This window comes from Astyanax mexicanus, unplaced genomic scaffold (assembly GCF_023375975.1).
Source record: "Astyanax mexicanus isolate ESR-SI-001 unplaced genomic scaffold, AstMex3_surface scaffold_38, whole genome shotgun sequence".
NCBI classification, from domain to species: Eukaryota; Metazoa; Chordata; class Actinopteri; order Characiformes; family Acestrorhamphidae; genus Astyanax; species Astyanax mexicanus.
This window is the reverse complement of record NW_026040048.1, coordinates 1,864,780-2,153,137: the sequence shown is the minus strand read 5'-3', so window position 1 is coordinate 2,153,137 and position 288,358 is coordinate 1,864,780. Positions and strand designations below refer to the sequence as shown.

The following is a 288,358-nucleotide window of genomic DNA, read 5'->3' as shown; positions in this document are numbered from 1 at the left end:
AAATGCAGTGGGTGACCATCATCATCCATGATGGAGAGTAGTTTTTGCAGTGTCCTCCTCTCTGCCACCGTTACCACAGAGTCTAGCTCCACACCAACCACGGACCCCGCCCGCCTGACCAGCTTGTCCAGACGCATCTCGTCCCTCTTCTTCATGCTTCCTCCCCAGCACACCACAGCATAGAAAAGAAGAAGCAAAAGCAGAAAGCAAAAGCAGCAAAAGGAAGGCAGTCAGTGTGCCTGGCAGGTTTTGGGGCGGCCACTGAGCTCAAAGTAGTGGTGGTGGGATCAGAGAACTGAAAGCTCCGCGTAGGTTCTAGCGGGAAACTCGAAATCACGCCACTTTTCTCAGCCAATCACCAACTCCCACCTGTCCTTAAAAGACTTCCCTCATACCTGTTCTCCCCTGCTTGCAGACGCTGACATACGTTTTCGGGCGCCGGTCGTTGCCGCGTGGCTTCATGGTGTTTCTGCCATTTGTCATTGCCTGCTCTCAGTTTGCCGTTTTCGCCCGTCTGCGTGGCTGCTCGTTCGTAGTTGGCTCGATTTCCTGCTCGTAGGATCCATGTTGGTTTGTATTGCTCTCTGTTCTGTCGCTGGCGTTTTGGTTGGATCCTCGCTGTGTTTGCTGTTGGCGGTCTGGGTTCCTGTTTTGCTGGATCACGTGACCGTGTCGCGCTTGCCTTCGAGGCTTGCTGCTCCGATGCTTTGTCTCGGCTCGCAGCCGTGTGCTGAATCGTGCTGGTTGTTTCGGCTCAGTGTCGATTCTGTGGCGTTCTGGTCTAGTGCTGAGGCTTTTCTCGGCGGTGTTCGGATAGTTGCTTGGTGTTTCTGCGTTTTCCACGGCTCTGTCCGGTGCCTGTGGCTGAGTTTGTACGCTTCGCTCGAGCAGTCTGGGCTGGATGGCTGTTTTTAAACCCGCTCCTGCTGGCACCCGATAGTTTTAGCCCCGCGCCCGCCCTCCGTTTTTTACGTTTCTGCCGCTCCGCACGCCTGCTTGTGTTGCTTACGTTTAGTGCTCGAAATTAACTTGGGTTTTTTATTGAACCAGCAATGTGGCGCTGATAGCCTGCTCCCTTCCTACTGTCCACACACACACGCCCACGCCTCAGTGGAGCTGACCCTTCAGGCACTGCTTGCAAAGTGTTTCGTTCATGCAGCACCAAAACCTAATTTGATCGATGATAAATAAACTTAGTGTACTTGGTTAATCCTCGTTCGTTGTGATCTCATTCTCGCGACGCTCCTATGGTTCGTTTATCGGTCTTGGGCTTTACTGTTGCTGAATGTTATTGATGTGTCGTTCGCGATCGATCCGGCTCTGGAGCCGACTCTTCGAAGTCACCTATTGGAACCGGCTCTATTATGGGTGCCGTTTTCTCCATTTTATATACCTTCGTATTTTGCACGTAAATTTAGAAGCACTGTATTTGATATTTGTATTGTGGCACTTTTTTGTTGTGGAGCTGCTTTAATATTTTTTTCGTATTGGGTGATTTGTATTGACTGTTTCATTTGTTTTAAGTTATTTTGTCGAAGTGGCGCTATTTTGTAAATTTCATAATTGGTTGTAATATACGTTTTTTGTTATAAAGCATTGTTATGCAGCTGTTTTGCTCGTCGCAAGTGCCTATTGCGCTGCTTCTTATCTCGGACCGTACCCGTTCAATTGCTTTTCTGTACTCGCTTCCGTGCTGCTTATTGTCTCGGGCCGTGCCTGCTCTACTTACTGCTTTAAGGTCTCGCTTTCTGCGCTGCCTATTATCTCGGGCCGTGCCCGCTCTAATGCTTTAATGACTCGCTGTCCGAGTTGTTTACCTCGGGCCGTGCCCGCTCTAATGCTTTAATGACTCGCTGTCCGCGTTGTTTACCTCGGGCCGTGCCCGCTCTAATGCTTTGCTGTACTCGCAGCCTGCGTTGTTTCTTATCTCGGGCCGTGCCCGCTCTAATGGTTTACTGTACTCGCAGTCCGCGTTGTTTATTATCTCGGGGCGTGCCCGCTCTAATGGTTTACCGTACTCGCAGTCCGCGTTGTTTATTATCTCGGGCCGCGCCCGCTCTAATGGTTTTACTGTACTCGCAGTCCGCGTTGTTTATTATCTCGGCCGTGCCCGCTCTGCTGGTTACTGTACGCGCAGTCCGCGTTGTTTATTATCTCGGGCCGCGCCCGCTCTAATGGTTTACTGTACGCGCAGTCCGCGTTGTTTATTATCTCGGGCCGCGCCCGCTCTAATGGTTTACTGTACTCGCAGTCCGCGTTGTTTATTATCTCGGCCGTGCCCGCTCTGCTGGTTACTGTACGCGCAGTCCGCGTTGTTTATTATCTCGGGCCGTGCCCGCTCTGCTGGTTACTGTACGCGCAGTCCGCGTTGTTTATTATCTCGGGCTGCGCCCGCTCTAATGGTTTACTGTACTCGCAGTCCGCGTTGTTTATTATCTCGGGCCGTGCCCGCTCTGCTGGTTACTGTACGCGCAGTCCGCATCGTTTATTATCTCGGGCTGTGCCCGCTCTAATGCTTTACTGTACTCTCAGTTCGCGTTGTTCGTAATCTCGGGCCGTGCCCGCTCTGTAATGCTTTAATGGCTCGCAGTCTGCGCGGTTTCTTATCTCGGGCCGTGCCCGCTTTAATGGTTTGCTATACTCGCAGTCCGCATCGTTTATAATCTCGGGCCGTGCCCGCTCTAATGCTTTACCGTACTCGCAGTCCGCGTTGTTTGTTATCTCGGGCCGTGCCCGCTCTGATGGTTTACTGTACTCGCAGTCCGCGTTGTTTATTATCTCGGGCCGTGCCCGCTCTACTGGTTTACTGTACTCGCAGTCCGCGTTGTTTATTTTCTCGGGCCGTGCCCGCTCTAATGGTTTACTGTACTCGCAGTCCGCGTTGTTCATAATCTCGGGCCGTGCCCGCTCTGTAATGCTTTAATGGCTCGCAGTCTGCGCGGTTTTTTATCTCGGGCCGTGCCCGCTTTAATGGTTGCTATACTCGCAGTCCGCATCGTTTATAATCTCGGGCCGTGCCCGCTCTAATGCTTTACTGTACTCGCAGTCCGCGTTGTTTGTTATCTCGGGCCGTGCCCGCTCTAATGCTTTACTGGCTCGCAGTCCGCGTGGTTTATTATCTCGGGTCGTGCCAGCTCTCATGCTTTACTGTACTCGCAGTCCGCGTTGTTTGTTATCTCGGGCCGTGCCCGCTCTAATGCTTTACTGGCTCGCAGTCCGTGTGGTTTATTATCTCGGGCCGTGCCAGCTCTAATGCTTTCCCGTACTCGCAGTCCGCGTTGTTTGTTATCTCGGGCCGTGCTCGCTCTAATGCTTTCCTGGCTCGCAGTCCGCGTGGTTTATTATCTCGGGCCGTGCCAGCTCTAATGCTTTACCGTACTCGCAGTTCGCGTTGTTTATTGTCTCGGGCGCGCCCGCTCTAATGCTTTACCGTACTCGCAGTTCGCGTTGTTTATTGTCTCGGGCCGTGCCCGCTCTAATGCTTTACTGTACTCGCTGTCCGCGTTGTTTCTTGTCTCAGGCCGTGCCCGCTCCGCTGCTTGATTGGACTCGTGTCCGCTGCTGCTTGTATGTACAGTACTGCACAGGTTCTCGATTACGTGATTCGTGGACTGCACTGACTCCGTACCTGGTCTAATTCTGGTGATTTGCTGCCTTTTATTGGGTTAATTTTGTGTTGCCTGTGCTATGTTTTGTTTCATGATTGGCATGTACCTTTCTTGCAGAAATTCTACTTTTACGATTCCGTGTTTTAACATATTCATCAACGCCGTGGGCAGCGGTTGCTATTGCCTTAGAACTTTTTTAGTGGCCGAAGTTTTGCGCATTTACCGATCACGGGTTGCTTTGACGTACTGCTGTGCAAATTCCGTGCCTCAATGTTAAGTATCCGATCCGGTTTGTCGTTGCTTTATGTCTTATGGTTTGTGCTGATGTTAATTTCACTGGTCCTTTGGTTTTGGGGGTGTTCTCCAAGGACAGTCTGTCCTTGGTTCTGCATTTGGTGCTTCCTGACATTTGTTTTGACATTAATTTCGCTTCCTCTGTTATATTTGCTTTGTTCGCATCATGACTTACAAGGTGTCTAATAACAATCATCAGTAAAATGTTATAGCAGTCAATGATAATGGAAAGTTTAATTCTCGGGCCGTGCCCCCCCTAATACCCACTGGACTCGTAGTCAGCGCTGCTGCGATCACGGGCGGTGCCCGCTCTATTAACCTGGACTCGTAGTCCGCGCTGCTGCGATCGCGGGCCGTGCCCGCTCTATTAACCCTGGACTCGTAGTCCGCGCTGCTGCGATCGCGGGCCGTGCCCGCTCTAATAACCACTGGACTCGTAGTCCGCGCTGCTGCGATCGCGGGCCGTGCCCGCTCTATTAACCCTGGACTCGTAGTCCGCGCTGCTGCGATCGCGGGCCGTGCCCGCTCTAATAACCACTGGACTCGTAGTCCGCGCTGCTGCGATCGCGGGCCGTGCCCGCTTTAATAACCACTGGACTCGTAGTCCGCGCTGCTGCGATCGCGGGCAGTGCCCGCTCTAAATACCCACTGGACTCGTAGTCCGCGCTGCTGCAGTCGCGAGCCGTGCTCGCTCTTATACCCTCACCCATCTTGTTCGGGATACCTGATGTTTGAGTAAGTAATTTATGTACATATATATATATCTATTTATTTATATATCTATTTAATATATCTATTTAATTGCAAACAACTGGAGGCGGTTGTAAGATTTTTATACAGACGTCAAATGAATATACTGTTATAACGTACTGCCACGACAGCTCGCGCTCGCTCAAATATCCTACTCCTTATGCTCCTAGATATCAACACGGGCCGTGCCCGTTCCTATGCTCATAGACTCATAGTCTGAGTTTTTTCTGCACAGCGGGCCGTGCCCGCTCTTATTCCCTTTGGACTCGTAGTCCGCGTTTTGCTACGACGGCGTCCAAAAGTTGTGCCCCTCAAAGGCTTAATGTATTGTTAGTCCGCAGTGTTTTCTCATGCTGATCACGTCAACGTTACGCTTATCATACGCTTCTAAAATAGCCTCAAGCAGTGTATACAAGTACTTTGTATACAACGAACCTAATAAATGTATGCTATCAAAACATGAGCGCAACTACTGTAATACACACGTACTCAGCAAATAACACTTTAATCTTGAACGCCTTATTCAAGCTTGTTTATAACTGTTTTCCTTCCAGAATACGTGAACCAGGTAAAGGATCCTCCTGTGGGTAATTATATCTTTTTATATTTTTGGGGATAGGCTCCACCCCCGCCGTACAAGTACGGCAGGATCTGCGAGGTTCCAGACGCTGCGGACCTGGGCTTCGACGGGGCTTTCGCCAAAGACTCTATATACACTATATTCACTATTACTAATTGTCATACGTGTTTATTGGGATTAAATCTTTCTTGCTGCACTTTGTTTCTAGAGTTTTCCTGCTAGAACTGAAAGCTCCGCGTAGGTTCTAGCGGGAAACTCGAAATCACGCCACTTTTCTCAGCCAATCACCAACTCCCACCTGTCCTTAAAAGACCTCCCTCATACCTGTTCTCCCCTGCTTGCAGACGCTGACATACGTTTTCACCCTCCTCCTTCCCCACCGCCTCCAGTTCGGTCCCGCCGGTTGCCCAGGGGATAGGCTCCGCCCCCGCCGTACAAGTACGGCAGGATCTGCGAGGTTCCAGACGCTGCGGACCTGGGCTTCGACGGGGCTTTCGCCAAAGACTCTATATACACTATATTCACTATTACTAATTGTCATACGTGTTTATTGGGATTAAATCTTTCTTGCTGCACTTTGTTTCTAGAGTTTTCCTGCTAGAACCTTGTTTGTCAGCTGCCATGAAAAAACTGCCATCAGGATTTGAAACAAGCTTGATAGGACTGTACCAGGGGCTTGTGGAGGGCTTGATGACCCTAAGATTAAGCATTTTCTGGACCTTCTGTTCTACAATGTGCTGACTGGCTTTAGGAAGGTAGTGAGGCTGTTGTTTTACAATGCAACGGGGTGCTAGATGACCTGGGTGTGCCCAGGAGTGTCAGGAAACATATATTTAAACTGGTTAACACACTCTTCCAGGTTTTGCCGCTAGACCCAGCCTAGGTACACGCCATAGCTGATCTGTCTGGCAGGGTGCTCCAGTACCTGGACTTAGTCAGAGAACTGTGGGACAGGATCATACCATTTCTGTAATCGTTTTCATCTTTTCTTTGACCGTGAATGGTCCCTGCCAGGAATTGAGGAACTTACAGGAGGCTCTGGATATGAGGACCAGCACCCTGTCTCCCCTCAGGGGTATTGGCAGACTTAAACTTAAAAAGGCATAAAAACTGCATAACACAGGGCCTAATCAGCATGCAAAAAGCTATGATGTGCCATGCATGATGAAAGTCTTCATCCATTTCCAAGATTACTTACAATATTTAGTTTTTAGGCTAAGCTTAATCTTTACAGCTACACAGATAACTTAGATAGCTGTTACTTACTTACACACTGCAGCAGAGTTACAGCTCAGACTGCATTACCTCCACCCACCATCTGAACAATCTAGAGAGGGGGTGGCTAAAATGGATGGAATAGATAACTAGACAAGACTGTAATTCACCCTTTACAACAACATACTGACAAAAGTTTTTCACTATGAAACATGGTTTCTTCTACTGCTGTAACAATACATCGATCTGTATCGATGCATCGATACAAACTATGAACGATACGATGCATCGATTTGACGTAAAAACATCGATGCATGTGTTTTTCACGTGCGTTTAACCGGTTACTGCAAAAGCGCCGTCTTGCGGGTCGCCCCGTTCTGACTATGTAAAGTAGAATGCTTCAAAGTGTCAAATATTCTAAACAGAGCGACCAACTAACCAACTCATATTCATTAGTACTACTTTAACTACCTGCATGCAAATTTACAACCATCTACATGAAACCAGTCGCCAGAAATCTCCAACTGAAAACAGCCTGTTTTTTACATTATTTACATGGGGAACACGCCTCCCCAACAAAATAGCCTTATAAAATATTATTAGTATGTAAAATAACATCAGATTATATAATAGAAAATTCACTTACTATCACAGCATCCACAATACAGCCCTGAACCGCAGATAAAATATCCTTTAAAAGTCCTTTATTCTCCTGCTCACTTCTCCTTACAAACATGCTTTAGTTTTAGCGCAGCCGCAACCTCATATTCTCAAGGTCCTAGCGACCACACAATGTAATGTTTTTACGTAAAGTTGTATGTGAATACAAAGCTAAGGATGTCGTCTTCTAGATTCTGTGGTTTTCATTGGTCCACAAACAATTACTTTTTTTGAGTGCTCGTCTTTTGAACCAATGGCGTGAGCGCTGGATCACGTGGGTGTCCAATCAAATCAGGTCACAGCCTTTCTCCAGAAGACTTCTCCTGGAGAGATTTTGAACACTTTGGAGACGCCTGGTGGACACCTAATATAATGCAGTGCAACTTTGCTTTGTGATATAAATTACAACTACTGAATCAGGAAATGTAGAGAATGATTGACTATTCCTCACCAACATCCATACACACATTATAAACTCCAAATATAACAGGTGTTTTTTTTTATTTTTCTTCTGCAGTTGATGTTCTGAAATGGAACCTAAATAATAGGGCTGGACCCGAATATTCGGGTATTCGGATATTCGTTTGTTGAGTAGGTATTCGGTTTTTAATTTTGGTATTCGGATATTCGTTTTTTTTCTCCTTTCCAGAGTTCCACCTCACTCTAACCACTTCTGTTCTCGCGGGTCCCGTCAGAATATCTTGCGCGCGGGACAGAACTGGGGTGGGTTTCCCGAAAGCTTCGTAACGCTAAGAACTTCGTTAACTCGTACTTAAGATTGATCGTTAATTAAAGAGTGTTTCCCAAACCCGTGCGTAACTAAAGTACTGCGTAAACTCGCTCGCAGATTAACGAGTGCTCTGACCCAGTCGTTATTCTTAAAGAGCTTCTTTAGGGGATCTCGACTTGCAGTTCAGCACCTTAAACACCAGGGACCGCCAATTTTGAGGAAGAAAAAATATTATTTCCGTGGTTGAACAATTATATTATATTACTATTAATTATAATCAATTATATTATTATATAATTATCAATATTATTATATTATATTATATTATATTATATTATGTTTTGTTATGTTATGTTATATTATTTTATATTATATTATATTATATTATATTATATTATAATATAATATATTATAATGCCAACTTTGTCTGTGGCTTGTAGTCTAACTGGGCATATTGGAATTGACCAATCAAACCCACGAATAAATCATTAAAATCCAGATTAGCGATGCTAGAGTTCTTGACATTAATGCTGCAAGAAATGCAATCAGTGAATTCCTGCAGATGATGCTCACGGTTTAAGCAAAGCTGCAAAGTAGGTCTGGTGCAGGGGACTTTAATCCCACCTACACGTATTGTAAAGGGTATCGGTGAATGTGCAGGTAATATTTAATAATATTCCTTATTCAGGTGCTTCTAACCAACATTGTGGCCGTTCATCTGGGCAAACTCTGGGGTGTGTCAACTCGCAAATATATAAGTACCAGTCAAAAGTTGGACACGTCTCATTTAATTATTTTATTTTATTTTTTATTTTTTTACATTGGCGATTAATATTAAAACCATGAAAACGATTAATTGACGCATATGGAATTGTCTAGTAAACAAAAAGGTGCATGGCCTTCACAATCCCCTAACCTAAACTCAACTGAGTGATTTAGGATGAGCGGGAGCCTCATAGAGTGTATATAAAACATATTTTGGTTGGTTTAAAAAAAAAAGGTACATACGTATAAGTATTATTATTATAATTTATTTTTTATATATTTTATATTATTTTTGTATAATTATTCATAATAATAATAATAATAATAATAATATATTAATATTACTATCAATATTACTATTAATAATATTAGTATAATATCTATTAATATAATATATATTAACTATAATAGTTTTAAAAAAAGTAAGAAAAGTTTAATGTTTTAAAATAGATTAGATTTTTTATTATTTATTTAGTCATATGTATCTTTAGGAGTATTTTATTAATGCCAAAGTACATCCTTTTGTAATTTAAATTTCAGAATATGTATAATGTTGATGATTACAACACAGTTCTACGTTTTTTATGGCCTAATAGTGAATAAATACTGCATATATGCAGTGTTGAATCGATATTTGTGGATCGATTGAGTGCGCTGTTTCGGGGGAGGAGTCAACAAAGACGTTCTTTAACCTCGTTCGTTAATTTTCACTTTGCGAAGCTCTTTGGGAAACACTCGCAGAACTGGCTCGTTCTTTACTCACGTCATTCGTTAGTTCATTCGTTATTCCCTAAGATTGATCGTTTTCGGGAAACCCACCCCTGAACTGTTATTGGCTGGAGCGGGAGTTTAATCCAGACGATGCGGGAGCAAATTAATAAATAGTTAAGAAAACTGTAATAATTGTAAAAAAAAAAAGCTAAAGAAAACTCTCAACGCGCAGGATGGACCGACACACACGCACACACCGATGGTGTTTGGACTGGGGTAAGGAACGGGACCACACTATTCAGCGCTGCTGTTTTAATAAATATATAAGTAAATTTGAAGCATTAAATGTAGTTTATTTAATTTATATTAGGAACGTGGGGCGGGAGCGGCAGAAATGTGTATGTGGCGGGCGGGCGCGGGATTAAAAGAAGCAATTTTTTTGCGGAGCGGTAACGAGACAGAAACGCGGGAGCGTGGAAGAGTGGGTTTAAAAATCAGTCTCGCGCAGACCTCTATTATACATGATTAAAAAAAATGCAGGCTCTTCGAAACTGATTTATATAATAAAACGTAAGGGGTAATGTGGCAACAGTAGGGGGTAAATCTGTTACAAAAGCCTGGCCTACAAAAATGATGTCTGAACGAATTTCCTCTTATCTAATATAATTTAAAATGGTTTAAAAATATAAAATAATTTCTAAGCAAACGAAATATTTAATATTGAGCTTTTAGCCCAAGTGCAAAAATACAACATCAGTAATACGACTATGCCCTGCACAATCCTTAAACCGAAATAGACCAAGTACAATAACGTCATTAACAATGACTTTCCTCTACTCTAATATAATTTAACATGGTTTAAAAATATAAAATAATTTCTAAACAAACGAAATATTTAATATTGAGCTTATAGCCCAAGTGCAAAAATACAAAATCATTAATATGCCCTGCACAATCCTTTAACCGAAATAGACCAAGTACAGTTTACAATGACTGTCCTCTAATATAATTAACAATGTTTAAGAATATAAAATACTTCCTGAACAAACGTTTCTTTTGTTTGTTTTTTTAAGCAAATAGCCTAAGTGTGAAAACACAAACAGCAATTTACTGGGCTGGCTTGTGCAGCGGAGAAACCGTGCAGCAGCAGCCTCCTAGCCTGCTTACGCAGCGGATAAGCCGCGGTGTGGGGCAGCAGAAATTCCGGGATGAAAACACAAAGAAATCTGGGCTAAAAACACAGAAAAAATATGGGGTGAAAACACAAAAATCCGGGATAAAAACACCAAAAATCCGGGGTGAATATGTCTCGTCGGTCAGAGCAAATTGAACATTTTTCAGTGGATTAAAGGGGCCGTGATTTGCTTTTTTTTATTTATTTTTTTTTTACCTCTTTTTTTAAAAACGAATATTCGAATATTCGCTTCGAATCAGTGCCGAATATCCGGAGCTCAAAAAACGCTATTCGGGCCAGCCCTACTAAATAATGGAAATTAAAGTCTTGAAGTGAATTATTGTTTTGCCCCAACTGTCTACTTCAATTTAAGCCCTGAATGGTGATTGTGCTATATGTAAAACTTGAGCATAAATGAGCATAAAATTGGATCTGCAGTAAGATGTTTAAACATTGCATTGTTCCGCTCTGTGTTATTCTCCGCCTATTATCTGTTACTCTCCCCTGCTGTTTGCCGAGCACATGTTTGAGTTAAGAGTTACACAATGCAGGAGCCCTCAGCAAGTCGAATCGTATTGTATCATATCGTATCGTATCGTATCGTGACATAATTTGAGGTATCGTACATTATCTTATCGTTGACTAAAATAATCGTATCGTAATGAATCTTGTCATTTACACCCCTAGTTTCTTCATATAGAGGCTTTTTTATTGCTCTCACTGCAAACAGGACATGGGAATGAGGAGTCCCCAGTGTTGGTGGTTTGGAGTGGAAGAATAATGCTGAATGCTGAGTCAGGATCGAAGTAACTTTTATTGAAGTCAGACAGCATAGCATACACAGAAAGGCAAAAAAGGAAAAAAAAAAGGATCATGGTGCAGAGAAGCTCAAGAATTAAAGATCCTCATAGTTACTTGGATAATATAACATGAATAACACTATAACACTTGGACTAACATGAATAAAATACATTGGATGTCTCTCTCTCTGTAGTTGCACTGAATCAATCATAAAATAGTAATTCAGTATGGAATCACATTCTGTCGTATGTGTTTTGCAGGATTGTGTCCCTGGATTTCACCCAAGAGTTGGCCGGTCTGTGGACATGCATGACTTGGCCTCCATATCTGTGGGACCATTCATTTGGACAACTTGAAGCACAGGTGAACTGAACTTCAAAAAATCATGTTTTTTAAATGCTTAAAGGCAAATATAAACATGCCAGGACTGATTCTGATTGTGATTTAGATGTTCTCATTCGCACTTCTCTATTTTGTAATTGCTCTCCCAAATGAATTTAAATGGCACAACAATTACAATGCAACCAGAGTCTGAGAGAGCATAGGTGCACATGGGTGCCCATCTCCTCACATCACTCTCAATGTGATGTCAGTCAGCTCGGGCATCTGTTAGCTAATATATCAGAGCTGAGACGCTCCCTTTCCTCCAAGCGCCTTGGATAACCAGTAATGCTACATAAGTGTCGGAGGAGGCATGTGCTGGTCGTCTCCTTCATAGCGTTGGGGGCATTACAAGTAATTAGGGGGCAGTCCTAAGAAGTGGGATTTAAAAAATGATTAATAATTACAATGATATAAGCAACACATTGCATTCAGTCATTTGATACAGATGATAGATAATGTAAAACCTACAAATTAAGACTTCTTAACGGGCTTGTGTTACTTGATGGAGTCCAAAGTTATGTTTTGGAATGCTGGACTAAAATCCACAACTACTTCTGATGTATATATAGTATGTAATCCTCACATTTTGTGTTTACAGGTTTATGGACTCCAAAGATGATGACGGTTCGAATCTTCTGACTCTACACACCCTTAGAAAGAACGATTATACACAACCCTGATTTAACCTCTTTTCAGTAATTGTGCCACCAGTGCCATTCTGAATTTTTATTTTATTTTAATAATCTGCTTGGGAATGAGTTTCTGCAACTGAAGAAATATATATAATTAAGATATGCTGACTGTTAAATTACAAATATGAGCATTATTCGCCAATGATTTGGGTGTTGATTTTTTCTTTAGATTTTCTTCAAATATGGACATAATTATCCATGACTACTTTATGGTGATTACTTTATATTAGCATTATATAATAAATATATCTGTCAAGCATTACACATTTTGTTCATTGTATTATTTCTTTGATTCTTCATTCAAATGGTTGTATGCTAAGAAAAATCAGACTATTTTACTCCTCTATTTCATTTACTCTTTCAGATGGTACGTGTATTATTATCTAGAGCTGTAGCTAAAATCTTACATGTACGAGTAAATGAGTTTGGTGAGCAGTGCACTGGGTGGCTGATGGAAGACACACGATACCTGAAGCTCAATGTTAACATGATTTAACAGGCAGGCTTATGCAATAAAGCACTGGAAAAGTAAAAAGTAAAGGGAAGAATTTGATTATTATGGTATGTGATGTATCACCAGATATGCCACCACATTGAGAGTGAATAACACATTTCCTTATACTTTTCCATAGATCAGGAGTTTGTTTCCTTTTTTGTGTTTAATCTGGCTCTTCTGCCCATTTTTCCTCATTTGAAAGAGCTTTTGAAATAATTACAGACTCTCCATAAAAATATCACCACATTGAGCTGTGTAATGGTAAATTCTCAAGCATGTTTGGTCACACAGACTAGGTATTTGTTCCCATTTATTGCATATGCTATATACGGTATACTGTAGGTAAGTAGGACATGACTTAAGAAGGTCATAAATGAACACATATTTTACTGTGGAGTTATGTATCATAACTAAGTTTTGGGAGTTGATCCACGCCCTCACTCCTCCCACTTCCTTCCCTATGTAAACCGTCACTTTCTCTCTACATGCTCGTTGAACAACCTCGCAGTTGAACAACACCGCGATTGAACAGCCTCGCTGTTGATCAGCCTCGCCTGCGGCGTTGACTCCCGCTCCTTACCTGGTCCACGATGGTACTCCACCTCTATGTCTCCTGCGGCTGGATCCCGACCTCGCACAACAAGCTGTTTTCGTCCACACCTACTCCTCCACCGCCACTGCTGCCGGCTGCCTTCCTTGATTATGGTGCGTCGTTTCCCTTCTAACATGCGGTCCTCCGCCCGGCCCGCTGGGCTTTTAAACTACATGTACACCATGTGCGTCATTCCACAAAGTCTTTCAACACCATCTTTCCACTTCAACTGCTTTCTGATTGGTTTCAATTTCCAACTGCTGTCAGCAATTGGTTTAAATTTAATAAGAATGGCTATATGCATTTTTTAAAAAGGCCATTTAGAACCAATTGGACATACACAGCGCCTTCCATAACTATTGGCACCCTTTGTTAAGAAGTGTTCTTTGGCTTCTAATCAATTCTATTTTTGTAATATTGGACAACAATGCAAAAAAGAGAAAAATCTAAGCTTTAATTCAAGTGCCTTTATTTGGTGGAAAAAATAACACATTAAGAAATAGATCTTTTGTACAACTTCCGTTTGCCAACAAGACAGCACTTAATCTCCTTCTGTAACTCTTCACAAGATGTGACAATACAGAAAGAGGGATCTTCAACCATTCCTCTTTACAAAACCTATTTAAATCATCCAGAGTCCTGGGGTTTCTCCTATGTACTCTCCTCTTCAGCTCACCCCACAGCTTTTCTATTGGGTTGAGAACTGGAGACTGAGATGGCCATGAGAGGAGCATGATTTTGTGCCTTATGAATAATTTTTTAATGTTTTAAACTTTTTGATGATTTCTCTGAGTGTAGATAAGGTCTACCCAAAATAACTGCTCTGTTATCTTACTTATAATATTTCACACAAATAAATAATAAACAACCCTTCTCTCTAAATATGAAAATGGCAACAGAGAGACAGCAAAATTGGAGAAAAAAAATCAAGACACTATGCCAAATTGAGTAAATTATTCATGGCTTTAACATCAGCTTTTTATATTGATATTGGTTCTTCCCCTTAGCCATGCAGTGAGGAATGTTATCCAAAACAGCAATGCCGACCAGCAGGGTTGAGGTTTCAGCCATATGCTGCAACTGAAATGAGAATTTCAGGAAAGATAAGAACCTTCAGGTTGAATAGGCTTTTGAGTCATTCACCCTGTCCAATGTAATGTAAATGTAAAGTGATTAGTAAGTTTAGAGGGCCAGCCAATCAGAGAGAATGAAGAAAAAGAACAGAATTTCAGTACAAATCAGTGGTAATATTTAGGAATGCTGCAACTTTTAAGTCTTTGGTGGTTCAGGCTCTGGATGTGAGAGATCTTGCGCAGATCTGCCATTAGTTTGAATATAAAGGGGTTCTTGTCTGTGATGATTTCTTTGGAGAGATACTAACTCAGCTAATTAAAAACACTGTAGCTGAGTAGCCACTGGAAGTAGCGCTTAGACAAAAATACTGGCCAAAACAGCAGTGTTAAACAGGGGGGTTAAGCTTTGAGGACCTTGGACAGCGCTGGAGAGCGGAGCAGGCCAGTGCTGCATACAGCTTGGTGGTGCTCTTAATATTCTGTAAAACTGAGGATATGTTTATTTTATATTTGATTCTGACCCGTTTTTGAGGAGCTAGAGGGCTGGCACTTTATAGTACTAACGTGTGGATCCATGATTTGTTTCCAAATAAAGTTTATTTCCATGAGACATGAAAGCTTGATTAATCAGATGCAGAGCAGTTTGTGTGAAATTACTGCCAAATCTGCATGTGATGAATAGAGATTACAAAATACAAGCTTTACACTACAGATTTTAGAAAATCTCTACAGATATCACAGTCAGTCCTGTGTATTATAACACTCAGAATCGTATCAGCATTAAGACAATAAAGAAAGAATAGGCCCTATGCACACTATTCATATACTAGCAGCTCAACTTTAATTTTTTTATATGTAAGTATTTGGCCCCTACAGATTACTTTTGTTTTTGCTTTTTTTGTCATACAAACAAACTTTGATATCAGACAAAGATAATTATGAGTAAATATAAAAAGCACTTTTTAAAAGATCATTTTGTTTATTAAAGAAAAAAAACTATCCAAACCAATCTAGCCCTGTGTGAAAAAGTGTTTGCTCCCTAAATCTAATAACTTGCTTGTGCACCCTTGGCCTCCTCAACTGCAATCAAGTTTTGATGGCCAGATACTCTCCTTCAGGATTGTCTGGTAAAGAGCAGAATTGCTCATTCCTTCTATTACAGCAAGTTGTCCAGATCCTGAAGCAGCAAAGCAGCCCCAGACCATCACACTACCACCACCATGTTCTATGTTCAGTATGATATCCTTTTCTGAAATTATGTGTTTTACTCCAGATGTAACGGGACACACACCTTTCAAAAAGTTCCACTTTTGTTACGTCAGTCCAAAGAATATTTACCCAAAAGCCTTGGGGATCATCAAGATGTTTTTGTCAAAAAAAAAACCCTTTCTTCTAAATGGATGCACCTGTGTGTAGGTAAAATATCAATGAGCTTTTGCTTGTATGTCATACAGGGTATAAGATATGGAGCTTAAAAGTTGGATGATTCGCTATAGCGCCACCATCAGGCCGATCAGGCTGAGCTTGAGCACTTGAGTAGCAGGAAGAACTACTACCTGATGACCAAGTAACATGTCTGTACGATTTGGTTTGGTCTGTTTTATCTGAGAAAAAACAATATTAAGGAAGCAGAAGAAGAACAAAAATCCAAACAAAAACAATAGGGTTCCCGCACCTTCTGTGCTTGGAACACTAATAAATAATTGAATAAAGTGCAGTAGTTTCCTGGTACAGAGCTGTGCACAGGTGTAGTCTCAGCACTGGAATGCAGTTTGACTCCTTTTCTGTTCTCGTATTTCAAGAGCACAATAATAATATTGAAAGTAAAAAAAAAAATATATATATATATATTAACAAAACACAAAAAATAACCCCTGTACAGAATCAAATGATAATACAAAATTGTGTACTTACTTTTTCTTCTGTTAACTTGCTATATTAGAAATATGAGGAATGTATGTCATAGTGATAACATAATGACATATAAATAAATAAATAAATGATTGAATAAAGTGCAGCAGTTTCCTGTTACAGAGCTGTGAACCCGATTAGCCTCAGCACTGGAATGCAGTTTGACATGTTTTACATGATATGCTTCTATACACATATCTTAGTGTTGCAGGATAATCCATCAGCACTCCTGGAGCTGAGAGGGTTAAGGGACCTCCACAAGTGTGTGTGTGTGTGTGTGTGTGTGTGTGTGAGATGACATAAGAGTAAGAATTTGGTGATTTGGTGTTCTTAATAAAGAAAGAAAGAAAACAGTACTTGGAAAATAGGTCATCACAGCTGTCTATTAATGAAATAGAATAATGAATGATACTAGCTTCAAGAATGTGTATGCTATTCTCACACTTTTGCTGTGTTTTAGTTTGTTATGTTATTATATGAATAATATGAATGATGATAAGATGGACATTGGAAAATATGTTAACAGAATGTATAAACCATAGACTGTGTAAGTAAGGACAGGACGTCCCCATCGATCTCATTAAGGCATTTTGAAGCCAAAATAAGGCCGAAAGGGAAGCTGTCATCTTGCATGCCATTGCGTAGTAGAAGCAAAGTGGAGCCAGAACAGAAGCAGCAGAGGTTCACCAAACTGCAGAGAACATTTCCCTGAGGATCTGTTCCTTGTGAACTCCCCTCTAACTGAACCAAATACAGGCTGTGGACACAGTGGTGAGTGTTTGTGCTTTTAGGCGACCTGTCAATCAACTTGCCCACAGCTGTTAATCACCACATTGCCACACCCCTTTTAAATATTACAAAATAATCCCTATAAAATGCATTAACTGTAAAGAAAAACACTGGGGGTTAACATTTTAGGGGGCTTGCAGAATGTACAGAACCCAACTTAGAAAAAAAATAATGGATCTATCTTCCATTAGCTTGAATAGAAATAGGCGGGGTTAAAAGTTGTACTGGAGCCCAACCACCAGAGAGCGGAAGAGACGTAGTGGCTTTACTTTCCATCCTCCTGTCCATAATTATATACAGTCTATAGTATAAAAATCTCGGGGCTCCGGCATCTGATGGCAAACTACATGCCCGGGATTCAAACCAGCGATTTCCCAATTATAGTGGTAAGGGATCTTGCTTTGTGCACTTTTTCGCAGTCATGTTGGATGGGAACATATCTAAACTGTTCCAAAATTACACTTGGCACAATGCATTCAGATAAGTACCATTCTCCTGGCAACTGTCAAACTCAGACTCAATCTATCAGACTGCCGGATGGAAAAGCACAATTTGACACACCTGAGAACACATCTCCACTTCTCTAGTCGGGTCAAGCTGCACTGCATCCTACGCTTTCCATTGCATTACGTTATGCAATGGAATGAAGCTGTTTGATGAAGCTGTTTGACTATGGAAACCCATTCCTTTAAGCTCTCTAGTCTCTACTGTTCTTGAGCTGAAGCTACATGAAGCTTGGAGATCTGTAGTTTCAGACTCTGCAGAAAGTTGGCAACCTATGTTCACTCAGTGCCTGCCTCTGTTATTTTACGTATTTCACTTCGTAGCTAAATTACTGACATTCCTATGTGCTTTGTTATAATACCACTAACACTTGACTGTGGAATATTTAGTAGCGAGACAATTTACCGACTGGTCAGGGGGCATCCTATCACTGTCCCATGCTGGAACTTACTGTCACAAATGTTTGTAGAAGCAATCTGCATGGCAATCTACTTTGTTTTGTAAACATGTGGCCACTGAAGCGATTGGAACACCTCATTTTAATGATTTGGATGGGTGAGTGAATACTTTTAGTAATGTGGTGTAGTTGGTAAAAATTACTTTGTACAAAAGTAAGCTAAAGTGCACAGTATATTATGCTGTTTTCTTCATTCTTGTTTCAACAATGCATGCCTCCCTTTTTCCACCTGCAATTATCTTGGTCTAAGAGAAAAAATGGCGTGGTCTGGTCATTTTGTTAGTTTAGTTACAAGGCATCTTTTTATTTACTCCTTTTATTCACCCTTCTGTGACACTGAACTTGTATAGTATAGTACTGGTATAGTACACACATTACCTTTGGTCTTTAGGGTACAATTTATCAGCTTCCTCAACATACAGAGACTGAACTAAAAATAAAATCTTACACACAAACACACACACACACACACACACACACACACATACACACCCATCTAGAACGCACAGTCATTGGGACACTGTTTCAATGTCTTTGTACTTTGTATTATAAGTATACAGTACTTTAACTTGCTTAATCACAGGCAACATTCTGCCGATCCCCATCCAGGTTGTCATAGCCACGACACTGAATGAGTCTAGCAAACAAATAAAGTGCTTAGTGTCAAGTTGCAAAGGAAACAGGACGACAAAACCTCTTTAAGGCCACCTCAGGTTTCGTTCTGGATCTAATCTCAATCGATTACTAGCTATACTGCATTTGTTGTAAATAAGTATGAATTATAATGAGTCATGGTGGAATGCTGTAACTGATCTTTACTGAGCTGTTTATTTACCAGCATTTGCACTGTAATACAAGTACAGTAATGACTGTATATAAAATATTTAGGACAGCATGTTAGCTTGGGCAGCGTACAGCACTTTTAGTTTAGACTACACTGATGTTTTTTTTTTTTTAATACGTTTCTGGCACAGTGTCAGCTTCTGGTTCATGAAACACTTTGTACACTTCTGGGAAGGACATAGTCTCGTGCAATGGTTGACATGCATAAAGTGATCTCAATAGAACTGGTTTAAGGTAATCTCTGGTGATCTTTTATAACCCTCCCACATTCCTAAACACATCTACAAATACAAAGCGGAGTAAAGAAGTCCAGCAGGTCCAGAATCTTTAAACTCAGATACACCTGCTGGCTTCTCCCTGCTGCTGAACTGCCATATAAGGTAAATCATCTTTAGTATTTAATAATAGGATTGATGTCTTTGTAGGATAATTTTCTGTTATTTATTGATTTACTGGCATCTTGAGAAAATGCTGCAGAATGGTGATATGTGTTACTGCAAAGGAAAAATGAATACAGAATGGGCTTAATTATTAAACAACTCAAATATTACATCCTCAAATATTACACTTAAAAAAAAAACAAAGCAAAAGATCACAAAGAGTAAATTGAAGAATGTTGTAGCTACAGAAGCAGTTAAAAGGAGAAAGTAAAGGAGAAGTAAATCATATTATAAATATGAAATATATACAGATATAATATTGGTTTGTAATGTTAATGTAATGTTTCTCTACAGGGCTGAATCTGGGGTCTGGAAGACACAATGGGGTTTTCAATCCCACTGTGTATTCCTCTACTGCTGCTGATCAGTGGTAAGCTTTTGTAAATGTTATATAATGTTAAAGTGCAAAATTACCAAAAAAACAAACTACTTTTAACAACTTTTAATTGAAACACTATTGTTATTAATCAATGATCTTTATTTCACGGGAGGAGTAAATATAGGACAGTCAGAAGGTAATTAGTGCTTTATTTCTGATATGATAGTGATTTCACCTGAGATCATATATATTTGCATTTATTTTAATGAAACATTTACTGCAGTGTATCAAGTTTTAATACTACAGATACCAACAGCAGCAGAAAACGGGTTATATTTGGGCTGCTGATATGACAGATTTACAGCTCCTGATCACCCACTTTCTGATATCTTACATCTTGATTAAATACTAAGCACTGGTTCTTATTAATCATGTGATTTTCAGTCATCAGTCATTATCTCACAATTGTTATGCAGTGCAGAGATTATGAAAGTGCTTTTGTCAATCATCTACACAGCTCATTGTTTTTAAAGCTAGGAATTTAATTGTCTACAAAAATCCCACAGAACCAGTCCAGTCAGTCCAGTGCCACCCAGAATACAACAGCGACACCATCAGTTCTCAATCTGTAATACACAATCAGTCAAAACAAGGCTGAAACATTACTTTAATTAGTCCATACTGCAATATCAAACTGAAAACATATTTTTACGAAAAACTAGAAAGTGGATAGAGAACCTAAGACATGTTATATTCAATTTAAATAAATTGAATTCAATATTTATTAGAGTATATCGGGTCTTCTGAATGTTTAGAAGAATATAATTTTTTTTCATTCCTCGCTGTTTTAAATTTGAAACCAATTTCAAACCAAGAAAAGACTAAAGTGCACAACCCTGACAACAGTCAATGGTCAGCCACCCAATCCTATCTTAGCCATGCAGGAGCACTGAGCGTGTTGTGTCCCCTTACATGGGAAACGTAATAAACAGGCATGAATGTCAAACAATAACCACAGAGAAGTAGGAACTCAAAATACTTAAGAAAACGTTTTTCCTTTTTTCATTTCTTTTTTTTCCTTATTCATTTAGTGTTTAAAGACAGAAAAGACAGAGGTACCAGTTACATCTTAGGAATTTAAATCTGGAAAACAGAAAAAAAAAAAAAAAACAGGTCAAACTAGCATTTGGCACTCTCAAGAATAAAAAGATGGTGGCTTCCCTTAAATAGGAGAAGACCAGGGGCCTCATTTATAAAACTCTGTGTGAAGGTGTGCGCAAGCACAAAAAACAAGAAATGGTGTGCGCCCCCCCAAAAAAATCAGATATAAAAATGCGTGCCTAAGCACACATGAATGCTGTTACTCTTTCTAAATCACAACCTGCTTAAAAATTGTGCAAAGATGAACCAACCTTGTGTTTCGCCTCCGTACCGCCGACATTTACCCATAAAAGGTCCATGCAAATCACTTAATGAATATTGAAATGTGGGATTCCCCATTTATCCAAAGCAGAATAACGGAGTAATGCACAGCAAAGATGTGACATTTTGGAGAGTGTGAAGTAGAAGTCCTTGTTTCTCAGGATGAGGTGAGAAAGAATGTGTTGTTTGGTGGTTTTAGCCAACATGCAGCAGTTAATAATAAAGCTCCACAAGCTGAACTGTTACAGAGTTAAAAGGTGTTCAGATTTAAACAGCTGATTAACCTGCACACATTTTACAATGTATATTTACACCTGTAAAGTGGACATTTTTTACCTGATTCAGTTACGATGGTCTCTATAAATCTGCCCCCAACCTAAATTGCTTCATTAACCAGTCAGCATTATTCACAAAAAAATCTTCATGATCTCTAAAAACATGTTGTCGGGTTGTTTTTTGGCTAGGTCTTTAGCATAACAATAATACTACAATACATTACATTTAGAGCAGAAGATAAGATATCGAAATCATTTTATACACTTTATACATACAAACAAAAAAATATTTAAACAAGTAATAGGTAATCTTCCGTTCTTAATCTTGATTTATGCGGTATGAATATGCGCGAGGATGGTTTGGCATTTCCATTTCCGCAATGTTTTACCAAATAATGTCACTAATTCCCACTCTCTCTGTAATCTTTCAAATGGATACGCATGCCTCCAATCTTGCTTAAATGTACGCTCATTTCCACATTAAGTATCTCTTTATAAATCACAGTTCTTGCATTAGATGTTGCGCATGCATATTTTAGGCCTGTTTTTATGGTATGCACCCTTTGAAAATTATGCCCCAGGTATTGATAATTACTCCTAGTTAGACTGTTGTCACTCTACATCTCCATCTGGTGGCCTGGGGAGGAATAGCACGTTGGCCAGTCACAGCCTGGTCTCTTACACCACCTGTCACACTAATTCAGAAAGTTCAAGTTTTATCATCAGCTATCCCTGACACAGGGCTTAAAAATATAAGCCAACATTTCTGCAAGCTTATTTTTTAATGTAATCCAGCTTTTTTGATCATTTTTACTAAAGATCATAAACTGATGTTGCACTATATTTTATATAAAGCTAGCACATAATCTGTGGTCAGTTTTACAAAAAAATGTAAAGGCATTACTTACAGTCAGTTGCAAAAGTATTCATACCACTTGAACTTTTTCACATTTTCACATTTTTTCACAAACTTAAATGTATTTTATTGAGAAATTAAGTAATAGATAATCACAAAGTAGCACATAATGGTCAAGAGGAACAAAAATGATACATGATTTTCAAAATTTGAATCAAATAAAAATCTGAAAAGTGTGATGTGCAAAAGTACTTAGATTTCACTTTCATTGCAATTACAGCTGCAGTCTTTTAGGATACGTGTTTACCATCTTTGTGCATCTACAGACTGAGATGTTTGCCCCATTCTTCTTCTACAAAATAGCAAGGCCAGGTTGGATGAAGAGAGTCTGTGAACAACACATTTTGTGTCTTGCCCCAAATGCTCAATAGGATTTAAGTCAGGACTTTGACTGGGCCATTCTAACACATAGATATTCTCTTATCTAAACCATTCCACTGCAGCTCACGGTCACTGCCATTGTCACTGTCTTGCTGGAAGGTGAATCCCTTTATTTTTAGGATTGACCTGTATTTAACTCCATCCATCTTCCCTCCAACTCTGACCAGCTTCCATGTCTCTACCGCAGAAAAGCATCCCCACATCGTGATGCTGCCACCACCAAACTGTAAACGACACTCCTTGTGTCTTTCTTTCAACAATGGTTCTCTTCTTGGCACTTCCATAAAAGCCAGATTTGTGGAGTGCACAACTTATAGTTATCATGTGGACACATTCTCCCACCTGAGCTGTGGATTTCTGCAGCTCCTCCAGAGTGACCTTGGGCCTCTTGGCTGCTTCTCTGACCAGTGCCCTCCCTGCTCGATGTTGTCAGTTTGTATGGATCGCAATGACTTGGCAGGTTTGCAGGTGTAGAATACATTTTCCATTTTTTAATAATGTATTGAACAGTGCTCCTTGGGATGCTCAAAACTTGGGATATGTTTTTATATCCTAACCCTGCTTTAAACTTCTCCACAACTTTATCTCTGACCTGTCTGGTGAGTTCATTGGTCTTTATGATGCTGTTTGTTCACTAATGTTCTCTAACAAACCACTGAGCGCTTCACAGAACAGTTGTATTTATACTAAGACTAATTTATGCACAGCTCTCCTAACTAATTAAGTGTCTTCTGAAGGCAATTGATTGAACAGAATTTTATTTAGGGGTTTCATAGTAAAGTGGTATATTTTGTGCTTCACACTTTTCAGATCTTTATTTAAAACCATGAATATTTTCGTTCCACTTCACAAATATGTGCTACTTTGTGTAGGTCTATGAATTAAAGTCCATTTCCAAATACATTTAAATTTGTGGTTTTAAGATAATTCAAGGGATATAAACATTTTGCAAGCAACTGTAATTAAAAGGATAAAAAAAAAATCATAAAACAAACATTACTTGATAATAAGGTTACAAAAATATTGCACTATATTTTTATGTAAAACTAGCATGTCATTTTTGGTAATTTTTATCTAAAAATCTGAAAGCACACATTACTTAATAATAAAGTTGCAAAAACGTTCCATTACATTTTTAAGTATTCCCTTCAAAACATTTTTAATTAAGCTGTTTCTGTTGTAAGGATTAAAATTAAAAATTTATATTAATATGTTGCCGGCGCCAGGTCTAGGGGTTTCTGGGCCAGCAGCAAGGGATACACAGACCCATCAGCACTGTGTATCCTGAGAAATAACTGGATCTGCAAGTCTGCAAGTCAGTGGAGGACACAAAGCAATTAAGCACCTTGTTCGAAGGCAGCATGAGTTTATTTCTAAAAATCAACATTTCTTTCATTCATTTCATCACTTCAATAATTATTATTTAGTTCTTTTCATATATAATAGCAAGGTATAAAATATAATTTGTTCATATAGAAATACACATACACATTCTTGTTGTAATTTACCCTGTATATACTTCCCATTGTAAATATGTTGTAAATATGTAAAATACAGAATACTTATTATATTTGGTTTCTTTGTCAACATATACAAGTTTAGCTAGTTTCATAGTATCTCCAATAACATGACAGTAAAATGCTAATATGCATTTCAGAGTATATGTAAAATATATGTATATGTAAATCTAAATATATATATATATATATATATATATATATATATATATATATAAGATATTCAAATATTAGCTTATACTATCACACATTTACTCAACATTACATTTTCCCCATTACACAGCTACACATACAACATTTACACCAACATCTCAACAAACACATATACTCGAGGCAGCCAAGGTAGCTTAATACTGCCAGTATTACTGCTTACACTCACAGAAAAAATAGAAGTTGCACTGTAGTACATTTTAACTTTATGAACTGCACTAATAAGGCTTCGATTGATCAGAAACAACCATTTTTTAACTCCAAAACACAGACGAAATGCATTTGCATGGATACTCATAACTCACTTATGCATAGTACTCAGAAACTCACAAAATGGTGGATACCATACCTCAGAATACTAGAAAACTGCACCGATATGGTGTCACTAGCTCTAGTTTCAGAACAAAAGTGCTGTTTAACAAAGCATGACTCTGTAATATGTACAAAGTTGGCTATTTTACATGAACAAAACATTCAGAAATACTCATGAAAAGCATATGTATGGACTCTCTCATTGTTAGGTAAGATGGCACCCTCAGCTTAGTGATTAGTCACCCCAGAACCAAAGATTAGATTACAGGCAAAACTAAACGTTTTTTAAACAACAAAACACCTCAAAACACTTAACAAAACGCTCTCCTAGCCATTTTTATTACTATTTCTGTAAACTAGAGTGTTTAAAGTAGTGTTTTTAGTTACCTGCAAGTCAGTGGAGGACACAAAGCAATTAAGCACCTTGTTCGAAGGCAGCACGAGTTTATTTCTAAACTGAGCATGCTCAGTCCTCGAATTTTAGTGTGTTCTCCATGCAGCTCACTGGGATGAAGCGCCATCCAGCGGTTGGGTGGTGTAACACCATGTAAAAGTGTAAGACTAGCTTGAATAGCTTTTAGAATGGTTCTGATAATTCCAATAAAATACAAAAATAATAAAATAACAATAAAATAATAAAAATAAAAAAATAAGTGGGGGGTGTCTGTGTTACTACAACTGTAGATGGAGGCAATTTTCTAACCCTCTACACTCTCCCCGGCTTCAAGAGATGTCTCCGGACATTCAGAACTAAACTAATTAATGCTGTTTCAAGTCATTGTGTTTAGTTTATTGTCTGTGAATGTGTGTCTATGTACATAATGTATAGTTTTAGTGTTCGTCAAACGTCTAAGTCATAAGTACTGGTCTCACATAGTAGCATGCTTCAGGAAATGATGGATAGATTGTCATAGGGTAAGGCCCACAGGTAAACATTGCATTTGCTCCAGGTCTCCAATGTTGGTATGAAGGTTGACCTAACTGCTCATATGTGAATATTTCTTTGGACCTTGCAGCACGACTGGACTTCCTCACAGGCAGCTCTGCATCATCTGACAAATCTACATCAGGCTCAGCTTCTTCTATGGATTCCTCTGTATCTACATGGTGAAGCACGTTGTCTTCAGGCAGTTCTTGGACATTTTCACTAGCAAGTTCCACATCATTTGTTGATGCTTGGGTTGAGTCGGGTGCTTCCACTTGCACAGATTCTTGCTGCACACTCTCTGACTCACTTGCTTGTCTCGCTGGTCTGAATTCTGGTGCTACAGCTCGGAGGTGGCAATGTGGTTTGGATGGGGATGGCTGGGATCTGGTCATTCTCCTTTCATACACAGGTAAAGGTCGATTGTTGTAAAAGAATTCTTCATCAGTGGAGTCATCAGAACAATACTGGTCTGGCTCTTTACGGTTTGTGTTACGATTTCGTCCTTGATGCTTGTTTTGTCTCTGACTGGTCTGCTCATTTGGTTCAATTGGCAAGTCATTCACAAGCAAAAGGAGGTTGCGATGCAGCACGCGGATGTTTCGGTCTCCTTTCTCAGCTTGAATCCTATACACAGGTCCATCTCCCACTCGTTCCATGACCTTGTGCACCTTGCTCTCCCAGTATGAACGAAGCTTGCCTGGACCACCTCTCTCTGACAAGTTGCGGACGAGTACACGATCCCCTGGCTGAAGAACAATGCCTTTAACACCTCGGTCATAGTGCTTTTTACCTTTGGCAGAACTTTTCTGGCTGTTACTTGCGGCGATCTTGTATGCCTCCTGCATTCGAGAAGCCCACTTCTGTGCATATTCCTGCTTGGTCAGAGTCTCTTCTTGGGGTTTGAGGTCGAACAGCAAATCAATAGGCAGGCGTGGAGCTCTTCCATAAAGGAGAAAGAATGGTGAATAGCCGGTTGCTTCATGCCTTGTACAGTTGTATGCGTGGATGAGATGAGGCAAGTGGTCCTTCCACTCCGTCTTTTTCTCCTCCTGCAGAGTACGAAGCATCTGGAGAAGAGTTCTGTTCAGTCTTTCGACTGGATTACCCTGTGGGTGATAGCAGGTGGTACGAGAATGGGAGACTGCCGCTAGCTGCTCAAGTCGCTGGAAGAGACTGTTCTCGAACTCCCGCCCCTGATCATGATGTAGCTTCTCAGGGTAGCCGAAGCGAGGAATAAAGTCAGAGAAAATCTTTTCGGCTGCTGTTTTGCCAGATTTGTTCTTAGTTGGATACGCCTGAGCGAAACGTGTAAAGTGGTCACATAAGACTAAAATGTACTCGTAGCCACCTTTACTTGGTTCAAGGTGAAGATAATCTACAGACACAAGCTCAAAAGGGAAAGTAGATGTTATGGACCCCATAGGTGCTTTGTCTGGAATGTTAGGCCGCTTCTGCTTGATACATGAGCACTGTCTGATGACGTAGTCTTCGATTTCTTTTTGCATGAAAGGCCAGTAAAACCTTTCTCTGGCCAAATGGATGACCTTATCAGCCCCCACATGCCCCATATCATTGTGGAGTTGCTTAAGTACCAATGGCTTAAGTTTACCTGGGAGTACTAGTTGTTTACGTGGTCCTATTTGCCTGTACAGAATTCCTTTGTCAATTTTCAGTCTATTCCATTCGTGTACTAGTCGTCGTGTCTCTTGTCCCATCTGTCTCTTGTCTTTGTCGTTAGGATTCCAGCACACTTTCTTTAATCTGATCACTTCACAGATGGCGATATCCTCCTTCTGTGCAGCTCTAATATTCTCTGAAGTTATGAGGGGAACACTGACCGAAAGGTCATCTTGGTCACCACTCTGCAGTTGTAGGGCAGCCGCCCAGGGCACATCTTGATTTTTCACAGCTTCTCCTCCCTGCCAGACAGCAGACACTACTTCTGGAGGCATGATTTCAGTATACTCCTTAAGATGATCTTGGAGTTGCAGTGGATACCGTGAAAGGGTGTCAGCGTCGGTGTTTGCTTTACCTGGCCTGTACTTAATGGTGAAATGGAAGTCAGCTAACTCTCCCACCCATCTATGTCCAACTGCGTTCAACCGGGCTGTGCTTAACACGTAAGTAAGGGGGTTATTATCAGTATATACTGTAAAAGTGGGCGCATAATACAGATAATCTCGAAATTTATCGCAGATTGCCCATTTCAACGCGAGAAACTCAAGTTTGCCAGAGTGGAGATGGTAGTTTCTTTCGGCAGGTGTTAGTGTTCTAGAGCCAAAGGCAATAACTCTGAGTTTTCCCCCCTGCTGCTGGTAAAGCACAGCCCCCAAACCTTCATTGGAAGCATCTGTGTGTAACACAAATGGTAGTTCGAAGTTTGGATATGCTAGGATGGGTGGGTGGGTCAACATGTCCACCAGGTTACTCAGGATGGTACTGTGTTCCGGCGTCCACTGCACAGGTGTCTTGGATGACATCTGACCCGGAGTGGTGCGTCTTATTTTGGATTTGCTGTTTGTCTTGTTGTGGCTATCTTCACTGGGACCCTCCAGGAGCTTGAACAGGGGTCGTGCAATCCTTGAAAAGTCCTGTATGAAGGACCTATAGTAACCCAAGAACCCTAATAAAGCTCTGACCTCTCCTACAGTCTTTGGCTCTCTCTCTTTTAACTGAAGCACTGCTTCCAGGTCCTTAGGGTCTACCTGAACTCCTTCACTAGATACTAGCCTCCCTATGTACCTCACCTGGCGCTTGAACAGCTCACATTTTTTAGGACGCAACTTCACTCCATGCTCTCTTAGACGACAGAGCACTCGCCTGAGGTCCCTGACATGATCAGAGAATGTCTTGGAAAAGCAAAGGACGTCATCAAGGTATGGAGAGCAGCATTCATCCCTCAGACCATCAAGGATGCCCTCCATTGTCCTTTGAAATGCAGCCGGCGCGTTAGTCAGACCAAACGGGAGCCGATTCCATTCATAAAGGGACCAGGGGGTACTAAAAGCAGTCATATGTCTGGAAGCCTCATCAACAAAACCCTGGTGGTAAGCACTGCCCTGATCAAGTATAGAGAACCAGGAATAACCACCAAGATTATCAAGCAAATCTTGGATACGTGGAAGTGGGTGGCGGTCTGGAACTGTTTTGCGGTTTAACTCACGAAAATCCACACAGAGACGCAAGCTCTTGTCCTTTTTCCGGACACAGACCACAGGGGACGAGTACGGAGAGGTGGATTTTCTTATCCAACCATGGTCTAGTAAATTCCGGACATACTCTTTCACTTCTTGGTACAGAGGCTTGGGTATTGAATTATAACACTTCTGCACAGGTGTTTCATCTCTCAGGTGTATTTTCAGTTGTAGGTTCGGTATGCACCCAATGTCAGCATCATCTTTCGCGAATACATCTGACTCACAGTATAACATTTCTCTGACCACCTGTTGCTCATCCTCACTAAGGTGCGACAGATCAACAGGGGGGTGCCACTTGTCCTTTGTGGTTGCCATAAATGAATTTCCATCATTTTCTTGACTTGAGCTAGACCCTTCACTTTGTTTGAGCTGTGCTGTGCACATTTGAGTACTGGTGAAATTCTGAGATTCTGGTGCCCCACAGGAATGCTCTACTGGCTGTACTGCTATAACATCTTCAAGGGTGCCCAACACAGTTCTCCGTGGAAGATAGATGTCATGTTTGGTTGAGTTCTGGAGGGGAATCTTTGCAAGTTTAGAGAAACCACTGGGAACATCTATTAGTGTGGGAAATGGCTCTAACCCCTCAGGACAATAACACTCAGGACTAGGTTGGAAGAGCATCGTTCCCCCTTTTGGCTTGATTCTGACCCTACACTTGACTTCATAAATTTCACCAGCAGGAACTAGTACACCCTGCTTTCCCACTCTCACACTAAAGGATTGGGATGTCTCTCTATGTATTGACATCTGAAGAACAGAGACCAGAGACTCCACTGTACTCTCACTGACACTCAGAGCTTCCTTTAGTAAGGCAATAACATTAATTGCACTCTGCTCTTCCTTGTTTTCTTTGATTATCTCTGCTATGACATTACTACCTAAAAGAGCACACTGAACAGAGCTCTGACCAATTAGTATTGGTACCTGGATGGCTACATGACCCTGACTCTCACTACATACTTGAAGATCAACTTCTGCCCAACCCTCAAAGGGAACCCCGGTTCCATTAGCAGCAGATACTTCAAGGGGGTGATCGGTCAAAAGAGTGTTAAGGGGCATTATCTTAAGCTCAGGCAACATTTTTGCTACCCATTCCCTCCCTACTATAGTCACCTGAGCCCCTGAATCAAGCAGCATTTGGATTGGGACCCTATTGATTGTGCACGACACCATACACTTTTTGCCTATGAGCTGAGCTACATGTTTTCTAGGAGGGGGACAAGGATGCTGTGGGTTTTTTTCTTTGGTGGTTCCTTTACATTGCTTCTGCACAGAGGGCTTTTCAGTAGCGACGGTCACTGGCAGCCCCCGCCCCAGTGACCCCACCCCGTTTCCCGGCGGCTTCCTCTGCAGACAGCCAATGGCCCTATGCCCTTCTTGACCACATATAAAGCAGTGAGGACAGCTCAAGTTGTTTCGCTGTACACAGTTTTGACACCTGCCTTTCGTCTCAAGCATTGGTGCTGGGTGGTAAACAGGAGCTGAGGAGTTATTAGAGGTCATGCTCTCAGTGGGTTTTACCATCTGGGCCAAGCTTTTAGTTAAGGAAGACACTTGGGCTGTCAATTCCATGATTGCAGCTCGGTTGGCCTGTAACTCTGAGTCAACATGGGCAGATTTAGACTGATCGTTCTGTCCGCTACTGGTATGCTGAGCTGTACTTACAGTCAATGTTCGGGCTTTGGCAACTGACCCAAGGCGTTTTAACCTATCGGTCTCCTCACTGGTGGACTTAGTGATCTGTTCTAAAAGGCAGTCATCACTAACCTGCAAGTCTGTCAAGTAAGGTTTGAGGTCACGTCTAACATGGCTACTTTTTTCATGAAGACCCTGGTAAAGCGTGTGTAGGAATGTGCCCTGAACAAGCTTTCGGTCATAGCAAAAGTCAGCACCAGATTGTTGGGACTCAAAAAGAACTCGCTGTTTTAGACCCATAATGCGATACAAAAACTGCTGTGGACTCTCCTTATCTTGTTGCCTAGCATTACTTAACTCTAAAAAGAGTTCAGAACTGTTTTTATCTCTAATGTGGGAGCGGAGAAACCGCTTGAGCTCTCCTACAGACAAGTCATCCTTATTGGTAAGCATCTCTCTAAAGGTACCTGGTTTGGTTATCCTGAGCACTGTACGGATAATCTCAGACTCACTAAACCCTTCTTGTAACCCTTCATCAAGTTGTTTACAAAGGCTACTGTATGACATGTCAGACCCTGTATCAGAAATTTGACCACCATGAAGTTTGAATTCCCGGCGTGGAAACAGAGCAGCTACATCAGTAAACCTCACTACCTGGTCAGCGATGCTGGACTGTGGACTGGATCTACCTGGCGGGACACTATCAGCAACCCTTGTGGAAGACCTGGCTGGTGTCAAGGTTGGGTTGTTCTGATGTGAGGTGTTAGTGTCATTGACAGCAGTCCCAGCAGTCTGATGTGGAACAGAAGGAGCAGGATCGGGAGGAGCTGGCGTGACAGGATCTGGCTGATGAGAAGGTGCATGGTCGGTCTGAAGTGATGCAGCACAGTCACTTTTATCAGCTCCTACTTCTTTGGCCAACAGCTCAATGAGCATGTCATTAAGAATGAGGAGTTGAGTCATGCCCTCATCTTCCATGTCTCTCAATCGCTCACTCCGTAGATAATCAACAATGAAGTCATAAAGGTCTGGCTCACCTAAGTCAGCTAAGGTGACTGCTGACTCTTCCTCTTCTATGGCGTGTGCAATTGTCCGCAGCTGACTCTCATTCAAAGCTGAAAGTCTCTTCTGAATCGTGTAGACTAGCATCCGTCGTGGGGTAGAAGTAGCCATTGGGACTGGACAACAGCGGCCTCCGCTCTCTGGATGACGCACGATAATGCAGCCTTCCCTGAAGCTGGACTCCCCGTCTCAGTTGCAGTACTCTCCTTCCCCGCGAGGTGGCGCTAGATCCCGGACGAGCCCCCAATTGTTGCCGGCGCCAGGTCTAGGGGTTTCTGGGCCAGCAGCAAGGGATACACAGACCCATCAGCACTGTGTATCCTGAGAAATAACTGGATCTGCAAGTCTGCAAGTCAGTGGAGGACACAAAGCAATTAAGCACCTTGTTCGAAGGCAGCATGAGTTTATTTCTAAAAATCAACATTTCTTTCATTCATTTCATCACTTCAATAATTATTATTTAGTTCTTTTCATATATAATAGCAAGGTATAAAATATAATTTGTTCATATAGAAATACACATACACATTCTTGTTGTAATTTACCCTGTATATACTTCCCATTGTAAATATGTTGTAAATATGTAAAATACAGAATACTTATTATATTTGGTTTCTTTGTCAACATATACAAGTTTAGCTAGTTTCATAGTATCTCCAATAACATGACAGTAAAATGCTAATATGCATTTCAGAGTATATGTAAAATATATGTATATGTAAATCTAAATATATATATATATATATATATATATATATATATATATATAAGATATTCAAATATTAGCTTATACTATCACACATTTACTCAACATTACATTTTCCCCATTACACAGCTACACATACAACATTTACACCAACATCTCAACAAACACATATACTCGAGGCAGCCAAGGTAGCTTAATACTGCCAGTATTACTGCTTACACTCACAGAAAAAATAGAAGTTGCACTGTAGTACATTTTAACTTTATGAACTGCACTAATAAGGCTTCGATTGATCAGAAACAACCATTTTTTAACTCCAAAACACAGACGAAATGCATTTGCATGGATACTCATAACTCACTTATGCATAGTACTCAGAAACTCACAAAATGGTGGATACCATACCTCAGAATACTAGAAAACTGCACCGATATGGTGTCACTAGCTCTAGTTTCAGAACAAAAGTGCTGTTTAACAAAGCATGACTCTGTAATATGTACAAAGTTGGCTATTTTACATGAACAAAACATTCAGAAATACTCATGAAAAGCATATGTATGGACTCTCTCATTGTTAGGTAAGATGGCACCCTCAGCTTAGTGATTAGTCACCCCAGAACCAAAGATTAGATTACAGGCAAAACTAAACGTTTTTTAAACAACAAAACACCTCAAAACACTTAACAAAACGCTCTCCTAGCCATTTTTATTACTATTTCTGTAAACTAGAGTGTTTAAAGTAGTGTTTTTAGTTACCTGCAAGTCAGTGGAGGACACAAAGCAATTAAGCACCTTGTTCGAAGGCAGCACGAGTTTATTTCTAAACTGAGCATGCTCAGTCCTCGAATTTTAGTGTGTTCTCCATGCAGCTCACTGGGATGAAGCGCCATCCAGCGGTTGGGTGGTGTAACACCATGTAAAAGTGTAAGACTAGCTTGAATAGCTTTTAGAATGGTTCTGATAATTCCAATAAAATACAAAAATAATAAAATAACAATAAAATAATAAAAATAAAAAAATAAGTGGGGGGTGTCTGTGTTACTACAACTGTAGATGGAGGCAATTTTCTAACCCTCTACAAATACAACTGACATAAAACATAAGTTCAATAGCAGTTTGTGGTTCATCATATATATTTATTAATATTTATAAACACACAAATAAGTCTTTCAAATCAACTTTTTTTTCTTAAGTATGCAAAACCATGCCAGTGTCACTGCTGAGATCCACCCCTCAAATAATACCTGCTGGGTGACGGTAGTGTTGCTATTGGCTGAACTAAAAATCCCTTAATGACGTCATAGTCTAATTTGCAAAATACATGTTTTAAACCTGTAAAGGAATAACGTTGTAGGAGATAAAAAAAGTCAGTAAAAACACCCTAAATTTGTTAAAACTACAAATTCTGAAGAATAGAGCAACAACGTAATGGTACTTTGCATGCTGGGTAGGGCCCGCCATGTTTTAGGACACAATCAAAACAAATGGACCATGTGATAAGATAAATAAAAAGCAGAGGAGCCTTACCTTAAAAAAAAAATTGCAGGAATTAATGGGCTTGAGCTTGGCCTTTTGCTTAGTGTGGTGTATTATAAGTTATAGCTAACTAATCAAGCTTTAATTTATAAATTATAACTAGCTAACCTAGCTTTAATTTATAAATTATAACTAGCTAACCTAGCTTTAATTTATAAGTTATAACTAGCTTATAAGTTATTACTAAGTTAGCTAACCTAGCTTTAATTTATAAGTTATGAATAACTAGCCAACATAGCTTTAATTTATAAGTTAAAACTAGCTAACCTAGCTTCATAATTTTTACGTAAATTCCATAAATCAGTTTTTTGCTGTGTTGTTAAATGTTAGCATAAGAGTAGTAGTTAGCAGGAACTAATTCTTTGTTCAACCCTGCTACTTTATCTGGAACATTTGGAAAAAAAAAATTGTTGTTGTTTTATTTTTAGTTTTTTTAGTTTCAAACCCATTATACACAAAATGTTCAATGATGAGCTATTTAGATAGATGATTAGCTTTTCATAAAGAGGTAGTCATTGCCTTCAAAGGCAGCTCTCTCATACGGCATCATTTTAACCGATAAGGAACCTTATGAGGCAGCGAGTGCGAAACATGTTTAAAGTCAGCATATATCTAGCACGCTGTGCTCGCGAGCTCTGTTTACAAATTCATGTTAGCCCACTCACCTCTGGATGAATCTCAAAGCAGCAGCAGCTATTTCTCTTTTCTTTACACTTCCGCAGCAATGTATGCATCCAAATATTACAGATAAACTTAAATATATGCACTTTGTCAGTTCATACTCAGAATATGGTCAGTTTTATTTATTTATTTTATTTATTTCCGATTAGATGCTTCATTTAAATGCATGAGTAATGTAACCATAATAGAATAAATTAGTTCATATAAGCCATCAAAGCTAAGTTTTACACAATAGTAGATTCATACACAATCAGCCAGCCGCATTTGGTACTGGGAAATCTGGCTAATGCGTTTTGCTTAACCTGTGAATCGGCTAATGCATTAAGCTAATGGGAGCTTCAGTTGGTCAGGCCTACTTTAAATAAAGTACAGGCGAAAACAACACTGGAAAACAACTTAATACAGTGTAAAATGTACTAGTTCGATAAACACATGCATCAGTGAGTGGAAATACAAAATAAAATTATTTACATTTGTACGAAACTCCATCTGCCAAAATCTGAGCACTGAAACTCTGAGCTGGTGAAATGAATCATGGGATTGTCTTCTAATGATGGGAATTCTAGGGAGCAGGATCTTTTGGCTCAGCTCACTAAGAAGAGCTCTTTCGGCTCCCAAGTGGCTCTTTAGATTTTTTGGTTGCTTAAATCAATTTATTACCTAATTATGTGTAAAATGAATTACTGGTTTAAAAACCTACATTATATGAAATATGTATTATTTATATGGCTTTATTTATACTACAATATATTATGAAATACAAAAACAATGGCTGGACTTTACTTCACTTTTGAAATCCTTTAGAATTGCTAAGAATAAGAAATTCATAAAAACTGTATGAATTTATGATGAGCTTTCACTGGCCTGGCCTGTTAATATTTCTCTTTTTCTATAATTTTCTTTTATTCCATAATGAATATTTTTACGCTGTCTTCTATTGTAGTTTAAATGTATCATCTTGAAACTTTGACTAAAAGTCTAAATATATAAAAACAAGTTTGACAGCATGGTAACCGGTAATTACACTTTATATATAATTACACTTTATAACAGAACGAGATTCACACTGTATAACTGTAACTAATAAATGGTGTTTATCCAGCGCTAAAAAAAGCACTCCCCTTGCTCAGCGGAGACACACAAATCACGTGCTGTAAAAAAAAAATAATAATAATAATCGCCTCACTCTCAGGAGCCGGCTCCCGTCATTCTTTTCAAAGAGCCACCTCTTAGACTGACCCATTACCTGTATAATAGCGATGCAACAGCATTATCACTCTGATGAATGCCCAGCACTGCTGTGTTTTGGTGTTTGTTTATTGTCTGTTAGTTATGTTTGTGTTTTTGTTTTTTTACTAACCTTTTCTAATTTCATCATGTTAGAATGTTGTATGTAGTGCATTCTTCGGTAAAATCTGAATAAATATATTTATAAAATATAAATATATAAAAAAAACATCTTACATTTTAAGACAGGTTTACAAGAGTTTAGTTACTAAAAAAATTAAATCTGTGAACCACTTACAGACAACAAATAGATGATCTGTGGACTTTCCTTCAAATAAAACTAAAAAAATAAAAATCTTTCCTCTTTTACAGGAATACCCTCTCTTATATAGTATATATTTTTTATTGAGTGGATTTAAAATGGGTACACAAATTCTGCAAAATGACCTAATGTTACAATTCACTTGTTTCTAAATTGTTCTTTTACGGCACAATGAAAGTAATTATTAAAAGAAATATAAGTAAATATTAGGGGCCTACACAATTAATATTCTTTAATCAATACTTCAGTCAATTCTGCTCTTTCTAAATAATAAATTACACCACAATACTTGAGATTTGAACAAAGTCTAATAAATGCAAACCAGTCTGTCCTCTAATACTAAAAATAATCTCCTTCGTCTTCCCGTTATTGATCTCGAAATTACTACACTGACACCAGTCCTGAAGAACATCAACATGCTTCAGGTATTGCTCCACTGTACACCCATCCTTTCCATTAATTAGTCCAAGGAGTGCCATATCATCTGCATATTTAAATAAACAGAGAAAAGTCTCGCAAATCCTAAAACTATTAGTATAAATCGAAAACAATACAGGAGAAAGAACACTTCACCACTGCCCATTCTGAAATCATTCAACTAATATTCACTCTTTGAGGATGATCTGACAGAAAATCTTTAATCTTTTTATTGTATTAAATGCAGCTGTAAAATTGACAAAAAGCACTCTGGCATAAGCTTTTGGCTGTTGTAGATGACAACTAATCTTATCCCATAATCTGAGAATGGGATCCTCACTACCCCTGTGACTCTATGAAAACTGGAATGGGTAAAGCTTACTTGCAATGTAAAACATTACAACAATGCCCTTACCTAACAAACGCTGAAAAAACTGTGTAAGGACTCAATTCAACTGATGGATACATTCCCTCATTACCCTCCCACTCAGGCCATCAGGACCAGGTCCTTCTCTGTCTTCTCTCTCTAATTGGTGAATAAGATGGGATGCTACCAGTGACCCTCTCGCATTGCAGTTTAAAATCAGCTGTATTAAAAAAAGTACTACTATAAAAAAGTATTACGATCCTCTAAAACTAATGGACTCTGCAAAATGATGTGCTCCACAATTAACATTTCTGCCATTCGTACCCATCAGCTGGTCCAAACCTGACCATGCCTGTCTAGCATTGCCTGAACAAAACTGTCTCTCAATTTTATCTTTATATTGCAGTTTTGCTTTTTTAATCTTTATTATTATTTTTATTGTGAAATTGTGGTAAATGAGTGACATTTATTATATAATGCATTTTTCTAATGTATTTTGTTCAACAGCAACTTCGAATACTCTCTCTTCTGATCCGTGCAAGACCTACACCTCTCTGGACCAACCCTGGAGAGCCAATAATGAGACTGGACTGGACATCTGTGACAGTGACTTTTACTTTCACGGCTGGTACAGGTTGTTCTATTATGGAATGAACATCCGTTTGGCAGAGAGCTGTGTTGATGTGAACAAATGTGGGTCTTATTACACTCTGTGGCTCAATGGTGCTCACCCTCAGGTTGAGGATGGGGTGGTCAGACGACAGGTTTGTGCAAATGCAGGAAATAACTGCTGTTTCTTTAGTTCAATCTCAATACAAGTAAAAGCATGTCCAGGAGACTACTACGTGTACAAGCTCATCAGACCACCCTACTGCAACATGGCTTACTGCACAGGTACAATATTTAAAATAGATTTTATTTCTTCTTCTTCTTCTTCTTCTTCTTCTTCTTATTATTATTATTATTATTATTATTACTATTAGTAGTAGTAGTAGTAGTAGTAGTAGGAGTAGTTATAATAATAATAATTTTATTCATGATTCTGTCTATCTATATCGAGTGTATTGTAATTGGAAATATTTTTTTCCAGATGTCAGCACTATAGCTCCAAACCCAACCCCAACTCCAGCCACAAACCTCAACACAAACATGAGTAAGTTTCCACATGCATTTTCATCCATTCACTGTGTAGGCTGAGCTTGGTCATAAAACTTACCAGGTATTTTTTTCCCCTCGCTGATGTTTTAGAACAGGGGTCGGCAAATAGTTTTGGCTGCGGGCCAGACATTTTCCAAGCCATTACGTGGCGGACCACAAAAAAATCAGTTTTTGGAAAATGAAGCAGGTGAACCGGGGATCGAACCAGAGTCGCCAGAGTTGAGGTTCATTATGATACCCGTTGCCCCGAAGCTGGGGAACAATAGAAGGGAAGAAGGGGGAAGAAGGGAAAAGGAAAAAAGCGAGAAAAAGAAAAGTTAACTATTGGGGCAAAAACTGAAAAATTAAATGTTTCTGGATCTTTTAAAGAACTGCATTGTTTATTTTGTTGAATATGTTTCTTTTTTTATTGGCATTTTTTGAGCTAAAGGGAAGATCGGGGAAGATACAAAGGTTGCAAGTTCAAATCCCAGTGTGCTATGAAAAGTACAACATCTAAGATTTTAAATGTAACTAAAATCTACTGAAACTTAGAGGCATTTAAATAAATGCTTTTCTATACACTAATCTTAATTTCCTGTAAATTTTCTTAGTTATGTGAAAAAAATACACTTTATATACTATAAAAGGCTTATCACAAAATGTTATATAGTATAACACGTATACCACAGTGTTTTATATAGTATAACAGGTATACAACAATAGTGTATATAGTATACCAAGTATACCACAGTGTTTTATATAGTATAACAGGTATACCACAGTATTCTATATAGTATAACATGTATACCACAATATTTTACATAGTATAACATGTATACCACAGTATTCTATATAGTATACCAACTATACCACAGTGTTTTATATAGTATACCAAGTATACTACAGTGTTTTATATAGTATAACAGGTATAACACAATATTTTATGTAGTATAACAAGTATACCACAATATTTTACATAGTATAACAAGTGAACCACTTTTTTATTTTATATTTTAGTATAACATGTATGCCAAAATAGTTTATATAGTAAAACAGATACCACAATATTTTATATACTTGAAGGTGTTTTTTTATAACATGTATTTTTTTTTACTAACGAGACTTAAATTATTATTTGAATTTCAAAGGAATTCATTTGAATTCACACTCAAAATGTGTGTAATTATTTTTACCAACAAAAGCATTATAAAACACTTAACAATTGTTAATCGTTAGGAGCTGTCGGACTGAAGCTCTTTATCACAAAGTCAGTCCTTGCGTGTTCGTTGATTGTGAAGAATGAAGACTCTTGAGATCAGAAGTGAAGTTCAAACACTCACAGGTTTATTGACAAGCACAGGAGAATTTACAGTCAGACAGCGTTCAGCATACCCCAGTGAAATTCTGACCCCTCCTTGATCTGACTCCTATTTTTATATGAAGCTATAAATTCTGCATAGTCATGTATACGTGCTTCCAGAACATATGCACAGAGTCTGCCTTTTACATTGTCATTGTGTTTGTTGAGCCGAACCTCACCTGCTACCTGTAGATAAACAGCTACCATCTTCTCAGGGAGCAAGAACTTCTGTTTTTTAACCGCTGTGGAGCAACTGGTCTTAGCTGGTTTGCGAAAGCAACTCTGGCTGAACACTCTTGCCTTAGAGTGGCCTTAAAAACAGGATTAAATATCTTTAGCTTTGAAGTGGATATAAATATTTTAGCTAATTAAGCGGAATGGATATATATTTTGATTAACTTGATTATAGAAAATAGCCTGCAGAAGAATGAATATATGATTAACTTAATTATAAAAGTAAGATAGAATATATGATTAACTTGATTATTTAAAGTAAAATAGAAAAGTAAAATAAAATATATGATTAACTTGATTATTAAAGTAAGATAGCATGTAGCATTAGCATATAGAATATAAGATCCTCAACAGAGCCCAGCTTATTTTACTCTACAGTTAACATCCAATACTTATACTCTGTTATGAATTGTGTTTCTTTTCAATCCTTCAATAAATGTAATAAGGCAGTACTGATGGCATCAAACAAACAGTGATAACTGGACTGCAGTGAGAGGTCAGCAACATATATTGTTTAGAAGAATTATGGGAATTATCAATTTACTGTGACGCCAGGTAGAGAGGAGTGACGCGAGCCGAGTTAAAAATACAGACAGGTTTATTAGCAGGAAGGCTAACAGGTTCTGCTAACAGAATAACCAAGTAAACAATGATCTCACCGATAACCAGAGACGTAGTCAAAAATACAGTCCGAGTTCGAAACCGAGAAACAGTCCAACCATACAACAAATCCAATAAGGGCAAAACAAAAGACATAAACCGATAATCCGAAAACAGGGTCGTAACGAGAAGGCAAAAACAGTAATCAGGAGAACGCTTAGTACGCAACATAAGTCGGCAATACCTCGCGGTGTTTGTTTACAAATGGATGCCTTAAATACAGGATCTAGATAAGAATGAACCGGAAGTAATTTAGAACACAGGTGAATCAGAGCGTCGGAGCATAACGTGATTGGGTGAAGGTGAAGGGTTATTATTGATGTCATAATCAGGGGAATTCTGGGAAATAGAGTCCGGTAGTGTGGAAGGAGAACCAGGCTGCGTAACATTTACTGACTTTCTAAATGCATAAAATTTATTTAAGTAACATGAGATGAGACTATGAGATAAATCTTCAGCAACAACAAAAAATACTAATAAAAACACACATTTCACAAACTATATACAGTACAACTATATACATGGTGCTTAGGTGCTATGGCATTTCTATTCCCTTTTCTGTCTTTTTAAGCCACGCTTTAAGATAGTGTGGATTTTGATTGGCCCAAAATGGAAGGCTCGCAGTGGAGAAACATGTAATTGGTTGAAAATGGATAGAGCGTCGGGCAAGCACTGCGATTTGATTGGCGAGAAATGGAGACACACCAGGGCTTTTGATTAGTACGAAATACACGGTATAAACGAGGAGTAGATTTCATGGGTAAGAAATGGACACTGTGCCGTAAGCTGAATGGAGAGAAATGAAAGCGGCATTGGAAGAAGAGTGACACGATTGGCGTTCTGAAAGCCGGCGCTTGTGTTCCAGGTAGCCCCGGCTAGTGAATTGAGATTCAACTTGGAAAAAAAGCCTTATAAAGAGATAGGTAGCCTGAGAATGGGCGGAAAAACAGGAGCAGGTGGAAACTAAAATCATGCCGAGCGCGACGGAGAGACAGGGGACGCGTGTAAACTAAATTTCGCCAGAGAAGCATTTTATTTTTTCATTAATGTTCATTATAATTCAAACAAACTCACAGGCCAGATGTTTCATGCTTGCGGGCCTTTATTGCCGAAGTTCACATAAGGTCTTCCACAGGCAAATGAGGCAGACATCCAGAGGAATAAGAAACAAAAGGACAAAACAAGAGATGAGTGTTTTACCATGTCAAGCTTTCATGGTTCAAGTTCACCTACCCAGTTGCAATATAGCAGATGCAGTAGTATTACATGATGTAGTACTAATGTATTACTTTTACATGGAAGTTAATTTATTTTGATTTAATAGCCTAAATAAAGGGAAAAGCAAGCCCTAAAGCTATGATTTCAGAGTTGTATATAAATAAATATATATATTTATTTATATACAGTTACTTTATGTACAGTCATTGACATTGATTCACATTTATGACACTGACATGGGCAATGTATATTGAAATTTATAGTTCTAGTTTTATCTGGGGCCTTTTCAGCACAGATGAATTGTCAACAAAGTTCTACTTAAAACCTGTTTAAGCAGGCTTAAAACCTGTTTTGGAGACAAAACAAATTGTGTTCCTAAAATTAGGAAATGCACCCAGACTCTGCCACCCTTAGGGTTCAGTGAAAAATTTAATTTGTAAAGTTGAGGCTTGAAAAATATCCATATTACTGTATTATACTAGTTTAAAAACACCCCTGCTTGTATAGTTTCTGTGGAATGTAGCTGTAAAATCTTACTCACAGAAATCTTGTTTTTCACAGTTTCCAGTCCTGCCGATCAGAGTTTTGACCCCTGTAGTACCTACAGCATTGTTGACGACTACTGGAGAAATGCACGCATTCATAACTATTACTACGTGGGTCATGATGACACTATTGCTGAATGGAAGGGTTGGTACAGACTGTACATTGAGGGCAAAAGTGCACAAATTGCTGACACTAACTGGTGTCAAGAATACTATACAAGATGTGGAGGTAACACTCCACTGTGGCTCAACGGTTCTCATCCACGGCTAGAAGATGGCATTGTCACCCGCGAAATTTACAGATCCCACAACTCCTGGAACTATGGTTCACTGTGCACTTTTAGCAGATCCCACTCAGTCCAAGTGAAGGCCTGTCCAGGAGGTTACTACGTCTATAAACTCACCAAACCAGATGTATCACTCCCAATGCCAACATACTGTGCAGGTAAATCTTCTGCATCACTTACAGGCTAGACTTAAAAATGTATATATTTACACAATAAATATCACTGTACATCATAACATTATCAGTCATTCAGTTTCATTTTGCTATAAAAACTACCAGACAGAAAAATGCAATCTTATGAATTTACATGTTTTTTTTTTTTTCTTTGTCAGTTGCTTTTAACAGCCTCAGTTATGATCCGTGCCACAACTATATCTCACTGGATCAACCCTGGAGAGCCAGTAATGAGACTGGATTGAGCATCTGTGACAGAAACTTTGACTGGAACGGCTGGTACCGGCTGTTCTATTATGGGATGAACATCCATATGCCGGAGAGCTGTGTTGATGTGAACAAATGTGGCACTTATCACAGTCTATGGCTCAATGGTCCTCACCCTCAAATGGAGGATGGAGTCGTCACTCGCCAGGTCTGTGGAAATGCAGGATATGACTGCTGTTACTTTAGATCCACTCCAATTCGAGTAAAAGCATGTCCAGGAAATTACTTCGTCTATGAGCTTGTTAGCACTGAATACTGCAATATGGCCTACTGTACAGGTACTATTCAGTTTTATAGGTTTTTGAGTAGGATTCTGTTCAATATTTGAGATCCTTAATTTAGCTTTTTTTAAATGTGTGTGTGTTTTTTTTTTAGACATTGGCAGCATAACTCCGACTTCAGGAACAGAATTGAGTCTAACCCCAAGTACGTGTCCTGCATACACACACTGAGAATACCCTGTTAATGTAATTCAATGCAAATGTATTTATTTGCCACTTTTTACATCAAATGTCGACACAAAGCACCTTTCCATCTCTAGGATACACTAAAGAAAAAAGAAAAAATATATTGCTTAGTATTACTTGCTAGATGCTTCATAACATAAACTAATACAGCCCCGATGTTCAGATGTTGTGCCCAATGTTCACATTAGTAAAAAAAAGTAAGGGAATACTTAAATCACATATTGATTCTTGATTAAAGAACTTTGAGGAACTTTTTACGAATACATTTTCTACTTAGTCAAAACCAAAACAACATGACAGTCAATGAAAACCAAAATAATTAACTCATGGAACAACCCAGGAAAACACTAAAATCAAAGCTTTATCAAATTTCTTCACAGTAACTCATAATTTTACTCAGTAATGTGTATGAACTTCAAGTGCATGGATAAACTCCATGGGCATCTGGGCATGCCTCTGATGAGACAGTGGCAGGTGGTGTTAAAAGTAAAAATGGCAGAGTGGGGCACATAGTGTGCAAATGCAATTACTACAGACTAGGGCTGTGCCATATTGTTACACAAGACCACGTAAGTAGGATCCAAATGCAGGTTTAATAGCAGAGAGTAAATCCGAATACAACAAAACAGGCAAGGGAGATCCAAAAACAGAGTCCAAAAAACGATAGCAAAAAGTCAGAATACCAGAATAGCTGAGACAGAGAAAACGCTTCGAATTGCAAGTAGAACTTAGACAAGACGTCGCATAGAGCGTTAGGAGTGGTGAGTATATATACAGGTAGTGATTACAAACAGGCAACAGGTGAGTAAAGCGCTAATACTGAGGCGAGTGCGACCTCATGAGGCGAGGAGGAGCAACACCAGGGTCATAGGTGACATTACCCCCCCCTTGACGGTTGGCCCCAGCCAACCTCCCTACTGTACGTCGTGGACGACCACGAGGACGGGGAGCCGGACGGTCAGGATGTTCCCGGTGAAATTCATCGATAAGGGAGTGGTCGAGGATATCGTGCACCGGGACCCAAGATCGTTCCTCTGGTCCGTAGCCCTCCCAGTCCACAAGGTAGAGCAAACGTCCTCCTTGACGCTTAGAGTCCAACAAAGCGCGAACAGAGTACGCTGGGGCCCCGTCAATGTCCAGTGGAGAGGGAGGTTCTGCCATGGACCCTGGAGTCTGGGGATCAGAAGAACAAAAGGGTTTGAGGAGAGAGACATGGAATGTGGGAGCAATACGGTAATGAGCAGGTAAGTCTAAGCGGTAGGAGACTGGAGTGATTTGTCGAATGATTCTGAAAGGACCTATAAATCTCGGACTTAACTTCTTGGAGGGTAGTTTGAGTCTCAGGTCCCGAGTGGACAGCCAGACCATCTGACCAACTGTGAAGTCAGGTGCCGCCCTTCTTCTCCGATCAGCTTGAATTTTCATGCGGTGGATGGCTCTTCGAAGACGAACGTGTGCCTCCTCCCACGTCTGCATACTTCTGTTCCTCCATTCATCCACAGCAGGCACTTGGCTGGGTTCTGTGTCTAAAGGGAAAAAAGGAGGCTGGTACCCTAGAACACATTGGAAAGGGGTTAGTCCTGTGGAAGAGCTAGTTAGAGAGTTCTGTGCATACTCGGCCCATGTGATGTAAGAACTCCAATCATGTTGATTACGGAGGCAATAAGAGCGCAAAAATCGCCCAAGTTCTTGGTTGAGTCTCTCCACTTGGCCGTTAGATTGGGGGTGGTATCCAGAACTGAGACTAATGTTGATGTTCAGGATTTTGCAGAAAGCACGCCACACATGAGATGTGAATTGGGGACCTCGGTCCGATACGATATCATCTGGCAGTCCATAAAATCTGAAGACATTCTCGAAAAGTGTTTCTGCCATTTCCCAGGCTGTGGGCAGCTTCTTTAAAGGGATGACACGACATGCTTTGGAGAACCTGTCAATAATAACTAAAATGGTAGTGTACCCATTAGTTGGAGGCAGATCAGTGATAAAGTCCACACCTAGGTGAGACCATGGGCGTTTGGGTATCTCTAGGGGGACTAGCAATCCAGTGGGGGGTGAACGAGTAGATTTGGTTTGTGCACATACCTCACAATTCTGCACAAAACGATGAGCATCCTCCACAGACGTAGGCCACCAATATTTGCGATGTAATAGCTCCACAGTGCGCTGCATGCCCGGATGTCCTGAACTCGGAGAGGAATGTACAATACTCAGTACACGATTACACATAGTAGCAGGTACGTAGGTCTTACCTACAGGACAATCAGCAGGGCTGGGATCTGCAGCACATTCCAGCAGGATCTCACTGTCCAGATCCCAAGTGACAGGGGCTATAACACAGGAGGGAGGAAGGATTGGTTCAGGTTTATCATGGTGGGTGCTCTTGATATCAGGAAACATGCGTGACAGAGCATCGGCCTTCCCATTCTTGGATCCAGGCCTAAAGGTGACAGAGAAGTTAAAACGGTTAAAAAACAAGGACCAACGAGCTTGTCCGGAATTTAACCGTTTGGCAGACCTGATATATTCCAGGTTGCGATGATCAGTGAAAACAAGAAAGGGGTGTCTGGCTCCCTCCAACCAGTGTCTCCACTCTTCTAAGGCATACTTCATTGCCAGGAGTTCCCGATTACCAATGTCATAGTTCTTTTCTGCTGGGTTTAACTTACGGGAAAAATAGGCACATGGGCGTAACTTGGGTGGTGTTCCAGTTCTTTGGGATAGGACGGCCCCTACCCCCGTGTCAGAAGCATCAACCTCCACCTCAAATGGCAGTTCAGGGTCAGGGTGTGTGAGGATGGGAGCTGTGGTAAACCTTTCTTTCAATGTTTGAAATGCTAGTTCAGCAGCAGTGGTCCATTCAATGGTTCTCTTCTTACCCTTGAGTAGTGAGGTGAGAGGTGCAGCAATGGAACTGAATCCTCTAATGAAGCGACGGTAGAAATTAGCAAATCCAAGAAAACATTGCAGCTCCCGGATAGTTTTGGGCTTAGGCCATTTAACTACAGCTTCGACTTTGTCTGAGTTCATGCTAACACCCCCGGGTCGAATGTTATAACCCAGAAAAGAAAGTTCTTGGACATGGAAGTCGCACTTCTCTGATTTGACATAGAGCTGGTTGTCTAGGAGTCTCTTTAACACAGCCCTGACCTGGCGAATATGTTCTGAAAGGGAGGATGAATAGATCAAAATATCATCCATAAAAACTATGACCCATCTGTCTAGCATGTCTCTGAGGACTTCGTTGACGAATGCTTGAAACACAGAGGGGGAGCAGGACAACCCATATGGCATGACTAAGTACTCATAGTGGCCCCTAGTGGTCACAAAAGCAGTTTTCCATTCATCTCCTTCTTTGATGCGAATGAGGTTGTATGCGCTTCTAAGGTCTAATTTGGTGAACCATTGGGCATTCCGCAATTTTTCAAGAGCTGATGGTACAAGAGGTAGGGGGTAAGGGTTCTTTACAGAAATAGCATTAAGACCTCGGTAATCAATGCAAGGGCGTAAGCCGGCATCTTTCTTTTCAACAAAAAAGAATCCAGCTGCACAGGGGGATGTAGAGGGGCGAATATGACCGTTAGCTAGAGCCTCGTCTATATATTTTTCTAAGGCTAGATTTTCAGGTTCAGACAATGGATAGACCCGGCTACGAGGGGGGATAGTATTGGGTAGCAAGTCAATGGAACAGTCTCCTGGTCTATGGGGTGGTAGTTGTGTGGCCCTTTTCTTGCTAAATACTTCCATAAGGTCATGATAACATTTGGGGATGGAAACAATATTGGTCACATCAGGGCTTTCGATGGAAGTGGTCCGACACGGTATGGTTAAACAATGGTCTTGGCAGTAATTACTCCACTTCAGTATTTCTCTTTGCTTCCAGGAGATCAGGGGGTCGTGCTGGGCAAGCCAGGTATAGCCCAAAATGATAGGGTGATCAGGGGATTCTAAGATTAGAAATGACAATTGTTCATGGTGAAAAAGCCCAACCTGGAGAGAGAGTTCAGGAGTTCTTTGAGTTATGGCTCCGGTGCCCAAAGGACGACCATCCAGAGCCTTGACCTTGAGTTGGGAGTCCATAGGAAGCAAGGGTATCTGGAGTTGGTGAGCCAGGTTGGCATCCATGAAGTTGTCAGCAGCCCCAGAATCTAGAAGGGCTGACAGAGAATATTTCTCAGAGGCAATGGTAATTTGTACAGAGATAGACATGTGCATTAAAGAAACTGAGAATTGAGACACGCTTACCTCTGCCGTCCTGGAAACCCCAGGACGAACAGGACAGGAAGAGCAGATATGACCAATCTGGCCACAGTGTAAACATAACCCCTCTCTGCGGCGGCGCTGTTTCTCCTCTGGAGTCAAACGGGCTCTTCCCAGCTGCATAGGTTCAGTTTCCCCAAAGGGGGTGGGGCCAGGAACACTGGGGAGTGGTCGGGGCTCTCTGAGTTTCCTTTTCCCGCGGAGAAGGTTGTCCAGTGAAATAGCAGCGTCGATAAGCTGATTTAGTGACAGGTCTTGAGCCCTGAATACTAACTCTGCTTGTAGATCTTCCCGTAATCCCTGCTGAAACATGGTTTTCAGCGCTGGCTCACTCCATCCGCTGCCTGCAGCAAGTGTGCGGAAGTCGAGGGAGTAACTTGCCGCAGAACAGGTGCCCTGTTTTAGTTCGCAAATTTGTAAACCCACCTCTTTTCCGGCTGCAGGGTGGTCAAATACAGCTTTAAACTGAGCTAAAAAGTGCGTCTCTGAAAGTAAGATCTCGCTATTGGCAGACCATAGAGCCGTAGCCCACTCCTTGGCTTTACCGGTGAGCAGTGAAATTACAAAATGAATCTTATCAGTCTCTTGACGGAACTGAGCCGCATTGTGATTAATATATGAAGTACATTGCATTAAAAAGCTCTTACATGTACCCGGAGAGCCGTCATAACGTTCAGGAACAGCAATAAAGACTGAGGAGGAAGGATTGGCAGGGGCACCGGCGTCAGCGACCTGTTCAGGTGCAGCAGCAGCTTCAGCAGCGGAGGGGCTCACACGCTGCACCAAACCCTGAACAAGCTGGACCAATTCTTCCATTTTCTGTTCCTGGCTGGCAATCCGCAGCTCCAAACCTGCTGGGTCCATCCTGGCGACGTCTTATGTTACACAAGACCACGTAAGTAGGATCCAAATGCAGGTTTAATAGCAGAGAGTAAATCCGAATACAACAAAACAGGCAAGGGAGATCCAAAAACAGAGTCCAAAAAACGATAGCAAAAAGTCAGAATACCAGAATAGCTGAGACAGAGAAAACGCTTCGAATTGCAAGTAGAACTTAGACAAGACGTCGCATAGAGCGTTAGGAGTGGTGAGTATATATACAGGTAGTGATTACAAACAGGCAACAGGTGAGTAAAGCGCTAATACTGAGGCGAGTGCGACCTCATGAGGCGAGGAGGAGCAACACCAGGGTCATAGGTGACACATATGATATCGTACACAATAATATCGCCAACCGGTTTGATTATCATGAACAATTTTATATTCTGAAATATCGTGCCATATCACCCACCCCTAATTATCTACATTATCTACACTACATCGAATATTTTCCTTATTCTATCTGAAGCGCTTCTGTAGCTTATGTTGTTAAGTTATGTATAGTTGATAAGGCCTATAGGTTTGTTAATTTGATGGGGATATCATGTTCCTTTTATGTTTATGAAGGCTTCTTGTATTCTTTTTTCTGGCTTAAGCACTTTTGTTTTGATCTTTTAAATTTGTTTACAGAAGAATAAGAAGCTCTGCCTCTGTTGTAATTAAAATTATTTTATATTGGTAATATGTATTTAGGTTATAGGTTTATGTTTTTTAGGTTATGGGATGTTTTTATTTTGCGATATGCAAATAAAAGTGGTAGCATAAGAACAGGTGGAGGGTCTTGTTGGTACATGCTGGAGTAAGGTAGGGGTGGGTGAAATGGCCCTAAATTAGTATCATGATATTTCTGTATATTTTTGCGATACCGATATTCAAAATGTATGACAACACATTTAATCACAAATAATAATAATAATAATAATAATACAAAAATATATTACTGCAACAAAATCAATATTAAATTTGTTTCTTTATATTATTGCACTTTTTATTACAATTTCCATTGTAACAGAATTTGAATGATCTAACATGTCATGATACTAATAATACACTAAGTAAAATCAATGATGCTGGACAGATGTTATCTGTCTCTAGTAAAAAAAAAAAATATGGGGAAATGAGTGTGAATTGTCCTTTAGCTACAAACAGCAAAAGGGTGTACATTGTTGATGGCCCATATGGCCCTAAGACAATATCACCATATTTCTGAGTATTTTTGACTTAACAATACAATTTACAATATTATTGCGCACAATACAACATGGCAGACTCCTAGTCCTGATCAAACACATACAAAATGTGACCTATAACTAATACCTATAACTACTCAAACCAATCAATTATAAGCAGTAAGCAAATGCAGCAGCATCAGTGCACAGTAACATTCTCGATCACTACACTTGCCAGCCCATGCCAGTTACAGCTTAGATTCTCTGCCCGACCCAAACTCGTGCCAGGATTTCCCACCACTTTCCTTAAACCGGGTCAGGTCGGGCTCAAGAAAATGGTCTGCGATGTAGGTGTCTGTTTTAATGCTATTTTTATTTTATATAAAAATATGGTGTGATAATCACAATATAGCTAATTAACAAATCAAACTGTGTTTTAAAAAAATGTTATAATATTATACAAATTAGAATGTTATAATTACGCAGCTCTGGCACTGTGCACACGTGAGCTCCTTATGCATTGCAGCGCTGTGTGTAGCTGCTAATAGTAATACTATATTTTTGTGCTTTTGCACTTAAGGGTTAAAGGCTATAAGCTTGTTTAGAAAGAATTTTACATTCTTAAACCATGTTAAATTATATTAGAGGAAAGTCATTCAGAAATATTTTTGTAGCCTAATTTACTGATGTTTAGGCCTGTGGATCATGGTTTGTGTTTTAATCTTTTAGAGATCTGTTCCTAATAAACATTTTTATTAAATAATATATCTTATTCAGTGTTGCAATGTTAATTAATTCTGAACAGATTTCACTCATTTAAACAGCCCGAACATGTTTTTAAAAAGCTCAGTTTTAACATTCAAACTTTAAATTGGGCACGGGCTCAGTAATGACAGTTACAATATTATGTCACCTACTTCTAGCAAAAGGACAGAGGGAGGCATGTGCTGGTATGACATAAGGACAGGAGGAGGCTCTTGCTGTTACAATCTGGCATAAGGGCAGTGGGAGGCATGCTCTGGTGCAGGCTGGCATAAAGACTGTGGGAGGCATGCTCTGGTGCAGGCTGGCATAAGGACAGTGGGAAGCATGTGCTGGTGCAGGCTGGCATAAGGACAGTGGGAGGCATGCTCTGGTGCAGGCTGGCATAAGGACAGTGGGAGGCATGTGCTGGTGCAGGCTGGCATAGGGACAGTGGGAGGCATGTTCTGGTGCAGGCAGGCATAAGGACAGGAGGTGGCTTGTGCTGGTACAGGCTGGCATAAGTACAGGAGGTGGCTTGTGCTGGTACAGGCTGGCATAAGTACAGGAGGTGGCTTGTGCTGGTACAGGCTGGCATAAGGACTCGTGAAGACGTTTGCTGATGCAGTTTGGCATAAGGACAGGTTAAGATGCTTGTTGGTGCAATAGTAAAGATTTATCATATCTTCTGTATGTATACTTTCTGGTCTATTTTCATACAAAAGACACTTTATTTTACACTAGTAAGAAACAGGTGTGTCGTCAGGTTTTTTTTTTAATTCAGCAGGTCTCGCTGTTAGGTGGTGGTGGGGGTAACTAAAAGCTAAGCTCAGTAAACTAATCTGTCAAATTAGTGCTGATGTTAATCTAAATATATATACAGGTCAGGCTCAAGAAAATGGTATGCAACGTAGGTGTCTGTTTTTAATGCTATATTTATTTTATGTAAAGCTATGGGATGATAATCACAATATAGCTAATTAACAAATAAAACTGTGTTTTAAAAAATGTTTGCAAAAAAAAAGTTAAATTAGCGCTGGATATTAATCTACATATATTTCTCTCCTGAGATTTGCTTATTTAGGCGAGTAAAGTGCTTCCATTTATTTACAGTAAGCTTAGATTTCCAGATTTCCACTAAAGCTGGGTGCAACAGCATTAGCATTAGTGGCTAACCACTAGTGCTAGTAAATGCTGCCTGACAGTGCTACACTGAGGAACCCTGAGAGTTCCAGTAACTCAGGGTGATATCAGCTAGCGTTTCGTCCCACGTAGCTTATATTAACGCGCTAAATGCACAGGCTACAGTCCAATATAATCCCCTCTGAACAGCCAAAGAGCTAGTGCTTAGCACGCTTAGAAGCTAATGCTAATAATGCTCCAGCAGTGCTAGCCGGTGTTAGCAGCAGCTTTAGTCCAATATACTCACCTTTGAAGGCGAAAGAGCTAACGATTAGGAGGTAATGCTATTGCTGCTCCAGCTGTGCTAGCCGGGGTTAACAGCAGGCTACAGTCTAAATACTCTCCTCTGAGCGGCAACTGGTTTCTAGCTGGTAACTGGTGTATAGCTGGTCAGAACATCTAAAACCAGCTTGTAGCTGGTTTGCACCTGGTAACTGGTTTCTTGCTGGTAACTGGTGTATAGCTGGTCAGAACATCTAAAACCAGCTTGTAGCTGGTCTGTACCCAGTAACTGGTGTACAGCTGGTCAGAACATATAAAACCAGCTTGTAGCTGGTCTGTACCTGGTAACTGGTTTCTAGCTGGTAACTGGTGTATAGCTGGTCAGAACATCTAAAACCAGCTTGTAGCTGGTCTGTACCTGGTAACTGGTGTATAGCTGGTAACTGGTGTATAGCTGGTCAAAACATCTAAAACCAGCTTGTAGCTGGTCTGTATCTGGCAACTGGTTTGTAGCTGGTCAGAACATCTAATTTAATATAATGTTAAGAATAAAGAAATGATAAAATTGCTGCTTTTTCCTGTAGCCAGTACCTCTTCTGTTTCTTCAGAGGTGTCTATGAACACAATTAAAACACTTAGTGAAAGAGTTTAAAAGTGGGTACAGTTTTAACTCTTGTAACATTTACAACACCAATCTACAACTAAATAATTAATAATCAACTACAATTCATAGTAGTTACTGAATTAAAAGTGTGACTGGACCAGGGTTAAGAATTAATATACTATATATATATATATATATATATATATATATATATATATATATATATAATATAATTTAATGTAATTTGTTTTACAAATCTACAGTAGACTGTTATGTACTACATAAATAGTGGAAAATCCACCTGCACGAAAGCTACTTTTTCCATCAGAAAGTAAAAAGCACATTAAAATAATTACAACCATCATCAATTTGTCTCTTTTAGCATGAAATGTTTACTTTATTGTAAGCACGAATGGAACAAGACATTTCTTCTGTGTCTACAGCTGATAAAACAGAGTGTTTACAGAGTAGCACTGTTAGCCCTCACCACCAAACAAGCACAGCATGAAATAATAGTAAAACAAAAACACAGTATCAGTAAAGCTTTTACAAGCCCCAGACTAAAATGTATATTTAAGTTTGGGGCAATTTACTGTTAGCTAAGCCTACAAACAGCCATATTTTACACTTGAACATGAAATATTTACACATTTAACCTGATCGCTATTGCTAATCGCAGATGCTAATCGCTGCTAGCTTCCGCCTGCTAGCCTACAGCTTTAGCAGTTAAAACAAACGCTTTAACTCAACTCATACATTTTCAGATTTTACTATTTATAGCTAAATGTATACATGTTTGAATAAAATGAACAATTTTATTTTATTCTATAAACTACTGACAACATTTATCCCTAGTTCCAAATAAAAATATTGTCATTTACATAATTTATAATTTACATTTATTTATATTATAACACGAAAATAAAAACTACCTGAGGGATTTTAGAGGGTTAGGAAGGTTAAAAAGACGGTTAAAAGTATAAAAAGAAAAAAAATAGCTAAAACAGAGACTAGCAGCAGAGACGAGCTAAACAAACAACAAGCAGGTACGTAAGCCGGAAGCTGCGTCACTCACCACGTCACACCGCGTCTGAGTTAAAACCGAGTTAAAACTTTAGTGTTGTTGTTTCTAAATAAATATGAACTTTCTGATTCTTCTGATCTGAAAGCTCTACATGTTTTTTTGGTACTTTGGTAATTTCTCATTTTTTTAAATAAATGCTGTTCATGGCAATATTTTGTTTGGAATTTGGGAGAAATGTTATCAGTAGTTTATAGAATAAAATAGCAATGTTCACTTTACTCAAACATATTCAAACGTATAGTTATAAATAGTAAAATCAGAAAAACTGATCATTTTGACGTAGCCTTTTTTTTCAGAGCTGTATATATATTAGGGTTAGTAATAATAACTGCTTCTTAAAAAACCCTAATATATATGTATATAAGGGTTTTAAGAAACAGTTATTATTACTTATAGTATTAAAATAAAGAATTATTTTAATGAGTAAGTATATGCAGTTTTTTATGTGTCGCTTACAGAAAAACATTAGAGACATTAAACATCTTCCAGCCACTGACCAGCTGCTCTAACTGGCCTACCATCTAACCTAGCTGGTCTTCCAGCCTCGACCAGCTGCTCTAACTGGTCTACCCACTGATCTAGCTGGTCTTCCAGCCTCGACCAGCTGCTCTAACTGGCCTACCATCTAACCTAGCTGGTCTTCCAGCCTCGACCAGCTGCTCTAACTGGTCTACCCACTGATCTAGCTGGTCTTCCAGCCTCGACCAGCTGCTCTAACTGGTCTACCCACTGATCTAGCTGGTCTTCCAGCCTCGACCAGCTGCTCTAACTGGCCTACCATCTAACCTAGCTGGTCTTCCAGCCTCGACTAGCTGACCTAACTGGTCTACCCACTGATCTAGCTGGTCTTCCAGTTGACCTAGCTGGTCTTCCACCCACTGACCAGCTGCTCTAACTGGTCTACCCACTGATCTAGCTGGTCTTCCAGGCTCGACCAGCTGCTCTAACTGGCCTACCATCTAACCTAGCTGGTCTTCCAGCCTCAACCAGCTGCTTTAACTGGTCTAACATCTAACCTAGCTGGTCTTCCAGCCCCGACCAGCTGCTCTAACTGGTCTACCATCTAACCTAGTTGGTCTTCCGGCCACTGACCAGCTGACCTAACTCTACCAGCTCTAACCAGCTTGTCCAAGATGGTCAACCAGCTAAACCAGCTACATACCAGCTTGACCATCTTAGAATCCAAGCTGTTATGAGCTGGTTTTTCCAGCAGGGGAAAGAGCTAATAATAAAGGCTAGTAACACAGTTAGCAGCTAATGAGAACTAAACTAAACTGAAACTCCTGTATAACGCTGTACTCTGTGTCACCAGAGTGTTATTACTGCTCCTTACAACCTGAGTGGTAAAATTCATACATAAGGCACACTGATGATTTTTGGGAAAGGACTGTAAGTGCAGCTTATAGTGAGAAAAATACGGAAAAAAGAACAATTTCAGGGACACAGTGACCCCTGGACCTGACTGCTGAAGAGCAGGGTGAAAGCAGAATAATAATAAAGTATGCAGAAAAACAGATACAGGACTACAGTAATAATAGAACTACAAGGTGTCCTATACGATCAGTGGAGCTTATAAATGGACAATGAATGTAAAAACAAGGATGTGGTCATATTATTATCTACATCTTTGATCTCTGTGAACCCTAACAATGAGATTACTTTTTTGAAATTTGATTACTGATTATTATTGTTTTGTTTTCACAGCAACCTCTGCATCTAACTACAACACTGACCCCTGCTATGACTATCACGTTCTTAATGACGACTGGAGAAATACACACACCTACTTCACTAGTGGTAACATGCAATTTGATGACACCATTGTTGACTGGAACGGCTGGTATCGGCTTTATCTGCAGGGAAAAAGTGCTCAGATCTCTGAGTGGTGTGTGAGCTTTACAACATGTGGTGGGTACATCCCACTCTGGCTCAATGGACCTCACCCCCAACTGGAAGATGGCATCGTCACCCGGGAAGTCTATGGCACCAACAACATGTATGGCTACAACTACTATAATGGCTATTACTACTACTACTACTACTACTACAGTTACAGTAATAACCAGTGCAGCTCCAGCTACAGATCCAACCCTGTCCAGGTAAAGGCCTGTCCAGGAAATTACTACGTCTACAAACTGGTTAAACCAGAGCTCTCCATTCCAATGCCTTCATACTGTGCAGGTGAAGCTTTAATTTTCACATTTCACTTTTACACCAAAGTTCACAGCTGAACATTTCATAATGTATATAATTGTAAAACATAAAATCTTAAGTTAGTCTTAAGTTGATAACATAAACAAATAGATATATTTAAAAAGAATATTAATTAATTTTTTTTTCACACACATTATTTTTTGGTCAATTAATAATTTGTGAAAAATTAATGTGTTAGTTTGATAGGCCTAATCTTTATTAAAAACAATAATTAGTTGGATAATCCAGCTATTAAAAATTTATTTTTGTTGAACTGTGTTGAACTAGTCCTGAGATCTTAATCACAGCACTATTAAGAAAAATACACCGGGTTCATAGATAGATGGATGGATGGATGGATGGATGGATGGATGGATGGATGGATGGATAGATAGATAGATAGATAGATAGATAGATAGATAGATAGATAGATAGATAGATAGATAGATAGATAGATAGACAGGCAGACAGACACTTTATTGATCCCAGAGGGAAATTCTGGAGTCCGATTAACAGTCAGATCAACTAAAATGTAGGGCTGGCCCGAATAGCGTTTTTTGAGCTCCGGATATTCGGCACTGATTCGAAGCGAATATTCGAATATTCGTTTTTAAAAAAAGAGGTAAAAAAAAAAAAAAAAGCAAATCACGGCCCCTTTAATCCACTGAAAAATGTTCAATTTGCTCTGACCGACGAGACATATTCACCCCGGATTTTTGGTGTTTTTATCCCGGATTTTTGTGTTTTCACCCCATATTTTTTCTGTGTTTTTAGCCCAGATTTCTTTGTGTCTTCATCCCGGAATTTCTGCTGCCCCACACCGCGGCTTATCCGCTGCGTAAGCAGGCTAGGAGGCTGCTGCTGCACGGTTTCTCCGCTGCGCAAGCCAGCCCAGTAAATTGCTGTTTGTGTTTTCACACTTAGGCTATTTGCTTAAAAAAACAAACAAAAAAAACGTTTGTTCAGGAAGTATTTTATATTCTTAAACATTGTTAATTATATTAGAGGACAGTCATTGTAAACTGTACTTGGTCTATTTCGGTTAAAGGATTGTGCAGGGCATATTACTGATTTTGTATTTTTGCACTTGGGCTATAAGCTCAATATTAAATATTTCGTTTGTTTAGAAATTATTTTATATTTTTAAACCATGTTAAATTATATTAGAGTAGAGGAAAGTCATTGTTAATGACGTTATTGTACTTGGTCTATTTCGGATTAAGGATTGTGCAGGGCATAGCCCTATTACTGATTTTGTATTTTTGCACTTGGGCTATAAGCTCAATATTAAATATTTCGTTTGCTTAGAAATTATTTTATATTTTTAAACCATTTTAAATTATATTAGATAAGAGGAAATTCGTTCAGACATCATTTTTGTAGGCCAGGCTTTTGTAACCAATTTAGCCCCTACTGTTGCCACATTACCCCTTACGTTTTATTATATAAATCAGTTTCGAAGAGCCTGCATTTTTTTTTATCATGTATAATAGAGGTCTGCGCGAGACTGATTTTTAAACCCACTCTTCCACGCTCCCGCGTTTCTGTCTCGTTACCGCTCCGCAAAAAAATTGCTTCTTTTAATCCCGCGCCCGCCCGCCACATACACATTTCTGCCGCTCCCGCCCCACGTTCCTAATATAAATTAAATAAACTACATTTAATGCTTCAAATTTACTTATATATTTATTAAAACAGCAGCGCTGAATAGTGCGGTCCCCTTCCTTACCCCAGTCCAAACACCATCGGTGTGTGCGTGTGTGTATCGGTCCATCCTGCGCGTTGAGAGTTTTCTTTAGGTTTTTTTTTTTAGAATTATTACAGTTACAGTTAACTATTTATTAATTTGCTCCCGCATCGTCTGGATTAAACTCCCGTTCCAGCCAATAACAGTTCAGTTCTGTCCCGCGCGCAAGATATTCTGACGGGACCCTCGAGAACAGAAGTGGTTAGAGTGAGGTGGAACTCTGGAAAGGAGAAAAAAAACGAATATCCGAATACCAAAATTAAAAACCGAATACCTACTCAACGAACGAATATCCGAATACCCGAATATTCGGGTCCAGCCCTACTAAAATGTAAAACTATTATATATTACAAATTGACAAACTCTTTTTTTCATTGATACAGTTGCTTTTGACAATGTCACTGACCCCTGCTACAATTACATCTCACTGGACCAACCCTGGAGGGCCAATAATGAGACTGGTTCATGGTGGCTATCTGACAGTAACTTTTACTGGAACGGCTGGTACCGGCTGTTCTATTATGGAATTAACATTCGGTTGGCAGAGAGCTGTGTTCCTACATACAGATGTGGGGCTTACTACACTTTGTGGATGAACGGTTCTCACCCTCAGATAGATGATGGAGTGGTCACTCGTCAGGTCTGTGGGAATAATTACTATGGCTGCTGTGGCCTCCATTCCAACCCCATACGTGTAAAAGCCTGTCCAGGAAACTACTATGTCTATGAGCTCATCGGCTCATTATTTAACTCAGCATACTGTACAGGTAAGGTCTGTTTAATGGAAAATCTTAACTTGCCTTATTTTATTTATGTGCATAATAATAAATATATATATTTTTCCAGATGTAAGCACCATTACTCCCACTGCGTCACCAACTGCACCCACTGGTTCTGAACTCAACACTATGAGTAGGTTCTCTCATGCACTTTCTTATAAATTGTCCTGTTAAATAGATCCACCTAGCATGCATGTAGTACTTTTTTGTCATATTTTGTTAATTTAACAATGTTTCAGCAGTTAGCAAATGGAAACATAAAATCAGAAAATATTAGAGTTTAGAGGTTCCCAAAAGCTTCATAAAGCTGAGCAGGGTTGTGCAAGTACACGTTCAAAGAACAACGCTCACATTTATTTCATGCTGCATGACATCTTCAAAACACAGCCATGCCAGGGCCAGTTTCTGGAGATTTCTGGATCAGTTTCTACACCAAACGGAAAAAGTAGTGGAGAAATTGAACTAAAGCAGCTAAAAACACAAATACAACAAAAATAGTTACTATTCACTTGGTCAGGACATAAAGGAGAATGATGTATTTTGCTAAGAAAGCAAAGGAAACTTACCTGTTATCTGTTTTTTCTACAGTAAGCAGATTTTAGGCAGTAAAGACGCTGCATCTCTGCTACTATGAGCTGAGTGGTTGGTGAGCTAATGCTGGCATAACAGCCACATTTAAAAGCTTTATAACTGGAGTTTAAAATCTTCAAAAATATGTTGGCAGTGCTGAAACATTTGATATTATTCTATGGTAGGAAAAGTTTCAGTATACAATTTATCAAACATTCTAAACTCCTAATTGTCAAATAAAACATACTTTGTCATTGTCATAATAATATATTGCATTGGGTAAGTGTTAAAAAATTCTCAACATTGGTATACACCCTTATATCAGTGTTGTATATGATACATTTTTTTGGTAGTACAGTAGTTATTTGGACTGGTGATGAACTAGTAGAAAGAATTAGCTGCCTATTGAGCAGGAAAACCCAAATGAACGTAAACTATTTATTCATTTAAATTTGTGTCTTTGACCTTTGTTATTTTATTAACTATGAACATAAACTATTTAAATAAAATGAGTATGACCTAAACTGGTTCATTTTTAATGTGAACTGGCCCACACTAAAGCTGCATACTTTACTATTTAGTTCTGTTTGTCACAAAGAGCATTTCCCAAATGCAAACGCAATATGTTAGGAACACCTGTCAATATCTGCATGGCAAGGCCTTATGAATTATGGGAGTTGGAGTGAGATAGTAATACTGATAGTGGGTGCCAGGTAGATGGAACATTTAATTTCTGAAGTTGTTTGGGTATTTAACATTCCTCAACTCACAGTGTCGCATGTACAAAAACACTTTACAAAAGGCATTAACACTCACAGTAATTATTGTGACTGGCAGCACCTGTGACTAGAATTGTCTGTAAATTATTAAAAAGCATTTTCATATAGAGACAAATTATGCATTTGACCAAGTAAAATCAATGTTTATTGATTGTTGTATAATGACTTATTCACTATTTTATGGTAAGAGTGTAAGGGCTGGTGCCCGATCGAGGCGTCCTCCAGGGCATCGGAGGGCGCGCCAGGCCAGTGCCAAGGGTTAATTGGCTAATTATCAACACCTGCTTTCAACAGCTTATAAGCAACTAGCCACTCGGCGCTGGATCTTTGAAGCTCGTGAGAGCGAATCTATGCCGGTTTTCCGAGTGAGCCCCGGCTCTTTATCTCTATCCCTTTTTCCTTTCGAGTTTGGTGTAGCTGTGTAGAGCAGTGAGCTCCACAGCCACCATCTCCCCCTCTCTAGTCTGGTGGAGCAGAGCGGTGTGCTCTTTTCTGCCGCCCCTTTCGAGTCTCTGTGTGTGTGTGTGTGTCTGTGTGTGTTTCTCACCGCGAGGCACGCGATTTGTTTACCTTCCCTCTCCCACGCTGTTCCTCCCCTCTCTGGTGGAGCAGCGTTTAAATCTATAAGCACCTCAGTTCAGTTTTGTTTTCTTTGGAAGCTCTTTTGTTCAGTTACTCCTTCACCTCGTTTTATAAGAGGAAGCCGCACTTCCTCGGCGATCCTTGTTTACGTTTTCTCCCCCTCATTCTCACTCACGCTCGGTGTGAGGTTTGTTTTCCACTTGTTTTCCTCCTCCGCCCATTTTCGTTGCTCCGCCCCTTTCGGCGATGCCTTATAAAGGCGAATACAGCAGCCGCGTCCCAATCCACTCGCTGGTTCAGCGGTTAGAGCATTGGGCTGCGGCCACGACAGCCTGGGTTCGATCCCCGCGTGGAGCGGGGTTTAATAATAATATATATATATATATATATATATATATATATATATATAAACATATAATATTATTATATAATATTATATATCCTAATAATATATATATTAACAATTCTATATATTATTATTATTATTATTTCCCTTTTTTTCTTGGGTTTACCTGCTTTGAGATCTACTGTTCTGCAACTGGGTTCAATAACTCTCTGGGCTGGAGGGCAACCTATCTGTAGCACTCCAACCCATTACAGAAAGATCCAGCCCCAACATGGATCCAGCAGAGCAGTTAGGTCTCGAGCAGGTAAAGGCCACCCTGGGGAACCAGGGGGCAGCTATTGGGAGGCATGAACAGACCCTGCAGCAGATTCTAGACCAGCTGCAGGGGCTGGCTAATATTTTGGCACACAATCTGCCACACCCCACACAGCCAGCCCCCCGAAGTCTCCAGGGGGAGCATGTTGTGGCTGAGCCACCCACAGCGCACCGGGTCGAACCCCCACTACCTTCCCCTATGCGCTACAGGGGTGAACCAGGAGGCTGTAGGGGATTTCTCCTACAATGCTCACTCGCTTTCGAGCTTCTCCCTTCCCGCTTTCAATCAGAGCGTGCCAAAGTGGCATACATTGTCTCCCTCCTCTCTGGAAGGGCGTTAGCATGGGCTACCCCAGCCTGGGAACACCAGCCAGGAGTTTGCTCCACTGCTGCGCTGTTTGCCACCGCCCTTTCGCGGACATTCGATCTTCCAGTCCGAGGAGAGGAGGCAGGGACCCGCCTCCTTAACCTACATCAGGGTCGGTGTCTGAGTATGCCATCGAATTTCGTACGCTCTAGGCTGAAAGCAGGTGGAACTCCAGTGCTCTGATTAGCGCATTCCCCCCCGCGTCAACTGGCTGACTCGCTCGGTTCTGGCGTGGGGCCCAGCCTGCCGGGCCTCCTGCCTTCAGGCCACTAAAGGCATGAACCTCGATCCCGCAGGTCCTGATCTCTCTTGGGTACCCTCTGAATACCAGGACCTCCGGGAGGTGTTCAGTAAGGAGAAGGCCCAAATACTTCCTCCCCACCGTTCCTGCGATATGGCCATCGACCTCCTCCCTGGGGCTAGTCCCCCCAGGGGAAGGTTGTTCTCCCTATCGGGCCCCGAACGCCGGGCAATGGAGGAATATTCAGGAGGCCCTTGCCTTGGGATTTATTCGGCCATCCACCTCCCCGGCCGGTGCCAGCTTTTTCTTCGTGGCCAAAAAAGACAGTGGGCTGAGGCCCTGTATCGACTACAGGGGCCTCAACAAAATAACAATCAAGAACCGCTACCCCTTGCCCCTAATGTCATCCGCCTTTGAAGCACTGCAGTAGGCCACCATTTTCACCAAACTGGACCTGCGCAGTGCTTATAACCTTGTCAGGATAAGAGCGGGTGACGAGTGGAAGACGGCGTTCATCACCCCGTCCGGGCACTATGAGTACCTGGTAATGCCGTTTGGGTTGATGAACGCACCCACCGTCTTCCAGGGGTACATAAACGAGGTTCTTCGGGAGGCTATGGACCGGTACGTGTTCGTCTACCTGGAGGACATTCTTATCTACAGTCGCCCCGTAGACGAGCACGTTACCCATGTGCGACGGGTTCTCCAGCTGCTTCTGGAGAACCACCTCTACGTCAAGCTTGAGAAGTCCGAGTTCCATGCGCAGACCATCTCATTTTTGGGTTTTGTCGTGTCACACAACATGCTGCGCATGGATCCCACTAGCCCCAACCTACATATATATATATTATATAAACATATAATATTAATATATAATATTATATATCCTAATAATATATAAATTAACAATTCTATATATTATTATTATTATTATTATTTCCCTTTTTTTCTTGGGTTTACTTGCTTTGAGATCTACTGTTCTGCAACTGGGTTCAACAACTCTCTGGGCTGGAGGGCAACCTATCTGTAGCACTCCAACCCATTACAAAGAGTCAACAAAGACATACTTTAAAGTAATTTGTTAGGTTTCAGTTTTCAAAGCTTTTCTAAAATCTTCTCATGTTCTTCATCAGGGAGTTTGATATTTGTTAAAATTGTTTTCTGGAACTTCACCCTAGATGTTTTTTGTGTGTTTAACTCTTTATTGTTATTATTATTTTTGTCCAACTGTTTCTCAGCAACAAGACCAACAGACTACAGCTTTGACCCCTGCAACACCTACACTGCTCTTGAAGATGATTGGAGAAATGTCTCCAGCTGGGATTACTGGAACGGGTATTTAAACAATGTTTATGATGACACACTTTTTGAATGGAACGGCTGGTATCGGTTGTTTTTTCAAGGAGAAAATGCTCAGATTCTTGAGGGATGTGTGAGCTACACGAGATGTGGAGGGTACAGTGCACTCTGGCTTGGAGGATCTCATCCACGGCCAGAAGACGGCATCGTCACCCGAGAAATTTATGGATCGATAAGGGATGGAAATGTTGAGTGTAATAATTACAGATCATCCCACCCAATCCAAGTGAAAGCCTGTCCAGGAGATTACTACGTCTACAAACTTGTCAAACCAGATGTGTCATTGCCAAGGCCAACATACTGCACAGGTAATAAAGCTATTATACTTATGCCATGTAATGTCATCAGATTTTGATTACCCTATTGGCGTTTCATTTAAATAACGTTTAATTATTCAAGCGTTCAATGAAGGAGACACTTCAGCTTCAAAAACATGACACGTGTCAACAAGGCAAACAATGGACCAGCCTCTTTGTTCCTGATGTTCAAATAAATGTTCAAAACCTAATGCAAATCAAAGCGTCTTTAAAGCATTAATTATGGCTCACCAATCATTAGGATTAAAGTACAACATAAACATTTCAGTAAGACTTAGTAACTTTTTACCATAACTTTTTACCACTTTTTTTTATAAAGAGAGATATTGATTAATTATTTCTTTGCTATTATCATCATTATCTACAGTGGTGTGTGAAAATTTATTTTCCCCCTACATATTTCTTTTGTTCAGTTTATCAAACAAACTTTAATATCAGACAAGACAGGAGTTCATATAAAAAGTACTTTTTAAGTAATAATTTTATTTATTGAAGGAAAAAAAAATATCCAAACCAGTCTAACCCTGTGTTTTTGCCCCCTAAACGTAATAACTTGATTGTGTCACCTTTGGCTGCCACAACTGCAATCAAGCTTAACGGATAACTGGCAAAAAGTTTTTTACATCTCTGTGGAGGAATTTTGGCCCACTCATCTTTACAGAATTGTTTTAATTCAGACACATTGGAGGATTTTCGAGCATGAACTGCCTTTTTAAGATCGGGACACAGCATCTCAATCGGACTCTTGACTAGGCCACTCCAAAACGGTTAAAGGTTTTTAAAGCCAAAGGTTTTTAGATGTTTACTTATTTGTGTGCTTTGGATCATTGTCCTGCTACAGAACCAAAGTACGCTTGAGGTCACAAACAGGTGGCTGGACATTCTCATTCAGGATTTTCTGGTAAACAGCAGAATTAATTGTGAAGCAGCCCCAAACCATCCAACTAGCACCACCATATTTTTACGTTTAGTATGGTGTTCTTTTTATAAAATGATGTATTAGCTTTACAGCAGATGTAGCAGGACACACATCTTCCACTATTGTCACGTCAGTCCAATGAATATTTATCCAAAGTCCTGGGGATCATCAAGATGTTTTTGGCAAAGGTAAGATGGGTCGTTGTGTAGTTTTAGGTCAGCAGTGTTTTTTGTTTTAGAACTCTCCCATAGATTAAATTTTCAACCAGTATCTTTCTTATTATTAAATCATTAACGCTGACCTTAACTGATGCAAGTGAGACCTGCAGTTCTTTAAATGTTGTTCTGGGTTCTTTTGTGACCTCCTGGATGAGTTGTCCATGCCCTTTTACGAATAATATCTCTCGCTGTGGTTCTCTGGCGTCCCAAAGCCTTAGAAATGACTTTGTAACCTTTTCCAGACTGTTAGATGAACAGTGACTTTGTTTTCTCATCTGTTTTTGAATTTCCTCTGATTGTGGCATAATGTGTTGCTTTTTGAGATCTTTTAACTGATTAATTTTATCAGGCTCCTTTTAAGTTATTTCTTGATTCTACAGGTCTGGTAGTAATCAGGCCTGGTTGTGGTTATTAAAACTTTAACTCAGCTTTCCCAAAAGTTTGATAAATCACAGTTAATCTATGGGGGGGACAAACACTTTTTCACAAAGAGCTAGATTGGTTTGGATAGTTGATTCCTATAATAAATTAAAGTGTCATTTTAAAAGTGCTTTTTATATTTACTCATGTTATATTTGTCTAATATTAAAGATTATTTGATCATTTGAAAAAATTAAGTACGACACAATGCAAGAACAAAAAAAAATCTGTAAATCTGCAAATACTTTTTCATGCAGGTGTATATTCCAGTATGCTAGGGTTTAGAGGGTTAAACAATGTTATGATACATCATCAGATAATACTTCACTTAATATTTATATGATTATACAGTGGTATTAAAAAGTTCAGGCACTTATGGTTATGTTCCTGATAATAAGAAGCTACAGGAAGCATTTACAAGCTGTTATTTTAAAATGTTGATGTAACTTTCCTGCACCTGCGTAATTTTGTTTAAAGAATTATTGCACACTTTCTGTATCTGGAAATCTGAACTTGTATTTAACAATGTTTTGTATTTGCTGTTTAGAGGTGTCTCTGAATTCTGGTCTGTTCAGGAAAGTTAGGGTTAGTTTTAGTTAAGGATACAGCTGCAAGAAAAAAGTATGTGAACCCTTTGGAATTCCTGCATAAATTGGTCATTAAATGTGTTCTGACCTTTATCTAAGTCACAACAATGGACAAACACAGTCAGCTTAAACTAATACCATGCAAAAATATGGTATTAGTTGGGGTAGGTTGAAGTGTGTGTGAACCCCTAGGCTAATGACTTTTCTAACAGATAATTGTACCTTATACCTAGCGTTTTTCAAGCGATTTCTCGGTACAATACAATACAATATAATTTAATATAATATAATATAATATAACATAATACAATACAATACAATACAATACAATATAATATAATATAATTGATTCAACCACGGAAATAATATTTTTGTTTCCCTCAAAATTGGCGTTCCCTGGTGTTTAAGTTGGTGAACTGCAAGCAAAATGCTCTTTAAGTAGAACGTTAAGAATAACGACAGGGTCAGGTTACTCGTTAATCTGTGAACGAGTTTACATAGTACTTTAGTTAAGCACGGGTTTGGGAAACACTCTTTAATTAACGATCAATCTTAAGTTAACAAAGTTCTTAGCGTTATGAACCTTTCAGGAAACCCACCCCAGATCTACAGGAAATGTTTGGTTGAGGTTATTGCTTTAAGGAGGGTTATTAAATCCAAAGGTTCACATACTCTACCACCCCCCCCCCCTCGCTGTGAATGCTAACAAGTTGTGTTCAATAAAACCATGCAAACATTGGTATTAATTTAAGCAGACTGTGTTTGTCTATTGTTGTGATTTAGATAAAGATAAGAACACATTTAATGACCAATTTATGAAGAAATCCAAGAAATACCAAAGGGTTCACATTTTTCTTGCAACTGTAATTAAGAAGAATTACGTACTCTGGATAAGGGAACCTCATAAATGCAGCAAATTTTATTGCAATATTAAAATAATTGGAAATCACTGTTTTGAGCTCAGAACATACCAAACTAGCATGTTTTTAAATTAAATTTACTATGATCTCCATAACAGTTGTTTTTACCAAACCGAGTATTGACCCCTGCTACAACTACAATGAACTGGATGAACTCTGGAGAGCTACAAACCAAACAAACAACTGGTGGTTGTGTGACAGTTCCTTTGGCTGGGATGGCTGGTATCGTCTTCTCTATGATGGCAATAACATCCGGATGCCAGAGTCATGTGTTACTCAGGGCATGTGTGGCACTGATATCGCTCTCTGGCTAAATGGTTCTCATCCTCGACTGGAAGATGGAGTGGTCAGTCGGCAGGTCTGTGGGAGCTGGTACGGTGACTGCTGCTATTTTAAATCCTTCCCCATTCAAGTGAAAGCCTGTCCTGGAAATTACTATGTGTATGAGTTTGTCAGTCCAGCCATCTGTGCATCAGCTTACTGTGCAGGTGTGTATGATCGCATGATATTCCATGTTTCTTTTTTGATTATGAATGTATTTGTAATAATATTGAATAATATTAATCACCTCATTTCAGATATAGACCTCCTTTCCCCAGTAACTGCTCCAAACATACCAGATCATATAGAGCCCACCACTGTGGCCACCACCACCACTATCGGTAAGTGCATAACATTGCTCACTTCTATTTACCTTTATAAAAGAAAGAAAACCGTTACTTTTTACTACAGCAGCTAAATAATATATGCTGTGTTATAATTTATGCTCAACTATTTCCAAATTGTAATATGTGTACCACATTATAAAGCTATTTTAAAGTAGTTATTTTAACCATATATCATAAAATAATAAGATATTTATGTATTATGAATACATTTAACAATAAAAAAATAGACAATGATGATATTCTTCATATAAATATCAGATGTGTGTACCATGATTATAATTTACATGTGACATTATAAAGTTTGGGCACACCTGATAATTTTCATGATTTTCCTTTGTAAATCATTGGCCTTGCCCACCTCGTCTTGATGCCGCGGGTAGGGGGTTATTCACGCTGCCGCGGGGATAGTGGAGTTGCACCCGCAGATAGAGGGTTATTCGTGCTAGCTGTGAAATAAGGACAGAAAACACAAAGGAAGCTGCAGAATTCTGTATGGGATAAGAACAAGGGTGTCAAAAGTATTTACCAGATTTGGAAAAAGTACAGAAAAGTTGTAATTAAGTAAAAGTATCTTTACTTTACTAAAAATATACTTGAGTAAAAGTAAATAAAAAACCTTAATTAAAAATGTACTTTTAATAAAAGTTACATAGTTACTTTTAATTATTTGAATTTAAAAAAGTACAACAAATCATAAATTAAATTGTTTTTAATTAACTATTATTCCACATAATAATTTGGACCTTTAAGGCAGTATTTGTTCAGACCAAACCATAAAACATTTTCAAGAACAAGTGGCATAGCATTTCTATGATAATTTTGTTTTCTTTACTGTTAAAAAGTTATGGTCATATAGGTGACAATGAACCGTATTTTTCTAGTTTTACAGTTATTTTTTTTAATTTTTTACTTTTTCTTTGCTTTAACTGCTATTTCTCATTTTTATTTTAACACTTAAGCAGATTGTTTAATGTTTCCAATAGGGCTGTCCTGGTAAAAAAAAATCCCCGGCGGTTTTATATGGTGGCTCAACACCGCGATATGCCTTCATTTTAGAACTATATAAATGTTTTTTATAAATACTTTTTCACATGCTTTTTTGCGGCTAATATAATATATGTTTTGTTTACGGGCTAACGAGCTTCACACCTGCTTTACTCACCCAAACAAATTTAAAACTTAATCCAGGGCTCCTCAGGACGACAAAGTATTTGGAGCAACTGGATATCAGCATTAATCACGCATTTTAAAGTGGCGCTCTGAGCTGAGTGGACAACTTCGATGAAAAGCGTTATATATCATTTAATTAAATGTATTTAAATCATAATTTAAATAACAGGTGTGCCAAATTATGACTCCCCAGTAGAATCAGACTCTCCTTCGCGTGCACGCGTGTCTGGTAAACATGTGGGCGCTAGAGGTTACTCTCGCTGTCCGTTATTTTTGTGTGTAAATAATGCTTTATATTATATTTCACTTAAAACACAGCTATATAGAAAGCCAAACAAAGACTCTTGTTAGACAGTGCTACTTCAGTTATATAAAGAAAGCAAGACGGGTATTGAAGAACTAAATAACTCGTAGGACTGAACGCGTTTTATCCACAGTGATCATTATTAGGAGAACATGTTAAACATGCAAAGATAACCAAGTTCAAATCTACTTTAATCAATTTCTTTAATTCGTGCTCACGATTTCTTTAATTTGAGTGAACGATTTCTTTAATTCGAGTGAACAATTTCTTTAATTCGAGTGAACAATTTCTTTAATTCGAGTGAACAATTTCTTTAATTTGTGCGCACGATTTCTTTAATTTGAGTGAACAATTTCTTTAATTCGTGCTCACGATTTCTTTCATTCGAGGCAACGATTTCTTTAATTTGTGCTCACAATTTCTTTAATTCAAGCGAACGATTTCTTTCATTCGAGGGAACGATTTCTTTAATTCAAGGCAACGATTTCTTTAATTCGAGTGAACGATTTCTTTAATTCAAGTGAACGATTTATTTAATTCGAGTGAACGATTTCTTTAATTCAAGTGAACGATTTCTTTAATTTGTGCTCACGATTTCTTTAATTCGAGTGAACGATTTCTTTAACTTGAGTGAACGATTTCTTAAATTTGAGTGAACGATTTCTTTAATTTGTGCTCACGATTTCTTTAATTCGAGGGAACGATTTCTTTAATTCAAGGGAACGATTTCTTTAATTTGAGTGAACGATTTCTTTAATTCCAGGGAACGATTTCTTTAATTTGAGTGAACGATTTCTTTAATTTGTGCTCACGATTTCTTTAATTCGAGGGAACGATTTCTTTAATTCGAGGGAATGATTTCTTTAATTCAAGCGAACGATTTCTTTAATTCGTGCTGTGATGATAATCAGTTATCTATATTTATAACCTGCTGATTATTAATGCTCTAGTGTTACTGTTAGATAATAACTGTAATAACTTGGTGCAGCTTATTGACCAACAATATACACAAATACAAATCAATTCCAGACGTGAATAAAGGACACAAACATTTTACTGATGCAGGATGACTGTATGTGTGCTGTATAAACCATATCAAGTCAAAGTTATGATGCAATGTGGAATTGTATTTATTAATTTCTTATTAATAAATACATAACAAAAATATTAAAGTAAAGAAGTGTAATTTTATAAATATACACCTATAAGAATTAGGTCCAACTACACTGTAAAAATTAGGAAATAAAGATAATATAAAAATAATTTATGCGTGACAGTATAAGAGCTGCTTAAAATCTATAACACTATATAAAATCAAAATAGCTGGTCTAAAATACTATTAATAAATTTTTTTAAGATGTTTCGTGAATGGGCAGTTCGAATAATAATTTGGATCAATTTGATGTACATTAATGTCATAATATTACACTAAAAACAGTTATCCTGTTCATACAACTATAATTTGTACGTCAAAAATTGTGGTGGAAACAGAAAATTGCATTTCATGTATAACATATTCTGTTTCTACACATGATAAAAAGTATCATGAATGTAATAATGATGTAACCAGATTTATGAAGGGGTGTATTTACTTGGAGGCTGACTGACTGTTATTAATGTTAAATTAATAAATTAATAAACACAATAATCTTTGTTAAAACACATCATAACTTTGACTTGATATGGTTTATATAGCACACGTACAAAAACACATCATAACTCTGACTTGATATGGTTTATATAGCACACATACAAAAACACATGATAACTCTGACTTGATATGGTTTATATAGCACACATACAAAAACACATCATAACTCTGACTTGATATGGTTTACATAGCACACAGTCATCATGCATTAGTAAAATGTTTGTGTCCTTTATTTATGAATGGAATTGATTGTATTTGTGTATATTGTTTGTCAATAAGCTGCACGAAGGACCGTGTACGCTCGGGAGGCGCCGTGGAGAAACCACAACTATGGCAAAATCTGCACACTGTGTTATCTAACTGTAACACTAGAGCATTAACAATCAACAGGTTATAACAATAGGTAACTGATTATCATCACAGCAACCCTGTAACGGTTCAAGAGAGAAAAATGCTCCTTTCCCTCCGAGCTTCTTGTTTTAATGCGCATAAAAGTCGTTATAATATTACCGTATTTTTCGGGCTATAAGGCGCACTTAAAATACTTATTTTTTCCCAAAAATCGTCATTGCGCCTTATAATGCAGTGCGCCTTGTGTATGGATTTTGCTTGTGTTTACTGACCTCGATTTTATGTGGTACACGGCGCTCTGTTGTGCAGAATTCCTCACCCACGCCAGAAAAAGATCCCCCTCTTGGGCTAGCGCGCGGTTACCTTTGACTGCTGTACTGCCTCTCTGCTGTGGCTCAGGGTAGCTAGTTTCCACTGTAGCTCCGTGGCCAGAACAAGGTGCCGGTAAACTTTCCTTTCCACCCGTTCTGGGGTAATAGCACAAACTGTTTCTTTTTAGCGCCCACTTCTAAGTAAAGTTAACCTCTTAACATGCGCTGGCCCACCGGCGGGCCAGAAATATTTAATATTTCATAACTGGCTGTGTTTCTGAATAGTTATGAACAGTTACAGGTTCAATATAGACATCCAATAAACCATTTTAAAGCTTAGAATCTCTGCTTTTGAGCTATTTAGCGGAATATCCTTTCAGAAAAGAAAAATTTAGGGCGAAATATGCCTTGGTTATGATTTTAATAATTCATAACTCTCATATTTGCGTTTATCGTTCGTCCATATTTCATCGAATGCGGTCATGTCATACACCATTCGAACCGTCTGGCTCTCCGGATTCCAGAACTGTGCTTTTACTGTAGGATGTATGTTTCATGAATTAGAGCTGCGTCAGAGCGCATGTTTCCAGTAATAAAAGGCTCTCCTTTTGTCCTGGGGTAACCTCCGGTCACTGCCGCCACCCCCCGAACACACACCCGCGCTCAGCCACAGGTCCTACCTTCAAAACGCGTCCAGACTAAAGAGAATCCATCAATCCAGTCTCCTGTAATCCACAGTTATATCCAAACAGCGCTGGAAATCACTCCATCCAGAAATTAAACTTATCCAATCTTTATCTCTGTTTTAAAACCGTTTTATTCACCGAATGCGGCACAACACGCTATTATAGTCAGAAGCCTCGCGGAGTAATGCGGTACTTGCTGTGCTTCAACATAATATTATGGTCTGTCGGAGCGTTGCGGCTACCGTTGTCAGGAGCGTCGCGGAGTAATACGTACTTGCTGTGCTTCAACATAATATTATGGTCTGTCGGAGCGTTGCGGCTACCGTTGTCAGGAGCGTCGCGGAGTAATACATACTTGCTGTGCTTCAACATAATATTATGGTCTGTCGGAGCGTTGCGGCTACCGTTGTCAGGAGCGTCGCGGAGTAATACGTACTTGCTGTGCTTCAACATAATATTATGGTCTGTCGGAGCGTTGCGGCTAAGTTTCATTTAGTGCGCCTTATAATCCAGTGCGCCTTGTGTATGGACTAACACTAAAAATAGACCGTTCACTCATCGTGCGCCTTATAATACGGTGCGCCTTATAGTCCGAAAAATACGGTACATAGGAAAAGAAGGCTAACTGGGTGGCCAGTTTAAGAAGCTCTGTTAAGATGATCTGTTACAGGGCTGCTGGGATTATTATCAGTTATTTACATTTATAACTTGCTCTGGTGCTCTAGTGTTACAGTTATTATACAGTGTGCAGATTTTGCCGTGGAGGCGTAGCTACTCACAGCCTAGCCTTCAGCACCACCGCAGCGAGACGTGTCCAGCCGGGAGAGCGCATGGTGCTGAGCAGTAATATTTTCTTTATAACTGATTTAAAGAAATTACTTTCAACAACACCTGTTTTACCCTCCCATTAATTTATATTAGGCTTACAAATTAGTTCTATAAAAAAGGATCATAGTTTTTTTGTGTAATATAAAGATATAATTGGTCCTACATCTTACAATTACATTTGGTCACATCTAAAACACATTTAAAATATTGGAATTTATCAAAATTGCAATATAAATTCCACACTCAAATAAACATCTTAAAAACATTGTATTATTTTTTATTTAGGCCAGCAATTATAATTTAATCTAGTGTTGCAGGTCTCATGTGAGCCATTTATAGAACTGTCCCTAATTCCATTAAAAACATTTTTTATATTGTTAACCTGCATATAATACTGTACAGTATATTTGATAACACAGAGACAGTCCTCCTGCATCAGTAAAAGGTTAATTTCCTTTCTTCATGACTGGAACTGATTGTATTTACGTTCCTTTGATCGCAATAACTAAAGTAAAGAAACTGAAGACCTCCGACGAGAGATTTTTCTTGAGGGTTTTTGTTGCTTGCATGGGAATCATAGCGTGATTATTATAATTTTCTTAACTATTTATCAAATTGCGGGAGCGGGACCACTTGTTCATTTTTTTGGTTTGAATGATGTATAACATGTCCAAATATGGATGTATGAAAAACACAACTAATGGGGTCTTCATTGCTACTAACTTTCTCACTGGGTCCGGTTCGGAGCGCACTCGCTCCACTTCCCTTAAGTCTCTTCCATAAACATCTGTTTTGTTCTTCCTGGAGTTTGACGTGGCGTGCAGGTTGGATGGATCAAGTACAAACCAATAGAGGATCTGAATGGTTTATGTTTATTCTTGTTATCCAACCACAAGCTTTCTGGATGGCACGATTTATCTGTTTGTTTTTTATGTTGCTGGAATGAAATATGAGTTACGAGGCATTTTTAAAAATGTATGGAGTAAAAAGTACCGATAACTGCGTAACTGGGCAAAGGAGCCAGCTTCTCGTGAGCAAACTCCTCTTGGATTCCAAGAAAGAACCAGAATTTGTTGTCACACATACGTGGAGGCAAAATGACCTCCAGCAGGTCACTAATATCCATGTTTTTGCTCAAACTGTCAGAAACAGACTCCATAAGGGTGGTATGAGGGCCCAACGTCCACAAGTGGGGCTTGTGCTCACAGCCCAACACTGTGCAGGGTGATTGGAATTTGCCAGAAAACACCAAGATTGGCAAATTCGCCATTGGCGCCCAGTGTTCTTAATGGATGAAAGCAGGTTCACATTGAGCACAACAGACATTCTGCTGCTGCAACATCCTCCAGCATGACCGGTTTGGCAGTGGGTCAGTAATGGTGTGGGGAAGCATTTATTTGGAGGGCCACATAGACCTCCATGTGCTCGCCAGAGGTGGAGGCCACACACACACTACTGAGCCTCATTTTGAAGAAATTGAGAAATTTCCACTGAAGTTGGATCAGCCTGTCATTTGATTTTCCACTTTGATTTTGAGTATGATTCCAAATCCAGACATTCATGGGATAATACTTTTGATTTACATTGATCATTTTTTATGTTATGTCAACGCATTCCACTATGTAATAAATAAAGATTTTAACTGGAATATTTTATTCATTAAGAACTAGGATGTGTTATTTTAGTTTTCCCTTTATTTATTTAAGCAGTGTGTATGCTTTATCCCATCGGGTGTTTGAGTCAGAAGTGCTGGAACAGATTTGTTGTGGCAACCGACTTTTGTCACAGTCTACATATTTAATTGTTTTGTTGTGACTTCTCAAAAGTGTACCAGTTCCATACCACTGAAGTGACATTTTCACATTTTTTCAGTACAAGCTCAGTCCTCTACGGAATGTCGGCTGCATCCAATTTGGCTTGTTGCTTTGTTTAGAAAATATTTAGAACTGTTTAGAACTGTAATTCGAATTAATCAAAGTAACCATGAAAACGCTTTTTCTTGTTCTTTGTGAAATACTATAGGTCTTTTACTATAGGAGTTGTTTATGATGCTGCACATGAAACTGTTCCTCAACCTCCACTGTCTGCAGTAGATAGCAAAAGAAAAATATTCAGAAAAACAAGTTGATCAGGAAAAGCATTGTGTCTACGTCAACCCGTGAATTAGTATAGCCTCGCCCACCTTGGCTTGCGACCGTCCACAGACAAAGCTGAAACCACACAGCCAGGCATGTCTCGTCAAACAGAAGCTAACAGCACTAGGAGCAACATGGCAAGTTTGTTGCTGTGTTATTTGTTTTTTGTTAAAGTACAAAAAACAGCTCACATGGCATTCATTCATACTAGAGACCACAACCAGACATTTTAAAATGAATTAAAAAATGATGGAATGAGAGCTTTAAAATATATACAACCCCACATTGAAAAAAGAAAAATGCACTTAATAATGAACAGTTATATAAGAATATTATGACCACCTTCTGAATAGTAGGAATACTATTGTGGCATGAATTTGTCTATGTAACAGAAGGTATACAAAGGCACTGGTCTCGCTTTCAGTATTTTTTTCTCAGTAACTCTTATCTCTGTCTCGCTTTCAGTATTTTTTTCTCAGTAACTCTTATCTCTGTCTTGCTTTCAGTATTTTATTTATCAGCTATGCTTCTCTTGGTCTCGCTTTCAGTGTTTTTTTCTCAGTTACTCTTCTCTCTGTCTTGCTTTCAGTATTTTTTTTATCAGTTATGCTTCTCTTGGTCTCGCTTTAGTAGTTTTTTCTCAGTTACTCTTCTCTCTGTCTCGCTTTCAGTATTTTTTTCCTTAGTTACGCTTCTCTCTGTCTTGCTTTTGTAACCTAGATGAAGGGGATTCTAGTCTTAGAAAAGGAGTTAGGTCTAAAGTTCTGGCTCGCCACCCTTTCTAAACAAGGGAATTATATTCTTTCAACTCAATTATTTTTGTGAATCTGTTAAATTTCTCCAAGTACTACTTATATTTACCTAAGCTAGGCTCGCAAAATAGACATGTTACTTTAATAAATTGCACCCCATCAACAAGAAAATTACAGAATTGAATAACTGGTACAAAAATGGTTTGTATTTAAAGTATACTGAGTCTTGGTTTTCGTTTTTTTCTTAAAATAGATTCACATTGAAATGCTTTATCGTCTACATTAAACAAAACTAATTTATAACCACCAAGTTCCAAAATGTATACATTTACAGTAATTTACCTTATACAATGAAAAGCTGGTACCAGGAAAAAAAAAATAATAATATAAAATAATGGGGAGATCTCCAATAAAAAAATAAAAGAATGGATCGAAAACGAAAATTGTCCTGTTCCGCTTCTTGTTTGTTTGTCCCTTGTCCTTGTACCTACTGAGTGCACTCAAGTCCTACCACCTATTAAGGATAAGTGTCCATGGACATGATGAGCCAATTTGGAAGAAGCAGGTCTCCCTCCAGAAAGTGTGCACAGGGCTGGTTCTCCAGTTGAAAAGAGTCTTCAAAAAACCAGTCAGGATTTGCTAGCTCAGATACAGGGTATTTTTCCTCTCTTGTACTCCATTGCTTGTCTCAGAAGATGGAAATAATTTGCTTGCTCATATTTAAAGGAAAAAATAGCTCACTAGCCTATATTTAGAAGACAAAAGTGCATTACTTCCAAAAATTAGTATAAAAACTCCAAGTTGTCCTCACTGCAGTGTGTCACCCACTGAGTGTCAAAAAAATACAGGAAAGTAGTCTACAGCTTCATCTAAGGTGGAAAGACCACAACAAAATCACAATAAGCTTCTAAATAGTTAGTGAGTCTCATTTGATAAGTGAGATGCAGGCAAACTGCAGCATCTCAGCAGAATCTGATTAACAGTCGTTTTTTCTCTGCCTTAAAGGGGCAGGCACCCAGTTAAACAGCATCTAACAACTGCGATGTTTTCAGATTAAAGGGTTGCTCTCTAGGCATTCCCTTTGTATTTGATTTTACATATTGCTGATTTCAACTGCTATTCTCCTCTGTAATTATTATTTTATCTCAAATAATTACATAGGTTACACTTTCAGTATTGTTTTTCTCATTAACTCTTCTCTCTGTCTTGCTTTCAGTATTTTTTTCCCAATAACTCTTCTCTCTGTCTTGCTTTCAGTATTTTTTTCCCAATAACTCTTCTCTCTGTCTCGCTTTCAGTATTTTTTTCTCAGTTACGCTTCTCTCTGTCTTGCTTTCAGTATTTTTTTCTCAATAACTCTTCAGGGTCAAAACTAAATGTGAGAATAACAAACACAAACACAAAGAGTGAGTCATGTCTGTTTATTCCTCCCACGTGCAGTTTAAAACCGTGTCTTACATGTTCTGAGACCTTAATTGAATTAATTGAAAACAGTGACCTGAATCACCACTAAACATATCACAAATCACTCTGAACTGAGGGCACAGCAGTGAGTACTGTATTTTTCACAGTATAAAGCACACCTAAAATCCTTTCATTTTCCCCAAAATAATCAGTGCGCATTTTAATCTGGTGTGCCTTATGTATGAATTTTATCAGTCGGATTGTAAGGCACAGTAAAGCCGCTTCGCTAAAGTGCAGTGTTATACAGGAGTTTTAGTTTAGTTCTCCAGTACTGAGGTTGGAGCAATATTAGCGTTAGCTGCCAACCATGCTAAGCGCTAGCTCATTCACCTTGTAACCAGGTCACCAGGTGAGTATTATCGATTTGTAGCCGGCTGCTAACCCCAGCTAGCACTGTTAACGCAGCATTAGCATAAGCTGCTAGCTGCACTTAGCATGAGCTCTTTCACCATTTAGAGGCAACTATATCAGACTGTGGCCTGTGTGTTTACCATGTTAAAACAATCTACATAGTACAAACTGCAAGGTAATTTCTCCCTAGCTTACCAGAACAGGGTTCCTCAGTGCAGCGCTGTCCTGTGGCATTTACTATGTCTAACAGTAGCTAGCGGTTAGCTGCTAATGCTAATGCTGCTGCACCCAGCCTTGGTGGAAATCTGGAAATCTAAGCTTACTCTAAGTAAACAAAAGCGCTTTACTAACCCAAATAAATGGTATTATATAGGTAGTATAAAAGATGACAGTCCAGACCTAGGCTTAAGCAAATTTCATCTAGCTAAGCCTTAATAAATTCTATTTAAATACCCCAAGTATATATAATGAGCAGAATTTCCAAAACAGCCGCTGTGGCTTGGGTTCTGCTCTTATGACTTTTAACATGTGATTGAGGTAGCTTATTTAGTAGAGTGTTGGCCTGTGATCATGTTGGGGAGCTTACCCATTACATTTTCTATTACTTGAAAGGTAGAGTTCACCCTACACAAAAATCCTGTAAAAGTGCCCTTCAATGTGTTTTGTGTGCATTCACACATGATGATCGAAGATAATAAAGTGTTTTTGGAACCAACATAGCAACATATTGGTTTTAGCAACATGCAGATAATATGTACATCCTGTTAGAGCCATTACTCTACTGAGAGCAAATTTAAATAAAACAATGAACACTAGAGGACCTGCAAAAATATGTGATGTTGATTTAACATTTTATGTTGACATCTTTTCAGAAATACCACAAACTACTACGACTGAGCCGCCCACTATCACTACAGGTAAACTACTCTTTACTCTTTGAGACTGAAATTCTAAAAAACACAATTTAAATTGGACTGAATAAGAGTGATCTGGGGCGTTTTCTAGACTAGCGAGAATCTGCCAAAAAAGGCGTTACTGACAACACAAATTGCCGCTGATTGGTCTAAGATATTCAGTGTCAGGACGGGCTGTCTAAAACAGTCAGAGCTAGTTTAAAACTGGTTGAATGTGTTTTCAGTTAAATGTGCATCATTCTTTTCGTCCTGTAATGAGGCTTTGCTCGATCGTCCTAATGAAGAAAATGTCATTGATTGCAACCAACTGGAACATCTTACCAACCCCATGAAATGCTATAGCAACAACCCTAGAAACCATCATTAATCTAAGTATTTAGAAAACTAAAAACAGGTACCTCACATGCAAACCCTTTAGATCAGTTTTTTATGGTGGCCGAGAAAGCCCAACGCAGTGCAAATTGAAAAGCGCTGCAAAAGCACAAAACACATCCATCAAAATTACAACACAGGCGCAGCAAATAGAAAAACGCGCTGCAAATAGAAAAACGTGCTACAAATACAACCACAACACAACGGAAGTGAGTCACAACACAACGGAATTTTCCCGGTGGACCTTAAAAGATGCTGTACCAGCTAAGCTGCGTCTTCAGTAATGTCTCGGACTTCACTATGTGTACAAAGGACAATAAGTGGCAAACAAGGCGTAATAACTTACTTTTCAGAAGCTTGTTTGCCACTTATTGTCCTTTGTACACAGCTGGTACAGCATCTTTTAAGGTCCCCCGGGAAAATTCCGTTGTGTTGTGACTCACTTCTGTTGTGTTGTGGTTGTATTTGCAGCGCGTTTTTCTATTTGCAGCGTGTTTTTCTATTTGCTGCGCCTGTGTTGTAATTTTGATGGATCAATGCTGCGCTTTTAATTCCAACCCCATTCAAGTGAAAGCCTGTCCTGGAGATTACTACGTTTATGAGTTCGTCAGTCCAAATGGCTGTTCTTTAGCTTACTGTGCAGGTGTGTATTCTTACTGTTTAATATGATATTCAAACACTGTCATTATTTTATAACTTTCTCTTTTATATGTTTATTCAGTGTCAGAATCTTATTATGAAACCCCAAACACACAAATTGATATAATGAGTCATAAATCACTCCTGTTTTTTTTATTATTATGTCTTTGACTGAGTAAAAACAGTAATAAGCTATTACAGATCTAAAAGGCTCTCTGAATAAGCCCCAATTTACAGTAACTGAAAAAACACAGTGCTTCCAGTTTACTGCACTGACAACTAATTTAAATACAAAATAAAATAACCGCTAGAGGGCCTGCAGAAAGATTATGTTAGGTACTGTTGATTTAACTTTTAAAATGTTCCGTTACAGATGTTGGAAGTGAAACCACTACAGAAACACCTCAAACAACAACAACTGAGCCACTGCCTACCACTACAGGTAAACTACTGTTCTCTTTCTTCCAGTTCTAAATATAAATGTGTTGACTCCCTTAAATGAAATTTCTGTTACTGTGAATATTACAGTGAGTAAAACATGAACTGGTCTAAAGACCAACATCAGTGTTCAGAGCCCAGGCGCTTCTCATTCGAGATTGAACAAATCTTCCCAAGTCTTCTCTGAATCATTTGGGTGTTTACTGTACATGAGCTTTCTTAAGGCACTGTAGTGTCTCAGTCCATTACAGTGAAGTGTGTTACCAATCGTTGCTTGATGACTGGTTATCCAGCTCCTGTGAGATCATTAACAAGCTCCTCCATGCAAAACCTCTTTCTCAGACAGTGAGATATTGCATGGAGCTCCAGAGTGAGGGTGACTGTCTGTCATTATCTCACCAACAGTGGTCTCTTTCTCGTTTTGTAGCCTTCAAGAATCAACCAAAAAAAGGCGTTATAGCAGGGAACACAAGTTGCCGCTGATTTGTCTAAGATATTCAGAGGCAGAACTGTCTGTCCAAAACAGAAACAACTAGTTTAACACTCACACTCACACTTCTTTTTTCGCCTTTGCGTTGCTCGATCACCCTAATGAAAAAACTGCCAATGATAGCAACCAACTGGAACATCTTACCAACCCTTGAAATGCCATAGCAACAAACCTAGCAACCACCACAAATCGAATTATTTAAAAAAAATAAAAACAGGTACCTCACATGCAAAACACAGTTTTTCCATCAGTAACCCAAGCACTGACCCCTGTGATAACTACAGCATACTGGATGAGCCCTGGAGAGCCACAGACAGCCCCAATTACTGGTGGGGTTTACACTGTGAACAATACATCAGCTGGGATGGCTGGTATCGTCTGCTGCATCAGGGCAATAACGTCCGAATGCCAGAGTCATGTGTTAATGAGAACATGTGTGGAACTCATGCCCCTCTCTGGCTGAATGGTCCTCATCCTCGACTGGAAGATGGAGTGGTCAGTCGGCAGGTCTGTGGGAGCTGGTACGGTGACTGCTGCGGTTTTAATTCCTACCCCATTCAAGTGAAAGCTTGTCCTGGAAATTACTACGTTTATGAGTTCGTCCGTCCAATTACCTGTCATTTAGCTTACTGTGCAGGTGTGTATACTTTATTGTTTTACATGATGTTCAGTCATTGTCTTTATTTTCTCCCTTTTTGTTTTAACCTCTGACTGCAGGGCCGTGGGTGACCATATCTGCTGTTTGTTACTGTCCTTTCCTATTAATAATATGTTTTATGATCTAACAATGTCCAACATTTATTGATGTTTTTATGGTGTGTCAGAAACTTCTACAGACCAATATTCATGTTTGAGAAAACACAGCGCATCCAACAAGGAAAACCATATCCTTCATTTACAGCAGTGAAAACATGATAACTGAAAATATATGGTGTTATAGCCATTACTTCTCTGACAGAAAATTACTAAATGAAAAACAAAAAGTCAGCATATAGACATTATGTTGATAGTAAAAATGTTTCATTGCAGATGTTGGCAGCATTACCCCGTCAGAAATAACTACTACAACTGAGCCACCCACTACCACTACAGGTAAAGAACTCCTTACATTCAACATTTTAGGCAAAATTATTATTGATTCATGAGCAGGCAGTACTCAGACAAATGCACATATGAGTAAAAAATGTATAATAAAAAGAGCAGTCAGGATAGGCAGGGTTAATACCGGTAAACAGGAGCTAACAGGGAGTAACATATCAAACACGAGAAACAGTCTAGGGTTCAAACACAGGCAATCAGCAATGAAGAGCAAGAAAGAAGAGTCGAGGTACACAGAAGAAATGGTAAAAAAAATTATAATCAATTAGAGCACTGAAGAAACTTTTAATGCAGGACGAACCAAAACAATACTCATCACTGAGTGAGCGTTCTAAACAGCCTTTTATACAGAGTACTCCAGGTTATTAGAATTCCGGTGATTTCCTAGAAGTGCCTTGTGCAGAGTCATGTGATAATGTGAGTGTTGTCATGGTGAGGTGCATTCCGGAAAACATAGATCCGAGACTCAAGATGCAATATGCCTCTGTTTGGATGCAGCCCTAACACTTCTCAGTCTCGCATCTTCTCAGTCTCAGCTTATAATGTAATATACTGTATAATTTTATAAACTGATTTCAACTGCTATTCTCCTCTGTAATTATTATTTTATCTCAAATAATTACATAGGTTACACTTTCAGTATTGTTTTTCTCATTAACTCTTCTCTCTGTCTTGCTTTCAGTATTTTTTTCCCAATAACTCTTCTCTCTGTCTTGCTTTCAGTATTTTTTTCCCAATAACTCTTCTCTCTGTCTTGCTTTCAGTATTTTTTTCTCAATAACTCTTCAGGGTCAAAACTAAATGTGAGAATAACAAACACAAACACAAAGAGTGAGTCATGTCTGTTTATTCCTCCCACGTGCAGTTTAAAACCGTGTCTTACATGTTCTGAGACCTTAATTGAATTAATTGAAAACAGTGACCTGAATCACCACTAAACATATCACAAATCACTCTGAACTGAGGGCACAGCAGTGAGTACTGTATTTTTCACAGTATAAAGCACACCTAAAATCCTTTCATTTTCCCCAAAATAATCAGTGCGCATTTTAATCTGGTGTGCCTTATGTATGAATTTTATCAGTCGGATTGTAAGGCACAGTAAAGCCGCTTCGCTAAAGTGCAGTGTTATACAGGAGTTTTAGTTTAGTTCTCCAGTACTGAGGTTGGAGCAATATTAGCGTTAGCTGCCAACCATGCTAAGCGCTAGCTCATTCACCTTGTAACCAGGTCACCAGGTGAGTATTATCGATTTGTAGCCGGCTGCTAACCCCAGCTAGCACTGTTAACGCAGCATTAGCATAAGCTGCTAGCTGCACTTAGCATGAGCTCTTTCACCATTTAGAGGCAACTATATCAGACTGTGGCCTGTGTGTTTACCATGTTAAAACAATCTACATAGTACAAACTGCAAGGTAATTTCTCCCTAGCTTACCAGAACAGGGTTCCTCAGTGCAGCGCTGTCCTGTGGCATTTACTATGTCTAACAGTAGCTAGCGGTTAGCTGCTAATGCTAATGCTGCTGCACCCAGCCTTGGTGGAAATCTGGAAATCTAAGCTTACTCTAAGTAAACAAAAGCGCTTTACTAACCCAAATAAATGGTATTATATAGGTAGTATAAAAGATGACAGTCCAGACCTAGGCTTAAGCAAATTTCATCTAGCTAAGCCTTAATAAATTCTATTTAAATACCCCAAGTATATATAATGAGCAGAATTTCCAAAACAGCCGCTGTGGCTTGGGTTCTGCTCTTATGACTTTTAACATGTGATTGAGGTAGCTTATTTAGTAGAGTGTTGGCCTGTGATCATGTTGGGGAGCTTACCCATTACATTTTCTATTACTTGAAAGGTAGAGTTCACCCTACACAAAAATCCTGTAAAAGTGCCCTTCAATGTGTTTTGTGTGCATTCACACATGATGATCGAAGATAAGAAAGTGTTTTTGGAACCAACATAGCAACATATTGGTTTTAGCAACATGCAGATAATATGTACATCCTGTTAGAGCCATTACTCTACTGAGAGCAAATTTAAATAAAACAATGAACACTAGAGGACCTGCAAAAATATGTGATGTTGATTTAACATTTTATGTTGACATCTTTTCAGAAATACCACAAACTACTACGACTGAGCCGCCCACTATCACTACAGGTAAACTACTCTTTACTCTTTGAGACTGAAATTCTAAAAAACACAATTTAAATTGGACTGAATAAGAGTGATCTGGGGCGTTTTCTAGACTAGCGAGAATCTGCCAAAAAAGGCGTTACTGACAACACAAATTGCCGCTGATTGGTCTAAGATATTCAGTGTCAGGACGGGCTGTCTAAAACAGTCAGAGCTAGTTTAAAACTGGTTGAATGTGTTTTCAGTTAAATGTGCATCATTCTTTTCGTCCTGTAATGAGGCTTTGCTCGATCGTCCTAATGAAGAAAATGTCATTGATTGCAACCAACTGGAACATCTTACCAACCCCATGAAATGCTATAGCAACAACCCTAGAAACCATCATTAATCTAAGTATTTAGAAAACTAAAAACAGGTACCTAAAAACTAAAAACAGGTACCTCACATGCAAACCCTTTAGATCAGTTTTTTATGGTGGCCGAGAAAGCCCAGCGCAGTGCAAATTGAAAAGCGCTGCAAAAGCACAAAACACATCCATCAAAATTACAACACAGGCGCAGCAAATAGAAAAACGCGCTGCAACTAGAAAAACGTGCTACAAATACAACCACAACACAACGGAAGTGAGTCACAACACAACGGAATTTTCCCGGTGGACCTTAAAAGATGCTGTACCAGCTAAGCTGCGTCTTCAGTAATGTCTCGGACTTCACTATGTGTACAAAGGACAATAAGTGGCAAACAAGGCGTAATAACTTACTTTTCAGAAGCTTGTTTGCCACTTATTGTCCTTTGTACACAGCTGGTACAGCATCTTCCGTTGTGTTGTGACTCACTTCTGTTGTGTTGTGGTTGTATTTGCAGCGCGTTTTTCTATTTGCAGCGTGTTTTTCTATTTGCTGCGCCTGTGTTGTAATTTTGATGGATCAATGCTGCGCTTTTAATTCCAACCCCATTCAAGTGAAAGCCTGTCCTGGAGATTACTACGTTTATGAGTTCGTCAGTCCAAATGGCTGTTCTTTAGCTTACTGTGCAGGTGTGTATTCTTACTGTTTAATATGATATTCAAACACTGTCATTATTTTATAACTTTCTCTTTTATACGTTTATTCAGTGTCAGAATCTTATTATGAAACCCCAAACACACAAATTGATATAATGAGTCATAAATCACTCCTGTTTTTTTTATTATTATGTCTTTGACTGAGTAAAAACAGTAATAAGCTATTACAGATCTAAAAGGCTCTCTGAATAAGCCCCAATTTACAGTAACTGAAAAAACACAGTGCTTCCAGTTTACTGCACTGACAACTAATTTAAATACAAAATAAAATAACCGCTAGAGGGCCTGCAGAAAGATTATGTTAGGTACTGTTGATTTAACTTTTAAAATGTTCCGTTACAGATGTTGGAAGTGAAACCACTACAGAAACACCTCAAACAACAACAACTGAGCCACTGCCTACCACTACAGGTAAACTACTGTTCTCTTTCTTCCAGTTCTAAATATAAATGTGTTGACTCCCTTAAATGAAATTTCTGTTACTGTGAATATTACAGTGAGTAAAACATGAACTGGTCTAAAGACCAACATCAGTGTTCAGAGCCCAGGCGCTTCTCATTCGAGATTGAACAAATCTTCCCAAGTCTTCTCTGAATCATTTGGGTGTTTACTGTACATGAGCTTTCTTAAGGCACTGTAGTGTCTCAGTCCATTACAGTGAAGTGTGTTACCAATCGTTGCTTGATGACTGGTTATCCAGCTCCTGTGAGATCATTAACAAGCTCCTCCATGCAAAACCTCTTTCTCAGACAGTGAGATATTGCATGGAGCTCCAGAGTGAGGGTGACTGTCTGTCATTATCTCACCAACAGTGGTCTCTTTCTCGTTTTGTAGCCTTCAAGAATCAACCAAAAAAAGGCGTTATAGCAGGGAACACAAGTTGCCGCTGATTTGTCTAAGATATTCAGAGGCAGAACTGTCTGTCCAAAACAGAAACAACTAGTTTAACACTCACACTCACACTTCTTTTTTCGCCTTTGCGTTGCTCGATCACCCTAATGAAAAAACTGCCAATGATAGCAACCAACTGGAACATCTTACCAACCCTTGAAATGCCATAGCAACAAACCTAGCAACCACCACAAATCGAATTATTTAAAAAAAAATAAAAACAGGTACCTCACATGCAAAACACAGTTTTTCCATCAGTAACCCAAGCACTGACCCCTGTGATAACTACAGCATACTGGATGAGCCCTGGAGAGCCACAGACAGCCCCAATTACTGGTGGGGTGTACACTGTGACCAATACATCAGCTGGAACGGCTGGTATCGTCTGCTGCATCAGGGCAATAACGTCCGAATGCCAGAGTCATGTGTTAATGAGAACATGTGTGGAACTCATGCCCCTCTCTGGCTGAATGGTCCTCATCCTCGACTGGAAGATGGAGTGGTCAGTCGGCAGGTCTGTGGGCGCTGGTACGGTGACTGCTGCGGTTTTAATTCCTACCCCATTCAAGTGAAAGCTTGTCCTGGAAATTACTACGTTTATGAGTTCGTCCGTCCAATTACCTGTCATTTAGCTTACTGTGCAGGTGTGTATACTTTATTGTTTTACATGATGTTCAGTCATTGTCTTTATTTTCTCCCTTTTTGTTTTAACCTCTGACTGCAGGGCCGTGGGTGACCATATCTGCTGTTTGTTACTGTCCTTTCCTATTAATAATATGTTTTATGATCTAACAATGTCCAACATTTATTGATGTTTTTATGGTGTGTCAGAAACTTCTACAATATATGGTGTTATAGCCATTACTTATCTGACAGAAAATTCCATCTACTAAATGAAAAACAAAAAGTCAGCATATAGACATTATGTTGATAGTAAAAATGTTTCATTGCAGATGTTGGCAGCATTACCCCGTCAGAAATAACTACTACAACTGAGCCACCCACTACCACTACAGGTAAAGAACTCCTCACATTCAACATTTTAGGCAAAATTATTATTGATTCATGAGCAGGCAGTACTCAGACAAATGCACATATGAGTAAAAAATGTATAATAAAAAGAGCATTCAGGATAGGCAGGGTTAATACCGGTAAACAGGAGCTAACGGGGAATAACATATCAAACATGAGAAACAGTCCAGGGTTCAAACACAGGCAATCAGCAATGAAGAGCAAGAAAGAAGAGTTGAGGTACACAGAAAAATGGTAAAAAAAATTATAATCAATTAGAGCACTGAAGAAACTTTTAATGCAGGACGAACCAAAACAATACTCATCACTGAGTGAGGGTTCTAAACAGCCTTTTATACAGAGTACTCCAGGTTATTAGAATTCCGGTGATTTCCTAGAAGTGCCTTGTGCAGAGTCATGTGATCATGTGAGTGTTGTCATGGTGAGGTGCATTCCGGAAAACATAGATCCGAGACTCAAGATGAAATATGCCTCTGTTTGGAGGGCCATGCAGCCCTAACACTTGAGAAGCCAGGCATCTTCTCAGTCGCAGCTTATAATGTAATATACTGTATAATTTTATAAACTGTCAGATTTAAAAAGGTTGATTTCCAAACACTGCACATTCCAACAAACAAATCATCTCCTCAAAGGCATCTTCTCAGCAGCAGGCTCTGAAAGGTGTGTTTAGATAGAGGGTAACATGAAAGCAGCAGTATTCACGTATCTGCTTCAGTCTACAAGAGAACAATGAGTTGTGATAAACACTTTTAAGAGGACAAGGTGAATATGCTGAAGAGGTCCAATCAAAGCACAGAATGCGGGCGAGAATTTTTTATTTTTTTACTAGACTTGAAAAGGCCTGTTTAGGCCTGAATGCTGTTATTTCTGCAAAAGAAGGATCCACAAAATATTGATGTAATTTTTTGTATCCCAAATTCATCCTGATTTTGTTTAAAGAATTATCGGACACTTTCTGTAAATCCTAAAGACTTCATTTCACTTCTCTTCTCATCTGTGTTCATCTGCTATATGAACTGAAATTGCTGATGTGAATAACCAATGATTTATAAAGGAAAATCAGCCTCAAATGGCAAGAAATGTGAACACCTTAACCTTGAACTGAGCAGTGGGCCCACACACACACATACACACACACACTCAAACACACACACACTCAAACACACACACACTCAAACACACACACACACACACACACACTTAAACACACACACACACACACACACACACTTAAAAACACACACACACACACACACACACACACACACTATAAGCCGGCATGTAACTTGTTAAAGCTCTGCAGGTCTGGGTAGATGCTAGTATGTGGTATGGTCCAGAAAATGTAAAACACTGACATCTTCACTCAAATACTGAAAATGTGAAATTCTGACCTCTAGCTAACCTGATGTTTTGGAGAAGCATGCAACATCTCAAGCATGTCCTGTGCCCTTCTCCCTCCACAGCCACTTAACTGAGAGTTTAGGTTAGGAAATGAATAAACATTGAAATATAAACGAGAGAATAAACAGAGTTTAAGATTTACAGTTTTTCCCAATGTTTAAATGCATTTCTAGAAACTTGGCTCAGTTTCTCAAAACTAAAAATGATTACAGTTTTTTCCCAAATGTTTACACAAAAAATGTGGAACTATGCACACAAATCCAAAAACATGAAGCTCATGTGTCACATTGTGACTCCAAACTGCTAAACTATAAACACAATTTTATATGTTCTCACTCAAATGTCATTCTAAATCACAGCTTTGCAAATCACTAAACACAAATTTCATCATTTAGAACACCTTGCTCACCTAAGAATCACTGATCTTCAAATATAAAACCCTTATTACCAAGTCTCACACAAGTTGCAGCTGTGTAAACTTAATTAGCAGAACGTTTCAATCATTTGTCAGAGTATAAAAGAGGCGTCAAGTGACTGATACTATGTTGTCATCTGGGATAATGTAAGTTTCCACTGGGCAGTTCTGGACAATGATTGGTTCTCTAAATTCACAGTTTGTTGTGCTGCACCTTCCACCATATTCCCCATTTCTCAATCCAATAGAGGACTTCTTTTCTGCATGGAGGTGGAAAGTGTACAAACGCAGACCCCACAAGCGTGTGGCTCTACTTCTGTAATGGAAGAGGCATGTGATGAAATCCACGCAGATGATTGCCAAAGATGGATTTGCCATGCAAGGCATTTTTCCCCCCGCTGTTTGGTGAGAGAGAATATGGCAGCTGATGTAGATGAGGTCTTCTTGCCTGACCGAGATCAGAGGTCTGATGAACAGTGATCTGTTTCTTTGCATTTTTGTGTCCTCTTTGTATGTGAATTTTCCTTATCATGTTTCTCATTGTGAAAATAGGTGAAAATTACAGTTTTGCAACATATTGCATACAGTAAATATAGCTTACATTTGAGTAGTACTGTAAATGGGGGGGTCCTACACCACACCAAATAAATAAAAACAACAGAAAGACAACATATTTCCATGGACTTGTATGCATTTGAATTTGTACAGTGGCCTCATGAAGTCAAAAACATAACCAAATACTTCTGATAATGGTGCTTTGAATTTATCTTGTCAGTGTTTATTTGATGCTCTGTGAGAGATAAGCATAAAATAGCTGTGTGTGTTGTTTTGGTGGAAGGAATCAGTTTTGCTGGAGATTTGTAGAGTTTTAACAAAGCAGTTAATAATTTGCAGTTTGTGTTTAGAGTTTTGAGAAATTGAGCCAAGTTTTATAGAAATGCGTTTAAACATTTGGGAAAAACTGTAACTGCTTTGTTGAAACTCCACAGATCTCTAGCAAAACTGATTCCTTCCAACAAAACAACACACACAGCTATTTATATGCTTATCTCTTGCAGAGCATCAAATAAACACTGACAAGATCAATTCAGATCACTATTATCAGAAGTATTTGTTTGTTATTCAAATATATTGGCTTTCTGTTTCTATTTATTTGCATATAGCATTTACAGTACGACATGTATATGCAACACAAATGTAAGCCATTTTTACTGTATGTTGTTTGCTGCAAAACTGTATTTTTTATGTAAGTACAATGAGAAACATGATGAGGAAAATCAGTTCACATACAAAGAGGTAACAAAAAAGTATTTATTGCAAAATGCAAGGAAAAAGATCACTGTTCATCAGACCTCTGATCTCGGTCAGGCCAGAGGACCTCATTTCACCTGTTGCTCCATCATCTCGCATAACCTGTATCACTTGATCACACTGTGTCACTTGAGGCCTCTTTTATACTCTGACAAATGATTGAACCGTTTTTCTGTTTGCATGGGTGCAACTTGTATGAGACTACTTGGTAATTAGGGTTTTGTATTTAAAGGTCAGTGATTCTTAGGTGACCAAGGTGTACTAAATGATGCAATTTGTGTTTAGCTATTTGCAAAGCTGTGATTTAGAATGATATTTGAGTTAAAACATACAGAATTGTTTTTAGAGTTTAGCAGTTTGAAGTCACAGTGTTCACACGTGAGCTTCATGTTTTTGGATTTGTGTGCATAGTTCCACATTTTTTGTGTAAACATTTGGGAAAAACTGTAACAATAACCAGAATAAAGAACAATCAGCTGCTGACGCACTTTCACAGCGTAAACTCACAGGTCAGAATCCTCTGTGCCGTGCGATTAAGATATCAACGTGCCCAAGTCACACCTGGCTTTTAGGGGGAATGACAACTGGCACACTGATTGGTTTATTTTATGTTAATTAAGAGTATTAGTACATGCCTTTTTTCCCATTTTAAGCTAGGGTTAGACACCAAAGACACACCTATATGCCCTAAATCAAGCTGTGTGATGCGCAATTAACCAGCGCACTATAGATGGCTGTAATAGGGCCTATAAAGTTCATATGTAAAGCCAAGATGCTGCAAAATTTTAAGCTATATACTGTATATATATATTTGTCTCCTCAAACCAACAATCAGCAGGCATGGCTGAAGAGGAAATGGTGTGGGGGAATAGATTTAATTAAATGTTTGATGTTATCTTTTATTCAGAGATGCCGACCACGACTGCTCCATTGAACACTAGCACAGGTATGCCTGGTTACACATCACCCCCACCAAACACACACACAAACACATATTTTTTTATTTTCTCATTGTAGTTATTGTAGTATGGTTTGAAATTGCAAGTTTTTTTTTTTTAACATATATTCATATTCAATTTAAAATATTAGATATTTTATTTAACATTTGTACATACATATATTCTATTTACTTTACATGCATTATTAGTCTACTATTTGACAATGGAACTCTATAATTTATTATTAGGTTTATTATTCACCTAACGTAACATCACCAGTGTTCTCTGTGTTAAATTAGTTTTTGACTGGAATCCCACCATTAGAAAAACAGGACACTTGTGTATCTAAAAGGAATTTCTAGCGTAGAAGAACGGGGCAAAGAGCCTAAAAGCGGAGAGGGTGCTTATTTCTAGCGCAGAAAAACAGGGCAAAAGAGTCTAAAAGCGGAGAGGGTGCGCATTTCTAGCGCAGAAGAACGGGGCAAAGAGCCTAAAAGCAGAGAGAGTGCACATTTCTAGCGCAGAAGAACGGGGAAAAGAGTCTAAAAGCGGAGAGGGTGTGCATTTCTAGCGCAGAAGAACGAGGCAAAGAGTCTAAAAGCGGAGAGAGTGCACATTTCTAGCGCAGAAAAACGGGGTAAAAGAGTCTAAAAGTTGCCGTAATTAAGGAGTTTTATATTAAGAGACATCATGAGATTAAACATCAATTTAAAAAATCTTAGTTTACACAACACTGTCAAAGATAAACATGTGTATGTGACACCCCTGATCTAGATGGAGGATTAAAGACTCTGAAGCTTCTGTTTCTCTTTTAATTACAGTATCTATTGTGTCCGTTAGGTCCTTTCTATCCATTTGGAGTTGGGGATATAGAGAACGCTCGAATTGATGATGGAAGTTCACCAGCTATATCTCTTCTACAGCCCTTTACATTCTTTGGCACAACATACGATCAAGTTTATGTAAGTCAGCCTAAATCCCAACGTCTTGAAAACATTTTGCAGTTTTATATTTTATCATAATTATCTTAATTTATAATAATATATACATATAAATACAGGTTTTACAATGCATTGCAGTTACTTCTCCAGATGCCAGATACTGTATTAAACTCAGAGAACATTTACTTGTTGGTTTGTTTTAGAGCTAACATGTCTATATGAGGATGAGGTTGATGGAACTTAAAAAAAAAAATAAGCGAAATGCAGATTTGGGGGCTGAGCTGAGAAAGTGTGGAAGCAGGAATGTCAGACCAGTGTAGATTAGTAACCTAGCTCTTAGGTGTTGAAATTTGCCATTTTTGTGTAAATAAACGTGAGTAGGTGAGAGAGTAGAGTATAGGAGAAGGCAACAAGCTGAGACCTATGTATAACCCCAATTGTTATGTGCAGGAATGCAACTATGGGAGTTGGGAGTTACAATCATGCAAACAAAGTTTAAATACAGAAAGTATGAGTCACTGGTGCAGAGAGTCAGTTTTTGGACATAGCTGAGAGGGAGTTTTCCAAGTGTGGCGCACATGACATGAGTCTTCTGGGAGAAGCAGATCATGAGAATCGTAGTCCAGATTGATCTGTCTATCTGCACCAACAAACTAACATCCATCTATACTAACATCTGTCTATTTTGCATTGCACAAGCATTCAATCTTCTCAAAATCTGTTTAATTTAAATTAGAAATGGCAGTTTTGATCTGTCATTACTATCCTTTAATTAACTTAAGTGATATTATTTGCATGTAACCAAAACAATAAAAATACTATTTTTGTGGGTAATTTTACTAATTTACTATTTTGTGGGTAAGTAATTTAGTTGATGTGTTTTAAGTTTAATCAGGTGTAAAATATCATCTTAAAAAGGTCAATTCTATCAGGAATCTGTACTGCTTGAAAAAATGCAGACCATAAGCATAGTCAAACCAACCTGAAGAAGAACAACTGGGAATAGTTCTACATAAAGAATAACTGAAAATCCTTCCAATCTGTGAACAAAGCTTTTAGAATCTCACACATTTGCAGTAAATAGTTGCTCTACCATAAAAATAGCTAATATTAGTCTTAAAAAGTAGAGTAGTAAAGTAGAATTGCTTGTGATAAAAAATACTAGGAGGAGCTGTCTGTGAGAGTATGATTTGCATTGTATTGTACGTTATACATTGTATTTCTTTGTATTTATATTAATTTCAATCCTGAAATCTTTTTTTATTTCAAGCAATTTATGTGTCAGTGATTTTTTTTTCTTTTTCTGTAGGTCAACAATAATGGAGACTTAACTTTTGATCAGGCATTGTACAGCTTCATCCCCTATCAGTTTCCTGCTAACGCTGGACGAGACATCATTGCTCCATTCTGGACAGACATTTACAATTATTACAATGGAATCATCTCATACCAGCAATACACATCTGGCAGTGTTCTCACTCAGGCTACCCAGGACATTAACCAGTATTTCCCTCAGATTCATTTTATTGCCACTTGGGTCTTTGTTGCAACGTGGGACAGAGTAGGATACTGTTGCTCTAACTTAGGCGAAGTAAGAAAATCGCTTTTTTTCAAGTTTCCTTTACTTAATCTCTTCTTTTCATTTTTTACATATCCAGCATTACCTTAAACAGCTTTAAGTTCACTTCTTATCTTATCTTAAACATTTTTTCAGGAAACATCATTCCAAGTAGTCTTGATTTCAGATGGACAGCTGTCTTTCGTTCTAATGAACTATGGTCAAATTGCTCCAACAGGCCGGGCTGTACAGGTAGGAATTACTTATTTGTTACACGATGTTCAATATTTTATTAAGGAATTATTAAATTATTAAATTTGGGGGCACCGAGTGGTCCAGCGGTCTAAAGCGCTGATAACATCAAGCTGCTGGCGCTCAGAGGGAGCAAAATTGGCCCTGCTCCCTCTTGGTGGGCAAATGGTACTCTCTCCCCACATCACTCCTGGGGTGATGTCGACAGCACAGGGCGTCTGTGAGCTGATGTACCAGAGCCGAGTCGCTGCGCTTTCCTCCAAGCACGCTGGCTGCTCGGCAATGCTGCATCAGCAGCAGCTCGAAAAGAAGTGGTGGCTGACTTCACACAAATCGGAGGAAGCATGTGTTAGTCTTCACCCTCCTTGTGTGTTGGGGCATTACTAGTGATAGGGGGAGTCCTAGTGAGTGGGTTGAGTAATTGGCCGTGTAAATGAGGAGAAAATGGGAAAAATTAGAAATAAAATTATTAAAAATATATATATATATTAAATTTGTATTGTCTAATTTTGATTGCTAGGCTGGTTATGACACAAGTGACTCCAGCTACTATTTCTCAATCCCCGGATCATTTCAACACAACTACAACAACGACTTCACATACACAAGCAATGTGAATGTCACGGGCAGATGGGCTTTTCGTGTAGATCACGGTTCACGAAGATGTCAGTTTAATGGTAATGTCACTTCAAGCCAAAGAAAACAATACCTGCTTTTGAGAATCGGTATCAGTACCATAGTAACACCATTAAATGTATCTCATGTAACTTTCTCTCAGGCAACACTGTACCTCAGGGAACCAGTTTCTGGACAGATTCCTCATGCTGGGAGAGATGCACCTGCACTCGCAGGGGTCTCCAGTGCAGCTCACAGCCTTGCACATACTCTCAAGCCTGTCGGCCTGCTGCCTTGGAGTACAGCTGCCAAAATGTTCAACGCCAAACCTGCACCATCTCTGGAGACCCTCACTACTATACCTTTGACAATCAGATCTTCCACTTTCAGGGGACCTGCACCTATGTCCTGTCGGAGGTACACAAACATTTATTTTATTGGTGTGGAATTTGTGGTCGGCATATGAAAGAGAATCTGTAGTCTTGAACCTGTCTGATTTTGAAATTTCTGTACAGGCTTGTGGGGATGGGTTGCCATACTATCGAATTGAAGGGAAAAATGAGCACAGGGGCAGCACACGTGTATCATGGACACGCTTAGTCCGAGTGTTTGTCTATGATGAAGAACTGGAACTGGTGAAAGATCATCAATATGAGGCCAAGGTAAGTGTCACTGAGGTAGTTCATTAAAGTTTATTTTAATGAAGTCCTTTCTGTGATTGTTTTTTTTTTTTTGTCTGTTTAGGTCAATGGCAGTTTTGCATCAACACCTTTCAGCCTCCGGAATGGCTCCATTCAAGTCTACCAGTCAGGTTTTTCAGTGGCCATCAGTACAGATTTTGGCTTGGTTGTCACATATGATGCATATTCCTACGTGACCATCAGTGTGCCTTTTGACTACCAGAATGCAACCTGTGGCCTATGTGGCAATTTCAACCACCACCCAGAGGATGACTTCCGAACACCTTCAGGAGAAGTCTTGAGTTCTGATACAGACTTTGCAAATTCTTGGACAGCAACAGGGGACACAGATCCTGGCTGCCAGAATACCTGCTCAGGCTTGACTTGTGCTGCTTGTACCGAAGCTCAGAGGAGCCTCTACAGTAATCCAGACTACTGTGGAATCCTGGGAGATCCTGCTGGTCCTTTTAGCTCTTGCCACTCAAGACTGTCGCCCCAGACCTTTATGGAGAACTGCATCTATGATCTTTGTGTGGGAGGAGGATACCAGCCAATCCTATGCCAGGCACTCAATGTGTATTCTGCTCAATGCCAGCAGCAAGGTGTTCAGCTTGGCCTTTGGAGGAGACAAGGATTCTGTGGTAGGAGTCAAAAGAGATCTTTACTGATTTTACTAATAATAAAAGGTGGAAGAGCAAACTAAACTAAACTAAACTATTTTCTTTCGGTTTACTTTCAGAAATCTCATGTCCCAGGAACAGCCACTTTGAGTCTAGTGGAACAAGCTGCCCTGCAACCTGCAGTAACCCCACTGCTCCCATAAACTGCCCTTTGCCGAACCAGGAGAGCTGCATCTGTGACGCAGGATATGTCCTAAGTGCTGGAGAATGTGTATCTCAAGCCAACTGTGGCTGCACTTTTGAAGGGCTCTACTATGCCAGTGGTCAGTCAGTGATATTGGATGAGGACTGTGGGAGGCAGTGTTCCTGCAACAGTGGAGTAATGAGCTGCCAAAACTACCAGTGTGGTCCACAAGAGATGTGTGCACTCCATAATGGTGTGAGAGGCTGCAGACCAATAGGTTATTCCACCTGCTGGGTTGAAGGACCAGGCTTCTATCACACATACGATGGACTGATGTTCAGCTACCCAGGAGCCTGTGAACTGACCCTCAGCAGGGTGATGGGACTTTCTCCACTCCCTAACTTTGCAGTAACAATTCAGAAACAGCCCTCAGGCCATCAGGGCTTTTCCAGAGTGCTGACATTTGAGGCAGAGGGAACTCAGGTTTCTATGAAGATGGAAGAAGGAGGAACAGCAACTGTAAGCTCATCTATTAAGTTATTTTTGAAATTGCCTTCGGGAAGTGCTATCTTATCTTACCTTATCTTATTTCCAATCACATTACAGTGCATATCTACATTGTAAACAAGGTTGAGTTTTAGATTAAATAAAGGTTGAAATTCTTTTTCAGGTGGATGGTCAGGAAGTTGCTCTGCCATTTAGCGTTGGCAGTGGTCGAATCCATATCTACCACAGCAGCGTGAAGGGCATAATCATGGAAACCACTTTTGGTGTAACTGTACGAGCTGACTGGCCACACCTCATCCGAATCACTGCCCCCAGTACCTACAATGGCACACTTGGAGGACTGTGTGGGAATTTCAATGAATACCTTGAAGATGAATTCCTCAGTCCCGATGGAGTCTTGCTGAATGACTCGCGAACATTTGGGGATAGCTGGCGAGATGGGTCCCTCTCAGCCCACTGTGAAGAATCCACTGATATCTGGCAAAAAGGGTATTATCAGGACAGCAACCAGTTCAGGATGCATTGCAGCATACTTTCCTCACCATCTGGACCATTCGCTCAATGCCACAGCAGTCTGGATCCCTCGGCGAAGGTAGAGGATTGTATCAGTTCCCTGCAACAGACAGAGGGTGCAAAGGAAGCCCTGTGTGAGGCCCTGCGAGGGTATGCTGTGCTTTGCCAGCAAAATGGCATTGTTTTGCAAGAATGGAGAAACATCACTGACTGTGGTGAGTGCTGAAGAAAACATTTTAGTAGCTTTATCATTTTATAAAGTATTTTTAAATACAGTAATTTTCTTATATATATAACAATTTTCAAACACCAACCAGCACCTTGCTTCTTGTTCCTTATTCTCCTAAAGAGTTCCCCTGCCCAACCAACAGTCATTATGAGCTGTGTGGAACTTCCTGCCCAGCAGCCTGCCCTAGTCTCTCATTCCCCTATCTGTGCACCCAACACTGCCAGGAAGGGTGCCAGTGTGATGATGGGCTTCTTCTGAGTGGAGACCACTGTGTGCCACCCATTGGCTGTGGCTGTCTGCATGAAGGGCGCTATAGGCAGGGTGGGGAGCGTTTCTGGCACGGTGAGCAGTGCCAGTCCCTATGCATCTGTGATGGGACCACAGGTTTTGTCCGCTGCAACCCATCATCTTGCAGTGAGCAGGAAACCTGTCGTATTGTCGGAGGAGAATATGGCTGCCACCCTCAACCCCGTGCCACATGTTCTGCATCAGGGGATCCCCATTACACCTCTTTTGATGGACGTAATTTTGACTTCCAGGGCACCTGCAGATATATCTTGTCAACTGTCTGCAGTGACAATCAAGATCTACCATTTTTCCAGGTTGTTGCAAAAAATGAAGCATGGAATGGGCTCCCAGTCTCAATCACTGTTGAAGTTTCTGTTAATGTCTCAGGACACCTGGTTCTGGTCTCACGTAACAAGCGTGGCATTGCTCTGGTAAGCATCAAAGTTAAACCCTTTAATATTAACAACTTTTAAGAGGAATGTATATAATAATTCTTGTTCTTTTCTCTTAGATTGACAGTGAGACTAAGAATCTTCCAGTCCTCCTGGATTCTGGTAGTGTCTCTGTTTACTCCAGTGGGCAGAACACATTCATTACAACTGACTTTGGCCTAAGTGTGAGTTACGATGGCTCTTGGGTAGTGCGCGTCACTGTTCCAGCTAATTACAGTGGAGCAACCTGTGGCCTGTGTGGTAACTTTAATGGCCAGACAAATGATGATTTCCGAATTCGCTCAGGTGAACTGGTTTCTTCAGCTTCTCAGTTTGGAGCTGACTGGAAGGTCGGGAATGATACTTCATGCGATGATGAATGTGGAGACTCCTGTGCACGATGCCAAAACCCAGTGTCAGCACGGTCTCAGTGTGAGATTCTCAGGGACAGACAGGGTCCTGTAAGTTTCTGTCATTCCTACGTGGACCCCGAGGCCTACTTTAACGATTGTGCTTTCGACTTATGCCTCTCGGAGTACCAACATGATGTACTGTGTCGATCTATTCAAACCTATGTGAGTGCCTGCCAGTCTGCCAATGCTCCAGTCTTGCCCTGGAGGCAGAACACAACCTGCCGTAAGTGACTTACTTAAATATGACCTAAATGATGGAAGAACATAGATTTGAGGTATTAGATGGAGATAGTGGAGTTTTAATTAGGAGGGAATCAGGAGGGACACTCATGAAAATAATCCTTACTTTTGGACTTCAAATATGATATTGCAATGCACACTAAATTACCCCCACAAAAAAAAAGATAATAATTGTGTAGCTAATGTAACGTGCCTGTGTGTTCCTTACAGGCATGGACTGTCCCATGAACAGCCACTATGAACTTTGTGGCACAGACTGTGAGCATACCTGTGCTAGTAGCATTGATTCTGTATGCGAGCATGCCTGTTCAGAGGGCTGCTTCTGTAATGAAGGCTTTGTGAGAAGTGGGGGCTTCTGTATCCCAGTGGAACAATGTGGCTGCCTCTACAATGGATTTTATTTCAATGTGAGTTCCCAATGGCTATATATCCATCTATCAAAATACACAACCTCAATAATTCAGTTTAAAAAGTTAGACATTGTTGGTGTTATCATAAAACTAATTACTGTCATTTGCACTTGCCTTTTAAAGATAGGTGAGAAGTTCTGGAACCAAGAATGTTCACAACACTGTGAGTGTTTTGCTCCCAATGACCTGCGCTGCTCCTCCATCTCCTGCTCTCCCACCCAGGAGTGTATGGTCAAGAATGGCCAACGCGGCTGCTACAGCACAATGTCCTCATGCATGGTGTGGGGTGATCCCCATTACCTTACCTTTGATGGAGCTGTAACCACCTTCCAGGCAAGAATAGAGATTTTAATATTTTTCAAATATTTTTTTCTTTTGAAATAATGTAACATATGTTCATATATTATTGATCCTTTCCAGGGCACTTGCTCATATGAGATATCTAAGACCTGTGGCAATCTCTTAGACAACGGCCTGGAGTTTCTTGTAGTGGCGACCAACATGCACCGTGAGAACAAGGATGTGTCCTTTGCCTCTGTAGTGGACATATGGCTTTCTAAAGGGGGACAGCGTTCACAGATTACTATCGGACAGAACAAGAGAGTGAAGGTACAGGCATTTCCTGTTTTGATCAGGAGTGGGGAAAAGTTCCTGTTTTTTCTTCTTTTTCTTCTTTCTTTCTTAAATTTCTTTTTTTTTCTCTGCAGGTTGATGGGACAGACATTGACTCATCTGCTTTTGAAATCGGCCAACTTGCAGAATTTCATCAGGAGAATGATTTTGTGGTTGTAAATGCATCCAGTGAGTTGATGGTCTACTTTGATGGTCGTTTTACACTTTTGGTGAGACTGGACGAAAGCTTTCACGGATCTGTATGTGGAATGTGTGGAAACAATAACGGAGACGCTGCAGATGACAAAGCTATGCCCAGTGGAGCTCTTGCACCCAGTGACGATGAATTTGGCAACAGTTGGAGATCAGAAATCAGCACCCAAGGGTATTTATCTCTGTTGTATATAGTAATTAAAAAAGAAATTTAAAATACATTATAATGGACACACAAGCAGGTAAAAGAGCTGAAGATGACAAATCAGAATTCCATCAGTTTGTTTTGTAAATATGAGATTAATTAAATAGAGTTGACATTAGAAGTAAGTTAAATGGCCAATATACCCCCTGATGTTTGGTGACTCCACCCTCAGGTCAAATTTAAAAAATGCTAAAAAAGGAAGAAGTCGTTGATGTATGGGTTTAGAGGACAGGAGGGAGAACTTCACTGATTGACTGATATGCATATAGTGTCATCGCACCAAAGTACATGGAAACTTAACCCACTCCTATAGCACAGTTAAACCTGGTGGAAATGACCACAGTAAAAGGAAAGGTTAATGATAAAATTTAAGCAGGACTGGTAGGTTTCATTACTTCAAAGGAAAACATTTTAGCTATTCATGGAAAAAATATGGTTTAGGGTTTAGTGGCTCTTTAATAGTTTTTTTTTAGCTCAACTTTACTTTTTTACACCATCACTGATTGTACTGTGTTCTTTCCAGGTGTGGAGCTATTGATCAGAGATATGATGTGAACGACTGCCCCTTCACACAGGAGTACTCTGAAGTCTGCAGCATCATCACCAACACCAGCGGACCTTTCCAGCACTGTCATTTCCATGTCAACCCCATGGTTTACTTCAGGTCCTGTGTGTATGATCTATGTGTCTACACATCAGCCAATGGCATGCTGTGTTCAGCTCTGGAGGCCTATGAGGTTGCTTGCACTACAATGGGTCTGGAGATCTCAGAGTGGCGCTCTGATCTAGGCTGCTGTAAGTCAGCTATTTTTATGGATCTCTCTCATTTAGATTATCTGGGTTAAATGTGAAGTGTTTTACTGATTGATTATATGATTGTTTGGTGATTTTTGTATATTATTTCCATTTTTCTTCCTTCAGCGTACACGGACCCTTGTGCAGAGCTGGAATGCACAGCAGACGAGTGGTGTGGAGAGAAAGATAACATCTATGGCTGCTTCTGTAACGAGAACCATCCTAGACCAAAGAAGGAGTCTTATGGTATGAAGGTATTTTAGGGCATTGGCATCAACAGACTCTCAGTGCCCCTTTACTGCCTGTTTCATCTTTCCATTCTCTCTCTTTTGTTCCAGACTCCAAAGAAGAGTGTGAGAGCAGCTCTGGCACCATGTCTCTGTCCCGCTGTCAGCTCTTTGAAGCTGGTTTCTCTGCTGACGTCCTGCACCTGAGTGACCCCAACTGCACAGGGACAATCCAGAACGGCAGACTGATCTTCTCCTTTGATAACGATGCAAACATCTGTGGGACAAATCTTGTGGTACAGTAAACAATAATGACACTGATTGAGTTTTTTACAGTTTATTAAGCAGCTGTAAACACGCCCTTTGTAGTTATTTAAATGTAAAGACAACAGTTTTAGCATAAGGTTGTGCACTGCATTCAAAAATATTAAATAATCAGTGCAAAAAAAGTAAATTTTTGCATCTTGTTTCAGTTTCTGTAACATTTACGTGCAGTAAGTGATATGGGGACCAGAAACCTGTCACAAAGGTAAAATTCACAAAGCTAAGTCTGTTCTTGAACAAGTTAGAGGACTGTTTCAAGGCAGGCTTGCATGTCTTTAGACCCAGATGCCCCTGGGTCAGTCGGCGCATATATTATACATTTTGGGATTTAATTAACACAGGTCTGCAATTAATTAAGAAACAAGCAGTCATGCCATGTTTGGTTAGGATTTTCTTAGGGATGCCCACTCCTAATTAGGATAGTCAGGAGAGCCTTAAGTAAGACTCCACCAGCTACATGGTGGGTGATTAATGGGCAACAGCAAAAATTAGTTAGTTGGCCTGAGCTGTGGTATGAAGAATCTGTCTGACTTAACGTAACGCACAGTTGGTGTAACAGGAACAACATAATGTAAAACAAATGAAAAAAAAGACTAATTTCTGTGGTTTAGTTTCGGTCCAAATACCTGAGACATATGTATGGAAATACATTGACTCAGTAAATTCCAGTAAGGACTTTATTAGCAAAAGGGGACTAACCAAAGCTGAACAAAAAAAAGAGACAGGTCTGCAACCTAAACTGCAGCCTCAACTGGAATTCCCAATTTTAAAATAATGGTCCACGCTTTATATACCAACAGTCCCTTCCCTGTGTCTTAGAACTTCCTGAAACTTCCTGTGATTTATGTGTGAAGCTACATGACCAATTTTTAAATGTACTGAATTTACAATATCTATAGGCCAATGGTACACACTTCATCTATGAGAACACTATCCAGGGAGGAGCAGACTCAGCAAGAGGATCCATCCACAGAAAGAAATATCTAGAACTGCAGTTCTCCTGCATTTATCAGATCAGCCAGACACTCTCCATGGACACAGAATTAACCCCTCTGCAGAGGTAGGGGAGCTGTGGCCCGCGTTCTTAAAAACCTTCATTAATATTCTACTAATTTAAACTGATTAATAGCTTAGATTGATGTATTAAAATAAAGCTTAGGAGACTTGATAATATTGCTGCTGTGTTTTTTAAATGTATATAGCGTCGTGCGCAAGAGGCTTCCAGGTCAGGGGATGTATCAGGTCCGGATCGTTCCCTATCAGGATGCTGCCCTCTCCCAACCTTACAACGGCAGTGTGAAGATAGTGGTGGACGAGAGGATCTATGTGGGAGTGTTTGTTCAGGGGGTGGACAGTCGTCAGATTGCCACAGTGATAGACTCATGTTGGGCCACTCCTGAGAATGACCAGAACCATGCTGTCCGCTGGGATCTCATCACTAACAGGTCAGAGATTTTTATTTTCTTTAACTGTCCTGTTGATGTGCACTCTTTACAGACATCATTCTACATTTAATTATTTAATTTAATACTTTAATTGTTTAATTAAAATCTTGAACTTTTAAAAGATGCTACTGGTTTCAGTGTGGCCAGTGGACCTAGGTACAGCCTTAGTCACCACTAATAATACAAATAAAGATATTGTGGACTAAAACATAAAGTAGCACCAAGATTAACACCAAGATTATAAAGAAAGTAAATGAAATAAAATAAAAACAGAATATATAATAAATTAAAGAATGAAATTAAAAGGTAAATTAAACAAAAGAATAAAATATATAAAAAGGTAAAGGGAAAAGTCAGGTAAAACAGTTATAGGCTTTCTGAAAGTGGTTAGAAATTAAAAGTTCATTGTTTTAGAATTTTAGAGTTTCCTTTAGTGAATTCCAGCAAGCTGCTTCTCTGTAGCCAAAAGCAGATTTTATTTAAGCAATAGAACACGAGAGGGAGTGTGTTATCACGAATAACATCACGGCTGTGATCCGGTCGCAGGCACGAGCCGAATGTGTTGCTCACTGCACTGTTAACAACAATGACTTCTGTATTACCCGTGCTGGGACAAATTAATGGAAACCCATTCCATTTATTCTATGGGTCTGTGTCTGGGGAGGTTGTAGGAGAATGTCAGGGTTTAGGCCATAATTCTACACCCCTGAAATGAGTTTGATGTATATGATCCTGTAAAGGGATCTTGAAGGTTGAGCCTCACTGTTGAGCTTTTTGAATTAGTTTAAAGATGTTGTGAGCTAGCGGGGGACAGGAATAAGGGTGAAGGGAAAGGGCAGAGCCCTGTGTGTTTCCCACCCATGAGTACAATTTGATTTCAGTATAAAATTGAATTCATTCTCAGGTGTCCTAATCCAGAGGATACGACAGTAGAAGTTCTTCAGAACGGTGTCTCCACTACTGGCCGTTTCTCCTTCAGGATGTTTGCCTTTAATGGAGACTATCAGAAAGTTTTCCTTCACTGCTCCATTCACCTGTGCATTCTGGAGGGCAACAACTGTGCAGCGGTGAGTTTCATTCCTTTTTTCATCCTGAAACATCGTGCCACATTGATTTACAGTATAAATGTTCTCCAACAGTAGTCTTAGCTTTCTAAAGAAATATTTTTGTTTTTGCATTCCAACAATTTAATCTTGTTTAAGTAAAAGGAATATTTTTATTTTCCTCTACCTCCAGTTCCTGTGCCTACTTCACAACCGACCCATCACTAATGCTTTATAAAAAATGACTCAGCATTAGGGTGCTTGTTTTAACAGCGGTTACATCAGTATATAATGTCCTTCAGAATTCATTAATGAATCATTTGTGTTTTGCAGCGCTGTTTCCCTGGGTTTCACCACAGAGTTGGCCGGTCTGTGGACATCCATGACATGGCCTCCATATCTGTGGGGCCTTTCATCTGGACAGTCTGAAGCACAGGTAATTAACACTCACTTTCTAAATTTAACTTTAAAAAAATCTGTATTTAGTATGATAAAATGTATAGGATTCTGAAAATATTTTATTTACCACAGGTTTTTAAAAAGCCCATTCAATTTGCCATAGAAAAATGAAGCTTAGGCACAGAAACCCATAAACTACAACATGACAACACAACTGCAGTGGTCTATTGTAGAGCTTGTTGGTGATAAAGGTCATGGTGAACATAAGGCTTGTGTTGTGTACAGTAAAGGTGTGAGTGGTATTAGTGAATATAGTAACTGTATTGTAGAGCTTGTTGGTGATAAAGGTCATGGTGAATATAAGGCTTGTGTTGTGTACAGTAAAGGTGTGAGTGCTATTAGTGAATATAGTAACTGTAATATACAGAAGCAGTTAAAGTAACTTATTGTGATTCTAATGTAAATTTACATCTGATCTGTATCATCCAATCATCCATTTTGTGTTTACAGGATTCCTCAGATGAGGACTTTCTGGATAACCTGACTCTACAGACCTTTGTAAACAACGATTTTACCCAACCCCGATTTAATCTTCTTTTAATATGATTAGCCACCGACTCTGCATGGATTTCTCTGTTTTATTCATTGATCAGTCTTTATTTCATTCTGATAAGTTTCTGTAACTGAAGAAATATAATTAAGATATGCTACCTGCACAATTACAAACATGACTGCAGGATAAAGTTAATTTTGAGTGTTGACTTTTCTTTATATGGAGACAATTATCCATCATCTTTATGATTACTTTTTAAAGCATTTCTCAATAAATTACTCTGTCAAGCATGACTTGTGATATCATGTCTTTTGATTCCTTCACATGCTAAGAAATCTCTCTCTGAGACCTTTGTACTCATCTTCATTCATTAATACCTTCATTTACTGGATGCATTTCCCGTGGATGCAATTATCTCAATTATCTCTAGCACACACCCAATGTGCTGTACAGATGAACTATAGATATGATTCCACTATCAAGATCTCACTGACCATCAGTGTTAGAAACACTGAAAAGTCAAAAGGAAGAAAATGCCTCTGAAATATTTGTGATGTATAAGATAAACCATGATCTTTAAACAGTACTGTTTAAATTTACCACTGTTTACTTTAACACTATTTCTTTAGTTTGTGATAATTAATGAAGAGACTAAAGAGAGGTTAGGGAAACAAAAACAGTGCAGACTGATCACTATTCAGGCTAGAAATCATTATAATAACAGTAATCATAAGGACATACTTCAAATAAAAACCTGTAAGGCATGTTAATAGATACAAGTGTAACACCCCTCTGTACCTCGTAATATTAATGAAAGGTGGGTGTTTGCTTCATATCTGTAAAATAAATTAACCTTTCACTGTTTTTTAATTCAACTGACTAATTAAATACTGAAAACAATATAGCTCTAATTACCTTACTAAGCATTCGAAGAAACCCAGTATGAACTGTGGGCCACACGGGCCAGAATGGACCAGGAGCAGACACGGGATGAAGAAAAACTTCCCTGAAGGGGTCTTTAATGTCTTTCCTCAGAACAGCGTCTCCGCTCCTGCCAGGCTGGGAGTTCAGTAGCAGATTCAGAGCACTGCCAGTCTTTCAGAGAATCCCCACTCGGCGTCCTCTTGCTTCGGTCAGAACCCTGTGACCCAGGAACCTGCGAGTGAGTGAGAGAGGCGGGATAAAACGGAAGAGCGAAACACATGTTAACCTCTGGAGTGTATCCACCCGCATACTTTCTTCTTCTCTGGCGTTTTATGGCAGCTGGCATCCAATTTGTTGCATTGCTGCCACCTACAGTTAATGAGCTCTTAATGAGACAAGTGTCTGTCAAATATTTAAAAAAACAATACTTATATAGATTTAAATGGCACTTCTGCCATGCCCACGTTTATCTATATTTATCACAGGCAATTAAAACATGGTCCACTGTCTTAGACTGACGGTAGTGATGTCAAATTCGAAACTCGGAATCGAACTGAATCGATTCATTTGAATCACGGTGTTCTGAAGCACTGTTTCAAAGTCCATATCAAAAGGGGAAAGCCACGTGACTGTTCCAAAAACAGGTTTCGTTAGGTCACGCAGTTTCGATACGTTTCAATTTTTTTCCCGCGTTGTAGTCCGCACTTTAGTTCAAGCAGCTGGTCTGAGATCAGAATGTTTGGTCTCCCAAATGCTTCTTAATTAATCTGCTCTCTGATCTCAGAACTGTGCTGGCTTTCACATGACACATGACAACATTTCCACACCCTCATACACTTTAAAAGAGATGCAAAAAATCGTGACTGTTTTTGTAAAGAAGAAAAGAACACGTTGAAATGCTTTATTTAAACAACATACTTTGTACATTTGTGAAATGGAAGCATCTCGAAAAAGACCAAGGTCTGCTGTTTGGGATCATTATAAAATTGAAGGCAAACAAGTAAAGTGCTTGATCTGCCAACAGCATCTGTCTTACTATAATAATAGCACAACTATGTGGCGACACCTTCGTTCAGAGCATCCTGTATTGTCCAGTGCCAGCACATCTTCTGGTGTTGGAAAAGATTCCACATATGGTATGATATGACATTTAATTAAAAGTAATAGATTTCTAATTTATTATATAATATTAATTTTCACATTATTTGTATATATAGTCAGCAAAACATGATCATCTTAATAAATGTATATAAACATATATTTGAGTGTGACGTATACTCAATTTAATGTATATTAATATACATATTGTATTGATAGTATACTTAAAAAAGAGCTGGATGAAGCTCTTGTCAATTTCATAATAAAGGATTCACAACCCTTTTCTGTTGTGGAAGATGAGGGTTTCAGAGATCTTGTTCAAAAACTCGATCCTAACTATGTACTGCCATCTAGAAATTCCCTGAAGACAATGGTGAGATCCAGATATGAGCAGGAGAAGAAAACTGCAATGACAGAAGTGATGAAAGCAACATCTGTGAGCCTGACATCGGATATGTGGACCTCAATAAACATGGATGCCTACCTGGCAGTAACATGCCATTACATCAATGATGAAAGCAAGCTTTGCACCACTTTATTGGGGGTGTCCGAATTTTCTGAAAAACACACACAGCAGAGCACATAAGAGAGGCCAAGACTGCACTACTGGATTCATGGGGGTTAAAGGACAAGATCACATGCTGCTAATATGATTGCCTGTGCACATCTTTTACATGCACGCCATGTCCCTTGTTATGCCCACACATTAAATCTGGTGGTGAAAAAGGCAATAGAACAAACTCATGATCTGCATGAATTAAGGCTTCAATCTCTGAACACTGTAGGCTGTTTCAAATCTAGCACCAAAACAAAAGAGAAGCTCTTTAACATCCAGGAACAGATGGGAAAACCTCAAATGAAACTTTTCCAACAGGTGGAGACAAGATGGAATAGCACCTTTTCAATGTTTCAGCGTTTATTTGAGCAACGTGAAGCAGTGGCAGCTGCTAGGGTTATTTGACCTCCGAGTGCTGTGCTATAATTCGTTCTGCATCTCAGACTCAAATCAGTTAGAGTCAGCCATCAACATCAGCAGGTCCCTCATCAGCAGGTCAAGCATCTCTAGTCAGTCAGGAGGATCAAGAAAGCCTGTGGGATTTGTTTGACAGCAGAGTGGGAGAAACATCTCAGAGTCAGAGTGTTACTGCTGATGCTACTGTTGAGGTTCAACGATACCTCTCATCTCCATATCTGCCCAGAGGAGAAGACCCCATGGATTACTGGCTCAGACAGTCTGCCGTCTTTCCTCATTTGTTTCAATTAACCAAAAAAAACGGTCTATAGTTGCTTTTTGAGCTGTCAGAACCGAGAGACAGCTTGATGAAGACAGAGCTTAATCCCCATTGGCCAGACCCCCTCCCCCATCCCACTCACACACACACACACACACACACACACAAACAAGTGACCCTGTTTCTGTTCATTTTAAAATAAAAACATAAATTTTTAATCTCTTTAACCAAAATAGACATTTTAATGATCTTGTGATAATATTTTTGTCACATGTCATTTTGTAACTGTAAAACACTAAAATTATTTTTGTATTTTAGGTCCTTAATTTTTTTTCTCTCTTCATTTTTTGTTGTTTTAAAAACTGCAAACAATAAAGCTTGTTTTATCGCCATTGTTGTTATTATTATTATTATTATTATTATTATTTTTTTTTTTTATTGTTATTGTTGTTGCTGTGTTATAAAAGGGAAAAAATGCAGACCTAAATTTATATATATTTATATCAATAAATATTACCATTTAAATATTAGGTAGGATTGACAAAAGAATGTTAAATCATTGTGACATAATATTATTTTCTCTCATAAAAACAATACACTGTATTCAGTGCTTATCATTTAAAATTTCTCCTAATAGTAAGCTAGCTGTTATTCTAGCTGATATGCATGCAGTTTAATGCTATAAAATCAGAGGAAGATCTACTTTTATTCTTTTATAAGAGCCACACTGGGAGATCTGCTGTAGTTTGCTGGTGGTGGAGACTGTCCAACTTGACTTCTCTTTACCCTCACCCTCACCCCTACCCCTTCACAACTCCACCCCGCCCAACTGCGCACTACAACTCTGTTTGACCAGCAAGGTGAGGCGCAGCTGCATCTACAACATGCCTCTTCTGTTTTAAAAATGATCAGGGTGATGACCTAGAATGAACTGGAATGTTGTTTGACAGCTTCAGTATATTAGTTGAGTACATTGCGTTCATGTCTAATTTGAAATAGAAACTAAAATTGTATATTTCTTAAAGTAAGTTCTTAAAATAAAGTACTATTATGCATTGTGTCACAGAGTCAAACATCAAATTCAACGTTTTGTCTGATATTTTATTATATAAATACATACAAGGGTGAAACCTTTTAGACCAGGTTTTAGACCACTATAATTTATTGTCCTAACAGACAGTCCTGGTGGAAACAGGAAACACTGAATTCTGTGATTTGATCAGCTGTGGTTTTATGTTTGTTGGATACAATCTGGGTTAGCACCTGAACATCCCTTTCAGACAGCTTCCTCTTACAGCATCCACAGTTAATCCTGTTGGATGTGGTTGGTTCTTCTTGGTGGTATGCTGACATTACCCTGGATACCGTGGCTCTTGATGCATCACAAAGACTTGCTGTGTTGGTCACAGATGCACCAGCAAGACGTGCACCAACAATTTGTCCTCTTTTGAACTCTAGTATGTCACCCATAATGTTGTGTGCATTGCAATATTTTGAGTAAAACTGTGCTTTTACTCTGCTAATTGAACCTTCACACTCTAACTGGTGCAATGTGTATGTAAGCCCCCAAACCACTAGGCCCATACAATACCACCCTCTAATAATTCCCAAAGCAATTAAACAAACAACACTACTGCCTAGGGGTAGTAGGTAGTACCAACTGACTCGGTCCCCACTCAGGTTTGGATAAATAGTGGTGGATTACCCAAGGTGAAATAAGAGAAAGATGATGACGTTTCACAATGTGTCTTTATTAGAAAATCTTAAAAAAAAAAAACAACTCGTTTGCTCACATGAATTGACCCAAATCCACAATTGGCAGTGTTAATAAAGGAATTAATTGCCTGGTAGCTTGAACGTGGGAAAACTAGTAGTATAATACCCCAAAAGAAAATAAGCAAGAATTTACAAGAGTTTTAAGGGCTCAATTATAACCAAATACTTCAAAAAAATAATATAAATAAAATAGATAACACAACAAACTCAAAATCAAACAAATTCAAAATTAACTTAAAGAAAACACACTCCACCCCAAAAGAGAACCCTCACGACTTGTACCTCAGCTTAGTTAACACGAGATTATAATAATACCACCTCCCACCAGGCCCCACACTGTCCAACTGGTTCAATTGAATGTGATGCAATTTTAATTTAAAACAGAATTGGCACTCAAGTCAATTAACGTTTACTACCTTTAAACCCCAATCTTTAATATATTTTACTATTAAAAGTTTCAAGGGGAAGGAAAGAACAATAATTAATTTTCACTGGCCAGGGATACTCCTATATTCTAAACATTCTATATATCTGCCTTGGAAGGGCTCCACTTCCCTTGTTACTGCTGTCCACTACTGGATGTTACTGCTGTATCTGGACTTCCACAATGCACACTGGCTCACCGGCATACACAGGGCTGCAGTTCACTACAAAATAGGCTCTTATTCCACACTGTATCTGGACTCCCACAATGTGTACCGGATTCCCTGGTGCACAACGGCTGACTTCTCCAGCCCTACCACACTCCAAACTATGGAAGCCCATTCCCGCCACCTAAAAAAAATAAATAATCCAGCAAAATGTTTTTTTATTATTATTAAGTAAACTGCTATCTCAATATTTTGAGATACTAAGTCAATATTTTGAGATACTAAGTCAATATTTTGAGATACTATCTCAATATTTTGAGATACTATCTCAATATTTTGAGATACTAAGTCAATATTTTGAGATACTAAGTCAATATTTTGAGATACTAAGTCAATATTTTGAGATACTATCTCAATATTTTGAGATAGTATCTCAATATTTTGAGATACTAAGTCAATATTTTGAGATACTAAGTCAATATTTTGAGATACTATCTCAATATTTTGAGATACTATCTCAATATTTTGAGATAGTATCTCAATATTTTGAGATACTAAGTCAATATTTTGAGATACTATCTCAATATTTTGAGATACTAGTAGGCTGTACAGAGACAGTGAGACAAAGATGCAAAATGGATACCATCATTGAGGACTACTTCAGACGTGGATTCACAAATCATGAAATATTGGAACTTTTAGAGGAATCACACAATATCAAAATAAGCCTCCGGATCTTGGACGAGGCTGAAGTTAGCTTCTTATTCGCCAGTGTCTTATTCAGATTTCCGTTCCACCTTAAATGCTGGCTGAACATTCATGCGGCCGCCTGTAGATGTCGCATTTTAACAGTAAAAAACAGCATGTAAGCAAAGTGCTGTGAAAACGCTCTGAATAAAGGGGAGAACACAATGCGAGGGACAGAGTTTAACTCTGAGTGAAATATAATGTAAATAAAATTAAATATGAATTAAAACGTTATTGCTCTCACTTTTGGCCTAATTCCCAGGTCATTATCTACAGGTGGCCGCATGTATATTCAGCCAGCATTTAAGGTATCTCAAAATATTGACTTAGTATCTCAAAATATTGACTTAGTATCTCAAAATATTGAGATAGTATCTCAAAATATTGACTTAGTATCTCAAAATATTGACTTAGTATCTCAAAATATTGAGATAGTATCTCAAAATATTGACTTAGTATCTCAAAATATTGACTTAGTATCTCAAAATATTGACTTAGTATCTCAAAATATTGAGATAGTATCTCAAAATATTGACTTAGTATCTCAAAATATTGAGATAGCAATTTACTTAATAATAATAAAAAAAAATTGCTGGAGTATTTTTATTTTTTAGGTGGCGGGAATGGGCTTCCATACCAAACCAACCGAATGAAGTAAGTTACCAAAAACGCTGCTCTGAAGTTTCAGCCCTCCGAGCTACCTGCACATATCCTTGGCAGTGAGCCAAAAAGATCGCTGGGCAAGATCCCACGAGCCTTTTAAAAATGGCGGCTGCACGCTTCTAACCAAACGAGAGTTAAACAAAGTCTCACGAGACTTAAACCAAAGCCTGCAAGCCTTAAGACATTTGTAGTGCACTACCTCCCTCTACTGGAGAGCCTCAAGAGTACACTGCCAGCTTCACTCACCATAACCCCATTACAGGTTACATGTAATTAATGAAGACTGGCCACCAGGCTGCTCCAATTTAGCCATGAAACCTCCCACACTAAAATGACAGGTGTTTCAGTTTCATTGTCCAACCCCTATATATATATATATATATAGTGTGTGTGTGTATGTGTGTGTTTTACCTGCTTCCAATAGACAGACAGACAATCCCAAATCAGAATAAAAAAAACTGTTTTACATTTAATTTGACTGAACCCAAGACATTTTGTCTTGTCAAGTTCTGCAGTCTTGCTTTTTTAATGTGAGCAGCATGTTGTTTTACACTATGTTGTTAAAAAAGGTGGATGGCCCTTTTTAATTTTATGCCAAAAAAGAGATCTGGTGCACTGATATGTGTGGAAGGAATGACAGATTCGCGTGTTAAGAAATGGTTTGTGTTCTTACCCTTAAAACACTGAAATTAATCCTGATCTCATGATATTCTGCACTATAGTTGGAGAAATATTCAAATCCTTATTCAATATTTCTTTGAGGAACCTTGTTTTAAAACAATCCAATAATAATTAATTTGTTACAAACTAAAGATCCTCTAAAGCCCATCTCAATGATGTTTCCTGGGTACTACTTTCAAAATAAATAATGTACAATAATTATGATCATCTGTTGAAGTCACCTGTTAAACATGTAATTATGTAGTTTTTTCACCTTCTTTCTAGCTATAAATTGTCCCTGTGGCAGGTAATATTCTTACTTGGTGTTGTAGATGGATATACAGACAAAAAGACAGACAGACATATAAAATAAGACAGACAGGGGGTGTAGTAATATGCTGTAATTTCCTCGTGCTTTAAGCTAGAATGCAGTTTGACCTTTACTGTTCCTCTCGTGTTTCAGAGGCATGCTTCTTAATATAATATTAATTCAAAACGTAACCATAAACTTCCCCCAGAGCTTTACACAAACTCATCACCTGCAGCACTTTCTCTAACTTTCTGAATAGGTTTTGTTCTGCTTAGTGCATCTGAATGTCTGTTCAGATCTGCAGTACTGTAGGGCTTGTACTCTATAATAGAAAAACCCAACACCATCCAAACATCTTCCTTGGGTGGTTAGCAGGGTGACCACATAGCTAAAATTCTTCATGAAATGACAAAAGAACATAGCAAAGCCCAGGAAGCTTTGGACCAGCACAGGTGGACTAGGGCCAGTCCTCCACTGCTTGATCTCGGTGGGATCCATGCACAGCGTGTTGTGAGACACAACAAAACCAAAAAAGGGAAATGGTCTGTGCGGGGAACTGGGACTTCTCAAGATCGATGTAACTGTGGAGAACTGGAGAACCCGTTGGACATGAGTGACGTGTTCGTCTATGGCAGTGCTGTAGACAAGTACTGCTCCAGGGCCTCCCAAAGAACCTCATTAATGAACCCCTGCAAGACGGCGGGGGGGTGCATCAACCCGAACGGCACGTCCAGGTACTCATAGTGCCGGGACGGCGTAATGAACACCTCCAGGTCTCCACCCGCTCTGACACAATATAACTCCAAGTAAATCAAACTTCTGTGAAATCAAACTGTCCAGTTAGGAAGCAACACTAATGAATAAATAAATATATAAATATATAAATCAATAAATAAGAAATGTATTTATTAATGTACTAATTTACCTATACAATTATTTATGCGTGTATTTATTTATTTATTTATATATTTATTTATTCATTAATTTATATGTGCATTTATTTATATATTTATTTATTTCAACATTTATTTATTTCAGCATTTATTTATTTATTCATTTATATACTTAAAAAAATATATAAATTTAAAAAAATCAATCTGGCTTTAGGTCAGATCACAGTACCATAACAGCAGCTATGTTGGTAACAAATGATATTATGAATGCCTTGGATAAAAAGCAGCATTGTGCTGGTCTATTTGTCGATCTATCCAAGGCATTTGACTCTGTTGACCACGAGCTTCTGCTAGGTAGGCTTAGTGACATTGGCATAGGTGCTAAAACCTTGCCCTGGTTCAGGAGTTATCTCACTGACAGATCTCAGTGTGTATTTACAGAAGGTTATAAATCAAAGGTTCTGGAGATCCCCAAGGGAGTACCTCAAGGTTCAGTTTTAGCTCCTGTATTATTCTCTATTTTTATAAATAACATTGGAAAGAACATGCTTACAGCTAAAGTTCATCTCTATGCAGATGATACAATAGTCTACTCAGTTGCCTCCTCTCTGAGTCAGGCTATTGCTGAGCTACAGGTTGCCTTTCAACAGTTACAGGTCTCACTTAATGATCTAAACTTGGTTCTTAATTCTAAGAAAACCAAATGTATGATTTTTTCTAGAGGTCACTCTCAGATCCTAGATTCGGCTGAGATTCACACTATGGGAGGGGACACAATAGAAAGAGTCCCATCCTATAAGTACTTGGGAATTTGGTTAGATGATAGGATGTCCTTCAGAGTGCACATTGAGAACCTAGTAAAGAAATTGAAGGCAAGATTGGGTTTTTATTATCGAAATAGGACCTGCCTGCATTTTGCTGCACAAAAAATACTTGTTCAAGCTACATTTTTATGTGTTTTAGATTATGGGGACATTATCTATATGCATGCTGACTCCTTCTTACTTCGCCGGTTAGATCCATTGTACCACAGTTCTTTACGTTTTATATCTAATTCATTGTTCCGCACACATCATTGTGTACTTTATGATTTAGTGTCATGGCTTTCTCTGAGCTTGAGGAGACAACACCACTGGTACATTTTTATTTATAAAGCTCTGTTGGTTAAACTTCCTTCCTATTTGTGTAATTTGCTGTCACGTTTTAACAGTTTTTATGATTCTCGCTCTTCCAGAAGGCTGCTTTTGAAGGTCCCCAGAATTAGTTTAGAACTGGGCAAAAAAGCTTTCTCCTATTTTGCACCGTGGTCTTGGAATAACCTTCAAAGCAAACAGTGTTGGGAAGGTTACTTTTAAAATGTAATCCCTTACAGATTACTGATTACATCACTCAAAATGTAATTTGTAATGTAATCAGTTACATTACTTCAAGTGAGTAACGTAATCTGATTACTTTGGATTACTTTAAATATTGTCATTTTTTTAAGCCTGAATGAATAAAACAAATAGATAAACGAATAAAACAGCCTTTTCAATCACTCTATAAAAATACTTATGAAACCATTTCATCAAACAATTTTATAAAACACTTCTATAAATTGATGATAAAACCATTTAAAACCAAACAATGTAACAACAACCGTAAGCTATCTACTTGCAGGTTTGCCTCCAGTGTTAATTTTGACAACAAATTGTGATTTAGTCTTAGTCATAGTCTTGTGACGAAAATAGCATTTAGTTTTAGTCACAATTTAGTCATCTGAAATGTTTTTAGTTTTAGTCGACTTAATGTCATAAGAATATAGTCGACTAAAATTACAGTAAATTTAGTCGACTAAAATGTAAAGGGTGTAAATGTAAATGCTTTTTCATCAGTTCCCTTGAATTATTAACTATACACTTATACGAAATGAAACGTTTAATAACCACTTGAGTAATATTGTTAATGTTTGAATGTGAAATATATTTATATATGATTTAATGTATATTATTATTATTATTATTATTATTATTATTATTATAGGTGTGTGACTATATATATTTTACATTTAAAATTTTGCTCTAGAAATCAGGTCATAAAACAACTGAATAGTTTAATTAAAGTTTAAACAGAGCTGTAGATGCAAAAACTTTTAAAGGATCTAGTTTTATCTCCAGCACTAACAGCACACCTACTGGAGCTACAGTCTATAAATGAACACACATTCACACACTGTCCTGTAGAGATGCTCTCAGGATGTACAGAGAGACTTCATGAGTTAAAGTGAGAAACTTATGAGAAAGTGCTGTAAGGAACTTTACACAGACTTTTGGGTTCATAGATTCACTTATTTTATTGTTTTATTTTGGTTATATTATTGAGTTCCTTTCTGACCTGCTGCTGATTTAACACTAGCTATATCTTTCCCACTGTGGGACTAAACAGATGATCTGATCTTAATGAGTTAGGGTTCTGTATCAGTTCTGTGTTTTAGTGCACTGCTGAGTTAAACACATCAGCTCATGAAATAACATCAGTATTAAAACGCTGATCTCTGCATGGAGATCTGTGTGACTCTGGTCTGCAGAAGCTGAAAGATTAGTGGTGTTTTTACCGGTAATGGAGTCGCTCCACGCGGTTTACACGTTATCTTGTTTTTCGCGACGTCAAAAGAGAAATATATCGGCCCTCTCTCTCTCTCTCCCTGCTGAACACTGTCGAGTTAACTTCCAGTCGAGCTCCGTATCGACAGTTTAATTCCGCGCGGCGCTGCTGCAGGAGAGGCGGGTACTCCACCTTCGCTAAAGTAGCAGTGATTGGATCTCTTCCTAACTGGTCCCTACCTTTCACAGACCTAAATCAGTTCTGATTGGATTTCGTCCCTGCCAAACATTTTCGTCTCGTTTTTATTCGTTGACCAAAATGTCAGTTAATTTCGTCTCGTTGTGTGAGCGTGGAGCCGCTGTGAGCCGCTGCCCCTCCTCCCTGTGTGTGTGCAGCGAGACGGGAGGAGGGGCAGAGAGTTCCCTGTCATATCAGAGCGATTTCACCGCAAAATGTTATTTGCGTTTTGTCAGTGTTGGATTGGAAGAGCAAAAATAGGAAAGTACCGCAATGTAACCCTTTTATTTTAGCAGAGTAACTGTAATCTGATTACCACTTACTGAAGCAGTAACTGTAACAGATTACAGTTACTCATAAATTGTAATCTGATTACGTAACGCCGTTACATGTAATCCGTTACTTCCCAACACTGAAAGCAAATTACATCTTAATGATTTGGTCTCCTTCAGTAATTTTAAAACTTTGTTAACAAATTCTGTGACAGAAACATGTAACTGTTAATCCTAAGCTGCATTTGTGTCTGATTTAGAAATTCTATGTAACTGGTTGTTTTTTGTCTATGTTGAATGCCCTTATGTGAACTGTCTGATTGTACTTTGTCTGTAACTGGAAATGGTGTGCCACCTTGGCCAGGTCTCCCTCGAAAAAGAGATATTTATCTCAAGGGATTTCCTGGTTAAATAAAGGTTAAATAAATAAAAAAAAAAAAAATATATATATATATATATATATATATATATATATATATATATATTTATTTATTTATTTATACATTTATATGTGCATTTATTTATTTATACTTATGTCATTTTTGGTCCTCCATAGTCTTACACACTGCTTTTGTAAAAAAAAAAAGCACTCCTTGTACAAAAAAAATCCAGAGTGTTTCAATTTAGTAAAATAAAAAAAACTTATAATTTTTATGTGGTCTCATTTTTTTCCAGAGCTATATATATTTGTAGCCTAACTACCAATAATGCTTTCTTTTATGATAATATTTAACTAAAGGTATTCAGGACCTTTTGGGTATCTTTCAGTGCCGTGTACGACAGATAAATTGATGAAGATATTTGCTGTAAATAATAAATACATTAATAATATATTATTTATAGTATTTAATAGTGCAGCATTTTCCTGGTACAGAGCTGTGCAATGGTGTTGGAATGCAGTTTGACTCATTTTCGGTTCTCTTATTTCAGGAGGTTAAAGCTGAACTTTAAATAGGAATTAAAATTCCAAAACTGCCAAAAAACACAAACCACTCCTCTCATACCACAGACACACCTGTGCCTGAAGCAATTAAACAAAGGTGGATCAGATTCCGTTTCTATTGTCAGGTTCTCCTAACATTTTAAATATCTTATATCACATTTTCAACTGCACCTGACAGAAGATGATAGCCCTGATTTGAGGAGACTTGATGAAGAATTAATAGGAGAGTGAACTCCAGCTAAAGGATGGGCCTTTTACATTCTAGAGGGGATGTGGCTAAAAATAAATCATTAAATAAAATGGAATACATGCAAGCTTTCTTTAAGATTTGCATTGCACATCCCATTGTGAGTGCACTTAATAAGAACCACATCATTTAATCCACTGGAACTGCACTTTTCCATACGAAGAATGTTGTGTAAGGGAACAAGACAACAACCAGAGCTTGCTCAAAATTGTACAGACACACATTACTCTAACCCAAATTTTTAACCCCCCTGGCCAGAACCTTACTTTTATTGTGGCCCATAACTGTTCAAACCCCTGTACTGTGTGTGACCAAGCACTTTACAAACCTCATATTATGGCCAATAACTTTACAGATCTCAGTTGCTGTGGCCCAAAGCTTTAAAAAAACCTTTAATCGTAATATAGAAAAATATAACCCTTCTCACTGTGGCCGAGAACTTTAAACCCTCTCCTTATTGTGTCCCAGAACTATTTGAATGCCCAAACTTTACAACCCCACATTCTGTTGGCCAGAACTTTACAAAACCCCTTTTTGTGGCACCATAAGAACATCATCCTTAAGTTTGCAGATGACACCGCAGTGATAGGACGTAAGATTGGCAGGGATGAAGCGTCTTACAGGGGGGAGGTGACCAGGCTGGTGTCATGGTGTGAGGACAACAACCTCGCCCTCAACACAGACAACACAAAGGAGCTGATAGTGGACATGAGCTTGAGAGCTTGAAGTGGAGAGGGTCAACAGTTTTAAATACCTGGGCATCCACATCAGTGAGGACTTCTCATGAACATTGAACACCACACAGCTGGTCAAAAAGGCTCAACAGCGGCTGTACTTCCTGAGGAGGCTGAGGAAGTTTGGGATGTCTCCCAAGATACTCTGCTGATACTCAAACTTCTACAGCTGTGTTATTAAGAGCCTCTTGACCAACTGTATCACCATGGTGTGGCATCGTGCACACCTGCAGAGAGTGGTAAAGACTGCGGAGAAGATCATCAGGACTCCACTGCCCTCTCTGCAGAACATCTACCACCAGAGAGTCCTCAGGAGAGCTGCCTCCATCCTCAAAGACTCTACCCACCCCCAGCAAGGACTGTTCACTCTACTGCCTTCAGGCCGGAGGTACAGAAGTGTGAAATGCAAAACCACCAGGCTAAAGAACTGCTTCTTCCCCACTGCTACCAGACTCTTAAACCTACCTCAGAAATAACCTGCTCATTACTCCCTACACGTTTACATGTCACTGTCATTTCTCTAAGGCACCTGTTCACTTTACTGTAATAATGTTTATAATTACACTACTGAGCCTTTTGCACTTTTGTCATATCTAATTGCTGTATAATATAATCATGTTCTTATTATCTATATCACATTTTACTGTAATCATGTACATATTTCATTTCTTGATGTAAATTTAACACCAATTTAATAGTTATATTTAATTAATTTATTATTTCTTCCTTTATTGTATTTTTCTACCTTTCTCTGTAGCACTTTTGACGAGAAACAAAGAAAGAATTTCTTCTTTACAGTGCAGATGACAATAAACTCTGTGAATCTTGAAGGTATTAAGAAGTGTCATAAGCTGACTTACATTTCGAGTTTTCAGTATGACGTATTTATCAGGTAAGTACTTAGAGATTGTGTCCCGCCCATCCTGTTAAATAATGCAGAATAAAAAGGACCTGCAGGTGTAGCATCTCTGCGCACCTGTATAACTGCAGCAAAAGAGAGTCAGCTGACAAGAGAGAAACGCTTAATCTGCATGGGAGTTTTTTCTGCAGTGGCTTCTTAGGTAAGACTTTATTCCATTATGCAGCTACTTTTCTTTACACGGTTTCAAATATTTTTTTACTTTTTGTGAATTTGGCAATTATTTTTTACATTGTGTCAGTTTTTGTGACCAATGGACCAACAGAAATGCTCCGGAATACATAGTAAATGTTAAAAAGGTTTCTGGATAGATTTCTTTCTAAATAGATAATGCACACATCATGCACACATCATATTGTGTCGTATTTAAAACTTAAACAAAACATGAGACATAAACAATATTTTATTTTACAGTGTAAAACTCCTTGGCAGTAAATCACAATGGGGTTTCTAATCCCACTGTGTGTGCCCCTGCTGCTGCTGCTGATCAACGGTATGATCTAAAACTCACTGATTGTATATTGAGGGGACCAGATTTGAAGGTCTGGTTTAGATACAAATGATTTGGGTGAATATTTGATTTTAAATCACTATAAATATTATTTCTTTTACAGGAGCACTGATCAAAGGGCAGACAACAGGTAACTTAACCAAATATAACCTTTTGTATGACTATATTTATATACTTTTTTATGTTCAATTTGTTATATACAATATGGACAAATATTTGTGGTCCCTTTTCAAATAAGTAAATGTAATTACTTTAATCAGAAACAGAGATAATACTCTGATGTGTTTGCACCTGCGTGTATTTTAAAGTTACTTTAACATACTGTATTTTAGCTAATTGATATTTAGCAGTTTAGCAGAACATTTTCATTTAAGTAATATTTAAATAACTACATATTGTCACGGAGTGACCCAGGCAGGTAGACGAGGAGACGGACACAAGTGCAGGTAGGGCGAAATAAATAAATAATTTATTAAATAAATAACAAAGAAACAAGTAAACACGTAACAAGGATAATAAACCAAAATAAACGAGGGAGACTAGAGAACATAAACAAACAAGAGATAATAAGAATAAACAAACAGGGAATAACAACAAGGAACTAAACTCGATAAAAATAATAACTAACAAACAAACCGTGAGTAAATAAACAAAGAAGCAAGCGAGAGACTTAATAAATACAAAAAACAGGGCAGGGATAAATACACAAAATAACCAATAACCAGAACAAATCAGAGAACCTAAACTAAACCAACTAGAGAATAAAATAATAAACAGGGAATATATACAAGAGAAGGACTAGAAATAAACAAGGAAATAAACAAGAAGCTAAACTAGACAAGGTAAAACTAAACTAAGCAGGGCAAGGGAAACAAACAAGGAATAAACACGGAACTAGGGCTTTAGCAACACAGAAACGCGGAGAGACAGACAACAGTGGAAGGTGCAAAGACCGACGGAGACAAAGTGGCAGAGGAGGGCTATTTAAAGAAACAGGAAACACCTGGGGAAGGGGCGGAGCAACAAATGAGAAACAGGTGGAAAAGTACTGAGACGGGAGACACAGGGGAGCACAGGTCACGTGGGGAAGACACACAGAGACACGAGACGAGACCAGGATGTGACACATATGTAGGTATATAGATATTTACAATAGAACAGAGGTCAGATTTTACTAGTATAAACAGTAAATAAGACACAATCTATCCATGAAAAATTAGTAAACAGTAACCTGTTTTCAGGTGGATGATGATTGCTTTAAAAGATTAAATACTTTGAAGATAAAAAAGAATTGCAATTTTTCATCTCCATGCATGAAATAAGTACCAGGAATTTTTTTTAACTATGGTTATACAGTCATGTTAAAAAGGTTGGGCACCCCTATTAATCTTAATCATTTTTAGTTCTAAATATTTGGGTGTTTGCAACAGCCATTTCAGTTTGATATATCTAATAACTGATGGACACAGCAAATCAGATACAGGGAGAGAGCGAGAGACAGAGAGAGAGAGAGAGAAACGGGGAGAAAGACACAAAAATGCAGACGCACCTAACAGACCTGTAAAGTTAATTAAATATTGTCAAATATAAAGAATAGGTTGAGGTTTTGATGAGCTGTTTCAATGGTTTGGAACTTAAACTATTGTTCTGTGCACTCAGAAAGCCTGTTTTAAATTGTTTTAAATTAGTTTTTTTTTAATAAATACACATATTATATATAATATTAGAGCTTAGATTCTCTGCCCGAACCTGAAAAATAGTCTGTGACATTAATGCTCATTTAATGCTATATTTATTTTAGATAAAGCTCTGGTGTAGTAATCACGATATAGCCAAGTAACCAAGTATTATCATTAAAGAAAAAAACGAAATAACTAAAACTGAAAGTAAAAAACTGAAACTAATAAAAACGGTAATTAAAAGAAAAAAGGTAACTAACTGGAACTGTATTGAGAGTTTATAAAACTAACTAAAACGAACTGAAATTACTGATAGAATACCCTTCTTTTTCGTGTTTATTTTATTTATAAGCGCTGTTTCTACGTCAGCAGTTTTACAGCGTTTTTTTTGCTCGCGAAACGGAGCCAGATTTAGCAGGGAGTCGTATTCAGCGCAACAGCGGCAGTGCGGCAGAAAGAAAGAAAGAACAGAAAAGAAAGAAAGAAAAAACAGCTTTCACTATTTAAAACTATATAGCAAATTAACTATAAAAAATGCTTTACATGACTAATGACCACTCAGTACACATAGCTTTAGAACACATTTATTGTGTTTAGCACTGAACTTCCGAATTGCTTTATTAGCAATGAAGAGAGACAAATCCAAGAGCTGGCAATAGAAAAATAAGAGAAATATTCTACATTCCAATTGGAACTGTCTCCATACACACAGAGGAACAGGGTGGAACAAATGTTAAGAACCCACAAGTTAGTGACCAAGTATCACTCAAAAAAGTTTTTTTTATATAAAAACACATGAACACTTAACACTGGTAACTGGTAACTTATTTTCACTGGTCTGGAAAATCAAACGACCATTTAAAGGCTGTAGATCTAATCTTTCTCTTCAGTTGTTTTAACACACTCTACTTCAGCCTATAAGAAGGATACCGGAAAGGTCCTTCTTCTTCTTCACTTTTTGGATGGTGGAAATAAGCGATCAGGTTCATTAGCGCCACCGTGTGATAAGAAACGTTTTAAAGAATGCGCCAGCATTTCTTAATCTAAAAATATGAGTTAATTAAATTAATAATTCCAAATTCATGTCCAGCTGAATTTCTGTACTGTATCAATGTAAAACAGCAAGTTCAAACTGCAGGTATAAATTACTTACTTGCATTCAAGCAAAAAATCTGTTTTAACTATTAGAGTGAGAAAAAACACTCTACATGAATAAGAGCAGAGTTTTACATTTTACAGTGCTGGTTGGCAACAAGCTAAGCTAACGACTTCATGTGAGCATAAAAACATAAGCAGCAGCTGTCTGGTGTGGACTACGTTACCTTTAATTGAACTTTGCATAGCAAGCAAACTCGGTATACCATTGGGAATTTTTTTTTCTTTCTTCCTTTCTTTCTTTTGATTACCTGATTTCAGCTTTTTGGGCAGCATGATGTCTCTAGCCCCCAGCTCATTCAATCTGGGCTTACTGAATTTACACTTGTCGCCGGTCGCTGTCAGGTACTGCAGCACTCAACCACGTCTACGTCAGTCCAGGATCTCCTGCAACATATATGTGGACGAACCCTCAGCCCTCTTCGTCACCGGTGGTGCATCAACAGGGTTACACTTAGACAAGGGACTTGGAAGAACAGGTGGAGATTAAGATGGGAGAATGTAACCTTAGGTTAGAATATTCAGGGGGAAAGAGAACAGTGGACTGACAGTGGACGTTCTACGGAGGTAGAGCCCAGGGACACTTGAGCTAAACCTAGGCAGTTCTCAAAACAATAAATTGACCAGAAAAACTCATGGGAACCCCAGGAGATAACAGGATCATGTTTTTCTAGCACTGGAGAATAGTCAGAATTTGGCAAAAACAAAGAAAATATCCTCCCTATGAAGGAAACTATGAAGGTTTACAGCAGGGAGAGTCTGGTGGGTTATTGGGACACAGCCGATGGGTCTTCTGTCCAGTGCCTGCACCTTCAGAGGTGAGTGCAGCATCTCCATGGTGACCCCCAGCTGATCCCCAAATCCTCCTAAATTAAGTTTCCCTTGGCACCGGAGTCAGAGGTATCAGAGCTGTAACACGAAGAGAAACAGTTTGGCAGGAAATCTGAACTTCTAAAGAGAGTGCTTGTGAAACCAACCCGTGGGGACACCCCCAACAGCGTGGTGAGAAGTCTTCATCCGCTGTCCCCGGGTTGATGCTTTGGTTTGTTGTGGACGAAGCCCACAGGTAGCCTAAACGTGATCGGCTCCACCACAGTACAGGCACAGATGATCCTAAAACTGGTGCTGGCGGTCTTTAGGAGTAAGCCGTGTGTAATCACAGGAGTAAGCTAGGATTATTTAATGAAATAAGAGAACTGATTCAGATGGGTAGCTAGCAAGATATGCTGTCCAGTTTGAGCCCATCATCTCAACAAGCTAATTGACACTGGACCTGAGCAGAGAGACTGTTATAGAAAACGAAAGGTAATGCAGTTTTATTCCAGCCACTACCAGCTGCTATGGTACAGAATATTAGAGCGTAGTCAGAAAAGGAGCTAGTATCCTGACGGAGGGATAATAACTGCTCTCCACAGGAGAGACATTCATGTGTGTGATCAAAAACTAGACAGAACTCAACTCCAAATCAGTATAAGTTAAAGTATGCATAGATGGCCAGCTAGAAGTTGCCCAACCTAAAGACTTGCCACTAAGACAGGAAACTACAAAAGCTATCTTACCTTGCTCAGTTCTTGGCGGGGAGTTACTAAAAAAATTACCATTATATGGTTCAGGTCTACATAAAGGAAAATAGGTGTTGGGAGGTACTAGGGGCTAAGGACTGTAAACTGGAGCTTATCTGGGAAAGTTGAACATTCTGGGTGGTCAGTTGATGAGCTAACTCACCCACACTCTGGTTGAGGCCTATCAGTGTCTGCTGGTGCTGACCTAGAACCTGGTCGTAGTTAAACAAACCAGAAATCAAGGCCTGAGTGTCCGCTGTCTGCAAGGTGGTCCGGGTTTTCTGTCTCGCTGGCCAAACACACGACAGGGGTGGTTGGAAACAGGCAGGGTAAGTAACAAAATGGCAGCAATTGTAAACAACATATCGAAACAGAAAGGTATTTATAATAACAGGACCAGGTGTGTGTAACCAGAAGCTTGGTGAGTTAGAACACAGAAGCATCATGTGTTGGTGCATGCTGGGAGTTGGATTCTGTAGTGTGTGTAATAGAGTTCATGGCAGGCAGGTTGACAACGTTAGGGCTAACAATTAGATAAACTGTGCTGAGATCAGAATTTTCTGAAGGAGGTAGTGCCAGATATTGTCTAGATGGCCAAAGTTTGTGCCAAATCCAGAACTGAAACTATTCTACACAAAACATAATCAGTTGTCTACAGACCAGGAATATGTTCTCTGGGGGTTATCATTTTGCCAAAGTTCAGGCAATGGCTGCTGTCACATGTGCGTTATTGGACATCCTGGGAACATAAATGAAGGCATTAGAGCGAAGTTTCGTTTCGGGCCTGGATTAGACCAGGAGCTTGAGAAGTATGATGCTCAGTTCAAAGCGTGTAAGATCACACTAAACAGACCTGCTGCAGCAGCTCTTTATCCATGGTCATGGGCTACAACACTGTGGGAACGGATAATGAAATCAACAGGCAGCACTACCTGCTGGTAGTAGATATCTATTTAAAGTGGCTGGAACTTTTGCCCATAAAGATGACAATAGCAGAAAAAAAACAGACAACCTATTATTATTAGAAACCTTTTTGCAGTCTATGGCTTGCACAAGTTGATGGTGTCAGACAATGGTCTCTTTTACATTTGAACAGTTTCTCAAGAATAATGGAGTCGGTCATATTTTCATGCCACCATCCTACATCCAACGGCACAGTATAACGATGTACAGACATTCCAGAAACACACGAACACAGTGATGGGAACAGGAACCGAAACATGACTAGACACAGGTACAGGGATACAGATGGAAACTAGGACTAAGGCAGGAACAGACACAGGTACAGATATGAACATAGACTGGAGCCCAGGACTGATGAAGTTCAAAGTCTGTGGAACCAGCCTGGGCAAAGTTTAAGGGGCTGGAGGAGGAGACCTTGAAGCAGGTCTGGGACCTGATGACCTGGGTGTGCGCTTAGTTCTGGGAGCGGGCACAGGATCAGAGGTGGCTGGAGCCTCGAGCACAGGATCAGAGGTGGCCGGAGCCGCGGGCGCAGGATCAGAGGCGGCCGGCGCAGCGGGCACTGGAGCTGAAGCAGTAGGTACCACATGAGCGGCAAGCACTGCAGGCACAGGAGCGGCGGGCACCGCTGGCACTGGAGCTGAAGCAGGGGCAGCGGGTGCTGCTGGAGCTGGTACCGGGGCAGGATTTTTTGGTAGACAGCAAAATGATTTCATTCTTCACAACAAGTCTTCCAGGTTCTGAAGCAGGAAGCCCCAGACCATCACACCTCCACCACCATTGTTTACTGTAGGTATGATGTTCTTTTTCTGAAATGCGGTGTTCCTTAATGACAGATAAAATGGAACACACAACTTTTGTCTTGGGAATCAACAAGATGTTTTCTGGCACAACTGAGACGAGCCTTAATGTTCTTTTTGCTCAAAAGTGGTTTTTGTCTTGGCACTCTGCCAACGTAGGCCATTTTTTCCCAGTCTCTTTCTTATGGTAGATTCATGAACACTGACCTTAACTGAGTCCTGCAGTTCTTTAGATGGGGTCTTTTGTGACCTTTTGGATGACTCGTTACTGCTTTTCTTTGGGAAATTTTTAATTTTGGTTGGCTGGCCACTTCTCGGATGGTCCAACACTGTTCCACGTTTTCGCCATTTTAGGATAATGGCTGTTACTGTGGTTCGCTGGAGTCCTTTAGAAACTTTAGAAATGGTAGTAATAGAACCAAGTTACTTTCTCTTTCCTGAATTCCTGAATTTCTTTGGATATTAGCATGATGCCTAGCTTTTAAATATATCGTTTTTTTTTTTTTTTTGGGGGGGGGGGGGGGGGGGTGTTCTTACTCAATAATAAAAAAAAATCTTCATTTAATAACTGGATTTTGTGTTTATTTGTGTCGTCTTTGACTAATACTTACATTTGATTGAAGATCTGAAACAGAGACAAAACATGCAAAAAACAAGAAACACTTTTATACATTATTGTATTTGCCAATCTGTATTATTAAGCACACCAGGTTCCACCAGCTACATAGACTTGAGCAATAAATGTTGCTAAACACAGTGGTCAGTCTTGTTTACTCAGTGTTTGTCTAATATACGGTTCTGTAACATTAGAATAGCAATGGGCATTACTTAAATATTAAATATAACTGTACCAAGTAAGAGTATATTGTTACTGTCCAATGAAAAACAAGTATCTCCAAAACAGCAGGCAAGAGATAAAAACTTCTTACCTTTTAATAGAAGTCAATGTAAAAAAGTTTATTTCAGTTTATTTCAGTTTTGGAGAATTTCTATTGGTGCTTAGTTGAGTTCATTTGAAAATTACTAGTTACTACATTCAGCGCTCTACTGCTAATATTATGAAATAAATGCTTCCAAACAAAATAGCTCTAATTTAATCTAATCTTACATTGCTTCCACAGCTCCATCACCTTATGATTCTAACTTTGACCCTTGTTACAACCACACTGTTCTCAATGAAGACGAAACATACATCAGCCCTACTGGAATGATAACCCTGGTCATGACGACACCACTGTTGAGTGGGAGGGATGGTACCGGTTTTATCTCCAAGGAAGAAGTGCTCAGATATCTGAGGGATGTGTGAGCTACAGCAGATGTGGTGGTCATACTCCACTGGTGCTTGGTGGCTCTCACCCACGAGAACAGGATGGCATTGTTACACGAAGTGTTCTGGCGTTCTCTGATACCAACTGCAATTCATCGTCCCAATCCAAACCAATCCAAGTGAAGGCCTGTCCAGGACATTACTATGTCTACAAACTCGTCAGGCCAGATGTGTCCAATGTAGTGCCAACATACTGCGCAGGTACATTAATGATATCCATTTTCATTTGAAGAACAAAAGATTTAAAAAGGTACAGTGCTAGATGAAACCAGATGACAAATCATTGGTATGAAAAAGTTTGGGCACCCCTGATAATTTTCATGATTTTCCTTTATAAAGTGCATCCGGAAAATATTCACAGTGCTTCACTTTTCCCACATTTTGTGACGTTACAGACTTATTCCAAATTGTATTAAATTAATGACCATGTGAAAAAAGTTTTCTTAAGAGTTCTGAAAATTTATAAAAAATAAAAAACTAAGAAATCACATTTACTTTTAATACTTTGTAGAACCACCTTTGGCAGAAGCTACAGCTTCAAGTGTTTTTGAATATGATGCCACAAGCTTGGAACACCTCTCTTTAGGCAGTTTTGACCATTCTTCTTTGCAGTACCTCTGAGGCTCCATCAGGTTGGATGGGAGACGTCTGTGCACAGCCATTTTCAGATCTCAGGACTCTGGCTGGGCCACTCCAGGACATTCACGGAGTGGTCCTGAAGCCACTCCTTTGAGATCTTGGCTGTGTGCTTCTGATCGTTGTCCTGCTGAAAAATGAACCTTCGCCCCAGTCTGAGGTCAAGAGCGCTCTGGAGTAGGTTTTCATCCAGGATGTCTCTGTACATTGCTGCATTCATCTTTCCCTCTATCCTGACTAAGTCTGCCAGTTCCTGCTGCTGAAAAATATCCCCATAGCATGATGCTGCCACCACCATGCTTGACTGTAGGGATGGTATCGGCCTTGTGATGAGCAGTGCCTGGTTTCCTCCAAACGTGACGCCTGGCATTCACACCAAAGAGTTCAATCTTTGTCTCATTAGACCAGAGAGTTTTGTTTCTCATGGTCTGAGAGTCCTTCAGGCGCCTTTTGGCAAATTCCAGACTGGCTGCCTTGTGCCTTTTACTAAGGAGTGGCTTTGGCCTCGCCACTCTGCCATACAGGCCTGATTGGTGGATTGCTGCAGAGATGGTTGTCCTTCTGCAAGGTTCTCCTCTCTCCACGGAGGAACGCTGGAACTCTGACAGAGTGACCATCGGGTTCTTGGTCACCTCCCTGACCAAGGCCTTTCTCCCCCGATCGCTCAATTTAGACGGCCGGCCAGCTCTAGGAAGAGTCCTGGTGGTTCCAAACTTCTTCTATTTACAAATGATGGAGGCCACTGTGCTCATTGGGACCTTCAAAGCAGCAGAAATTTTTCTGTATCCTTCCCCAGATTTGTGCCTCGAGACAATTTTGTCTACAGGCAATTCCTTTGACTTCATGCTTGGTGTTTGCGCTCTGACATGCAGTCAACTGTGGGACCTTATATAGACAGGCGTGTGCCTTTCAAAATCATGTCCAATCAACTGGATTTCCCACAGGTGGACTCCATTTAAGCTGTAGAAACAGCTCAAGGATGATCAGTGGAAACAGGATGCAACTGAGCTCAATTTTGTGCTTCATGGCAAAGGCTGTGAATACTTATGTAAATGTGATTTCTTAGTTTTTTATTTTTAATACATTTTCAGAACTCTCAAGAAAACTTTTTTCACATGTTCATAATGTACGGTGGCCGAGAAAGCCCAACGCAGTGCAAATTGAAAAGTGCTGCAAAAGCACAAAACACATCCATCAAAATTACAACACAGGCGCAGCAAATAGAAAAACGCGCTGCAACTAGAAAAACGCGCTGCAAATAGAACCACAACACAACGGAAGTGAGTCACAACACAACGGAATTTTCCCGGGGGACCTTAAAAGATACTGTACCAGCTAAGCTGCGTCTTCAGTAACGTCTCGGACTTCACTATGTGTACAAAGGACAATAAGTGGCAAACAAGGCGTTTTGTGAAGCAGAACTTTTAATAATATGCACACAACCGTACAAGCTGTGTATAAAGGACCATAAGTGGCAAACAAGCTTCTGAAAAGTAAGTTATGTTTATTACCTGTGATTACCACGGTTGTGTGCATATTATTAAAAGTTCTGCTTCACAAAACGCCTTGTTTGCCACTTATTGTCCTTTGTACACATAGTGAAGTCCGAGACGTTACTGAAGACGCAGCTTAGCTGGTACAGTATCTTTTAAGGTCCCCCGGGAAAATTCCGTTGTGTTGTGACTCACTTCCGTTGTGTTGTGGTTCTATTTGCAGCGCGTTTTTCTATTTGCTGCGCGTTTTTCTATTTGCTGCGCCTGTGTTGTAATTTTGATGGATGTGTTTTGTGCTTTTGCAGCGCTTTTCAATTTGCACTGCGTTGGGCTTTCTCGGCCACCGTAATAATGGGGTATTTTGTGTAGAATTTTGAGGAAAGAGATTAATATAATACAATTTGGAATAAGGCTGTACCGTAACAAAATGAAGCACTGTAAATCACTGGTTGTTCAGATTAGGGGAATTGCCTGGGTGTGTAAAGATTTGGGTTTCAGCCCTGTTAATTTTATGCATATAATATAATATAGTTTATTAGCTGATCAGTTGGATACGGTGGAAGGGCAGAGAGCAGGGCTAAGTAACTAATTTAAACTAAGTATAGTTCTAAATAAGTTGGTTGTGGAGGAGGGGGCTTCCCTTCTAGCCCACCACATTCCGCAAAACCAGCAAGCTGATTGGCTGTTTCTCCTCAAAGGCGGAACTTTATCCTTGAACTGGCTCTTTGATTAGCTTTAAGAGATTTTTTCATTCACACACAGCCAGTGACCTGTCTCCTCATTAAAACACAGCTGAGCTGAGCAAAATGATTCAGGGCTGCTAGAAAATGACCAGGCGAGGTGACGCCCCTGGTTTAGATCAGCAATTTCAGTTAAATATATCATATAGCAGAAGAACGCAGTGATATTTGAGAAGTGAAATAACCGTTTATTAACTGATGGGGACTCTTTCCCCTTCCAGAAAAGAAGGACCACTTTTTTTGCTACAATCATTGTCACTGATTCTTGAAGACTGTTCTCAAGCATCTGCTGATATTGACTGGAATCTATGCAAACTTTTAAGATTCCCAGTACCTGCACTGACCACACAGCCCCACAGCATGATGAAACCACCACTATTTTACTGTGGGTAACAAGTGTTTGTCTTGGAATAGTGTTTTTTTTTCCTCCATGCATACCACCCTCTGAATAACTTAATTTTAGTTTCATCAGCCCACAGCGCCTTATTCCAAAATGAAGCTGGCTTGTCCAAATGTGCTTTAGCATACCTAAAGCAACTCTGTTTGTGGCGTGTGAACAGAAAAGGCTTCTTCTGCATCACTTTCCCATACAGCGTCTCCTTGTGCAAAGTACGCTGAATAGCTGAATGAATAAGATGATGATGTAGGTCTTGGAGCTGATCTGTGGGTTGTCTTTGTTTTCAAGTAATTTGAGAGTTGTTTTGGGGTGCCCATGTTGTCACTCTTCAGAAAAGATGCAGAGAGGAGAAAAACTTACAATTGGTGCCTTCCACCTTTCTTATAATTGGATTCACATGTATATGTACGTTCAATATGCTTACCGAACTAATTTTGTCTTCCAATAATTAGTGCTAAAGGTATTCAAATTCAAATTAAACCACAAGGATGCCCAAATGTTTGCACCTGCCTATTTTTTTTATTGCACACTTTTTGTGAATCCTATAAACTTTATTTTACTTCTAAAATATCACTGTGTTTAACTGCTATATGATACATTCAACTGAAATTTCTGATTTAAACAATACATTTATTTATTAAGCAAAATTATGAAAATTATCAGGGGGCCCAAACTTTTTCATACCACTGTATTTCTAAACTTCAATGCAATATAAACAATGCAGGTGCAAGGCGTGAAAATACACTGTTGGCAGGGTGTATGATAGCAATGAGCATCGTGACGTGCCTTAGGCATGGTGTAAGATAGGGCTTCACAACCAAGAAACTAAACAACCAGAGAACCAAACAAGAATACAAATAGGTGAGATTAAAAACAGTTGATATTGATTAATACTCTGGTGATAAGGAAAGGGAAACAACATCAGTTGGAAAAATACATTGTATAAATACATTTGATTTGATTTGAAAGGGAAACCACAGAGAGATGCAAAAAGCACGACAGAAAACCCTGACACTGAACATGTATGGCAATAGTTATTTTGTATTAACATCTTCAGCTGGTATTAAGTTCTCTTCATGCCTCATGTTAAGATGTCTTCAGATACACCTGATTGTTGCTTTCAAAGGTATTGATTTCTTACCATACAAAAATGTATTAAACAAGCAACATTTCACAGTAGGAACATTTTTAAAAGTACAATTTTATGTTTTTATGACAGTGGCTTACAATTACCCAAGCACTGACCCCTGTGATAACTACACTGTACTGGACCAATCCTGGAGAGCCACAGACAATGCAGAACGGAACTATGACAATTACTACTGGTTGTGGTGGTACACATGGTGCGACAGCTACACAAGCTGGAACGGATGGTATCGTCTTCTGTATCACGGCAATAACACCCGGATGCCAGAGTCATGTGTTAATCAGGGCATGTGTGGCACTGATATCCCTCTCTGGCTGAATGGTTCTCATCCTCGACTGGAAGATGGAGTGGTCAGTCGGCAGGTCTGTGGGAGCTGGTACGGTGACTGCTGCTATTTTAAATCTTACCCTATTCAAGTGAAAGCCTGTCCTGGAAATTACTATGTATATGAGTTTGTCAGTCCAGTCACCTGCTCATCAGCATATTGTGCAGGTAAATATCATTTTTATTATTATTATACATGATTTTCCATTACTGTCAGCATTTTCTTCCAGTTCATTTCTTGACATTTTTTCTGTAGGACTTTCTGCAAGCAAGAAACCATCATATCTGCTTTTTATTAACCTCTTTTCCTCTAATAATGACATGATCTTCACTGGTATCTTTGTGTGCATCTGATCTGTAATGAGGTTAACTAAACCCAACATTCACAAAGTATTATTTATTATACAGTGTGAGAAAATCTCCTTCTGAACAGCCAACACATTTTAAAGAACATAAGTAACAAATCACTTGTGTTTCGTCATTTTTCTGATCGAGTCACAGTAATATTAATCTCTTAGAGATCCAAACTGCTCTCTGAATGAGCTTACCAAAAAACATAATGCATTTAACTAATACCAAAGATTCATCCATCTTTTAAGCAGCAGTAAAACATAATCGCTGATTTAATGCAACATTTATTACAGGGTCTGGAGAAAGATGTAATGAGGATTTTAACATTAATTTTAAAATTGTTCCATTACAGATGTTGCACATATTACTATGACTGAGGCCCCCACTACAGGTAAACAGATTTTTTTCTGACATCTTTAGTTAGTTGGTTTCTTATTTGATAAGATTGAATTCTTTTGGGATACTGACCGCAGATTGTAATATAATAAACACATACAGAACCACATCAACAATGCATTCTGAACATTTTCTCTTTTTACCGCCACCATCCCCCTCTTTGTAGTACTAATTCAACTTATTTAGTGTCTATACAGTGTTATAGTTTCTGTGGTCATTGTGCATATAATAGAGACATAATCATATAAGCAAAATTATTGGCAAAAAGGGCGGGGTGACCTTTGAAAATGAAAAAAATAAACAACAAAATAAACAAATGGAAAACAAAGAAGGGGGGAGACAAAATCTTTAGCTTTAAAAACAATAAAGAGAACATTTTTACTTATTAAAGTTCAGATTTAGTGTCTTCTACAAAAAAACCTTTGTATCACCTACCAACTTCCACAAGACAACCACATGCCTTATACTGTTCATCTCATGCCAGCAAACAAATAAACAAAGCATGGATTCTACAAGACCTCTGAATGTGTCCTGTGGTATCTGGTACCAAATTCTTTAAGCCCTGCCCATGAAAATTGTGATGTGCTCCATGAGTAATGGGCTGCCATGACCTTGTTGCTGGTTCACCAGTTGTCCTTTTTAGGGTCACTTTTGGTGGGCTTGGACCACTGCATAGCAGAAACACCCTGCAATACCTGCCTGATGTTTTAGAGCTGTTCTAACCTTATGGTCTAGAACATTAATCAAATAAAATGTTTTTTTATATAGTGCTTTTTACAACTGATGTTGTTGCAGAGAACATTGCAGGACAGAGAATCAGACAAAATATTCAACATACAACACAGAAACACAATTGAGTGACAATTGAGGCTTTAAAACTCCCTCAGAACTTGAGGAGGAAATACACTGGGAGCTACCTTGTACTATCACATGTACCATCATATGTACTATCAAGGCTAATATATAAGGGGGACCCATCCTCCTCTGGTCAGACAACTTATTAATGCATGTAAAAAATTCATTACACATCTATATAGGTCTAACATATTTAGGCGAATTGCTACAATAGCAGTGGAAGCAGTTACAAAATTCATTGTTGGAGTTTGTATAAATTTCAATGTAAGGTAATAAGTAATGCAGAGGGAGCACAGAGGCTGTTGGCATGAACTGGGCAGTGGGCACCTGATACAGCTGATACAGCTGTTACATTTTGGTTCTGGTCAAAGTGCTTCAGATTCTTTGCTTTTTTTATCATTCCAAAGCATCAGCTTGAAGCAAACTGATAAATAATGTCAGCCTTTGACAGGTTGCTAGTCATAAATATTATTAGATCTCTCTTATTTAAATTCATGTGAAAAGGTTTGTGAACAATTTACTGATTCATTATGCTGTGTTTACTGTGTTTTACATCTTTTCGTCTTTCTTCAGCAATGGTGGACCCCTGTAAGGAGCTGAACTGCACTGCAGACGAGTGGTGTGGGGAGAGCAATGGGGTCTATGGCTGCTTCTGTAATGAGAACCATCCCAGACCAGGCAACGACTCTTATGGTATGAAGACATTTTAAGATGTGGGCATCTACAGATGTTCAGTGCCCTTTAAATGCCTGTTTCGCCTTTCACTGTTCTTTCTTTATTTCAGACTCCAAAGAAGAGTGTGAGAGCAGCTCTGGCACCATGTCTCTGTCCCGCTGTCAGCTCTTTGAAGCTGGTTTCTCTGCTGACCTCCTGCACCTGAGCGACCCCAACTGCACAGGGACAATCCAGAACGGCAGACTGGTCTTCCATTTTAATAACGATGACCATATCTGTGGCACCAGTCTCATGGTACAGTAAATAATATCCATGTAGACTTTTTAACATTTTATTTATGCTTAGTGACACTTTAAGCATAAGCTTGCAGATCCATTCTTCCTTCTAGGCATGCAAAATTGCCAATGTCACTGCCAGCAGCAGAACTTCAGAGCATGATGAATGCACTCCCTTGCCTCACAGTTTTGCAGAATTTTCAGAAACTTCAGTTTTTCAGTACTTTCTAAAATGATGATGTGGCTTGCCTAGAATGTTGTCTAGATGCTGTGATTTTTTTTTGTTTAGTTTAACAATGCTCAATTTAAGTAAGCGTGTAATAGACCAAGTGGTTGCACTCAAGTTACCGTATCCACAGGCCAACGGAACCCACTTCATCTATGAGAACACTATCCAGGGGGGAGCAGAATCAGGAGGAGGGCCCATTCACAGAAAGAAATATCTGGAACTGCAGTTCTCCTGCATTTATCAGATCAGCCAGACCCTCTCCATGGACACCGAATTAACCCCTCTGCAGAGGTAGGGGAGCTGCTTCCTGGGCTCTTATAAATCAGCACTGATATCCTACTAGTTTGAACTGATGAATGCTTTTTTTTACTGTATTGTTAACAGTGAGGCAAATTTATTTTTATTTTTGCTGTTGACTAAAACCATTTGGGGTTAAAATTAAATGATGAATATGAGACAAACACCAAACACATCAGCTTTTATTTCCAGGTATTTCCATCTGGATCTGGTGCAAAGTTAAGAAGATAGCACCTTCTGTCTGAACCCATTACTGTCTGAACTACATTGCCCAGAATGCACCACACACTGACATCACACCCAACCCCAATCACATGACACAGGACATGATACTTCCAGGAAACAGGTCACCTGAATACTAGCCCCATAAAAGGGGCTCATTTGCTTTTAGTCCTTGCTGAGTATTGACAGTTAATCCTCGTACAATGTGTTTTTCCATTGTCTGTGTCACTATCATGTTTTGATCTTGCTTTGTATTACCAACCTTGATTTTTGCCTGCCCTTGGAATATTGTCTTGCCGTGTTTTGACCTCTGGACTGTTCATCTGCCCTAGTTTTGTGTGTTAATAAAGTATATTTCGATTTGCACTAACCAGATAGCAGATGTAGAGCTATTTAAAACTGGTTTAGCTAACCAGAGCCAGCTAATCAGTCAGCACCAGCAAACATTCACTGGTGTGACCCAAGCTATCTGCAAACTTTATTTAATAAAGTATATTTTGATTTGCATCTGTGCATGTCTGAGATCTGCTCTATCATGACAGCTTCCAGACCCACTGACAACACTAAATTGTTTTCTTCCTTTGTCATGCTCTGTGCAGGCTCTATGCAGGCTCTGTGCTGCTCACGTCAGCCTCTTTCAGCTATTGCTTGTTTTGGGCTTAATTCCATCAGTCTCTTCTTTAGCATGTAAAATGAATGCTCTGTAGAGTTGTACGTTTAAGGAGGATCTAAAACCTTTCACTTCCTGCCTCTGTTTCACTCCTTTGTTGTGTTGGCACTGTTTATTGGGTCATTATCTTGCTGCATGGTGAAAGAACTCCCAATAAGTTAGGTTGCATCTTTCTTTAAATTTCATTGTACATTAATGAAGATAAATAAGCCCGTCCCAATAGAAGCCATGCAAACCCAAGCCATGTCACAACCTCCATTGTGTTTCACAAATGAGCTGGTATGTTTGGGGTCATGAGCAGATCCTTTCTTTCTCCAAACTTTAGCCTTTCCATCACATAGACTCATCATTCTAAAATCAGTCCATAGGCTTGTCTCTCTACTTCTTAGCAAATTACAGCCTGGCCACCCTATTCTTCTTACTGATTAGTGCTTAGGGTAGTGCTTTCGTTCATACCGTCATCTGCAAATATTAGACTGTGATACCTTCATTTCTGCTCTCAGGAGATTATTGCAAACAATTGTTTTCCAGTCTTTCTTTACAGCACTGTTCAGCACCTGTTTCTTAGTACACCAGTGACAACTTTCTTCTTCAGGATATTCCAAATGGTTTGCTTGTTTTTCCTTGTTACTCATCTAATTATTCAAACAATAAACACTGCTGGATGGCAAATGTTCAGTTTCAGATTTGAGGTCTGCTTGTGCAGACTGTGCATTTATATGTAACAGGACACACCTGGGCAATAACACAACCTTAGAAGTCACTGAAAATAAAAGCTGAAATGTTAATGTTTTGTCTCTTTTAATGTGATGAAAATGTTGTCAGTCTACAGCAGAAATAAAGAAATTGACCTCTAATTCCTTTGGAGAGGACTGTATGTATTATATGTATTATGTATTTGGAAGTATTATTAGGAATGTACTTATTCATAATATTTGTATATGTTTGTGCTTTGATGTTTTATATAGCGTAGTGCACAAGAACCTTCCAGATGGTCAGGGGATGTACCAGGTCAGAATCGTTCCCTATCAGGATGCTGCCCTCTCCCAACCTTACAACGGCAGTGTGAAGATAGTGGTGGACGAGAGGATCTACGTGGGAGTGTTTGTTCAGGGGGTGGACAGTCGTCAGATTGCCACAGTGATAGACTCATGTTGGGCCACTCCTGAGAGGGACCAGCACCATGCTGTCCGCTGGCATCTCATCACTAACAGGTCAGAGTTTTACTTAAATTTTCTTGTTTCTGTTTACTCAAACATATACACACAGCCCACACACCACTTCATCAGTGTGCCTACAAACTGTGTTCTAAATGTAATTTACATTGTGATCCTCAGATGTCCTAATTCAGCAGATAAGACAGTGGAAGTTCTTCAGAATGGTGTCTCCACTACTGGCCTTTTCTCCTTCAAGATGTTTGCCTTTAACGGGAACTACCAGAAGGTTTTCCTTCATTGCTCCATTTACCTTTGCCTTCTGCAAAACAACAACTGTGCAGAGGTGAGATTTAGTACCTTCCGTCATCCTGTCACACAGTAATATGCTAAATAGAAAGTAGGATTCCAAACTACACAAAAAGTAAAATTAATTTGATTTAGATGCAGCCATGGTCGACAAAATTCTTGGAAGACAAAATTATTGGCATCCTCAGCTTAATATTTGATTGCACTCCCTTTAAAAAAAATATTGAAATCCGTTACTTCCTACAACCATCAAGTTTTATACACCCCTCAACTGGAATTTTGGACCAATCTCCTTTTGCAAACTCCTCCAGGTCTCTCATATTTGAAGCGTGCCTTTTCCCAACAGCAATTTTAATATCTCTCTACAGAAGTTCATTGGGATTTAGATCCTGACTTATTGCTGCCCACTTTCCGGCGATTTGTTTCCATTCATCTCTGGGTGCTTTTAGAAGTATGTTTGGGCTCATTGTCCTGGTCGAAGAACCATGACCTAGGACACAAACCCTACTTTCTGACACTGGGCCCTACATTGCAACCGAAAATCCTTTGGTAACCTTCAGATTCATAACGTATTTCACACAGTCAAAGCACCCAGTGTCAGAGGATGCAAAACAACCCAAAAACATATTTGAATCTTTACCATCTTTGACTGTAGGCACTGTGTTGTTTTCTTTATATGCCTCATTCCGTTTTCTGTGAACTGTTTAACCAAGGTCTATCTTGGTCTCATCTGTCCACAAGACGTTTTCCCAGAAGGATTTTGGCTTGCTTTTTGGCATACTGCAGTCTAGGTTTTTCTGAGTCAGCTGTGGGGTCGTTCGGCGTCTCCAGCCATTGCATTTTATTTTACTCAATTGTCGACAGATAGTTCCCTTATGTCCACATCCAGGGAGATTAACTCCATACTTCATTGGTAGAATTCTGAGAGCCCTGATATTTAACTTTAAAAAAAGACATCCTGCCATCATGAAATTTCATGATAAGTCCACTGATGAGCATTAAAGAAACTACAGCTGATAAGTCAAGTGAACACTCACATTAGTTTTGGTCTGGAGTTGGTGCAACGGGGATTTTGAGGACAGAGGTCAATCTGGGTTCCTATCCTATCTATTCATTTGTGCTTGTCAGTTGACTTCTCATGACTTGAGGTGTCACCTGGAGAACTATTGTATGTAATCATATTTCACTATACCCAAAGTCAATTTCACACTGGATTTCACCTTTAAAAAGAGGCTCTTTTCCCCCTTCCATGTTCTGGTAAGCATTTGTCTAATAAGTCTAAGAACAGCCTCTGCAGTTCTTGTTAAGCTATGATGTGCCATGCATGATGAAATAGTCTTCATCCATGATTAAAATTACTTACAATATTTTGTTTTAGGCTAAGCTTAATATTTACAGCTGCACAGATAACTTAGATAACTGTTACTTCCTTACACACTGCAGCATTTACCACAACATACTGACAACAGTCTTTCACTATGAAACATGGATTCTCCGTATAGAGGCTTGAGGTATCGCTCTCACTGCAAACAGGACATGGGAATGAGGAGTTCCCAGTGTTGTGGAAAAATGGTGGTTTGAAGTGGAAGAATAATGCTGAATGCTGAGTCTGGATCGAAGCAAGTAACAAAGTTTTATTGAAGTGAGACAGCGTAGCATACACAGAGAATCTGGCTTCCCCTTGCTAGCCCCTTATGCCTCTTATATGCTCTTACACTCCAACCCCTTAGGCTCCGATGCGTGATGTGTGTCGTACGTGGTGTACATGACCAAACTCTGAACCCCCGCTGCGTCTACCTGTCACGCCTGGCCCTGTTTCCTGTCTGTCCTCGTGCCTGTGTTGTCCCACGTGACCCGTGCCCCTGTGTTCTGTCAGTGTTTTTCCACTCACCTATGTCCATTTGTAGCTCCGCCCCTCATTAGTCTGTCCCCAGGTGTTACCTGTTCTCCTTCCCGCCTTGTGTGTATATTTAAGCATCTCAGTCATTAGTGTTTCTGTCGGTTCTTGTGCGTTTTTACGTCTGTCACGGCTGTGTTAAATCCTGTCTGTCTGTTAGTCTCCTGTTTGGTCTGTTTCGGTTTGATTTATGTTTTTGGTTTCTGTTCTTTAATAAATGATACTTGCGTTAGCGTCCGCTCTCCTCGTCCAGTCCTTCACACAGCGTTACAGAAGAACCGACCTAAAACCATGGACGCTGCAAGTAATCCGTTTTATGGATCCAGGCTGGCTATCCGACCCACTCCCTTCTCTCGCGGCGTTCAGGAGGAGTATGCGGCTGAAAACTCCTCCACTTCCCGGCGCCGGAGGAGAAGAGGTGGGCGGCGGCGCTCTCAGCGCTCCCTTTCTCCGGTGGAAGATTTCCGGAGCGGAGAAAATTTTGGGGGGGCGATACGGGTTGGTGCGGTTAGCCTCGGTACTCTTTACAGAGGAGGCCAGGCTACCCGGGAGCCGTGGGACTTTCTTGGCTGTGCTCCCAGCAGCTCCGAGGACGAGGAGCCTTTCCCCGCACCAACCCGCCTTCCGCTGCCTGATCCCGCACCTGTTTACTGGCCGCCTCCTGTTTCCACGCCGCGCTCTGTGAGGCCCGTGGATGGGACGCCACGCTCCGTGACTCCCGTGGCTCATCCGCGCTCCTTGACTCTCCCGGCTGAGACGGCGTACTCCGTGAAGCCAGCGGATGGGACGCTACGCTGTGTGATTCCCGTGGCTCATCCGCGCTCCGAGAAGCCGCTCTCTGAAGCTCCGGCTAAGCTAGCTAGCCTGCTAGCTCCACCGCGCTCTCAAGCTCCACCTACTTCCAGCTCTCCAGCCCGGCCGGATTCCAGCTCTGCGAATCCTGATCCAGAAGCATGCTCCGGTCCGGTCTTTACAGCCTCGCCTACTGCTCCAGTCCTGTTAGCGGCCGCCGCGCCTGCTCATGCTGCACCCGCCGCGCCTGCTCATGCTGCACCCGCCGCGCCTGCTCATGCTGCACCCGCCGCGCCTGCTCAAGCTGCACCCGCCGCGCCTGCTCAAGCTGCACCCGCCGCGCCTGCCCAAGCTGCACCCGCCGCGCCTGCCCAAGCTGCACCCGCCGCGCCTGCCCAAGCTGCACCCGCCGCGCCTGCCCAAGCTGCACCCGCCGCGCCTGCTCAAGCTGCACCCGCCGCGCCTGCTCAAGCTGCACCCGCCGTGTCTGCTGAAGCTCCTCAAGCCTCCGTGTCTGCTGTTCAAGCCTCCGTGTCTGCTCCAGCACCAGCAGTGCCTGCCACCAATGTGGTACCCACTGTCCCTGACCCTGTACCCGCGGCTCCGTCCGCCTCTGACTCTGTACCTGCTCCGAGACCAAAGTTTGGCCCTAGGCCCTGTGTCCCTAAGCCAGCGAGGTCTCCTGCTCCAGCCCCTCGAACTCTGCCCAGGCTGGCCCCTCAGACATTGACTTTTCCCAGCCCTGGGCTTCCGTCTATGTTTGTATTTGTACCTGTGTCTGTTCCTGTTTTAGTTCCAGTTTCTGTCTGCGTCCCAGTACTCGTTTCCAGTAATGTCTCAGTTCCTGTCCCCGTCACTGTGCTAGTTTCTGTCCCAGTAAATGTTTTTGTCCCTGTTCCCCTGTCCAGTCCTGTCCTGTCTGCATCCCTGTCTAGTGTCCAGTCTCAGTCTCCTGTCCAGTTCCCCGTCCAGTCTCAGTCTCCTGTCCAGTGTCCCGTCCAGTCTCCGTCACCCGTCCAGTTCCCCGTCCAGTCTCAGTCTCCTGTCCAGTTCCCCGTCCAGTCTCAGTCTCCTGTCCAGTTCCCCGTCCAGTCTCAGGCTCCCGTCCGGTCTCAGTCTTTCGTCCAGTCTCTGTCCTCTGTCCTGTGTCCGTTTCAGTCCCCGGTTTCGTCTCGTGTTTTCCCCGGCCTCTCCCAGATGTTACTATTTACCCAATTGCAAACATTTTTACATTATGAACAGCATTTCATTACACCAGTCATGAGGGTGGTGGCAGGCAAAAAAGGAAAGAAAAAAAGGATCATTGTGCAGAGAAGCTCAAGAATTAAAGGTCCTCATAGTTATAACACTTGGACTAACATGAATAAAATACATTGGATGTCTCTCTATAGTAGCACCGAATCAATCATAAAATAGTAATTCAGTATGGAATCACATTCTGTCATATGTGTTTTGCAGGACTGTGTCCCTGGATTTCACCCAAGGGTTGGCCGGTCTGTGAACAACCATGACCTGGCCTCCATATCTGTGGGACCATTCATTTGGACAACTTAAAGCACAGGTGAGCTCAACATACATTTTTTAATGATTTTGTAAATGGTTAGACATCCTTTGTGAAAATTACTGGCTGAATTACCTACTGTTTTTCTCTGAACTCGTTGATCCTCCAGTATTTTAGGTCCCGTCCGGATACACATTTCTGAGTTTCGTCAACTTTTGTTCAATAAAAAATAGCTATTTGTCCACTGCCACGCACCGAAATTACACTTTGGGCGCGAGTGAGTGAGTGAGTGACTACTAACACAATGTTATTTGGCTTAGAAAGCTCAAAAACTTACTGGTCCTCCTGTTTTTCCAATTGCAGTCATGTTGCTGGAGTTTTATCACTGAGTAGAAGTGTGAAATATTTTTCACAGATGCTCCCTGAGAAACGAATCCTGTTCGAATAGGGTTTAAGGCAGTGCCACTATGAGCCAAGGATTTCCAGTTTGAATCTCAAGACATGCTGCTTGCCATCAGCAACCAGAGTCCGAGAGAGCATGGGTGCCCATCTCCTCACATCACTCCCAATGTGATGTCAGTCAGCTCAGGCGCCTCCAAGCTCCTTGGATGACCAGTAATGCTGCATGAGTGGCAGTTTGTCGGAGGAGGCATGTGCTGGTCTCCTTCATAGCACTGGGTACATTACTAGTGATTAGAGGAGAGTCCTAAAAAGTGGGTTTTAATAATTGGCCTTCCAAATTGGGGAGAAAATTGGATAAAATAAAAAAAGATTAAAAATTACAATGATATAAGCAACACATTGCATTCAGTCATTTGATACAGATGATAGATAATTTAAAACCTGAACTGAAAACATTATGTCAGCATCTTCCTTGGATTCATAAGACTTCTTAAGGGGCTTGTGTTACTTGATGGAGTCTAAAGATATGATTTGGAGTATTGGACTAAAATCAACAACTATGTCTGATCTATAGTATCTAATCCTCACATTTTGTGTTTACAGGTGCATGGACTCCACAGATAATGAAGGTTCAGATCTTCTGACTCTACACACCCTTAGAAAGAACGATTATACACAACCCTGATCTAATCTCTTTTCAGTAATTGTGCCACTAGTGCCATTCTGAATTTTTATTTCATTTTAATAATCTGCTTGGGAATGAGTTTCTGCAACTGAAGAAATATATATAATCAAGATATGCCGACTGTTAAATTACATACATGAGCATTATTCGCCACTGACTTTGATTTTTGTTGATTTTTTTCAAATATGGATATAATTATCCATGATTACTTTATGGTGATTACTTTATATTAGCATTATATAATAAATGTATCTGACAAGCATTATTCATTTTGTTCATTGTATTATTTCTTTGACTCTTCATTCAAATGGTTGTATGCTAAGAAAAATCTAAAGCAGACTATTTTACTCATTTATTTCATTTACTCATCCAGATCTTACAGGTATTATTATCTAGAGCTGTAGCTGGAGTCTTACACGTAAAGAGTAGTGATGGAATACACACAATACCTAAAGCTCAAAGTTAACATGATTTAACAGGCATGCTTGTGCAATAAAGCACTGGAAAAGTAAAAAGTAAAGAAAGAATTTGATTATTATGGTATGTGATGTATTACCAGATATGCCACCACGTTGAGAGTGAATAACACATTTCCTTATATGTTTTGTGTTTAATGTGGCTTTTCTGCTAATTTTTCCTCAATTGAAAGAGCTTTGGTAATAATTACAGACTCTCCATAAAAATATCACCACATTGAGCTGTCTAATGGTCAGTTCTCAAGCATGTTTGGTCACACGGACTAGGTATTTGTGCCCACTTATTGCATATCCTATATACGGTATACTGTAGTTAAGTAGGACATGACTTAAGAAGGTCATAAATGCACAATTAATCATTTAATATTTTCATCAAAAACCCTAGGCAGCCAGCCAGAGTTTAAATCAAATTAGTTTCTCTGCTAGGACTTAGCTTTTCTGAGTCCTATTCTATTGACAAACATCTCTGCAGAGATTAGACAAGCTGTGTGTGCATTTGCACACGTTTGTCAGCAATGGGTTGAATTGAATTAGAGTAATAATATGCATTTATTAAAAAAGGGTGTTCACAAACAATTGAACATACACAGCGTCTTCCATAACTATTGGCACCCCTCGTTAAGAAGTGTTCTTTGGCTTCTAATAAATTATTATTTTATATAAAATAGGACAACAATTCAAAAAAGAGAGGAATCTAAGGTTTAATTCAAGTGCCTTTATTTGGTGGGGGGAAAAAATCACACATTAAGAAATAAATATTTTAAATGAAATCATGTGTGCCACAGTTGGCACCCCTGGTGTTAGTACTTTGTACAACTCCCTTTTGCCAACAAGACAGTACTTAATCTTCTCCTATAACTCTTCACAAGAGGGGAGAATATAAAAAGAGATCTTCCACCATTCCTCTTTGCACAATCTTTCTAAATCCTCCTCCTGGGGAGTCCTGGGTCTTCTCCTATGCACTCTCCTCTTCAGCTCACACCACAGCTTCTCTATTGGTTTGAGGTCTGGGGACTGAGATTGTCATGAGAGGAGCTTGATTTTGTGCCTTGTGAACCATTTTTGAGTAGATTTGGCCACATGTTTAGGGTCATTCCCAGTACCACTTGGCAAACTCCACCCTTATATGCTTATGATTATACCTCAGAAAAGGCTTTCTTCGTGCTGCACGCCTCCCAAACAGCTTGTTGGCCTGTAGACAGCGCCTGATGATTTTACTTCTCTTGCCATCTTACATTTGCGTCCTCTTCCAGGCTTGTTTGTCACTCTTCCAGATGTTTTAAACTTTTTGATGATTGCTTTGAATGTAGATAAGGGCATCTGCAGGTGAGAGGTTATTTTCTTGTAGCCATTGCCTAATTTATGAAAGTTGAAACACAGCTGCTTTACTTGAATAGTGTTTAGTAGTGAGTAAGAGAAATAGCCCTGTGTGTAATGCCAAATTTCTACCCCAGGAAATGATGAATTACTAATTAAAGGTTCCTAGATACTTTGATCCACTTTATAAACTACAGTAGAAATGACATAAATGGTTCAAATACATTTATTTCCAAGAAATTCTTAAGGGTGCCAATAATTGTGAAACAGGTCATTTTAAAAATTATAATTAATTCTTAGTCAGGATTTATTTTTATTCACTTGAATTGAAGGTTGTGAGAAAAAAAAATTACGCTTTTAACACATTTTAACTAGGGGTGCTGTATTGTAAATCAAACTGAGAAATCTGTTTAGACCCCACAGGTCCACCCATAATGACTGCTCTTATCTTAGTTACAATATTCCACACAAATAAATCATAAACAACTCTTCCCTCAGAATATAAAAAAAGGCCATAGACAGACAGTAAAATTGGAGGAAAAAAAGCGAGAACTGCCATGTTTAGTGAAGTGTTTTCTCATTGCTTTCACAGCAGCTTTTTATGATACATATGTTGATACTGGCTCCTCCCCTTAGCCATGCAGTGAGTAATGTTGTCCAAAACTGCAGTGCCGACCAGCAGGGTTGAGGTTTCAGCCATGTGCTGCAACTGAAATAAGAATTCCCTTCTCTGTGTTCCCTTGTTCTTGTCTGTGAAGATTTCTTTGGAGAGATACTAACTCAGCTAATTAAAAACACTGTAGCTGAGTAGCCACTGGAAGTAGAGCTTAGACAAAAACATTGGTCAAAACAGCAGTGTTAAACAGGGGGGTTTAAGCACCTTGGACAGCGCTGAAGAGCGGTGTTGGCCAGTGCTGCATACAGCTTGAAGATAAAGGATCCTACAGTAAAACTGGAGAATATGTTTATGTTACATTTCATTCTGACCAGTTTTTGAGGAGCTAGAGGGCTGGCACTTTATAGTACAAACTTGTGTTGATCCATGATTTGTGTTCAAATAAAGTTTATTTCCATGAGACATGAAAGCTTGATTAATCAGATATATCATTCAGATTCTTATTATCAGCATTAAGACAATAAAGACAGAATAGCATCAACTGCAATCAAGCTTTAACGATAACTGCCAAAGAGTCTTTTTCTAGAAGAATGAGGAAGAACAAAAATCCAAACTAAAACTATAGGGTTCCCACACCTTGGAATAAATTATTGAATAAAGTGCAGTAGTTTCCTGGTACAGAGGTGTGCACAGGTGTAGTCTCAGCACTGGAATGCAGTTTGACTCCTTTTCTGTTCTCGTATTTCAAGAGCACAATAATAATAATATTGAAAGAAAAAATAAAAAAATAAAACACAAAAAAACTTCTGTACAGAATCAAATTATATTAATGCAAAATTAAACTTTAACTTTTTTCTTCTGTTAACTTGTTATATTAGAAATCTGAGGAATGTATGTCATAGTGATAACATAATGACATATAAATAAATAAATAAATAAATAAATAAATAAATAAATGATTGAATAAAGTGCAGCAGTTTCCTGTTACAGGGCTGTCCACCGGATTAGCCTCAGCACTGGAATGCAGTTGGACATGTTTTACATGATATGCTTCTATACACATATCTTAGTGTTGCAGGATAATCCATCAGCCCCCCTGGAGCTGAGAGGGTTAAGGGCCCTGCTCAAGGACCCGAGTGCCAGTGAACCCATAACTGTAGTATTATGTATTAAGGCAATGGTGTGTGTGTGTGTGTGTGTGTGTGTGTGAGAGAGAGAGAGAGACGACATAAGAGTAAGAATTTGGTGATTTGGTGTTCTTAATGAAGAAAGAAAAAAACAGTACTTGGAAAATAGATAATCACAGCTGTCTATTAATTGATAGAATAATGAATGTTGCTAGCTTCAAGAATGTGTATGCTATTCTCACACTTTTGTTGTGTTTTAGTTTGTTATATTAATATGAATAATATGAATGATGATAATGTGGACATGATGGTATGTGACAAGATAAGAAAATATGTTATGAAAATATATGAAATCCAAAATCTCTTGGCATGCTGAAGCATTAAGAGTTCCTTTCACTGGAACCAAGGGGCCGAGCCCAACTCTCGAAAAACACCATATTCCCCCCAACACCAAAATTAAACACTTGGCATAATGCAGGGGTTCGCAACCTTTTCTACCTTACGGCCCACCTGTTTACAACTTGAAAGCGTCAAGACCCCCTAATATTAATAATAATAATAATAATAATAATAATAATAATAATAATAATAATAATAATAATAAAAGATCTAAAAAAATACAATAAACTCTTGCTACCATACCCTGAAACAGTGATTTAAGCTTTCCAAATATAGTAAGTACATGAACTTCTTACTGGAAACATGCTCTAATAGTGTGCTTCTTTTTATTTTTACCTTTAAATATACACAGTAGTGTGGTTTGACAGAGTAGCACAACTCGATAGAATACCTGATGACTCGGCTCGGTATCTGGGCATATCCATGTGGGCGAATCAGTGACATTTTTTTTTAATTCAAATGAAGCAACAGGTGTTGTCAATCATAAGTTTAAGATTTTTAATCCACCTCACTGTGATCTATAGTTCTATAAATCCGTTTTCAGCTTCTCCTCCATGGTTGAAAGGCAGCTGTTCTGTGTGTGAGAGGCTCCCATGTGCCTCTCTCACACACAGCTGAACTTTTTGCCGGAGGGCGGGGCTGCACTCATGCAGCCGCTCTCTTTATTGAAATAAATAGGATGCGCTGTGCTGGTGGACAGGGAGAGGATGCGTATTTCTTGTGTGCTTGCGTGCACTAACGCTAAAATTTGATTTCAGGTCGCAGGCCACAAAATATCGTTCTGCGAGCCGCAAATGGCCCGCGGGCCACAAGTTTGAGACCCCTGATTTAAAGTGCTCACAACAGACTACTGTCTCCCTCTGAGGATGAGCCTGCGGACCCCTAGAGGGTGCTTCGGGCCGCGACCTCTATCAGACTGCTGGATGGAGAAGCACAATTTGACACACCTGAGAACACATCTCCACTTCTCTCACTTCGGGTCAAGCTGCACTGCATCCTACGCTTTCCATTGCATTACGTTATGCGAGGCTTTGATGGAGCTGTTTGACTATGGAAACCCAATCCTTTAAGCTCTCTAGACTCTACTGTTATTGAGCTAATCTGAAGCTACATGAAGCTTGGAGATCTGTAGTTTCAGACTCTGCAGAAAGTTGGCAACCTATGTTCACTCAGTGCCTGCCTCTGTTATTTTACCTATTTCACTTCGTAGCTAAGTTACTGACATTCCTATGTGCTTTGTTATAATACCACTAACAGTTGACTGTGGAATATTTAGTAGCGAGACAATTTCACGACTGGTCAGGGGGCATCCTATCACTGTCCCATACTGGACTTTACTGTCACTAATGTTTGTAGAAGCAATCTGCATGGCAATCTACTTGTTTTGTACACCTGTGGCCAATGAAGCGATTGGAAGACCTAATTTTAATGATTTGGATGGGTGAGTGATTACTTTTGGTAATACCGTGTAGTTGGTGAAAATTACTTTGTACAAATGTGGTCTTAGCTAAAGTTCTAGTGCACATTCTTGTTTCAACAATGGATGCCTCCCCTTTTCCACCTGCAATTATCTTGGTCTAAGAGAGAACAGGGGCGTGGTCTGGTCATTTTGTTAGTTTAGTTACAACTCATCTTTTATTTATCCTTTTTATACAACCCTTTTATTTACCCTTCTGTGACATTGAACTTGTATTCTAGCTGGTATAATACCAACATTACACTTGGTCTTCCTCAACATACAGAGACTGAACTAAAAATAAAATCTTACACACACACCCACACATACACACCCATCTAGAACGCACAGTCATTGGGCCACTGTTTCAATGTCTTGGTACTTTGTATTATAAGTATACAGTACTTTAACTTGCTTAATCACAGGCAACATTCTGCCGATCCCCATCCTGGTTGTCATAGCCACGACACTGAATGAGTCTAGCAAACAATAAAGTGCTTAGTGTCAAGTTGCAAAGGAAACATGGCGACAAAACCTCTTTAAGGCCACCTCAGGTTTCGTTCTGGATCTAATCTCAATCTAGTTATACTGCTATACTGCATTTGTTGTAAATAAGTATGAATTATAATGAGTCATGGTGGAATGCTGTATCTGATCTTTATTATGGTGTTTATTTACCAGCATTTGCACTGTAATACAAGTACAGCAATGACTGTATATAAAATATTTAAGACAGCATGTTAGCTTGGGCAGTGTACAGCACTTTTAGTTTAGACTACACTGATGTTTTTTTTTTAATACATTTCTGGCACAGTGTCAGTTTCTGGTTCATGAAACACTTTGTACACTTCTGGGAAGGACATAATCTCGTGCTATGGTTAACATGCATAACGTGATCTCAATAGAACTGGTTTAAGGTCACCTCTGGTGATCATTTATAACCCTCCCACATTCTTAAACACATCTACAAATACGAAGTGGAGTAAAGAAGTCCAGCAAGTCCAGAATCTTTAATCTCAGATACACCTGCTGGCTTCTCCCTGCTGCTGAACTGCCATATAAGGTAAATCATCTTTAGTATTTAATAATAGGATTGATGTGGTTTGTAGAATAATTTTCTGTTATTTATTGATTAACTGGAATCTTGAGAAAATTCTACAGAATGGTGATATGTGTTACTGCAAAGGAAAAAAAAAAACAGAATGGGCTTAATTATTAAACAACTCAAATATTACATCCTCAAATATTACACTTTAAAAAAACAAAGCAAAAGATCACAAAGAGTAAATTGAAGAATGTTGTAGCTACAGAAGCAGTTAAAAGGAGAAAGTAAAGGAGAAGTAAATCATATTATAAATATGAAATATATACAGATATAATATTGGTTTGTAATGTTAATGTAATGTTTCTCTACAGGGCTGAATCTGGGGGCTGGAAGACACAATGGGGTTTTTAATCCCACTGTGTATTCCTCTACTGCTGCTGATCAGTGGTAAGCTTTTGTAAATGTTATATAATGTTATATAGTGCAAAATTACCAAAAAAACGTACTACTTTAAATTGAAACACTATTGATATTAATCAATGATCTTTATTTCACGGGAGGAGTAAATATAGGACAGTCAGAAGGTAATTAGTGCTTTATTTCTGATATGATAGTGATTTCACCTGAGATCATATATATTTGCATTTATTTTAATGAAACATTTACTGCAGTGTATCAAGTTTTAATACTACAGATACCAACAGCAGCAGAAAACGGGTTATATTTGGGCTGCTGATATGACAGATTTACAGTTCCTGATCACCCACTTTCTGATTTCTTACATCTTGATTAAATACTAAGCACTGGTTCTTATTAATCATGTGATTTTCAGTCATCAGTCATTATCTCACAATTGTTATGCAGTGCAGAGATTATGAAAAGTGCTTTTGTCAATCATCTACACAGCTCATTGTTTTTAAAGCTAGGAATTTAATTGTCTACAAAAATCCCACAGAACCAGTCCAGTCAGTCTAGTGCCACCCAGAATACAACAGCGACATCAGCAGTTCACAATCTGTAATACACATTTAGTCAAAACCAGGCTGTAACATAACTTTTATTAGTCCATACTGCAATATCAAACTGAAAACTAATTTAAGAATAACTACAACAGTCAGTCTTGAGCAGTCTTATTAGCTAAACATTCAGAGAGTGGTTAGAGAACCTAAGACATGTTATATTCAATTTAAATAAATTGATTAATTGATAAATTAATTGATAAATTGAATGTATTAGTATATAGGGTCTTCTAAATGTTTAAAAGAATATTATGTTTTTTTTTATTTCTCTCTGTTTTAAATTGTAAACCAATTTTAAACCAAGAAAAGACTAAAGTACACAACCCTGACAACAGTCAATGGTCAGCCACCCAATCCTATCTTAGCCATGCAGGAGCACTGTGCATGTTGTGTCCCCTTACATGGGAAAAGTAATAAACAGGCATGAATGTCAAACAATAACCACAGAGAAGTAGAAACTCAAAATACTTAGGAAAAGGTTTTTCCTTTCTAATTTCTTTTTTTCCGTATTTATTTAGTTTTTAAAGACAGAGGTACCAGATAAACCTTAAGAAGTTACTGGAAAACAGAAAAAAAAACAGGAAGTCGAAGCATGTGGCAGTCTCAGGAATAAAAAGATTAAGCACAGTGGTGGCTTCCCTTAAATAGGAGAAGACCAGGGGCCTCATTTATAAAACTCTGCGTGAAAGTGTGGGCGCACACAAAAAACAGGAAATGCTGTGCGCCCCCAAAAATATCTGATTTAAAAATGTGTGCCAAAGCACACATGAATGCTGTTACTCTTTCTAAATCACAACCTGTACAAAACATGTGCAGAGATGAACCAGCCTCGTGTTTCACCTCCGTACTGCCGACATTTACCCATAAAAGGTTCATGCAAATCACTTAATGAATATTTAAATGTGGGATTTCCCATTTATCCAGAGCAGAATAACGAAGGGAAGTAACATTTTGGAGAATGTGAAGTAGAAGTCCTTGTTTCAAGGGATGAGGTGAGAAAGAATGTGTTGTTTGGTGGTTTTAGCCAACATGTGTCTGCAGCAGTTTAATAATGAAGCTCCAAAGATAAACTATTAAAGAGTTTAAAAAGTGTTCAGATTTAAACAGCTGATTAACCTGCGCACATTTTCCATGGTTTATTAACATCTGTAAATGGACATTTTTTTTACCTGATTCAGTAACGATGGTCTCTATAAATCTGCCCCCAACATTAATTGGTTAATTAACCAGTCATATAAACAAAAATATATTTAAACACGTAATGGCTAATTTTCCGTTCTTAATCTTGATTTATGTGGTATGAATATGCGTGAGGATGGTTTGCGCATTTACTTTTTTTTTTCGCAATTCTGTGCTTTACCACATAATGTCACTAATTCCCACTCTCTCTGCAATCTTTTAAATGGATACGCATGCCTCCAAACTTGTTTAAATGTACGCTCATTTCCACGTCAAGTATTTCTTTATAAATCACAGTTCTTGTATTAGATGTTGCACACGCACATTTCAGGCTTGTTTTTATGGTACGCACCCTTTAAAAATGATGCTCCAGGTATTGATAATTACTCTGAATTAGGCTGTGGTCACTCTACATCTCCATCTGGTGGCCTCGGGAGAAATAGCACATTGACCAGCCACAGCCTGGGCCCTTACATCACCTGCCCCCATGCCAACTGCAGTGAGCAAAGAAAATGTTCAACTCGTACATAAAAGTGTTCAGGTCATCCACTCACAGTACTGTCCACCCACACTAATCCAGAGAGTTCACGTTGTTTTAATTTAGCTATCCCTGACACAGGGTTCCAAATCCACACTTGTGACTCAGGCACAAAATAAAATAAAGATGTGTTACTTATGCTTATAAATATAAGGCAAAATTTCTGCAAGCTTATTTTTAAATGTAACCCAGCTTTTTATCATTTTTACTAAAGATCATAAACTGATGTTTCACTATATTTTTTATATAAAGCTAGCACATAATCTCTGGTCAATTTTACAAAAAAATGTTGCAAAAGTATTCATACCGCTTAAATTTTTCACATTTTGTCATCATACAACCACAAACTTAAGAGAATTTAAGTGATAGACAACCACAAAGTAGCACATAATGGTGACGTGGAACAAGAATGATACATGATTTTCAAAATTTTAATCAAATAAAAATCTGAAAAGTGTGATGTGCAAAAGTATTTAGACCCCATATATTAATAATGAGTAGAGCCACCCTTCGTTGCAATTACAGCTGCAGTCTTTTGGGGTACGTGTCTACCAGCTTTGTGCATCTGGAGACTGAGATGTTTGACCCATTCTTCTTTTACAAAATAGATAGAAGAAGAGCGTCTGTGAACAACACATTTCATGTCTTGCCCCAAATGCTCAATAGGATTTAAGTCAGGACTTTGACTGGGTCATTCTTTTTTTTTTTTTTTTTTTTATTTCTAATTTTTTCCCATTTTTTCTCCCCAATTTACACGGCCAATTACCCAACCCACTCATTAGGACTCCCCCTATCACTAGTAATGCCACAACACACCAGGAGGGTGAAGACTAGCACATGCTTCCTCTGATACATGTGAACCCAGCCACCGCTTCTTTTCGAGCTGCTGCTGATGCAACATTGCCGAGCAGCCAGCGCGCTTGGAGGAAAGCACAGCGGCCCGGCTCCGGTACATCAGCTCACAGACGCCCTGTGCTGCAGACATTACCCTGGGAGTGATGTGGGGAGAGAGCGCCATCTACCCACCCAGAGGGAGCAGGGACAATTTTGCTCCCTCTGACGCCGGCAGCTTGATGGCAAAGCTGCATGAGCTGGGGTTCGAACCTGCGACCTCCTGCTCATAGTGGCAGCGCTTTAGACCGCTGGACCACTCGGCGCCCGACTGGGTCATTCTAACATATTAATAGTCATGCTAATTTGTAAAATACATGTTTTGAAGCTGTAAAAGAATAACAGTTGTGGGAGAGAACAAAGTCAGCAAAATAAACACCCTAAATTTGTTAAAACTACAAATGAATTCTGAAGAATAGAGTGTGGGCAACGACATAATGGTACTTTGCATGCTGGGTAGAGCACACCATGTTTTAGGACACACAATCAAAACAAATGGACCATGTGATAAGATAAACAAAGAAGCAGATGAAGCTTACCTTCAAAAAATTGCAGGAATTAATGGGCTTGAGCTTGGCCTTTTGCTTAGAGTGGTGTATTATAAGTTATAACATTAACTAGCTAACCTAACTTTAATTTATAAATTAAAACTAACTAACACAGCTTTAATTTATAAATCATAACTAACTTAGCTAACCTAGCTTAAATGTATAAATTATAACTAGCCAACTTAGCTTTAATTTAAAAATTATAATTAGATAACCTAGCTTTAATTTATAAATTATAAATAGCTAACACAGCTTAAATTTATAAATTATAACTAGCTAACCTAGCTTACATTTATAAGTTATAAGTAGCCAACCTAGCTTTAATTAATAAGTTATAACTAGTTAACCTAGCTTTAATTAATAAGTTATGACTAGTTAACCTAGCTTTAATTAATAAGTTATAACTAGTTAACCTAGCTTTTATTTATAAGGTATGACTAGTTAACCTAGCTTAAATTTATAAGTTATAAATAACTATCAATACGGGAAACTACCGTATTTCACTCCTCTTTCCCGCCGTCCTCCCGTATTAGTATTTTCCCGTAAATGTCCCGTTTTATATTAAGATTTAAAAATATATATTATTGAGGAGACAGGGCACTGACCGCTCTGTGTCTCTTAACCAATCGTGGAGCCGGTTCAAGGAGAAAGTCCCGCCTTTCAGGAGAAACATCCACTTAGCTTGCTAAGGAGGGTCAGTGTGGGGAAGCCCCCCCCCGTCGCTGTGAGTTCAGGCAGCAAGTCGGAGCAGCTGATGTTAAAACATATCTAGATATACAGCGATTTTTCTTAAAGAAAGGTAACGGTAGGCTAATCATGTAAACTGTGATGAAATTTTTCTTATAGCGGCTTAAAAATAAACCGAAATAAACACACAGATTAAACCTTTTAAAATAAAAAAATTACAGCTTGTGACTCAGTTTAACTAGAAATGTGGAGAGGACCGAAATTAACTGAACTGATCAGGGGTGGAGTGATCAAAAGGAAGAAGTATTAATTAAAAAATATTAATTGTGTAGGCCACTTAGGATTAATTTTTTGATGGATTATATGTGGTCCATGTCCTTTTAGTAAAAGCTCATAATGCTATTTTTAGGCCACCTACAGTCATTTTGCAGAATTTGTGCACCCTTTGTTAAATTTTAAATCTATTAAATAAATAATTATATAATATAAAAGAGTGCATTATGGCAAAAAAGACATGAAATCTGAACTTTTTTTAATATCTAGAAAAGGGTTTTTAATTTGGCTGTATTAAAAGAATGACATATGTAGGAATGTCCACAACATTTCAGATTCTGATAATCTAATTGTAGTGTGTAGAAGTGTAGTAGAAGTGGTTCACATGTGGTTATTTTAGATTTTTTGTAAACCTGTCTTAAAATGTAAAGGATACTGAACCTTCGTTGGGCTGATGGGACGGCTTTAAGCGGACAGAGGAAAATATCCCTTATTTTTAAATCTAAAACTTGACAGGTATGCTTTTTACGACAGTAATGCTTTTTACTAAAGTAGTGTATACTATGTTATAATTTATGCTCAACTATTCCCAAATTGTAATGTGTGCCATATTATAAAGTTATTTTAAAATTATTTTAAAACATTTAACCATATAAAAACATATAAAAAATTTATCTGTTCACAAATTAGAATCAATGATTCAAAACATTGTTTACATTGTTTAAGCCCATTCACAGATATCATGCTCTGACCTCATGTACACGCAGATTATATTTCAGAACGCTTGTTTGTGATTAAAAACTGAAATAAATCAGTGAACGAGTCACTTTAAAACTTTGAAGGAGAGCTCACTGTTGATTTCCACAATTAATCAGACATTCAGCAGACAGCGATGATGCAAAATTTCTTTGACCGCTATGCTCATTGCCTGCGGATGCTGTTTTTGTTCGAGTAGAGTTTTTTGTGCTCTGGCTTTCGGCTTTTAGCATGGCTATCTCCAGCCAGAGATCGACTCATTCCACGGCTCTGAAGCGGGGCCAACAGTGGCTTGTTGTAGGATGGTAACACTGCGCCGGCCTCGGCTTATCTTAATAGTATATTGTATGTGTAACCCGGATTATTACTATTATTATTAAGATGGTGTAGCTGAATTCCTATATCGCCCGCAGCTGTGCGCAATCAAGAGTCCTATTTCATCACTCACACTCGCCGAGGCGTCAGCCGAAGGCGTCAGCTGTTGTGTGAAGACCCTCTCGTGTGAAGACCTAAACTCGGGTAAAGACCTGCGAGTCTACCTGCGCGAGTCCACCGAGCAAGGCCACCGACAAGGCAGCCCGTCCTACTGCCTCACAAAATGTGCTCCCATCACATTCCTGTTATCTCCGGTATGCACAGAAGGCGGAAAAACACACATAGGCGCCAGGATCATACTAACCTGCGTCAGCTAAGGCAAACCACGCACACTACTACCTCATTCTCTGTTGGGCTGTGGAACTGCCAGTCTGCTGTTAATAAAGCAGACTTTATCGCCTCTTATGCCAACCATCTTTCAGTACAACTGCTGGCTCTGACTGAAACCTGGATTAAACCTGAAAACACTGCTACTCCGGCGGCACTTTCTAATAATTACTCCCATACCCATACTTCTCGTCTCTCAGGATGAGGAGGTGGAACTGGTCTATTGATCGCTAATGGCTTAAGACATAATCCACTACTACCTACAAATACATATAATTCTTTCGAGTACCACGCCACACTGGTTAATACTCCAGCAAAACTTGCTGTTATTGTTATCTACCGTTCTCCTGGACAAATGGGCGAGTTCACACATGAACTAGACATGCTACTGTCTTCTATCCCCGAGCAAGATTGTCCCATGCTCATTCTAGGGGATATGAACATCCACCGTGACAGTACCAACTTCTCACACTTCTCATCCCTCATGCAGTCTTTTGATCTGGAGCAGGTCCCCAGCCCCCCTACACACAAAGCTGGCAAACATCTTGACCTGATCTTCACCCGAAACTGTGACGCCGACTCTTTAACCGTCACTCCTTTGCACCTCTCGGATCACTTCTTCATGCAATTCATTGTTCATATTTCGAAAAAACCCACAGCTACTCCTACTTTGGTCTCGTTCCGACGAAACTTCGAGATCTCTCGGCCGACCAGTACTCCTCGCTGTTGACTGACAATATGCCTCCACTAGGCTCATTTTCATCACTCAATGTAAATGATGCCACCAAAACTCTCTGCTCCACTCTAAGCTCCTGTTTGGACAACCTCTGTCCTCTAACATCTCGAGCCATTAGCTCAAACAAACCGCAGCCATGGCTCAAAAATGACACGCTCAGGGAACTACGCTCCAAACTCCGAGCTGCAGAGCGAAAATGGCAAAAGAAACAAAATAATACAGACCTACAAAACTACCAACTGCTCCTGGCTTCCTTTTCAATCAGCATCATTACTGCTAAAGAAAATCAGCTCCCTCACAGACTCCCGGAAACTATTTGCTACATTTAAAACACTACTCAACCCTCCACCTCCTCCTCAGGCTACCTGCCTCACAGCTGAAACACTTGCCTCTTTTTTCACTGGGAAAGTGGCAGCTATCAGCAGCCAGTTTACAGATGCAACATGTAGCAGTCCTACTACATGCTCTGCTAATCGGTATCCCTCTACCGAAGGAGTCGCCTTCTCCTCGTTCGCTCCTCTCACTGAGAACGAGACACTGGCTCTCCTAACGCGTAGCCGCCCTACTACGTGTCCACTTGACCCAATTGATTGCACCTGCAATCATTCCGGCTATCACTCACACCATCAATGCCTCCCTAACATCTGGTGTATTCCCGACTGCTTTTAAACAAGCACAGGTGACACCACTGCTTAAAAAACCTACTCTCAACCCCGCCCAGGTTGACAACTACAGACCGGTCTCACTACTACCATTTCTTTCTAAATCATTAGAAAGAGCAGTTCTCAATCAGGTCTCTGGCTTCCTCTCCCAGAATGACCTCCTGGACCAAAACCAATCTGGTTTCAAAAAAGGGCACTCCACGGAGACGGCTCTGTTGGCTGTGACTGAAGCGTAAAATAAAAGTGGACTGCCAGAACTGCAGGACAGTCCACAGTGCTCATTCTGCTGGACCTCTCGGCTGCCTTCGACACAGTCAACCATGACTTCCTCATAACCATACTCTCAAACATGGGGATCTCAGACAACGCGCTGTCATGGTTCAGATCGTACCTCACTGGACGCTCGTTCAAGGTGTCGTGGCAAGGACAGCTGTCCTCAGCACACTCCTTATCCACTGGGGTTCCCCAGGGCTCGGTTTTGGGACCCCTCCTCTTCTCAATATACACCACCTCTCTTGGTCGGATTATCCGCTCACATGGCTTTTCCTACCACTGCTTTGCTGATCACACTCAGCTATACCTGTCATTTCCACCTGAAGATCACTCAATCTCTGCACGTATATCACAGTGTCTCTCAGACATATCCGCATGGATGAAGGAGCATCACCTTCAGCTAAACCTATCAAAGACTGAACTTCTGGTTATACCAGCGAAACCATCTTTTCAACACAACTTCGCCATAACCATCAACTCTTTCTCTCTCACCGACAAAGGTTGCTAGGAACCTAGGTGTTATGGTTGATGACCAGCTCTCTTTTACGCCCCAGGTGGCCTCCGTTGCTCGATCCTGCCGCTTTGCGCTTTACAACATCCGAAAAATCCGACCGTTTCTGACGCAACAGGCCACCCAACTCCTAGTACAAGCGGTGGTAATCTCTCGCCTTGACTACTGCAATGCAGTACTAACTGGCCTCCCAGCCAGTGTAGTAAAACCACTACAGATGATTCAGAATGCAGCAGCACGTCTGGTCTTCAACCAGCCAAAACGGGCACATGTCACTCCGCTGCTTATTGAGCTCCATTGGCTACCGGTTGCTGCTCGCATCAAATTCAAAGCTCTTACGATCGCCTACAAGGTGATGACAGAACAGGCTCCTTCCTACCTGCACTCGCTCCTGAAGGCTTACGCTACCTCCCGGCCGTTGCGCTCCTCCAATGAGCGTCGCCTCGCTTTGCCCAACATTCACACAAAGCAATCCAGACTGTTCTCATACAGAGTTCCACAATGGTGGAACAAACAACCTTCCACTACCAGATCAGGAGAATCTCTCGCTATCTTTAATAAACTCCTGAAGACAGTGCTCTTCAAAGAGCACTTGCTCTCCTAAACACCACTAACAAACTAACTACTTCTAACCTCATTTCCTTCTTCCTCTTCTCTACTCTCTACTCCCCCACCTCATTTCCCTTTGACCTCCTTTAGGCCCTATCCAAAGATGTTGTTACCTTTAACTTCTATTATTTTGTTCTTTATTATTGTAAGTCGCTTTGGATAAAAGCGTCTGCCAAATGAAATGTAATGTAATGTAATGTAAAGATAAATCCAAAGCTTGGCTTTTAGCATAGCTAGCTAACTCTCCTCTTGTCCGTGTTAAAAAAATACACAGAAATGGTAAAACTATGTTGCATCTGGGGGAGAAACGAGAAAGAAGCAGAGTTTGTTGTCACATATACATGGAGGTGCAAGAGAAGCCTGTTTTTTATTTTACTCTCTGCATTTTTTTTAAGCGAACTTATTTGTGTAACGTGAGTCAGCCCAGACTGAAAGACCTGGGGGCTAAACTAAAAAGCATAAATCTGCCCAAAAAGCAGAAATCAGATTATCAAATTGAAGAAAGAAAAGAAGGAAAAAGAAAAAAGGCAGAATGGAGTTTGCTTGTTATGCAAAACCCAATTAAAGTTAACGTAGTACACTCCAGACAGCTGCTGCTGATGTTTGTATGCTCACATGAGAAAGAGAGCGCAAGCTGCTGACTGGTAGAATTGCTGCCTAAATGTGAGTTGTTAAGGTGTTAAAGTAAGTTAGCATTTTGGTTCAGTGCGTGTGCTATAGCCTGTTGTTAACTAACACAGCAGAGCTGAAAGTGTTGAGACTTAATAACGTTAAATGATCCACCTAGCAATATTTCTGCAGCATATATAAAAAAGTAAATATCCTACCAATATCACTGTAGGCTCAAGTGCACACTAGTAATATATTGAGCAATAAAGCAATTTATGATTTTTGTCTGGTAAAAAGCCTTGTCCTTGCAGTGCAGTGCTGTGCTTAAAATCTATTGTCCACACTCAATAAATTCATGATGTTACCAAAGCCAATGAATAATCATGTTAAATAACTGTGATCTCAATATCAATCAAAAATAATTGTGATTATGATTTTTGATTCGATTCTGAACGTACAGTTGTCTCCCTTTCTCGTGTTTAAGAGTAAATGTTTTAAATCAAAATTTGCACGTGTCATGGATCAAAACGTTAGTACACAAACCAGATGTAGTCTAATGTTTTAGGTATTTGAGCACAAGTAGGTCAAATGCATCAATACAGGTAGTGAATGAAAGAACCGCTCATCAAGAGAACCCCTCCTCCTTTTTTTGGCTTATGTTACTGTGCACGTTACATGTACTGGCATGGATAGGGGCCCACTGACATTGAGAGTGTACAGGGCCCAGTCTTTGCTGCTACGCCCCTGCTAGCACTGCTGGAGCAGCATTAGCATAAGCTGCTAGTTGCGCTTAGCACTAGCTCTTTCACCGTTCAGAGGCAAGTATATCAAACTGTAGCCTGCGTGCTAAAACAATCTACATGGGACAAACTGCAAGGTAATTTCTCCCTGGCTTATCAGAACAGGGTTCCTCAGTGTAGCTCTGTCGTGCGGCATTTACTACGTCCAACCGTGGCTAGTGGTTAGCTGCTAATGCTAATGCTGCTGCACCCAGCCTTAGTGGAAATCTGGAAATCTAAGCAAACGGAAGTGCTTTACTAACCCAAATAAACGGTATTACATAGGTAGTATATAGGATGACAGTCCAGACCTAGGCTTAAGCAAATTCCCTCTAGCTGAGCCTTCATAAATTCTATTTAAATACCCCAAGTATATATAATGAGCAGAATTTCCCAAACAGCCGCTGTGGCTTGGGTTCTGCTCTTATGATTTTTAAAATGTGGTTGAGGTAGCTTATTTAGTAGAGTGTTGGCCTGTGATCATGTCGGTGAGCTCACCCATTATATTAATTTTTTTTACTTGAAGGTTGGAGTTCACCCTACACAAACATCCTGTAAAAGATCTATTTAATGTGTTCTGTGTGCATTCACACATGATGATCAAAGATAATAAAGTGTTTTTGGAACCAACATAGCAACATACTGGTTTTAGCAACATGCAGATAATATGTATATCCTGCTAAAGCCATTACTCTACTGAGAGCAAATTTAAATACACAATGAACACTAGAGGACCTGCAAAAAGATGTAATGTTAATTTAACTTGAATTTAACTTTAAATGTTCTGTTACAGATGTTGGAAGTGACACCTTTACAGAAATACCACAAACTACTACGACTGAGCTGCTCACTACCACTACAGGTAAACTACTCTTTGAGATTAAAATTCTGAAAAAACGCAATTTAAATTGGACTGAATAAGAGCGATCTGGGGCGTTTTCTAGACTATCGAGATTCGGCAAAAACTTGCCGCTGATTGGTCTAAGATATTCAGTGTCAGGACAGGCTGTCTAAAAGAGTCAGAGCTAGTTTAACACTGGTTGAATGTGTTTTCGGTTCAATGTGCATTTTTTCTTTTCGTCCTGTAATGGGGCGTTGCTCGATCGCCTAATGCAACCAACTAGAACATCTTACCAACCCCCTGAAATGCCATAGCAACAACCATAAATCTAAGTATTTAAAAAACTAAACAACAGGTACCTCACATGCAAAACACTTTAGGTCAGTTTTTCCTAAATATGCTCTTTTATGTTTTTATGACAGAGGCCATCAGTAACCCAAGCACTGACCCCTGCTATAACTACAGCATACTGGATGAGCCCTGGAGAGCCACAAACAGCCCCAATTACTGGTGGGGTTTACACTGTGACCAATACATCAGCTGGAACGGCTGGTATCGTCTGCTGCATCAGGGCAATAACGTCCGAATGCCAGATTCATGTGTTAATGAGAACATGTGTGGAACTCATGCCCCTCTCTGGCTGAATGGTCCTCATCCTCGACTGGAAGATGGAGTAGTCAGTCGGCAGGTCTGTGGGAGCTGGAACGGTGCCTGCTGCTTTTTTAATTCCTCCCCCATTCAAGTGAAAGCCTGTCCTGGAGATTACTACGTTTATGAGTTCGTCCGTCCAATTACCTGTCATTTAGCTTACTGTGCAGGTGTGTATACTTACTGTTTTACATGATATTCAAACACTGTCATTATTTTATATCTTTCTCTTTTATATGTTTATATGTGATTATGAAACCCTAAACACAAATTTATATAATGAATCACTCCTGTTTTTTTTATTTCTTTGACTGAGTAAAAACAGTAATAAGCTATTACATATCTAAAAGGCTGTCTGAATGAGCCACAAAAAAAAACATAGTGCTTCCAGTTTACTCCACTGACAGCTAATTTAATACAAAATAAAATAACCGCTAGAGGGCCTGCAGAAAGATTATGTTAGGTACTGTTGATTTAACTTTTAAAATGTTCCGTTACAGATGTTGGAAATGAAACCACTACAGAAATACCACAAACAACAACAACTGAGACACTGCCTACCACTACAGGTAAACTACTGTTCTCTTTCTTCCAGTTCTAAATATAAATGTGTTGACTCCCTTGAATAAAATTTCTGTTGCTGTGAATATTACAGTGAGTAGAACATGAACTGGTCTGAAGACCCATCTCCAGTGTTCAGAGCCCAGGCGCTTCTCATTCGAGATTGTACAAATCTTCCCAAGTCTTCTCTGAATCATTCAGTGTTTACTGTACATGAGCTTTTTTGAGAAAAGGCGCTGTAGTATCTCAGTCCATTACAGTGGAGTGTGTTACCAATGGTTGTTTGGTGACTGGTTATCCAGCTCCCGTGAGATCATTAACAAGCTCCCCCAATCAAAACCTTTTCTCAGAATGTGAGATCTTTCATGGAGCTCCAGAGTGAGGGAGACTGTCTGTCATTATCGCACCAACAGTGGTCTTTTTCTCGTTTTGTAGACTATCAAGAAACGACCCAAAAAAATTTGTTATTGCAGGGAAAACAACTTGCTGCTGATTGGTATTCAGAGGCAGAACTGGCTGTCCAAAACAGACACAACAGTTTACCACTGGTTGAATGTGTTAGAAACCTTGTACTTCTTTTTTCCCTAATGAAGAAACTGCCAATGATAGCAACCAACCGAAACATCTTACCAACCCCTGAAATGCCATAGCAACAACCCTAGCAATGACCACAAATCTAACTATTTTAAAAAACTTTAGATCAGTTTTTCCTAAATACGCTCTTTTATGTTTTTATGACAGAGGCCATCAGTAACCCAAGCACTGACCCCTGCTATAACTACAGCATACTGGATGAGCCCTGGAGAGCCACAAACAGCCCCAATTACTGGTGGGGTTTACACTGTGACCAATACATCAGCTGGAACGGCTGGTATCGTCTGCTGCATCAGGGCAATAGCGTCCGGATGCCAGATTCATGTGTTAGTGAGAACATGTGTGGAACTCATGCCCCTCTCTGGCTGAATGGTCCTCATCCTCGACTGGAAGATGGAGTGGTCACTCGGCAGGTCTGTGGGAGCTGGAACGGTGCCTGCTGCTTTTTTAATTCTTCCCCCATTCAAGTGAAAGCCTGTCCTGGAGATTACTACGTTTATGAGTTCGTCCGTCCAATTACCTGTCATTTAGCTTACTGTGCAGGTGTGTATACTTACTGTTTTACATGATATTCAAACACTGTCATTATTTTATATCTTTCTCTTTTATATGTTTATATGTAATTATGAAACCCTAAACACAAATTTATATAATGAATCACTCCTGTTTTTTTTATTTCTTTGACTGAGTAAAAACAGTAATAAGCTATTACATATCTAAAAGGCTGTCTGAATGAGCCACAAAAAAAACATAGTGCTTCCAGTTTACTCCACTGACAGCTAATTTAAATACAAAATAAAATAACCGCTAGAGGGCCTGCAGAAAGATTATGTTAGGTACTGTTGATTTAACTTTTAAAATGTTCCGTTACAGATGTTGGAAATGAAACCACTACAGAAATACCACAAACAACAACAACTGAGACACTGCCTACCACTACAGGTAAACTACTGTTCTCTTTCTTCCAGTTCTAAATATAAATGTGTTGACTCCCTTGAATAAAATTTCTGTTGCTGTGAATATTACAGTGAGTAGAACATGAACTGGTCTGAAGACCCATCTCCAGTGTTCAGAGCCCAGGCGCTTCTCATTCGAGATTGTACAAATCTTCCCAAGTCTTCTCTGAATCATTCAGTGTTTACTGTACATGAGCTTTTTTGAGAAAAGGCGCTGTAGTATCTCAGTCCATTACAGTGGAGTGTGTTACCAATGGTTGTTTGGTGACTGGTTATGCAGCTCCCGTGAGATCATTAACAAGCTCCCCCAATCAAAACCTTTTCTCAGAATGTGAGATCTTTCATGGAGCTCCAGAGTGAGGGAGACTGTCTGTCATTATCGCACCAACAGTGGTCTTTTTCTCGTTTTGTAGACTATCAAGAATCGACCCAAAAAAATGTGTTATTGCAGGGAAAACAACTTGCTGCTGATTGGTATTCAGAGGCAGAACTGGCTGTCCAAAACAGACACAACAGTTTACCACTGGTTGAATGTGTTAGAAACCTTGTACTTCTTTTTTCCCTAATGAAGAAACTGCCAATGATAGCAACCAACTGAAACATCTTACCAACCCCTGAAATGCCATAGCAACAACCCTAGCAATGACCACAAATCTAACTATTTTAAAAAACTTTAGATCAGTTTTTCCTAAATACGCTCTTTTATGTTTTTATGACAGAGGCCATCAGTAACCCAAGCACTGACCCCTGTGATAACTACAGCATACTGGATGAGCCCTGGAGAGCCACAAACAGCCCCAATTACTGGTGGGGTTTACACTGTGACCGTGACATCAGCTGGAACGGCTGGTATCGTCTGCTCCATCAGGGCAATAACGTCCGGATGCCAGAGTCATGTGTTAATGAGCACATGTGTGGAACTCATGCCCCTCTCTGGCTGAATGGTTCTCACCCTCGACTGGAAGATGGAGTGGTCAGTCGGCAGGTCTGTGGGAACTGGAACGGTGACTGCTGCCTTTTTAGTTCCTACCCCATTCAAGTGAAAGCTTGTCCAGGAAATTACTACGTTTATGAGTTCGTCCGTCCAGTCAACTGTCATTTAGCTTACTGTGCAGGTGTGTATACTTACGATTTTACATGATATTCAAACACTCTCATTGTTTTCTTCCTTTATTATTTTCTCCCTTCTTTGTTTTAACCTCTTTTTGTAGGACCTTGAGTGACCACCATATCTGCTGTTTGTTAATGTCCTTTCCTATTAATAATATAATATTCACTCTCTTCACTTAATTTCACTTCATTTGCTTTGTGATGCTCTAACAAAGTCCAACATTTATTGATGTTTTTATGGTGTGTCAGAAACTCCTTACTTTGACTGAGCAACAACAGTAATAAGCTCTTGCAGATCAAAACTCACATTTGAAAAAAAACAGCGCATCCAACAAGGAAACAATATTCTTCATTTACAGCAGTGAAAACAGGATATGTGTTAATATACACATGATGTTATAATCATTACTTCTCTGACAGAAAATGTAAAAATCCATCTACAAAATAAAAAATGATAAGAAAGTCTGCATATAGACATTATGTTGATAGTAGTGGTGTCAATTGATTAAAAACTTTAATCTGATTAATCACAACAAAATTCTGATTAACTGTGATTAATAGCATTTGTTTGTCTTCATATGTAAATTATTATAGTGAATATTTAAATGTAAATAAAGCAATGAATGTAAGAAATGTAAAATGCAATTATGTGTATATTAGTGGTGTCAATTAAAGTAATAGTATATACCTGTATGTTTGAGGGGAGATAAAATCAATGCAGGGTGCTGGAATAAAGAATGTATGCCAAATTGGACTGTATGGCTGAAGAAGGGGTCAAACTTGGTGCCTTAATTAACTTGCTTTAAAAAAATAGTAACGCGTTACTGATTCCAAATTAATAGCACGCATTAACGCTTTAACGTTGACAGCCCTAGTTGATAGTAAAATTGTTTCATTGCAGATGTTGGCAGCATTACCCCGTCAGAAATAACTACTACGACTCAGCCACCCACTACTACTACAGGTAAAGTAAAGAACTCCTCACATTCAACATTTGAAGCAAGATTACTGTATTATTGTGTCATGATCAAGCAGTAGTACTCAAATGCACAAATGCACATTTGAGTTAAATATGTATAATACATAGAAGCAATACAAAGAGCAGCCAGGATAGACAGGGTATACACAGGAGATAATGGGAAATAACATACCAAACACAAGAAAAAGTCCAGGGTTCTAACACAGGCAATCAGCAATAAAGGGAAGGTAAGAAAGCAGAGTTGAGGTATACAGAAAAAATGGAAAAAAAAATTCTAATCAATTAGAGCACTGAATAAATGCATTGTAATGCAGGACGAACCAAAACAATACTCATCACTAAGTAACTCCCGGTGATTAGAATTACGGTGATTGATTTCCTAGAGGTGCCTTGTTCAGAGTCATGTGATCATGTTAGTGTTGTTATGGTGAGGTGGGTTAAGGGTAATGTATTTCAGAGACTAAAGATTGCAGGCAGAGCCAGTGCAGGGGCAACAGGTGCACTTTCAGTGCCAGGTGTGACAGATTGAGCTATGATCTCAAAGCTATGGCTTATTCAATGTAACCTTTTTGAGAGGTCATGTAATGCACATTTTAAAGCTATGGTGGAGGCATCTTCTCAGCAGCAGGCTCTGAAAGGTGTGTTGAAGTAGAGGATACATGAATGCAGCAGTATACACATATCTGCTTCAGTCTACAAGAGAGCAATGAGTTGGGAAAAACGTTTTTAAGAGGACAAAATGAAAGCGCAGACTGCGGGCCAGAAAAAAAAAAATTCACTACACTTAAAAAAGGCCTGTTGTTTTTGTATCCCAAATTTACCACCTGCCTAATTGTGTTTAAATAATTATTGAACACTTTCTGTAAATCCTATAAACATTTCACTTCTCAAATATCACTGTGTTCATCTGCTATATGATATATTTAACTGAAATTGCTGATGTGAACAACCAATGATTTATAAAGGAAAATCAGCCTCAAATGGCAAGAAATTTGAACACTCTAAACAATCTGAACATTCTAAATTCTGACCTCTAGCTAACATCTTAAGCATGTCCCGAGCCCTTCTCCCTCCACAGCCACTTAACTGAGAGTTTAGGTTATGAAATGAATAAACAATGAAATATAAACGAGAGAATAAATAGAGTTTATCTACAATAAACAAATCATATGAACGATTTAAATGAACAAAATGATCATTTGGCAGGGTTACAGTTAAATAAATAGAACCTAAACTGATCTCCAAACAGCATAAAGTTAAAGATTGAGGGCGCTATCCTACACTCTGTGCAAGGCATGTTACGATGCTTGTTGCTATCTTACACCCTGTCAACAGTCAATTTTTTTAAGCCTTGCGCCCGCAAGCGTTAAATAGTATTGGAGTGTATCTACGCCGATGGGCATGGTGGTCTGGTGTGTTTAGGTAAATATCTGTTGATTTTCAGTCTTTGTGGCGGTAAATACAGGTGCACCACTGACTGATTTAAACCCTGACAACAGTCAATAGTCACCCGCCAAAACTTATCTTAGCCTTGCAGGTGCATTGTGTGCGTGTACACCCCCACTTATAACACACATATGGACACAAATCCAGCTTTTACATAAACAATAAACAGAATAAAGAACAATGAGCTGCTGTCGCACTTTCATAGCATAAACGTGCAGGTTAGTATCCTCTGAGCCGCGCTGTTAAGATATCAGTGCGTCCAAGTCAGAGCACACCTGGCTCTTAAGGGGAATGACAACTGGCACACTGATTGGTTTATTTTATGTTAATTAAGAGAATTAGTACATGCCTTTTGCTCATTCTAAGCTGTGCAAGGTGTACTGTTTGGGTCCTCACGATACCAAAGACACACCTATATGCCCTAAATCAAGCTGCGGGATGCGCAATTAACCAGCGCATTATAGATCGCTATAATAGGGCCCTTAAAATTCAGAATATGAAAAGCCAAGATGCTGCAAAATTTTAAGCTATGTACGATATAGCTTAAATATATAGTTTATATATATATATATATATATATATATATATATATATATATATATATATATATATATATATATTTGACTCCTCAAACCAACAATCAGCATGCATGGGTGAAGAGGAAATGGTGTGGGGGAATAGATTTAATTAAATGTTTGATGTTATCTTTTATTCAGAGACGCCGACCACGACTGCTCCACTGAACACTAGCACAGGTATGCCTGGATACACATCACCCCACCCTCCTCCCCTGCCACACACACACACACACACACACACACTTTTTTATTTTCTCATTGCAGTTGATGTAAACATTTACAATGGTTATTAAATTGCAGTTTGTTTTTTTGTTTTTGTTTTACATATATTCATATTTCATTTAAAATATTATATATTTTATATATTTTTTTACATACATATATTCTATTTACTTTACATGAATTATTAGTCTACTAATTGACAATGGAACTCTATAATTTATTATTAGGTTCCTTATTCACCTAACGTAACATTACCAATGTTCTTCATGTTAAATTAGCTCTTGATTGGAATTCTCCCATTAGAAAAGAAAGCCTTCCATCAAACATGCTTACTTTCATCAATCTAGATGCAGTTTTGAAGGCTCTGAAGCTTAAGTTTTTTTCTTTTATGCTAATTACAGTATCTATTATGTCTGTTAGGTCCTTTCTATCCATTTGGAGTTGGGGATATAGAGAACGGGCGAGTTGATGATGGAAGTTCACCAGCTATAGCTCTTCTACAGCACTTTATATTCTTTGGCACAACATACGCTCAACTTTATGTAAGCCAGTGTCTTTCTGTTTATCTTTCTATCTGCATTAACATACTAACATCTAATCTCAAAATCTGTTAAATATAAATTTGAAATGGCAGTTTCAAATGTTTTGAAAAAAGGTCAATTCAATCAGGAATCTGCACTGCTTGACATAGGCATCATTATACCAACCTGAAGAAGAACTGGGGATAGTTCTACATAAAGAATAACTTAAAATCCTCCTAATCTGTGAACGGAGCTTTAAGAAACTCACTCCAACACACTTGCAGTAAATAGTTGCTCTACCATAAAAATAACTAATATTAGATGAAGTCCTAAAAAATAGATTAGTAGAATAGAGTAGAGAGGAACAGTCTGTGAGAGTATGATTTGCAATTCAAATTGTATTTCTTTGTATTTATATTAATTTCAATCATGCAATCTTTTTTATTCCAAGCACATTTATAAAATATATATATATATATATATATATATTTTTTTTTTTTTTTTCAGAATAAAAGCGGTCAGTGGTCAGTGATTTTTCTTTCTTTTTCTGCAGGTCAACAATAATGGACACTTAACTTTTGATCAGTCGTGGTACAGCTTCGTCCCCTATCAGTTTCCTGCTAATGCTGGACGAGACATCATTGCTCCATACTGGACAGACATTGACAATCGTTACAATGGAATCATCTCATACCAGCAATACACATCTGGCAGTGTTCTCACACAAGCTACCCAGGACATTAACCAGTATTTCCCTCAGCTTCATTTTAATGCCACTTGGGTCTTTGTTGCAACGTGGAACAGAGTAGGATACTGTTGCTCTAACTCAGGCGAAGTAAGAAAATATTTTTTTCAAGTTTCCTTTACTTAATCTCATCTTTTCATTGGCTTATGTAACATCATACTATAATGACATAATATTTATCCTCCATTACCTTAAACAGCTTTAAGTTCACTTTCTTATCTTATCTTAAACATTTTTTCAGGAAACATCTTTCCAAGTAGTCTTGATTTCTGATGGACGGCTGTCTTTTGTTCTAATGAACTATGGTAAAATTGCTCCAACAAGCCGGGCTGTACAGGTAGGAATTACTCGTTTGTTACACGATGTTCAATATTTTATTAAGGAATTATTAAATTATTAAATTTGAGGTTGCCGAGTGGTACAGCGGTCTAATGCGCTGCCACTATGAGCGGGAGGTCGCAGGCTCGAACCCCCGCTCATGCAGCTTTGCCATCAAGCTGCCGGTGCTCAGAGGGAGCACAATTGGCCCTGCTCTCTCTGGGTGGGTAGATGGCGCTCTCTCCCCACATCACTCCTAGGGTGATGTCTGCAGCACAGGGCGTCTGTGAGCTGATGTATCAGAACCGAGCTGCTGCGCTGTCCTCCAAGCGCGCTGGCAGCTCAAAAAGAAGCGGTGGCTGACTTCACATGTATCGGAGGAAGCATGTGTTAGTCTTCACCCTCCTGGTGTGTTGGGGCATTACAAGTGATAGGGGGAGTCCTAGTGAGTGGGTTAAGTAATTGGCTGTGTTGGGGAGAAAATGGGAAAAAATTTAAATAAAATGATAAAAAAGAAAAAATATATATTAAATTTGTATTGTCTAATTTTGATTGCTAGGCTGGTTATGACACAAGTGACTCCAGCTACTATTTCTCAATCCCCGGATCATTTCAACGCAACTACAACAATGACTTCACATACACAAGCAATGTGAATGTCACGGGCAGATGGGCTTTCCGTGTAGATCACGGATCACGAACATGTCAGTTTAATGGTAATGTCACTTCAAGCTAAAGAAAACAATACCTGCTTTTGAGAATCGGTATCAGTACCATAGTAACACTATTAAATGTATCTCATGTAACTTTCTCTCAGGCAACACTGTACCTCAGGGAACCAGTTTCTGGACAGATTCCTCATGCTGGGAGAGATGCACCTGCACTCGCAGGGGTCTCCAGTGCAGCTCACAGCCTTGCACATACTCTCAAGCCTGTCGGCCTGCTGCCTTGGAGTACAGCTGCCAAAATGTTCAACGCCAAACCTGCACCATCTCTGGAGACCCTCACTACTACACCTTTGACAATCAGATCTTCCACTTTCAGGGGACCTGCACCTATGTCCTGTCGGAGGTACACAAACATTTATTTTATTGGTGTGGAATTTGTGGTCGGCATATGAAAGAGAATCTGTAGTCTTGAACCTGTCTGATTTTGAAATTTCTGTACAGGCTTGTGGGGATGGGTTGCCATACTATCGAATTGAAGGGAAAAATGAGCACAGGGGCAGCACACGTGTATCATGGACACGCTTAGTCCGAGTGTTTGTCTATGATGAAGAACTGGAACTGGTGAAAGATCATCAATATGAGGCCAAGGTAAGCATCACTGAGGTAGTTCATTAAAGTTTATTTTAATGAAGTCCTTTCTGTGATTGTTTTTTTTTTTGTCTGTTTAGGTCAATGGCAGTTTTGCATCAACACCTTTCAGCCTCCGGAATGGCTCCATTCAAGTCTACCAGTCAGGTTTTTCAGTGGCCATCAGTACAGATTTTGGCTTGGTTGTCACATATGATGCATATTCCTATGTGACCATCAGTGTGCCTTTTGACTACCAGAATGCAACCTGTGGCCTATGTGGCAATTTCAACCACCACCCAGAGGATGACTTCCGTACACCTTCAGGAGAAGTCTTGAGTTCAGATACAGACTTTGCAAATTCTTGGACAGCAACAGGGGACACAGATCCTGGCTGCCAGAATACCTGCTCAGGCTTGACTTGTGCTGCTTGTACTGAAGCTCAGAGGAGCCTCTACAGTAATCCAGACTACTGTGGAATCCTGGGAGATCCTGCTGGTCCTTTTAGCTCTTGCCACTCAAGACTGTCGCCCCAGACCTTTATGGAGAACTGCATCTATGATCTTTGTGTGGGAGGAGGATACCAGCCAATCCTATGCCAGGCACTCAATGTGTATTCTGCTCAATGCCAGCAGCAAGGTGTTCAGCTTGGCCTTTGGAGGAGACAAGGATTCTGTGGTAGGAGTCAAAAGAGATTTTTACTGATTTTACTAATAATAAAAGGTGGAAGAGCATGTCGAACTAAACTATTATTTTCTCACTGTTTACTTTCAGAAATCTCATGTCCCAGGAACAGTCACTTTGAGTCCAGTGGAACAAGCTGCCCTGCAACGTGCAGTAACCCCACTGCTCCCGTAAACTGCCCTTTGCCGAACCAGGAGAGCTGCATCTGTGATGCAGGATATGTCCTAAGTGCTGGAGAATGTGTATCTCAAGCCAACTGTGGCTGCACTTTTGAAGGACTCTACTATGCCAGTGGTCAGTCAGTGATATTGGATGGGGACTGTGGGAGGCAGTGTTCCTGCAACAGTGGAGTAATGAGCTGCCAAAACTACCAGTGTGGTCCACAAGAGATGTGTGCAATCCATAATGGTGTGAGAGGCTGCAGACCAATAGGTTATTCCACCTGCTGGGTTGAAGGACCAGGCTTCTATCACACATACGATGGACTGATGTTCAGCTACCCAGGAGCCTGTGAACTGACCCTCAGCAGGGTGATGGGACTTTCTCCACTCCCTAACTTTGCAGTAACAATTCAGAAACAGCCCTCAGGCCCTCAGGGCTTTTCCAGAGTGCTGACATTTGAGGCAGAGGGAACTCAGGTTTCTATGAAGATGGAAGAAGGAGGAACAGCAACTGTAAGCTCATCTATTAAGTTATTTTTGAAATTGCCTTCGGGAAGTGCTATCTTATCTTACCTTATCTTATTTCCAATCACATTACAGTGCATAGCTACATTGTAAACAAGGTTGAGTTTTAGATTAAATAAAGGTTGAAATTCTTTTTCAGGTGGATGGTCAGGAAGTTGCTCTGCCATTTAGCGTTGGCAGCGGTCGAATCCATATCTACCACAGCAGCGTGAAGGGCATAATCATGGAAACCACTTTTGGTGTAACTGTACGAGCTGACTGGCCACACCTCATCCGAATCACTGCCCCCAGTACCTACAATGGCACACTTGGAGGACTGTGTGGGAATTTCAATGAATACCTTGAAGATGAATTCCTCAGTCCCGATGGAGTCTTGCTGAATGACTCGCGAACATTTGGGGATAGCTGGCGAGATGGGTCCCTCTCAGCCCACTGTGAAGAATCCACTGATATCTGGCAAAAAGGGTATTATCAGGACAGCAACCAGTTCAGGATGCATTGCAGCATACTTTCCTCACCATCTGGACCATTCGCTCAATGCCACAGCAGTCTGGATCCCTCAGCGAAGGTAGAGGATTGTATCAGTTCCCTGCAACAGACAGAGGGTGCAAAGGAAGCCCTGTGTGAGGCCCTGCGAGGGTATGCTGTGCTTTGCCAGCAAAATGGCATTGTCTTGCAAGAATGGAGAAACATCACTGACTGTGGTGAGTGCTGAAGAAAACATTTTAGTAGCTTTATCATTTTATAAAGTATTTCTAAATACAGTAATTTTCTTATATATATAACAATTTTCAAACACCAACCAACACCTTGCTTCTTGTTCCTTATTCTCCTAAAGAGTTCCCCTGCCCAACCAACAGTCATTATGAGCTGTGTGGAACTTCCTGCCCAGCAGCCTGCCCTAGTCTCTCATTCCCCTATCTGTGCACCCAACACTGCCAGGAAGGGTGCCAGTGTGATGATGGGCTTCTTCTGAGTGGAGACCACTGTGTGCCACCCATTGGCTGTGGCTGTCTGCATGAAGGGCGCTATAGGCAGGGTGGGGAGCGTTTCTGGCACGGTGAGCAGTGCCAGTCCCTATGCATCTGTGATGGGACCACAGGTTTTGTCCGCTGCAACCCATCATCTTGCAGTGAGCAGGAAACCTGTCGTATTGTCGGAGGAGAATATGGCTGCCACCCTCAACCCCGTGCCACATGTTCTGCATCAGGGGATCCCCATTACACCTCTTTTGATGGACGTAATTTTGACTTCCAGGGCACCTGCAGATATATCTTGTCAACTATCTGCAGTGACAATCAAGATCTACCATTTTTCCAGGTTGTTGCAAAAAATGAAGCATGGAATGGGCTCCCAGTCTCAATCACTGTTGAAGTTTCTGTTAATGTCTCAGGACACCTGGTTCTGGTCTCACGTAACAAGCGTGGCATTGCTGTGGTAAGTATCAAAGTTAAACCCTTTAATATTAACAACTTTTAAGAGGAATGTATATAATAATTCTTGTTCTTTTCTCTTAGATTGACAGTGAGACTAAGAATCTTCCAGTCCTCCTGGATTCTGGCAGTGTCTCTGTTTACTCCAGTGGGCAGAACACATTCATTACAACTGACTTTGGCCTAAGTGTGAGTTACGATGGCTCTTGGGTAGTGCGCGTCACTGTTCCAGCTAATTACAGTGGAGCAACCTGTGGCCTGTGTGGTAACTTTAATGGCCAGACAAATGATGATTTCCGAATTCGCTCAGGTGAACTGGTTTCTTCAGCTTCTCAGTTTGGAGCTGACTGGAAGGTCGGGAATGATACTTCATGCGATGATGAATGTGGAGACTCCTGTGCACGATGCCAAAACCCAGTGTCAGCACGGTCTCAGTGTGAGATTCTCAGGGACAGACAGGGTCCTGTAAGTTTCTGTCATTCCTACGTGGACCCCGAGGCCTACTTTAACGATTGTGCTTTCGACTTATGCCTCTCGGAGTACCAACATGATGTACTGTGTCGATCAATTCAAACCTATGTGAGTGCCTGCCAGTCTGCCAATGCTCCAGTCTTGCCCTGGAGACAGGACACAACCTGCCGTAAGTGACTTACTTAAATATGACCTTGCTAAATGATGGAAGAACGTAGATTTGAGGTATTAGATGGAGATAGTGGAGTATGAGGGAATCAGGAGGCACATTCATGAAAATAATCCTTACTTTTGGACTTCAAATATATGCACCCTGGATTATCCCTATGTGTGCTGGTCATAAAAACAAAAAAATAATAATTGTGGAGTTATGTGTAATTGTGGAATGTAATGTGCCTGTGTGTTCCTTACAGGCATGGACTGTCCCATGAACAGCCACTATGAACTTTGTGGCACAGACTGTGAGCATACCTGCGCAAGTAGCATTGATGCTGTATGTGAGCATGCCTGTTCAGAGGGCTGCTTCTGTAATGAAGGCTTTGTGAGGAGTGGGGGCTTCTGTATCCCAGTGGAACAATGTGGCTGCCTCTACAATGGATTCTATTTTAATGTGAATTCCCAACAGCTACAAAACCTCAATAATTCAGTTTAAAAAGTTAGACATTGTTGGTGTTATCATAAAACTAATTACTGCCATTTGCACTTGCCTTTTAAAGATAGGTGAGAAGTTCTGGAACCAAGAATGTTCACAACACTGTGAGTGTTTTGCTCCCAATGACCTGCGCTGCTCCTCCATCTCCTGCTCTCCCACCCAGGAGTGTATGGTCAAGAATGGCCAACGCGGCTGCTACAGCACAATGTCCTCATGCATGGTGTGGGGTGATCCCCATTACCTTACCTTTGATGGAGCTGTAACCACCTTCCAGGCAAGAATAGAGATTTTAATATTTTTCAAATATTTTTTTCTTTTGAAATAATGTAACACATGTTCATATATTATCGATCCTTTCCAGGGCACTTGCTCATATGAGATATCTAAGACCTGTGGCAATGTATTAAACAATGGCCTGGAGTTCCTTGTAGTGGCAACCAACATGCACCGTGAGAACAAGGATGTTTCCTTTGCCTCTGTAGTGGACATATGGCTTTCTAAAGGGGGACAGCGATCACAGATTACTATCGGACAGAACAAGAGAGTGAAGGTACAGGCCTTTCCTGTTTTGAATCAGGAGTGGGGAAAAGTTCCTGTTTTTTCTTCTTTTTCTTCTTTCTTTCTTAAATTTCTTTTCCATTCTCTCTGCAGGTTGATGGGACAGACGTTGACTCATCTGCTTTTCAAATCGGCCAACTTGCAGAATTACATCAGGAGAATGATTTTGTGGTTGTAAATGCATCCAGTGAATTGATGGTCTACTTTGATGGTCGTTTTACACTTTTGGTGAGACTGGACGAAAGCTTTCACGGATCTGTATGTGGAATGTGTGGAAACAATAACGGAGACGCTGCAGATGACAAAGCTATGCCCAATGGAGCTCTTGCACCCAGTGACGATGAATTTGGCAACAGTTGGAGATCAGATATCAGCACCCAAGGGTATTTATCTCTGTTATATATAGTAATTAAAAAGAAACTTATTGAGTAAAACAAATTATAATGAACACAAGCAGGTAAAAGAACTGAAGATGACACAAATCCACAAATCAGAACTCCACCAGTTTGTTTTGTAATTATATGATTTCTCAATATGATCTCCTCAGCTCAAATTTAAAAATGTAAAAAATGGAAAGAGTAATTTTAAAAGGGCACTGGGTGATGTATGGGTTTAGAGGCAGGGCAGGAGGGAGAGCTGAGTGTCCTTGTACCAAAGTACACAGAAGCATCATCCTTGCCAATAGTACAGTTGAACTTAAGAGGGCGCTGCAGAGGTGGAAATTACCACAATAAAAGCATTGTTTTAAAAATGTTTATGGAAAAAAATGTTTAGGGTTTAGTGGCTCTTTAATAGTTTTTTTTTAGCTCAACTTTACTTTTTTACACCATCACTGATTGTACTGTGTTCTTTCCAGGTGTGGAGCTATTAATCAGAGATATGATGTGAACGACTGCTCCTTCACACAGGAGTACTCTGAAGTCTGCAGCATCATCACCAACACCAGCGGACCTTTCCAGCACTGCCATTTCCACATCAACCCCATGGTTTACTTTAGGTCCTGTGTGTATGATCTATGTGTCTACACATCAGCCAATGGCATGCTGTGTTCAGCTCTGGAGGCCTATGAGGTTGCTTGCACTACAATGGGTCTGGAGATCTCAGAGTGGCGCTCTGATCTAGGCTGCTGTAAGTCAGCTATTTTTATGGATCTCTCTCGTTTAGATTATCTGGGTTAAATGTGAAGTGTTTTACTGATTGATTATATGATTGTTTGGTGATTTTTGTATATTATTTCCATTTTTCTTCCTTCAGCATACACGGACCCTTGTGCAGAGCTGGAATGCACTGCAGACGAGTGGTGTGGAGAGAAAGATAACATCTATGGCTGCTTCTGTAACGAGAACCATCCTAGACCAAAGGAAGAGTCTTATGGTATGAAGTTATTTTAGGGCATTGGCATCAACAGACTCTCAGTGCCCCTTTACTGCCTGTTTCATCTTTCCATTCTCTCTCTTTTGTTCCAGACTCCAAAGAAGAGTGTGAGAGCAGCTCTGGCACCATGTCTCTGTCCCGCTGTCAGCTCTTTGAAGCTGGTTTCTCTGCTGACGTCCTGCACCTGAGTGACCCCAACTGCACAGGGACAATCCAGAACGGCAGACTGGTTTTCACCTTTGATAACGATGCAAACATCTGTGGGACAAATCTTGTGGTACAGTAAACAATAATGACACTGATTGAGTTTGTTTTCAGGTCCATTTTTTACAGTTTAGTAAGCAAACATAAACACAACAGTTTTAGCATAACTTTGTACACTGCATTTAACAATATTAAATAATCAGTGCAAAAAAAAAGTACATTTTTGCATCTATTTCAGTTTTTGTAACATTTACTTGCAGTAATTGTCAGGGGGACCAGAAACAGTCAAAAGGCTGAAATTCACAAAGTTAAGTCTGTTCTAAGTTCTTGCCAGTGCTCACTGCGCCTCCTCCATGTTCCCTTGGACAAATTGGAGGACTGTTTCAAGGCAGCCTGCATGTCTTTAGAACCAGATGCCCCGGGTCAGTTGGCACATATTTTAAACAATTTTGGATTAAATTAACACAGGTCTGCAATAAATTAAGAAACAAGCAGTCATGCCATGTTTGGTTAGGATTTTCTTAGGGATGCCCACTTCTAATCGGGATAGTCAGGACAGCCTTAAGTTAGACTCCACCAGCTACATGGTGGGTAATCAATGTGCAACAATTGTTAGTCGGCCTGAGCCATGGTATAAAGAATCTGTCTGACTTAACTTAGCACAGTTGGGGTGAGGGTACAACCTAAAGTAAAACAAATAAAAAAAGAGTCATTTCTGTGGTTTGGTTTCGTCCAAATACCTGATACATATAGATGGAATTACATTAACTCAGTAAACTCCAGCAAGGACAATATTAGCAAAAGGGGACCAACCAAAGCTGTACAAAAAAAGAGACAGGTCTGCAACTTAAACTGCAGCCTTAACTGCAGAACTAACAATTTTAAAAAATGGTCCGCGCTTTATATAACAACAGTCCCTTCCCTGTGTCTTAGAACTTCCTGAAACTATTGTGATTTATGTGTGAAGCTGCATGACCATTTTTTAAATGTACTGAATTTACAATATCTACAGGCCAATGGTACACACTTCATCTATGAGAACACTATCCAGGGAGGAGCAGACTCAGCAAGAGGATCCATCCACAGAAAGAAATATCTAGAACTGCAGTTCTCCTGCATTTATCAGATCAGCCAGACCCTCTCCATGGACACAGAATTGACCCCTCTGCAGAGGTAGGGGAGCTGCGGCCTGTGTTCTTAAAAACCTTCATTAATATTCTACTAATTTAAACTGATTAATAGCTTAGATTGATCAAAATAAACTTAGCTTAGGAGACTTAATAATTTTGCTGCTGCTGTGTTTTTAATGTATACAGCGTCGTGCGCAAGAAGCTTCCAGGTCAGGGGATGTACCAGGTCAGGATCATTCCCTATCAGGATGCTGCCCTCTCCCAACCTTACAACGGCAGTGTGAAGATAGTGGTGGACGAGAGGATCTATGTGGGAGTGTTTGTTCAGGGGGTGGACAGTCGTCAGATTGCCACAGTGATAGACTCATGTTGGGCCACTCCTGAGAATGACCAGAACCATGCTGTCCGCTGGGATCTCATCACTAACAGGTCAGAGTTTTTCTTTCATTGACTGTCCTGTTGATGTGCACTCTTTACAGACATCATTCTAGGTTTATTTATTTAATTTAATGCTTTAATTATTCAATTTAATTCATTATGATTTGAGTACAAAGGTTTGACATCAGGGCCTGATGTTGTATCATATTGTGTGTACCTGATATCTTGAACTTTTAAAGGTTGCCACTGGTTGCAGTGTGGCCAGTGGACCTAGCAGCCAAGTATTTACAACTTAGACACTAAACAAATAAACAAAATTAAATAAAATTAAGAAGAAATAAAATAATTGGATAAGTGGGCCGGCTAAAAAGTAAAGCGATAAAATAAAGGAATAAATAATTTAAATAATAAAGGAAAACAAATACAAATAAATATATAATGGACTATAACATAAAGTAGCACTAAGATTAACACCAAGATTATAAAGAAAGTAAATTAAATTAAATAAAAACAGAAGATATAATAAACTAAAGGACTAAATAAAAAGGTAAAACGGGGAAAACATAAACAAAAGTATTAAATAAATAAAAATGTAAAGGAAAAAATCAGGTAAAACAGTTATAGGCTCTCTGAAACTGGTTAGAAACTAAAAGTTCATTGTTTTAAAGTTTTAGAATTTCCTGTAGTGAATTCCAGCAAGCTGCTCTGTAGCTACTCTAGGAAACTGACAGGTGATCCAGTCAGTAGAGCGGGTATGATAATTACTGTTATTTATAGAGATATTTTTTGAGATATAAGAGACCATATGGCTAGAGAGCAAGTTATAAAAAACAAAACAAAACAAAAAAAAAACAGTAGTGAGAGAGTGACAACTACAGAATTCTGAATGGGCCCTGTTTATGCTTAGTTAACCAATGAGGTTTCTGTGTGGGTGGGGCTTTGCAGCTTGGTTTGATTCAGTGCAAAAAGTGAGAGTGAGAGAGAATGATGCACACACATATATATAAAACATATTTCATCCCTGCACTATAACTACACTATATATACAGAGCTATAATTGCTCACTATGAGTGAAATACTGACTGTGCTGCTCTCTGCACTGTTAACAACAATGACTTCTGAATTACCCATGCTGGGATAAATTCCATTTATTCTTTGGGTCTGTGTCTGGGGAGGTTGTAGGAGAATGTCAGGGTTTATGCCATAATTCTACACCCCTGAAATGCGTTTTTGCAGAGTTGGATGTATATGAAAGCCCTGTAAAGGGATCTTGTAGGTTGAGCCTCACTGTTGAGCCTTTTGAATTAGTTGTGCTGTAAAGATGTTGTGAGCTAGCGGGGGACAGGAATATGGTTGAAGGGAATGGGCAGAGCTCTGTGTGTTTCCCACCCATGAGTACAATTTGATTTCAGTATAAAATTGAATTCATTCTCAGGTGTCCTAATCCAGAGGATACGACAGTAGAAGTTCTTCAGAACGGTGTCTCCACTACTGGCCGTTTCTCCTTCAGGATGTTTGCCTTTAATGGAGACTATCAGAAAGTTTTCCTTCACTGCTCCATTCACCTGTGCATTCTGGAGGGCAACAACTGTGCAGCAGTGAGTTTCATTCCTTTTTTCATCCTGAAACATCGTGCCACATTGATTTACAGTATAAATGTTCTCCAACAGGAGTCTTAGCTTTCTAAAGAAATATATATTTTTTTGCATTCCAACAATTTAATCTTGTTTAAGTAAAAGGAATATTTTTATTTTCCTATTACCTCCAGTTCCTGTGCCTACTTCACAACTGACCCATCATTAATGCTTTATAAAAAATGACTCAGCACTAGGGTGCTTGTTTTAACTGCAGTTACATCAGTCTATCTGCAGCTGAAATAAGCCGCACTCGAGTCACTAATGTCCTTAAGAATTAATTAATGAATCATTTGTGTTTTGCAGCGCTGTTTCCCTGGGTTTCACCACAGAGTTGGCCGGTCTGTGGACATCCATGACATGGCCTCCATATCTGTGGGGCCTTTCATCTGGACAGTCTGAAGCACAGGTAATTAACATTCACATTCTAAATGTAACTTTTAAAAATTCTGTATTTAATAGAATAAAATATATAGGATTCTGAACATATTTTATTCACCACAGAATGTGATAGAGGAGATGGTTTTTAAAAAGCCCATTCATTTTGCCATAACTAAAACCCAACGTCTTGTAAACGTCGGAATCTTAGTGTCAGCTTGATGAGATGTTCTGACATCATTAGCCGTTAATATTTAGTTGTTTTGGATTATAATATTAAACTATCCAACGTCACCTAAACATCACATCCTTACGTCAAATTGACGTAAAATTGCAACATTTTGTTGTAAGGTATAGTAACCAAAACCCGGCGTCTGTTACACATCTGAATCTTAACGTCAGCTTGACGTGACATTGTAACATCACTAGACGTTGATATTTAGTTGTTTTTGTGTCATAATGTTAAAAAAAAACTAAATCCAATGTTACATCAACATCACATCCTTACGTCAAATTGACGTAAAAGACAGACATTTTGTTGTAAGGTATGGTAACTAAAACCCAAAGTCTTGTAAACGTTCGAATCTTAACATCAGCTTGACGTGATGTTCTGACATCATTTAATATTGATATTTAGTTGTTTTGGATCATAATATAAAGCTATCAAAATCCAACATCACCTAAACATAACATCTTTACGTCAAATTGATGTTAAATACCGACATTTTGTTGTAAGGTATAGTAACCAAAACCCAACGTCTGTTACACATCAGAATCTTAAAGAACATTCTAACATCATTTGATGTTGATATTTATATAGATATTTATATATATATTTGTGTTGTAATGTAAAGTAACCAAAATTCAACGTCACCTACACATCAAATCCTTACATTAAATTGACATAAACAATACGGCATTGTGTTGTAAGGTATGATAACCAAAACACAACATCTGGTAAATGTCAGCTTGATGTGTAGTGTATGTATTGATGTGCATATCAGTGGCGGCTGGCCTATAGGGGGCGCTGGGGCGCCGCCCACTTTAAAATTGTTCAGATAATAAAATGAATTAATTATGAACTGCAAAATATTTAGAAATATATTTACTGACACTGTGTGTTTAATATATGTTACAATTTATTAAAAGAATAAATACATATCATCCAGATCTAATCAACTAACATACACCAGAAATATAACTACCTATCAGATCAGTGTAACATTTTAGAAATATTTGTCCTATAAAATAAGCAAATCAAATGGTTATTAAATGATAACTGCTGAATATTGTGTAACATCATTCATTGTATTCAATATGTATGTTTCCAGTAATAATACTAAAAAATAAGACAAAAGTTTGAAGTCCTATAAAACAATAAAATCAATGGGTTATTATATCACACCACTAAATTCTTCAAGATCTCTTTCTCATGTATTCAATACATATATTTCCAGTGATATTACTGTATCATTTTAAAGTAATGGAATGCCAAACTTGTGAAAAAACTATATGTAGTTGTTCATAATACACTTGTTCACCAAAACAGGCTAGATTTTTCTCACTGAACACAAAAATAGAACTGAGGTAGAAGAAACATACAAATGCATTTTCATTTACTGTTCTTTATTTAGTTAAAGTGATGCTGGTCTTTGATAAATGTGCTGTTTTATGTCAGGTTGTGTTGTTGTGTTATACCATCACATGTGTATTACATAATTATATAATCCACCACATTTTATTGTGTTCTTGTAATGTTTAATTTACTGTTTTTTTTATAAAAAAAATAATTATTATATTATATTAGTCTGGCCCTCTAAAACCGTTCCAATTTCTTATGTGGCCCTTTGGGAAATTTAATTGCCCACCCCTGGTCTAGAGCCCTGCATTTAATATTTAACATATTTAATATTTTAAATTTTTATATGTACTAAAAAATCTTTAATTTGAAAGAAAACTATTGTGTTAGCCAACGTACCCAGCTATCTTATCTGGTGGGGTATTTTTAGCATGGCTAAATGCTAGCGTGGAGACTTTGTGTGTGGATAATATTAATAATAATAATAATAATAATAATAATAATAATAATAATATATAAGCTAACCTAGCCAGCTGTCTAGTCTGGTATTTTTAGCGTGGCTAAATGCTAGCGTGGAGACTTTGTGTGTGGATAAGTATGAGAATGATATAGTGTTAACGTGTTAGCTAACCTAGCCAGCTATCTAATCTGGAGAGGTATTTTTAGCGGGCTAAATGCTAGCGTGGAGACTTTGTGTGTGGATAAGTATGAGAATGATATAGTGTTAACATGTTAGCTAACCTAGCCAGCTATCTAGTCTTGAGAGGCATTTTTAGCAGGCTAACCTAAGTAGCTAAATGCTAGTGTGGCAACTCAATGTGTGGGTAAGGACTGGAGATGATGGGATTGTTAAGAACTTTGACTTTTTTATCTCAATAAATGCAGACGTTTAAAGCCTGAGAATTTATTTATTTGAGTGGTAAGTAAGTGGGCTTATATTTTAAGAAATACAAAGGCAAACCATTAAATAAACTTAAATACATTATCACAGTATAATTAAAAAACATATTTTTCACCCCCAGTTAACTCAAAATATTTAAGTATATTTGAAGTGGCTTAGACCAGTTTCATTTACTTAAAAGAACAGAAAGTTAATTCAACTCCGAATGATCCATGCAAACATTTACTTTAAAGTTCTTTCAGTGCCTCATTTTTTTACAGCATGCTGCTACTGTTAATATACAGAAGCAGTTAAAGTAACTTATTGTGAGTCTATGTAAATTTACATCTGATCTGTATCATCCAATAAATCCATTTTTTACAGGATTCCTCAGATGAGGACTTTCTGGATCACCTGACTCTACAGACCTTTGTAAACAATGATTTTACCCAACCCCAATCTAATCTTCTTTTAATATAATTAGCCACCGACTCTGTGTGGATTTCTCTTTTTAATTCATTAATCAGTCTTTATTTCATTCTGATAAGTTTTTGTAACTGAAGGAATATAATTAAGATATGCCACCTGCAAAATTGTAAACATGACTGCAGGATAAAGTGAATTCTGAGTGTTGACTTTTCTTTATATGGAGACAATTATCCATCATCTTAATGATTACTTTTTAAAGCATTTCTCAATAAATTACTCTGTCAAGCATGACTTGTGATATCATGTGTTTTGATTCCTTCGTATGCTAAGAAATCTCTCCACCTGACCTTTGTACTCATCTTCATTCATTAATATCTTCATTTACTGGATGCATTTCCTGTGGATGCAATTATCTCAATTATCTCTAGCGCACACAATGTGCTGTACAGATGAACTGCAGATATGATTCCACTATCAAGATCTCACTGACCATCGGTGTCAAAAACACTGAAAAGTCAAAAGGAAGAAAATGTCTCTGAAATATTTGTGATATATCAGATAAACCATGACCTTAAAAACAGTACTGTTTAACTTTACCACTGTTTACTTTAAAACTATTTCTTTAATTTGTGATAATTAATGAAGAGACTAAAGAGAGGTTAGGGAACCAAAAACAGTGCAGACTGATCACTAATCAGGCTAGTGAAAAATCATAATAACAACAGTAATCATAAGGACATACTTCAAATAAAAACCTTTAAGGCATGTTAATAGATGCAAGTGTAACACTCCTCTGTACCTCGTAATATAAATAATATTTGTAAAATAAATTAACCTTTCCTTAACCTTTCACTGTATTTTTAATTGAACTGACTAATTAAATACTGGAGCAGGAGCAGACACGGGATGAACAAACATCTTTAAAGTCTTTCCTCAAAACAGCAACACAAAATAAAGAGAAGGAAAAAGGGAGCGTCTCCGCTCCAGCAGGCTAGGAGTTCAGTAGCAGATTCAGAGCACAGTCAGTCTTCCCGAGAATCCCCACTCGCCGTCCTCTTGCTTCGGTCCGAACCTGATGACCCAGGAACCTGCGAGTGAGCGATAGAGGCGGGATAAAACAGAAGAGCGAAACACATTAGCCTCTGGAGTGCATAGATGCGCATACGTAGATGCTGCATACCCAGCCTCCTGGCGTGCCTCATAGATTATTATAGATGTATTTTACACCTTCCTCAGTGTAAATTAATGCACTCGGAGCGCAAGGTTGCCTCCTCCAATATGGCGGCCACGCAGGAACGCCAGCTCCAATAGACGGCGTCAGTCGATGCAGCATCTATGTATGAGATATCTATGGGATACACTTCAGCATAGACATCATATACATAGACGCCGCATCGACTAACCCTGTCTATTGGAGCTGGCGTGCCTGCGTGGCGGCCATATTGGAGGAGGCAACCCTGCGCCCAGAGTGTGTTAATTTACACTGAGGAAGTGATTTTGCTTCTATAAACTACGGACAACATTTATTTTCGTTAGCTGTCATTAATCAGGACATGTGATCCACTCCACAAATTCACACCCAGTAATGAGCAGCGCTGATGCTCCTCCAGTGGGAAATGATTTTTGCTGCCTCCACATGGCCAAAAAATAAATTAAATTAATATTTGTTTATTTCTTGTGTGTGTGGAGGGGGGTTGATCCACATGTATTGTTGTTCATATAATATTAAAGTGTAACACTGTTTATTATATTATAAAAATATACATATACATATATGGGCCATTTCACCTAATGGGTGCCAGCTGCTTGTTGAAAATCCTATTTAAACTTATTTTTTTATCTTTTTTAAACTCTGAACCTATTTTAACTTAAATATTAAGAATTTACTATGAAGAAATATATATTTGTAAAGCATGATTTGGACTCAAAACAATACAAAAAAATCAATATTACATATATGTATTTATGTGTATATATTATATATAAATATAAAATTAATTAATTCATACATGTATTTGGATACATGTATTTGGAGTCACTTTTTATGTGTGTATTTATGTGTATATATGTATATATAAATAATAAATTCATTTATAAACCTTATTAATATGCTATAGTATATTTCTGAGCATAATATAAAGACCTTTGTCTGCGATAGGCTTTTATAGAGCTTGGGTTCTATAAACATGGATTTTCGGCCGCTGTCCAGCGATGGGTGCTGAGGGGACTTCAGCACCACAGAGAGCGGCCCAGCGTGAAGGTGTCAGCGATGCTGAGAATGGCAGGACCGGCCTCTCCGGACCACAGAACACTCCTCTAATAATAATACACAAATAACTATTAATAAACAACAGTCTAAGGGTGCTTTCACACCTGCCTCGTTTGGTCCGGACTTCGCACTTTTCAGTTTGGTCCGAACCAAAGTATCAGGTGTGAAAGTGGCCGTGAACCACGGTCTGGACCAAAGGACCAGATTTTGGTCCGACCAAGAGAGGTGGTCTCGGTCCGGATCTTCTGAACCATGGTCCAGTTCGCCTGCAGTGTGAAAGTGCTTTTCTGGATGGTTCAAAATTTCAAACCAATTACAGGAAGCTGAGCAGGCATTCCTTAACAACGGCAGCAGATAAAGAAAAATAACAATTTTTTCCTCCTTATCTGTAGCAAACACAGCTCTGTAGAACTTTAGCTAGAATCAGCAGCAAACAGGTGGTGGAACCCAAGTTCTTTGTCAGTCCAGCGGTGAAAGTTGCTCTGATGCACGGCAGTAAACACACTCTACAACTTAGCCAGCTGTACACAGTCACTCAGGTTTGTGGAATATGGAGTGGGTGGATGCCGGTATGTCTGTTACCTTCTGGCTCTCTGCCTTTAGTTAGGCTGTTTTATTCACAACCACTTTAGTCACAAGCTCTTAAGGTTTCTTCCACTTAACGTAAGGGGTTTTGTTCCTTGCCACTCTTGTCACCACAATAATTGGCATCTCTGTGGTGCTGCTCATAAGATGCGTGGACCTGTTTTTTTCTGTAAAGCTGCTTTGTGACAACTTCTGTTGTAAAAAAGTGCTATATAAATATAGTTTAATTGAATTAAATTGAATTAAAATGCTGGTGCCTGTGCATGCTAATGAGCCTTAGGAGGTAGTAGGGGTTGACTTTGTTGGGCCACTGCCACGTACTCAATCAGGAAATGCCTACTTTTTGGTCTTCGTAGACTATTTCAGTTAATGGGTAGAGGCAAGTTCCAAAGTGACATTTTAGCATAATTATAATGTAATGAGAGTAATAGAAAGAAATAATAAAAACCCTTGCTTTTACAGGGTGACAACAAAAATAAGTTTCATAACAGAGTTATTACCTCTCATCTGCACACCCTCTGCAATTCCATTTTCACCCACTAGAGGAACATGTCCGATCAGACCGATCAGTGCCTGCCTTGGTTCGATGCATGCTTTTTGTCTGACTTGCATCTGCTCCTTTAGCACGTGTTGATGACATATGGCGTTATAATCTCGCAAGTTGCAGACTACAGAGGCAGTTCCTGCAGCTGCTTTTTTGAGCTGTTTGTGACCAGAGACAGCTTGATAACCACAGAGCTTAATCCCCATTGGCTAGAACACCCCCCCCCCCCCCAACCAAAAAATAAAAAAAAACACACACACACAAAAGTGACACTGTTTTTGTTCATTCTAAAATTAAAACATAAAATAGAATTATCTCTTTAACTTAATAATAAACATTATAATGATCTTGTGATAATCTTTTTGTCACTTGCATTTTTGTAACTGTAAAACATTAAATGTCCTTTTGTATTTTATATCCTTTATTTTTTTTCTCTCTTCATTTTTTGTTTTTTTAAAAACTGCACACAATAAAGCTTGTTTTATCGCCATTACTGTTGTTGTTATTATTATTATTATTATTATTATTATTATTATTATTTATATTATTATTATTGTTGTTATAAAAGGAAAAAAATGCAGACCTAAATTTATATATATTTATATAAATAAATAATACAATTTAAATATTAGGTAGGCCAGGTAGGATTGATAAAAGAATGTTAAATCAGTGACATAATATTATTTCCTCTCATATAAACAAAACACAGTACTCAGTGCTTATAATTTCAAATTTCTTCTAATAGTAAGCTAGCTGTTATTCATAGCTGTTAAAATCAGAGGAAGATCTACTTTTTATTCTTTTATAAGAGCCACACTGGGAGATCTGCTGTACTTCTGCTGCTGGTGGAGACTGTCCAACTTGACTTGTCACCCACATGACCAAACCCCCACCCCCTGCCCATCTCCACCATGCCCAAAAGCACCCTACAGCTCTCTTTGACCAGCAAGGCGAGGCGCAGCTACATCTTTAACATGCCTCATCTGTTTTGAAAATGATCTAGGGTGGTGACCTAGAATGAACTGGAATGTTGTTTGACAGCTTCAGTAGATTAATTGAGTACATTGCGTTCATGTCTAATTTGAAATCGAAACTAAAATTTTATTTTTCAAAGTTCTTAAAATATATAAGCATTGTTATGCATTGTGTCAGAGTCGAACATCAAATGCAATGTTTTGTCTGATATTTTATTATATACATACATACATGCATACATACATACAGGTGAAACACCTAGTTTTAGACCACAATAATTTATTGTGGTCAGTTCTGGTGAAAACAGGAGAGTTGAGGTGCACATTGAATTCAGCCGTGATTTTAAGTTTTTTGGATACAATCCGGGTTAACACCCGAACATCCCTTTCAGACAGCTTCCTCTTGCTTCAACAGTTAATCCTGTTGGATGTGGTTGGTTCTTCTTGGTGGTATGCTGACATTACCCTGGATACCGTGGCTCTTGATACATCACAAAGACTTGCTGTCTTGGTCACAGATGCGCCAGCAAGACGTGCACCAAGAATTTGTCCTCTTTTGAACTCTGGTATGTCACCCATAATGTTGTGTGCATTGCAATATATTGAGCAAAACTGTGCTCTTACTCTGCTAATTGAACCTTCACACTCTGCTCTTACTGGTGCAATAATGTGCATTTAATGAAGATTGGCCACCAGGCTGCTCCAATTTAGCCATGAAACCTACCCACACTAAAATGACAGGTGTTTCAGTTTCATTGTCCAACCCCTTTATATATATATATATATATATATATATATATATATATATATATATATATATATATATATATATATATATAGTGTGTGTGTGTGTATGTGTGTGTTTTACCTGCTTCCAATAGACAGACAGACAATCCCAAATCAGAATAAAAAAGTGTTTTACATTTAATTTGACTGAACCCACGACATTTTGTCTTGTCAAGTTCTGCAGTCTTGCTTTTTTAATGTGAGCAGCATGTGGTTTTACACTATGTTGTTGAAAAAGATGGATGGCCCCTTTTCGATTTTATGCCAAAAAAGAGATCTGGTGTACTGATATGTCTGAAAGGAATGATAGATTTGCGTGTTCAGAATTGGTTTGTGTTCTTACCCTTAAAACACTGAAATTCATTTTGATTCCATGATATTCTGCACTATAGTTGGAGAAATATTCAAATCCTTATTCAATATTTCTTTGAGGAACCTTGTTTTAAAACAATCCAATTAAAATTCATTTGTTACAAACTAAAGATCCTCTAAAGCCCATCTCAATGAGGTTTCCTGGGCACTGCTTTCAAAATAAATAATGTACAATAATTATGATCATCTGTTGAAGTCACCTGTAAATCATGTAATTATTTATTTTTTTCACCTGCTTACTAGTCATAAATTGCTCCTGTGGCAGTTTTTATTCTAACTTGGTGTTGTAGATGAATATACAGACCAAAAGACAGATAATATAAGACAGACAGGGGGTGTAGTAATATGCTGAAGTTTCCTCGTGCTTTAAGCTGGAATGCAGTTTGACCTTTACTGTTCCTCTCATTTTAGAGGCATGCTCCTTAACATGACCTTTAAAACGTAACTATAAAATTCCCCCAGTGCTTTACACAAACTCATCAGCTGCAGCACTTTCCGTAAGTGTCTGGATAGTTTTTTGTTCTGCTTTGTTTTGCATCTGAATGTCTGTTCAGATCTGCAGTACTGTAGGGATTGTACTCTATAATAGGAAAAAATATGTGGGGTAGCGGCAAAACAAAACCCAACACCATCCAAACATCTTTCTTGGGTGGTTAGCAGGCGGCCACAGAGCTAAAATTCTTCATGAAATGACAAAAGAAAATAGCAAAGCCCAGGAAGCTCTGGACCAGCACAAGAGATGGTCTGTGCATGGAAATGGGACTTCACAAGCTTGATGTAATTGTGTTTCTCCAGAAACAGCTGGAGTGCAGTACTTGGCAGTGCTGTAGGCAAGTACTGCTCCAGGGACTCCCAAAGAACCTCATTAATGAACCCCTGGAAGACAGCAGGGGCATACATCAACTCGAACGGCATGTCCAGGTACTCATAGTGCCCGGACGGAGTAATGAACACCGTCTCCCGCTCCCCATCCGCTCTGACACAAAATAATTCTATTTAAATAAAACTTCTGTGAAATCAAACACTTAGGAGGTAACACTGATTGACAATTAATTTCTTGTGCTGTTGTGCAAATGGAACAGAAAACAGGTAGAAATTATTGGCAATTATAAAGACACACTCAATAAAGAAGTGGTTCTGCAGGGGGGCACCACAGACCATTTCTCACTATGCTTTCTGGCTGATGTTTTGGTCACTTTGGGCCCTGTCTGTCCCAGGACTGTTTAAGCCACCAGCTGGGACAGGCATAAAAACCCAGCCTCAGTCCTCATTCAAAGAAAGACTTGCACCGGGGAGCTGAGGGCTAAGGCTGCACAGACACCTTAAAACTTTAAAAGTTAATTCTACAGACTCTAGAGCCCCATTGGGCCGAGTTATGTTCGTTTAAGTTCTTTTGGGTGTGGTGGAGGGCTTCTAAAACAGTAAAAGTTCATTTAATACCCGTGTCTGTGTATCTCTCTGCACTTCCTCCTTCCGGGTCACAGTGATCACGCCCCTAACCCCAGGGGCCTATCACACTGTATATATTTATTTATTTATACATTTATATGTGCATTTATTTATTTATACTTATGTAATTTTTGGTCCTCCATAGTCTTACACACTGCTTTTGGATAATGCCAATCCTCGTGCAAAAATTCAAGCAGTTCAGTTTGGTTTGATGGTTGTGATCATTCATCTTCCTATTGAGTATATTCCAGAGGGTTTCAATTTAGTAAAATAAAGAAACTCATCATTTTTAAGTGGTCTCATTTTTTCCCAGAGCTGTATATATTTGTAGCCTAACTACCAATAATGCTTTTTTTATTATATTTTTTTTTTTTTAAAGAACCAAACTATCAAAATGTACACGGACCTAGAAATATGTGCCTTAACTAAAAGTATTCAGGACCTTTTGGGTAGCTTTCAGTGAAAATACAGGTACCACTATAGCGATAGTGCAGTGTGTGACAGATAAATTGATGAAGATATTTATAATAACATATTATTTATAGTATTTAATAGTGCAGTATTTTCCTGTTACAGAGCTGTGCACTGGTGTTGAAATGCAGTTTGGAATGCAGTTTGACTCATTTTCGGTTCTCTTATTTCAGGAGGTTAAACCTGAACTTTAAATTGAAATTAAAATTCCAAAACTTGCCAAGATACACAAACCACTCCTCTCATACCACAGATATTTTTTCTGTGCCTGAAGCAATTAAACAAAGGGTTCCATTTCTATTGTCAGCTTCTCCTAACATTTTAAATATCTTATATCACTCATCAACCTGCACAATATAATCTCCACAAAGAACTTCCATTTTCATCTGCACCTGACAGAAGACATGATAGCCCGGATTTGAGGTGATTTGATGAAGAATTAATAGGGTCTATGCAGAGTGAACTCCAGCTAAATGATGGAGCTTTAGAAACCCCTTTAATTATAATATAGAACATCATAACCTTCCTTACAATACTCCTTATTGTGTTCCAGAACTATTTGAATGCCCAAACTTTACAATCCCTCTTTCTGTAGTCCAGACATTTAGAACCTCCTTTACTGTGGCCTAGAAATTTACAACCCCACATTCTGTGGCCCAGAACATTACAAAATGCCTTTTTGTGCATGTACCTTTTAAGTACATCATCGTTAAGTTTGCAGATGACACCGCAGTGATAGGGCGTAAGATTGGCAGAGATTAAGCAGTTTACAGGGAGGAGGTGACCAGGCTGGTGTCATGGTGTGAGGACAACAACCTCGCCCTCAACACAGACAAGACAAAGAAGCTGATAGTGGACATGAGGAAGGAGAGCAGACCTCATCAGCCACTGTTCATCCGGGAGCTTGAAGTGGAGAGGGTGAACAGTTTTAAATACCTGGGCATCCACATCAGTGAGGACTTCACGTGGATATTAAACACCACACAGCTGGTTAAAAAGGCTCAACAGCGGCTGTACTTCCTGAGGAGGCTGAGGAAGTTCGGGATGTCTCCCAAGATACTCTGCTACTTCTACAGCTGTGTCATTGAGAGCCTCTTGATCAACTGTATCACTGTGGCAACACTACTGTGACGGACCGTACACGCCTGCAGAGAGTGGTAAAGACTGCGGAGAAGATCATCAGGACTCCACTGCCCTCTCTGCAGAGCATCTACCACCAGAGAGTCCTCAGGAGAGCTGCCTCCATCCTCAAAGACTCTACCCACCCCCAGCATTCACTCTACTGCCTTCAGGCCGGAGGTACAGAAGTGTAAAATGCAAAACCACCAGGCTAAAAAACTGCTTCTTCCCCACTGCTACCAGACTCTTAAACCTACCTCAGAAATAACCATTCACATTACTCCCTACACGTTTACTTTACTGCAATAATGTTCATAATTACACTACTGAACCTTTTGCACTTTTGTCATATCTAATTGCTGTATAATATAATCATGTTCTTATTATCTATATCACATTTTACTGTAATCATGTACATATTTCAATTCTTGATGTAAATTTAACACCAATTTAATAGTTATATTTAATTAGTGTATTATTTCTTCCTTTATTGTATTTTTCTACCTTTCTCTGTGGCATTTTTGGCGAGGAACTAAGAAAGGATTTTATCTTTACTGTGCAGATGACAATACACTCTATGAATCTTGAAGGTATTAAGAACTGTCATAAGCTGACTTACATTTCAAGTTTTCAGTATGACGTATTTATCAGGTAAGTACTTAGAGATTGTGTCCCGCCCATCCTGTTAAATAATGCAGAATAAAAAGGACCTGCAGGTGTAGCATCTCTGCGCACCTGTATAACTGCAGCAAAAGAGAGACAGCTGACAAGAGAGAAACGCTTAATCTGCATGGGAGTTTTTTCTGCAGTGGCTTCTTAGGTAAGATTTTATTCCATTATGCAGCTAATTTTCTTTACACGGTTTCAAATATTTTTTTACTTTTTGTGAATTTGGCAATTATTTTTTACATTGTGTCAGTTTTTGTGACCAATGGACCAACAGAAATGCTCCGGAATACATAGTAAATGTCAAAAAGGTTTCTGGATAGATTTCTTTCTAAATAGATAATGCACACACCATCATATTGTGTCGTATTTAACACTTAAAAAAAAAGTGAAATAAACAATATTTTATTTTACAGGGTAAAACTCCTTGGCAGTAAATCACAATGGGGTTTCTAATCCCACTGTGTGTGCCCCTGCTGCTGCTGATCAACGGTATGATCTAAAACTCACTGATTGTATATTGAGGGGACTAGATTTGAAGGTCTGGTTTAGATACAAATGATTTGGGTGAATATTTGATTTTAAATCACTATAAATATTATTTCTTTTACAGGAGCACTGATCAAAGGGCAGACAACAGGTAACTTAACCAAATATAGCCTTTTTTTTTATTGTATACAATATGAAAAAAAATATTTGTGGTTCCTTTTTATATAGATTAATTTAATTACTTTAATCAGAAACAGAGATAATACTCTGACGTATTTGTATCTGTATGTTTATATTTAAAAGTTACTTTAATATACTGTGTTTTAGCAAATTAATATTTAGCAGTTTAGCAGAACATTTTCATTTAAGTGATATTTAAATAACTACATATGGTCAGAGGTCAGATTTTACTAGTATAAACAGTAAATAAGGCACACTCTATCCATGAAAAATGAAATATAAATAGTACAGTAACCTGTTTGCATGTGTGCAGGTGGATGATGATTGCTTTAAAAGATTAAATACTTTAAAGATGCAAATCTCCATGCATGAAATAAGTACCAGGAATTTTATAACTATGGTTATACATGAGAAAATACACTCTCGGGGAGTGTGGAGTGTGGGTGTTTCTAACCTGTGCATACAGTATCTTAGGGCATTCTAATATATTTGATCATTTATAACTTTTGTTTTAACACTCTGTACATCTTCATCTCAAAGTGCAATCTTTTTGTGTTTTAATTTAACCTAACCTACCCATTTATCATTAGAATAAAAAAAATATTTAGATAAATATATGCCAACTTCCTTGTACTGCAAACCAGTCTAACCCAACATTCCAGTCATGCTATTGTTAGGTAACCAAAAACATAATAAAGGTTCATAAATGTTAAATATGTTTTAATTTTTAGAAACATACTAGTAATCACGTTTATGAACTAGAAAAATGTTCAGTGAGTCCTTTTACAATTATGCACTGCCATTACCTCCACAAAAACATACTATAATCCAGTATAATAGTAATAATGAAATTTATGACTAAAAATGAGCAGCTACATGTTTATTACACAAATTTTGTGCTATAGGCTATGCTACACAGAAGTTACATCATGCTCAATAAATCAGCAATTTCAAAGTTAAAAGGGTAAATAATCAGACACAGGAGATAAGAAGCCATAGAGGAGTATTGCAGAGAGCGCGAGTGTTCTGAGTGTTCTGTGTGTAAAAGTGTATTGCAGTGGGCATGCAGGCCCCTTCCCCAGGCTATCTATGTGGAGGAGTTTAGTTAGCAGTTAGGAGTGCTACCATGATGTACATACATGACAGTTCTAGTCACTCTGCTTAGTATAGCGCTGTTTTATATAGTTGGTTTCGGAAGAAGGATGAGGGTGATCTCCAATGCCGTCACGCCTGTAGCCACACCCCCCCCTCACTACACTTGAGGGGCCACCTGGTAGCCATACGATAGCTAGTCACTCTGCTCAGTATAGCACTGTTTATGTATAATTGGTTTCACTCTACTAGTACTTCTCAGTAATGAAAGTAAGCAGTTAGTTGGTAAAATAAAGAGCTTTCTAAAAATAATGCTGCCTCTCTCTGCATCTCCCACAGTATTAATGATGAACTGAAAGGCATGTTGAAGGGTTTGAAGCAAACAGCAGAAAATGAATTAAACATGTTAGGTATAGTAAACTACGTTTATGGAGTGGCCAGATTTGGTATTGTGCAGAGGAATGGAAAGGGTTAAGATGTAAAGTAATCAAGATGGCAGGTAAAAGTAGAAAAACTGTTAAGCAATCAAGGTTATTGAGAAAGCTGTGGAAGCGGGAGAGTGAGGCAGAAAGATAGGGAATTGAGTTTTGCAGGAGGAGTTCGAAAGGTAAATTAGTGAAACTAAAGCCCTATCCGGATGGGATTAGTTTCTCAGGGGTCATGGGGTAATTTTCTCTTTTATGGGGAGTCCACTGTGATTTTATTCCCATCTGGAACCACCATGTATGTGATTTCTCAGATGTCCTCTGAGTTAACCTTGAAGGAGTTAGGTACAGAAAGTGGAACGGTGTAAAAAATGGAGGCTTGGCCCCAGAGTGAAATGGAGTCCCATATAGGCTATATAAAAGCACACCAGATGTTTTGAAGATTCTACGGAAATCAGTGGCTATAGTGTGAAAGAAGGGAATTATTCCAAAGAACTGACGAGGGGCAGGTGGTGAATTTTTTCAGTAGTAGAAAGATTCTGTGGCCATTGAGCAGTTTCGTCCCATATGCTTGCTCATTGATGAGGGCAAGGTATTATTTAGAGTGATTGCAAACAGACTTGTGGCATACCTGAAATGAATGAAGTTAATTGACATTATATAATATCTGTACAAAAGGCAGATATTTCAAGTAACATAGTGGTATGATTTGGCACCAAATTCAAACTGCAGGAAGAAAAGATCTACATGTGGTGTTCTTTGCTCTGGCTATTGCTTTTGGTTTGGTACCACATGCACTATTGTGGAACGCATTCAAATTCTTTTAGTTTTCAGATGAGATTACAAGGCTAGTTTGAGTCTATTTTGAAGACAATGTGTTCTTACTATTGGGTGTTTCCCATATCTTGGCGACAGCTGGAAATAGGTATAAGAATAAAAAAAGCCCTATAGCCCTATAGCACTGCTCTGCATGTTGTTAACTTCATTAGAGAGTATATTTTGAGGGGCAGTGCAGTGTGTTGGGAGTGATTTGAATTAATGAAGTGCACTGAGTAAGAAGTGGGTTAACTAACGTGACAGAAAATTACTACAGAATGCTTCTCTACAAGCATTACATTTGGGGCTCATTAAAAATACATTTGGAGCTGTAGCCCCAGAAGCCCAGGTCAGGTGATATCCCTGAAGGACCCATCTTCCTCTGGCCAGACTACTTATAAGGATTCGTTTCTCAGGGAGACGTCTGTGAAAAATATTACATACTTTTACTCAGTTATAAAACTCATTGCATTTGTAGTTTTATCACTGAGTAAAACAGGATGACCAGTAAGTTTTTTGGCTTTCTTGGTCACGTGCCATTGCGTTCAGTAGCCCCACCCCATTTCCACCCACCATTGTGTTTACTCAAGGTGACAAAGCTCGAGAGAAAAACACATACATGGTCATTCTGGAGTATAAAAAAAAAAAAAATTACCCCAGGTCCCCTGAGAAACTAATCCCATCCGGATAGTTCTTAAGCATTTGTCATAAATCGGACGATGTGCCTCCAATCTGTGGCAGGTGATTTATCTTAGGTGGAACAATATGAAAACGTTCGCTTTCTGAACGTTTTTCTTCAGAAAAACTTTTAGTATGTTTTCCTCAGCTTCAACTGAGAAAATGGCAGAACAACATGTGCTTGTATTCCTGTAAATCATGTGATCAGATTTTTTTTTAATCCTCAAGAACATCAGAGGAATGTTATAAGTCTTAAAGCATCAGTGCATCAGAGGAATGTGAGTGTATGTTTAGATAAAAAACAAAAGAGAACCTGTCTGTCTGCTGCACCCAGAGCATAGTTACTATTGTAATTCAATCATCAGTTTGTGTTAGAATCTGGTCACAACAAAGAAAACGAAAGCACTCTAAATCTGGGCATAAATCCAAATCCAGATATGAATTGGGCTATAGCCACAGAACTGAAAGTTACTGCCATTCAGTCAGAATGGTATGACCACCCTATTATTTCTTTAAACACTATCCATCTTCAGTTCCATTGTTCATAAATGACAGTTTGTACTTCCAAAAATTACAGACTGTAGTCCTGTATCTGTTTCTTTGTGTAGTTTTTTATTCTCCTCTCGCCCTGTTCTTCTATGGTCATGACCCCAAATGACCACCCCAAAGAAGCTATTATTTGGTGGTGGTATAATTAATGTAATATAATAAACTTTTCCCCAAGCTAATGCTACAAACAGAACAGTACTGAATGTAGGCTACATGTACACTGTGTGAGGTCAGGGACCCAGCTGCTCCAAATTACATTAAATCTAAATATAAAATAATCTTTAGTGTCTTAAGAAATACATTTGAAAACTTTAACTAAATCTTCTGGTCAATGAACAATATGTTTCATCTCAGGTTTTCATACATTATATAATATCTGTACAAAAGGCAGATATTTCAAGTAACATAGTGGTATGATTTGGCACTAAATTCAAACTGCAGGAAGAAAAGATCTACATGTGGTGTTCTTTGCTCTGGCTATTGCTTTTGGTTTGGTACCACATGCACTATTGTGGAACGCACTCAAATTCTTTTAGTTTTCAGATGAGATTACAAGGCTAGTTTGAGTCTATTTTGAAGACAATGTGTTCTTACTATTGGGTGTTTCCCATATCTTGGCGACAGCTGGAAATAGGTATAAGAATAAAAAAAGCCCTATAGCCCTATAGCACTGCTCTGCATGTTGTTGACTTCACTAGAGAGTACATTTTGAGGGGCAGTGCAGTGTGTTGGGGTGTGATTTGAATTAATGAAGTGCACTGAGTAAGAAGTGGATTGACTAACGTGACAGAAAATTACTACAGAATGCTTCTCTACAAGCATTACATTTGGGGCTCATTAAAAATACATTTGGGACTGTAGCCCCAGAAGCCCAGGTCAGGTGATACCCCTGAAGGACCCATCTTCCTCTGGCCAGACTACTTATAAATTATACTATATATCCATATAAATAATTTAATATCCACATAGGTCTTATATATTCAGAATATATTCAGGTGCTTAGCCAATAAACAATATGTTTCATCTCAGGTTTTCACACTCATATATGTTTTCTGCACCAGTACTAAGAAAAGAGCATATACTGTTTGTGTCTTTGTATTTTATGAATAAATAATCTTTTAGCAAGAAAGGTGTTTTCTCAAATGCTCTTTTCTCTCAGCTGATTTCAGTGTGCTTGATTATGATCCGTGCAATAACTACACTGATCTGGACCAACCCTGGAGATCCAGTAATGCAGCTGGATTAGGATTTTGTGATCATTACTTTGACTGGGATGGATGGTACCGTCTGCTCTACTATGGGATGAATGTTCGCATGCCAGAGAGCTGTGTTCCTGCATACAGGTGTGGCACTTACTACACTATGTGGCTAAACGGTCCTCACCCTCAGATAGAGGACGGAGTGGTCACTCGCCAGGTCTGTGGAAATACAGGATACGACTGCTGTTACTTCAGTTCCACCACAATACGAGTGAAAGCCTGCCCAGGAAACTACTACATCTATGAACTTGTCAAGCCAACGTTCTGCACTGCAGCGTACTGTACAGGTACTCTCTTTATTCTCAACTATTTTCAGTGTTGGGAAGTAACGGATTACATGTAATGGCGTAACGTAATCAGATTACAAATTATGAGTAACTGTAATCCATTACAGTTACTGCTTCAGTAAGTGGTAATCAGATTACTGTTACTCTGCTAAAATAAATAGATTACATTGCGGTACTTTCCTATTTTTGGTCTTCCAATCCAACACTGACAAAACGCAAATAACATTCACATAAATCACCACATCAGAATATTCTATTATTCATAACCTCCTGGTCAGAACGACTCGGCGGACATTTTGAATAATTAATAAAAAATAAATAATGTTTTTGGGGTGAAATCGCTCTGATATGACAGGGAACACTCCTCCCTATGTGTGTGTGCAGCGGTGTCTGTGTGAGTGCAGGCAGCGAGACGGGAGGAGGGGTAGGAGTGACACCCGCTGCAGCTCCAGCAGACACTATTTAATACACTATAATAATACACTATTTTAATAAGAACAACAGTAACATTAATCTAATGCTCCAGCTAGAGCTTAGACTGGGCAAAAAATCCAGCCTGACTCTCTCCGCCCTCATAAACTGTAATTAAGAGCGCAGATCTGATTTAAAATCCACATTTTTAGTAAGTAACGTTACAGCAATAAAACAGAGCTTTTAACTAAATTCACAAATAGTTGGAAAGAACAAAATCTGTTTAAATGACGTTAATAAACAGTACAGCACGGAAAAAACGATTCACAGTTTCACCGCGAGGGACGAGGCATGAATCACTTATCTAAAGGCCCTGTCCCACTGCGATTGCGTCTAAATATCCACTAAAGTACGTCTAAATTTCAGTGGACGGAGTTTAGTGGATATTTAGATGCAATACGGACGTATTTTAGTGGATATTTGGAGGGCACCGTACAAGTGGACGTAGTTTAGACGTTGCCGTCCACTTTAGACGCAAAAGAGGTTTTAGTACCTCCCAAAAATTTTGGAATAGACGGTGACTAATATGGACGTACTTTAGTGGATATTTAGACGCAGTACGGACGTATTTTAGTGGATATTTGGACGGCACTGTCCAAGTGGACGTGGACGTCCATAAAAAGATTTTTCTGGCGTCCTTCGCTTTTCCACATAATTTGATCAATAAAATAATAGAAATTTAAAATTAATAATAAAATAATTAATATAAAATAAAAACTCATTTAAAACACAATCAAATGCTTTCTAATAGTGCACAGAATAATACAAGTTTCAGTTTCAAATAATTGAAACAGCTAACCAAAACCTCAACCTATATGTAAGGCCCTTGCCCTGTTGCCCTGTCTAGCTCCGCCCCTTCGTCCCAGGTGTTTCCTGTTTCCCGTGTGTGCACCTCTATTTAAGGTCCGTGTTCCATTTCCCTGGTGGCAATCCTTGTACGTTTAACGTCTGTCAGTGTTCCATGTGTTCCCAAGTTTCCTCAGTCCTGTTTTCAGTTTATTCCCTGTGTATTTTGTATTTGATTTCTTTAATAAATCCCTTTTTGTTTGCATTTGCGTCTGCCTCCTCGTCTTCCCTGCTCCAAACCTGACAGAAGGATCGACCCAATATGGACGCAGCAAACCGTCTGTGGACCGGCTCCAGGATGGGGATCCGCCACGCTCCATGCGGGACCCCGGCGCTGGAATCGGCCTCGGGGTAGACGTTCTAAGGGGTCCCGCCAGCCGAAGGAGCATCCCTTTTCCGGGGAGGATTTGCTTGGGGGGGCGCTGCTGGTGTGTGAGGGGAGCCTCGGGACTCGTCTTAGGTTGGGTGAAACCTACGAATACCCGAGGCCCGTGGAGCGGAGGCCGTGGGACTTCCTCGGTTGCGCTCCCAGCAGCTCCGAGGACGAAGAGGAGCTCTACACCGCACCGGCCAGAACCCCGTTACCGTACCCTCCTGGGGCGGTGCTTTACACGGCTCTCGGCCGCACAGCTCGAGAAGCTGGAAAGCCGCGCCCCGTGTTGCACGCGGCTGAACCGCCGCGCTCCGAGACCCCCGCGGCTCGTCCGCGCTCCGAGACCCCCGCGGCTCGTCCTCGCTCCGAGACCCCCGCGGCTCGTCCGCGCTGCGAGAAACCCGTGTTTGAGGCTCCACGACCCGAGACTTCAGCAGCAGCTGCGGCGCTCCCCGAGACAGCAGCGGCGGCAGCGCCACTCTCTGAAGCTCCGGCTAAGCTAGCTAGCCTGCTAGCTCCATCCAGCTCTTCAGCCCGGCCGGCTTCCAGCTCTCCAGCCCGGCCGGCTTCCAGCTCTCCAGCCCGGCCGGATTCCAGGTCTGCGACTCCTGCTCCAGAAGCAAGCTCCGGTCCGGTTTTTACAGCCTCGCCCACTGCTCCAGTCCTGGTGTTGGCGGCAGCAGCACTCTCAGCTCCCTCTACAGCGGCTTCTTCGCCAGCGGTGCCAGCCGCTTTCAAGCCCGTGGTGGCAGCCGCTTCCACATCAGCAGGACCCGCCGCCTCTGTATCAGCGCTGCCCGCGGCACCCACCGCCTCTGGATCAGCACTGCCCGCAGCACCCGCCGCCTCTGGATCAGCGCTGCCCGCGGCTCCTGCCACCTCTGACTCTGTGCCCGCGGCTCCGGCCGCCTCTGACTCTGTGCCCGCGGCCCCGGCCGCCTCTGACCCAGTTCCCGCGGCCCCGGCCGCCTCTGACCCAGTTCCCGCGGCCCCGGCCGCCTCTGACCCAGTTCCCGCGGCCCCGGCCGCCTATGATCCAGTTCCCGCGGCCCCGACCGCCTCTGACCCTGTGCCCGCGGCTCCGGCCGCCTCTGACCCTGTGCCCGCGGCTCCGGCCGCCTCTGACCCTGTGCCCGCGGCTCCGGCCGCCTCTGACCCTGTGCCCGCAGCTCCGGCCGCCTCTGACCCTGTGCCAGCTCCCACAACATTGTTTGGGCCCAGGCCTGCCCCAAGGCCCCCGGACTTTAACCCCAGAACCGTGCCCAGACTTTAGCCAGTCCTGGGCACTCACCTATGTTTTTGGTCCCCCTGTCTCTCCCTGTCCTGGTCCCCGTATCTGTGTTCGTTCATGTTCCTGTCCCCTTAGGTTTTTCTGTTCCTGTCCCCGTCACAGTGCTCGTGTCTGTCCCTGTCAATGTGTTTGTCCCTGTTCCCCCGTCCAGTTCTGTCCAGTCTAAGCTCCCATTCGTGTCTCCTGTTCAATCTCCGGTCCAGTCCCCATTGGTGTCCCCTGTCCAATGTCCAGACCCCTGTCCAGTCTACGTCTCTGTCCAATGTCCAGCCTTCTGTCCAGTCTCCTGTCCTGTCTCCATTTACGTCCCCTGTCCAGTCCCAGTTTGTCCAGTCTCCGCCCTCTGTCCAGTCTTTCGTCCAGTCTCCGTTTACGTCCCCAGTTCAGTCCCAGTCTCAGTCTGTGTCCAGTGTCATGCCCCAGTCTCCTGTCCTGTCCAGTGTCCAGTCCCCAGTACAGCCCTGTGTCCAGTCTGCGTTCAGCGTCCAGTCTCCGTCTCCCATCCAGTCGCCCTTCGTGTCCCCTGTCCAGTCCCTGTTCCAGTGTCCATCCCTGTCCCCTCTCCAGCCTTTTGTCCTGTCCTTGTCCTCCGTCCAGTCCCAACTCCCTGTCAAGTTTCCGTTCCCTGCCCAGCCCCTCGTCCAGTCTCTGTTCCCGGTCCTTCTCCCGTTTCATGTCCGGTGTCCTGTCCGGTCTCAGTCCTAGTTCTGTCTCGTCTTGTTCTTTGTTTTCCGCCCTCTCCTGACCTGCTCCTGGGGTTTCGTTTTTTCGCGCCCCGGGAGTTGCGCGTTAAGGGGGGGGGGGGGGGGGTGGGTTATGTAAGGTTCTTGCCCTGTTGCACTGTCTAGTGTCATGTTTATTTACCTGTTCCTCGTGTCTGTGTCTCCCACGTGACCCGTGCTCCTCTGTTCCTCAGTGTTTTTCCATGTACCTGTGTTTGTTTGTAGCTCCGCCCCTTCGTCCCAGGTGTTTCCTGTTTCCCGTGTGTGCACCTCTATTTAAGGTCCGTGTTCCATTTCCCTGGTGGCGATCCTTGTACGTTTAACGTCTGTCAGTGCTCCATGTGTTCCCAAGTTTCCTCAGTCCTGTTTTCAGTTTATTCCTTGTGTATTTTGTATTTGTTTTCTTTAATAAATCCCTTTTTGTTTGCATTTGCGTCTGCCTCCTCGTCTTCCCTGCTCCAAGCCTGACACTATACTTTATATTCATTTATATTTGACAATATTTGATTAACTTTAAAGGTCCTTAATCATTTCATTTATTTAACTAAACTGAGTTTCATATTATTTGAAGCCTCGCGCTGAATTCAGCGCCCTGCGGGAGAGCGCGCGCGAGAGAGAGAGAGAGTGCGTCCTTCTGACTGACGCTAAATCCATATAACGGTTTGATCCAGCTGTTAAACTATTATAATAATACAATTTTAACGTTTTTCGTGTTTTGAAATTCGTTAGATTATATTTTTGTCAACATTTTGGGTTTATTTTCGTTCGTTATTTTTCTAATTAAAATAGAAATTACATAATTAATTTTCTTTTGTTATGCTGTGCAGGAACAGAAGCCTATGCCTATATCTAAAAGTAGCAATAGGCTGGGAAAAAAGCCGGAACATTGAACAAATGCCAGTATAATAACTAAAAACTAGATGTGCTCTCTCTTGTAGCTCAAGAAGAAATGATGATTCAATAGAAAAAACAACCATATATAGTTGGAAGTCGATGTCCAAAAAGTGGAAGTCGACGTACAAATTTGGAAGTCGGGGTCCATCTTCAATTTAGACGGAATATGGACGTAATTTGTTTTCTGATAAATTTGGACGTACTTTAGTGGATATTTAGACGCAATCGCAGTGGGACAGGGCCTTAACCAGCCTGTACTGATTTCTGCCCCCAACAACCATTTCAACAACCTCCAATAGCATTTAATAGTCTTCAGTAGCCTTCAACAGTCTAACCTGGCGGCTGTGGTGCATACCTGTCAAGTTTTGGACTTAAAAATAAGGGATTTTTTTCCGCAGCCCCAACAGAGGGCTAAAATTATATATATATATATGTATATATATATATATATATATATATACATATATATATATATATATATGTATATATATATATATATATATTTATATATATATATATATATATATATATATATATATATGTATATATATATATATATATATATATATATATATATATACATACATAAATATATATATATATATATATATATATATATGTATATATATATATATATATATATATATACATACATATATATATTTTATATAGATTTAAAATTGAAGGGGTGCGCAAATTTACAAAAAGGACATGGGCCAGATATATTCCATAAGTAAATAATAGTCCTAAGGGGCCTACACAATTAATAATCTTTCATTAATACTTCTTTCTATCGTTCAGTCCACTCCTGATCAGTTCAGTTAATTTCAGCCCTCTCCACATTTTCTCTCTCTCCAGCTCAACCATCTCTTCTACCCCTTCTAAATAATACATTACACCACAATACTTGAGATTTAAACAAATTCTAACAAACCCTAAAACTAGCCCTGAACTAATAGAGTTTGGAAATGATAGTTATTGGCTGATCAGGCACATCAGGGCAGGGCATTATATATATATATATATATATATATATATATATATATATATATATATATATATATATATATATATATATATATATAAGCTAACTGAGTCACAAGCTGTATTTTATTAAACACACAGTGGGTTTAATTTATGTTTTGATTCAGAGAAGAGTCTTTTTAACCAGCTATCAGAAACAATCTCATCACAGTTTACATGGTTAATTACCTTTCTTTTAGAAAAATCTCCGTATATCCAGATTAGTTTTAACGACAGCTGCTCCGACTAGCTGCCTGAACTCACAGCGAGGGGAGGGGCGGGGCTTCCCCCACACTAAACTGCGCTCCGCAAAACCAGCAAGCTGATTGGCTGTTTCTCCTGAAAGGCTGGACTTTCTCCTTGAACCGGCACCACGATTGGTTAAGAGACACACAGCGGTCAGTGCATTGTCGCCTGTGGCCTATATATATATATTTTTTTTAAGTATAATACGGGAAATTTATGGGAAAATACTAATATGGGAGGACGGCGGGAAAGAGGAGTAAAATACGGTAGTTTCCCGGCCAAAACGGGAGACTTGACAGGTATGCTGTGGTGTGTCCACTAAACTCCGTAATTATAAACATCATGAGGTTAGCAGCACGCTAACTGACCTGTTTATAATGTAATCCGAGCAGTGACTCCGTGACGCTGCTCTAAACTGCTGCTGTTAGCTGCTTGGGCTGAAAGATGAACTGTAGTGAGCTGTATTATCCGGGTAGTGGGGTTAAAACCTTTATTTCCGACACAGATTTAGAATCTGTAAAAAACGCTCCAGAGTGGCTGAGCCCTGTAGCCCGTGGCTGGGCTGTAGTGAGTGAAGAGAGTGGGGGTTGTACTGCTGCAGCTGTGACTAGTGGTTGGATGAGGAACTGCAGCTTCCTAGAAGTGAGCAGTTTCTCTGGCCATCCACACACAGCTCTGATAAACTGCTTAACCCTAAACTCCTTAATCAAATCGGCTAGAATCAGAGGAATATCTGCCGATCGCGATACCGTATTTTGGCTGAAAATCGGCCGATACCGATACACTGCTGATCGATCGTTCCATCTCTAGCAGAAAGTGGCAAACCGGCAAATAGATAGCTTACAGTTGTTGTTACATTGTTTGGTTTTTAATGGTTTTTAATAGTTTTATCATCAATTTATAGAAGTGTTTCATAAACTTGTTGATGAAATGGTTTCATAAGTATTTTCATAGGGTGATTGAAAAGGCTGTTTTATTTGTTTATCTATTTGTAAACTGGAAAGAAAAATAAAACAATATGCAGTATGTGGTTGCTACATTCATTCAGAATTACAAAAAGACAATATTGTAAGTAATCCAAAATAATCAGATTACGTTACTCACCTGAAGTAATGTAACTGATTACGTACAAACAGTGTTGGGAAGTAACGGATTACATGTAACGGCGTTACGTAATCAGATTACAAATTATGAGTAACTGTAATCCGTTACAGTTACTGCTTCAGTAAGTGGTAATCAGATTACAGTTACTCTGCTAAAATAAAAGGGTTACATTGCGGTACTTTCCTATTTTTGCTCTTCCAATCCAACACTGACAAAACACAAATAACATTTTGCGGTGAAATCGCTCTGATATGATAGGGAACTGTCTGCCCCTCCTCCCGTCTCGCTGCACACACACACAGGGAGGAGGGGCAGACAGCGGCTCCGCACACACGACGAGACGAAATTAACTGACATTTTCGTAGACGAATAAAAAGAGACGAAAATGTTTGGCAGGGACGAAATCCAATCAGAACTGAGTTAGTTCTGTGAAAGGTAGGGACCAGTTAGGAAGAGATCTAATCACTGCTACTTTAGCGAAGGTGGAGAGGCGGGACAAGCGGGGTAGTCATCCCATCAGTACCCGCCTCTCCTGCAGTAGCGCTGCGCGCTCAGTTACAAACCCGGGAATTAACCTGTCGATACGGAGCTCGACTGGAAGTTAACTCGACAGTGTTCAGCAGGGAGAGAGAGAGAGATATTTGACATATTTCTCCTTTGACGTTGCAAAAAAACGCGTGGAGCGACTCCATCTCCGGTAAAAACACCACTAATCTTTCAGTTTCTGCAGACCAGAGTCACACAGATCTCCATGCAGAGATCCGCGTTTTAATACTGATGTTATTTCATGAGCTGATGGGGTGTTTAACTCGGCAGTGCACTAAAACACAGAACTGATACAGAACTCACTCATTAAGATCAGAGCATCTGTTTAGTCTCACAGTGGGAAAGATATAGCTAGTGTTAAAGCAGGAACAGGTCAGAAAGAAACTCAATAATATAACCAAAATAAAACAATAAAATAATTGAATCTATGAGCCCAAAAGTCTGTTCCTTACAGCCCATTTTTTCATAAGTTTCTCACTTTAACTCATGAAGTCCATACCTGTCAAGTCTCCCGTTTTGGCCGGGAAACTACCGTATTTTACTCCTCTTTCCCGCCGTCCTCCCGTATTAGTATTTTCCCGTAAATTTCCCGTATTTTATTAAAATAAAAAATATATATATTATTGAGGAGACAGGGAGCTGACTGCTCTGTGTCTCTTAACCAATCGTGCAGCCGGTTCAAGGAGAAAGTCCCGCCTTTCAGGAGAAACAGCCAATCAGCTTGCAAAGGAGGGTCAGTGTGGGGAAGCCACAGGCAGCTAGTCGGAGCAGCTGATGTTAAAACATATCTGGATATACAGCGATTTTTCTAAAAGAAAGGGAACGGTAGGCTAATCATGTAAACTGTGATGAGATTTTTCTGATAGCTGCTTAAAAATACTCGTCTCTGAAATAAAACACACAGATTAAACCTTTTAAAATAAAAAAAAATACAGCTTGAACTAGAAATGTTAAAATTAACTAAACTGATCAGGGGTGGAGTGATCAAAAGATTCAGTTTGCAGAATTTGTGCACCCTTTGTTCAATTTTAAATCCATTAAATAAATAAAAAATATATTATAAAAAAGACATGAAATCTTAACTTTTAAAAAAATATTTGGAAAAGTGTTTTTAATTTGGCTGTATTAAAAGAATGACATATGTAGGAATGTCCGCAACATTTCAGATTCTGATAATCTAATTGTGTGTAAGTGGTTCACATGTCGTTATTTTAGATTTTTTTTGTAAACCTGTCTTAAAATGTAAGGGATACTGAACCTACGTTGGGCTGGTGGGACAACTTTAAGCGGACAGAGGAAAATATCCCTTATTTTTTAATCTAAAATTTGACAGGTATGGAAGTCTCTCAGTACATCCTGAGAGCATCTCTACAGGACAGTGTGTGAATGTATGTGATCTCATTTATATATTGTAGCTACAGTAAATGTGCTGGGTTAGTGCTGGAGATAAAACTAGATCCTTTAAAGGCTGTTTTTGCATCTACAGCTCTGTTCAAACTATAATTTAACTATTCAGATGTTTTATGACCTGATTTCTAGAGCAAAATTTTAAATGTAAAATATGTATAGTCACACACCTACAATAATAATAATATACATTAAATCATATATAAATATATTTCATTTTCAAACATTAACAATATTACTCAAGTGGTTATTAAACGTTTCATTTCGTATAAGTGTAGAGTTAATAATTCAAGGGAACTGATGAAAAAAGCATTTACATTTACACCCTTTACATTTTAGTCGACTAAATTTACTGTAATTTTAGTCGACTATATTCTTATGACATTAAGTCGACTTAAACTAAAAACATTTCAGATGACTAAATTGTGACTAAAACTAAATGCTATTTTCGTCACAAGACTATGACTAAAACTAAATCAAAATTTGTTCTCAAAATTAAAACTGGTGGCAAACCTGCAAGTAGATAGCTTACAGTTGTTGTCACATTGTTTGGTTTTAAATGGTTTTATCATCAATTTATAGAAGTGTTTCATAAAATTGTTTGATGAAATGTTTTCATAAGTATTTTTATAGGGTGATTGAAAAGGCTGTTTTATTTGTTTATCTATTTGTTGACTGGAAAGAAAAATAAAATAATAATATGCAATATGTGGTTGCTACATTCATTCAGGCTTAAAAAAATGACAATATTTAAAGTAATCCAAAGTAATCAGATTACGTTACTCACTTGAAGTAATGTAACTGATTACGTTACAAATTACATTTTGAGTGATGTAATCAGTAATCTGTAAGGGATTACATTTTAAAAGTAACCTTCCCAACATTGATGGTTTTATTTTCTCTCTAATTGTTTTAATTATTTTTCTTCAATTTGAACCTTTTACCCAAAATGCTTTGAAACTTTGATTTCTGCAGATACGAGTACATTAAACCTGACCACTTCTCCAGCGATGCCCCTCAACACAGAATCTGTCGATTTTCAAAGTAAGAGTTACACATGAACACAACAAAGTATATTTTTGAAGATTCTTTAAACATATTTATAGCAAAATATTTGTTCTTACTACAGTCAGCATGTACCGTGTTTTGATATCTGTTTTGTAAATGCATTTATGTATAAGTACTGTGGTATAAAAAGGTTTGGACACCCCTGATCATTTTCATGATTTTCCTTTATAAATCATTGTTTTTTCGGATCAGCAAGTTACATGACATATATTTTAGTTAAATATATGTCATATAACAGACGAACACAGTGATATTTAAGAAGTGAAATGAAGTGTATATGATTTACAGAAATTGTGCAATAATTCTTTAAACAAAAATAGGCAGGTGCGTAAATTTGGGCACCCCAACAAAACATTTCGGTATCCAGAAATAACAGCCTCTAAATGTTTCCTGTAGCTTCCAAATGAGAGTTTGGCTTTTGGTTGATGGTATTTCCTCTGCATGGATGCTTTAGTAGATTGTGAGCAGTGTTTTGGGTCGTTGTCTTGTTGAAGTATCCAGCCCTGGCTCAACTTCAACTTTCTCACTGATTCTTAAATATGGTTCTGAAGAATCTGCTGAAATTGACTGGAATCCATGAGACCCTCAACTTTAACAAGATTCCCAGTACCTGCACTGATCACACAGCCCCACAGCATGATGAACCACCACCAAATTTTACTGTGGGTAGAAAGTGTTTATTTTGGAATGCTGTGTTCTTTTTCCACCATGCATACCGCACTCCAAATAACTCAATTTTAGTTTCATCAGCGCACAGCACCAAAATTAAACTTACTTGTCTAAATGTGCTTCAGCATACCTCAAGCGACTCTGTTTGTGGCATGTGCTCAGAAAAGGCTTCTTCTGCATTACTCTCCCATACAGCCTCTCCTTGTGAAAAGTGTGCTGAATTGTTGATGCACAGTGATGCCATCTGCAGTAAGATGATGTTGTAGGTCTTTGGAGCTGGTCTGTGGGTGACTATGACTGTTCTCACCATTCTTTGCCTCTGCTTATCTGGCAAAAATGCAAGGCAAACGCACTGTAACAGAGCTAGAAAACTAGATAATACTCGGCAGAGAACCAAGGGTTATTTATACAAACAGTTTTATTACTCATAAAGGCCATGGACAACTCATCCAGAAGGTACAAAAAGAACCTAGAACAACATCTAAACAACTGCAGGGCTCACTCGCTTCAGTTAATGTCAGTGTTAATGATTCAATAATAAGTAAGAGACTGGGCAAAAATGGCCCCTCTCACATTTACCAACAAACATCTTAATGATCCCCAGGACTTAGGAAAATATTCTGTGGACTAACATGACAAAAGTGTAACTTTTTAAAAGGTGTGTGTCATATTACATCTGGTGTAAAACTAGAAAAAAGATCATCATACTGAAAGGAACCAAGGAATCTTCTTTTTACAAGAAAAACCTGTCCCGGTCATCAGTTTATGACCCTAAGCTCGGGCATACTTGGGTTCTGCAGCAGGACAATGACCGGAATCACACAAGCAGGTCCACTTTGATATGCCTAAAAAAAAATGTGAGATGCTGTGGCATGACCTTAAACAGGCAGTTCATGCTCAAACCCTCTAATGTGGCGGAAAAACAATTCTGTAAAGAACAGTGGACCAAAATCTCTCCATAGTGCTGTGAAAGACTCATTACCAGTTATTGTTAGAGCTTAAATGCAGTTGTGGCTCCCAAAGTTTAGGGGTCAAATACTTTTTTTCACACAGTGCCAGATTGTTTTGGGGAGATATTTACCTTTAATAAATTAAACTAACGTTTAAAGACTAATTTTTTTTATATTTATTTAGGTTGTTTTTTGTTTGAAATTAAAATGTTTTTCATCTGAAAATTAAAAGTATGATAGAAAATAAAAACAAAAGAAATCTGTAGGGGGGATAAGTACTTTTTAACAGAACATTTCAGAGTAAAATAAATAGGGCAGTATTTCTCTCAGGATGTTTAATGAGTACTTCTGGTGGAAATATACATTTTCTGTAATGGAAATGTTTCCACAGCAACCAGTCCGACCAACACCAACTTTGACCCCTGTGACAACTACACTGTTCTTAATGATGTCTGGAGAACAATGTACAGTTACTATGGCTATGGATACTACACTTACGGTTATTCCAGCTTCTACAGTAGTCATGATGACACCATTACTGAATGGGACGGCTGGTATCGACTGTATCTTCAGGGTGAGAATGCACAGATTCCTGAGTGGTGCGTTTACTACATGACCTCTGGTGGTTACATCCCATTACTGCTGGGTGGCTCCCATCCTCTAATAAAAGACGGAATTGTAAGCCGAGAAATCAATGGCCCAATGAACTATGGATACTCCAGTGACCAGTGCAATTACTACAGGTCCAACCCAATTCAAGTGAAGGCCTGTCCAGGACATTACTATGTCTACAAACTTGTCAGGCCAGATGTGTCCATACCCGCACCCATATACACTGCAGGTACAGTATTTTTACTGTGTGAAAGTTTTTATTTTATGTTGGCTGGATGGTATTTTGCAACAATTGTAAAGTATTAAAGTAGAGTCTGATTTCACTATACGAAAAAGTATCTGTCCATTTAAAAGAGAGCTCAATAGAACACTGTTTATTTATCAAACTATTTATCAAGAGTTTGATAAATAAATATGTAGAATGTTTTCTGACAATATATCCACACTTTACAATAAGGGTCAAAAATAACAGTACAAACAACTGTAGTAAACATTGTTAGGCTTGGTTAAGCAATGTCTCAACTAAATATTAATCGATACTGTTAATACATTATTAAACCATTATTACCAAAATAAATTACCAAAATATAATGCTTACGAATCTGTTGTAATTATTGTTAAATAATGTACTTTTATAGTAATGTGTTTCCATTTATTCAATTTAACTTTTAAATGAAATTGTTAAAACTGAAATGTACCCCTTTATTTGCACGACAGTTATTTTGAACACTCCCAGTTACGACCCCTGCAGTAACTATGTCTCCCTGGATCAACCCTGGAGAGCCAACACTGGAAGTGGAATGGGAATTTGTGACAGAAACTTCAACTGGAACGGCTGGTACCGGTTGTTCTATTATGGGATGAACATCCGCATGTCAGAGAGCTGTGTTGATGTGAACAGATGTGGTACTTATTACACTCTGTGGCTCAACGGTCCTCATCCTGAGATAGAAGATGGAGTCATCACTCGTCAAGTCTGTGGAAATTCAGGAAATGACTGCTGTAACTTCAAATCCAACCCAATTCGAGTAAAAGCATGTCCAGGAAATTACTATGTCTATGAGCTTTTGAGTCCCATGACCTGCAATATGGCCTACTGCACAGGTACTAAATTTAATATACAGAAATATGTTCAACACATTTTTCTTGTATGTAAATTTTAATCGCATTGTCATAAACACTTTCTTTTTTAATGGTTTAGATGTCAACACCACAACTCAAACTCCTGCTCCAACAACTGTGGCCAGCAGTGCACAACCTAACATGACCCTGGGTAAGTTGCCATAATTTATTAGATACTCATAGTCTAATGGAATATGAAACTTGATCTAATACTGTATGTATTTTCCAGTTGGCTGGTACAATTAAACCCCAAAAGAATCTTGGTGTATAAAAAAATACTGTTTGCCCAGGTTCTCAGTTTAAGCATAAATATAAATTTCACTTGTTTTGGTACGAATGATGGTGTGAACAGGTATGAAAGGCAAAAACATGACCGCCCCTAAAATGTGAATGCTTTTGCACATGGCAGAAACAGACAATCCTTCTCCTTATCCTTCCTGACTGAATTTTCTCTAGTTTTGCATTTTGCTAGTATCATTACAGGTGGCACAAGATAGTACATGTAGCCTTTTCAGGACGCACAGTCTCAAGACCACAGAGTAGATACCAGGACCCAAGCCGTTACACAAGGAGAGCAGAACAGCGCTGTAGAAGAGCATCAACCAGCAGCAGGAACAGCATCTACTCCTTAGTGTAAGGAAGAACAGGAGTTTTGCCAGAGCTCTGCAAAGTGACCTCTAGTTACTGGTCACTAGTCACTAGTCTTGAACAAACTGCCAGAATAAAGGTGGCTCCATGAGGGTGGCATAAGAACCCGTTCTCTTCATGATGAGAGAAGATTGACACTAAACACATGTGACAGATGTTAAAGAGTCTGGAGATGCTGTGGTGAACAGGGATTGGTCAGTGATGGTCTGGGGTGGCCTATCCTTGGAGGGTCAAACAAACCTTTACATAATAGCCAATGGTACCCTGAATGCTGTTAAGTCTAAAGATGAAATCCTACATTTCTCAGAAATGTGCAGTGGACCTTGGGTTCCTCCCGGTACGGGGCAATGCCTGGCCTCCTGGGGACAGGGTGTATAGGCAGTTCCTGGATGATAAATTTGGTGATGTCTTCGACTGGATCTCATGTTCTCCAGACCCGAATCCAATTAAGAATTCATGGGACACTATCCCGCCCAGAAGTAGGTGGGAGCAATAAACATTGTCTTTGTTTTTTATTTACCTGGTTTCTTATCCTCTTAGTCCTAGTTAAGGGACCTCCCCTAGTTAAAGGAAATTAAAGGTTCAATGAGGCAGAATGCTAGCTCAGGGGCATTCCACCTGACCCTGAGAGGAAGCTCAGGTTGGCATTGAGCTCAGCAAATAAATTAGTTGTTTGACCTTGCAGTCTAGAATTCACACAACCTGGAAGAGTGAGAGGTAAACAGCACAGAATATGTACTTCATGAACATATTCCCTGCCATAATGCAACGGAATGTGCCTCTTTCTTCCAAGTACAAATATTAGTGTTGACAAGGTAAAGATTTTAAGAATCCACGACAGTAAGATATATGTAAAACTGTATGTGTCAAAGGCCAACTACATGTGAGATTTCTCCTGGTTTCCTTTACAAAAAAAAACCCAAAAGGAAGTAACTGCTGAAATGTCTAGTGATTACTCTGCTCAAGAAAAGTGCAAGATCGCCATCTGGTGGTGAGTATTGCAACTAAAACCTCTTTGCAAGACAAACAGGATATGAAAGGTAAAAGAAAAGATTATGTTGGAAAAGGGAAAATTAAAGTAATTAACTCAAGTATATTGGAAGAGTTTGAAAATAAAAAAAGATTATGAATATTTGGAGCTATTTGAAAGATGCAGAAAATAAAGAGACATATTCCTTTGTGTGTTGGATGCAAAAGAATGTTGACTATTAAAAAATTAGTAGCACCACAGAAAGTTGTGAAATTGACAGTACTTACACAAGCCTTGTTGCTGCATTTCAAGCCAAAGCCTGAACAAATCTGACTCAACAAAAGACAGCAACAGCATGATGAAACTGTCTGACTGTATTATTGCATTAAAGAAATTAGCAAGCACTTCTGAGTTTGGACAATTTCTGTAAGATACACTGAGGAATCAGTTTGTCTATGGCCTCTCAGGGTAAAGATATCACAAGTGACTTTTTTTCTAAAAAAAGAAGCCTACATGGACACCAAAAAATGTAAAGAACAGGCTGAGAAACAAAGCAGTGAACAAATCGTTCAATACTCTAAGCGACAGACGACAACAATGATTCAAGAGGGAGGCTATGCACTGAAATGACACAGAACTGCTATCTATGTGATAAAGACAATAATCAGCCAACTGAATTTCTGGCATTTGAAAAGGGGTGTAACAACAAACAGAAAGCGGACAAAACTCAAACGGTCACAGCAAACCGAGAACATGGTGAGGATTGTGATTATTTACTCTCCACAAGGAAGAAAATATGTCCTTTTTTTTTTTGTAAAGATAAATTTCAGTAAGTATTTAAGAACTACATTCTGTGTAGTAATTAGACACTGTGATATAGTTGAAGCCTCTCAGGCTTGCATGTGATGCAAGTCCATATGGCACACATGCTTCAATACGGAGAAGAACAATTTATTGCTTTCGCACCAAGAAAGTGAGAAAGTATGCTCAACTTGAAAAAGAAGCATTGAGCATAGAGTCAAGACATTCTATAAATACCTGTATGAAGGAAATGTGTGCTTCTGACAGATCAGAAGCCTCTTTTGACCATACTAGAGGCCAAATCTGCAGTTCCAACTATAGCAGCTTGCCAGGGCCATAATCCTATTGGCATATGATTGACATTCAGTACAGAAGTTCCAGTGATCATTCCAGTGCAGACGCCTTGTCACATCTCTCGTATGAACATCACACAAATGACAGCACAGCTGAAAGGGTAGTGTTCTTTGTTTCTTATGTAGATGATTATCTGCCGAAAATATAGTAGAAGAGGTATGACCCAATCCTCTCAAGGTCCTCTGGGGGTCAAGGGTTATCATTTCACCGAAGTTTAGGCAATGGCTGCTGTCAGATGTGCGTTACGGACATCCTGGATGAAGAACATGTATAAAGGCATTAGAGTGAAGTTCCCTGTGGTAGCCTGGATTAGATCAGGAGCTTAAGATATATGTTCAAAGCGTGTGAGATCACACTAAACAGACCTGGAGCAGCTCTTCATCCACGGTCATGGGCTACAACACTGTGGGAATAGATAAAGAAATCAACAGGCAGCACTACCTGCTGGTAGTAGATACCTTTTCAAAGTGGATGGAAGTTTTGCCCACACGGCTGACAACAGCAGAAAAAAACTAAATACTTTCTCAGAAACCTCTTTGCAGTTTCTCAAGAATAATTGAGTCAGTGTCATGCCAACAATGGCTTGCTCAATTCCTGTTTACATACAGAAATACAGTTAGAAGTTAAAATTCAATTTCTCCAGCCACACCCAGACCTGATTACTACCAGACCTGTTCTTAACCAAGAAATCACTTAAATAGGACCTGCCTGACAAAGTGAAGTAGACCAAAAGATACTCAAAAGAAATTCTGGAACAAATGAAAAAGAATGTAAATAAAATCTATCAGTCTGGAAACAGTTTTAAAGCCATTTCTAAAGTTTTGGTGCTCCAGCGAACCACAAATGGAAACTATGTGGATCAGTGCTGAACCTTCACAGGAATGGCCAACCAACCAAAAGAGCACAGCGACGTCTCAATTTTGCCAGAAAACACCTTGATGATCCCCAATGCTTTTAAGAAAATATTCTGGACTGACAAGATGACACTTTTTGGAAGGTGTGTTTAGCAATACATCTGCCATTCAGAAAAAGAATAATATCTACAATAAAACATGGTGGTGAAATTGTAATGGTCTAGAGCTGGTTTGCTGCTTCAGTACCTGAAAGATTTGCTGTGATAAATTAAATTATGAATTCCACTGTCAACCAAAAAGTCCTAAAGGGGAATGTCAGAGAACTTGTTCGTGAATTCAAGCTGAAACAAAAACTTGTGTTGTGTTGTGTTGTCTTTGACTAATATATACGTTTGTTTGAAAAAACATTTAAGAGTGAAAACACTTTTTTCACATTACTGTATTTGCATGTCTGTATTATTAGGCACAGCCCTAGATCCAACCAGCTACATAGACTTTAGTAATGAATGCTGCTTAACTTTGTCGTCAGTCACAATGTTTGTCTAATACACGGTTGTGTTACATTAATGAAAATGAAAATGATCATGAAAAAAAACATCAATATTTGTGATAACTGTACCAAGTGAGAGCATATATGAAGAAAATTAAGGGAATGTGTATTTTCTACAGCAGGCAATGTCACTAGCTCCATGTTTGACCCCTGTGATAACTACAACGTCTTTGATGAGTACTGGAGGACCACTAAGAGCTATTACACTGGTCATGATGATACGATTGTTGAATGGAATGGCTGGTATCGGCTCTTCCTTCAGGGAGCGAGCGCTCAGATGCCTGAGTGGTGTGTGAGCTACATGACTTGTGGGGGTTACACTCCACTTGCACTTGGCGGTGCTCACCCTCAGGTTCAGGATGGTATCGTCATCAGAGAAGTCTATGGGTCCAGTGGAAGCCAGTGCACAGCCTACAGATCCAACTCAATCCAAGTCAAAGCCTGTCCAGGAAATTACTACGTCTATAAATTAGTGAAGCCTGATGTATCAGTCCCAATGCCTTCGTACTGTGCAGGTAATGTTCATATTTTTTACTCCATGAGAACAATAAATTAAATAAAATTTAAAATAGTGTTAAAGTGCATATTTTTACAAAATGTCACGATTTGCAGTTAAAGTGAATAATTTCTACCAACAGTAACTGTTAACCACCCCAGTTTTGATCCATGTAATACCTACACTGCCCTGGATCAACCCTGGAGATCCAGTAATGAGACTGGACTGAATATTTGTGACCATTACTACCTCAACTGGAACGGCTGGTATAGACTGTTCAGTCATGGAATGAACACCAGAATGCCGGAGAGATGTGTTGATATGAACAGATGTGGCACTTACTACACTCTGTGGCTCAACGGTCCTCACCCTCAGATAGAGGATGGAGTGGTCACTCGTCAGGTCTGTGGAAATGCAGGATATGACTGCTATTACTTCAGAACTACAACCATTCAAGTCAAGGCATGCCCAGGAAACTACTATGTCTATGAGCTCATCCGGCCAGATTACTGCAACATGGCCTACTGTACAGGTATACATCTTAAAAAAAAACCTTTCTGAAATTTCACCATTGTGTTCATTGTGTTAAAACTTCTGCTTCTTATTCTTTTCAGATGGCAGCTACATAACACCAACATCAGCTCCAGCAATGCCAGTCACTCCTGAAGATTTCAGCATGAGCAGTGAGTGTTTATGGAATCTCATCCAACTTTATTCATTTTATAGCTCATACAGACAGGTTGAGAATAGTTTAAAGTGATGCAGGTGAAAGGTCATTGATGGTTCATGGACAAAAAGACCCAAATAGTTTATGTGTGTTTAATAATATATGAATTTATATTATTTCATGTGTGATACAGAAAAGCAGTATCAGTTTTAATTGACCAACTGTCAGGGTTACAGCAAGAGAGATGCAGAGGCGGATGCAAATGCAAGTAATATTTAAAGGTACATTCTGTAGGAACTGAGAGAAAGTGTGTGAAATGGGTACAGCAGTCCAATTTCAAAACAATGCAGAGAGTAGTCTGCCCCGTCCACCCCTCCCCAGCCATGAAACTTCCTCGGGTTGCCAAATTCAGCAGGCTGAATCTGCACAATCTACACAAAATGTAGACTAGTAGGAGAGGCAGAAACCTTAGAGTACGAGCGAGAGGAGAGAGGAGAAATACAGCAATTCTAAACTCTTTTATCACCCATATTTAGCGTCATTTTGAATGTATTTTGCACGAGGGAGCGCCACAGTCGGCTGTGCCCCTCGTGAGAGCTCTAGTCCCTAGTACGCACATCTAGTGTCGGTGATAAATTAATGTTTCTTGACTGAATTAGCTATAGCCAGTTATCTTACCTGTTCAGGAGAAAAGAAGCAGCTCTGGGTCGGTCTTGTAGTCTATTTGAGCCTCCAACTTTTAAACTCACTGCTAATACTCACTCTTGTTATATTCCTTCTTTGGTCACTGAGCTTTTTTGAGACATGCTGAGGTTTTTAAGCTGTATAGCAGCTGAGGTTTAACTGAACCAGCCCTGCTAGCTCCTTTGCTGCAGCACAGATCGTTGTAGCGTAGTGTTACGTGCTGGCAACCTCGGTGGGTGGAGTTACTGTTGGGGAAGGAGCAGCAGGAGGAGACAGAGGACAAAACTGACACAAACTCCAGGACGAAGTGAAAACTTAAAATGGGAACATACAGGCTGAAGCCCTGCTGACAAGAGCTGCCAGTACTTTCACTCAACATGCTTCCTTAATATCTGATAATGCATCCTGATTATTTAATCATTTAATACTGAAAATTAGTTACATATTGGTCCTTTAATAACTAAGAAACCAAATAAACATGAATGCTAAAGGGCCACGTGCAGGAGAAAGGTAACTAAACAAACAGGAGGGCAGGAAAAACACAGAGACAGACAGGAGAGACACAGAACAGGATAAGAACATGACAGGTGCCCCAGAAACAGGAACTGGACATGGAATGGGACAGAGGATTAGACTGGAGACTGGAACAGAGACTAGACGGGTGACTAGACAGAGAACGGAGATGGAGACTGGACAGGGGATTGATACATAGACTGGATAGGGGACTAGAGATTGGACTCAGAGACTTTGCGAAGCAAGAGAGATGCGGAGACAGACGCAAATGCAAGTAATATTTAACAGAGGTGGAAAGTAACGAATTACATTTACTTACATTACTGTAATTAAGTAGATTTTATAAGTAATTTGTTAGTTTTTAAAATAGGTAATTTGACCTTTACTCAAGTAGATTTTGACACAAGTAATTTACTTCGCTACATTGAAAAACTACCCGTTAGTAAAAAATAAAATGCAGGGAAAAAAATGTCTGAATTTAAAAAATAATAATTCAACCAATAAGGGACGCGATTTGTTCCGTATTTCCCTAAATGCCCAATCCACATGTCTGACACTCACATCCACACTAAACCCCTCCTCTCTCCCTCCAATCCAGCAAACACCTACAGATACACCCCCGCCCTCTCACACACACACACACCGGCGCTGCTCTAAAACCCTGCGCCTTTTTAAGTCTCCACTACAGACAGTAAGTACTCCTCCCTGTGCTCAAAATCGAAATCACCGCAAAAATACAGGCGTGAGTGGAAAGAGGGGCGTCAGTGGAGATGATTTTAAGTTAAATAGTAAAACAGGTGAGCGAGTGTTTTCAGTGATGTGCGGTGGCTCTCTGATGTCAGACCGCGTGAGTCAGAAAAGCAACACTGCTCACACTCAAGAGTTTCACTGCCCGAGCATCAGACTCACAGTCCTTCATCCCCCACTCATCTCCTGAGACTGATATTTTACAGGTAATTATGTTATTATCTGGTTGTGATTTTGCCAGAAGATGTCAGTGCATGGGGCAGAGCTTATTGTAGTAGACTATTGTGGTTTGATTGATTAGTATGTTGAGTTTTGTCGAAATAATAATTATTTACATGCCAATTTAAAGAACAAATCTAAATAAAGTATATATTTAATTCTTATATATTTTCTAATATATATATATATATATATATATATATATATATATATAAGGATTTAATACATACTTATTTATTTTGATTTGTTGATCCACAATGTCTCCGGGAGATCACCTGGCACAGTATTCCTCACAAAAATATATATTTTTAACCAAACAGTATCCAGTAATCATTACATAAATTATTATTATAAGTGGGGTTTAACTGTTTGGATGACCTGACTTCTTTTCCACTCATAAGAAAGGCACCAGCAAATGCTGTTCAATTTAAGTAAAAATGACCCCATGGTTTAAAGAGTGTCCCTATAGTTATGCACATAAAATGTTCTCAATTTATTTAGTTTAAATTTTAAATGATTGTTGTTGCACACAAACATATTTCAATTAAAGGTACATTCTGTAGGAACTGAGAGCGAGTGTGTGAAATGGCTACAGCAGTCCAATAGGCTCTATGCAAGTTAAGACTTCCGCCTTCGTCTATACCGGCAGTTTCAGTTCCGGATAGATAGAAGTGCTTTGTAAACAATGGCATTTTACACACAGTGTTTGCATTATTGCATTTTATTAAGATATAAGATGTGGTCTAATCCGAAGGCAGCTGCCTAGGTAGTAATTGCCTTCAAAGGCAGATCCCTCGTTCGGCAGCATTTTCACCCATAAAGGATCTTATGAGGCAGCACGTTTGGGACACACCCTGGAGTCAGCACACCGCATCACGTTTTGCTCGCTGTGCTACTGAGCTCTGTTTACTAATAACTAGAGTTATTAACCACTTACCTCAGGATAAATCTCAAAGCAGCGGCAAATATTTCTCTTTACTCACCCAAATATTACAGATAAACTTAAATATTCCCGATTTACTTTAATTATATACTTTCCTTTACTTCATACTCGAAGTATGGTCAGTTTTATTTATGTATTTAATGTATTTTTGATTACTTGCTTGAAATGCATGAGTAATGTAACCATAATATAATAAATATTTTATCTAAGCCATTAAAGCTAAATTATCAAACTAAGTTACGTTTCACACAGTTTTACCTTTTAGCTGTATAAATAAGAAACATGTTTCATAAACTTCTTTATTTGCAAATAATTGTGAAATTTACCCATACCCACTAGTTAAGATGTGATACTAAAATAAGCACAATGACACTAAAAACACAACAAGCAAAAATCATAATGTTAAGAGAGAAAACTTTATTAAATTCAAAGAAAAAAACTCTTCATCTTTCCCGGCCCACGTTCATCCCTGTGGACATAATAATCTGAATTAGTAGCAGAGCTAACAGCGCACAATTCCATTATTTACACATTAAATCACTCAGTTACACTGTAATCCACAGTAACTCAGTCTAACTGTTAAACTATTTACACATTAAATAACTTAGTTACAGGTTAACCTACAGTTATTCCCTCTAACAAGTAAACTATTTAAACATTTAATCACTTAGTTATACGTAACAGTGACTTAAAACAGTTAAATGTTTTATACCGGATGGCTGGGTTATCTTAGTTTCCTAGCGGGGTTTCTTCAGCGCTGCAGCCGCATTTGGTACTCTGTAACTCGGCTAGATCCGTGTTAGCTTACCTGGTAAATTAGCGCGATACGCTAACGGTAGCTTTACCCGGTCAGGTCTTACATTAAATAACATACAGGCAAAAACAACACTGGAAAACAACAGTCTAAAATATACTAGTCTGAAAAACACACGCAGCGGTGAGTGGAAATACAGGAGAAAATGACTTACATTTGTAGAGAAACTGCCCACCACAGAGAGTAGTCTGCCCCGCCCAACCCTCCCAGCCATGAAACTACCTAGGGTTGCCAAATTCAGCAGGCTGAATCTACACAATCTACATTTTTCCTTAATATCTGATAATGCATCCTGATTAATTTATCATTTACTACTGAAAATGTGTCACATAGTGGTCCTTTAAAATGTAATTCACTGTGCTTTATAAGAGAAAGTGTTCACTGCTAATAAAGCATTTCAAGCTTTAAGTTTGATGAATTGCTTTTTTGATTACCCATTCAATAAAAACACCAGCACAAATTTAAATATACCAGTGCTGCGGGTGCCTCATACCACGGGTCTTGGGCCTGTGGTGGACATGGCCCAGAGGAGCGGTGGTTGGCTTCCCTTATTTTAAATTCTAAAAGGTGGCAACCCTTTAACTGCGCAACGTTACGTGCTTAACCTGCTTCCACAAATAGAGTTTACCTTTCTGAAAGTCTTGGTGGTGAGAGAAATGCCTCGTAATATTCGCTGTGTTTATGTTCCGCTGATTTTATCACACATAGTTTGTGCTGAGTTTTGTTCTCCACGGCAGCGCAGCTAAACTTTTCCCAGCAGTGTTTATTACGGTTAGCGGGAGAGACGCTGTGTGAATCAGCTGTGTAACCTGGGGTCTGTATGCACGGCTCGGGGAAACCAGTGTTCTGTCAAGTTATTTTTTTTCATGTTTTTAATGATAATTCCTGAAGTTTTTATTGGGAACATTAAACAATCTGCTTCAATATTAAAATGAAACATGTAAATAGCAGTTAAAGCATATCAATGGCAAGTAAAAAAAAATAATAATAAACTATAAATTTGTACAAATCATATAAACCTATGCCACTTGTTCTTGAAAATGATTTATGGGGTAGTCTGAACAAATACTGCCTGAAAGGTCCAAATTATTATGTGGAATAATAGTTAATTTAAAACAATTGAACTTTTTTTTTACATCAAATAATTAAAAGTAACTATGTAACTTTTATTCAAAGTATATCTTAAATTGAGTACTTTTTTACTTTTGCTTGAGTAGATTTTTAGATGGGTACTTTTTAATTTTAGCAAAGTAAAGGTACTTTTACTTAATTACAATTTTTCAGTACTTTTTCCACCTCAAATAATCACAAAAGCAGATAAAATAACATACAGGAATAAACTAACAAAACAAGAAATAAACAAGAACAAGAAACCTGAGACTAGCAAAACAGCCATGAACAAACTAACAACAAAACTAACAGAAACGAATAAGCTATATATACGGAAGTGAACAGGAAACAGCAAATACTTGGTACAGGTATTGAGGGGGTGGAGCTATAAATGAACACAGATGAAAATACTTAAGGCAGAGACACAGGGGGAACACACAGGGGCATGTGCACACAAGAGAGAGACAGGAGAGACACAGAACAGGACGAGAATGTGACATCAATTCAAATTATTAGAAATAGACTATAAATAAAATGAGAAAGTGATAGTATAATGGATGTATAAATTTGTTTTATGTAAAATAAATAGGGTATCAATTTACTGTTGTCTAAGCATATTGTTTATGTTGTTACGGTGTTTGAATGAAAAAAAAAAATAGATTGGAAGTTCATTGTATAGTAATATTAATATAATACACTTCCTGATAAAAAAAAAAGTTAAAGTCATCTGGATTTAACTAAGTAAATGATGTGAGGTTGATGCTGCAGTTGGTCAGGTCTAGATTCAGCAACAGTATGTGCTCAAAGAATGAGGTCAGCGACTACTATTTTTCTTCCTGATGGCAGGAGCACATTTCAAGATGACAGTGCCATGGATTCATGGGCCTGAAATTGTAAAAGGGAGCATGAGATCATCATTTTCACGCATTACTTGTTTTTTGGCCAGGCAGTGTAGTAAAATATTGTTTGATTTAATTTAGACTCCAGTGCTAAATCATCCCAAAGCATTATTTACCTTGCGCAGGCTGCTGGAATGGGTGCTCTTTGGGAGTTTGGGAGAACTGAAATAATTTCTGTTTCTGCAGCTAATTTTACAACGGAGTACAGTTTTGACCCCTGTGAGAACTACACTTCACTTAATGATGAGTGGAGAACCACTCAGAATTACTATGGCTACAACAGTCATGACGACACTCTTGTGGAATGGAGCGGCTGGTATCGACTATATCTCCATGGTAACAGTGCTCAGCTTCCAGAGTGGTGTTCAAACTACATGGCATGCGGTGGTTACACCCCACTTCTGCTTAGCGGCTCTCACCCACGACTACAGGATGGCATTGTGACCCGAGAAATCTATGGGTCCAGTGGTGACCAGTGCAAATACTACAGATCCAACTCAATTCAAGTCAAAGCCTGTCCAGGACAATACTACGTCTATGAACTTGTCACACCGGATGTTTCAATCCCCATACCAACTTACTGTACAGGTAAAATCTCTTCTTTCCCTTTTTCTGGTAAATTCAGTATGTGTAATTTTACTGTAGTCTGACTTGTCTTTAATGATATTTGACAGTTTTATTTATTATTCGTTTTCTGTTATTTTCTGTATTCAGTTATTTTCAATATCTCCAGTTATGACCCCTGTACTAACTACACCTCTCTTGACCAACCCTGGAGAGCCAATAATGCTACTGGATTGGACATTTATGACAGTAACTTTAACTGGAATGGCTGGTACCGGCTGTTCTATTATGGAATGAATATTCGTATGGCAGAGAGCTGTGTTTCTACATACAGATGTGGGTCTTATTACACTCTGTGGCTCAATGGTGCTCACCCTCAGATTGAGGATGGGGTGGTTGTTCGTCAGGTGTGTGGAAACATCGGATCAAGCTGCTGTCACTTTGGTTTTCATGCAATTCAAGTGAAGGCTTGTCCTGGCAACTACTATGTTTACCAGCTTACCGATCCGAAGGATTTCTATAACAACTACTACTACTATTACTACAACTACTACAACACCTACAACTACCATAACTACTACTACAATCCCATGGCATACTGCACAGGTACAACATTGCGTTTTTTTTTTTTTACTGAATGAAACTCTGATTTATAAGATCATATTAACGTTCTAACACTTAATTGTCTCTTCTCAGATGTCAGCAGCATAACTCCAATCCAAACTACGGTAACTACAGGCAATGAATCCAGTATAACAATCAGTAGGTTTAAATGTTTTATTCAATAAAGATTTTACTGATATATCCTGCCCAAAGTAGGGAGCTCACAATAACACAACCAGACTCTGAGTTGGGTACGATCACACTGCTTTATTCTACTTCAGGCATAATACATACTGGAGGTACGAGGCGCCACCAGGTGTTGTGGCATGACACAATATGAAGTACCAATACATCACAACTCCTCCCTTCTTATTTAGTTCCCCGGATTCCCAAAAAATAATTTTAAGAAGTATTGGCTCAGGAACCAAACTAACTCTCTTTTTTTTTTGTAACAGTAAAATTCAATCAGGAACTAATTGAACAAATACGAACATAACTTAAGGGTAAGGGTAGACTGCCTCAGCACCTTGAGTGTGTCGGAGGATTATTGTGCCCCCTTCTTGAGACAACACTCGGTAACACAACAATTCAAATTTAAACCCAGTGGTTTAAATGTTCAGTCTGTCTGGTGGTTTGCAAATCCGTCTTCGATATCGGTTCCATGTTGGCTGGGGTGTTGCGGGGTTGGTATGTGTGTCTGACTGATCTGACAGTGGCGAGCTTGTCGCTGACACAGGGCTCGCTGTCTTCGACACATCACCAGTGTCAGTCATGGCCATTGGAACAACTTTAGTGGGTGTCAGGTGTTTCTCTTTTGGTGGAAATCAAAGATTAGTGACAGAACAAACATGAAAATCTGAGTCTGGATCAAGTGAGTAGCAATTATTTAATTGGAGAAAAGACAGAATACATAACAAAGTCTCTCTCCCCGTACAGCCAACACCTCAGCGTATTTGTACCTTTTTAGGTCCCCTCAGGCCATTGCCTTATATGGTAAAACAGCATTGCCTTATATGGTAAAAAGTCCACGTATCCTGGTACATGACCTGGCCAGTCTTGACCAGTCAGTCCGGTGCATCCCTACAGCCTGGGGCGAGGGTGAAGCTTACACTTTAGTGACACGTAGCTTCCAGAACATTCCAGTACACTGGTCAGTAACTTGACATGTATGTTTTATGGTTGATGCCTGAGGGATGTGATCGTGAGGTCACCTGTCCTGCACGCCCATGTGAGCCACAAACGCAAATTCTAATCTCTGCAGCTAGCCACATATCTCTAGTCACAATTACATACATGATTAAGGAATAATTTACCCTCCTTATTGATTATGAATCACCTTAAATAAATAAATTTCCATCACACTCTGCAGTATGCTGGGGTGACAGGCCACCATCTGGTCTGCATGTCGATTCCACTGCTGATTTGACGCAACACCGACCTGGTACGACCTTGGCCCTGCTTGCGATGTAACTGTCCCCGTCATCCACTTTTCCTCCTCCTTCCGATAGTCACGGACTAGCACTGGATCTCCCACTTCAAAAGTTCTCGCTTTAGCGTGAGCACCACAGTGTCATTGTTGGTCCTCTTTTGCTCGATCCACCACGTCTGACATGCTCAGTTTCAGCAGGTCTAAGCGGGTGCGCAGTCTGCAACGGAGAAACAGCGTAGCAGGCGACTCTTTTGTCGTGGCATGGGGGGTGTTTCTGTAGTGAAGCAGGAAAGCATCAAGTCGCCGCTGCAACGAAGCTGTACCCCTCAATTCCTCAGAAGTGAATTGAGGCCCATTATCACTCACCAGGACCTCTGGTACCCCGTAATGACTAAAAAGGCCCCTTAACACTTCAATCGTTCTTGCAGATGAGGTTGAATCCATCAGTATGACTTCAGGCCACTTGGAATGAGCATCCACAATGACGAAGAACATGCGTCCCTCCAAGGGGCCAGCGAAATCGATATGAATTTGCTGCCATGGACAACGCCTGGGTGTCCGGCATGGAGCTCGTCTAAGACCAACTGACGTAGTTTGGGTGGGACCACAACTCGATTTCCCCACATTAAGCAGCCCTGAAGTACGGAGAGTTCATCTTTCCGTAAGATGTACGGGACCAGCCTCTTATCTGCATCCTTGGCTGGTGGAAAACACCCGGTTGACGCCATCTCGATCATCTGCGAGAGTGTGGCGTCTGCTTTGGTTTCTCTTTTCACCTCACTACAGTGGATTGGGAGGCTCCCAATGTATTTTATCAGAAATGAGTTAACTGTCCCTTGTTTTTCATTGTGTCGCACTGGCAGAGGCAGACGCGAGAGACTGTCTGCGTTTCCATGGTCAGCGGTGCATCTGTACTTTATTGTATAATCATGCGCTACCAATATGAGTGCCCAGCGCTGTAATCTTGCCACAGCCATGGACGGTGTCGCTTTGCTCGGGCTCAAGATTGTTGTCAAGGGCCGGTGATCAGTCAGTAGGGTAAAATGGCGGACATAGAGGTAAGAATGAAAATGCCTGACCCCAAATATTATTCCCAATGCCTCACGCTCAATTTAAGCATAATTGTGCTCTGCCTTGGGATTGTAATGCATCAGTACACATTTGCTAGATAGCTGTTCCTTTGCTTTTTGGAAAACTTTGTCGCATTTCCCAGACCATTCCCACTTCACCCCTTTATGTAGCAACGCATTCAATGGGTGTGAAAGGGTCGACATGTTCGGGACGAAGCGTGCGTAATAGTTGATGAGCCCAAGGAACGAGCGCAACTGGGTTGTATCGGTTGGCACGGGAGCCTCCACAATGGCTTTGATCTTATCATCCGACTTGTGGAGCCCTACAGAATCAATCAATCAATCTAGCGAGCTCCTAAAGAATTCACATTTCTCTTTTTGGACTCGGAGCCCAACTTTACCAAGACGACTCAGTACGGCTTCGAGATTTCTCAGATGGTGCGCATCATCTTGTCCAGTGATGAGAATGTCATCAAGAAAGCAATGCACGTTTGGTAGCCCTTGGAGCACTTGGTCCATAGTTTTCTGGAATATGGAAGGCGCGGAAGTAATTCCAAATGGTAAACGATAGCAGAACATGCCCTTGTGGGTGGTGATTGTAAGATATTTCCTAGAATCTGTCTTAACCGGTACCTGAAGGTAGGCCTGTGACAGGTCCAATTTGCTGAACCGATGTCCCCCAGACAAAGATGCAAATAAATCCTCAATGCGAGCTATTGGGTGGTGTTCAGCGCACAGGGCTGGATTTATAGTCACCTTAAAATCACCACATATCCTCACACTACCGTTTTTCTTCATGACAGGCACTATAGGGGTTGCCCAGTCGCTGAATTGAACGGGGAGATAACCCCTTGCTGGAGGAGGCGCTCTATTTCAGCTTCCACTTTGGGTCTCAGCACATACGGTACCACCCGAGCTTGGCAGAACTTTGGCTGCTGGTCTGGCCTCAGCGTCAGTGAAGCTTTGAATCCTTTCAGTGTCCCCAGTTCCTTGCTAAACACTTCAGAGTGGCGATTTAGGACACTCTCAAGAGTTTTACCACTGGCCAAACGCTCCGTTCGCACAGACTTGATTTCACGCCAGTCTAAGTTTCTTAGCCATTCACGGCCGAACAGTGGTGGTGCCTCTCCTTTTACCACATATAAAGGCAACCTAGCCCTCTGCTTGTTCAACTTAACCCACACCTTCAGCATTCCCTCGGGCTGCAGTAACTCCCCTGTGTATGTTTTCAGAACGATGTCTGTCTTGTGTAAACATAAGTGTGCAAATTTGTCTTGGTATAGCTCACTGGAGATCAAGGATACAGCAGCCCCAGTGTCCAGCTCCATATCCACTGACTGCCCTTTAATTTTTGGCTTAATCGTTATTATCGACGATGCTACATGTCCTGTTTTAATTGCCTTCACTTTTTCTGTGTTTACTGCAGATATCATGTGCAGGGTGAAATCAGAGTCTGAACCTGCTGATGACTCCTTCTCATCTGATTAAATTTTAGCTGCCACTTTGCCTTTTGCCTTTGTCTGCGTCCTTGTATTTTTTTTGTTTGCTTTTACTACTGTCCTGTTTTGACTTTACCTGCTTTGTTTCACTCCTTTTGCTTCTAAACACACGGGCTATGTGGCCCTTTTTATTGCAATTGTGGCATTGCTGCTCCTTGAAATAGCAGTCCCTGTGGCAAAGATGCGGACACAGCATGCACTTTCAATGAGCTTTTCAAATGTAGTGATTCCCTCGCTACCGTTTCCACTGCCAATGCCATTTCGACTGCTTTCTTAAAATTGAGGTTGTCCTCCGTCAGGAGTTTCCTTTGAATAGTCTCATTATTGAGCCCACAAACGAGTCTATCGCGCAGGGCATCCTGTAAATGTGCACCAAAATCACAATGCTCAGATAACTTCTTCAAAATGGCCACATATTGTGCTATGGTCTCCCCCTCTTCCTGATTGCGTTTATGAAATCGTAATCTCTCCGCAATTATTATGGGCTTGGGGGAGAAATGGCCATCCAGGGTGTCCACTAAATCTTTGTAAGATTTACTGCCAGGTTTATCCGGAGCTAGTAAGCTACGCAGTAGGCTATATGTAGTCGCCCCAATGACACTTAAGAATACTGCCACCTTCTTTGCATCGGGAACATCATTGGCTTCAATAAAATGTTCAAACCTCTCGACATAAGTCGACAATTGCTCTGATGATTCGTCGTAGGCATCAATGTGTCCCAACAGTGTTGCCATTCTCACTGGTGGTAGTGGTGCATGTGCTTCTCGAGTGGCTTGCTCCGAACTGTCTGTTCCTGGAATTCTTCTCCCTCCCCTGTTAATGCTGAGCCTTCTCCATCAGAAAATGACACGAGTGGGTCACTGTACTCGTCGCCAATTTGTTATATCCTCCCAAAGTAGGGAGCTCACAATAACACAACCAGACTCTGAGCTGGGTTCGATCACACTGCTTTATTCTACTTCAGGCATAATACATACTGGAGGTACGAGGCGCCACCAGGTGGTGTGGCATGACACAACATGAAGTACCAATACATCACATTTACCATTCAAATAGTTTTTATTTTTATAAAAAGCTCAAGTACTTAAAACACTCTTGTTTCAGGGGATGTGCCTAATTGAGTCCATTCGAATATTACTAGTTCATCTATATAGATCTCTACTACTAATACTATGAAATAAATGGTCCCAAACAGAAATCTAATTTAATCTAATCTTGCATTGCTTCCACAGCTCCATCACCTTATGATTCAAACTTTGACCCCTGTTACAACCACACTGTTCTCAATGAAGACTGGAGGAACATACACTATTCCTACACTGGTCATGACGACACCACAGTTGAGTGGGATGGATGGTACCGGTTTTATCTCCAAGGAAGAAGTGCTCAGATATCTGAGGGATGTGTGAGCTACAGAAAATGTGGTGGTTACACTCAACTGGTGCTTGGTGGTTCTCACCCACGAGAACAGGATGGCATTGTTACACGAAGTGTTCAGGCGTTCTCTGATACCAACTGCAATTCTGTGTCCCAATCCAAACCAATCCAAGTGAAGGCCTGTCCAGGACATTACTATGTCTACAAACTCGTCAGGCCAGATGTGTCCAATATAATGCCAACATACTGCGCAGGTACATTAATGATATCCATTGTTATTTAAAGAACAAAAGATTTAAAAAGGTACAGTGCTAAATGTAAACCATTGGCCTTATTTTATATATCTACTGTATAGGCAAGCCGTTAACTGTGTACTGTGCAGATTGATTTAGGGAGTGTTAATGTGTTTTTGGTATTGAAAGGACTGCATCTTGAAAATCACAAAAGGCATGTAATACTTCTATTAATTAATGATTGGTCTGTTTTGGGTGTAAGGTGAAATAAACCAATTAGCATGTCACTTGCCATTCCCTTTAAGAGCCAGGTGTGCTCTGAGTTTGGTGGAAAGGTATTTTAATAGCCCAGGGCTTTTGTGTTTTTCAGAAGAAAACTGACCTGCTCGTTCACACCGTTAAGATGCACGGCAATGTTATTTGCTGTGGCACGTCTGTGTGTGGGTAATGAGTGGGGATGTATGTGCGTTGAGCATGCACGGTGCATCTGTGTAGGCTAAGATAGGTATGGATGTCTGATGGTTGACTGTAGTCAGGGTTTTATTCAGTCAGTGGTGCACCTGTGTTTTTCACTGCCAAGAGAGCAATATGCCAGAAAATTTCCCTGAACAAACCTTACTTCCAACCTACCATGCCCATCAGTGGAGATATATTCCTAAACTCCCTTGCCATTTAAATAGTGCAAGTGCAAGGCATGAAAATATACTGTTGGCAGGGGGTAAGATCGCAAGCATCATTGCGACATGCCTTGTGCATGGTGTAAGATAGGGCCCCATAAGTCACAATAAAGAAACCAAACTACCAGAAAAACAAACAAGAATACAAATAGGTTTGATTTAAAAACAGTTGGTATAGATTAGTATTCTGGTGATAAGGAAAAGGAAAACAGCATACGTTGTAAAAAAAAAACATATAAATACATTTGATTTGATTTACAATGGAAAAAGTTTATTATTGGATTGTAGGAGATAGTGTGACTGTGACTTCCTGAGCAGGTAAATCATTGGAAGTGTAGTTCGTGGATTGATTAAACAGTGGCAGAGAGATGCCAAAAGCGAGACAAAACACTTTCCATGTATGGCAATAGTTATTTGGTATTAACATCTTCAGCTGGTATTATGTCTTCATCATGGCTCATGTTAAGATGTTCTTAGATAACATTTACAAACACCTGATTGTTGCTTTCAAATGTATTATTTTTACCATAAAAAAATGTATTAAACAAGCAACATTTTACAGCAGGAAATGTTTAAAAGAAGTACAATTTTTTGTTTTTATGACAGTGGCTTACGACTACCCAAGCACTGACCCCTGTGATAACTACAATGTACTGGACCAGCCCTGGAGAGCCACAGACAATGCAGTCCGGAACTATAACTATTACTGGTGGTGGTGGTACGCATGGTGTGACAGCTACACAAGCTGGAACGGCTGGTATCGTCTTCTGTATCACGGCAATAACATCAAGATGCCAGAGTCATGTGTTAATCAGGGCATGTGTGGCACTGATGTCCCTCTCTGGCTGAATGGTTCTCATCCTCAAGTGGAAGATGGAGTGGTCAGTCGGCAGGTCTGTGGGAGCTGGGGCGGTGACTGCTGCTATTTTAAATCCTTCCCCATTCAAGTGAAAGCTTGTCCTGGAAATTATTATGTTTATGAGTTTGTCAGTCCAGTCATCTGCTCATCAGCATATTGTGCAGGTAAATATAATTTGTATTATTATTATACATGATTTTCCATTACTGTCATTATTTTCTTCCAGTTCCTTTCTTGACCTTTTTCTGTAGGACTTTCTGCAAGCAAGAATCATATCTGTTTTTTTATTAACCTTTTTGTCCTCTATTAATGACATGATCTTCACTTGTATCTTTGTGTTTATCTGATCTGTAATAAGGTTAACAAAACCTAACATTTACAAGGACTATTTATTATACAGTGTGAGAAAATCTACTTCTGAACAGCCAATACATGATTAACAAATCACTTGTGTTTCATCATTTCTCTGATCGAGTCACAGTACTATTAATCTCTTAGAGATTCAAATTGCCCTCTAAATGATTTTAGGAAAAACACAGTGCATCCAACTAATACCAAAGCCTCATCCATCTTTTATACAGCAGTAAAACATGATCGCTGATTTAATGCAACATTCATTACAGGGTCTGCAGAAAGATGTATTGATTATTTGAACTTTAAAATTGTTCCATTACAGATGTTGCAAATATAACTATGATTGAGGCCACTACTACCACTACAGGTAAGTATATTTTTTTATTAGTTGGTTTCTAATTTGATAAGATTTGTTCCGTTTGGGATACTCACTGCAGATTGTAATATAATAAATACATACAGGCCCACAACAACAGTGCATTCTGAACATTGACTCTTATTATTATTAAAAATATATATGTATATATTAATAATATTATATATATATATATATATATATATATATATATATATATATATATATTTTTTTTTTTTTAAATAATAATAAGAGTCAACGTTCAGAATACACTGTTGATGTGGGCCTGTATGTATGTGTATATATATATATATATATATATATATATATATATATATATATATTCAGCTCTGGAAATAAAAGATACCACTTAAAATGATGAGTTTCTTTGATTTTACCAAATTGAAAACCTTTGGAATATAATCAAGAGGTAGATACCGTCAAACCAAGCTGAACTGTTCGAATATTTGCTCCAGGAGTGGCATAAAATGTCCCAAAAGCAGTGTGTAAGGCTGGTGGAGGAAAAGATGCTAAGGTGCATGTGCATGAAAAGTTTATAGAATTAAACAACAGTGTTCATTTTTCTCAAACATATACCTATACATAGCAAAATCAGAGAAACTAATAGCAACAGATCCTGTGTGATGTACTCCATGAGTAATGGGCTGCCATGACCTTGTTGCCGGTTCACAAGTTGTCCTTCCTAGGGTCACTTTTGGTGGGCTCAGACCACTGCATAGCAGGAACACCCTGCAATGCCTGCCTGATGTTTTTTGAGATGTTCTAACCTAATGGTCTAGAACATTAATCAAATTAAATAAAATAAATTAATATAATGCCTTTTACAACTGATGTTGCAAAGCAGCTTGACAGAAATGTGGTATGAGGACAGAGAATCAGACAAAACATTAAACATACAACACAGAACCTCTAGTGAACAACAGAATCAAAACTTCATGAGAAAACTCCCAGGAATAGGGAGAAAGACTGGAAGGAACCAAGGCTCACATGTACCCTATAGATAGATAGATAGATAGATAGATAGATAGATAGATAGATAGATAGATAGATAGATAGATAGATAGATAGATAGATAGATAGATAGATAGATAGATAGATAGATAGATAGATAGATAGATAGATAGATAGATAGATAGAACTAGCTGAGGGTGTGTCCATGGTGTGGCCAGAGTGGCCGGAATGAAAAAGTGTCACAGAGTCTTTAGTTTGCTGTGCTGAGAGGAGTTGAACAGTCTTATGGCCTGAGGGACAAAAGACTTTCGCAGTCTGTCTGTGGAGCAGGACTGGGACAGCAGTCTGCCGCTGAATGAGCTCCTCTGCCTGATGATGGTGCTGTTCAGAGGGTGGTGAACATTGTCCATGATGTTCAGCAGCTTGCTGAGGGCTCTCCTCTCTGCCAGTGGTGTTAAGGACTCCAGCTCTAATCCCAGCACAGAACCAGCTTTCCTCACCAGCCTGTTCAGTCGTCCAGCATCCCTCTTGCTGATGCTGCCTTCCCAACACACGACAGCGTAAAAGAGGACGCTGGCTAGTATTTGTAGGATTTGACCACCTCCACGTCAACCCCCTCGATGGAGATTGGCTGCTGAGCAGAGGGCCTGGACCTCCTGAAGTCTATGCACATCTCCTTGGTTTTGGAGATGTTCAGCTGCAGATGGTTCATCTTGCACCACATCACGAATTCCTCAACCAGGCTTCTGTACTCCCTCTCATCACCATGACGCACACACCCCACGATTGCAGTGTCATCAGAGAACTTCTGCATGTGGCATGACTCAGAGTGGTATCTGAAGTCTGATGTGTACAGTGTGAACAGGACTGGAGAGAGAACCGTCCCATGTGGTGCTCCTGTGCTGCTGATCACTGTATCAGAGGAGCAGTCCCTGATCCTGACATGTTGTGGTCTCCCAGTAAGGTAGTCAGTGATCCAGGTGACCAGGTGCATATCGTCGCTGTCCAATGAAAAACACTTATCTCCAAAACAGCAACTTTATAGGAGAAAGAAAAAACCTTGTGAACTTTCAATGGAAGTCAATGTAAAAATAGTTTATTTCATGTAATTTCGAAGAGTTTCTATTATTCCGTTCATCAAGAAATTTTGGCACAGTGTAAGGGACAGTTTGTCTCTTCAAATTATGTAGTAAACTAAAAATCAACAAAAATGGAGATAAGTGTTTTTCATTGGACAGCGACGATATCCACCTCCATCTCCATCAGCTTGTCTCTGAGTAGTAGGGGCTGGATGGTGTTAAAGGCACTGGAGAAGTCGAAGAACATGACCCTCACAGCACCTCCCCCCTTGTCCAGATGAGAGTGAGCTCTGTGCAGGAGATAGAGGATGGCATCTTCCACTCCCACCTTTTCCCGGTACGCAAACTGCAGTGGGTCCTCAGCATGGTGGACCTGAAGTCTGAGTTGGTCCAGCAGCAGTCGCTCCTGACCCATGTCTTCATCACATGAGATGTCAAAGCAACCGGCCTGTAGTCATTCAGCTCCTTCGGGTGTGCCTTCTTGGGAACAGGAATGAGACAGGTTGTCTTCCACGTGGCAGGAACTCTCCCTATACGCAGACTCATGTTGGAGGGGCTCACCCAGTTGAACAGCACATGCCTTGAGCATTCTGGGGCACACTCTGTCAGGGCCAGCTGCCTTCCTGGGTTGAAGTCTCCTCAGCTGTCTCCTGACCTGGTCTGCAGTAAAGGTTGGTGGACTGGAGGAGATGATTTGTCTGCCAGTTGATAGTGTTGATGGTGGTGATGATGAAGATGGTGGAGGTGAGGGTGATGATGGTGGAGGTGAGGGTGATGATGGTGCTGATGAAGATGGTGGAGGTGAGGGTGATGGTGATGAAGATGATGATGGTGATGACGGTGATGATGCTGATGAAGATGGAGGTGAGGGTAATGGTGGTGGTGATGAAGATGGTGGAGTTGGAGTTGAAGGTGATGGAGATGGTGATGACGATGGTGGTGATGCTGCAGGAGGGTAGGAGGAGGGGGCAGCAGGACAATCAAACCTGTTGTAAAACTTGTTTAACTGGTTTGCTCTGTCCACACCCCCATCTACTGGGTTGCCGTTGTTGTTCTTGCACCCAGTGATGGTTTTCATTGCACCCCAGACTTCCTTCATGTTGTTGTCTTGCAGCTTTCTTTCCACCTTCTTCCTGTAAGACTCCTTGGCCTCTTTAAGACGTACCTTGAGTTCCCCCTGTACGCGCTTCATCTCTACCAAGTTTCCATCTTTGAACGCCCTTATCTTTTGGTTGAGGAGGTCCTTGACGGAGCTGGTAATTCAGGGTTTGTTGTTTGGAAAGCAGCGTACAGTCTTTGTGGGAACAGCAACATCCATACAGAAATTCAAGTAGTCCGTAACACAGTGAGTCACCCCCTCAATGTCTTCTCCATGTGGGTGCAGCAGCACGCTCCAGTCAGTGGTGTCATAGCAGTCCCTGAGGGCTTCTTCTGCTTCAGGAGACCAGACTCTGAATGAGCGTGTGGTAGTGGGCTTCCTCAGTACCAGTGGTTTGTACTGAGGCTGTAGGAAAACCAGATTGTGATCTGATTTCCCCAGCAGTGGTAGTGGAATAACCCTGTATGCATCCTTCACATTAGCATACAGCAAGTCTATGGTCCTGTTTTTCCTGGTGGGACAGTGCACAAACTGGAAAAAGGCAGGCAGGGTAGAGTCCAGCGTTACGTGATTAAAGTCACCAGTAATCACGTAGAAGGCTAAACGTACAAAAACGCAGAAAAACACACAAAGAGACGGAGCTACTGGAACAGGCAGCCACTCGCATCGGCGCCGGAAGTAGAGTAGAGTACTATCACATGTACTATCACATACAGGCTAATATACACTGCTCAGAAAATAAAGGGAACACTCAAATAACACATCCTAGATCTGAATGAATTAAATATTCTCATTGAATACTTTGTTGAATGTGTCAACAACAAAATCACACAAACATCATCAATGAAAATCAAATGTATTAACCAATGGAGGCCTGGATTATGAGTCACACACAAAATTTAAGTGGAAAAACACACTACATGCTGATCCAGCTTTAATGTAATGTCCTTAAAACAAGTCAAAATGAGGCTCAGTGTGTGTGTGGCCTCCACTTGCCTGTATGACCTCCCTAAAACTCCTAGGTATGCTCCTGATGAGGTGGCGGATGGTCTCCTTAGGAATCTCCTCCCAGACCTGGATTAAAGCATCTGCCAACTCCTGGAAAGTCTGTGGTGCAGCGTGGCGTTGGTGTATGGAGCGAGACATGATGTCCCAGATGTGCATTATGCAGGAACTGCTGACACACTTCAGCCACATAAGGCCGAGCATTGTTCTGCATTAGGAGGAACCCAAGACCAACGGCACCAGCATATGATCTCACAATGGGTCGGAGGATCTCAACGTGGTACTTAATGGCAGTCAGGCTACCTCTAGCGAGCACATGGAGGTCTGTGTGGCCCTCCAGAAAAATTCCACCCCACACCATTACTGACCAAACCAGTCATGCTGGAGGATGTTGCAGGCAGCAGAACGTTCTCCATGGTATTTTCAGACTCTGCCACGTCTGTCACATGTGCTAAGTGTGAACTTGCTTTCATCCGTGAAGAACACAGGGTGCCAGAGGCGAATTTGTACTTGGTGTTCTCTGGCAAATGTTAATCATCCTGCACGCTGTTGGGCTGTGAGCACAACCCCCATCTGTGGACCGCTGGAGTTCATTTTGCAGGGCTCTGGCAGCGGTCCTGCTGCTGGGTTGTTACCCTCCTACAGCCTCCTTCACGTCTGCTAGTGTACTGGCCTGTCTACTGGTAGCACCTCCAGCCCTTGGACTCTACGCTGACAGACACAGCAAACCTTTTTGCCACAGTTTGCATCGATGTGCTATATTGGATGAGCTGCACTACCTCAGCCACTTTTGTGGGTTGTAGAGTCCGTCTCATGTAAGAGTCCTCCCATGCATGAGTGTGAAGGCACCACTAACATTCAAAAGTGACCAAAACTTTGCCAGAAAGCATAGTTACTGAGTGGTCTGTAGTCCCCACCTGCATAACCACTCCTTTATTGAGTGTGCTTGCTAATTGCCAATAATTTCCACCCGTTGTCTGTTCCATTTACACATCAGCAGGTGAAATTGATTAACAATCAGTGTTGCTTTCTAAGTGGACAGTTTGATTTCACAGAAGTTTGATTTACTTGGAGTTATATGTTGTTGTTTTAGTGTTCCCTTTATTTTTTGAGCAGTGTACAAAGGGGGACCCATCGTCCTCTGCTCTGCCAAGTGACAAAAATGCAAAAAAAAAAAAAAAAATAGAAATCATAAAAGGGGAACACTTTTTCACACCCTTGTACACTCACACAATCACTAAATGCACCCAAGCTGAACTGTTTATTGGCAAACAACCATGCAAACGCCTGTCATAACTGAAACCTCATATGTCTCAAGTTGTGGACAAGCATCAGCTACAGCAGAAGAAGCCTGTGGACAAGGCCTCTCTGAATGTTTCTTTCTATTTCTTGCTCTCTTATTCTTTTTCTACATCTCTCTTTTTCTTTCTCCCTGTCAATCTTTTTACATCTATTTATTTCTCTATTGTATGACTTGTATAACTATTTTCCTCTCTCTTTCTGCCTACTTGTCTCAATATGATTTTTCTCATGGTCTCTCTCCTTGCCTACCTATTCCTTTCTTTCAACGTGTCTCTCCTCTCTCTCTCAACTTCTCTCTATTTCTCTATTTGTCACTCTGTTTTGTCTCATTACTTCTTCTCTCTCCCCTTCTCTCTACTTATCTCTCTCTCTCTCTCTCTGCATGCACGTGTATGCGTTTTGCATGCTGGGAGTCAGGGTGAGTGTGAGTGGAAGGCTATTCTCTTTCTTGGCTTTCTGCCAGTTTTCTTTCTTTCTCTTTTCTCTTTTTCACCCTGTAATTTTGGGCTGGTATTTATGGGCTATATTGGGTTTATTTGTTGTTTTTGAGAGTGTTGAGGGAGTTTTAGAAGTTTGGTTAGGTTGGGCCTGGGGTAGGCAGCAATGGCCTTACAGTCCAGGGTAGAGGAGCAGACTCTGCATCACGTTTAGAGGTGTGGTCCTGATGGCAGTGCAAGTGTCGAGGTTGTGCTACTCGTGGTGGCTGAACAGGTAGGCTGTGAGAACATCTATTCTGCTTCGGCAGTGGTGGTTTTTCTGAAGAAAGAGTTTGGTGAGTAAGGTTATTGAGAGTGGTATTTGGGTGCAGGGGACCATGGTGCCAGTGTCCCCACACTCGGCTCCAGCCATCAGGGTGGTGGTATCTAACACTGCCGCCATTTACTGATAAAAAGGTGATTGAAAGGGAACTGGCTCAATTTGGTAAGTTAGCTACGGGGATGAGGATGATCCTGCTTGGGTGAAAGAAACCTGGTATAAAACATGTACTGTTGTTTCATAGACAGGTGTTTATGTATTTGATTATTGCTTTGAATCTGGGGTTGAATAACAGGTGAGTGGTGAGGCAAAGAGTGTAGAGGAGGCCAGTAGGCCTGGTCCGAGGTCAGGTGTGTATTCTGTGGGCAGGCAGACATTACCCCCCCCGCCCCATCCCCCCGCTCCTGCTGCAGGTGTAAGTGGGGCGCAGCTGGGTTGGGATGAAGCTGCAGACCCTTTTGGTATTGCAGTACCTGGTCCAGAGGCTGGAGAGATGACTGATAATCAGAGAGATGATGAGAGTGTGGTGGATAAAGAGGCTAATATTCCAATTGTTCAGAACTGTTGGAAGTTTTGTCTGGTCAGGCAGGAGATGAGTGCAGTATTTCACAGATAGAGCATTTATTAAATTTCAGGGGGAAAAGGAATATCTGTTTGAAAACTTATTTTCCTGATTTTATTTAGATCAGGTTTAAACATTAAAACAATCTCCAAGATGGATGTGTGTAAATGCCAGCTTTTAATAGCTGTGGACATTGATAGTCAGGACTTACAAGATGCTACCTTTTGCTTGAAATTTAAGCAAATTCGGGAAGTATGGAAACAGAAAAGTACAGAGTATTGCTGACAGACCTGCCTAAGTTGTCAGAAAGAACTGCCATTAAGTTGTTGCAGGGCAGTTTTGTCTCTTCGCTCAAAAAGGGGGATTTATCTGACATTAAAAACTGGCGTCCTGTGGCCATGCAGTGCTGTGACAATAAAATATTTTGAAAGTTCTCGCTAACTGCTTCAAGGACTGTTTATTTTCATAACACAAGTCAATCATACTGCATACCAGGATGATAGATTATGGACTTGTTTTTAATCTGGGATTTATTCGAACCCTCTTACATTGGTGATGTGGAATTGGACTTATTTCTTTAGATGAGGACAAAGCATTCGACCGCATGGACCACAAATATAAAAGGTTGCCACAGCTGTCTAGCAGAGGTCTAACTGAACAAGTCAAACACTGAGGCCAGAGGAAAGGCTCTTACAACAATGTTTGACAGACTCACTAGATTTTCAGAAAAGCATGTTTAAACAGTGGGGCCATCCAAGTATTAGAATAGAGACTGATCATTCTGGGCATGTCACATTCTGAACACCTAATATAGTGTCTGTACCAGCACATGCTTCTACACCTATATGTGCCGTCAAGATCCCCAATCTAGTGGCGCTTCATATACTTCTTCATAATGCCTTGTGGACATGAATAACACTTTTAGAATCCTGGCATCTTTTCTACACCAGTCAAAGCTACAGCCCACCAGGTTTGCAGCTGATGCTAAGGTCCAACCAGACGACTGGCTTCAGTCCATAAACCGGATGCCTTTTGTCCTGACTGATGCACAGGTTTTCCTTGAACTTCCACATTTTCTGTCTGAAGAGCCACTGAAATGTTTCACAGTCCTTAGAAGTCACTTGGACACAGTTCTGTGACCTATTTAAGAGATCTTCCTTACAACTGACTTCCAAAAGCAAATCATGAGAGGCATTCTTGAGCGAGTTCAGGCAACTGAGGAGCCACTTCCACATTTGTAGCCCACATGCTTAGTGAGTTTAGCAAACTGCGAATTCCTCCTCCAGAGCAGGAACAGATTGACCACATATGTAAACACATCCTCGAAAGATAGAGTGGCACTCTATGGTACACCCATTGCTTCAGTTATTCAGTTATATCAGTTGCTTCAGGAGCTTCTCTTGCAAGCTCAGAAACTTCATTCTGCCCTGGGACCTAGTGGACATCATTGTAGGAGTATTAACGCAAGGGCTAAACCCACAGATGAAACATTGCTTAAAATGTTCTATACCTGGCTTCATGTCACGCACCCATCCAAGCTGTAATTCCTTCTCTAAGGATCATAACAGTAGTACCATTATACCTTCTGATGCTGCCCACTGTCCCTTCCAACTTAGTCACTCCTGTTCCTACTGTGGATATTAACAAATTTTCTGGTGGCAGGAGGTCTTCAGGCAGGCAGCAGAAAAACTTCAAGGGGGGAGGACATTTTACAGAGGCAACCCTCCCCCAAACTATAGACATGCCTCATTTAGCTCATCCATATCTAAGACATGTTGAACACATCACTTCAGAAGTTTTCTGAAACACTCTTTTTAAAACAAGAGTTAACTTTAGAGGGGAAGCAATTACTGCCACTATAGACACTGGTGCCTCTTTGTCAGCCATGCTAGCTGATCTGGTAGATTTAGCTGATGGTGCAGGCTGTGAACCCTCAGGAATAACTTGGCTCTCAACTGGTTTCCTAGGCAAGTGGTTGTACCACAGGTTTGTCATTATTCCCCGCATGTCTGCATCAATAATTTCTGGAATGGACCATCCAGTACTGTAACGTTCAGTGATGAACTTAAACCCACTTCTGATTGTGATTACATGTGTAGCTCAGCTGACCTAAAAAACTGAATGTCACTCTCAGTGATAAGGTGGAGACAGCTGTCCAGAACAAAACGTGAAGGTAAAATAACTATTAGAGTTCATTGATATTTTAATGGTCATTTTGGTAACATCTTTGGCCAAGCATGTCATCAACACAGGCTGATGGGCCTCCCACCTTACCACACATCACCAGCAAAAAAAAGGAAATAAATAAGCATCAGGTACAGAAGATGCTCGAGGAAGACATGGGCCACCCCAGTGGTCACTGTGAAAAAGCCTTGTGGCGAACCAAGATTCTGCATAAACTACAGAGGACTTAACCATCTCACAATAAAACACTCCTATCCCCTCCCAAGGATTAGCGAATCTCTTGATTTCTTGTCCAGAGGGGAATTCCATTTTACTATCGATCTTGCACGGGGATATTGGCAGGTGGCAGTTCAAGAAACTTCAAGACCCAAAACTACTTTCATTTTACATCATGGTTTATACCAGTTCAAGGTGCTTCCTTTCGGCCTCAGTAATGCCCCAGCCACATTCCAGGGGCTTATGAACACAGTTCTCACTGGCCTCACCTGCAAGATTTGCTGTAATTGAGTTCAGAATGCCAAAGAATGTTGTTGAAGGTGAAGGTGGGAAGGGTCTGATAATAGTTGAAAGTAGAGTAACAGCCTTTAGATTGACGGCTGCACAGAGACTACTGTATCACAATGATAGAGTGGAGAGAACCAGCCTAAAGGAACTTGTCTTTTATAATCCCAACACACAGACAGGCTAGGATTTTGCAAGTCTCAGGAACTGTTTTATATCAGCGGAGGTCAGCAAGCTGAGCTATCTACTAATTACAGTTCAAAAAGCTTGGAAGACCCCTCAGCTTTTGTCTCAGCAGACTGGTATAAATTCTGTTCAAAGCACTGGTCAGATCATGTATCAATGTGGAGTTTTAATATTGTAAACTGATAAATTACCTTAAGTTTCAGACTGCATGGTGTGTTATGGACACAGTGTGTACAGTGGTTGATTATTGGTGTATGAACAGTGTTATTTGTGTTGTTTAATTTTTATGGGATTTGGGTTGGGTTTTTATGGTGCAACACCTTTCTGATGAGTTTATATAAAAGTCAAAACAATACTTTCTATCTCTCTCTCTTGCATTCCAATATTTGGCCAAATGGTTTTAGACTCTACAGAGCTCAGACTGCACATAAAACACAGACCGTAGGCAGAGCTCTTTCTGCAGACAAGCACTCAGTTCAGCACATGTTGAGAAAGTGCATATCTTTGCTAACTTGTGCCCTGTTGTGCACTGAAATTCCACAAAAAGGAAGACACGTACTTGCTTTGTGCATTCAGTGACTTGGATTTTGTCTGCTGGTTAATGAAATATCCAGCATTACTACGTACCACTTTAGTGGTTGTAAAATTATTACATTTTTTTCTTTGTTTGTTTATAATTTCTTTGTTGGGTTTTGTTGCTCAGACGTAGTATATTTACTTTGGGATATTTGCAGGGTTTTTGCTAATATTAGATTATTGGTTTTGTACTGTTGTGTTGAGTTTTTCATTTTATGTTTTTAAATTCGTTAGATTATTTTTGATTTTTGGTTTTTTGGATTTATTAAATATTCAGTATTAGTATGTAATGGTCTATGCAATCTATTATGTTTTTGCATGCATGCATGCATACATACATACATAAAAAGTAAACTGTTTATTTAATATTAAATAATCTTTAAATTTTAATTTATCACTTCTGTATAAAAAAAACAGACCAGAGTTTCATGTAAAACTCCCACCACACAACCCCCCACCCTTACATACACACAACATACAACACAAAACCCATTCTAACAAAAATCGATTTTTGTCTTATATAAAGAGAATTTGTAGCATTCGTTAATTCTTCCAGCTCAGATGCACAAAATGCTGGACATTCTTTGCCTTTTTAAGTTTGGTTCTAACAGGTTTTAAGTGATAAACCTGTTAAAATAGCTATATATTGTCACCATTTTTTAAAAATATACTTTTCAATATGATTTACTGTTTCATTAACTAAACACCAACTAAACAACTGTTCATCTAAACAACAAAACAATAACGGTATCTATTAGGGGTGTGACGAGACACTAATATCACGAGACGAGAAGAGACGAGACACAATACTGGGTTCACAAGGACGAGACGAGGCGAGACTTAAAAATAATTTTTTTAAGAAAACTTCAAAAATGAAAAATGGCTTGAAAACAGTGACAAAATCATATAACGCAAACTTAACAGACTGGTTTCTCTCACACATTGATTCTATAAGAAACAGAAATAAGAATAAGTAAATAAAAATAAAACTTTTCTAGGTCTTATATAGTGCAAACAATAAATGCAAACCACAACCAGTCATATTAAGCCTATGGTTTGTGTTTTTTTCTTCTTGTAATTTAACTATGCATAACCATAACCAGTCATATTAAGACTATGCTTTAAGTGCAAACAGAAACAGATTTTTTTTAAAATACAGTATTAGAGATTAGTACAACTGCCTATGAAACAGTCACATGTACAATTTACTTACAGTATTTACTAGGGCTGTGAATCTTTGGGACAGTAAGAGCACTGTCAAGCGGAGCTTTTTAACTATACCGCGGAGCTCACCTACTGTCGCGTGGAGCTTTTTAACTATACGCGGAGCTCACCTACTGTCGCGTGGAGTTTTTTAACTGTACCGCGGAGCTCACCTATCTATATCTATATATTTTTAATTTTCACTTTAATGATTCCTCATGGTTGGACCCATCATGACTCCACCATGGGTCCGATTTAACCTGGTTTGGTAATAATAACGCAAAATTACACAATAAAACCTAATAAATTGTGTTTTTTCTCCACAGTTGCACAAAGAGGTGTTTTTTTTAGACTTTGCCTTACCTGGCCTTAGCCTCTTCCAGCTAACCGAGCTAGTGTTTACCTAGTTCAGTTACCTCAGGCCCAGAATCCACCACACGTTCTATTTAATCCAGTTCCTTAATAAATAATAAATATAGTTAGTTAAATTTGCACCATAAAACCCAGGCAATTACATTTTTCTCACAGTTGCACAAAGTGGCGGTTTTCAGACTTATCTGGTCTTAGCCTTATCCAGCTAACCTAGACAAGCTACCTAACTAGCTAGGTAGCTAGTATTAACCTAGTTCAATTACCACCTCAGACTCAGAATTAACCAAGCAAAGGATTATCTTTCGTCACAGCTAGCTACTAAAAATGGAGCCTGCTGTCTTTGATTAATAAAAAATATATATTCCTACCTCTCATACATATCAATTTAAACTCTAAATACTATGCATAAGCATGACAAACAAATAAAAATAATGCTCACCTTTTTTCGTAGAGCAAGCTAGCATCCGCCTGACCTGCTGACACGAACTAATCACTAGCAAGCTGTAAAACATGATTAGACAAAAGTATGATTGACACTTCAAATGGTCCAAAATGACATATAAAACTTATTACTATACTTACTATAACTTATAATATTACACACTTTCGAAAAAATCTAAAATGCTGGTCTAAAGTAAGACTAAGCTGGACGATTACCTGAAGCCAAGCAAGACCGACCTGATTTTGACCCAAATGAAACAATGTTACAATTAAAAGGCCTTTAATATAAAGCACTCCATATATACCTTCACCCACAGACACCTGAAACTTTAATATATATATATATATATATATATATATATATATATATATATATATATATATATATATATATATATATATATATATATATAAGACACACAAAAGTAACAGTTTACTTTCAATTACGTACATACATACATTAACACAATAAACATTAGCACCAAGATTAGCATAAAAAGAACATACCACTCAGTTTGCAGAGAGGGGCTAGCAGGCAAAGCTAGAAAGCTACAGGGGGCTAGCAGGCAAAGCTAGACAGCTACAGGGGAGCTAGCAAGCAAAGCTAGAAAGCTACTGGGGAGCTAGCAGGCAAAGCTAGACAGCTACAGGGGAGCTAGCAAGCAAAGCTAGAAAGCTACAGGGGGCTAGCAGGCAAAGCTAGACAGCTACAGGGGAGCTAGCAAGCAAAGCTAGAAAGCTACTGGGGAGCTAGCAGGCAAAGCTAGAGAGCTATAGGGGGCTAGCAGGCAAAAATAGACAGCTATAGGGGGCTAGCAGGCAAAGCTAGAGAGCTATAGAGGGCAAGCAGGCAAAGCTAGAGAGCTACAGTGGAGCTAGCAGGCAAAGCTAGAAAGCTACAGTGGAGCTAGCAGGCAAAGCTAGACAGCTATAGGGGGCTAGCAGGCAAAGCTAGAGAGCTACAGAGGGCTAGCAGGCAAAGCTAGAGAGCTATAGGGGGCGCTAGCTAGGGGAGCTAGCAGGCAAAGCTAGAAAGCTACAGGGGAGCTAGCAGACAAAGCTAGACAGCTACAGGGGGCTAGCAGGCAAAGCTAGAAAGCTACAGGGCAAAGCTAGGAAGCTACAGGGGGTAGCAGGCATCTAAAAACAGTACATAAAAACACTGCTGTTTTAAAGTAAACATACCTGCTCTTAACCAAGCATCCAATATCAAGGAAAGACTAGGTTTGTTTGTGTCAACTCTCACAGCTACACAGTTAGCAACCTTTTACTCTTTTTTTCTATTTCCATCTCTGTCACTCTCTTTTTATTACACTTTATAATATTTCTATAATATTTTTGTTTTTAATTTCACGGTCTCTTTTCTATTTTTCTATCTATTTCTCTCATTTTCTCTCTCTTTACTTTCTCTTTCTCTTTTCTATTTCTCTCTAATTCTCACTTTTTTATCTATCTCTCGCTATTTAATTTTTTCCTCTCTCTGGTTCTCACTCACAAATTTAAATACACAATGAACACTAGAGGGCCTGCAAAAATATGTAATGTTGATTTAACTTGTTCCGTTACAGATGTTGGAAGTAACACCATTACAGAAATACCACAAACTACTACTACTGAGCTGCTCACTACCACTACAGGTAAACTACTCTTTACTTTCTTCCAGTTTTATATAAATATTAAGGCTGTCAACATTAAAGCAATAACGCACATGATTAATTTACAATCTGTAACACGTTATTATTGTTTTAACGCAGGTTAATTACCCCACCAAGTTTGACCCCATCTTCTGCCATAATCTGCCCCGCCCCCGCCCAATGCAGATGTTTTTTTCTGACTGAATGCCTATAGAGAGCTTTGGGGCAGACACAAATCCATTTAAATGGTCATCCCCCCCATTGTGAACATGTGTGCAATACCGAACACTTCTTGATATTTTTATTCTTTGCAAGTTAAGTTCTAAATAAGAAATCCTTACAACCATATACGATGTTCCCTCTATCCAATTTATCATGCATTCTTTATTCCAGTGCCCCACGTTGGTTTTATCTCCCCTCAAACAAACATGAATATAATTGCATACATACCTTCTTCCAGCGAGCTTACCCATTACATTTTCTATTACTTTAAATTCCTTTTTATGAAAGTAACTGAGACTTAATTATTTGGCTAACTGAAGGGGTAGAATTCACCCTACACAAGTATTCTGTATAAGTTCTAATAAATGTATTGCAGATGTTAGCAGCACTATCCCGTTAGAAATAACTACTACAACTGAGCTACCCACTACCACTACAGGTAAAGAACTCCTCACAGTCAACATTTTAAGCAAGATAATACTATGTCTAAGGTTAACAGTGAAGAATAATAAGGGGTAGGGTTCAACCTGCACAAGCATCCTGTAAAAGTTCTAATGAATGTATTGCAGATGTTGGCAGCTTTACACCGTCAGACGTAACTACTACAACTGAGCTACCCACTACCACTACAGGTAAAGAACTCCTTACATTCAACATTTTAAGCAAGATTAGTGTATGACTGAGGTTAACAGTGAAGAATGATAAGGGGTAGGGTTCACCCTACACAAGCGTCCTGTACAAGTTCTAATAAATGTGCATTCACACATGATTGAAGATAATATGACTGAGCAACTAAATGTGCTTATCAATAAAATCCTCTGTCATTTTACCTATACAGAACTCTAAACATAGAGAGACTTTACCATTTTTATCATTAATCATAAAATAAAGTAAAGCTTTCACACTAACTATTTAGGTTAGTCTTTATCAGACAGTATTTAATTTCAGGTACAGCAGATAAAGAATAAGTTATCATAATGAGACACACAGAGGTAACAACAATGTTTTATTAGTAAAAACAGGATACAAAATCGAGGTCAAAACGAGCATGGTCAGTAACGGTAAATAGCATTCATAAGAGGAAGACATACCATAAACCATAAACAGGCCAGGGGTCCTACAAAGCAGGGCAGTATCAGAGAAAAGGCAAAAATCAAAATAAAATAACTGTCCAGGTAATCCACAGAGTATAGTAGCAGAGGGCAGACAAAATTCAGACAATGTGAAAAACAATCCAGGGTCATACACGAGAGAAAATAACAGGCAATAAGAAACGCTTTGTAATGCATGTGATTGTGTAATGAAATGGTAAGGGCGTTCTGGGTAATTTAGTCCGCAGACTGGAAAGAGCAGGCAGAGCTAAGTGTATGAGAGTTAGACGCCTTACGGCACCAGGCGTGACATAAATATTGGTATCAGGGCTGATGTGCAGTAAATAAAATACAAACAATTAAATAATTTTATATATATATATAAACTACATTAAACTAAGATACTGCAATGGATGTTTTACAGCAATCTTGGCAGCAATTTCTTGTAACCCTCCACATGGAATGTTTCTCTGTTTGGAGGCCCATGTAGCCCTTACACTTGAGAAGCTAGGCATCTTTTCAGTTTATAATGTAATAGACTATAAAATAAAAAAATATAAATTAAATAAAACTATATATTTCTAAATAAACGATTGCGTTACTTTACTCAAGTACTGGCCTATTTGAGAAGAGGTTTGGTTATTTGGTGCTGGCAGTCTCACAGTGATTTCAGATCAGAACATGCAACTCCCAGAAAAAAAGTATAAACAGTTAGAGCTTCTGCAGCTGGGATTTGAGATAGTATGTATATGGGAACTTCTTCCTTGGTTGTTTTATTAGCCAGAGCTTTATGGAAGAGTGGGAAATAACTAAATCCGGATTACAGTTCATCCATAGACATTGGAGTAACGACTCCAAGCTCAACTGGAAAAGGGTTCTTTAGTCAGATAAAAAAAAAGCTTTAAAATGGACCATCAGACAAGACAAACAAATCATCTCCACTGTGAAGCATGGTGGAGGCATCTTCTCAGCAACAGAGCAGACTCTGAAAGGTGTGTTTAGATAGAGGGTAACATGATTTCAGCAGTAAAGACATATCTGCTTTAGTCTAGAAGAGAACAATGAGTTGGGAAACACACTTTTAAGAGGACAAGGTGAATGTGCTGGAGAGGCCCAGTCAAAGCAGCATGGCTGAAGAGGAAATGGTGTGTGGGAATAGATTTAATTAAATGTTTGATGTTATCTTTTATTCAGAGATGCCGACCACGACTGCTCCATTGAACACTAGCACAGGTATGCCTGGATACACATCATCCCCCACCAAACACACACACAAACACACACACACACACACACACATGCATTTTTTCATTTTCTCATTGTAGTTATTGTAATAATTTTCAATGGTTATGAATTTGCAGGGTTTTTTTTGTTTGTTTTACATATATTCATATTCTATTTAAAATATTAGATATTTTATATAACATTTGTACATACATATATTCTATTTACATTACATTAATTATTAGTAAGTAATATAATACAGGAAATTGACAAATCCTGCACCTAACAGCTGGGGTTATGCATAGGGCTCAGCCAGGATCTACTACTCACTCAACTAACAACAATAGCAAAACCACCACAATCTGATACTGGCTCGACAAGAATCCAGAAGCACAGCCTAACACTATGTTCATGGTCCATTGCCTCAACTGCCAAGTAACAGACCTACCAAAAAATAACCTATGAACAAACAGAATCCCTCCTTAATCTAAGCTCACTTCCTTTAACTATGGCAACAACACACTTACCTAAGCACAATCACACACAATAAATCACATTATAAGTTGCGTGAGCAGAACACAGCAACCACTACCATCTGATACTGGCTCGACAAGAATCCAGAAGCATAGCGAACTATGTTCATGGTCCGTGCCTCAACTGCCAAGTACTCAGACGTCTACAAAAACTCATGAGACAAATTATTACAAGAGCAGGACCACACCAATCCCCTTCATCCAAACTCTAACACAAACTTCAGTGCAAGCTCTTCTCAGGGGTCATCAGGCAGGCACCTTCCTTCGTCAGTGTTTCGCTGAATTAGGCCCACGACACCTCCAGAAGGCTCAACAGTGAAGTCTGGCGTCCCAGACCCAGGTTAGGTTAGGTTACTATTTGACAATGGAACTCTATAATTTATTATTAGGTTTATTATTCACCTAACGTAACATTACCAATGTTCTCCGTGTTAAATTAGTTTTTGACTGGAATTCCACCCATTACAAAACAAAGACATGTGTATCTAAAAGGAACCACCCATGATCCATTATCTATGACAGAACTGGCAAAAATCCAGTGAGCCTTCCATCAAACATGCTCACACTCATCATTCTAGATACAGTTTTAAGTTTAAGTTTTTTAAAACCTAAGTTTTTCTTTTCTGTTAATTACAGTATTTATTATGTCTGTTAGGTCCTTTCTATTCTTTTGGAGTTGGGGATATAGAGAACGGGCGAATTGATGATGGAGGTTCACCAGCTATATCTCTTCTACAGCCCTTTACATTCTTTGGCACAACATACGATCAAGTTTATGTAAGTCATTATATTTTATATTTTATCATAATTTCTGTTCATTTATACTAATATATAGATATAAATAAGGGTTCCACAATGCATTGCAGTTGCTTCTCCAGATGCCAGATACTGTATTATACTCAGAGAACATTTATTTATTATAGAGCTAACATGTCTATTTGATGATCAGGTTGATGGAACTTGCAGATTTGCAGTGTAGATATGCATTAAGGAGTGTTGTATCAAAGTCGGTCATGGCCACTGCAACCTAGCTGTTAGATGTTGGATCTTGTAAGTGTAAGGAGAGTATAGAGTAAGGAGAGTTGAGTATATGGTAAGGAAACAGTAGGAACACCAGAAATACAACTATGGGAGCTGTCAAAAGTTACAAAAATACCACAGAGTTTAAAATACAGAGAGCATGAGTCACTGGTGCAGAAATTATGTTTTTTGGCATAGATGAGAGGGAGCTGTGCATGATTTTCAAGTGTGGAGCACATGACATGAGTCTTCTGGGTGAAGCGGAGTGTGTCTTCCTTTTATATTTATATCTGTCTATCTGCTAACATCTATTCTTAATCTCTAAATCTGTTCAATATTAATTAGAAATGGCAGTTTAATGTTTTGATCTGTAATTACTATAATTTAATAAACTGTGATATATTTATTCATATATTTATTTTATATTAACTAAACAATACAATTTAAATACTAATTTACAAAAGCAGTTTGGGTAAGTAACTTAACTGATGTGTTTCAAGTTTAATCAGGTGTAAAATATCATCTTAAAAATGTCATTTCAATCAGGAATCTGCACTGCTTGAAAAATGCAGCCCATAGGTAACATTATACCAACTCAAAGAATAACGGGGAATAGTTCTACATAAAGAATAACTGAAAATCCTCCCAATCTGTAAACGGAGCTTTTAGAATCTCACTCCAACACACTTGCAGTAAATAGTTGCTCTACCATGAAAATAGCTAATATTAGCCTTAAACAGTAGAGTAGTAGAGTAGCTTGTGATAGAAATACTAGGAGGAACAGTCTGTGAGAGTATGATTTGCAATTCAGATTGTATTTCTTTGTATTTATATTAATTTCAATCCTGCAATCTTTATTCCAAGCACATTTATAAAATACAATTTTAAAATATTTTCAGAATAACAGTTTGTATGATTTGTGACCATGTTTAGCTCTAGGGTTGTGTCAGTAATTTTCCTTTCTTTTTCTGTAGGTCAACAATAATGGACACTTAACTTTTGATCAGGCGTGGTACAGCTACAGCCCCTATCAGTTTCCTGCTAACGGCGGACGAGACATAATTGCTCCATTCTGGACAGACATTGACAATCGTGGAAATGGAGTGATCTCATACCAGCAATACAGCTCTGGAGATGTTCTCACACAAGCTACCCAGGACATAAACCAGTATTTCCCTCAGATTCATTTTAGTGCCACTTGGGTCTTTGTTGCAACGTGGGACAGAGTAGCATACTACTCTTACTCAGGCACAGTAAGAAAATCGAATTCAATTTTCCTTTTTTATTTAATCTCTTCTTTCCATTGGCTAATGTGACAACATACTATAATGACATACTATTTATCCAGCATTACCTTAAACAGCTTCAAGTTCACTTTCTTATCTCATCTCTTAAACATTTTTTCAGGAAACATCATTCCAAGTAGTCTTGATTTCAGATGGACAGCTGTCTTTTGTTCTAATGAACTATGGTCACATTGCTCCAACAGGCAGGGGTGTACAGGTAGGAATTACTTATTTGTTACACGATGTTCAATATTTTATTAAGGAATTATTAAATTATTAAATTTGCATTGTCTAATTTTGATTGCTAGGCTGGTTATGACACAAGTGACTCCAGCTACTATTTCTCAATCCCCGGATCATTTCAACACAACTACAACAACGACTTCACATACACAAGCAATGTGAATGTCACGGGCAGATGGGCTTTTCGTGTAGATCACGGTTCACGAACATGTCAGTTTAATGGTAATGTCACTTCAAGCTAAAGAAAACAATACCTGCTTTTGAGAATCGGTATCAGGACCATAGTTACACTATTAAATGTATCTCATGTAACTTTCTCTCAGGCAACACTGTACCTCAGGGAACCAGTTTCTGGACAGATTCCTCATGCTGGGAGAGATGCACCTGCACTCGCAGGGGTCTCCAGTGCAGCTCACAGCCTTGCACATACTCTCAAGCCTGCCGGCCTGCTGCCTTGGCGTACACCTGCCAAAATGTTCAACGCCAAACCTGCACCATCTCTGGAGACCCTCACTACTATACCTTTGACAATCAGATCTTCCACTTTCAGGGGACCTGCACCTATGTCCTGTCGGAGGTACACAAACATTTATTTTATTGGTGTGGAATTTGTGGTTGGCATATGAAAGAGAATCTGAAGTCTTGAACCTGTCTGATTTTGAAATTTCTGTACAGGCTTGTGGGGATGGGTTGCCATACTATCGAATTGAAGGGAAAAATGAGCACAGGGGCAGCACACGTGTATCATGGACACGCTTAGTCCGAGTGTTTGTCTATGATGAAGAACTGGAATTGGTGAAAGATCATCGATATGAAGCCAAGGTAAGTGTCACTGCAATAGTTTATTTTATAGTCATTTATTTTTTTTTTTCATGAAGTCCTTTCTTTGATTGTTTATTTTGTTTGTTCAGGTCAATGGCAGTTTTGCATCAACACCATTCAGCCTCCGGAATGGCTCCATTCAAGTCTACCAGTCAGGTTTTTCAGTGGCCATCAGTACAGATTTTGGCTTGGTTGTCACATACGATGCATATTCCTATGTGACCATCAGTGTGCCTTTTGACTACCAGAATGCAACCTGTGGCCTATGTGGCAATTTCAACCACCACCCAGAGGATGACTTCCGAACACCTTCAGGAGAAGTCTTGAGTTCTGATACAGACTTTGCAAATTCTTGGACAGCAACAGGGGACACAGATCCTGGCTGCCAGAATACCTGCTCAGGCTTGACTTGTGCTGCTTGTACTGAAGCTCAGAGGAGCCTCTACAGTAATCCAGACTACTGTGGAATCCTGGGAGATCCTGCTGGTCCTTTTAGCTCTTGCCACTCAAGACTGTCGCCCCAGACCTTTATGGAGAACTGCATCTATGATCTTTGTGTGGGAGGAGGATACCAGCCAATCCTATGCCAGGCACTCAATGTGTATTCTGCTCAATGCCAGCAGCAAGGTGTTCAGCTTGGCCTTTGGAGGAGACAAGGATTCTGTGGTAGGAGTCAAAAGAGATCTTTACTTATTTTACTAATAATAAAAGGTGGAAGAGCAAACTAAACTAAACTATTTTCTCACTGTTTACTTTCAGAAATCTCATGTCCCAGGAACAGTCACTTTGAGTCCAGTGGAACAAGCTGCCCTGCAACCTGCAGTAACCCCACTGCTCCCATAAACTGCCCTTTACCGAACCAGGAGAGCTGCATATGTGACGCAGGATATGTCCTAAGTGCTGGAGAATGTGTATCTCAAGCCAACTGTGGCTGCACTTTTGAAGGACTCTACTATGCCAGTGGTCAGTCAGTGATATTGGATGAGGACTGTGGGAGGCAGTGTTCCTGCAACAGTGGAGTAATGAGCTGCCAAAACTACCAGTGTGGTCCACAAGAGATGTGTGCAATCCATAATGGTGTGAGAGGCTGCAGACCAATAGGTTATTCCACCTGCTGGGTTGAAGGACCAGGCTTCTATCACACATACGATGGACTGATGTTCAGCTACCCAGGAGCCTGTGAACTGACCCTCAGCAGGGTGATGGGACTTTCTCCACTCCCTAACTTTGCAGTAACAGTTCAGAAACAGCCCACAGGCCCTCAGGGCTTTTCCAGAGTGCTGACGTTTGAGGCAGAGGGAACTCAGGTTTCTATGAAGATGGAAGAAGGAGGAACAGCAACTGTAAGCTCATCTATTATGTTCTATTTCCAATTACATTACAGTGCACAGCTACAAATTAAACATGGTTGAGCTTTTAGATTAAATAAAGGTTGAAATTCTTTTTCAGGTGGACGGCCAGGAAGTTGCTCTGCCATTTAGAGTTGGCAGCGGTCGAATCCATATCTACCACAGCAGCGTGAAGGGCATAATCATGGAAACCACTTTTGGTGTAACTGTACGAGCTGACTGGCCACACCTCATCCGAATAACTGCCCCCAGTACCTACAATGGCACACTTGGAGGACTGTGTGGGAATTTCAATGAATACCTTGAAGATGAATTCCTCAGTCCCGATGGAGTCTTGCTGAATGACTCGCGAACATTTGGGGATAGCTGGCGGGATGGGTCCCTCTCAGCCTACTGTGAAGAATCGACTGATATCTGGCCAAAGGGGTATTATCAGGACAGCAACCAGTTCAGGATGCATTGCAGCATACTCTCCTCACCATCTGGACCATTCGCTCAATGCCACAGCAGTCTGGATCCCTCGGCGAAGGTAGAGGATTGTATCAGTTCCCTGCAACAGACAGAGGGTGCAAAAGAAGCCCTTTGTGAGGCTCTGCGAGGGTATGCTGTGCTTTGCCAGCAAAATGGCATTGTCTTGCAAGACTGGAGAAATGTCACTGACTGTGGTGAGTGCTGAAGAAAAAGTTATTTTAGCTTTATCATTTTATAAAGTATTTTTAAATACAGTAATTTTCTTATATATAAAAAAATTTAAACAACAACCAACATTTTGCTTCTTGTTCCTTATTCTACTAAAGCGTTCCCCTGCCCAACCAACAGTCATTATGAGCTGTGTGGAACTTCCTGCCCAGCAGCCTGCCCTAGTCTCTCATTCCCCTATCTGTGCACCCAACACTGCCAGGAAGGGTGCCAGTGTGATGATGGGCTTCTTCTGAGTGGAGACCACTGTGTGCCTCCCATTGGCTGTGGCTGTCTGCATGAAGGGCGCTATAGGCAGGGTGGGGAGCGTTTCTGGCACGGTGAGCAGTGCCAGTCCTTATGCATCTGTGATGGGACCACAGGTTTTGTCCGCTGCAACCCATCATCTTGCAGTGAGCAGGAAACCTGTCGTATTGTCGGAGGAGAATATGGCTGCCACCCTCAACCCCGTACCACATGCTCTGCATCAGGGGATCCCCATTACACCTCTTTTGATGGACGTAATTTTGACTTCCAGGGCACCTGCAGATATATCTTGTCAACTGTCTGCAGTGACAATCAAGATCTACCATTTTACCAGGTTGTTGCAAAAAATGAAGCATGGAATGAGCTCCCAGTCTCAATCACTGTTGAAGTTTCTGTTAATGTCTCAGGACACCTGGTTCTGGTCTCACGTAACAAGCGTGGCATTGCTGTGGTAAGCATCAAAGTTAAACCCTTTAATATTAACAACTTTTAAGAGGAATGTATATAATAATTCTTGTTTTTTTCTCTTAGATTGACAGTGAGACTAAGAATCTTCCAGTCCTCCTGGATTCTGGCAGTGTCTCTGTTTACTCCAGTGGGCAGAACACATTCATTACAACTGACTTTGGCCTAAGTGTGAGTTACGATGGCTCTTGGGTAGTGCGCGTCACTGTTCCAGCTAATTACAGTGGAGCAACCTGTGGCCTGTGTGGTAACTTTAATGGCCAGACAAATGATGATTTCCGAATTCGCTCAGGTGAACTGGTTTCTTCAGCTTCTCAGTTTGGAGCTGACTGGAAGGTCGGGAATGATACTTCATGCGATGATGGATGTGGAGACTCCTGTGCACGATGCCAAAACCCAGTGTCAGCACGGTCTCAGTGTGAGATTCTCAGGGACAGACAGGGTCCTGTAAGTTTCTGTCATTCCTACGTGGACCCCGAGGCCTACTTTAACGATTGTGCTTTCGACTTATGCCTCTCGGAGTACCAACATGATGTACTGTGTCGATCTATTCAAACCTATGTGAGTGCCTGCCAGTCTGCCAATGCTCCAGTCTTGCCCTGGAGGCAGAACACAACCTGCCGTAAGTGACTTACTTAAATATGATGGAAGAACATAGATTTGAGTTATTAGATTGAGATAGTGGAGTTTTAATTAGGAGGGAATCAGGAGGGACACTCATGAAAATAATCCTTACTTTTGGACTTCAAATATGATATTGCAATGCACACTAAATTACCCCCACAAAAAAAAAGATAATAATTGTGTAGCTAATGTACCGTGCCTGTGTGTTCCTTACAGGCATGGACTGTCCCATGAACAGCCACTATGAACTTTGTGGCACAGACTGTGAGCATACCTGTGCTAGTAGCATTGATTCTGTATGCGAGCATGCCTGTTCAGAGGGCTGCTTCTGTAATGAAGGCTTTGTGAGAAGTGGGGGCTTCTGTATCCCAGTGGAACAATGTGGCTGCCTCTACAATGGATTTTATTTCAATGTGAGTTCCCAATGGCTATATATCCATCTATCAAAATACACAACCTCAATAATTCAGTTTAAAAAGTTAGACATTGTTGGTGTTATCATAAAACTAATTACTGTCATTTGCACTTGCCTTTTAAAGATAGGTGAGAAGTTCTGGAACCAAGAATGTTCACAACACTGTGAGTGTTTTGCTCCCAATGACCTGCGCTGCTCCTCCATCTCCTGCTCTCCCACCCAGGAGTGTATGGTCAAGAATGGCCAACGCGGCTGCTACAGCACAATGTCCTCATGCATGGTGTGGGGTGATCCCCATTATCTTACCTTTGATGGAGCTGTAACCACCTTCCAGGCAAGAATAGAGATTTTAAACTTTTTAAATCTTTTTTTCTTTTGAAATAATGTAACATATGTTCATATATTATTGATCCTTTCCAGGGCACTTGCTCATATGAGATATCTAAGACCTGTGGCAATCTCTTAGACAACGGCCTGGAGTTTCTTGTAGTGGCGACCAACATGCACCGTGAGAACAAGGATGTTTCCTTTGCCTCTGTAGTGGACATATGGCTTTCTAAAGGGGGGCAGCGTTCACAGATTACTATCGGACAGAACAAGAGAGTGAAGGTACAGGCATTTCCTGTTTTGATCAGGAGTGGGGAAAAGTTCCTGTTTTTTCTTCTTTTTCTTCTTTCTTTCTTAAATTTCTTTTTTTTCTCTGCAGGTTGATGGGACAGACATTGACTCATCTGCTTTTGAAATCGGCCAACTTGCAGAATTTCATCAGGAGAATGATTTTGTGGTTGTAAATGCATCCAGTGAGTTGATGGTCTACTTTGATGGTCGTTTTACACTTTTGGTGAGACTGGACGAAAGCTTTCACGGATCTGTATGTGGAATGTGTGGAAACAATAACGGAGACGCTGCAGATGACAAAGCTATGCCCAGTGGAGCTCTTGCACCCAGTGACGATGAATTTGGCAACAGTTGGAGATCAGAAATCAGCACCCAAGGGTATTTATCTCTGTTGTATATAGTAATTATGAAAGAAACTTAAAATACATTATAATGGACACACAAGCAGGTAAAAGAGCTGAAGATGACAAATCAGAATTCCATCAGTTTGTTTTGTAAATATGAGATTAATTAAATAGAGTTGACATTAGAAGTAAGTTAAATGGCCAGTATACCCCCTGATGTTTGGTGACTCCACCCTCAGGTCAAATTTAAAAAATGAAGAAGTCGTTGATGTATGGGTTTAGAGGACAGGAGGGAGAACTTCACTGATTGACTGATATGCATATAGTGTCATCGCACCAAAGTACATGGAAACTTAACCCACTCCTATAGCACAGTTAAACCTGGTGGAAATGACCACAGTAAAAGGAAAGGTTAATGATAAAATTTAAGCAGGACTGGTAGGTTTCATTACTTCAAAGGAAAACATTTTAGCTATTCATGGAAAAAATATGTTTTAGGGTTTAGTGGCTCTTTAATAGTTTTTTTTTAGCTCAACTTTACTTTTTTACACCATCACTGATTGTACTGTGTTCTTTCCAGGTGTGGAGCTATTGATCAGAGATATGATGTGAACGACTGCCCCTTCACACAGGAGTACTCTGAAGTCTGCAGCATCATCACCAACACCAGCGGACCTTTCCAGCACTGTCATTTCCATGTCAACCCCATGGTTTACTTCAGGTCCTGCGTGTATGATCTATGTGTCTACTCATCAGCCAATGGCATGCTGTGTTCAGCTCTGGAGGCCTATGAGGTTGCTTGCACTACAATGGGTCTGGAGATCTCAGAGTGGCGCTCTGATCTAGGCTGCTGTAAGTCAGCTATTTTTATGGATCTCTCTCGTTTAGATTATCTGGGTTGAATGTAAAGTGTTTTACTGATTGATTATATGATTGTTTGGTGATTTTTGTATATTATTTCCATTTTTCTATCTTCAGCGTACACGGACCCTTGTGCAGAGCTGGAATGCACAGCAGACGAGTGGTGTGGAGAGAAAGATAACATTTATGGCTGCTTCTGTAACGAGAACCATCCTAGACCAAAGAAGGAGTCTTATGGTACGAAGGTATTTTAGGGCATTGGCATCAACAGATGCTCAGTGCCCCTTTACTGCCTGTTTCATCTTTCCATTCTCTCTCTTTTGTTCCAGACTCCAAAGAAGAGTGTGAGAGCAGCTCTGGCACCATGTCTCTGTCCCGCTGTCAGCTCTTTGAAGCTGGTTTCTCTGCTGACATCCTGCACCTGAGTGACCCCAACTGCACAGGGACAATCCAGAACGGCAGACTGGTCTTCTCCTTTGATAACGATGCAAACATCTGTGGGACAAATCTTGTGGTACAGTAAACAATAATGACACTGAGTTTGTTTTCATGGCTATTTTTTACAGTTTATTAAGCAGCTGTAAACACGCCCTTTGTAGTTATTCAAGCATCTTGTTTCAGTTTCTGTAACATTTACTTGCAGTAAGTGATATGGGGACCAGAAACCTGTCACAAGGGTAAAATTCACAAAGCTAAGTCTGTTCTTGGACAAGTTGGAGGACTGTTTCAAGGCAGACTTGCATGTCTTTAAGCGCAGATGCCCCTGGGTCAGTTGGCGCATATATTATACATTTTTAGATTTAACTTAAGTAAGACTCCACCAGCTACATGGTGGGTGATTTATGGGCAACAGCAAAAATTAGTTAGTTGGCCTGAGCTGTGGTATGAAGAATCTGTCTGACTTAACGTAACACACAGTTGGTGTAAGAGGAACAACATAATGTAAAACAAATTCAAAAAAGAGTAATTTCTGTGGTTTAGTTTCGGTCCAAATACCTGATACATAAAGATGGAAATGCATTAACTCAGTAAACTCCAGCAAGGACTTTATTAGCAAAAGGGGACCAACCAAAGGTGGACAAAAAAGGTCTGCAACTTAAACTGCATCCTCAACTGGAACTCCTAATAAAAAAAATTATCCATGCTTTATATACCAACAGTCCCTTTCCTGTGTCTTAGAACTTCCTAAAACTATTCTGATTTATGTGTAAAGCTACGTGAACTGCTGACCAATTTTTAAATGTACTGAATTTACAATATCTACAGGCCAATGGTACACACTTCATCTATGAGAACACTATCCAGGGAGGAGCAGACTCAGCAAGAGGATCCATCCACAGAAAGAAATATCTAGAACTGCAGTTCTCCTGCATTTATCAGATCAGCCAGACCCTCTCCATGGACACAGAATTGACCCCTCTGCAGAGGTAAGGGAGCTGCGGCCCGTGTTCTTAAAAACCTTCATTAATATTCTACTAATTTAAACTGATTAATAGCTTAGATTGATGTATTAAAATAAAGCTTAGGAGACTTGATAATATTGCTGCTGTGTTTTTTAAATTTACATAGCGTCGTGCGCAAGAGGCTTCCAGGTCAGGGGATGTACCAGGTCAGGATCATTCCCTATCAGGATGCTGCCCTCTCCCAACCTTACAACGGCAGTGTGAAGATAGTGGTGGACGAGAGGATCTATGTGGGAGTGTTTGTTCAGGGGGTGGACAGTCGTCAGATTGCCACAGTGATAGACTCATGTTGGGCCACTCCTGAGAATGACCAGAACCATGCTGTCCGCTGGGATCTCATCACTAACAGGTCAGAGATTTTTATTTTCTTTGACTGTCCTGTTGATGTCCACTCTTTACAGACATCATTCTACATTTAATTATTTTATTTAATGCTTTAATTATTCAATTTAATTCATTATGATCTGAGTCTTTTGACTCCCTGATGTCTGCAAATTATATACAGTATCCTGGAAATCATTTTTAGGGTGAACGAGGGAAAGAGAGAGCACATGGGAGTAACTTAAAGCAAGAAAGGAATATACACAGATAGTTAATCAATCGATCAACCTTTATTTTCACTCTGTAATACATTGAGATGTAGCGGGCTCAGTGGTTTAATACCTGGTGCTAATTGAGATGTTGAAATATTTTTTAATTGGGCGCCAGTTATTAAATTAATTTAATTAGATTAATTAATTAATTAATTAATTAATTAATCAAATTAATTAATAACACAAGACATCTCAGGGTGTGGTTTCTACAGGTGACAGAAATTTTCATAACCAAGTTATCCAGAAAAACACACTGAAATGACAGGTTTTGTAAAATAAAAGTATTTATTAAATCACACAGATATGAGTAAATAATTCATTAAAAAGTCATAAATGTAGCCATTAGCTATCAAATCATAGTGTAGAATGATAAATGAGAAATAAAAGAACAAACACGTTATAATGCTGATATGAAAGGAATAAAGATTAATATAACTATTAAGTGAGTATTTCTAAATAAGGGTCTAAGGCATTTTAAGTCTACGAAACCAATTCTTATTTCCAACCAAGCCACTCAAAATGAGTCATCTATACTAAAGACGCTCTATTAAAGACCCGACCAAACCATGACCAACAGACACCATCTGCCGAAAGATTAAACCCAGCTCTGCCTTACTCTGAGTTGTTGAAGTGAGCCTTGGTGACGTCCGCCTGGGTTGGTCGTCTGCTGCTTCACCCCGAAAAAGGATCACGTGAGCCTGTTTGCAGGGTGGGTGGACTTCCTGTGTCAGCACGGAGCCCCAGTAGAACCCACAGGGAAATCCCTTCGCCCTCAGGTGGCTTGCTGGTGGCCTCCGGACCGCAGGTTTCTGGGTTGGATCTGGCGGATCTCCTTTTCAGCTGTACTTTAGCTAAACTTAGATGGAATAATGCTTGGCTTCGTAGATTGTAAAATAACCTTAGATATTTTAACTAGGATAGCTAATATTAATATACTTGAAGATTAAATGCACTAGTCTAAGAAAACTAACTTAAGATGACTAACTAACGGTCTATCCTTTCTCCATCTCTGGCTCCCTAACCTCTCTCCTCTAACTGTTTTCCTCAACTCATCTTCTCCAACTCCTTCTCTTCAACTCCAAACTGAACTGAACTGCAAACTCCTCCAACTGAACTGGAAACTCTAAAACTGTGTCTGCCCAGTTTACTATTAGACTCTGTGGCCTGTTTGGCCCTTGAGCTCCGATTGGCTCTGTGGCCCAAGTGTCTGTGTTTTGATTGGTCTAGGAGCAATTTCAAACTTTGGTGGGGATTCACAAAGGGCCATAAAACCCCCCCTTGCTCACATGGTCAGCATGCTTCAGAATTTTTCTAATAGATCAAACCAAAAGAAAACTCAATTAAACAGTGGATCAAAATACATTTTTCAGCATATCAGTTTGTGATGATAAATTCAGGAAACAAACAATCTTACAATTGAATCACAATAAATGTAATATATATATATTGCCCACAAACAGTTTTGTAATACTCAAGATAATCTTAGAAATACAATGATGGATGGTACTCTGTCAGAAAGAGATCAAGAGTCATGTTATTATTTAAACCCAATTAAATCACTTAAAAGATAATACATGGTTAAACCACTGATAACCAAATAAAGCTAAATTATCAAATGCTAATTAAACCTTGTTGATTCAGACTTGAATGTGTAGGAGAATTCAATCAGGACACATCCAAACACATATACCATATACCAGACACATATACCATTATTTAGTAAACATTCTATAAAACACCTTTTTTATATAGTCAATATATATGTATTTTAAGCAAAATCTTCTGAGTGAGGAATTCCTCCCCTTTGCTGAGTGTTTAGATAAGCGGTTGGCGTCGGAATTTACGATGGTGGGGGAGTAAAGATCTTTCTGCACCCCACAGAATTTGAGCCTGCAATGTTGAAAATGGAATCCCAAGCTTAGACCATTTCTGTCAACTTATTTCTTAGTGCTTTGCAGAAATAACTAGGCACAAACCCCTAAATTGGTACAACATTTGGTGAATTAACAATTTCCAAGGCATTAATTAAGTTTTGACACTCTCTTAAGTCCGCAGTCCCGTCCTAGTGATGCAAATGTTGCAAATGTGTTGCAAATGTTCCAAATGTTTACATTAACTCCGAGGTTTATGACTTGGAGGAATGTAAACAGAATTTTACCCTAAACTCGCATTTAGGGCTCTCGGGCGAGGCTGAGTGAAGAAATAGTCAGTAAATGTCATTTTGAAATTTAAGGTTGTTTGAAAAAAGATTACTCCAAGGTTTTTTTAGAGTGTTCTGGGTTCGAAGTTTCCTTATAGGCCGTAAAGTGGGGGTAGTGTGTGTTTGTGTCCAAGCAATGAAGAAATCCTCTGGTTAATCCACTACATTCCCCCCCCATCGATCGATGGGCCACTGGACGTTGGGTCATCGGTCGATGTCAACGTGGATTTCTGTAGACAGAGCACGTTAGGGTACATCTTTCATGCAATTGGTGTCTTGTTGGTCATGCTTTCTTAAGACAATCTACTACAAGGTCGCTGACAGAGTTTTTGGTCTAATGGATATACAATTTCTCTTTTGAGGTATCTATCAGTTTGTTTGTTTTTTGTAGCTATTGGCTTTTGGTTCTGAATAAAATAGTTAATTTAATGTGATAGTGTGGCAACAAGCATAGGAAAGGGTCACAAATAGTTTGCTAGCTATTTGTTCCTTTATAACTTTATCAAGACAACCTACCCATAAGGTATGCTTCAATAATTAGCCACTACTTAGTCAACAATTGAGAACAATATAGCGGAGCAAACGTAGTCAGAAGGGAAACAAAATATGTTTTGGGCACCTGAAGAAAGGAGAAAAAAAAAAAATATTGGCACCCCCCCTTCTCCACGTATTTATTATACTGCTATGCTAATGGTTTGAAATGGTGATTCAAACTCTAGGTTTAACAAAATATCCAATTTGTTGTGGGTTATGCTACTCAGATAGGTGAGTTCCAGACAGTGAATGTGTGGTACGTTCTCAATTTAACAATTGCGTCAGGTCAGAATATGGTGGACAATGAACACTCAGTGTGTCTAGGTATTTAGCCCCGTATTATGATTTAACCTAGGGCATTATTGGTCCCGACTTGTCCCATGGGGCTTTTGCATAGTTTAATTGGGTTACAGTGAACTTGTTTGAGAATCGGTTTAATAAAACACTGACGATGCGGGATTTGGTTCCAGATGCGAGGCAGTTTGTCTGCCCCTGCATGAGGACCAAACCAATGAGACCTGAGCTCGCGAATTGTTTTGCCAGTGCTGTGCTGGGACCTCACCAGTAGCTTGTCAGCAGTGTAGCACAATGGTTGGTATCCAAGCGTGCTTTTTCCCAGTTTTGGGTGTTTCCGCAGTTCTCCGCTAGAACGGTGAGATATACCAACACCTGAGAAAGTGTGGTTCAGCGAAAAAGTTGTGGCCTGAGCCATTTCAATAGGGTCTGGGGGACGTCCCCTCCATCTGGCAAATGCACCTGCCACAGTGATGCGATGTTTGCTCCTTTGAACAAATTTCATGAGTCTTTCGACCCAATCCATTTGTGGAATTGGCCATATACCACACAGATCTTCTGAAGATTGGGGATGAAAACACACTAGCCTTTTTCCAACAAGTGGCAGATATGTCAATTGTGGGAATGCTTGGTGTGTTTCCCCCATCATTTTGTGGTCCACCCATGGGTGATCGAGGGCCTGGGCTAGGCTCTCCCCCCCATGGCTCTGAGGCACCACGAATGAAGATGAAGCGTGTGTATCTGGGGCATAAACAAACAGGCCCTTGAGCATCCTGAAAGACGCACAGTAAGTGGCAAGTGGATCAAGGTGAAATGCCAGTGTTCTGAAAGAAGTGTTGTCACATGCACCAATTGTCATGTCAACTTTCCATTTGATTTGAGCATTCCGAAAAGCACATCCATCTGTGTAGATGGTGGGAATGTTTTTACCTTCATAAGTATCCAAGGGACTGTGTTTGTCTGGAACCACTGGTGCAGGAACAAGAAGAGAACAATCCTTTTGGTGCACGAACAGAGGATCACAGTTAGTCCGTGGCAAGGAACCTGCAGGTGGTCTGTGAACAGCTGACTTGTCAGCCCATGGAACAAAGATTTCACCGTTGACCGTTGTGTTAAGAGTGAATGACTTTCCAGCTTTTGGGTTGTACTCATCTACAGCCGTAGAGGGAGTCAATGCCCATGAACAGGTGTTTTGTTTTAGAATCATGGTAGGGGATTCTGAGGATGGTGGTTTCAGAACCCTGACAGTGAGCTTCTCATTGATTCCCGTGGAATTTGAAGGTTCAATGAGCTTGTGTGGCTCAATGTTGCTAGCAACATGATAGCATTGAACTCTATCCTGTGCCTTAGGACAGGGCAGGGGTTCGCAAACCTGTGCCCAGATCCTACGATGCTGAAAGTCAATCAATGGTTTGAACCGGTCAAGGAGGTCTTTGCCAAAGAGCAATGGGACGTTCTCCAATGGAGAAATGTGAATTGGATGGGTGAGGCTCATTGGACCGATGGCAACGTGCACCAGGGCTGCAGAATGCAGAGTGATACCAGTGTGCGAATATGGTTGAAGGTGAAGAGCACACTTTTTCAGAGGTATCTTTTTGTTGTTTCGGCGGGCTGTCGCCCTCACCTGGTCAAAAAGTGAATTTGACATTAAAGAAATGTCTGACCCCGTGTCCAAAAGAGCTTCATACCCGAACACATTTTCCAGCCAGGTGGCTAGGTAGAATTTTGGTGTTGAACCTTTCTCGGTTAAGAAACCCAAGAATTGTTTAGGTGGTGGATCCTCCAGGCTGAGGAAAGAAGCTTCCTCAGTGTGGTTGTTTTCAGCGTCTGGCTGTACAACCAAGGCTGCATTGGGGTGGATGGATTTCGCACCCCCCCAAGCAGGTTGATCTGGAGCTTGGACAATTGGCAAGAATTCAGATTCAGCATTGTCCTGCTTGCGTATTTCGTTACGAAATTGTCTGAGCAGACTGCCGTCTTTAGTGCTCAGGTTAGTTGGATATGTCTCATCCTTGTGCCCTTTAGGTGGACACCAACGTTTGTGGTGCTTTGGGCTCTTTCTCCTGAGCGGAGATTGAAGTTTGCTGGAGCTCTGTGCTCGAACATGGTGCTGTGAGTGTTCGCCATTCCAACTGCGTTTTATCCTACCTTTCCTTCGATAGGAGGGCTTTTGGTCACTTTGCTGGGCCCAATGTAGGGACGAGCGACGCCAAGAGTGGAACACTCTCTGGTTTTTGTGGTTTAACTGGGTCTTAGGTGGCATTGGAGCCTTGTGTGCCCCTTTTTGCTTGACGTGGGAGGACTGCTCATTAATTATCAGGATGTCATTTGACTCTGATTTTTTATTAATGTTTTGTTGGAACTTAGCAAATCCTCTGAGAGCCAAATCACGCAGCTGCCGGCTTGTTAGCGTACGAGGGCAGGCTGCGACTCCAAAAGAGCGACTGGTGGAGGGATGGAGGTTTCTCACGAACAATGTTTTGAAAACTTCCTCTTCCTCCATTCCAGGCTCATTTCTATAGCCGAAATAAGCTAGCCTGAGGCGGTGATAGTACTGTAGGGGTGTTTCCTGGCGTCTCTGCTTAATTGCAAGAGCTGCAGCAAGGCCGGTTTGAACAAGGTGGTTGGAGAACTCATTCTCCAAAGCCTTGCAAAGAGCAGGATAATCTCTCTTAACCTGGGGTGGTTGGCGCTCAATGAAACGTCCAACTTCCCGACTAGAGGACACCTTAATGAGGTAGATTTTATCATTTACCGTGGCCTTGGGGAAACGGCGTAAGAAGAAGTCAATGTCGCGAAGATACTGGTGGACATCATTAGAACCGTCCGGTTCTGGTTCAAAGCGTGGGATGTTACGCGCAATTTTGTCCAAATCTCTATCAGAGGGTGCTTGAGGTTGCGCAGAGGTCCCATGTGGCTGGGAACGCTGAGTGAACCTTGGTTCTACTGGCGCTTCAGCACCTTTAAGGGAGACTAGAGGGATTGTATTTGTGGATGGTTGTTGCTTAGGATCCGGAACCCCAGGGGTTCCTGATTTACCAGCTGGATTGATGGGGGAGTCTCCCTCCATCATCAGCTCAAATGTTAACTCTGTTTGGTCTCGAGTTAATTTGACTGCATTGTTAGCATGTGCTAATTCAGTTTGTAGCTCAACCTGTCTTGCAATGGCATGTTTTAGTTTTTCCTGTGACTGAGCTGCAAGTTGGGTAGCTATGTTGGCTTCCTTTTGAAGCAGCTGCACTTCGGTTTTGAGGTCTCTTTGGTTAATTTCAGACTGTACAGTTTTGTTCTCTAGGTCTGCAACTCTATCATTTAAAGTCACAATCTCTGCTTGGAGATTTTGAATGGTTTTGGAGGAAGCAGCAAGTTGATCCTGTGACAACAGCAGTTGTTTCCACAGTATTAGGGAAATCGGATCCACTTGTTGCTTGCCCTCAAGGATTTTAGATACACACTCATTGAGGCTTTTGGCAATTAGTGCATGGAGACCCCCACTGTCCATTTGTTGGACTGGGATGGTAAGTCCTGGGGGTAGACCAGCTGTAAGCTCTAAAAGAGCTTTTTCGGTGGCACACATTTTGATTTACGTAAAGCACGTGGAATCAAACAATTTTGATGACAAACAAGTTTATTTTATGTTCGAGTCAATTAGCATTGTGCCTTTCTAAGAAGAAAATCTGTTAAAAGTGGGCGACCTAAGGTTACAATTAGTAGATTAATTTTAAAAGAATAGTTAGATTTGTTGTCAGTGGTGCTAGTGAACAGTTTAATAACTGTAGGCCACTATATGCAGCAGGTCTAAATATGGGTATAGTTATTAACTATGTACAGGATGGGAGAATTTAACTATGTATTAAGCACAGGTGTGCTGGGTATATGGTTGAGTAACTGATAACTGGATACGTTTTTTTTTTTTTTTTTTTTTTTTTTTTTTTTAATGGTTAATTAATTAATTAATTTCAATCAGTTATTAATAATTGATCTTAATCGATCAATAATTAATCTTAATTTATTTGAAGATGGTTGAATTAAATTGAAAATAATTAATTAACAAAAATTTAATTAACTTTACTTAATCAAATTGATTAAAATGACCAGTTAATTAATTTATGTTGTGATTAGTTACCCAATGGAGATAGCTATTTAGCTTGGTTCAATGTAACATAAAGAGTAATGTTTGAGAGAGCAGACCTGAAACTTAAATTTAACTATTTAATATTAACCGATTAAATGAATGCAGTTATTTGTTTACTTATTCACATACCATTTAACCCAACCACAATGCAAATTCCCTTTATTAACTTAACAAAAAGTTTGTTTGAAATTGGCACCCTCTGGCGACAGAAACACTAAATGTACTCTACAGGATGATAGCAATTACACAAGTACAACACCAGGTGGCGACACAGCTATGTGGCTAAGTGGCTCCCTCTGGTGGTCAAACAAATGAGATGCACCTTTCTGCACTGTATGCAGTTACCCAAATCAAACACCAGATGGCGATGTGGCAGTGTACCCCCCCTAGTGGTGAGGGGTAGTAAAACACCCTTTGAGTTTGAGTGTAAATAGTCAGGCTGTCCACCAGATGGTGGCAGAGGCCGACTGGTGGGAGTGGTCACGCCCACTGATGATGCCACGTTAAGGACCGCCCCTTGGGTCTGGGACCTGGTCAGCAGATTTGACTGACTCAGTCGACTGTGAATAGCAGAGGAGAAGGGCACGGCTGTCCGAAAGTTTAACACAGCAGCAACACACTTCACAAGATGAGCAAAGAGGATTTACATCCTGGCGTGGTTAGTTTAATCACGCACACAATAGACTTCCTGCCACTCAGGGTGGTGTTACGTAAAAGTTAGCTACTCTTTTACGCACGTGGAAGTGTCCAGTACTGCAGGATTTTACGGATTTCGCGCAAAAACCGGCAGTTTTAACTGGAGCGCGGAGTCGATGAGCCGGAGATCCGCGACTCAAAGCTGCGCGAAGGCCTTATCAGATCAACACTGGCAAAATATGTCTATTTTACCGGAAACAGTTCGAACTTTATGTAAGTACACACGTATATACACGTATATACACCCGGGTTTAAGGTTACCCACACACGGCGGTGTGTCAACCAAGCTTATTTTACAAATAAGCGTAATGTTTTCAAGAGCGCTCGCATACCACACACACACACAGGGGACTGTGCGGCGACGCACACACAGCGGGGGACTGGCCAGTCCTGAATTGTAAACAAAAACACGTGTAGAACATGTGCGTGTGTTTCTAACACGCTGGGTTTATGCAGTTAACTCCAACTAGGCCAGCTAGCCAGCAGCTAACGCATTTAATAATAACAACAAAATACACTTTATTCTGCAACTTACAGCGCTATTTTCTGGAACTGGTTATGAAATGTGTATATATTCTGGTCTCGCGGCGGAGAACCAATAATAATCCTGCCCCACGTTGGCGAGCCAATTATGTAGCGGGCTCAGTGGTTTAATACCTGGTGCTAATTGAGATGTTGAAATATTTTTTAATTGGGCGCCAGTTATTAAATTAATTTAATTAGATTAATTAATTAATTAATTAATTAATTAATCAAATTAATTAATAACACAAGACATCTCAGGGTGTGGTTTCTACAGGTGACAGAAATTTTCATAACCAAGTTATCCAGAAAAACACACTGAAATGACAGGTTTTGTAAAATAAAAGTATTTATTAAATCACACAGATATGAGTAAATAATTCATTAAAAAGTCATAAATGTAGCCATTAGCTATCAAATCATAGTGTAGAATGATAAATGAGAAATAAAAGAACAAACACGTTATAATGCTGATATGAAAGGAATAAAGATTAATATAACTATTAAGTGAGTATTTCTAAATAAGGGTCTAAGGCATTTTAAGTCTACGAAACCAATTCTTATTTCCAACCAAGCCACTCAAAATGAGTCATCTATACTAAAGACGCTCTATTAAAGACCCGACCAAACCATGACCAACAGACACCATCTGCCGAAAGATTAAACCCAGCTCTGCCTTACTCTGAGTTGTTGAAGTGAGCCTTGGTGACGTCCGCCTGGGTTGGTCGTCTGCTGCTTCACCCCGAAAAAGGATCACGTGAGCCTGTTTGCAGGGTGGGTGGACTTCCTGTGTCAGCACGGAGCCCCAGTAGAACCCACAGGGAAATCCCTTCGCCCTCAGGTGGCTTGCTGGTGGCCTCCGGACCGCAGGTTTCTGGGTTGGATCTGGCGGATCTCCTTTTCAGCTGTACTTTAGCTAAACTTAGATGGAATAATGCTTGGCTTCGTAGATTGTAAAATAACCTTAGATATTTTAACTAGGATAGCTAATATTAATATACTTGAAGATTAAATGCACTAGTCTAAGAAAACTAACTTAAGATGACTAACTAACGGTCTATCCTTTCTCCATCTCTGGCTCCCTAACCTCTCTCCTCTAACTGTTTTCCTCAACTCATCTTCTCCAACTCCTTCTCTTCAACTCCAAACTGAACTGAACTGCAAACTCCTCCAACTGAACTGGAAACTCTAAAACTGTGTCTGCCCAGTTTACTATTAGACTCTGTGGCCTGTTTGGCCCTTGAGCTCCGATTGGCTCTGTGGCCCAAGTGTCTGTGTTTTGATTGGTCTAGGAGCAATTTCAAACTTTGGTGGGGATTCACAAAGGGCCATAAAACCCCCCCTTGCTCACATGGTCAGCATGCTTCAGAATTTTTCTAATAGATCAAACCAAAAGAAAACTCAATTAAACAGTGGATCAAAATACATTTTTCAGCATATCAGTTTGTGATGATAAATTCAGGAAACAAACAATCTTACAATTGAATCACAATAAATGTAATATATATATATTGCCCACAAACAGTTTTGTAATACTCAAGATAATCTTAGAAATACAATGATGGATGGTACTCTGTCAGAAAGAGATCAAGAGTCATGTTATTATTTAAACCCAATTAAATCACTTAAAAGATAATACATGGTTAAACCACTGATAACCAAATAAAGCTAAATTATCAAATGCTAATTAAACCTTGTTGATTCAGACTTGAATGTGTAGGAGAATTCAATCAGGACACATCCAAACACATATACCATATACCAGACACATATACCATTATTTAGTAAACATTCTATAAAACACCTTTTTTATATAGTCAATATATATGTATTTTAAGCAAAATCTTCTGAGTGAGGAATTCCTCCCCTTTGCTGAGTGTTTAGATAAGCGGTTGGCGTCGGAATTTACGATGGTGGGGGAGTAAAGATCTTTCTGCACCCCACAGAATTTGAGCCTGCAATGTTGAAAATGGAATCCCAAGCTTAGACCATTTCTGTCAACTTATTTCTTAGTGCTTTGCAGAAATAACTAGGCACAAACCCCTAAATTGGTACAACATTTGGTGAATTAACAATTTCCAAGGCATTAATTAAGTTTTGACACTCTCTTAAGTCCGCAGTCCCGTCCTAGTGATGCAAATGTTGCAAATGTGTTGCAAATGTTCCAAATGTTTACATTAACTCCGAGGTTTATGACTTGGAGGAATGTAAACAGAATTTTACCCTAAACTCGCATTTAGGGCTCTCGGGCGAGGCTGAGTGAAGAAATAGTCAGTAAATGTCATTTTGAAATTTAAGGTTGTTTGAAAAAAGATTACTCCAAGGTTTTTTTAGAGTGTTCTGGGTTCGAAGTTTCCTTATAGGCCGTAAAGTGGGGGTAGTGTGTGTTTGTGTCCAAGCAATGAAGAAATCCTCTGGTTAATCCACTACAGAGAGTAACCCCACATTTCAATGTTTTTTTAATGTATTTACAACTTAGACACCAAAAAAATAAAAATTGAATTCAATTAAGTATTTAATCAGCTGAGCTAATATAAAGAACAAAAAAACAATGGTAAAAGCATTAGAAAAAGAAAAAAACTAAATAAAATAAGATTAAGAAGAAATAAAATAATTTAGAATCAAAGGATAAGTGGACAGGCTAAAATGTAAAGCAATAAAATAAAGAAATACATTATTTAAGTAATAAAAGGAAACAAATAGAAATAAAAAAATAGAGGACTAAAACATGAAGTAGCTGACAATAACACAGGGATTACAAAGAGAGTAAATTAAATAAAATAAAAGGTAAAAAATGAGATATAATAAATTAAATGACTAAATAAATTAATAAAAAGGTAAAGAAAAAGTCAGGTAAAACGGTTATAGGCTCTCTAAAAGTGGTTAGAAACTGAAAGCTCGTTGTTTTAGAGTTTAGAGTTTCCTGTAGTGAATTCCAGCAAGCTGCTGCTCTGTAGATAAAAGCAGATTTTATCAGTTCAGTAAAAACTCTAGGAAACTGACAGGTAATCCAGTCAGTAGAGCGGGTCTGATTATTACTGTTATTTATAGAAATCATTTTTGAGATATAACAGGCCATATGGCTGGAGAGTGAGTTATAAAAAAAAAAAATCAAAATAAGCCAATAGTGAGAGCGTGACAACTAAACAATTCTGATTGGCTTTTCTTTATGCTTAGTTGACCAATGAAATTTCTGTGAATAAGAGTGTGAGAGAGAATGATGCACACATATATAAAATCCGCTGTCCGGGTCCGGACCCAAACGTTGTCCAGTGCGGACCCAAACCTACTGAGAAGGACACGCTTTGCGGTGCAGTAAACTCACAGACCAATCACGTGTAGTGGAAGATCACCAAACGCTCTCTTCAGTCAATCAGATATGTGCAGACGTGGTAAGAAAAAAATAAATAAATAAACACACCGCTCCTCACGCGGGATCGAACCCGTGTTGTCAGGGTTGCGGTCGTGGAAAAACGCCTTTATAAGGAGATAGGGAGCCTGAAAACGGGCGGAAAAACGAGAACTGGACCATACTGAATTCTAATTAAATAACTTACTCCTGGTATAGAAGATGCTTCTGCTACTTTTAAGTTGTTTGTCTGGCTGCATTTTGGCTCCAGTGGAAACAATAAACAGTAACAGAATGACCAACAAGACACAAACCATATATAAATACTGTAAGTAAATCCTACACGTGACTGTTTCATAGGCAGTTGTACTAAACTCTTATCTTTGTACTGTATTAAAAAAATGTTCTGTCTCTGTTTGCACTTGACTGGTTATGGTTATGAATAGTTAAATTACAAGAGATTTAGGAGAAAAAAACACAAACCCTAGGCTTAATATGACTGGTTGTAGTTTGCACTTATTGTTTGCACTATATAAGACCTAGAAAGTTTTGTTTTTATTTTGTAATCTTATTTTTATTTCTATTTCCTATAAAATCAGTGTGTGAGAGAAACCAGTCTGTTAAGTTTGCATTATATGATTTTGTCAAATAAAACTCTAGTTTTAAATTTTTGACATTTTCTTTAAAATTGTATTTTTAAATCTCGTCTCGTCTCGTTGTTGTGAACCCAATATTGTGTCTCGTCTCATCTCGTGAGATTAGTGTCTCGTCACACCCCTAGTCTGCACTGTTAACAACAATGACTTCTGTATTACCCATGCTGGGTTAAATTATTTGAAACCCATTCCATTTATTCTATGGGTCTGTGTCTGGGGAGGTTGTTGTAGAATGCCAGGGTTTAGGCCATAATTCTACGCCCCCTAAATGAGTTTTTGCAGAGTTGGATGTATATGACAGGCCTGTAAAAGGATCTTTAAGGTTGAGCCTCACTGTTGAGCTTTTTGATGTTTGTGACATTGTGAGGATTGGAATAAGGGTGAAGGTAATGATTAAGGCTCTGTGTGTTTCCCACCCATGAGTACAATTTGATTTCAGTATAAAATTGAATTCATTCTCAGGTGTCCTAATCCAGAGGATACGACAGTAGAAGTTCTTCAGAACGGTGTCTCCACTACTGGCCGTTTCTCCTTCAGGATGTTTGCCTTTAATGGAGACTATCAGAAAGTTTTCCTTCACTGCTCCATTCACCTGTGCATTCTGGAGGGCAACAACTGTGCAGCGGTGAGTTTCATTCCTTTTTTTCATCCTGACACATCGTGCCACATTGATTTACAGTATAAAATGTTCTCCAACAGGAGTCTTAGCTTTCTAAAGAAATATATATATTTTTTTGCATTCCAACAATTTAATCTTGTTTAAGTAAAAGGAATATTTTTATTTTCCTCTACCTCCTGTTCCTGTGCCTACTTCACAACTGACCCATCACTAATGCTTTATGAAAAATTATTCAGCACTAGGGTGCTTGTTTTAACTGCAGTTACATCAGTCTATCTGCAGCTGAAATAAGCCGCACTCGAGTCACTAATGTCCTTCAGAATTCATTAATGAATCATTTGTGTTTTGCAGCGCTGTTTCCCTGGGTTTCACCACAGAGTTGGCCGGTCTGTGGACATCCATGACATGGCCTCCATATCTGTGGGGCCTTTCATCTGGACAGTCTGAAGCACAGGTAATTAACACTCACTTTCTAAATTTAACTTTAAAAAAACAGTATTTAATAGAATAAAACGTATAAAGATTTTGAACATATTTTATTTACCACAGAATGTGATAGAGGAGGTTTTTAACAAGCCAATTCAATTTGCCATAGAAAAATGAAGCTTAGGCACAGAACCCCAAATATGGGCATGAACACAATAGTTGCAACTACAAAATGATGACACAACTTCAGTGGTCTATTATAGAGCTTGTTGGTGGTAAAGGACATGGTAAACATAATGTGTTGTGTACAGTAAAGTGGTTATTGCTTGTTATTGATACAGGTGTGTAAAGAAGTCTCTTGTTAAACATGGTTTTATCAGCTGTTGTTGAATGACGGTTGATGGTTGTTGATGATCCAGTGCGTCTGAGGGAATGGAGATAAGGTTGTTCAGCTTAGGTCTGGGCCCTTGCCTTTTACACACTGAAATTCCTCCTCATTCATTGGATATTTGTTTATGAGAGTATGCACTGTAGAGGAAAAGACATGCAAATCCCTTTCAATCTTTCTTTAAGAAACACTGTATATTAACATCACCTGTTTTAAAACACATTATTTTTTTTTTACTTCATTACTATTTAATATTTTTTATACATCAGTTGCTCTCAGACCATCAACTTTTTTTTTCTTTTTTTTTTTTTTTGTCTTTTTTTGTCTATTGCAGGCCAGGAATGCAATAATCTATGTATATTAATAAATGAAAGGAATTTGAAATGTAATGAAACTAGCTTTAACTTATACGTTATAAATAACCAGCTCACCAAGCTTTGATTTATAAGATATGGCTAGCTCAACTAGCTTTAACTTATAATTTATTCATAACCAGCTAAAGTAGCGTTGATTTATAAGTTATAAATAACTACCTAACCTAGCTTTAAGTTAAGTAGGTAACCTAGCTTTAATTTGTTAGTTATAACTAGCTAGCCTAGCTTTAATTTATGTTATAACTAGCTAACCTAGATTTAAGTTAGCTAGCTAACCTAGCTTTAATTTATGTTATAACTAGCTAGCCTAGCTTTAATTTATGTTATGACTAGCTAACCTAGATTTAAGTTAACTAGCTAACCTAACTTTAATTTATGTTATAACTAGCTAGCCTATCTTTAATTTATAAGTTATAACTAGCTAACCTAGCTTTAATTTATAAGGTATGACTAGCTAATCTAGCTTTAATTTATAAGTTATAACTAGCTAATCTAGCTTTAATTTATAAGTTATAACTAGCTAACCTAGCTTTAATTTATAAATTATGACTAGCTAACCTAGCTTTAATTTATAAGTTATGACTAGCTAATCTAGCTTTAATTTATAAGTTATAACTAGCTAACCTAGCTTTAATTCATAAGTTATAACTAGCTAACCTAGCTTTAATTTATAAGTTATAACTAGCTAATCTAGCTTTAATTTATAAGTTATAACTAGCTAACCTAGCTTTAATTTATAAATTATGACTAGCTAACCTAGCTTTAATTTATAAGTTATGACTAGCTAATCTAGCTTTAATTTATAAGTTATAACTAGCTAATCTAGCTTTAATTTATAAGTTATAACTAGCTAACCTATCTTTAATGTATACGTTATACGTAACTAACCTAACCTAACATTATAAGTTAACGTTATGACAAGCTCACCTAGCTTTGTTGTGAATAACCAGATAACCTAGCTTGTGTTTATATAAAAAGTGAGTAGATACAACTAAAAAAACCCTTAACAGGGGGTGGAAAATATATTTTAGTTATACTGTGATTATTTATTTAAGTATATTTAAAGTGGCTTAGATCAGTTCCATCTGTATCATCCAATAAATCCATTTTGTGTTTACAGGATTCTTCAGATGAGGACTTTCTGGATAACCTGACTCTACAGACCTTTGTGAACAACGATTTTACCCAACCCTGACCTAATCTTCTTTTAATATGATTAGCCACTGACTCTGCGTGGATTTCTCTTTTTAATTCATTAATCAGTCTTTATTTCATTCTGATAAGTTTCTGTAACTGAAGAAATATAAGATATGCTACCTGCAAAATTACAAACCTGAGCATTATTTAGTATTGCTCTGACTGCAGGATAAATTGAATTCTGGGCGTTGATTCATCATCTTTATGATTACTTTCTATAGCATTTCTCAATAAATTACTCTATGAAGCATGACTTGTGATATCATGTCTTTTGATTCCTTCATATGCTTAGAAATCTCTCCACCAGATCTTTGGACTCATTTTCATTTATTAATATCTTCACTTACTGGACGCATTTCCCATGGATGCAATTATCTCAATTATCTCTAGCACACACTAGTGCATGTTAAAAGATATAAGCAATACAAAAATAAAATATTTACTCCAGGAAAATATCTATGTGAACGTTGGGGTGCATGTCTAAACTGCCTTTTATGGTAGCCGCTTGCACAGTGGAGCTGGGGGAGAACTCTTTACAATGAGGGTACATGAACTAGCACGAATTCATGCAGTATTTAATGAGTGAGCACATAATACAACATTAGTCATCATAATTATGCATGAAGTAAGCATGTCTCATACATATGTTAATGCATGCATAATATATTAGTTCATCTAGTAATTAAGGTACAAATGTTATTTATTTATTTGTTTTAATGATGTTCATGCAGGTCTTCATGTTAGTCACACAAAAAATGGAGAATTGTTGAACCAAATAAATTGCTTCAATTGGTAAAACATAATTAAATTAAGTTGAATGAACCTAGTTACCTTAAGTCAGCTCAACCTAATTATCTGATTGTTTCAAGTTTGCATTAATGCAACTTAAGTCAAGCCAACTTAAATCATGTTAACTTAAATGATTTGAGCTTAAGATACTGAACTAAGTATAGAATACGTAAGGGAATTATGTTAAATTGTACTCAATTTATGTTGACACTACTCTCAAAGAACTCTTTTACATCTGAATCTTTAATCCAGGATTCAGTCCTGGATTTGTAATATTTGGTAGGTATGGTGTTAACTGGCCAATCCTATACATTAACTGTTCTTTGAATTTCAGCAAAAACAAAATGCAGGACTGCAATCTGGATTAAAAGTTCTGATTTAAAAATGTGACTAGAACAGGGAACAGAGCTTACTGACCTAAGACTTTAATCTAACATTTCTTTTAGTTTTTTTTTGAGTGACTGCTGTGACATTTAGCAAATAATACCACTGTCTGCAGCAGAGAAAAGGATAACTTGCTCTTACAGCCTTCAACACTGAGGCCAGGCTCTAGGGCCGAGTGGTCAGAGCAACCAGGGTCAATACCAAAAAACAGAGCCAACAGGGAATGACATACCATAAACAAGAGACAGTCCAGGGTCAAAACACAGGCAAACAGCAACATAGGGCAAACAAAAAGGCAACATTTAGGTACACGGAAAAAGGGTCATAAACAAATAACAAATATACAATCAGAGCAAGGGAAACACATTGTAATGCCGGGTATAATACCATTCACAATATTCAAATATGTTGGCAATATTGTAGCATACGGTACGATATGCCACACCCCTACTAACCGTTGTTGATTTTACCATGATTTACCATAAACTGGTAACCGTTCCATAGCGTGATTCCATTCATTTTCCACCTGCTACTTAAAATGGTTTGTACTGTTTGTGTCAGGGCCAGACAGGAATGAGACTGGTGCAGATACAATAAAATAACTTTTATTAAAGTTATAGAGTAGACAGGGGTAGTCAACAGAAACAGGGTCAGTACCAAAAATGCACAGTGTAGAGAAACCATACCATAACCGGAGGACAGTCCAGAGTTCATACACGGGTAGGCAGTATCACAGGGTAGGCAAAAATCCAGAGTACAATAAACAGTCCAGGTCATACACGGTAATCCAACACAAGGGAGCAGGCAAAAATCAAAGTCGGTAGAAAACAAAAACAAGATCATACACGGAGAATAGCAAGGGCAAGAGAAACGCTTTGTATTGTAGGATTTACCAAACAGATACTCGGCGAGGGGTGAGCGTGAGCATGGTCCTTAAATACACTGAGTAATCAGTACTCGGGACTTCCTGGTGGCGTCATGTGACGTGTCATGTGATCGGGAGTGTGTGTTGTGTCATGGAGTGGTGCGTTCTGGGTATTGTAGTTGTTACTGTGAGAATCGCAGATAGAGCTGGATGTGGGAGACACAGACGTGCTTTCAGCACCAGACATGACAGTACCCTCCCCCTGAGGGACCGGAGTGGAGGCAGAACGGGGCCGACCCCGGCGACGACCACCCGGCGGACAGGGAGTACCGGCGGGAGGTGCAGGTGTCGGAGCGGAGGTGCCAGACAGACGGGGCTCACCAGAGCGAGAAACCCGACGAGTTGGAGCAGAGGAGGTCGGAGGACGCTTGGGACGTCCACGGGGCCTAGGAGCAGGCTTACCAGGAAAACGAGCATGAAACTCCACGAGCAAGGCAGGGTCCAGCACGTCTTTGGCAGCCACCCAACAACGCTCCTCCGGACCATACCCCTCCCAATCGATAAGGTATTGGAGCACACCCCCACGTCTGCGTGAATCCAGCACCTCCCGGACAGCATACGTGGACGACCCCTCCCCCTCCACAGCCGCGGGTGGAACATCAGCCGGTGCAGCGTCAGCGAGCGGACCCGGGACCATAGGCTTGAGGAGAGATACATGAAAAGAATTATTAATACGATACTGAGGGGGTAACTCCACCTTGTAAGTAACTTCATTAATACGTGACAAAATCTTAAGAGGACCAATAAACTTAGGCAGGAGTTTTCTACAACCACCCTCAAACCTAAAGTCCCGGGTAGAAAGCCACACCCGATCTCCTGGTTGGTAGTCTGGGCTGTCACCACGGTGCTTGTCAGCACGCTCCTTGTACACGCGCAGTACCTCAGAGACTTTACGATGCGTGTCTTCCCACACCTGCTCACTGCGCTTCATCCATTCATCCACAGCCGGCACATCAGTGGACACCGCTGTCCAGGGAGCTAGAGGAGGCTGAAAACCCAGAACACACTGAAAGGGGGTGAGGCCAGAGGTAGTGTTAACTAGGGAGTTTTGTGCAATTTCAGCCCAAACGAGGTATTGTGACCAATCAGTGGGATGTTTGAAGCAGTATGTGCGGAGGAATTTCCCGAGTTCCTGATTAACCCTCTCACATTGACCATTACATGTAGGGTGGAACCCAGAAGTGAGACTGACATGTACACCGAGATGTTCAAAAAATGCCTTCCACACACGAGAGGTAAATTGAGGACCACGGTCAGACAAAATATCTTCGGGGATACCAAAGTGTCTAAATACATGCATATAAATAGCTTGAGCAAGTTTGGAAGGCAGTAGGCAGAGCTGGGAATGGAATAAATTTAACCCCTCTAGAGAAACGATCAACAACAGTGAGAACTGTAGTATAACCCTCAGATACAGGCAGATCAGTAACAAAATCAACAGCAATATGCGACCAAGGTCTCTCAGGTACAGGGAGAGGTAGTAGCTTACCGGCTGGAAGGGTTTTAGGCGTTTTACATTGCGCACAGACAGAGCAGGAGGTAACGAATGAGTGAACATCAGCACGCATAGAATCCCACCAGTAACGGGCAGAGAGTAATTGTAACGTGCGTGTGACACCAGGATGACCAGAGGTTAAAGCGGAATGAGCCCAGGTGATGAGCCTGTCTCGAAACTGGACGGGTACAAACGTTTTACCCTGAGGACAGTCCTCAGAATCGGGCTGATTAGCGTTACTTTGGCGAATCTGATCGTCTAACTCCCATTGAATGGCTGCGATCTGAACAGAGGGAGGAAGAATGCGTTCAGCCTCCTGGGGCTGGGATGCGCTGTCCACAGTGCTGTAAACCCTGGACAGCGCATCAGCTTTAGTATTACGGTTTCCCGGACGGAACGAGATCGAGAAGTTAAATCGAGAGAAAAAAAAGAGACCAACGTGCTTGTCTCGGATTAAGTCGTTTAGCCGTGCGGAGGTATTCCAAATTCTTGTGATCAGTATACACAGTAAACGGATGAACGGACCCCTCCAGCCAGTGACGCCATTCTTCTAGAGCTAATTTCACAGCAAGAATTTCCCTATCCCCTATCCCATAGTTACGCTCCGCAGGGGAAAGCTTGCGTGAGAAGAAGGCTACAGGAAACAATTTGGGTGGCGACCCACTACGCTGAGAGAGAACCGCGCCAACACCCGATTCGGAAGTGTCCACTTCCACTACGAAGGGAAACTCGGGATTAGGGTGCCTAAGTACAGGGGCTGAAATGAACGCAGCTTTCAGCTCACAGAAAGCGCGATCCGCTTCGGTTGACCACTTCAGGATTTTAGTAGCCCCCTTAGTGAGGGCAGTAAGGGGCGCAGCAATGGAGCTAAAGTTACGGATGAACCGCCTATAAAAATTAGCGAAGCCAAGGAATCGCTGGAGTTCTTTAATGGTCTGGGGCACAGGCCAACTAGTAACGGCAGTTATTTTGTCATCGTCCATAAGGACACCGGAGGAACTGATAACGTAGCCGAGAAATGTGACCCTTTGAGTGTGGAACTCACATTTCTCGGCTTTGGCAAACAGGCTATGTTCTCTCAGGCATTGGAGAACTTGACGGACATGCTGAATGTGTGTGGGGAGATCTGGTGAATAGATAAGGATATTGTCTATAAAAAGGACAACAGAATGATTAATGAGGTCGCGAAATATGTCATTCATAAACGACTGGAATATAGCTGGGGCGTTAGCGAGACCGTAGCTCATGACCAGGTATTCATAGTGGCCGTTGGTGGTGGAAAACGCCGTTTTCCATTCGTCACCTTCCCTGATGCGAATGAGATTATAAGCGCTACGGAGATCGAGTTTGGTGAAGTACACGGCATTACGTAACTGTTCAAGAGCTGCTGGGATTAACGGGAGCGGGTAAGCGAACTTTTTAGTAATGTCGTTTAAGCCTCTGTAATCTATGCAGGGTCTCAAACCCCCATCCTTCTTCTTCACGAAGAAGAAACCGGAACCAACAGGGGATTTGGATGGGCGAATGAAACCCTGCGCAAGAGCTTCACTAACATACTCTTCCATAGCCTTCTCCTCATCACGAGACAATGGGTACACACGAGCTTTGGGCAGTACAGAACCCTCTAGTAAATCAATAGAGCAATCATAGGGGCGATGCGGAGGTAACTCGGTAGCTTTAGCTTTACTAAACACATCAGAAAAGTCATAGTACTCGGAGGGAATAGCAGGGGTATCTACAGAATTAGGGCTTTCAACAGAGGTAGATTGCAAAGAGAGTGAATTTAAAGATAAACAGTTCTCACGGCAGAAAGGAGACCAGGCAGTGATGTCTCCCAGGCTCCATGAAATGACGGGATCGTGTGTCTTGAGCCATGGCGCTCCCAAAACCAGTGGATGTTCTGTGCGTGGAAGCACATAGAGAGAGAGCTGTTCCACATGTAGAGCGCTGGCTTGAAGGGTGAGAGGAAGAGTCTGCAGGGTCACAGGTTTGGAGCGTACAGTCTTTCCATCGATGGCATGGATGGAGATCGACTTGGGGAGAACTTTCGTGGGTATGGCGTGCTCCTCCACCAGGTCCAGGCTGATAAAGTTCCCCTCCGACCCAGAATCTACAAGCGCTGAGACACAAAACACATCCGTTGGAGTGGTAATAATAACAGGCAACATGAAACATTTTTCTTTAAGTTCAGAAACAGGGGTACATACCACGTTAGTACTCCACGCGCTGTCCCAGAGCAGACGCTTGAGCAGAATTGGGCCGGAGTTCACAGTTAGCCCTCAGATGACCTGAACCACCACAATAGAGGCACAGGTGAAGGCGCATGCGACGCTGCCTCTCAGCGACGGGTAGTCTGGATCGTGTGATATCCATGGGTTCAGAGCTGGGTGCAGGCGCAAATTCCGGAACTGGATTCCCGGACTGGAGTAGTGCAGGGCGAACCGCAGGAGTGTGGCTAACAGCTTTGGGCTTACGGGAAAGGAGCTGATCCAGACGGATAGACAGAGCGATCAGCTGATCCAGGGTGAATGAGTCGTCCTTGCATGCAAGTTCTCTTTGAATCTCAGGGTTAAGTCCGTGTCGAAACATGGAGATGAGAGCAGGGTCGTTCCAACCGCTGCTAGCAGCTAACGTACGGAACTCCAGAGCAAAGGCTGCCACAGATAGTTTACCTTGCTTCAAGGTAATCAGAAGCTCTCCACTAGATTGCCCATAGCGTGTATGATCAAAAATGCTGCGAAAAATAGACAAAAAAGTGTCGTAGCTGGATTCAGAAATGTTCTCCCAAATAGCTGTAGCCCAGTCCAAAGCCTTGCCAGACAACCGAGAAATTATAAACCCAATTTTAGCTTTATCAGAAGCAGGAGGTGAGTTTCTAAAAAACACGGAGCACTGGAGCAGAAACCCATTACATTTCTCAGTGTTACCGTCATAGACTTCGGGTTTACACACAGCGAAAAAGGGAGTAGTGGTTTTGTTAGGGCTGGCTACAGGACTAACCACTGGGCTAGGGTTCTGGGTGGACAAACCCCGGAGGTGACTCATAATCTCGGCTAGCTGCTGCTGTTGGTTAACCTGGTGGCGTGCTAGCTCGTCAACAGCTTGGGTCACACCAGCGAGCGTTTGCTGGTGCTGACCTAAAAGCCGACCCTGGTTAGCCAAACCAGACTTAATAGACTCTGTATCCGCAATCTCTGTCATTAGGACCGAGTATCTTGTCAGGGCCAGACAGGAATGAGACTGGTGCAGATACAATAAAATAACTTTTATTAAAGTTATAGAGTAGACAGGGGTAGTCAACAGAAACAGGGTCAGTACCAAAAATGCACAGCGTAGAGAAACCATACCATAACCGGAGGACAGTCCAGAGTTCATACACGGGTAGGCAGTATCACAGGGTAGGCAAAAATCCAGAGTACGATAAACAGTCCAGGTCATACACGGTAATCCAACACAAGGGAGCAGGCAAAAATCAAAGTCGGTAGAAAACAAAAACAAGATCATACACGGAGAATAGCAAGGGCAAGAGAAACGCTTTGTATTGTAGGATTTACCAAACAGATACTCGGCGAGGTGTGAGCGTGAGCATGGTCCTTAAATACACTGAGTAATCAGTACTCGGGACTTCCTGGTGGCGTCATGTGACGTGTCATGTGATCGGGAGTGTGTGTTGTGTCATGGAGTGGTGCGTTCTGGGTATTGTAGTTGTTACTGTGAGAATCGCAGATAGAGCTGGATGTGGGAGACACAGACGTGCTTTCAGCACCAGACATGACAGTTTGCTGGTGTGTGTGGGTTTTTTTTGGCTCTACAGGGTTTTGATACTCACTGTACTAGACTGAGTGACATACTCCTAAGGAGTTAATTAGAGAAATATCTGTCAATAGCATATTTTGGCTGAAGATTTATACATATTAACTATGTGTTGACTGTTCTACAGATAGAAAAATCATTGGTTCTTTCACAAAAGAATTACATGGCAACACCACCGACAGCTCAATCAGCAGTGCTAAAAATAGTGAAGATTAATGTCTCCCAGACACAACTGAATCAAGTTCAGAAGAACTTCTTCTAAAAAAGGGAGAATTGTGATGTCCAGTGATATGACATCACACACCCAAATCAAAAACCTCAACTATAGATGAAGACACACCAAACTGAGATGGTAATAGTAGTACTGAAGTGTCAGTCATGAAACTGAACAGCAAAGAAGGAGGTACAACAAAAAGCAGGACTGCTTGTATTGCTCTAAACCCTTATGTAAAATGGCGACACACTTGAAACGAATACATAATGAGGTAGAAGTTGCTAAAACTCTGAGCTTTAATAAGGGATCAGAGGAAAGAAGGATTCATTTGCATCTTTTGTGCAATAAAGAGAATAGTGTTCACCATATACATTTTCTGAAGACTGGAAAAGGTGTTCTGGTCCTATGTCAACAGACAACTATAAGGAATGCCAATGTGAAGGATTACATGCACTGCATAAACTGCCAAGGGCTTTTTAGATGAAAAGACCTATGGATGCACCTCAATAATGCAATACAACAAAACCAGGTAAATCAAGAGCTCAAGCACTCTGTTGTATCTGATGGCATTACAATTAAAAGTTGTGCAAACTGATTAGTGACATGAGTCAAAATGAGGTGAGACAGACTGTGAAGAGTGAAAAATGCATCCTTAAATTTGCAGAACAGCCCTAGAACAAAATGGGCAGTGACAAGGCCAAGCAGGATTAATATTGTTTCACTATTTTTTTGCTATAATTATTATTATTGTTAATTATTATTATATAGAAGGTAAAAGAAATACCTTTATTTTATAACAGGATTTATAACAGAAGGACTTGAATTTTGAAAACGTGGGGATTTTTTAACAGGGTACACTTAGTATAAAGCGGGAGCTCAGCAGTAAAAATCTTCCCTCTACATGTGCTCTGATAAATTTTTATTTTTATAGTAGTTAATATCTACATTTTAACTGGTTTAAGCACAGTTTAGCACTTATATAAGTAATATTTTTGAATTTTTCAGTATTTTGTACAAATGTTAAGCTTATATAAGTTATACTAGAAGCTAGGTTAGAATCAGGAAGCTAGGCTGCATTAACTAGTTAACTAACACACGTGGTCTAACTATCCCCTCGTGTATTTTTATATATAATTTCATTTTACACTATAAATACTGTTATACAGCACCCGTACCTATTATATATATATATTTTTTTTTTTTGCATAGATAAAGCATAGAGAGCTGAATTACTGATTTTAACCAACAGGTGGAGCTGTGGGGCTAGTGCTGCTACACTGAATGTCTGTTGATTCTGTGAAACTCTTATGCAGGTGTGCACTGTAATTATGTTTATTTATTTTATTTTATATATGTTTTTGTTTGTTTTATCATAAATATTTATATATATATTATTTTTCTACTTACATATGTGATACATATTGTAATAATGCATAGCTCTGGTAATTCTATGAAAAATACCTAGTTCTGTTACATTTTGCCCTAAGTCAAAGAAATTCACCCCCTTTTCCCTCCACCCTGCTGAGCGAGGCAGAGCTGTGGGGCTAGTGCTGCTACATTGAATGTCTGTTGATTCTGTGAAACTCTTATGCAGATAATAAATGAAGACGCAGCAGCTGTCGTGGTCCTGTCCTTAAAACATAACGCAGAGTGAGCGCCGTAACCGGGGCGTGTGGTTACACACGGATACATAAAACAGAAAATGTGGGAAGCTGCAACGTTGCTGTTTCATGCAAGAAAAACAGGGAACCTTTAGAATTGAAGAATTTTCTCAAAATTGTGATCCAGGCTGTAAAAGAAACTTGTGGATTTAAGGATGAAGAAGGCCTTCAAAGTTCCATCTCTAACACTGAGGTTGGGCCACAGCCTGAAGAAGATGGCTGATATTGTGGAATGTGAAGCAATAATTGCAGAAGAGGATGACGTACAGGATGTAAAGAAATTCAAGCACCTTTATGACTCAGTAGAATAAAAGTGTGTCTGTCTGTGTTCTGAAAACCCTTCTTGAGTCAAGGTGGCTTCTTCCCTTCATGGAGGATGTAAAGAAGATGCATTTAAATCTTGATGAAAAAATAAATGACTGTCAAATCAAACTTCAGTTGAAAAAAAAAAACAGAAGAACTGGTCAAATCTTGCAAAAAAGTTACTTTGTGTGAAGTTATACTTTTCAATAGAAGAAGGGCAGGAGAAGTGTCCAAAATGAGATTTATTCATATGTTCTCAGAGACACCTCAGATTTATATTCTGATGTAGCAGATGCATTATTTGAAGTGGAGAAGAAGCTGTGTGAGCATTTCCAGCGCACTTTCAGCACAGGAAAGTGTGACAGAAAGGTTCCCATTCTTCTCTCTCCAGAAATGCTTACGTTAGGGTTCATTGAAAATGTTACCGGCTACCTGAAGGAACATTACAACTGGTGCTCATGGCCCACGAGCAGGAAAGAATGTCAAGAGTTCAAGGGAAGAAACTTTGAAGACATAAATATTGAACCTAATGGTAAGCAGACAAGTAAACATTGGTGAATATAAAGGTTTATGTCAGTGTATGTGAAGATAAAATATTGGGGTTTGTTTACTGACTTATCAGAGAAGGTGAACTTGGACAGTGATCTGTCTGAAACTGACAATGAAGATGAGGCAGACCAAAACATGCCAGGTCTCCTTCAACATCCCATCCATACTCTCTTTAATGCATTTTTGAACATGTGCCCCCTTCAGAGTCTGTACTTTGGTGTGTTGAGTATTGTATACCTATTCAATCACAGTTGCTGTTGTTAGGTTCTTGGCAGTATGTTTTACTATTGAAAATCCAATATCATGTCAATCTTAATTGTCATGGGAAATAAGTGGATTGTCCTGAATGTTGGTGTGGCGTGAGGAGGCGGGGGAGTTGTCGGTCCGCCCCACGCCATGCCTGTCTCAGCTGGTTCGCATGAGGACTGATTGAGCCGCCAGCTGGGACAGGCATATATACTCAGCCTCAGCCCTCATTTGAGGGGAGACTTTCACTGGGGAGCTGAGGGCTGAGGCTGCACGGACTCTAAAAGAAAGAATAAGAAGTAATTCTACAGACTCTAGAGCCCCACTGGGCTAGCATGTTTATTTAAGTTATTTTGGGTGTGGTGGAGGGCATTTGGGAACCAAATAAAGGTATGTTTTGAGTTCATTTACTCCCCGTGTCTGTGTTATCTGTGTGCTTCCTCCTTCCGGGTCACAGTGGTCATGCCCCTAACCCCAGGGGCCTACCACAGTTGGATAGCCACCAATCTGAAATATTGGGGAAAAAATTTATTACCTGAACCCATTGCCCTTTTGTGCCGAATGACTGTTTATTTGTCTTCCATCTCATCTATTTATCCATCTATCCTCCTCACAACATCTACTCTTCTACCTGCGGTAATTGATCAGTCCAAGGATCAAGATCAAAGAAAATAATTTCGGGCATTTTTAGTTTCGAAAAGTATACATTTATTTACACAATAACTTGTATAAACTATGCATCTGTCTAGCTGTCTGCATCTGCCTTTTCGTCTGTCTATATCTCTACCTTTGCATCTTTCTCTGCATCTCTCTCATCTCTCTGAACAATTACAAACTAAGTATACAAAATGTGTCATCTGGTGTAGGTTCTTCAACAATTTAATGGAAAAAGTGGTCCCCCAGAGAAATCAAAGCGTGGAGGACAAATTCATTGATTGGATAGTCACTAGTAAAGTTCCGGGCAAATAGGATTGTATGGATTGCCTAAAAGCAGCTTTAACAGGTCTGAAATCCTGAAAGTGGGAAGCAATCAAATCATAAAATCACTTTATTCCGAAGACAGTGTGAAAAATGTAAAACTGTCAGTTTCTTTTAGTTTGTTTTTAATTTAGTTTGTTTTTATGAACAGTTCAGCACTTGAGACACTTTGTTCAAATACTGTGCCTCCTCTGTTAAAAGAAACATGAAGCAGAATATTAAACAGTAAATTCAAGTTTTCTATCTTCTCTATGTACTCGTTTCTCTGTACCATATTTTTCCTATTCATTCTGATATCTCACCTCTCATTCTACATATTTTTCTGTCTCTCTTACTCTATTTCTTTATATATATATATATATTTTTTATTTATTTTTTTTTTTTTTTTTTTATATATTATATAAAGTTTCTATTTTGTTGTTTTTATACCTTAAAAATACTGAGCCTGGTATTTATTTTTTCTTTCCCTCTCTCAAAGAGCCCCTAGTGATCAGTTGAAAGAAGAAGAAAATCTGGAGGAAGAAACCTTGGGAGGTGTGTGTCCCATTACATCTGCCAAAAGAGCGACTCTCTCTTTCTATGGCTCTGGTTAAAGTTAGAGGTTCATAAGCTTGTGATTAGACGGCTGGTAGATGTGGGGGTGTTGGCCACACATTCTCAGGTAGATACACCTATGGGGCATGAGCCAACTATTTCTCCGGATGGGGGGCTTCGCTTACCGGGGGCTTTCACCTTACCGCAAGGAGTCCCCGCTGCGTGTCTCTGGGGAGCTTTTCATTTATCTTGGTCTTCGACTGACAGTCATGTAAAATCTGTTTGGCCTGTCTCCAGTTGGAGGCAGAAGAGAAGGCTTGAAATTTGGAGTTTGATTTTAAGTTGGATGTTTGTAAAATGGAGCTGGAATATGAAAAGGAGATTCAGCTGCGTGAGTTGGAGTTAAAGGTGAGGGAGCTTACAGAAGCAGGAGCAGGTGGTTTCTGTAGTAGCTTCCATATCTACCGGTTCTCCTGTTTGTTCTAGTGCTGGTACACTGGTCGGCTACCGAAACTGAGTCAAGGTTCCCAAGGTCCCTTTTTTTCCCCCCTCAGTTCCAGCAAAATTGGCATCTAAATTAGTCATACACTTTTATTTATGTTTGTAATTAGATATAATTACTTAATTAAACAATTACTCCAACAACTAGTGATGTGTATTTATTAGCAATGGAATTTGCCTCCTAAAAAAAAGTAGGCTTTATTAATTAATTTACATATTTTTGCTCTATATTTTAGGGTGAAGGTAAACAGACAGTTACTGCCTGATTTGGCTACTGAGTCCCCATGTTCAAACACTTGAATATCATTTTTAAAAAGCTTACACTAACATTAATGGGGTTCATTTTGTGCCAAAATGTTTACACAGAAAAAGAAAACCTGCAATAAAAATTATATTAAATGTATATTTTCAAACACACTTGGTTAGTTTATTATTCTTTGTAGTTATTTTAATTATTTGATTGGATTTTGCCAGTCTTTGCTTTCATTTTTGTGTTTTTGTGGATTTTGTTGTTAAAGCCTTTTGACTCTGGAAATTTTTCAGATTTTTAAAAATAAAACCTTTGGCACAATGAGCTTCATAAAGATTTTAATTCTACATTCATTTTTACTGTACATAGACAAAATACTCTCAAGCACACAGCATGTGAGAAAATCCAGTATTTTATTATTATTATTATTATTTATTTATTTTTTTTAAACCTTTTTACCTTTTCACAGTCAGCTCAAATGAACTCTCCTATATATGGTTTAATCAGGCTGAACATTCCTCATTAGTGCCACTAGTGTTTGGGCATGGAATTACATCCACATATAACCCGATCATTCACTCTCAGGTAAAGAAAAGATGAGTGATAGGACAGGGGAATTCAGGGACCAATCAGACGTTTATAACTGAGTTCAGTATTATAACGTAATTCAATGTTGATCTGTAATGCTCGGTAATATACACGGCCACTTTCTGAACTCACTTAACCTCTGTCTAAACAGCTTGTAGAAGATTCCACAAACAAATGTTTTAATTCTGTTGTGGACAAAATACACATCACACACTTGAGTTAAAGTGGAGATACACAAGATAAAATATGATTAAAAGTAGACTTTCACTTGAGCAAAAGTAACAGTATTTGCCTTAAAATGTACTAAAGCATAGGCATTCCCAAAACTATGGAAGCCCATTCCCGCCACCTAAAATGAAAAAAAAAATAAAATAAAATTATGTAAACTGCTCTCATTATTCTAAGATACTATCATTATTTTGAGATAGTAAGTAATTGTTTTGAAAGTAAAACCTTTTTTCCCAAAAGCAAACACTCTTGCCATGTCAAAATAATAACTTACTATCTCAAAATAATGACTTACTATCTCAAAATAATGGCTTAGCATCTCTTAGACTTAATGACTTAGTATTAGGTAGCAGTTTACTTAAGAAAAAATGTGCTGGATTTTTTTTTGAGAATTTTAGGTGGGGGGAATGGGCTTCCGTACAACTGTACGCTCTATGTAAGAAACAAACCTTAATTACCAATTATATTTACTTTAAATCTGTCCCACACTGTTTGTGTATGTGTGAATGTGAATTAGTTGTAAAACTACTAGTATTCAGTAGTGGTCACCTCTTTCAG

At 39.8% G+C, this 288,358-nt stretch overlaps 4 protein-coding genes across 4 annotated transcripts in view; all 4 read left to right on the top strand.

Annotated features, from left to right (window-relative positions):
• The window catches only part of LOC125794048 (pancreatic secretory granule membrane major glycoprotein GP2-like), a gene marked incomplete at its 5' end in the record, with an annotated part of 13,752 nt that extends 13,453 nt beyond the window's left edge, over positions 1-299 (top strand). The window contains one exon of the mRNA XM_049473452.1: positions 169-299. Within this exon, the coding sequence (XP_049329409.1) occupies positions 169-299 (131 nt within the window). The remainder of the gene's footprint in view (positions 1-168) is intronic.
• Positions 300-19,330: 19,031 nt separating this feature from the next.
• Positions 19,331-43,237, top strand: LOC125794047 (uncharacterized). The gene is made up of 7 exons (XM_049473451.1): positions 19,331-19,409; positions 19,764-19,839; positions 37,409-37,795; positions 37,992-38,054; positions 42,075-42,503; positions 42,677-43,063; positions 43,161-43,237. Exons 2-7 carry the CDS (start codon positions 19,791-19,793, stop codon positions 43,235-43,237), a joined length of 1,392 nt encoding a protein of 463 aa, XP_049329408.1. The 5' UTR covers positions 19,331-19,409; positions 19,764-19,790.
• An 11,863-nt stretch (positions 43,238-55,100) lies between these two features.
• Positions 55,101-274,595, top strand: LOC103028845 (alpha-tectorin-like). The gene is made up of 40 exons (XM_049473434.1): positions 55,101-55,574; positions 57,717-58,100; positions 58,180-58,245; positions 62,551-62,979; positions 66,151-66,540; positions 66,631-66,714; positions 77,596-77,640; positions 79,022-79,090; positions 80,606-80,668; positions 82,787-82,831; positions 84,213-84,281; positions 85,715-85,777; positions 159,853-159,897; positions 160,299-160,694; positions 162,553-162,621; positions 164,647-164,709; positions 166,887-166,925; positions 167,391-167,512; positions 249,899-250,177; positions 250,332-250,427; positions 250,519-250,675; positions 250,777-251,030; positions 251,129-251,275; positions 251,365-251,941; positions 252,035-252,618; positions 252,725-253,289; positions 253,422-254,020; positions 254,101-254,656; positions 254,875-255,071; positions 255,198-255,407; positions 255,494-255,682; positions 255,780-256,069; positions 256,616-256,887; positions 257,014-257,133; positions 257,226-257,410; positions 258,163-258,323; positions 258,466-258,708; positions 271,801-271,963; positions 272,309-272,411; positions 274,266-274,595. Exons 1-39 carry the CDS (start codon positions 55,196-55,198, stop codon positions 272,402-272,404), a joined length of 8,760 nt encoding a protein of 2,919 aa, XP_049329391.1. The 5' UTR covers positions 55,101-55,195; the 3' UTR covers positions 272,405-272,411; positions 274,266-274,595.
• LOC125794036 (pancreatic secretory granule membrane major glycoprotein GP2-like) lies at positions 126,220-142,092 on the top strand. The gene is made up of 10 exons (XM_049473435.1): positions 126,220-126,581; positions 130,866-131,285; positions 131,821-131,859; positions 133,293-133,412; positions 133,504-133,688; positions 134,029-134,189; positions 136,056-136,301; positions 136,425-136,587; positions 140,698-140,800; positions 141,746-142,092. The coding sequence occupies exons 2-9, from the start codon at positions 131,054-131,056 to the stop codon at positions 140,791-140,793; spliced, it is 1,242 nt and encodes a 413-aa protein (XP_049329392.1). The 5' UTR covers positions 126,220-126,581; positions 130,866-131,053; the 3' UTR covers positions 140,794-140,800; positions 141,746-142,092.
• Positions 274,596-288,358: the final 13,763 nt, after the last annotated feature.

Bases quoted from the DNA above. Each gene is read 5' to 3' on its own strand.
- LOC125794047 (XM_049473451.1), top strand. From the start codon at position 19,791: ATGGGGTTTTCAATCCCACTGTGTATTCCTCTACTGCTGCTGATCAGT. The intron at 37,796-37,991 runs GTACAATATTTA...ATTTTTTTCCAG, and splicing joins CAACATGGCTTACTGCACAG to ATGTCAGCACTATAGCTCCA. The intron at 43,064-43,160 runs GTACTATTCAGT...TTTTTTTTTTAG, and splicing joins CAATATGGCCTACTGTACAG to ACATTGGCAGCATAACTCCG.
- LOC103028845 (XM_049473434.1), top strand. From the start codon at position 55,196: ATGCAATTTGATGACACCATTGTTGACTGGAACGGCTGGTATCGGCTT. The intron at 251,031-251,128 runs GTACACAAACAT...ATTTCTGTACAG, and splicing joins GCACCTATGTCCTGTCGGAG to GCTTGTGGGGATGGGTTGCC. The intron at 253,290-253,421 runs GTGAGTGCTGAA...ATTCTACTAAAG, and splicing joins GAGAAATGTCACTGACTGTG to CGTTCCCCTGCCCAACCAAC.
- LOC125794036 (XM_049473435.1), top strand. From the start codon at position 131,054: ATGCCAGAGTCATGTGTTAATCAGGGCATGTGTGGCACTGATATCCCT. The intron at 131,860-133,292 runs GTAAACAGATTT...GTCTTTCTTCAG, and splicing joins GACTGAGGCCCCCACTACAG to CAATGGTGGACCCCTGTAAG. The intron at 134,190-136,055 runs GTAGGGGAGCTG...TGTTTTATATAG, and splicing joins GAATTAACCCCTCTGCAGAG to CGTAGTGCACAAGAACCTTC.